General features: G+C 42.4%; 2 protein-coding genes and 2 non-coding genes across 6 annotated transcripts; 1 reads left to right on the forward strand and 3 right to left on the reverse strand.

Moving 5' to 3' along the window:
• Positions 1-33975: 33975 nt before the first annotated feature.
• LOC114228174 (U2 spliceosomal RNA) lies at positions 33976-34162 on the reverse strand. The gene has a single exon (XR_003614287.2). It is a non-coding gene; the product is annotated as a U2 spliceosomal RNA (small nuclear RNA).
• Positions 34163-66369: 32207 nt separating this feature from the next.
• Positions 66370-115332, reverse strand: PANK1 (pantothenate kinase 1). Its single transcript, XM_008156923.3, has 7 exons — positions 114615-115332; positions 86341-86693; positions 79716-79969; positions 74906-75082; positions 74285-74408; positions 69150-69275; positions 66370-67874 (listed from the first exon to the last, which is right to left on the reverse strand). Exons 1-7 carry the CDS (start codon positions 115330-115332, stop codon positions 67815-67817), a joined length of 1812 nt encoding a protein of 603 aa, XP_008155145.2. The 3' UTR covers positions 66370-67814.
• Positions 73827-73910, reverse strand: MIR107 (microRNA mir-107). The gene has a single exon (NR_129025.2). It is a non-coding gene; the product is annotated as a microRNA mir-107 (primary transcript).
• A 21533-nt stretch (positions 115333-136865) lies between the features above and the next one.
• On the forward strand, positions 136866-204277 carry KIF20B (kinesin family member 20B). Of its 3 annotated transcripts, none has more exons than XM_054728848.1 (32): positions 136866-137012; positions 142067-142153; positions 142248-142364; positions 151253-151391; positions 151953-152137; positions 155079-155115; positions 155559-155783; positions 157188-157299; positions 158145-158216; positions 158577-158723; positions 159564-159726; positions 160277-160564; positions 163186-163325; positions 163591-163729; positions 165063-165291; positions 167276-167328; positions 169074-169193; positions 174488-174638; positions 180180-181398; positions 181741-181879; positions 182367-182486; positions 184407-184467; positions 188889-189014; positions 189641-189768; positions 191965-192120; positions 193172-193351; positions 194599-194709; positions 196486-196683; positions 198502-198600; positions 199267-199417; positions 202532-202674; positions 204106-204277. In XM_054728848.1, exons 1-32 carry the CDS (start codon positions 136866-136868, stop codon positions 204181-204183), a joined length of 5460 nt encoding a protein of 1819 aa, XP_054584823.1. In that variant the 3' UTR covers positions 204184-204277. The 3 variants fall into 3 exon arrangements, with proteins under 3 accessions (XP_054584823.1, XP_054584824.1, XP_054584825.1); XM_054728849.1 differs by having other exon boundaries at positions 165183-165291; XM_054728850.1 differs by lacking the exon at positions 155079-155115 and having other exon boundaries at positions 155732-155783.
• Positions 204278-288358: the final 84081 nt, after the last annotated feature.

The following is a 288358-nucleotide window of genomic DNA, read 5'->3' on the forward strand; positions in this document are numbered from 1 at the left end:
GAAAATAACAAGTGTTAGCAAGGATGCAAAGAAATTGGAATGCTTGTACATTGCTGGTGGGAATGTAAAATGGTTCAGCCTCTACAGAATGGCAGTTCCTCAAAAAATAAAATTACTATATGATCCAGTAATTCCACTTCTTGGTTTATACCCCAAAGAAGTGAAAAACCAGAACTTGAACAGACATTTGCAAATCCAGGGTCATAGCAACATTATATACAAGAGTCAAAAGGTAGAAGCAACTCAAGTGTCCAGGTGAATGGATAAACAAATGTGGTATTACATAATGGAATAGTCAGCCTTCAAAAAGTAAGGAATTATGACACATTACAACATGGATGAACCTCGAAGACATAATGTTAAGTGAAATAATACAGTCACAAAGGGGAAAACATTGTATAATTCCACTTGTGTGAGGTGCCTAGAGTAGGGACAGAAAGTAGACTGATGGTTGCCAGGGGTTAGGGGGAGGGAGAATGGGGACTCAAGTTTAGTGAGTGTGGAATTTCAGTTTGAGAAGATTAAAAAGTTTTGGAGATAGATGGTGGTGATGTTTGTACAACAATGTGAATAGACTTAATGTCACAGGACTGTACTCTTAAAAATGGTTAGAATGGTAAATTTTACATTATATATATTTTGCCACAATTTAAAAAACAAAACTGTAATCACTCTCTCTGTAATTTACTCTTTTCACTTAATTTGATACCATGCACATTAATAAATGTACTTTGATAATTCTAATGGCTGCAAAGTATTTGATTGTATGAAGTACTGTAATAGATTTTACAAATCCTCTGTTGTTGGACAGTTAGGTTGCCTCTGATTCAATCATGTGACATGTCAGGCCAGACTACATTCCTGATGATCCTTCGTTTGGACTCACTATGTTCATTCGCAAATGTTGTGAAAATCTTGTACTGAATATTTTGCAATCAGAGAACCTCTACTTCCTCACCATTAAAAATATTTATTAACTACTTTCTGCTGTCATATATTAATAATTAATGACAAATGTAATGATTAATACTTAATGTAAAATATTAAGTATTTCTACACTGTTAAACCTACTTCGGTGGGAAGAAGTTTAGAAATGTTACCAATTGAACCTGACACCGTGGGCAGTATTCAAATTATTTGACAAGCGGCTGATAGAGGCCCCAATCACTCAGAGGGGAGGCCGGCTGAACAGATTCATTATGACAACCCAAGGCCACCTCTTCAGTACTTACAGCCTGTGAGGACTCCAGGTCCCTCCAGTGGGACAGGTTGGGAATGCTAAGACCCTGGGTTGGCCTGCTGTCTCCTGTCTCAATGCAGCACCTTGATACACAGGAGAAGGCAGGAGCTCCTGGCACATGCAAAGAAGCTCCAGGGATCACATCCTTAATACCTATTAATTTTGTTAAAGATTTGAGAGAGAGAGGAACATTGATTTGTTGTTCCACTTACTAGTATTTATGCATTCACTGATTGATTCTTATATGTGCCCTGTCCGGGGATTGAACCCACAACCTTGGCATATGGGGACAATGCTTTAACCAACTGCACTACCTGGGCAGGGCCCTGAATACTCATTAATTTGCTAAAAAAAAAAACAACAAAAAAAAAAGTCAGCAGGGCACCAAAGAATGAACAGAATAGTAAGAATCAGAAGGCTCTCTTCCCTGCCAGCAGCCTGCATTTTCTCTCTCCAAAATTACCAGTTTTGCCTCACTTTGCAGGCCTAGCAAAGTTCTGGTTGTTGAAATTGCAGATAAGGGCAGTCACAAATGCTTCTTATCCCCACTTTCCCACGTGGTTCCCCAGGTCCCAGCTCCTAGGCTTGTTATTCTAGTGACCTCATCAGAGTCACACTGCAGAAAGGCAGGCCTGCAAGGACTGCTCCCTGCGGACAGATGGCTTCCTGGGGAGCTCCCAGCGCTACACCCCACTATGGAATCCACTAGCCCAGGTGGGGGGTCGCACACCACACTAAGTCGTAGTAACTGCAGAAAGTCATCGCCATCAGTACAAGGGCGGACAGGATTTTTCACAATGCTTTATTTTCCATTAAATAGCAAACTAGAATGAAATAAACCAGATGCTACCTCGGAGAACTAATAATACTTTATAATTGTGGTTATTGGGCAAATTAAGGCAACAGACCAAGCAGGATGCCAGAAATAAGCTCCCTCTACTTATAAATACAGTATCCTCGCTTACCCAGAAATCACGTATCCAGAACTATTAACTAACACAATTGAAATTTTGTGCAGTTTATTCACAGGGACAGACCAATGGGTCTGACATGTTTACTTGCACTTTAGAGATCATTCTAATCGGCCTAGTTATTTGTTTCTTAACAAATGTGAACTCCGGGATTTTTGTTCAGTGATGTCTCCTGCAACAAGGACAGAACCTACGTATCTGTTGAAGGTGAGAGAATGAGCCTTTACACGTTCTCTCGATTGGGCTATGGCCCAGCCCGCTCTCTTAAATCACAACTCAACACCTAAGCCCCCAAAGACAAAAGACATTTGACTTCGTGACCCTAGTTTAAATGCTGTGGCAGACCATTTACTTGTAAACGGATACTCTAAATAACTGGTAAGATGTCTTGTAGGGATATCAATATTCTCTCTGTGATCTTGTGTCCACTGGGAATCTGCTTTGCAAACACCGATATTCCCCTGCCAAGATAAACATCTTGTTTCCTACTAGGTTGTCAACGCCTTCAGACTTATTAGGGCAAACTGATTGAACTGAGCTGGAAAAAGACATTTTAGCTCATTGCCTAGCCTTCACCATTTGAAGGCTGTCCGATTTGAACTCCACCTGGACAGGAGTAGTTGAGTAATTGTTTTGATCCCCTCATATTACCAGGCATGTTGTAGGAACTAAGTGACCTTGTCATTTCCCAATGGAACTGCAGCACTTCTTTTGGATTAACATCCTGTTCAAGTTACAACAGTTTTGTGGCCAATCTGATATTTCTAATAAGGGCCAGAAGTCCACTAAATCCATGATAGGCAAACTGTTCTTGCCAAGGTCTAATTAAAAAAAAAAAAAAAATCAGCCTAGCCAGCGTGACTCAGTGGTTGAGCATCAACCTATGAACCAAGTGGTCACAGTTGGATTCCAGGTCAGGGCACATGCCAGGATTGTGGGCCCGATCCCCAGTAGAGGGTGTGCAGGAGGCAGCCGATCAATGATTCTCTTTCATCACTGATGTTTCTCTCTCTCTCTCCCTCTCCCTTCTTCTCTGAAATCAATAAAAACATATTTTTAAAAATTCAAATGTTTAAGAGCCATATTTCATGTTTTAATTAAAAATAAAAATAGCTCTTTGAGTCCTACTGGGGAAAGGGGAGGTCAGAGACGTACATTCTTATAAACTAGAACACCAGCTTTATCAAACAGAAGACTGTCAGTACTTTTTTAATCAGGAAGTTTCTGTCCAGCCATCTTTGGGAAATAACCATGAGGGGCAGTTGGGCAGTTCTCTGATCTTTTATATTTATACAGCACTTTACCATCCCCAAAGTGGATTATCAGGCATTCTCTAGTCTCCAAGCAACTCCTCAAAAGACTGATTACCAAATTCCTCAATCCCAAAATAACATAAATTGTAAATTATCCCACTGACTAAAAACAGCTTTTTGAGAAAAAGGAAGAGTTAAGAAACACTAGCATATTAAATATATATATGTGTATATATATATGTGTGTGTGTGTGTGTGTGTGTGTGTGTGTGTGTGTGTGTGTGTATATCTAATGCCAATCACACCTTATCTTAGCAATGTTAAAGTGAGGAGATAAAATAGTACACCTTAGATTTGGAGAAACTGAGACTAGACTCTTCTCATGTTGTAGCAACTTGCCCAGGGTCAGTCCAAAGCTGTACCTGCAGAAGGGCCTGGGCATCTTCATGTCTGTCACGCAACAGCAGCTGGGCACCAACAAGTACGGGCACTGGAAAAACAGAGATGAGCAAGGGGCAGCCCTGGCCCTCCTCCCAACCTCTGCAGGGAGGGGCTCTGTTCTCTGCTTGGGCAGACAGGTAGGAGCCAGGGCAAAAGCCAAAGTGGCACAAACAGCTCTCCCTTCCCCAGAGGCTTGGCTGCCTGGACATTCTTGCTGCTAAACGGGGGAGTGTCCCAGTTCCCAGAGCCCAGCATGCCCTGAACCTCACCCAGGTAGGTCCCGGAGAGAACAGCACATTCCTGACCCCAGCCTTTGCCCTCACAGCTGTCCAGTCTGGCCGGAGACAGGCATACCTGAGGTTTCCTCCAGCGAGTTTTACATGCATGGAAGGTGGCCTGGGAACACACCCATCAAACTGTTAGCCCTGTAAGCCTGAGGTATGGGGGCAGATGGGGGGAGCAGAATGCCCTTTATTCCCTCTGTAATCTGAATTATTTTAGAGATAATTTTGAAAATTCAAACCTGGAAAAGGAAACCAAATAAAGATCATGCAATTTGAATGTAGAAAGATTGGGGTTGAAATCTAGGCTTTCCCATTTGACTGGTTGTGTGACCAGGTAGAAGTAGCCTCCCAGGCCTCCGTGTTCTACTTTCTTCACAGGAGCTGTTCTGGGGTCCTCCCCCAAATAATTTAGTTCCTGCCACAGCACTCTCTCCACCTTCTCACAGTCCTGGTCACACTGTGGGGTCAGTCTGTCCATGGGCCCCTCCAAACCCTCTTTGGCTTTCACCTGATTACCAAATTCCTCAATCCCAAAATAACATAAATTGTAAATTATCCCACTGACTAAAAACAGCTTTTTGAGAAAAAGGAAGAGTTAAGAAACACTAGCATATTAAATATATATTAATGACACATTAGTGTTTTCTGGAGGAGAAAAAATAATTACATCGTAGGGGAATGCACTGAGATGCAATGTGGCTCCAGCAGCAAATGCATCTGGGAAATGTTGAACTCAACTCTCTGTAGCCTCAGGCTTGGTGGACTATAACCATCATGCCCTCGGAAGGCGGTTCATGAAAGTACAGAGTGTGACAACTGCCTGATGTTATCTGCTAACTTGGGAATGCACTGTTCTTTCTGGTGGTCCAACTGACTACCCACCATTGGTTTTACTATTAACCCCATACGAAAAGAAACCCTGTCCTGGGAGGGCTGTGGATACCTCCTGGCCGGTCACCACTGGGAGCGGCTACATTGCCCGTGTATGTAAGTTTCTCCTATTAAAGTTCTTATGACCCAGCCGGCCTGGCTTAGTGGTTGAGCGTGGACCTATGAACCAGGAGGTCATGGTTTGATTCCCAGTCAGGGAACATCCCAGGTTTCAGGCTGGGGGATGTGCAGGAGGCAGCTGATCAATGATTCTCTCTCATCATTGATGTTTCTATCTCTCTTCCCTCTCCCTTCCTCTCTGAAATCAGTAAAAAAAAATATATTAACAAAAAAAATAAAGCTCTTATGAATTTAAATAAGCTATATGTCAGTTCTCCGGAATGGGTCCTGAATTTAGACTTTTGGGGCTTTTCCCCAACATAAATAAAAATTGAAAATAGCCCTAACCCGTTTGGCTCAGTGGATAGAGCGTCGGCCTGTGGACTGAAGGGTCCCAGGTTCGATTCCGGTCAAGGGCATGTACCTTGGTTGCGGGCACATCCCCAGTAGGGGGTGTGCAGGAGGCAACTGATCGATGTTTCTCTCTCATCGATGTTTCTGGCTCTCTGTCCCTCTCCCTTCCTCTCTGTAAAAAAACAATAAAAAAAAAATATATATATATATATATATATTTAAAATGAAAATAAATAAAATCATATGGAAAGGTATATAGGCAGAGAACATAAATAAACACCATTTAGTATATCGTATACACTATGGTCATGACTAAGATCTTTTTAAAATCTGTTTCAGAATAGTGGCAATTTCTTCCTCTAACTTTCCATAGCTGCATTCACCAATATGTCATGTTGGGGGTGGGAAGAGACGGGGAGAAGTATTTTAGGAATTGTTGAAAAAATACATGAGAAGTGGAGTCACATGAATGAAAGTCTTTCTACTTCCACCACTACGCCAAAACAAATACTCCAGATTCATCCTTCCTCAGTAAAAAAAAAAAAAAAAAAAAGAGCACCTCCCACTTCATTTTTCCCATCAATTTACTCAAAGCTTGTCTTAGGAGTTTAGCAGAGGCCCCAGTGTGAGGGCCAGAGCTATGAATAAAAAGCAGATGTGTCTGAAAGATGGGTCATCAGGGAGTCTATCTGCATGCAGACTGAGAGCCGTAACTCACCCTACGGGGAGATGAATCAAAATGCAGTTTCATTTCTCCCCAGGACTGTAGGAGCTAATGGGGAGTAACTGACATGGGCTGGATTTCCTCAAATTCCAGGACAGGATGAGCCACAGAAACACTGCTTTTATTACAATTGCGAGGGCGCCTGGGAAAAGTAAATTGCATCAGAACAGTTCAGATTTTCTGGAAATATTTTATGACCCCAAGCATATATGAAACACCATAGAATAGGAAAACGCGTAATCTCAAAGGAACACTCTACGTGTGTTCTTGCCACTCAAAAACCTTTCATGGAACACACCAGTCGATACCACGTAAAAAGTTCAATACCTAGCTATTCTCCTTTCGGGAAACGATCATAAGGGCAGAACCCAAAATATGGAAGAAGTTCACTTCACAATGATGTTCAAAGCAGGGCAATTTACAACTTGGCGACTTCATTGCCCGATAGGTCTCTTGACCACTAAACCTCAATGCAATACAAATCCAGCCTGGACTTCTACATTAAGTAGAAACAATATATTCAAGAACCTTTACATTTGTAGATCCCTCTACAATTTCAAAAGCACAAATATGCAAAGAAAACACCCTTATATTTGAAGAAATAAAGGAATAGTGGGAAGAAAAGCATCATGTTGTAAAAGTACATATACACCTGTGTTTTGCAAATCCTTCGTGCAGTGAGCCCTGAACTAGTTAGCTAAAGATAATCTGTGGCAAATAACAGAGCAACTGTCAGAGGCCCCATAGCCAGCTGCCACGACTCAGTCACATAGGCCAAAGAAATGGAACCCTGGGGTGAAACTGAGCCCACTCCTGTTCTCTGTCCCTACCCTTGAGCCTTATGTTCCAGATCTCAGCTTACTTGAGATCAGAAATAAAGTATTTACTTTAATATGATGGGTACTTGATGTGTTTTTAGTGAGCAATAAAGAGAATGCATTTAAGCCTGTAGCAAGTGCCTAGAACAGGTAAGTGTTCAGTAAATGGAAGTTGTTACTCTTATTATTATAGTTGTTGTTAAAGTTATTATTACTAAGAGAATAACTGCCATTTGTATAGCTCCTTAAAGTGTTTTCAAGTCCCACAACGATCCTATAACAGAAAACAGAGGCTCACAGAAACTGGTAATTTGTCCAAGTTCGTACTGCCAGCAAATGCTGAAGTCGAGGACTTGACCACTAACCGAGGATCTTTTCTCTTGACAAGGCTAAAATCTCCTCCTAATGGCCTCAGCCTTCTCTTGGAAATCAACATCCAGTCCATCCCCAATGTCAATCAAGGATTACAGAAATCCTGTCCCCCTGCCAGTCATGGACTGAGTTAAGGAAAAGGCAATAGCCCAATCCTTGCCAACAACCTGAGGGAAAGTCTTTTGGGAGCTTCTTGGAAAGGTTTCCTCACTACTGAGGAGACATGAAGACGTGGCTTTGCCCCTTCCAGTGGGTGTTGCCTTTCTCAGTGTGACCTGACTCTTCAAACTACTACGGTAGTCATCCTGGAATCATGATGTGAATCAGGTAGAGAATAAAACTAACTCATGGCAGGGACAGAGTCAAGAGAATCACAGAGAAGCAAAGTCAGAGCCCAGACCTCCTGCTCCTGAACTTTCTACCACGTCAAGGAATTCTTCTCCTTACTAGTGAAGCCAGTCCAGGTTGGAGTTTCTGTTCCTTACACCCCACTGATACATTATCTACACATGCCACTTACCTATCACACCCAGACACATAGTCTATCCCTATGCAGTAGCGCCATGTCTTCACATGTGAGGCTTTCTAAGCTTATATCAGATCTAAATTTGATTTCCTGAAATCCAAAAGGGGCAGGAGAGAAAAGGAGACACTGGTATGCACAGCTGTACAAAAGAAACACATACTGCTGGTTCCCATCACATGGCTAACTACAGAAGCAAAGCCACCACACTGATTCCCACTGATGTTTCCAGCCCCTCTCCCACGATCCCCACCCCCCACAAATGACAACAAACTCTACATCTAGAAGCCTGATGACCTTCAGCTGCCTCTCTCTACCCAGACAGTGCTGTATTGTGAACTACCCGGAGAAAAGAAAGAGGAGGGAGAAGGAAGAGGAAGAGGAGATTTCATCAGAGTATGTAGTCTTTTCTTCCCAGGATAAAGCATCCAAAGTTACTGGTGAAATATGTTGTTTTGCAATTGATACCTTAAGCTTTCTTTTTCCTAAAAAGTGACAGTACAAAATATAAGCTATTCAACTGTTCTCTGACAATGACAATGAGTGATTTTTATTGCATGCCAGATATCAGCTAATCTTTTGTATCTCTCCCTAAGCCAGAAGCGGGGAACCTTTTTTCTGCCAAGGTCCCTTTGGAGATTTATAACATCACTCAAGGCCATACAAAATTATCAACTTAAAAGTTAGCCTGCTGCCCTGGCCAGTTTGGCTCCGTGGATAGAGCGTCGGCCTGCAGACTGAAGGGTCCTGGGTTCGATTCTGGTCAAGTGCATGTGCCTTGGTTGCGGGCACATCCCCAGGGGGGGGGGGGGGGGAGGGCGGAGGCAGCTGATCGATGTTTCTCTCTCTCATCGATGTTTCTGACTCTCTGTCCCTCTCCCTTCCTCTCTGTAAAAAAATCAATAAAATATATATTTTTTAAAAAGTTAGCCTGCTGTATCTGGTCAAACATTTAATTAACTCACACCTAATGCCTTGACAGGGCTGGACTAAATGACTTCTTGGGCTTTATACAGCCCACGGGCTAGACATTCCCAATCCCTAAGTCCATCACATATTTGAGTTTGCAGCTTTCTAAAGTCCAGACCAGTCCTTAGGGCTTCTGGGCACCATTCCAATCAGTTCAGTCAACACCTACTCAACATCTCTGCTGATCTCAGCCTCAACCTTGACCTTGTCATGTCCCATAATCTTCACCTCCAATCCACTTCAGTCACGTATTCCCAAAGTCACACCATCAACCTATCATCACTGATGCCAACATTCACTTCTAAAATCTAGGGTTGTTGTGAGAATTAAGTATCCCTTTCTAACCTCAACTTTCTATCTCTACAAATCTCCAACTTTTCAACTAGTTTTCAATCTCCTTGAGCCCTTAGGCTCCTTGCTCCTACATGTTCTCTCATATCATCAACTTTTCTTTTAATTATTATTTTTTTAAATATTTATGGTTGAAAGTATTACATATGTCCCCTTTTTTCTCCCATTGACCCCTTATAGCCCACCTCCTCCCCCTACCCCAGACCTCCACCACCCCATTGTCTGTGTCCATGGGTTATGCATATAGGCATACAAGTTCTTTGGTTGATCTCTTCCCACCCACGTACCCACCCACATATCATCAACTTTTCCTGCTCTCATTTCTTCTTCTTAGAGGCTAGAGCTCATGATCCATCACATCAATTTCTCTTTTTCTGGCACCCCCACTCCTTCCAAGTCACCAATCCGCAATTCCCCATCAATGCAAACATCCAAACATTTCCACTCCTGTAACTGGTAAGGCAAGTTTTGCTAGAGGAAATCTCTCAACCTTGCAGATTAATGATGCAACATAATTATCATTTCCAACACAGACTAAGATCTTGGAGTGACTCAGCAATTCTATGTTGTACCTGTCCTATGCACCCAATGGTTACTCAGAATCCTAAGTGACCTATGTACCCTTCATTTCCAGCAGTACAGCATAATGGTAAACAGCTTTGCATCCTGGTTTTGCCTCTTAGTCACTGTTTAACCTCAGGCAAGATACTTATTTCCTCAATATTTCAGCTGTCTCATTTGTAAAGTTAGAATAATAATTTCATCTTCCCAGAGTTGTTTTTTTTAAAGAAATTCATGAGTTAACATATTTAAAGTAATTTTAATAATGCTTAGAACATAGTAAGTGTCCAAAATATGTTAGTTGCTATTTTATAGAGAGAATGGGCTGTTGTATGGACTTTCCTCCATTTTCTTTCCTTCCACTATTTCTCCAGTTTATTCATATCTGCATGCATCCTCATCTCTTTTCTGCCTATCTCAATGATAGACATGCTCTTCTGTATTTAATTTCTCTGTAAATATCCCCTCTCCTCTTTTCTATATTTTGAACCTAGACCTTTTCACTGACTAAAGAGAACCCAAATCTCCCATCTTGAAAGCAGAAAGGAAGAAAGTGAGTTAGAAAAGAAGGGAAGAGAAGGAAAGACAAGGGAAGAAAACCCCCTTCAGCCTCTCCAGATACCACCAATTACTTTCTTCCCCCTTGTAAAGCCAGCCTCTTAAGGACCTGTGCTCACTGACTACCTCCTCATCCCGTTTCTCATTCCCACCTCAGTGGCATGGAATTTGCCTCCTGCCTCCTTTACATACCATTCAAGCTGTTGTTGATGGTGCTCAATGACTCCTAACTCCACCATTCTTAAGTAGCTGACCTCTTAACACTGTTGGCCTCGCATCACTGAACTTCTCCCTGGAATTTCCACGACAGGAGTCTCTCCTGTTTATGAGTTTTTAAGTTAAGTTACTACACTGTTGCCTTGTAACTAAATTTGCCAAACAGCTGGCCAGCATTGAGGGCAGGGTCTGTGTCAAAGAAACAAAATGAAGCTTCAGACCCATATGGAATGGAACTTGTCCCTGGGCCTCACCGGGACCACACCTAGAATATAGCAGTCACTGTTCTAATTCCAAAAGGAAGAACCAAGACATGGAGGAAATATCTGGATTTTAAAAGTCAAGGAACCATAATACTTCTTAACAAATCATTTTATGCCAAAAAAGATTACAATGGCTGTCTGCGACTAGCTAAACACTCAAGTTTAACTTCTCATTCAGTGCCTAAATATCCATGTAGAAGGAGCCCTATAGTTTTGTGCAGGATGCAGGGTTTTCAAAGAAAAAGAAAACTTCCTTGGCTGGTTTCCATGGCCTGTGCTCTGACCCTACTCCACCCCCACCACACACATACAGTCATGCTCCAACACTCTTGACAGTTATGCACAAGCATATGTCGGAAAATAGCAAATTAACATATAAAAAAGGAAACTCCATTGACCAGTGTGCATTGGGTTAATATGAGTACAGAAGAGGGCACCTGACCCCAAATAGCTCTTCCTCAGGATTTCATCTTTGACCCATCTCATGTCTCTTTATAAACACTCTCCTTTGATAATTAGTTCCACATATACCTCTTAAACAGAGTCTCTATGTTGATAGCTCCCAATCTATATTTCTTGCCCAGAACATCTGCTTATTTGGCTTTCTCGCTCTACAAGCATGGAGAATATAAAGTTAATGAGACCAGCCCGGCCAGCATGTCTCAGTGGGTGAGCATCAGCCTATGAACCAGGAGGTCACGGTTTGATTCCCGGGTTGCAGGCTCAATCCCCAGTGTGGGGCATATAGGAGGCAGCTGATCAGTGATTCTCTTTTATCATTGACTAGAGGCCCAGTACATGAAATTCGTGCACTGGTAGCATCCCTAGCGGCTGCTGGCCTGATACTCCCTCCCTTTCCCTGACCGCCCGCCCCCTGGTCGAACTCCCAGAAGAACTCCAGTAGAGGGGACAATTTGCATACTATCCTTTTATTATATAGGATGTTTCTATTTCTCTCTCCTTCTCCCTTCCTCTCTGAAGTCAATAAAAAAAAAATTTTTTTTAACCAACAGTTAAAGCATAATTTGGAAAAGCTAACTGGTAACAGTAGGGGAGAATTTTCATGAGTATTTAAAAATAAGAACAAATGTCATTACAAATAGAATAGTGTGCCAGATCAGTGTTCTTTATGTTCTATATCAATCATCTCACCACATTTTTTCAAAGATAGTAAATACTAATGACAAGGAAAAACTTAAAATTGGTCATATTTTAAGTCATATGAGGCCAGGTTTAAACTGCTATCTTTCTTATATTAGTCCTATACAATGTTTTTCTTATATGAAGGTCCTATATTTTAAAAATCTATTTTGATTCAGTTAAATTAAAATATTGTCCAGAGGAAAATTTGAGCATTAGGATTAACAACTCAATCAATTAAGGAAACTCATAATAAACAAGGACATATCTGTAAGCATTATAGAGAAAACAGATTGTTATAGAGAAAAAGATCAAATGACTGTCCTCAAGAAACATACCTATGACACCACCATCACCAAAAACATAAAACATATTGGTCAATTAATTGGTTAGCTGACTATATTAATACCAATTTGGTTGATTTGGTTATTTTGACATTCTATAGAACAATGTCAGTGAATCCTACAAGTGTGTGTGTGGGGAAAATCAGTGGAAACTCATTTAAATATTGGGAGAGCTTCTGATATACTGGGTGGAAACTGTATGAAGAAATTGCAAAAAAATTTTTTTAAAAGGATAAAAGTATTATATCATTCAGTGGCTCACAACCCCGCCTGCACCTGAGATTCACTAGGGGAGCTTTAAAAAATACTGATGCCCTGATCCTATCCCAGACCAACTGAATCAGAATTTTTGAGGGTGGGTACTTGGTACCAATATTTTTTCCTTCCCCAGTTGATTCTAATGTGTAACCAGGGTTGAGAGCCATTGATATAGACTTGAATCAACTGAGTGATGGATCACTCAGTTGTCAGACATCACCTGGACAAACCACTTCTTCTCTATAGCCGGGCTGCCCCATTCATGAGTAGTTAATAATGATGGTTAAGGTTGCTTTTTGCTAGTTATCTGATTGACCTATACCTGAGTGAAGAAGCAGCACTCCATCCTCCCTTCAAGCAGATCTGACTTTGATGTGAGTGTGGGTTTCAGGTTTGGGAAGTGGGGGTGGTTGGTGGTTCCTTCATGGGCTACGTGTGGGATTGTTTCAAAGTTACAGGTTCAGCCGAAACCGGTTTGGCTCATGGATAGCGTCAGCCTGCAGACTGAAAGGTCCCAGGTTCGTTCCGGTCAAGGGCATGTTTGGTTGCGGGCACATCCCCAGTAGTTGTGCAAGAGGCAGCTGATCGATGTTTCTCTCTCATCGATGTTCTAACTCTCTATCTCTCTCCCTTCCTCTCTGAAAAAATCAATAAAATATATTTAAAAAAATAAATAAATAAATAAAATAAAATAAAATAAAAGACAAAGTTACAGGTTCAGAGACCTGAAATCACTATTTCAAGAAATATGACTGCTGTCAAGAGATAAATATGAGCTCACTCCCATGAAAATTATAACCTTAATCTGTAATATGTTAAATGAACCAGAAAATGGTTCATTGTTCTCAGAAATATTTTGAAAAATTAGAAGTCAACAGATAGTTTAAGTGTTGGTGTAGTTAAGATTTTATGTTACAACTTTGTTCACATGCATAAACCAGGGAGCCATAGACAGATATGGATGGGGGGAGGGTTGTGATTTTTATGGTGATTTGGAACTTGAAAACTAGGTTCGGGTCTCCTCTATAGTCTTAAGTGACTCATATTACATCCATCAGAGAGACTCAGAACACGGAATTTATCTCCAGACACAGAGAGATGAGCTATTTTCAAGATACGCTTGGTACCCTAAGAAAATGAAACATTAAGTTTTCTTAATTGAAGCAATCAGAAGTCAGTAAAAGATGAGTCAAAAAGTTGATATATCATATTTCAAATATTTTCTTTCAACTTTAGTCACATAAATAAAAGTAAAATCATTCACTCTCTATGGCTATCAGGTCATGATTGGAACTCTGTGCTGCCTTTCTTGGGTAAACCACTCTCAGATTTCCTGTTTCCATTTCTGTTTGTTTTAAGATGAACACGCGTTAAAATTTTTATTGAACTCACGTGAGATCCAGGCAGACGTTGTATGCTCCACAGAGGCATATTGGTTTTACCAAGGAGAGGAGGGTTGCCAATGGAAAGGTGGGTATTTGCAAGTCTACAGATAAGAGTGGTTCAGTATTGCTATCAGCTGCTTACAATTTACAGAGCTGTATCATCTTTCCAAGCAAATGTTACTTCTATGAATCAGACAGCCCAGGAGGGTGTGTTGTAGAGAGATGATGCATTGAGTGATGGTAACCGAGTCACTGAAACGCAAAATTTTATTGGCAGAAACCCATCCTTCATTCAACAAACACCTGCAGAGGTCTGAGCACGGAGGCACGGGCTGCGTCCTCAGAAAGGTGTTTTGGTGGAGAAGGAAGGTGCCTGCCTCCTTCTCAGTGGGGCAATAGATAACAAGCCTCCCTCCCTCGGACCCAGTTCCCTGTAAGGCCAACGCTGCGCGCCGGGGGGGGGGGGGGGGGGGGCTTGCATTGCCCCTGTGCCATGATCCAGCATGTCTCCTGCTTCCAATTCTTTTTTTCTTTTTTTTAAATTTCTCTTTATTGTTGAAAGTATTACAGATGTCCCCGTTTTTCCCCTCATTGGCCTCCTCTATCCCACTTCCACCCCCTCCCCAGGCCTTCATCACACTATTGTCTGTGTCCATGGGTTATGCATATAATTTCTTTGATCAAGCTCTTCCCACCGCTCCCCCTTCCCTTTGAAATTCTTCAGTGTGTTACATGCTTTCGTTTCATTCTTTCTTTTTAAAAAAAAAAATATTTTTTTAATTGATTTCAGAGAGGAAGGGAGAGGGAGAGATAGAAACATCAATGATCAGAGAGAATCATTGATCGGCTGCCTCCTGCACACCCCCTAATGGGGATCGAGCCCGCAACCTGGTCATGTGCCCTTGACCGGAATTGAACCCGGGACCCTTCAGTCCGCAGGCTGATGCTCTATCCACTGAGCCAAAACAGCCAGGGCTCTGCTTTCATTTCTTAAAAGTACTTGTAACCTAAAGACCCTTGTGAAAAAACCTGAGTGCAAAATCTTTCTAGGTTTTTTACTATAGTTTTCCAATCTTTTACAGCTGTCTATTCTATACCAAAGTAGTATTAGCTTCTTTGTTGATATTGCTTTTTTAACTTCATAGTTTTTTTAATTGAGATAAAATTCACTATTTTAATGATTTTAAAGTGTACAATTCAGTGGTTTTTAGAACATTCAGAATATCGTAAAACCATCGCCACTATCTATCTAATTCTAGAACATAGCCATTACCCCCTAGAGAAACCCTGTACCCATTATCAGTCACTCTCAATTCTCCCCAGGCCCATACCCTGACAACCACTAATATACTTTTTGTCACTATGAATTTACCTACTGTGGACATTTCATATAAGTAGAATCATACAATATGTGGTCCTTTATATCTGACTTCTCTCGCTTAGCATAATGTTTTCATGGTTTACCCATGTTGTAGCATGTGTCGATATTGTTTTTTTAACATGGCTTACTTTTATGAGCTTATATGGCCATCAACTTAGTTTTCATAGAAACAGCATTCTCTGTTTGCCATTCACATTACACCAGTAGTATTTAATGAAATTGCACAATTACAATACAAGTACTACTAGAATAAGTAGGACTATGACCAAGCACTAGTGTCAGTGTGCACCTGAGCTGATAAAAAGCAAAGTACACCATTGTATTACGATGATAGTTATTTGCCACAGAGGTCTATGCTCTGAGCAAAGACAAGGATGTGTTTCAGAGGGAAAGGAGAGGGTTGGTTAACCCAATGAGTCGTTTTAGTGTTGGTCAATACTCCATTACCCAGGACGGAAGGGTATGCTTGCTGAGGCTGTAGAGATGACGTGTCTATTATACAACCCTACACATCCTCAACTGGTCCCCACAAGGAGGTCTTCTATGTCTTCAAAAAGAAGCATCGATGTGTTCCCATACAGACAGGTGTACCCTTCTGCCCCATCCTCCCCATAAAAGCTGTACCATCCTCCCCATCTTTCAAGGAGCAGCTCAGAAAGTCTTCCCTAAGCCTTGACTCCTCGAAGTGCCTACATGCTCTCTCTCCTTCCTTTTAACTTCCAAAGCACTTGTCTGTCTCACGGTGGTTTTAACAAGCAGTATGGCTAGTTACAGAATGTCTTTTCTTTCTACCAGGGTGTTAGTTGAATCAGAGGCAGGTCTGTGCCCTGATATCCCGACAGCCACCAACACAGGAAAAGAGGTGCTCACAGCACAATCTTTACACGAATCTTTAATAAGAAGTTCAATAAGTATTTTGTAAGTAAATAATAAACGAGCATATTAGTTAAGTACTTAATTGATGGGTGCATAACTTTCTACCTGGCTACAGCAACTCCATTCATCAACGAGTGGTAAAAGAACTGGGGATACGGATCCCAGAGCAAAGTGGGGGGCAAATGAAGAAAACCAACTGCTCTGGGTGCCTGGCATCAATCACAAATCATGACGCCCCTCCAGGGGTTTAACAGAGATCACTTTCTAATGAGACGCTGTGACAATGACACTTCCTGATGTCCTTCGATGTAGAACAAATTGAAAACAGAGAGACCATCCTTGTCCTCAAAATCTCCCTACGTCTTTAAATGTGGATTTGTTTTTTTCTCAATTAAATTAGGATCCCACTTTAATGGATGAGTTTTTAGATAAACTAGAAAGGTATTCGTAAGCACAGCTTCCAAACAGGCGATTTTTAAAAGCAAAGCAACTGGTTAGGTAAGGAATGCATAAACAACCCCCAAAGCTGCACTGAGTACTTTTCTTTGGCTGTATACAACTGACAAACTGCCAAGTTCATTTTGATAAGCCTTTGTTAAAAACAACAAACATGCCTGAGCTTGCAAACCATGCCATTTTGAAGAAAAAGCAATTGAGAGAATTGGAAAAGGCGTAAAACTGCAAAGGCTGATTAAAAAGAAAAGCCTCTGTGGTAACGGGCTTACCAGTAAGTCACAACGGTCATGTGGAGGGAAATGGAAGACAATGTAAGGTGAGGCCAAATAAAAGCAGAACACCATCTTCCTAAATAAATAAGCTACATCTCACAATTACAATTACCATCTGCAACACTAAGGTGGGGGCACAACTAAGAAAACTAATCTTCCCATGCTTCATTAAGTTTAATGTCACCACAGTGATGTCCCTGCACTAAAGGAAACAAAAATCTCAGGGACTGTGAATGAACACACATACAATAACCAAACGTGGGGATTAGTATTCATACAGTAGAATGTCAGTTCATAAAAGTCAAGTTAACTTCATCTGAATTTGCTTCTTTGTTTTCGGTGATTATAAAACCAGCAGAATCATAGGATTGGAAGGAAGATAATTTGGAACATTTATGTTTGTCTCCCTGCTTTAGCCAAAACTGACATTCTCTTCTATCAGCCAAATAAAATCCTGGGAAAATTCTAATGAATGAATTGTAACTTGAGCTCGACAGGGCCAACATTCTTCATTTTAATGGTGACATATCCCAAATGCCCAGAACAGCGCTAGGCACAGAGTAGGCACTCAAGGAATATCTGTTCAATTGAACTAACTGTGAAAACATGAAAAAATGAGCAATACAATGCTAAAATGTTAAATATGTGCTTTAAAATTCCTTTCTCAGCTGTGTTATAGGTCATGGTTTTAATCACAACACACAAATGGTCTGCATACAAACCACTTTTCTAAAGTCGGCTCCGAAGTCAAATCACACCTTTAACTAACCAATCATCACCATAGGGAGCGGATAATCAGACGAAGGAGAGAATGGGGTAACTAGTCCGCCTGTTGTGATTATGTTACTTCTCTTCTTCTGAAAGTTCACCTGGGATGTATCAGCATATTCATTCTCATATAAGGAGAATGTAAGTATTATTTAAAATTAAGGGTTTCTGCCCTGCCAGTGTGGCTCAGTGGTTGAGCATTGACCCATGAACCAAGAGGTCACTGGTTGGATCCCAGTAGGGGGCATACAGGGGCAGCCTACTGATGATGTTTCTCTCTCATCAATGTTTCTCTCTATCCCTCTCACTTCCTCTCTGTCTAAAGACCAATAAAAACAATTTTTTAGCCGAAACCGGTTTGGCTCAGTGGATAGAGCGTCGACCTGCAGACTCAAGGGTCGCAGGTTCGATTCCGGTCAAGGGCATGTACCTTGGTTGCGGGCACATCCCCAGTAGGGGGCGTGCAGGAGGCAGCTGATCGATGTTTCTCTCTCATCGATGTTTCTAACTCTCTATCCCTCTCCCTTCCTCTCCTCTCTGTAAAAAAATCAATAAAATATATTTTAAAAAAAAATTTTTTTTTTAAAATTAAGGGTTTTTTAGCTCAGCAGATAAACCATCGACCTACAGACTGAAGGGGCTCGGGTTTGATTCCAGTCAAGGGCAGGTACCTCAGTTGCAGGCTCCTGCTGTGGGGTCCTGGTCTGGGCACATGCAGGAGGCAACCAATAGATGTGTTTCTCTCACATCGATGTTTTCCTCTGTCTTTCCCCTCCCACTCTCTCTAAAAATCAATGGGGAAATATCCTCGGGTGAGGATTAAAAAAAAAAAAAATTAAGCGTTTTTATTTTTAAAAATTGTATTACAAAGGCGGTTTGACTAAGTCAACTTCTCTCATCTATTTCAGAAGCCCACCAGTTAAGAAAAGATAGATAAATAAAAAATAAGAGGAAAATGATATGATTAGGTGATTCTAGTCAGGTCATTTTTTTTTGCTCAAAATGCCTGTTAGCAATATGCTTTGAAAACTGAACTCGGTGGGAAGAAGGAGGCCTGGATTCTGGTGCTGGTTCCATCGTCATTTCACAGTCCGAGCTTAGCCAATCCTTGCCAACTGGAATCTGAACCTTCCTGGGCTGTAAGGCGAAGATTTGAATAGATAATCTCTAAAAGCCTTTTCCATTTTCAAGATCCTGTGATTATAAGGGACCAAATGCAAGGCACTTAATCACTGCTCCTAATTTCCACCCTGGATTTCTTCAACAGGCATAAGCTGGGCACCTTGGAGGGGTCAGACCCATTAGCCTAGTTTGTCATAACCTGTATGTGTGGGGGGGTGAGGTGGAGAGACAAACTATGCAGGGGCAGTCGGCGACTTTTAAAGCTAGTGGTCTGGGAAACCTGTGCAGATCCGTGTTTCTGAAGTTGGCAAGCCTGAAGACTTCCCTCCTGGGGGACGCTGGCTTGGATGTCCGCCTCGCTGTGCCACCGGAATGCCCAGGTCTCGGCAAAGGAACAACAGGGTGCACTAATTAGAGCCCCTTCGGAATGGAAGGGTTTATCCAGTGTGCTGGCAGTCCCGTGGACTCAACATTAAAAAAAAAAAAAAAAAAAGTTACAAGAAGTTCAGAATGCTGAGCTGTGAAAACGGCAGGCCAACCCAATAGCCCCAGGACTAGATTCGTGCCCCGCAACTTGGCCACGAACACTTTTCTCTGAGTCCGCAGGGGACGTGTCATTGCTTTTCTCTGAGGACAAGAAGCCACCGAAAAAAATTAACTTCAGTCCATTGAAGATGTGGGAGGCCGCTGTGCTTTTTAGTACACCGCACACGAGAAATAAGCATTATCAGCTGAGGCAGAAGGGAGATTTAAAAAAAAAAAAAAACCACACACTGAAAAGACCATCCCGAAGACAGGCGGTTCCTATGGCGCGGAGAAGTCTGCACTGAGAACCACGGGGGACGGGATCAAAGCCGCCCCTCTCTCCAGCCCGCTGCGCAGACACGGCCGGAGCGCCGCCAACACCGACGGGCAGGCGGCACGTGTCTCTCCGGACCCAGCGGGCGCTCCGAGGGGCCCGGGTCGGGGTGGCGGGCTCCCGCCGCCTGGCAGGGCGCTGGCACAGCGGGGAGCGAACGGAGCGCCCTCCACCAGCTCCACCAAACCCAGCCCTAAACCCCGCCGCCCGCCGCCCGCCACCAAGGATGTCCGCCTCGCTAGAGCCACTGCGCCCTCAGCACAGCCGAGCCGCGGCGCGGGGAGAGGGTAAAACCAGCGGCTCCCGGGCCCTCGCGCTGGGGCGGGGGGGAGGGGGGTTGTCCGCGCGCCGGAGGGGGCCGCGGGGGGCTGCGTCCGGGGCGCCCGCCGGCCGGGCACCGGCGCCGCGCAGCCCGCCCAGAGCGCGTAGGTCCCTCACCCCCTGCCCCTAACCCCGGCCTCGAGCCCGGCCTCGCCGCGTCCTCACCTCGCGTGGACCGCTGCAGCCCCGGCGGTGGCGCACGGACATGCCTCCAGGATGCACCCACCGTGCCGCGTCCTTGGGCGGTGGCCCCTTCCCGGGCCCCAGGCGCCGCGGTCCGCGCTTCCGAGGGGCGGGGAGCGCGAGGGGCGGAGGCGCCCGCGGGGCTGGTGTTGGGGCCGGCAGGCAGCGCTCGGGGAGAAGAGCGTGGCGGGGGGGGGGGGGGGGGGGAAATCCCGGTGCTCAGCCCCCCACTCCGCCCTGGACTCTCTGCCTGCCGGGCGGGCGAATGGGGTTTCTCCCTGGGATCCGCTCTACACGGTGCGACTTGGCGAGCGGTGGGGGGCGCGGGGGAGGAGGGCCGCCTCGCGGTTATGTAATGAATGGGCTCGCGGTGTCCCGAGCCGGCTCGCTCCGGGACGGCCGGACCCTCCCCACGGACAGCCACCCGTGCCCCGGACCTAAGCGAGCGGAGGGGACCTGGTGTTCTCGGGAAGAACTTTCCCCCGCCGAGTCAGAGAGCACCCTCTCGAGAGAGAGAATTCGAGGGCTCCCTTAGAAGTACGTGCGTCTGGACTCTGCCAGCCAGCCCTTCCCATTTCACAGCACGGGAAACCGAGGCCCCAGAGCGTTCCTTAAAAGCACTGGTCTCTTCGGTGTTTGAGCCTCGGCCTTTGAACCAGCAGGTTACGGTTGGATTCCTGGACAGGACACTTACTCGTAGCCAATCAATGATTCTCTCTCATCACTGATGTTTCTATCTCTCTCTCCCTCTCCCTTCCTCTTTGAAATCAATTTTTTTTTAAACGTAGCCTTTTAAGTCCGCTGTCTCTTAAGTCCGCTGTCTCACTGGCCTGAACCAGGAGCTGCCTGAGTCTGCCAAGTGGTACCCCATAGAAGGCAGGTGCCAGACTCATCCTTGCTCCTCAACAGCACCGCCATCATTAGGGAGCTTGCTGGAAATGCAGTATCTCAGGCTCAGTCTCAGAAATCTCCTCTAGCCCATAATTTGCCTTGTAACAAGAATCCCTAGGTTATTTAGTTGGTCATCCATCAAAGTATCAAAATGAGTTCGACTTTCTGGAAAAATCTGACCAGGGAACTAGAAAGGTACTGTGCAGAGGCCACACAATACTTGAGGGTATTTTTATTGATTTCAGAGAAGAAAGGAGAGAGAGATAGAAACATCAATGGTGAGAGAGAATCATTGATCCGCTGCCTCCTGCACATCCCACACTGGGGATCTAGCCCATAACCCGGGCATGTGCCCTGACCTGGAATCAAACTGTGATCAGGGAGCCACACCGAAGGGCCCTGAGAGTATTTTTTAAATAGACGAATGCAGTGCAATCCTTCCTCACTTTACCCTCTGGCTATTTTGTCTTTTCTCCTCCACTCAGTTTCCTGCTCTTTATAAATCTGGATTTAAGTCCTAGTTTGCACTTAACAAAAACACTCTGGGTTACATCTAAAGAATGATTAGTGAATCTATGTCTAAAACACACAAAAGAAGGAGCACATACAGCTTGTAAAAGAATTCATTAGCATTGAAAATGGACTTATAAACGTAGAGGCAGGGTTGAGCCCTGAGCCCTCATCTGTGAAGGTCTTGAGGTTAAAGGCTTGAATACTTTTTCGGTTCAGAAAACACTTCTCTTAGTTAAACATTGTTTGGGGTGGCAAATAAGCCCTATTCTCCATTTAAATAATGTGGGACAACCAGTTGCTTTAAAACGTTTAGGATAATAGAAACCTTACAGCCTTCCTTCCGAATCACCACTTACAGAGACTCTAGCAAAGCCCAAAGCAAGTGTTTTGTTTACCTCATTAAATGCTGTGTGTTTGGGTTTTATTCCTTGAGTGTTCAGATTTAGTTTGTCTGCTTCTGTCTCTGGCAGAATGATTCTCATCTTTTGAGAGTTGAGTAATTGTGGATTGTTGAGGAGGAGGAGGAGGAGGATAATGCTGATAGGCTGTGCCTGGGTCACTTCCACTTACCCTGTGGGGTTTCCCCTCAAGGCTGTTGAACAAGGTGATACCATGGGGGTGGGCAGTGTGGGGTGGAGGAAGGAAAGATGGAAAGAGAAAAGAAATCTCCTTTCTCTGAAGTCAAAGGTTTGAAGAAGCTGGAAAGGGGAGGAGAAAGCTCTTCTGCTTGCCCTAAAATTCAACAGGAAGGAAAAGAAAAATGCAGAATTTCTCCTACACACAGCTATCCAATAGATTTTCTACAGTGGTGGAAATGTTGCATCTTTTCAATGCTGTTTGTAGTTAGTTATCTTTAGAATAATTATTTGCAACATCCAAAAGGGCTATGAAAGGTAGCTATTTACATTTAAATTTTAATTAAAATTCAGTTTGTGTTTGTTTTTCAGTGCCCATCTGTTAAATTAACCACATTTCCAGTGCTCTATAACAACATGTGGCTAGCTAGCATCTCCCATGCTAGATAGCATATAAAAACATTTATTTCATCACAGAAAGTTCTATTGGACAGCAGTCCTGAGAGGCGAGGATTTTGGTGAGAAGGTGAGCCCAGATATTCCAGCTTTACTAAATCCTAATCAGAGTCTCACCTGTCCTATGGCAGGCAAAGGAATTGATCATTAAACCTAGATCTTTCAGTCCTTAAGAGAGTCAAACTGGTATAATCCATAGAAAGTGCTGAATGCAATACCCTGCACAAAGTAAATGCACAAAAATCTTAATCAGTATGAGTATTAATAGTCATCTTACATTTAAAAAATAGTTGGGGGACATGGCATTACAGTGCATCCTTTTTAGTTAAATAATCCTTTGCGGATGTGGTCAGCTGCTCTGGTACATTCATACCATTCAGCTGTGCTCCAACCTCCTCCCCGAGGCTCTTCCCCCGCCCCCTCAGAGCTGGGCACCCCCTGTACTAGCCTGGAGGTACAGCACACTCCGTCAAATCCCAACCATTTTTATCCAACAAATAATAAACACGTTAATTGAAATAACATTGCGCCATGGTACAGGGGAATCCATTTTCAGATGTAATTCTCAGAAGCATGACACCATAGGGTACATCTACTGTGGAAGGAATTGTTTGTTCCTATTATTTGGTCAAACAAAGAAAAATGAGAACATTGGCTTCAAATAAGTAATATTTGGGGTGTGCCTGTCAGACTGGGGACAGAAACTTAAGGCTTTTGCCTAAATAGAACCTAAAGTTTGTTTTTGTGATGAATAAAAATTCTAAGGATGACTACCAACAGCATTAAAAAGATGTATTTTATTCTGCCAATTATATAAATTAGGGCAATACATAGAAAGGGAAATAGTGAAAATTTCCCCTACACACACACACACACACACACACAAAGATTTTTGTATAATCTTCTCAAACTCCCGTCCTTCTGACTTTTTAAATAAGATCACATCATGAAGGCACTTTTCTTTATTGTCTTTCTTGGTCCCTTGAAAGATTTTGTAGAATGTTCTCTGCTCTCCTTTCTTAACCCATATCCTGATCCCCCATTGTCCGTGGCTAACACCTGCCTGTCAAAGGCTGTGCATTTCTGGTTCTGGCTTCTCTCTGAACTCCAATTCTTATCACCAGATCCCCAGTGAATATTGTCACTGAGATTCTCCATACCCCCTCACTTCAAATGTTAACCAATCAGGAACTAAAGTTATCATTACAATCTACTCTTAGCTTACCCAAAACTTTCTAGTTTTTCCTCTCTGATATCTTTGGCTTGGTTTTTTGGTGCTAAAATTCTCTTGTTTAATATGACTTGAAACCATGGAATCATTTTAAATTATTTTAAACCATTTTCTTCTTCATGGTATAACTGAAACGCATAGAATTTAGAATTAAAAGATCTCAGTAAAAGATCCCGCTTTTGCCACTTCTTAGCAGCATGAACCCTTAGCAGCAATTTCTTAACCCTCCTAACTAAGCCTTGAGTTTCCATCTATAAAGTAAGATTAATAGTCCCATTCAAAAAATATGACTTGTGCAGCTACTCATCCCAGCCTCTGTGCTAATTAGGTTAGACGCTCACCCTCCACACTAAAGACATTTTGGACCTGGTAATTATTTGTTGTGGGGCTGCCGTGGGCATTGTGGAATGTTTAGCAGCATCCCTAGTCTTTACCCTTAGATGCCAGTAGTACCCTCCTAGGCATGACAATCACAATTGTCTTCAGACGTTGCCGAATGTCTCCACCTCTTGCTAGCTGAATAATCTTGGAGGAGGTATATAACTCAACATAAGATTCTTCACTTGCGAAATGAGCATAATAACAACACATTCCTTGTAGGTCCATTGTGAAGGCTAGGTAAGAAATACACTTCTAAAGTGCCTAGCACAGTAGCTAACTCATAGTAAGTACTTAATAAATGTTAGCAGAATTAGTCATAATAGCCAAGATATGGAAACAACCTAGTGTCCATTGACAGGTGAATGGATAAAGAAAAAAAAATATATATGTATATATATATATAAAGAAAAAATATATATATATATATATATATATATAGAGAGAGAGAGAGAGAGAGAGAGAGAGAGAGAGAGAGAGAGAAAGTAAAATGATGGTTGCCAGGGCTGAATGATGAGGGAAATGGGAAGATGTTGGTCAAAGGTTATAAACTTTTAATTATAAGATAAATAAGTTCTGGGGATCTAATGTACAGCATGATGACTATAGTTAATACCATATTGCATACTGAAATTTGCTAAGTGGATAGATCTTAAAGAGTTCTCACCACACACAAAAAAAGGTAACTATGGGAGATTAAGGCTATTTTAATTAGCTAGATAGTGGTAATAATTTTGCAACGCATATACAAATCATCATGCAGTACACCTTAAATATATTCAAGTTTTATTTCCTCAGTAACGCTGGGAGGAAATAAAAACAAGTAAATGTTAGCTAAAATAAATCAAATACAAACACTCTCCCCTTGAACACATAGAGTGTAAACTGTCTGATGGCAGGAAACTTCTCTGCCTCATTACTATTCCCCCAGTGCTGACAGAGTAGACACTTCCATAAAGCTTCGGAGAATGAGTGAATATTAGTTATGCATCACTTTTGCTGTTCACCACTGTTGTTCTTCCTCTTCAGATTCATTCAGTTAGTATTTATGAAGCATTTATTCTGAACAAACTCAGCAACCTTGGGCAGGGCCATGATAGCCCCCACACCTGATGCAATATGTAATCCCCGATATCAACAGTCTCGCCCATCAGAGAGGCTGTGAAGCTTGAGAATTCTCTAAGTCAAGCTTTTCTTAGAAAACATCTGGAATAGAAATGCATGTTAACTGGAGAATGGGAAAGAGAGGAAAGCTACTGGCTATGTCACCCAACCAGATGTGGAATATTAAAAAAATGAAAGGGAGAAATTCCCCATTATCTGATCCACAGACTTGCTGACCTACCCTTTCTTGATTCCATCGGATCAGCACACAGGCCCTACTGCTTTTAATAAAACTGGGCTTCATTTCCCAGTTAATTTTTTCAAAAATTTTCAAATTATTGTTTAAACTTTTATGTCTTTTCCTCCCTGAAGTATATGTTTGATTTTAGCACTTTGTTTCTCCAAATTAAATTTAAATAAAATTATTTCCATAATGTTAAGAGCTGGTATACACCTCTTTCCCTTCTCTGAACAGCTGGAGGGAGAGTCGTAAGGAGTTTATTGATATTCATTGAGTTCCTGTGATGTCCCAGGCCCTGTGTCTACATTTATTCGATTCTCACAATACTTATTTTCTGATTGAGGAAAGAGTGGTTAAATGAATTGGCCAATATTGGGCAACTATGAAACAGTGCTAGCCTATGAAGCAAGGTCTGTCTAACTCTGGGGTAGATTGATTACAAAAACAGCGGGGATTCTGTCCACCTCTGTTTCCATATCTTTTGCAATGTGAATTTGTAGCTCCTTCCATCAAGAAGTGGGGCCTGTTTCCCCACTTCTTCTTTTTTTTTTAAATATATTTTATTGATTTTTTACAGAGAGGAAGGGAGAGGGATAGAGAGTTAGAAACATTGATGAGAGAGAAACATCGATCAGCTGCCTCCTGCACACCTCCTACTGGGGGTGTGCCCGCAACCAAGGTACATGCCCTTAACCAGAATCGAACCTGGGACCTTTCAGTCCACAGGTCAATGCTCTGTCCACTGAGCCAAACCGGTTAGGGCTGTTTCCACACTTCTTAAATCAGGACTAATCTAGTGACTATTTTATCCAGTGGGGAGAAATGTAATTGTGGGCCAATTCTGAGTCTAAGACTTTAAGGGGCCATGCCCCCATCTGGCTCTCTGACTCAGAACCCTACCTCACCATGAGAACCAGCCTGGGGGTAGCCTGATGGAAGATGAGAGAACACATGGAGTGGAGCTCAGGCAGCTCAGTCACCCCAGTTAAGGTGCCAGATACCAGGAGAGCCAAGCCAAGATCAACTGGCTACTATCCCCATAGCAGGCTTCAAGTGCTAGAGTGAGCCCACCAAGACCAATTCAGATGAGCAGAACTGACTACTCATGCACAAAAATAAAGCTGGGTTGTTGTAGCCATTGAGATGTTGTGGTTGTTTATCATATGGCATTATTTAATCAAAAGGTAACTAATATAAATTCACAATGCCTTCAGATCTTATATATCCCTTATTATAATACTAGAGGCCCGGTACATGAAATTCTTGCACGGGGAAGTGTGTGGGGGGGGGGGGGTATGTGTCCCTTAGCCCAGCCTGCACCCTCTCCAATCTGGGACCCCTCGAGGGATATCCGACTGCCCGTTTAGGCCTGATCCCACTGCCCTCCGGTGGGATCGGGCCTAAACGGGCAGTTGGACATCCCTCTCACAATCCAGGACTGCTGGCTCCCAACCGCTCACCTGCCTACCTGCCTGATTGCCCCTAACCGCTTCTTCCTGCCAGCCTGATCACTCCCTAACCACTCCCCTGCCAGCCTGATAGATGCCTAACTGCTCCTCTGCTGGCCCGATTGCCCCTAACTGCCCTCCCCTGCCAGCCAGGTCTCTCCCAACTGCCCTCCCCTGCAGGCCTGGTCACCCACCAACTGCTCTCCCCTGCAGGCCTGATCACCCCCAACTGCCCTCTCCTGCAGTCCTGGTCCCCCCCAACTGCCCTCCCCTGCTGGCCCAGTAACCCCTAACTGCTCTCCCTTGCCAGCCTGGTTGCCCCTAATGCCCTCCCCTGCAGGCCTGGTCCCCCTCAACGCCATCCCCTGCAGGCCTGGGTCCCCCCCTCAACTGTCCTCCCCTGCAGGCCTGGTCGCCCCCAACTGCTCTCCCTTGTAGGCCTTATCACCCCCAACTGCCCTCCCTTGCAGACCTGGTCCCTCCCAACTGCCCTCCCCTGCTGGCCTGATTGCCCACAACTGCCCTCCCCTGCCAGCCATCTTTGTGTCCACATGGGGGTGGCCATCTTTGACCATATGGGGGTGGCCATCTTGTGTGGTGGAGTGACGGTCAATTTGCATATTACTTTTTATTAGATAGGATAAAGAAAAAAGTTGTTGCAACCACATCTATCAAAAGTCATTTTTCCAGTTTTTATCACGCTATTATGTTCTTCTCAATTACTCAGGAGGGGAAAAAACATGTTGTGAGTAAGATATTAGAAGAGAAACTAAATTATCTGTGTTTAATGGGCCAATTTAATGAGCAACTAAATTGCAGACTGAACTATAATGCAAGTCTCTCCTTCTATCATCAGACAAATTCAATGCAGACAAATCAACTAATATTTTTTAGTATCTTGTCTATATAGGCCCGATGCTATAGTACAATGGTGTTTTAAGACACGGTTTCTGTCTTCAAGATCTTTATAACCTAATTGAAACATAAATAGCCATGCGAATGAGAGAAGTTAAATAACAATTAAATAGTTCAAGAACACCTTCACCACAACTGATGTTTCAAAAAGAAAATATGCACCATCACTTTGATAAAGCAAATTAATTTTACACTTGCTAGGAGAATACAGAAGAAAGGATACAGAAGAAAAGTAAAATGCTTGGGAGAGAAGTGGCCCAGGTGAAGGCTGACTTTTTAGGTAGGGCTGGAACTCCTTCTTAGAGCGTTTCAATAAGCAGATGAGAAGGCTCCCCTGGTAGGTAAAACTGCAGGTAATATTAGCAGTGGGAAAGAGCAAGGTGTATTTGGCAGTGAGTAAATAATATGAGAACAGAGGAAATCAATAGAACAATGTGACTGATTAGATATGGAATAGAAAAGACAGGAGAAGCCCATGTGCCTCCCGCCAGGAGGATGGTGATCATTAACAGACAAAAAAGTTAAGAGGTGGCAGCTGATGAACTCTTCAATATTAGATATCTGGAACTCTGGGTAGGAGTGAAATACCCAACAGGCTGTTAGAAATTGAGGTCAGGGGCCAAAGGGAAAGGTCAAAATTAGAGATATGGCTTGAAAATCTTCAGTGCAAGAGAGGTGTTATGAAACCAGAGCAGAAGGGCAGACTGGACCTCAGGGAATGCCTGAAATGTCTAGTAAGAGAGATAAGAAAGATGCCCGGCTGACTGCTAAGCAGGAAGTAGCAAGTGTCATGAGTCACATTAAGTGTGATAACCATTCAGAGAAGGGAGAGGTGTACACCAGCAGAGCGGAAACATTTTCAAGAGAGAATTGATGATAATGAGCAGGACAGGCTCACAGCGGAACCAGATGCTTCTGTAAGTCATTTGAAGGGATGCATGGATCTGGCTGGATGGCTCACCTGTTAACAACAGAAACACAGGGGAGACTGATTAAACTTATTTTCAAAAAGAACAAAATCAGCCGCCTTTGTTTGGGGCTGATTTACTCTGTTTGATTCTGTATTGATCTTAATGGCCTAAATTTGCAAGTTTCTGCTTCACCTTTATTCATTTTGATAAATTCAGAAAGTGCAAATTGAAGAAAATATTTGATGAGGATAAAGCCAGCTCAAATAAATAAAGTATCAAGTTACGTTAACAATGGCGCGTTCCCCTTTTACTGTTGATGCTATAAATACATGTTAAGTTCCATACAAATTACACATACAGGGTACTCTTGTTCCTGCTTCTTTAACAGAGACACATATTTACATACCTGAACCATATCAGGCAGGGCCAGTGGTGACCCTGAGGAGGGGCAGTGAAGGATTAAAGAAAACAGACAAGAGAATATAGTTGGGGCCAGGTGGATCACTGTGCCTGGATGAGGACACAGTGACACAGTCTGTAAGCCGAATCTTTATTTTATAGTCAGATCACACAAAGCAAGACAAGGGAGTGGTCAAGATATTTACAATGTTCTTGTGAGTTTCAAATCTACTTCTTTCCTGCTGTTGCAATTCTCTGAACTCTATCAAGCTTTGTTTTGGCAGCACTTGCTGCACCTCCCACAGCCCACATCCCTCAGCTACCTAGAACTACAAGGTCAGACTATAAGGTCAAGTTTACATACAACCATAGCCTTTGGCTATAATTGTGCTGGGAGGGCTTTTCCCTCCAAGCTGGGACTTGTATGTGGCTTTGCCACAAGAGGACTGTGCTCTCTCATCAGTCTGAGGCTTGAACCTGTCCAAACGCTGTAGCCGCTCTCCACACATACCCACATTAATTAGTTCTCATGTTACAGATAATGCCATCATGACATCATTAAGAAAGTACAATTCATCCCAACCACTGGAAGAACCAAATAGCTCTAGCAATGTAAATAATAGTCATTGGTTATATTTCATTTCAATAGAGTGTGAAGAATAGAAAAGCATATAGGTTTCTAAAAAGCTAGCTTGCTTTTTTTATTATTGACTTTTAGAGAGAGAAGGAGGGAGAGAGAGAGAGAAAGACATCAATGTGAGAGAGAAACATTGATCTGTTGCCTCCCGTACTCACCTGACCAGGGATTGAACCTACAACCTAGTTATGTGCCATGACCTGTAATTAAACCGGCAACTTTTTGGTGTACAGGGCAATGCTCCAACCAACTTAAGTCACCCAGCCAGGGCTACCTTGCTTTTTATTTTATTTTTAAAGTTTATAAAAGAAGCCATAAGTCCTTAGTCACCAGACACATACATATTAACTATCCTGGTCTATATCTGCTCCAAGTGCTGTGCTCCAGGAATACTATGTGTAGCAACTGCTACTTTAACTAGCTTCTCAAGTGGCTCAAACTCTAAAATTTGAGAACCATGACCTACGTGTTCTCAGGAGACACAAGGGTAGTTGAAAGGGGGCAGACACCCCAGTGAACAGGACCCAGCCCTTCCCTTTGCCTTTCCTCCCTCTTAAGTAGAGAAGCTCTACTTTATGGTCTTATGGCATTGGGCTGTCATTCTTTCCATTTATCGGGCCAGAAATCTGGGAGTCACCCCTTCCCTCCCACATCAATCCACCAATAAGTCCTGTCAATCACCTTATCAAAATATGTATCCAAATCTGCCTCCCCACCTTAATCAAGTCTGCCATCTTCTTTTGCCTACTCCTGCAAAATCCTTCTAAGCTATCTCCTTGTTTCTGCTCTTAGCCTCCTCCAGTCCATTCTTCTTGGAACACCAATATTTTTTTTTCCCAAAACTTAAATTAGCCTTAACCGATTTGGCTCAGTGGATAGAGCATTGGCCTGCGGACTCAAGGGTCCCAGGTTCAGTTCCGGTCAAGGGAATGTACCTTGGTTGCGGGCACATCCTCAGTAGGGGATGTGCAAGAGGCAGCTGATTGATGTTTCTCTCTCATCGATGTTTCTAACTCTCTCTCTCCTTCTCCCTTCCTCTCTGTAAAAAATCAATAAAATATATTTTTTAAAAACACAAAACTTAAATTAGATCACATTGCCTCACAACTTAAAAGCTTTCTATGCCCCCAAAGCATTCAAACAAAATCTGGGCTCTTCTGACCATGGATCGTAAGTGTGTCATACCCCTGCCTGTCTCTATATCATCTTGTGCCACACTCCCCATGTCTCAGTATAATTCTCGTCACATGTTTGCTTGTTTGTTTCCTTAGCACCAAGCCAAGGAGGCAGAGGACTTTGCATTTGCTCTTCTTTTTGCAAACACCTCAGCGTAAATGTCACCTCCCAGAGATCTTTCAAGACCATTCTATTTAAACTCAATTTCCCTCTCTCCATTTTTCTCTATCTTAGCACTTTTTGTTTCCTTCAGAACACTTATTACAACTTAAATTTTTGGTTTGCTTTCATTTTGTTTGGCTCTAAACTAAAAGCTCCATGAGTGTAGGAACCGTGCTCCTTGTGTTCACCACTGTGTCTCTGATACCTAGTATGAGGCCTGGCATACATTAGGAACTCCATTATTGGATAAATGGATGAAATCATCCAAAGTTATCAAGGCGTGGAAATCCCTGATACGGACAAGTTAGAAACTTCCATTTTGGATGGGGTGACAGTGAAATTAAATTCCATTCCAGAATTATATCTGTGGCTGCTGACCTAAAATTTCCAAGCACATTTTCTTCCAACCCAGTGGAGCTAGATCACAGGGTTGTTGGAAAAGTTCTATGAAGCTGACAGGTTGTTTTGCCCCTTTTGAAGAGGAATTTATTAACATTCATCTGTAGGCACAAAGATGTCACAGTCAGAAATAAGAGTTTGAGCTCTTTGGGAGATTATATAGCATGCATTATTAATACTTACTATGTTTATATTAAAAGCATATTAATTTAAGATAATCTCACTTTTACAATATAAGCTTTTGCCCAAGAACATTATGACAATCTCATCTGGAGAAGGTTGGGGCAGTTACTGAATTAGATTTGACTTCTGGCCAACTATGGCACAACATTGGATTCCCCACCACTAGTGGAAGTGGATGTGTGAGAAGAGGGGTAAGAGAGGGTGCCAATGATGAGAACTAGTTCTAAGGTCCTTCCAATTGCTTCTGATTCTTCATTGTCAGCTCAGCCAATTCAGCCCAACTAAACAGATACTCAGGGTCTTCCGAGTGCCAGGCACTGAGCTGGGAATATGGCAATGAACAATTTAGACACTCATTCTGCTCCAACAGAATCTGGAGATGGTAAATGGGGGGTAAAGATGACTTAGCAAAATCAGGTGGTGACATCAGCACTTGGCACTTCTCTCAGGATGTCAGTTTGACACAATAATTAGCCACCTGTAGTCAACAAAGAAATAGCACTTTTCTGAATGGTGCCCAAATATGTTTACTCCTTGGTTCCATGAAATGACCATTGGGTGTATTTGAAATGGCCCAGAATTGAAGCCCCAACAGCCTTCACTTGACTCTTCCTTCATCTCCTTATTCGAGCTCCTTCACCATACCCGTATGTTTATTGTGTTTTCCTGTGTGATACTGAGCCACTTTTTCTTAATTTAATAGTAAAATCCATATATACTTCTTTTATTAGGTTTATGGAATAATAGAATGTCTGGCTTGCCCAGAATTTCTTCAGATGTTACCCTGAAGCTATTTTCTAAAACACTGCTGTGCGCCCGACTGGCGTGGCTCGGTGGTTGAGTGTCAACCTATGAACCAGGAGGTCATGGCTCAATTCCCAGGTGAGGGCACATGCCTGGGTTGCAGGCTTGATCCCCAGTAGAGGGTGTGCAGGAGATAGCCAATCAATGATTCCCTCTCATCATTGACGTTTCTATCTCTCTCTCCCTTTCCCTTCCTCTCTGAAATCAATGAAAATACATTTAAAACACTGTTGTGCCCCCAGTTACCCACATTTTACAGCACCATCATGATGCCTATTTGTAACCGATGGCAGCTGGAGTGGTGCATCTTTTGTTTTCTCACTAGTCCCTCTGCAGTAATCATCCTTTAGATTAGGTGCTAACCATTCACTATTAGTATAAATCACACACTTTTTTAAAAAAAATGTTTTTTATCGACTCTTAGAGAGAGGGGGAGAGAACGAAATTTTGGTTGGCTGCCTCTTGCATGCTCCCCACCTTGGATCAAGTCTGAAACCCAGGCATGTGTCCTCACCAGGAATCCAACCGGGAATCCAACTGGCAATCTTTGGTGCATGGAACAATGCTCAACCAACTGAGCCACACTGGCCAGGGCTAAATCACTCTCTTTTGAATTGTCTCAGCACCAACATTGCCAAGTAGTATGGCTCACCTCAAGCCTAACTGTAAAGTTGACAATGGTTGCCGCACTCATTACCAGACATTTACTCCTCTTTTTTCAGCTATTTTATGACTGAATGGAAAGAATATGGATTATGTGGTAATGTGAGCAAGTCATTAACTTCTCTGAGTCTGTCATAAAATTAGAGGATTAGATTAGGTTGGAGGTTAAGCTACTGAACAATGATGCAAGTTTAGCTCTCAGATGAGCTTGGATTGGCCCTCACGGCATTTTAAATGTTCTCATTCATTGGCAACCTTATAAAATTGGGAGGTTTCCCATAAAACTCCAGATTTCTTTCTTCCCTTGAAAGAAATCTGAATTCCCTTGAAAAATCTGGCTTCAGAGACTCCCAATCTTCTCACATTCACAAATGACAAGGGAAGGAGGTACGACTGACTAACCAACCTCATTTCTCTTCTGATAGCTGAAGACGGTTAGGCCCCTGCCCTTTTTCTGGTGAAATCCAAGAGACTTACAAGAATCAGATTTAGAAAAGGAAGTTCTCTTAATGGCCTAGAAAATGCTTTGAGGAAAGAGGAACAGTGACCTCACCTCTACCATAGCCTTGGGTCAAGGTTCATGTTGTGGTCTCGCATTTTTCAATATTTATCACAGTTTGTTTGCTGGTTGTTGTTTTTCTGGTTCACTATTCCCGAAAGTACTGAAATACCAGGTTGATGTGTGGTGTAGACAGAGCAAGGTCCTATTTCATCTCCCCCAAAAATCCACTTAACAAAATGTCCTCAGCTAGAGGACATATCAAGTGTTAAACTGATAAGAACAGATACTACACTTGATCTGAGCCAAAAAGCTGAAAAACAATGAACAGGTTTGTTTCTTTAAAATAATTGGGAGAGCCAATCAGTTGGATAGGTGTCATCCGTGCACCAGAAGGTTGCTGGGGCTCCATCCCAGGTAGGGGGACATGTCTCTCTCTCCCTCTCCCTTCCTCTGTCTCTAAAATCAATAAAAACATATTTTTAAAAAATAGAATTTCTGCCCTGACCGGTTTGGCTCAGTGGATAGGCCTGCGAACTGAAAGGTCCTAGGTTCGATTTCGGTCAAGGGCTTATATTTTGGTTGCGGGCATATCCCCAGTAGGAAGTGTGCATGAGGCAGCTGATGGATGTTTCTCTCTCATCGATGTTTCTAACTCTCTGTCCCTCTCCCTTCCTCTCTGTAAAAAATCAATAAAATATATGGAAAAAAAAACTTTAAAAAATAGAATTTCTATAAAAAATAATAATAATTGGGAGGAGTGAAGTTGAGAACAAGGTAGTTTATTTTGCCCTACCAACCTTCCTGGTTCTCTGAATCCACCTTTCCCAGACCAGTTCTTGCCATTTAATGACTCAGGAGAAGGAGTGTTTGTAGGGAGGAGAGTGGGTTGTATTTTGTGTTGTAAAAAGGAGAGAAGAAAATTCTACCTGAACCAATTGGAAGTCAGAAGTCTTTTAATTAGACACCTGCTCTTCCTGTAATGGTAGTTCCCACCTGGCCCCGTTTATTTATTTATATTATCTGTCTGGCCCTTTGGGTCACCTGAGTTTTCACTAGATAATCTGTAAGTCCTCTTCCATCTTAATAAACCTAAACATTTTAAAAATATTTAGACAGTGCTGAGCCCCCACAAGCAGGTATTTCCTCCTCTCCTGGCAAAATATCACCAGTCTAAACACAAAGATGCAACCCTTGTTCTTCAGTTAAATCCCCAGCAACTATAAAAATCCCCAACACCTACAAGGCACTCAGTAAGTATTTGTGGAATGAAGTATTCAGGGTTAGCAATTACCTTTGGAAAGGGTCCATGAAGATTAACAGAGCAAATGAGTGTTTAAGAGGGCACAGAATCACCTTAATTGCAGTATCATTATGTTTTATGTTGCCCAATAGAGAGGGATAGCCAGCTTTAAATGTTTTGGATTAAATATTTTGTAGTTTAACATGTCCTGGGTACAAATACAGCTTTTATAGTGTATTTTTACTTCTATTGAAGGCTAGGTATATATCCTGGGCAGTAATGAAACAAAAAAACAGTAAGCCTGAGACTTAAAGGAATAAAGAGTTTACTTCTTTGATTGAGATTAGGCTTAAATATTGCACTTTTCTGAAAATCAGGTTTCTGAATGGAGCCAGGGTGGGGATAGGTGACAGAACAGTACCCCCTTGTGTTTAGTGTTGGGACTTACATCACCTTTCTTAGCTGACAGCCCCTGAGAGTTAACCCATACATGCTCCAGGCACTTTGATAGACGCTAGGGGGTGTCACTGAGCAAAACACACCCAGCTCCTGCGATCTCATGAAAGGCTCATCAATGATATAATCATTCAAATACATATTGCATTTTAAGTGGCAGTAACTGTTTTGGAGACAAGGGTATGGTACTTGGAGAATGATTCAGCTTTATTCTCTGCCTCACAAGATAATTAGTATAACATAGACTAATTTATTGAGAAACCTATATGCTCAGGCAGTATGCTAAGCACTTCTCATGCATTATCTCATTTAATCTTCTCAAACAGTATAGGCAGGTAATGTGTAGATAAATAATTTTCACAAGATCACACAGCTAGAAAATGGTCAGACTAAGATTTTTAACTCCCATATTGGTTACTAACTGGGGGGTGGGGTGTAAACAACCCAAGATACTAGAACAGGTTCATAAATGTGAGGAATGTGAGAACCCATCTTAAAGTTCTCACGGATTTCCCCATCACTATATCCAGGGTCAACTTGTAAAATAGGCTGTTAATAATTTAAAAACATAACTTAAAGTGTCCTAACCCTATACTTTCTGTATTTTTAGTAGTAACATATTTATCTATTCATTTTATTAACTTTACACCAATAAATACTTCTGGTATTTTCTTTTTGAGGGCCAGGCATTATTAGACAATGAGAATTCAGGAAACCCTGAAACTGGTATTATCTTAAAGAAACTCCTAGTCAAATAAGGGAAGAATATACAAAATGGAACTCATGTATTTGCTTATCATTATACACCTAAGGCTCATTATATATCAAACTGTGTTGGGTACTAAAGGTCCAAAGAAGCTCTGAACTATTATCACCAGACAGGAGACATGCTTTTCATACTAATATTTATTTTGTCAAGTCAAAGTCACTTCATGTAAACAAATGAAACAAACTAGGAATTTTCTGTACAGAGGCCGCTTACTTAAAATTGCTCTCATTTCTCCACAGAATCTTCTCAAAGCTTCGATAATCATCTCAGAGAAATGCTCAAAATGGAATTGCTTTATAAATTGTTAAAATTCTTGATAAGTTCTGAGCTTAATTATACTGACAACTTCAAGGATAATAACATTTTAATGCATGATATAAATACCTATGAGTGTGAATTTTTCAATCCTCAAAATTGGTCACAATGAGCATAGGTTAAAAGGCATTTCCACAAACACATTTCATTTTGTGCTCATAAAGCCCCAGAAGAAAGGTGTTATTTACTTTCATCCCTTTCTAGAGGATTAAACAAGCCCAGTGCAGTTTGCCCCTGGCCCTTTAACTAATCGATGGAGCCCAGACTCTAAACTAAACCATTTCATGTGGACTTCACAACGACATTACAAAATCCCCTGTACTGTTTCGTTATTTCGGCCTTGACAGGGATATTATTATTAATTGACAGATTATTTTAAAAATTCATGTTAAGATAATTCTTTCAATATAAAAGGGACCGTTGTTTTGAAACAGTCTGAAAAGTATTATCTACTGTCCCAGAAGCAACTGTTGCCTGTAACAATGGCGAGGTCCACGACCTATTGTAGACTGGAGTGGCAAAGCTCGCAAAATGGCTCATTTGTTAGGCATCGCTTGGTTTTGCAGTGGAAAGGAGTCCTCAGGCTGACAGAATTGCACATAGTGGTTCGTTTCACTATGAGCAATGACCAGGAAATTTCTAGGAAAGTAATGCCATCTAGTGGTAAAATCATGCCAATGTATTGTACCCACAATAAATTGCAAATAAAATATATAAAGTAATTACTCAGCTGTAACAGGGAATGAAATACTGGTACATGCTACATCGCTGATGAATCTTGGAAACAAGCTAAGGGAAAGATGCCAACCCCAAAAGGTCACAAATTGTATGACCCCATCCATATGAAATGCCCAGGAGAGGTAAATCCATGGAGATAGGAAGCTCCTTAGTGCGGGCCAGGGGCTGGGTGAGAGGAAAGTAGGGGGACTGCTTAATGGGCAGGGGGTTTTCTTTTGGGGTGCTGCACATGTTTGCACAACGTTGTGAATATACTAAATGCCACTGAATTGCTTGCTTTAAAACGGTTAATTTTATGTTATGTGAATTTAGCCTCAGTAAGATAAATTTTTAGAAAAACACATATATAGAACATATTAATGTATAATATCGCATTTACACAAAGCATATGATAAACCATATTTTTCCTGTCATTTGTTGACTCAGGTAGCATTCTAGTTGCTACGAGCATATGAAGATGTATAACCCAGTTTCTCTCTTTAAAAGTTACAAGTCAATGGTGAAGAGTCATACATTCAAATACCAATACCAGAAAGTAGAATGTGATAGTGCCACAGGGAGATAAAAGACAACGACTCTAGTCAACTGGATAAGAGCGGGCCACTCTTCACAGTAGGGGCCCAGGCAGGTGGCAGTGAGGGAAAGGCACCTGGAGAAGGTGACTTTGGAGCTAGAGTTTGATGAATCAACACACTGTGTGGAGAACCTGAGCTTAAATTTAGATACGGTGCCATCAAGCTCAACAAACAGTGATGTGCATCTCTCTGATGCCTGTCCCAGCCCTGAGATCCAGGCGCTAACATTCTGAAAGGCAGCTCTGAACTAGCAGGCACTAGACAAATAGCTAGAAGAGAACGCTCACCACTCGCCACTTTTTTAAGTTTCAAATTCCTGTGAATCTAGCTATCCATATTTCTTTTTAAATTTATTTTTCTTAATTTCATTTTATTTTTTTCCATCACCATTTATCCCCCCATACCATCTCCCACCTCCACCCATGCTCCTCCTCCCTGACCATCATGCACTGCTTTGGCTGAGAGCAAGGGGCAGTATGTGGAGTCCTGGCCACCCAGAGCTGGGGTAGGTGATGGGGAAGGGTGGTGGTTTGGGAGAGTTCGCCCCATCGTATCAGAGCCCAGATCAAGGCAAGCTGACTTAGCCAATCAGATCAGAAGTGAGTGAGAAGAACCTAGATTCAGATGTCATCATACAAGGCTCATTCCTTCTTCCTGCCTAGCATTTTTTTCTGCCTTTCTACCTTTGGGCAGTCATCTCATTTACTCATCATTATCATCATGCAGCAAATATTTACTAAGTACCAGAAACCATCCAGATCTTGGAAATATAAAAATAAAGAACCATTCTTGCCCACAAGTGCTTATAGTCTACAAAGAACTGATCTGTTAACAATGATCGTACAATCACATAACTACTTTAATGATGATATACACAGGGTACAATGGTACCAGGGGAAGGGACTCCTAAGTCTGATTGGGAGAAAGAGGAGGGCCAGTGTTGCCCAGTCTTATCAAATCCAACACCCCTTCTGTTTGACTATCCTGAAGTAAAATTCCTGGATATAATTTACCTACTACAGAATTTTAAAAGAACCAACATAACACGATAAAAATTCATGCAAAGGAACAAAAAGAGACAGTAGTTTATAATACAAAGTGTTTTGACAGGTAAATAGTCACAATGACATTAAAAGATAGAATATATAGTTTATGCCTAGAGGTAGAATTACCATGAGTGTGACAGCTGGAATGCAGAATGATGCAGGTATATAGTGTTGGTACCTTAAATGCACAGCCATTCACAAAATCCTGTACAAGAATGTTCATGTCAGAATTATTCACAATAGCCAAAAGTGAAAACAATCCAGATGTTCATCAAATGCCATATGATCTCACTTATATGTGGAATCTAAGGAACAAAATAAACTGACAGACAAAATAGAAACAGAGGCATGTATACATGGAACAGACCAATAGCTGTCGGGGGGGGGGGGGGGGGAGGATGAAAGAAGGTGAAGGGATTAGCCAAAGAACATATGTGCATAATCCATGGACACAGACAACATTGTGGTGATGGCCAGAGGGAAGGGGGGTGGGGGCTGGGTAGAAGGCGGAAGGGGGACATCTGCAATAGTGTCAACAATAAAAATAAAGGGAAAAAGTTATAGTAAGCTAAGACTAATTTATCATTAAAAAGTAAAAATTGTTAAATATAGTTAGTGTAGCTTAAGTGTACAATGCTTATAAAGTCTACTAGAGGCCCATTGCAGGAAGATTCCTGTAAGAATAGGGCTTCCTGCAGCCATTTCCGCTGCCCCGCCTGCTTCCCTCCCATCTCTGCTGCCCCGCCTGCTTCCCTCCCTTCTCCATCGCCCCGCTTGCTTCTCCGCAGCTTTGCTCCCTTCTGAAGCGCTTGGCTTCCTTCTATGCTGTCTTCAGACTTCGCTCTGCACCTGGATATGCAAATTAATCGCCATCTTGGTTGGGTTAATTTGCATATTTGCTCCTGATTGGCTGGTGGGCATGGCTTGTGGAGGTATGGTCAATTTGCATGTTTCTCTTTTATTAGATAGGATGGTAGGGTACAGTAATATCCTAACATCCTTCACATTCACTCACCACTCACTCACTGACTCACCCAGAGAAACTTCCAGTCCTGCAAGCTCCATTCATGGTGAAGTACCCTATACAGGTGTGCCATTTTTAAATCTTTCATACCATATTTTACTGTACCTTTTCTATGTTTAGATATACAAATACTTACCATTGTGTTACAGTTGCCTACCATATGAAGTATAAGAACATACTGTACAGGTTTGTAGCCTAGACAGGTTTGTATACCATATAGTCTAGGGATATAGTAGGGTATACTGTTTGATTTGTGTAAGTGCACTATGGTGTTCACACAATGACAAAATAGCCCTAACAACACATTTATCAAAACATAGCCCCGTTGTTATGTGACACATGACTGTATTCCCAAAACCCATCTTATTTCTCAACATAGGAAGCTACCTTATGATCACCTCTTATCTCTCTCTTATCCTCTCATAACCTTATCTTGAACTTCATGTTTATTATTCCCATGCATTTTTATATTTCTAATTTCTAACATGTAAGTATGTATCCAAAACAAACCTATATATTAAAATTACATATTTTCCTAAATACCTATAAATGCAAGTGAATAGATAAAAGATTGGAAATGCATACACCAAACTGACATCAGTGTTTACTCTGAGGGAGACAGGAAGAATGGAATAGGATAAGAGTAAAGTGAGATTTTCATTCATGTGTCATTGAATCATTACAAGGTTGTATAACTATTATAATTTTTTAAATTGCCAAGAAAACAACCACACATTGAGCGCGTCAGCCTTCTGAACAGAAAAACTTTCACTAGTTTCCTTCATCTCATTACCTTCAGCCAGAAGCCCTCATTAAGTGTTGTTGGTGCTAAAATATTATAAATGCTTTCCTTCAGTAATCTTTGCTGCCCATAACCTGGCGATTCTCAACCCTGATTAGAAAGATTGGGGGAGGTAAAATGCTGACCTGGCCCCTTCCCCAACAAATTAATTGAAATCTCTGAAGATAGGGCCAAGGAATTTCCATTGTTCCAAGTTCCTCAAGATATTTCTATGCTCATTAATGGTTTTCTTACAGACCATACATGTAAGCAGACTTAACCTGACTGAAGACATCTAGATGGCTCTTGACCTCATTAGCAAAACAAGTATCTTGTGCTGTGAGAAAACTACTGGATACCAAATAGAAAGAATGCTTAAAAAATTAAGCCATGTTTATTTTTGTAATAAAATCTTATAGATAGAAATCCAGTGTCTATGTAAACACTATGTGTTGCTTTAGCAACAGCTACAGCATCAAAGTGCATTACTGGTGGAACGTTACAGTCTGCAAAGCTTACTGGGTAAGGAGAGAACAGCTTTTATGTACTGTCTTCATAAAAGCCATCTCAGAGCCATCGATATAAGTCAATCTTACTATATGTCACTTCAGACAAAGTAGAACTAAGCCTGCTCCAGTGTTTCCTCATCATTGATTATTGGGCTAGCTGTGGATAGTTTGCATTAATTGTATATTGTGGATTCTGTTTGTGTTGAATTTTTTAATCATTGTGCACGGAAGCATCATGGTAGCTTTTATATGCAAACTAGGGGCCCGGTGCACGAAATTCGTGCACTGGTGGGAGGGGGGGGTAGGGGGGGTGTGCCCCTCAGCCCAATCTGCACCCTCTTCAATCTGGAACCCCTCAGGGGATGTCCAATTTCCAGCAGTCGGACATCCCTCTCACAATCTGGAACCGCTGGCTCCTAACCACTCACCTGCCTGCCTGCCTGATTGTCCCTAACCCCACTGCCTGCCTGCCTGCTTGCCCCTACCTTGATCTCCTGCCAGCCTGATTGCCCCTACCTTGCCCTCCCCTATCGGCCTGATCACCCCAAACTGCCTGTGCCTTGGCCCCCCGTCTGGCCTCCCTCTGGAGGCACCACCCCCATAACCCCAATGCTGCTGCCACTGCAGGTGGTTATGGCTGCCTGAGCCTTGGCCTCTGTAGCCACTGCGGCTTTGTCTGGAAAGATGTCCAGAAGACAACCACTCTAATTAGCATATTACCCTTTTATTAGTATAGATTTGGGGACCATTACAACCACGCAGAACTTGAAGAAAACACATGGCCCTGGTCAGTTTGGCTTAATGGAGAGAGCATCGGCCTGTGGACTGAAGAGTCCAGGTTTGATTCTGATCAGGGGCACACATGCCTGGGTTTCGGGCTCAATCCCCAGTAAGGGGCCTGTGGGCGGCAGCTGATCAGTGATTCTTTTTTTTTTTTTAAATATATTTTATTGATTTTTCACAGAGAGGAAGGGAGGGATAGAGAGCTAGAAACATCGATGAGAGAGAAACATCTACCAGCTGCTTCCTGCACACCCCCCACCGGGGTATGTGCCCTCAACCAATGTACATGCCCTTAACCGGAATCGAACCTGGGACCTTCCAGTCCACAGACCGACGCTTTATCCACTGAGCCAAACCAGTTTCGGCTGATCAGTGATTCTTATCATTGATGTTTCTATCTCTCTCTCCCTCTCCCTTTCTGAAATTTTTAAAATATATATATATTTTAAAGAAAACACATGATCTTCACTTTGGGCTTTGTCATCTTACAATATCCTTTGTGCAGTGTTTTAACTTCCCTCAACTTTCCTTTACCCACCTTTAAAGTGCAATCTATTTTGGGGAAGATGATCAGGAAAGTGATTCCAGTGGGTAGAAGTTTTTTTTGGAGGGGATGGGTCACGAAGATATTTAAAAATTGAGCATGGTGATGGTTGTACCACTCTGAATTTACTTTAAAAAACCAGTTCATTGTACACTTTAGGTGACATGTACAGTATATGGGTTATATCTCAACAAAGCTGTTCTTTTATTTCTTTTTAAATAAAGACCAGTCTTATAATCAGTTGCAGGTGTTTTCAGAGGCCCCTCAAGATTTGCTTACCATGTCCCAAATCACGGCTGTGATTCCCAGTTGCCTCCAGTCCTGGTGGATCTGGATGGTGTGGTTTGCAAAGGAGAAGGTGGCAAGAGGCTTATGGAATTTCGGCAACCCCATTCCCCCGGTCTCCTCATAGGGCACCAGGGCCATTCCCACTGGGCCAGCTCTGCTCCCTTTAACCTGTTGGGCAAAAGAATCCTGCGTGCTCTGGCCAGAAAGTGCATTCTTTCTTAGCTGGCCCCCATGCTTTTTTAAAGGTCATTTTATGGATTCAAAAGAATAAACAGAGATGTGGAAAGCTTTTGTCAAGGCAGACACCCAGGGAGCGCCGGGCTCGGGCCGGACATGCCCCCCGGGTGGCGATCACCCCCGGGACACCCACGGAGCGCCGGGCTCGGCCCGGACACGCCCCCCGGGTAGCGATCGCCATGCTGACACCCGGGGAGCGCCGGGCTCGGCCCGGACACGCCCCCCGGGTGGCGATCGCTGACACCCGGGGAGCGCCAGGCTCGGCCCGACTCGCCCCCCCTGTGGCGATCGCCATGCGGATCCCCGGAACTTACAGGATTGGGCGCAGCCATCTTGGTCTTCCCAACGGCCGGATGGGCCACCCGGAGTCCCGCCCCCAGCCTCTGGCAGGCCCAATCATGGGCATAGCGGAGGTGCGGTCAATTTGCATGTTTCTCTATTATAAGGTAAGATGGTCATTTCAGATGTATGGTGTTTTCACACTACAAAGAAGCCCCTTATGTGGATATTTCTTATACTAATCTACACTAATAAAAGAGGAAAATGCTAATTGACCATACCTTCGCTACGCCCACAGCCAATCAGAGCAAGTATGCAAATTAACCCAACAAAGATGGTGGTTAATTTGCATACACTGAGGGAGGGAGGAGTGAAGACTGAAGACAGCATAGAAGGGAGAGGGAGGGAAAGCGGAAAGCAAGGGGGCTGCAGGAGGGAAAGCGCGGGCAGGGCGGGCAGCGGCAGTGGTGGTGGGCACAATGGGCTGCGGCAGCAGGAGGAAAAGCGTGGGGTGAGGGGTGGGGGGCAGAGGTGGCAGTGAAAGCGGGGGGGGGGGAGGGCGGGAGAGGTGGCGGTGGCAGGGTGTTGGGAGGGAAGCCCGCTGGAAGCCCTGTTCTTTCAGGCCCCTAGTTGTATCATAAAGCTGTTTATTCTTCCTTGTAAGAATTCTTTACTATAAATATGGGTTAAAGTATAATGTATCAGACAGTTAAATAATTTTAATAAATGTTTCCCTTGTTCTATATAAAAAAAAAGAAAGAAATCCAGTGTCTAGGTAAAATATTAATCAAAGTCTTTACATTGTAGTGGGCTACTTAGTTGGCTCTCAAAAAAATATCTATGGGTTGAAAGGATGAATAAATAAGTGAACAAATAAAAACTACCAGTGAGTCCAAATAACCCAAGGAAAGTCTAACTTGAGGAAACATTCATTTGTTCAAGATTTTTCTGTGCCAGACTCTGTGCTAAACACATTAAGATTCTACCAAAATAAGGACCTTGAGGTCTCTAATAGCTGAGGTCTGGAGAGAAATGCTGACAACATGCATTTTGCCGCCACACACTCTATTCTTCTCTTAATCTTTTCTTTTCTTTTTTTAAAGATTTTTTTGTTTATTTTTAGAAAGAGAGGAAGGGAGAGAAACATTGATGTGAGAGGGAAACATCGATTGGATGCCTCCTGCACGCCCTCTACCAGGGATCAAGCCACAACCCGGGCATGTGCTCTGACCAGGAATCCAACTGGCAAACCCTAGGTGCACAGGACGATGCCCAACCAACTGAGCAATACAGGCCAGGGCCTTACTCTTTTCTGATGAGGAAAGTGAATTGACTTAGTTCCAGCACGAAGTCTCCAAAGACCCAGAAAATGAAGTAAATATCCTTACAAGAGGACAGAGTAAGTGAGCTGGAAGGGGGTGGGAGGCCAGGATCCTGTGGGTGCCAGCCTCTTACACTCACTCTCCCAAAAAGCTGAACACATCTTCAGAATCACTGTTTCTGAGTTAGCATTCCAAGTCTTCTCTGTGCTTCCCTGAGGATAGGGTCAAAGAGGGTAAATTACGTCTCCTCAAACTTCAAAGCAGTAACATTTTTAAGAAAATTCAAATGGACTGCCTTGCTGGTAGTGCAGAATGCCCCCTGTAATCCTGCCATCTGTGTCAAATTATGAGTGCCACCACTGCTAGAGTCTCAAATAAACATTCGAACCAGCTGCCAAGATGAAATTTGGTTAATAGCACATTTTTGAAGCATGTAATTCCAAGTGTGATTTATAACAGAAGTATGAAGAGTTTTTAAAAGGCTAGAGAGCCTTTTGCAAGTAGAATGGAATGTAAAGATCAATTATATGCTTATTTTGTTTTCCCCACTAAAACCAGAAAAGTTTGCCCTTCATAATCACACCAGTTGACTTTCTTACTCAGTGTGTGTTATTAATCACCATTATAGCCCTGACTTGATTTAAACACAAAAATGTGGTGTGATCATATGATTAGAATGCTCTTTATAGTCCCTGCCTTTGGATGATTAAAATACCAACTTTACCTTTTTTTTTAAAAGAGTGGTCTCTGGCCCTGGCCTGCATTGCTGAGTTGGTTGAGCGTCATCTCATGCACCAAGAGGTCACCAATTCGATTCCTGATTTTGGCACTTGCGTGGGTTGTGAGCTCAATCCCCAGTAGGGGTCGTGCAGGAGGCAGCCAATCGATATTTCTCCCTCTCCTTCCCTCTCTCTCTCTAAAATCAATAAAAGCATTTTTCCTAAGTATTGCTTTAAAAAAGAAAAAGAGTTCTCTTTTTCCCCTACCTCATATCAGTACCTTCAGGAAAGTGAAAATTATTGAAAGTAAAATAAAGTAATTATTGAACAAACAAAAAAGAGAGAGAAAATAATCACTATGCAGTGTTGATTCTGGAATCAGAATATGTGCCTCAAAAGTTTTAACAAACATGCCTGCTCTGTGGCCCAGGGGGTCGCCAGCTGTTAGGACAGCCAGCTGCATTAAAAAACAATGAGTCTTGCCGGCAACAGGGGAAGCAAAGCTTTTCGAACACCCTGGCCAGGCCCACCCGCTTAAGGCAACAAAGTTTCAATTATAACCCCAACAGAAATGGCTGCCGGCCTCAGAGGGAGCCCCAGGCTTGGCTCTGCTCCAGGCTACAAAGTTTCAATTGTAGAAGGAAAATAAATTCGATACCAGGGCCTCTGCTTGGGTTGCCAGGGGGCGTGGCCGGCCTGCAAACCACCACAGGCCCCTTGCTCAGGCCGCCCCACGCCCCAAGGGAACCCCCACCCTGATCAGGGACACACTTCAGGGCAAACCAGCTGGCCCCCACCCATGCACCAGGCCTCTATCCTATCTAATAAAAGAGTAATATGCAGATTGCTCATCACTGCAACACACAATATAGCTGCCCCCATGTGGTCAAAGATCCTGCCCCCATGTGGACACAGGATGGCCACCACAAGATGGCCAGCAGGAGAGGGCAGTTGGGAGGCACCTGGCCTGCAAGGGAGGGCAGTTAAGGACCAGGCCTGCAAGGGAGGGCAGTTAGAGGTGATCAACTCTGCAGGAGAGGGCAGTTAGGGGTGACCAGGCCAGCAGAGGAGGGAAGTTGGGGGCAAACAGGCTGGCAGCAGAGTGGTTAGGGGGTGATCAGGCTGGCAGGCAGAAGCAGTTAGGGGCAATCAGGAAGGCAGGCAGGCAAGCAGTTGGGAGTCAGCAGTCCTGGATTGTGAGAGGGATGTCCGACTGCCCGTTTAGGCCCGATCCCGGATTGAGCCTAAACGGGCAGTTGGACATCCCTCGAGGGGTCCCATATTGGAGAGAGTACAGGCTGGGCTGAGGGACAACCCCCCTCCGTGCATGAATTTCATGCACCGGTCCTCTAGTGTAGATATAAATGTAGATATGTCCATATATTTTTGCAGTGAAATGACTCATCTAGCTTAAGTTTTCAAGATGATAGATCTTACATTTCCAAAATAATATAGTATATACAGAGCAAAAACAAAAAGTAGGCTTTTAAAAAATGTATTTTCACTTCATTATCACCTCATCAAGTGGGGGGCGGGGGCATGTCTATGGTCCTACATAAATTAAATGACTCTGGGAGGAAATATTTTAGCAATTTTTAATTTAATATAATTTAATTTAATATAATTAATTTAATATAATTAAAATAATTTTTAATTTAATATAATTCAGGTTTTTCAAAGAACATGGTTTCAGGATATACTGGAAATTGATAGAGGGCTTGGTAAAATACCTAAGTACCTAGATGAATAAGTGATTTGCAGTCGTTTGGGAATTATGACATTCCAGAGAATTGAAAATTTAAAACAACCTCTCTCCTTTTTCCAGTTCATGGGAACACTACTTATTTTTTTTAAAAAAAGGAAGAAAAGTGACTTTCAATTAGTTTTATATTGAAATCTGGGAGAAATGGAAAGACATCATTTCAAGATAATGAGAGGACTCTGGCGATTCAGAGATGGGATTTGGATTAGACCCTGTGCTGGGCTCATGAGAGGTGATTAATACACACATACTAGTACTTGTGGAATTTAGTCGGCCTTTTATAGAGTGGAGATTGATAAGCAGGGTTTAGCTTAACTTCTGTCCTGGAGACCTTTACAAACATGCTCTGTATTCGAAAATTGAGGGTTTTTTGTCATAGATTTTTGTTGCTGTTTTTGGAAAAAATTTGAAATACCCCTCAGTGAAGAAGCACTACATGATTGTAAGGTATGGTTGTTGTTTCCCATAGCCCCAAATAATTCTGCCACAACACTGCCTCCACCATGCCATACAATGGTCTTTTGGGAAGAAATGGAATCTTTACATTTCCTTGAAAATTGTCCTTAAAGTTTTTAGTGTGTTTGCAGATCACTTCAAAAATGCCAGTTGTGAGTAATCAGAGAAGAGAGCAATAGAATGCACAAGCTGACCTTATGAAGAGATGTCTTTTATCACTTCCATACTCGGAGAGAGGATACTGGCTTACCCAAGATGACCTTCAGACAATCTCAAGCAGAGCAACTGCCCAGATAAGAGATTCCTTCTCCCCTGCAAACTAATCTCAGAACATTCCCTTCTTATGCCAAAGGAGGTACTGGGAAAACATGGAGTGGAACAGGAACTGAAAACTTGACTACAGAACTAGACTGGCAAAGCCAGATCCAACACAATGAAGGGGGCACATTTGTGTCTATTGTTTTAAGGTGTGCAAGGCATCATGCAGTAGCCATAGTTGTTTGCCATCTATGGGGTACCATAACTTTGAACCTAAGGACAGAAATTAGGTTTGTTTAATGAGTAGTTGATCATGAAACAATGCTGCTTTCCTGCAAATGGGTGTGACCTGCCAGAGAATCCGGGTGGGCATGGGTGTTTTTGTAAGTGTACAATTCTATAATGCATAACCTATATACTACTGCATGTGTGCTCACCACCCAAGGTCTAGTCTCCTTGCATCACCATATATTTGATCCCCTTTACCCACTTCATTCTCTCCCCCCACCATACCCTTCCCCTCCATACTGTTGTCTATGATTTTTTTTTGTTAGTTTGTTCATTTGCTGCTCTGTTTTATGTCCTTTATAGGAGTGAAATCACATAGTTTTCGTTCTTTTTTTGTCTGACTTATTTCGCTTAGCATGATACTCTCAAGATTCATCCATGCTGTCACAAATGGCAGTACTTCATCCTTTTTCATATGGCTGAGCAGTATTCCATTGTATATATGTACCACATCTTTTTACTAATCATCCATCAAAGGACACTTAGGCTATTTCCATTTCCTGGATACTATAAGTAATGCTACAGTAAAGATAGGGGTGATATCATTGCAATAACCTGGTTATTACTTAACAAGAAAAGAGGAAAACTAGATATAGGTATGCCATTTATATGTATGCCAAAAAGCTACATTTAACCTTCTCCAAGTCTATTCTTTCAATGATTGATGGGGAAAGGGAGTTTATATGCATATCCCATAAGGTCTGAGTGACATGGAAAGGTGCTTGTCCATCAATCACACCTGAAAGCCAGTCAGTGGAGAGAATGGTCATGGCCACTGGAAGCTGGCAAAACCTGAATATTTAAAACTTCCAAACAAAGGAAGTTCTCTCTCTCTCTCTCTCTCTCTCTCTCTCTCTCTCTCTCTCTCTCTCTCTCTCTCTCTCCCAGAGCCTGGCCCTCTTGGGACTCCTGCTGCAGGGGGCCAGGTCGGACTCCACACATGGTAACTAATAGACTTTAATGTGTCCTGAATGCTCAGCTTCATCAGGCTGCAACATGGAATTGAAGCTCTGGACACTGGCCTTGTTTCTGGCTCTGCTGAAATCCCAGCTGACTTCTCCAGGACTGGCTTAAGGGACAGGGGACTTTGGAAACCAAGATATATTTTTAGATGCATTCTGGGCCTGGCAGTGTGGCTCAGTGGTTGAGCGTTGACCCATGAACCAAGAGGTCACTGGTTCGATTCCTGGTCAGGGCACATGCCCAGGTTGCATGCTCAATCCCCAATAGGGGGCATACAGGAGGCAGCCAATCAATGATTCTTTGTCATCATTGATGTTTCTATCTCTCTCTCCCTCTTCCTTCCTCTCTCTGAAATCAATGTGTGTGTGTGTGTGTGTGTGTGTGTGTGTGTGATGCATTCTGGGACCCCACTCCCAGAGATTCTGATTCTGAGGTCTGGGTCCCCAAATAGGTATTTCAGTAAAACTTATTCTGAGGCATGTTGGCCTACATCATACTTTAAGATACTCTATATTACATTTCATAAGGGATATATTTGTCAAATCACCATATTGTACACCTGAAATGAATATAATAGTGTTGGTAAACTATGATTAAAAATAATTTTGAGCCGAAACTGGTTTGGTTCAGTGGATAGAGCGTCGGCCTGTGGACTGAAAGGTCCCAGGTTCGATTCCGGTCAAGGGCATGTACCTTGGTTGCGGGCACATCCCCAGTAGGGGGTGTGCAAGAGGCAGCTGGTCGATGTTTCTCTCTCATTGATGTTTCTAACTCTCTATCCCTCTCTCTTCCTCACTGTAATAAATCAATAAAATATATTTAAAAGAATAATTTTGAATCAACCAAAGGACTTGTATGCGTTCATATAAGCACACCAATGGACACAAGACACTGGGGGTGTGGGATGAGGGCATGCAACAGGGGGTAGGGGAGGCAGGGGGAAGGTCAATGGGGGGGGGGAGGAGATGTATGTACTAATATATGTAATATTTTAAACAATAAAAAAGTTAGACAAATAATTTTGAAAAATGTTTTTTTAAAGATACCTGTATTATGAGCATTTTCTTCAATAAAAGCCATCTGACATCTGAAATGCTATGATTACTTAAGCAATTGTACTGGGCTAAGTTATTGAGAACATAGGATTCTATTTAAAAAAGAAAACTGGCTGGGATGGATCAGTTGATTGAGTGTTATTCCATGCACCAAGAGATCATCAGTTAGATTCCCAGTCAGAGCACATACCTGCATTTCAGGCTTGATCCCCAGTAGGGGGCATACAGGAGACAGCCAAACAATGATTCTCTCTCATCAAAGTATCTCTCCCTCTCCCTTCCTCTCTCTCTCTCTCTCTCTCTCTAAAATCAATAAAAACATTTTTTTAAAAAACTACTTTGACCTATATCATTTCTAGGGAAAAGGAAATTGAACAGAAATAAAAAAAATAACAATAAAAAAAATCCTTTTAACCATCTTCAAAGAGGGCAATGGATTTAGAAGACAAGCTCTTAATAACATAAATTGTAATCAAGCAAAATGATAGGTCATTTAAAAAATTAATTAGCTATTGAAAGGAGGTTTACTTGCTGCAATTAAACATTGCATCACCACTAACAATTTTAAATCCAGTAAGAAAGACTGAAAGCCAAATACCATAATTTCTATATATCTCTCCCAAAATTTAATAATTGAAAGATTAGTAAAAAAAAATCAAGATAAACTAGTTTCATAAGTATAAAATTTCAAAAGTAACATCAGCACTAAGAAATGTAAGTTATAGGAAAAACCAAGATGGCGGCATAGGTTAAACACCTAACCTGCAGCCGGGCACAACAATTTCAAAAATACAACTAGAGGTCAGAACGGACATCGTCCAGAACCACAGGAGAGCTGGCGGACTGAAATGCCCACAGCTGGGGGGAAGGAGAAGGCCACGGGGACAGTCGGGGGAGCCGTAAAAGCCTGAGGTATGGAGAAACGGGCGGAGACACGAGCACACGCGCCTGCGGGGAGGATGGAACCGGAGAGGAGGGGGCGGCTGATGACCTGGCCGGAGTTCACTGGCAGGAAGGAGATAAAGGCTCCGGAGTGCACTGAGCACCGGCTCCGATTGCACTGAACCCCATTCCGGGCGAAACCCTGGGAAACTCACTCACTTTCGCAACTCTGCTGCCCCCGCAGGCTGCCCGGCCCGGGATGCTGGGGACGCCGCCGCAGCGGCGGCGCCCGGAGCCCGGCGGCCTCCCAGCACCCGTCCCCGCCGCGCAGCCCCCGCGCGCCTGGTGCCGCGGGCCGCGCGCCCCGCACACAGGACGGAGGCCCGGGCGCCCTCTCCGTGCACCTCCCGGCGGCGCTAGACTTCAGTAGAGTTGACTGAATTCAAGGGATGAAGAAGTATAAATTGGGGGGACGCCGCGGCGGCGACGTCCGGAACACGGCGATGGCGGTGCCTGGAGCTCGGCGGCCGCCCAGCGCCCGTCCCAGCCGCGCGGCCCTCGCGCGTCTGGTTCCGCGGGACGCGCGCACCGCGCACCGGACGGAGGCCCGGGCGCCCTTTCCGTGCACCTCCCGGCGGCGCTAGACTTCAGTAGAGTTGACTGAAATGAAGGGATTAAGAAGTACAAATTGAGAAGTTTGAAAAAGATGGCGGCGGAGGTTAAAGGCTGTTCTGTTGCCTCGCACCCAGCGAAATCGGAGGGGATGAGGTGTGGAGGTGCGTGGGTCTGGCTGGTGGCGGGGGAAAGGGGCTTTTGTTCCAAACCTAAAGGAGATTAGCTCTCCATCACCCTGAAACCCATCTTCTGGCGAACCCCGGGAGACCCAGATGCCTGCGGGGAGAGGCGGGACTCTTGCAGAGGTGCGCCCAGCAATCAGTGTTTGCTGCGCTGGAGTGCGGAACGAGGGGACTTAGATACATGGAAGGCAGAAGGACCAGACTCACAGCCATCGAGGCTCGCCGCACCATGGCCTGTTGGCGCCCTGAGACCCCGCCCCGCCCTGGGACCCGCCCCGCACGTTTTGAAGACCTGCCCCGCAAGTCTTGCAGGCACACCTGCGCCCCAAGCAACGGCTTATGCATGTGGGTGGCCTGCCCTCTGGCAGTGGACCAGATGATCTGCTGTTCTAGTCGGACTGCTCCAGGGCCACTCAGACAGGAGGAAGAAACTACAGTTTTTGCTGTAATCCTTGCTGAGTGCCTAAGGCAGTAGCTGATCTACACCCCATTGGAGACCCAGAAACGAGGGCATCTAGTGGTCTGTGGGAGATGACACCAGATTTCAACCACGTGCATAAGGGACACATTCAACGGGAATATTCAGTGAGCGCCAAAGCTTTGCTGCACCAAGACCCGGCCCATAAACGTGTCTCCTGCACAGCAACTCTTCCTTTATAGACAAAGAGAGCCCCCCCAGTGACACCAACAACAATCAAGACTTAACTATACAAAGGAGGACCAAGATGGAGGCATAGGGCGGAAGCCTGATTGTTGCCTACCACAACAACTTTGAGACTACGACAAGAGAGCAGAGCAGACACCATCCAAGACCACCATAGGGCTGGCTGAGTAGATGCTCTACAACTAGAATAAAAGAGGGGTATGTGGGATGATGCTGATGCAGGTGACCCAAAGACCACACTTTAAGAACTACAGCTCAGGCGACACAAAAGAACTATGGCTCAGGCGATACAACAGCGGCCTGGAACGTACTCGGCGCAGTTCCCCCGGCGGTCTCCAGCTGAGGGGACGGCTCCACTGGCAGCCAAGCACGGACAGACGAGCCCCTATGAGACATGGGGTGGGAGACTCCGCGCTTGCTGACCTCTGAGTCCGTCAAGAATCTCAACGCCCCGGAAGCGGCCAGGTGCGCATGCTCGGTGACCGGCCACCGATGCAGACCCAAGGGCCGACGCAGCGACGCCAGACTGGCCCACCGCCATGCACCGGGTGCACCGGAGCTTCGCCGAGCCGCCGCCCGACGAGTTCTGCAGCAGCCATACTGGAGCTCCGGAAGGATGGCCAGGGGAATTGCTGAGGGGGGATTGACCGGCAGGAATTGGGATCGGGAAGACGGGGCCCCACTGAGACCCGGGTGCGGGCGGGGTTGCGCGCCTCTGGGCTCGGGTGTGGTCACACGCCTCTGGGTATAAGTGAGGCCTCACGTCCCTGGGTCTAGCTGAGGCCACATGCCCCTGGGTCCAGGTGAGGCCGGACTCCGGGTCCGGGTGAGGCCAAGTGCCCCTGGACCCGGATGACGCTGGATCCCGTGCCCGGGCAAGGCCAAGCGCCCCTGGGTCTGGGAGAACCCACACACCCCTGGGTCCAGGCGAGACAATGTGTCCCTGGATCCAGGTGAGGCCGCGTGCACCTAGGCCCGGGTGAGCCCAAGTGGCCCTGGGCCTGGGAGAGGCCAAGCGTCCCTGGGTCCGGGTGAGACCATATGTCCCTGGATCCGGGAGAGGCCTTGTGCACCTAGGCCCGGGTGAGCCCAAGTGGCCCTGGGTCTGGGAGAGGCCAAGCGTCCCTGGGTCCGGGTGAGACCATGTGTCCCTGGATCCGGGAGAGGCCTTGTGCACCTAGGCCCGGGTGAGCCCAAGTGGCCCTGGGTCTGGGAGAGGCCAAGCGTCCCTGGGTCCGGGTGAGACCATGTGTCCCTGGATCCGGGTGAGGCCTCGTGCACCTAGGCCCGGGTGAGCCCAAGTGGCCCTGGGTCTGGGAGAGGCCAAGCGTCCCTGGGTCCAGGTGAGACCATGTGTCCCAGGATCTGGGTGAGGCCTCGTGCACCTAGGCCCGGGTGAGCCCAAGTGGCCCTGGGTCGGGGAGAGGCCAGGCGTCCCTGGGTCCGGGTGAGACCATGTGTCCCTGGATCCGGGTGAGGCCTCGTGCACCTAGGCCCGGGTGAGCCCAAGTGGCCCTGGGTCTGGGAGAGGCCAAGCATCCCTGGGTCCGAGTGAGACCATGTGTCCCAGGATCCGGGTGAGGCCTCGTGCACCTAGGCCCGGGTGAGCCCAAGTGGCCCTGGGTCTGGGAGAGGCCAAGCATCCCTGGGTCCGGGTGAGACCATGTGTCCCTGGATCCGGGTGAGGACTCGTGCACCTAGGCCCGGGTGAGCCCAAGTGGCCCTGGGTCGGGGAGAGGCCAAGCGTCCCTGGGTCCGGGTGAGACCATGTGTCCCCGGATCCGGGTGAGGCCTTGTGCACCTAGGCCCGGGTGAGCCCAAGTGGCCCTGGGTCTGGGAGAGGCCAAGCATCCCTGGGTCCAGGTGAGACCATGTGTCCCAGGATCCGGGTGAGGCCTCGTGCACCTAGGCCCGGGTGAGCCCAAGTGGCCCTGGGTCTGGGAGAGGCCAAGCGTCCCTGGGTCCGGGTGAGACCATGCGTCCCTGGATCTGGGTGAGGCCTCGTGCACCTAGGCCCGGGTGAGCCCAAGTGGCCCTGGGTCTGGGAGTGGCCAAACGTTCCTGAGTCTGGGTGAGACCATGTGTCCCTGGATCCGGGTGAGGCCTCGTGCACCTAGGCCCGGGTGAGCCCAAGTGGCCCTGGGTCTGGGAGAGGCCAAGCGTCCCTGGGTCCGGGTGAGACCATGTGTCCCTGGATCCGGGTGAGGCCTCGTGCACCTAGGCCCGGGTGAGCCCAAGTGGCCCTGGGTCTGGGAGAGGCCAAGCGTCCCTGGGTCCGGGTGAGACCATGTGTCCCAGGATCCGGGTGAGGCCTCGTGCACCTAGGCCCGGGTGAGCCCAAGTGGCCCTGGGTCTGGGAGAGGCCAAGCGTCCCTGGGTCCGGGTGAGACCATGCGTCCCTGGATCCGGATGAGGCCTCGTGCACCTAGGCCCGGGTGAGCCCAAATGGCCCTGGGTCTGGGAGAGGCCAAGCGTCCCTGGGTCCGGGTGAGACCATGTGTCCCTGGATCCGGATGAGGCCTCGTGCACCTAGGCCCGGGTGAGCCCAAGTGGCCCTGGGTCTGGGAGTGGCCAAACGTTCCTGGGTCTGGGTGAGACCATGTGTCCCTGGATCCGGGTGAGGCCTCGTGAACCTAGGCCCGGGTGAGGCCACGTGCCCCTGGGTCTGGGAGAGGCCAAGTGTCCCTGGGTCCGGGTGAGACCATGTGTCCCTGGATCCGGGAGAGGCCTTGTGCACCTAGGCCCGGGTGAGCCCAAGTGGCCCTGGGTCTGGGAGAGGCCAAGCGTCCCTGGGTCCGGGTGAGACCATGTGTCCCTGGATCCGGATGAGGCCTCGTGCACCTAGGTCCGGGTGAGCCCAAGTGGCCCTGGGTCTGGGAGAGGCCAAGCGTCCCTGGGTCCGGGTGAGACCATGCGTCCCTGGATCCGGATGAGGCCTCGTGCACCTAGGCCTGGGTGAGCACAAGTGGCCCTGGGTCTGGGAGAGGCCAAGCGTCCCTGGGTCCGAGAGAGACCATGTGTCCCTGGAACCAGGTGAGGCCTTGTGCAACTAAGCCCGGGTGAGGCCACGTGCCCCTGGGTCTGGGAGAGGCCAAGCGTCCCTGGGTACGGGTGAAGCCAGATCCTGGGTCCGGGTGAGGCCGTGCGCCCCTGGATCCATCCGGGTGAGGCTGGGTCCCAGGCCCGGGTGAGACCACGCGCACCTTGGGTATGGGTGAGGCCACGTGCCCCTTAGTCCAGGTGACGCCGTGCCCCTGGGTTCGGCCGAGACCAAACCAGAGGGAGTCGGACCTCCATTACCACCATTTGTCCACCATCCAGAGCTGAGGGGTCAGTGCTGACATGTACACATAAGGAACTACTGGACATCGAAATTGGGTCTCAAAAGAACTGTTGGTCCAGGGGGAAGCTCGCTACAGATTGATTCATTTGCCTGTCAGCATAAATATTATTGCTCGTCTCACATTCAGTTCTTAGTATATATCTAGTGACATTTGATCTCGTTCATCTAGAGGAAATGATGAACAACATAGACTGAGGAACAAGAACAGAACCAGAAGCAAGGAGGCATCGATCGGACTATCGGGCCTCAGAGGGAGGATAGGGGAGGGTAGGGGGAGGGTGGGGGGGAGGGGGAGAGTTCAACCAAAGGACCTGTATGCATGCATATAAGCCTATCCAACAGTTAAGTTCAACAGGGGATTGGGGCATGAGTGGGGAGAGGGGTGGGATGGGAATGGGGGGATGAGGACAAATATGTGACACCTTAATCAATAAAGAAATTTAAAAAAAAAAAAAAAAAAAGAAAGAAAGAAAAAAAAAAAAAAAAAGAAATGTAAGTTATTGAGTAAAATAGAAAATATTTATTTCAATTCATAAGAGAAAATTGATATAGAAATAAATAATTGTTCCATTTTTCAAAAATAATTTTGGCATGGGTCTTCACAGTGACAAATCAGTGTCTTATAGACCAGTATTTTTTCCTGGACAAAATGAAATATATATTGTTTTAACCAAATAGAGGCTTAGCCAATTAGAGTTTTGTTTATTCTTTGCTTGTTTTACAGATACCCTGGTATGTACGGGTCTAGCATCAATGTTTGTGAAGAGTGTGGTGGAAGTATGATGAAGGTAAAAAGAGAAAAGGCCAAATGAGGGAATAACATTAACTGAATAACAAAGAAGGAAGGCATTTGAGCTAGGAGTTCAGACCATCCAGTGTGAAACTTTGAGCCTGGGCATGAAGAAATTTCAGTGCCACAAATGCTAGCAGTGACAGTCAGACATTGCCTCTCTACACCATCCCTTTTGGGGAATGGAAGCCAACATTTGGGTCAATTGGACCCAAAGCTTTAATTTTTCCAAAAAGACCATTTCAAGTGTCTTAATTTTAGATAGGTGATAGTGAGCATGCTCCTTTACCTCTCCAACCCTCAGTCTTTTCTCCTGTAAAATGAAGATAGGAATCCCCACCTCGTTCATTGTATGGTAGATTAAAGGAGATTAGGGATAGCCCGGCTAGGCTCAATCCCCAGTGTGCAGCATGTAGGAGGCAGCCAATCAAAGATTCTCTCTCATCATTGATGTTTCCATCTCTCTCTCCCTTTCCCCTCCTCTTTGAAATCAATGAAATTATACATTTATTTTATTTTTTTTTTTTAATAAAGGAGGTTAGGTACATGGAGTACTAAGTACATGAAGTCTTAATGTGTCATTGTTATGAATTATTTTTTGTGTAAACACCCTTTATTCCCATGTGGTATTTTGTAAAAGGAAGGCTCCATGCCTAGTCATTAGAATCACAGAAGCGCAGGTTTGGAAGAATGTCAAAGGCCATGTCTGCTCCAAACTCTCTCTCTTCATCCAGTGCCAGGTCAGAACTGTGAGAGTTCAAAGCAAGCTAGTAATTTGGCACCTTCCTAGCTGATAATCCCTAAACAGTGATTCAGTATTTATTTAGAAATTTAAAAATTAGAATTTAAAATGCATTGCGACCTTCTCATACTTGCTAACCTTGCTTTGGGCAAGCCCTTTAGCATAGTTTTGCAACCTACCACTGGAGTGATCAAAATTAATGCTTCCTGAGTTGAAATATAGCTCTGTTATTGTTTCCAAGGTCTCTTTTGCAGCACTGGATCAAGGAGTAAAAGTTGACATTAAAACATGAGTATTAGCTCATCAATAATTAACATATAATGAATTAAGAAATCTCTACATCTTAATATTTGCATGCCAGTGTATTTAGAATTGCTTGGCATACAAAAACTAGGCAGAGTTTAGTGATTTCTTTTTAAAACAAATCTTAGTGTCCTATAACCTTTCATAAAGGTAAATTTCTTTATATCTGATTGAAGTTATATCTTGGTAATGTCTTTCTCTGTGGCCAATAGAACAGATGAAATGATCCTTAAGGTTCTCTAAGACCAAGCTCTATGATTGTCAGGCTTCCAGACATCTTGATTTTGCTGAGACAGTCCTCATGGTTAATTAATGACCACAGCTGTGACTGCCATGAGAGCTGAAGTCAGACATGAACTGTAGAAGCACAGGCTAAAGTATGGGAAGAACTGTGGAATTAACTAAATGTTCAGGGTAGAGCTAACAAAACAACCAAACCATTTTCTCCGCAATTGCTGGAAGTTGTGTGGGCAGGCTCCCCGATAATGGCCTCCCTCCTCCTTTTCATTTGGCCTGTCTAAACATTGCCTAAATAACTACTTGATAAACTCAGTGTTGATGCTGGCTCATGAACAGACAGACAAGAGTGACTGCTCATTTTAAATTTATAAATCCAATATAAATAGTAATCAAACCCCAAAGAAGAATGCTTAAAGATGTTGCTGTTTAAAACTCACAATTGCTTTTAACTTGCCTAATTTCAACCCACACGCTTATGGAGCTTAATACTAAAAACACTCTTGGCCTCTATTTAAAATAAAGTGACATATGCCAAATCATTCCAGTATTAAATTTACAAATATATTCTACCTAAATTATAATTTTAATATAAACTCCTTAAATCCATTATTTGCAGGATTAACTTCGGATCTCTTTGTCAACACTCCAGGTATATACCACACACAATGTAAATGCTAGAAAACATAGTCTGAGAACATACTATAGGGAAAAAATAGCTTTGTCAGGGTAAATCAACATGGACCACCTGTCTCACTAATTGAACATGCTAAAATAGACACAATTCATAGCCACGTCATGGCAGCCAAATGGCATGAATTCTTCAGATGCCGAACCTGGTTAAAATAGAAGCAAAATTTATGAAGGGGAGGAAGAGAGAAGAAAAGTCTAATATTAAACAAGTCCATTTTTTCCCTAGTGGCATTATAACCTAAGGGACAATTTAAAATTATTCTTAAGCTATAACTGCCAAAATTAAAAAATAAATACATGTATTAAAAAGAAAAAGAAAACGTAGGCAACTGGGGCTGTCATTAGATCACAGCGCCCCTCCTGTAACCACATCAATTTGGGGCCACACGAGTTTGACTAAATGTACTTGGTGCTTGTGTCTGAAAATGTGAGTATTCAAGGAAAGTACAGGGAAAGAAGGTGGGAAAGCAAAAACAACAAGGAGAATATTTTACCAAATTGAAAATGACACAGGTTTTTTAAAAAAGAACATCTGAGTAACATTCATAATTTCACTTTTGCACTATATTTAAAAAATTTTTTCAATCTTCAAATTAACATGCTTTTGAAAATCAGCTTTATTGAAATATAATTCACATACTATTTAATTTATTTAAAGTATATATCTCAATGATTTCTAATCCAGTTGTACAATCATCTCAGTCAATTTTAGAACATTTTTATCACCCAAAAAAGAAACCTCACACCTATTAGCAGTAACTCTTCATTTCTCCCAAACTCCCAGCCCTAGAAAACCATTAATTTATTTTCTGTCTCTATTAGATATGCCTAGTCTAGACATTTTATATAAATGAAATCATACAATATGTAGTCTTTTGTGACTGGTTTCTTTAACTTAGCATAATATTTTCGAGTTTCATCCATGATCAGTATTAGTGCTTCATTACTTTTTATGGCCAAATAATATTTACAGCTGTAAATTTCCCCTTAAAGCATTGCTTTAGCTGCATCCAATAAAGTTTTGGCATATTGTGTGATCATTTTCACTCATCCCAAAATATTTTCTAATTTTCTTTGTAATTTCTTCTTTGACACACTGATTATTTAAGAGTATACTGTTTAATTTTTACATAATTGTGAATTCCCCAAATTTCTTTTGTCATTGCTATCTAATTTAATTCCATTGTCAACATAGACCATAACTTGTATGATTTCAATCCTTTTACATTCATTGAGATTTTTTTTATGGCCTATTTTCTGTCCCGGAGAATGCTCCACATGCATTCAAGAAGGCACAGTCTGCTGCTATTGGGTGAAATGTTTTATAGATGGTCTGTTAGGTCTAGTTGGTTTATAGTATTGTTCAAGTCTCATATTTCCTTGTTGATATTTTATCCACTATGGGAAAAGGGTGCTGCAATCTCTACCTGTTGTTGAATTTTCTATTCTTCACTTCAATTCTATTTATTTTTGCTTCAGGTAATTTGGGGCTATGTTATTATATTTTAGACTTAAAAGGAAGTAGTATCTCCAGATTTGCTAATATGTTTTCCTTCCTTCCTTCCTTCCTTTTCCTTCCTTCCTTCCTTCCTTCCTTCCTTCCTTCTTTTCTTCTTCTTCTTCGCTAATATATTCTTATCTAAATTTTTATGAGGTAATTTTCAGAACGTTTTATAAAAGAATCTGAGATGACTATTTTTAAGGATCCATCTCTGCTATTAAACAATAGTACAACTTAGGTTGATTTGCCTTTTTTATAATACAAACTAGAGGCCTGGTGCGTGAAATTCGTGGGAGGCGGGGGGGAGTCCCTCAGCCCAGCCTGCACCCTCTCGCAATCCAGGACCTTTTTGGGGATGTCCAACTGCTGGTTTAGGCCCAATTCCACTGCCAATCAGGCCTAAACTGGCAGTCAGACATCCCTCTCACAATCCAGGACCACTGGCTCCTAACTGCTCGCCTGCCTGCCTGATCACCCCTAACCACTCACCTTCCTGCCGGATTGCCCATAGCCCATTGCCTGCTTGCCTGATCACCCCTAACGGCCTCTGCCTGCCTGATCACCCCTAACCACTCGCCTGCCTGCCTCATCGCCCTGGTCTCTGGTTGTTCTGGTCGTTCCACCATTTCAGTCGCTGGGCTTTTATTATATAGGATGTAATGGAAGCTTAGTTTATTATGCTGCAGAATGAATGTACTACTACTAATATTAATTCCACTACCCTTATAAGGAAAATGTTTTAACTATTTTGCACAGTTTCCAAAAACCATTAGACATTTTAGAAATGAAAGTTATTTATGAGCAACTAATAAATTAATTCATCCTTATTTACTTATTAGAATAGGAATTCCTATATTATACCAAGTTAGTTCACCTGGAATAAAATGGTAGTTTGGCACTTTTTAACTTTTGAAACCAAAATTTTTATCCACTACCTGCTACCAATTTACTCTTAACCTAAGAAAGTTGCTTTGGCTTTGTCTGTCTTGGTTTCCTCAACTGTAGAAATAATACTACCTGTCAACCTAGTTCATTAAGATACTCTGAGAATAAAATAGCTTAATTCATGGGACATTTTGGAAATTAAATGTATTTAACAAACACATTTTTGTAACTGCAGATCTTGCATCAAAAGAAAATTACACATGAAAAAACAATTAGCATTTGCAAAAGACCCAAAAAGACAAAGGTGCAGGTCACATTCATAACTCTTGGAGGCAGAGGCAGAGGCAGAGGCAGATGTGAATGGCTGCTCCCTCTGTGGGTTGCCTATCACTGAGTTTTACTAAGCACCAAGACCAGGCACAGTTCTCAGCTCTTTACATTATTATTTAATCCTCATAATCATGTAAGGGAAGAACTGATTTTATCCCCATTTTACAGATGAGCTGAAGCTTTCAGAGGTTAGGAAACTGAACCCAACGTCACACAGATAACTTGAAAGACAGGCCTCAACCAAAGCAGATTATAGAGCTTTTGCTAACCCTCTCAATTTCAGTGCCTTCCCAAATACTGCAAGACGGCTTCTCTTTTGACCCAACAAATTCATTTTAATGGCTATTATTAGACCAAAGCCTCAGGAATAGGAAGATTTGAAGACATTTTATTTACATTAAAATAAGCTAGTTTTTACCTGTAAGATTGACAAAGATGAAAAGATTGACAATACCTAATGTGGGTGAATAAATAGGAAAATAGGAACTATTACTATTTACAGTGTGTATACTCATACTTTTTTTGGGGAGGGCAATTTGGCAATAACTGACCAACATTTGACATAGTTGTTACAAGGCATAGCGTTGAAAATACGTGTTGGAGCTGAAACAGAAAGTTGAAATGTTTCTAAAAGCTTCCAGGAAAGAAGAGGGGAAATAGTCATTCACATGCAGAGATTAGGAGCCAGAATGCTATCAGGCTTTCTCATAGCATTCCGGCCTCTGATCTCTGTATGGAGGAAGCTTGGCAATAATAGGGCTATGCCTTCAGAACTCTGAAGAAAAATAGTATCTATTCTAAAATTCTATACCTTGCTGAATGATCAATTGGTATGCATGTAGAATAAAAATATTTTTATAAATTTTTAGACATGCAAGTGCTCAAAAAAAAATTGTCCCTCATCATATTACCCTTCTTCTGGGAAGATCCTATGCTCAAAATGGTAAAAGAAAACATGGATACTGATATTTTTCATGCTCTTGTGGAACTATAGATTCTATGCATGTAAAAGCTGTTGAATTAAAAAAAAAACAAAAAAAAAAAAAAACACTAAACTTTTGCCCTACCCAGTTTGACTCAGTGGATAGAGCATTGTGGCCTGAAGGGTCCCAGGTTCGATTCCGGTCAAGGGCACACACATGCCCTGGTTGCAGGCTTGATCCCCAAGTAGGGGTCGTGCAGGAGGCAGCCGATCAGTGATTCTCTCTCATCATTGATGTTCCTGTCTCTCTCTCCCTCTCCCTTCCCCTCTCTAAAATCAATAAAAATATATTTTTAAAAATACTAAACTTTTTTTTTTTCTTTTAAGATGAATTCTCACTGAGGACTGGTTGAGAATTGTTTGATGACATTAACTGAAACATAGTTAATTCAATTTTGGAATGTTTTGTGTTCACTTTATAGAGTATAAAAAGAGGCAAAGTGTTTTAATACAAATTTTCTTTTATTTTTGTATTGCAAGTGACGAATACTCATAAACTAACCTTTTTTAAAAAGGCTCCACATAAATAGTTATACTGTGGCATCACCAACATACACCTTTTGGAAAATGAAACAAATAATTAAGCTCATTATGAGAGTAGGTGCTTGTGGTTTGGTTAAAAGGAGTCCAGTGTCACTATCAGACATGGATTCAAAAGCGCTGTAAGTCAAACTTAGTGTACTCTGGATACTAAGTGACTCTGGTCATGACAAAGGCATTGACAATAAAGATTCCAGTGAACAGTTCAAATAATATTGTTTCATAAAACAAGTAGTGAAAAAGGTGCATTACTAAATTAATATATTATTTCATGTAATAAGTTTAAGTAGATATGCAACTAAATTAAATATTCTAAGTAAAATAAAAAGAAAATAAATTAGTTATCAAACTGTTTCCCTCAAACATCTTTCATTTTCATGAAGGTGATAATGAAAGCAAGATGAACTTGACTGTTATTCCTCAAAAGTTGAAGCCATAACTTATCTCTATTTGTATCCCATGTCCGTCTAAGAGAGTCCTACTTCTTCTGCTCTATCACGTCACCCTGTTTTGTTCCTTCGTAGCTTTTATCACTTATCTTTTATTTTGATATTTATTGGTTTATGTGCTTAAAGTGCATCTCCCTCGAGAGAATATAATCCCAATGAAATCAGGGACCTCGCTGTCTTACCACTAATTGGACCCTCAATGTTACCCAGTGCATCTCAGGTCATAGGCACTCGGCCAAACTTAAATATACAGAGTGAATGAATGAGCACCTGGTAAACCCAATAGAAAAATGTGCATTAATTAAATCTCCCTCACAAATTTGAGGTCATTTTCTGATCATCGGGAGGAGAAGTGCCTTCCTTCCCAACAGTTCTTGCACGTATGGCGTTTATGGTGATCACTGGTGTTGAAACCTTTCTCCTCACTGAACAGAAACCCAGTCGAGTTGTAGCTATTAGGAGCCTTATGTCCTTTGGGGAAATTCTCCAAGAGTTTATATAACCATCTTAATTACAGAGAACCATGGCCCACTCGGCAGACTTGGCACAAGAGGGGAAATAAAAGTAAACATGAGAATGGAGTGGCGCTATGTATTCAAAAGCACATTAACTGGTGTACTTACTGACCCCCGCAGGACATTTTGCTCGGTTATCACTTTGAAGCCAGATTAATTCCAGTTTCACTTCCCTTGGACCTGTTTGGTGGCTCCACAATGACTACAGAAGAGACCAAAATCTTCAGCCTGGAATACGAGACCTTCCATCATCTGCTTGGTTTCCTCTCCCCCAGGTATCTGGTTCCTCTCTAACTAGGCTCCCGGTGGCGTGTCTAGTTCCCTGAATAAGTCAGGCCGATTCTTCTCGCAATGCTTCTCACCCTGCTCGCTGCTCAGTAAGCCCTCCCGACGTGGTCCACCCCATGGACCCTCCTTGTTGGTTAAGACTGAGAACTTGTCTAGCCCCCTCCTCCCAAAGTAACCAATCTCTTATGCAGCCCTCCCGCCTCCCTTAGGACTTCATGTAGGACCTCTTCCTTGGCTGTTCCTAAAACTGCATTTCCCACTCTCTGCTCCAGGCACACTGGCCTCCTGCCAGTCCCTCCAAACCTCCATTCTCATTCGCCAGGAGGAAAACACTTTCCGCCCGGTGTTTACATGGTGCGCTCCCTCCTCCATGGACTCTGCTCAAATGTCACCTCCTAAGGGATGTTGTCTTGGATCACTCAAAGCAAAGAGGTTTCTCCACTTCCCATTTCCTAAACAGAATTACGCCCCCTCTCTAGCCACTTACCCTACCTTACTTTCTCTTTGTAATAGTGAGCTATTTTATTATATAATTATTAACGCATGTCTACCCTTCTAGGAATGTAAGCTCTGTGAGGATGGGCCTGTTTTGTTCACTGCTGTATTTGTGAACAAATGAATTATACCTGAGATACTTTATTGCATGTGTTGGCTTAGACTTCTGTCCTCCCCCCTGCTGAGCAGCAGGGGCTGTATTCTAGCCTCATTTCCTTCCTGGCACAAAGTAACTTCTTCATATTCCTTGTTACTGACTGGATGATGTCCAAGTATAAATTACCTGTAACCACAGTTCCCAACAAAGGGACTCAGCATACTACATCAGCTGAAATATACAGCTATATTTCCACAATATTTTTATCTCAAAATATTGGGACCAGATGTATCCCAAAATTCAGAATTGTTCACTACTTAATACCCCTAGTAGTGTCTGGGGCAGAACCGTGTAATCAAATACATTAATAGCTTTGCAACAAGCCATGTGAAGAGTCCTACAAAGTGTGATAAATAATGCTCAAGTAACTTTTTTTTCTCAAATGAGAGATACATTTGAAGAGCTAGGGTTTTGGAATTGTGAATGAGGTCCGTAGACCTGTGCTAGCATAGGGAAATCCGTGCTGTACCTCTGATAAAATGGGTTCCCCGCATTCCAAAAGGCTAAAAAAATCCCTGATTTAATGCATTAGTTTAAAACATCTATTTTCTTTTCAGTATAGCTAAAATTAAGCTTTTAGTATGTGTCAGCCCTTGTGCTAATCTCTTTAAACATGGAGGTAAGAGCTACCATTTGCCCCCATTTTATGAGGGAGGAAACGAGGGTTTAGTGAGAGGCTTAGTGACTTGCCTGTAGAGCTAGTTAATGGCTGAGCGGAGTCAAAACAGAAGCTGTCTCACAATCAAAAGCCATGCTCTGGATCCCCCCTGGTCGTATAGTTCAAGCTAAAAATTCTTCATTCTTCCTGATGTCGAGCCAAAGGAAAGTTTCTGTAATTCAAGTAAGGGTAAAATCCCCAGGCTCTAAGTCTCTCATTGTATGAAAGAAGCTGGCTATATGTAGCCAACATTTAACTGATTATTTGCAGAACAGAATGAACTTATTTCCTCAGCTAAACCAATGTTTTAAACATTTGTAAGGACAGATCCAGTGATTCAAAGTAATTTTTAAAAAAATATTTTTAGTCACACCAACTTGCCCCAATTTCTTTTGCAGAACCATGATCCAAGGTGTGCTATTCCCTGACAGATGAGAGTAGGAATGGTAGAAAAGATCAAAAAAGGCACTATCATAGGTGATATGTAGTTTTCCTACACTTGTTTTTTTTTTCAAGGACATCTTAGCTGTTTACATTTTTAAAAGCCAGGTGGAAGTTAATAAAATGTATTTATGACTAAATTCTGAAACTCTTTTGGAACTACCAAAATATAATAGTGATATTTTGGGGATAAGGAGTTAATTATATAGAATAAGAAAACTTTTAAAAAAATACAATTCCTGCATAGAGCTACAGCTTCAATTGAAGACACAGTGTTTTGGACTTTTACCACACTTGTGTGACAGCTTCAAATTATGAAATGTAGAGTAGCAAAAACACAACACGTTCATTTTTATGGTACAGAAGCAGATTATATGAACATGAAGATCAGGAAATGAAAATAACAGATACACTAAAAATAAAAACATCACAACAGAAACGGGCTTTATTTCAACCAGACAGGTGAGTATTTCAATTAACATCAACTTCAAGAATTGACGATATGGAAATTAAAGGCGCTGCTCAGAATGCAGAAGGAAAGATTCGTCATGGAACAATGTCCAGCCCTTACCAAATCCCTCTAAAAAAAATGTTCAATTCAAAAAATGAATTTGTTCTAACTCATTAGATCTCATGGATTTCAATGTCTGTCTAAGATTCAGATTTGAAAGTCACCCATCAGTACCAATGATGTCTTTTAAAAAGAAAAACTATACATAGAGATCAGTATCATAATTTTTTTTTTTAATTTTAGAAACTGAGATTGAAATAGTTTTTAGTTGGAAATACTCCAAATGAAAAACGTTCTTATTATTTAAGATGACTTGTTACAAAGATCCTAGGTATATACATGTACAAAACAAAAAGATACTACTACCTGACAACGCAAACGCGACTTCTCCCAACCCTCCCAATGTGAACAGTTAATCTACCGGGAAACGTTGTCCTATAAATTTTAATGTCCTGCACAAGGACTTGCTGCCATTTGTACTTTGTGCATGGCCGAGGACATTTCGTCATGGAATATTTCCATTTAATATAACCGAACATAAAATAAATCCAACAAGACACTGTATGTGACAAAATTGCATAATTTTCAACTTTTGCCAGACTCGTTAAATTCATGAACACTTTCAGAGTATCCCCTTCGAGGGCACTTTTGAGAGCTTTAGGTCTCGTGTTTAACTTTGTATTGAGTAGGACAGCACCTTGATTAATCTGAACAAATACAGCACAGGAAGGTCTGGTGGGGAGGGGGAGTCATCTGAGGACAGAAACGGGGCAGAGATTCTTTTTCCATAAGACACTCAAACAGAGAACACAAGACAATAAAAGGTAAACAGACAAACAAAATAGTGTTCACAGTAAAACATGCCAGATTGGTAGTTTCATTTGAAACCAAACAGCAAATCATGAAACGTCATGAAAAATATAAGTAAAGGTAAAATCTCCTAGAGTAATTACTAAACGAATTTAAAATTACCACACTGATCAGTAAACCCCAGAAGAAGTATAAACAACACTTACATTTCAGGTCCTTCTTAAACATAATATAACTTTACAAAGTTAATGCATAAAATTGGTAGGTTTGGCCACACTGCACAAAATGGTGTGTGTGTGTGTGTTTTTTTTTTCTTCTTCTTCTTAAAAATACAGTATACAGAAAAAACTCTTGTATTCCCCATTTTGAATCATAAACTCAAAACCCAAGAGTAAAAGATCAGCTAGAAGGATTTTTAAATTATTTACAAATCCAGCAGGTGTGTCTGCCATGAATGGCCTGGCTTTCGTCTCCCGGCGGCTTTCACCTTCTTCAGCAGCGGTTCCCAGGTCTCTGTTCTCACGGAAGGCTGTTCCATCATCCAGGGCTCATCTCTACTGGTCATCAGTCACTTTGAACAGTTCCAACAGTGCCCCAACAGCTCCAAAGTAACCCTACAAAAACAATGAGAAAGCAGTATGATTACCTCTGAACTTAGCCAAATACCTATTGCTTTTAATAACCGTAGGAATGCTGCCCCCTAATGTTGTAAGAGAAATTTAAAACCTTGACTCTGCTATGAAACATGGTGAAGTAAATAATAATAATTAATAGTAATAACAAAATGTATTGGATATGGGCTTATTATACATATTAAATAAGTTGACTGATGTAAAATGTTTAGAAAAAAGGCACACAGTGTGTGCCACAGAAGGGCTGTGTATTACTAGTATTTCGTTTTAATTCTTGCCATGGCAAAATTTATATGATTACCCCCATTTCACAGATGAGAAATGGAAGGCAATAAAGTAAATTACCCTGGCAGGATCACATGACATGCGCCTGGGCTCAGCCTCAAATCTATCTGACTTTAAAGCTGGAATATCCCACAGCCTCCCTCAGTAGATCTTGGAAAGGCAGCTAAATCAGCCGTTCCACTTTGCTCAACTGTAAAAAAAAGAGCCCGTGTTTCTGTGAAAAATGACAGAAACGGAAAAATAGAAACTGATTTCCAAAAGGCAGGAGACTCCCACTCCTCTGGTGTATGCCTGACTCAACAGTTACTGCAGCAGGGGCCAAAATGCCAGAAGGCTACATGCATGGCAGGATCTTTTGCCTCGATTGCCAGTCGCCAGCTAACACTTACTGAGGGCTCACTCATTGTTCTAAGCACTTTACATGGACTTAGCCATTGAATCTGCACAGTAACTTTAGGAGACGTACTATTACGCCCCGTTTCACAAGTGCAAACACAGAGATGGAGAGGCAGTCCCTGGCTAAGGCCGCCCCGTCACTGAGAGGCGTGGTCTTAACCGCTCTGCTAGACTACTTTCTCTTAGGAGATGCTCACTGATCTACACTGAGAGACAGTGAGTGACGCCGCTGAAGGCAGGGCAGGAAAGCCCCCATACCAGTCAGTGCTCCCCAAAAGTTCTCTCTCCATAGTAAGGCCTGCCTAAGCCGGAGTGAACTTAAGAATGTAGAGAATTCTCTGGTACCCACACAGGGTTATAAAATAGTTCCAGTTTCATTGGCTACAGAGGCTTGAGTTATGGGTGAGACACAGTAACAAACCAAAGCCATAGTCCACAGAGGCCTAGGGTTGTACTAAGTGGCATGCATTTCTACCCCTACAAGTGGATTTCCCCAAAACGTTGGCGACCCACTGATGGTAGATAAACCAGAAAACGTTCACATCGAACAATGAAGTCCATGCAAGCTCAACCTACCTCATGTTCCAAAAACAGAGCTTTTAGCTGTCCTTTGGACCAAAAATCCATGGCATACGCTAGCAGCTTCATGGAAACCATATTGATTCTGAGAAAATTCCCAACAAACACAACTCTGTCGATATTCTGAGGTGGAAAACAGAAAGAAAAACACAATTGAACTATGACATATATAAATAGCATTTAGCAAAGACCTAATGTTCCATACATCACCGTGCTCCCAGAACCTCACAGAATACATTTTTATTAAAAATGGAATTATTTCAGCATTTCCGAGATGAACTTGAGCAGACCTCAAAGGGCAAACCACAAGAACAAGACGGTGAGATTTTGCTTGGACTAGGCAGATCTGGCATTGGGCTGATCTGCAGTCATTATGCTAGGTTGCCTTAAGTCTGATATGAAATTCAGCTGCCAACACTCATATATAAAATTGTAACTGGTGCTCAATTTCAGATAAATTTGCTGTTGCATTCCTTCAATCCTCCAAACCTCTGACCATAAAATATTATTATAAGCAACTCATACATAAAACGGCCATGGCATGGGTTATTCATCTCATGTATTTGCTCAGTTTGCTCTGTGCCTGACACAGGGAATACAAAAAGAAACACTACTTACTACTTTTAGAATATCCTGTTTGGTCAACACAGGGGGTTAAAATATGGTAACAAAAAATACATTTATATATTTTTGTTGTCATGGATACAGATTTGCATTCTGAACAACACACAACACTGAGCTAGGCCTGTCTACCATGCAGAGGCTGCTGACCACTCACTCACTCACTCACTCACAGAGCCAGTTGCTATGGTCACCCTCATGTCAAAGGAAAGAGAGCTTGGAAGCTGGCATTATTTTCTGTTCAGTCTATGAAGAGTCACAGGGTCTGGGAACATCACCTTTTAACAGTCTCAAGTTTTAACCATGCATGTTCTTTAACCCATTAACCACTGTGAAAAATTTCCATGAGTAGAGGGGTGGGAGGTGGTATTAATACATTTCCACAAGTAAGAACCGTAGCCACAAACCACCCAGACTGAGAGGTGGCAAGGAACACTCAAAATAAGAAACTCAGATTAAAGAGGAATTTAATTAAATTTAGGAGTTTCACCTTTCCTCCCCCAAACGAGAGTCAATAGCTTAAAACCCCGGTCCTGCTTTACTCAGGTAGAAAACAGAAGGAACAGAAGCAGCATTAAAAGCTGATGGACATTCCCTGTTTCAAACAAATTTCAGGTGGGTGAGTGATATAAATGTTAACTTTTTAAAAAGAGAAAGAAGCCCTAGCTGGTTTGGCTCAGGGGATAGAGCGTAAAGGGTTTGATTCTGGTCAAGAGCACATGCCTGCGTTGTGGGCCCGATCCCCAGTAGGGGTTGTGCAGGAGGCAGCCGATCAATGATTCTCTCTCATCATTGATGTTTCTATCTCTCTCCCCCTCTCCCTTTGTCTCTGAAATCAATCAATAAATATACATATATAATGTTGAAGTAGAAAAGGTATAATACCCATAATTCATGAAAAAGACACATTTATTTAAAAAATCAAATATTTATTCTGGAGAAAAACATCACCATTAACTAACTCAAATGGAAAGCAATAATCAGGAAATATTTTCAGCACATATTAACACAAAATGTATTATTTACCTTCAGATAAATAAGAAAAGACCAACCATCCAATAGAAAAATGTGTGAACAGTACTGAGTTCACATATACACAAAAGGAGAAAATTTCATGGCTATTAAATAGATTTTAAAAATGTTCAGCCTCACTTACAATTTTGAAACCAAAATAAGATAGCATGTCTTTTCTTATCTATTACATTGGAAAAAAAAAAAAGCCGAAACCGGTTTGGCTCAGGGATAGAGCGTCGGCCTGCGGACTCAAAGGTCCCGGGTTCGATTCCGTCGATGTTTCTCTCTCATCGATGTTTCTCTCTCATCGATGTTTCTAACTCTATCCCTCTCTCTTCCTCTCTGTCAAAATTAAAATATATTAAAAGATTTAATGACCCTCTGAGGAGAAACAAACTCTGCTGATGGGAAATTATTTAGAACCAATTCTATCTGTCAAAATTACAGTCAATAAACACATCCTTGACTTGGCAATTTCCCTTCTAGGAATTTATCCTATAGGTATAATTCCATGCAAAATGGTGTGTACGTGTATATATAAAAAACAATTTTTTAAATAGTGGCAAGATCTAGAAAACCCTAAATATCATTATGTCATTAGGAAAATGACCAAATCTAGAATAGCATATCTACATGTTAGGAGGCTATATGGCCATTAATAAAATGAAGCAGCCCTAGTAGCTTTAGCTCAGTGGATAGAGCATTGCCCCGCGGACTGAATGGTCCCTGGTTCGATTCCAGAAAAGGGCATGTACCTCGGTTGCAGGCTTGATCCCTGTGCAGGAGGCACCCAATCGATGTGTCTCTCTCACATCTATGATTCTCTCTCTGTGTCTCTCCCCCTACACTCTCTCTAAAAATTAATGGAAAAATATCATCCAGTGAGGATTAAAAAAAAACACACCAAAACACGAAGCAATTATAAATATATGAACAATCTCAAGATGTATTATCATGTAAAAAAGCAAGAAGCAACATTAACTGAAGTGTATATTGAAGTATGTAAGGTAGACAGATAATGTCTGGGGTTTGCTTTCTAATATTTCAACAAAAAAGAGAGGAGGAGGACGAAAAGCAATAGGTAAAACATGTATGGCAAAGTCTTAATAACTGTTGGGACTGAGTTGATGGCTATATGGAGGTTCTTTATATTCCTCTCTCCTTTCTGTATCTTCACCAATTTTATACTAAAAGGTGGATAAACAACCAAAGAAGAATGTAGAACAGTATGCACAAAGTGAATGGCATGAGCATAGCATGTGATTCTATCTCAAAAAAAAACTGTTGTTAAAAAAAGAATGTTATATAGAGCTTGCTACCTTTCAAAAGATATTTTTGTCCTATATTACATACAATATAGAGTAAAAAGAAAAACAAAACTAAACGAAAACAAATGGCTGCCTCTAGTGAGGTTAACCTTGAGGGTCAGTGTGGACATGGTGACACCCTTCCCCGAATACCCACCTGGTGTCTCCGAATTCTGTGTTATGTGTTTGCATTATTCTCTCTTCAGTAAAATGACTACAAATATCTTAAGTGGATGGAGCATTTCATAGCTTTCCAATAACCACAGCAAAAGTATTTTAGATTTAGTGCATGTGGTTGAAATCAAATATCCTCCCATCAGTGACTCCGGGGAGCAAAACCATAACAGAAGACCTTGCATCACTGCTCCCAGGGGGCACATGGTGTGTCCACAGGGAGCCTGCCCTGGCGGGACACCAGCTAACAGAGCCCTTGCCTGAGGCTGTCGGCGATTCCTCTCATTCATCCAACTCCACAGGAACGTCTAAAACAGTTTCTCAGACGAGTGAGTGACACTTTCAAACAGGCTCTTTTGCTATGGTTTTAAAATAAACTGAAAGTGAAATCAAAAGTTGAAAATAAAATCAGCTGTCCTCCCTCTAAAGTGATTACCGTACCTGTGAAAAAACCTGCTGGCTCACTCAAGCTCTGAGGAAAGCAGGGGAAAGGGCATCCATTGCTCTCTTCCCATTGAAGTGACCTTTGAGAGTCTATGAGTGCAGCCAACTACACACAGATTAGTCTTAGGGCTTGTTTGGCTCCTTGGAAAAACTCTCTTTAAAGGTTAATATAAAAAAAACAAATTCTCTGTTCCAGTGAATCCCATGACCAAAGTGGACTTTGGAAAGGCATGACTCCAGAAAACATTCTGTCATCGGAATATCAGCTTTGCATTTAATACCCATCTGAAATGGACTCACAAAAATACATGAACCTGACCAACTGGCCAATGGCATATTCTATCCAATACGGTGAAAGGAGGATGTCTCTCTTGTACCCCAGAGATCAAAGGCAGGGCTGGCCCCTAACTAGCATAAAGGCAACCTCACACCCTGGTTAACACTCCACTATTCAATGGGGATTAGAGGGGGTTTCCACAATACTTGTAATGTTCTATTTTTTAATCTGAGTGGTGGCTGTGTGTGATAATTCATCAGGCTATACACTTATGATTTGAACCTGCTTCTGCATGTATGTCATATTTATTAAAAATCATATTTTAGACCTAGCCAATTTGGCTCAGTGGGTAGAGCATTGACCTGCGAACCAAAGGGTCCTGGGTTTGATACTGGTCAAGGGCATGTACCTTGGTTGCAGGCTCCTCCCTGGCCTGGGCCCTGGTCAGGGCTAGTGCAGGAGGCAACCAATCGATGTGTTTCTCTCACACCAATATTTCTCTCCGTCTTTCCCTCTCTCTTCTCTCTCTAAAAAAAAAATCAATCAAAAAATATCCTCGGGTGAGGATTAAAAAAAATTATACTTTAAGAAACTCTATTACTGATGCTACTATGATTCGTTAACACTTTTCCTATTACCTGTTCCATGCCCAACCCCCCTTTCTTGTCTTCCTAACACTGCTCAGTAAGAGCCAGTCCACTTTATACATCTTATATTTCAGAAAAAGGTTCTTTTTTTCCCCCCCAAAGGAAATTTACAATATTTTGAACATTTTGTCTGTGACCAGCTCTACCTCTTCCTGTGCCTGGGGCTCTGGCTGGCCTTAGCTGTAGCAAGCTCTCTGTGCTTTGATAGCCCTGTACAATGCTGCTTGAACTCCATGCCACAAGGCAACACTGTAAAGAAGCTGAAAGCAGAGAGAAGATCAAACATTGCAAGTGGAACTCTTTACCCACGAATATTTGCAAGGGTGCACAGAGCTTTTCCTCACACTTCAGTAGGTACATGGTACTGCTGATGGGTAGAGAGGCTAAGGCATGGTTTGTTATTTTACCATGTTTCTCCTCTGGATGGTTTTGTTCTCATCCAATGCCTACTTAAACATAAAACACATATTCTTTTGCCTCCCCTCCTCCTCCCCCCCAACATATACCCTTCTATTTCTATAAGGTGTGACTACAAAACAAAGGACAGGTTTCTCAAAGGCTGTAGTTTGTAAGGGTCAGTAGTCATTGCATTGCCAAAGGTGATGTATATGAAGGACACATGGCTTTCCCCAGGTTGTAAGGCCTTACCTCATTCAGTGCACACATCCGAGCAATGGAACCAATGTTGTTGGTGATGGTGACCAGCGTGGCTCGGGCGAGGTCTTCCTTGCTGATGGACTCTCGCTTTTCTTTACTCATCATGTTGCCAAAGCTACGTTGGAAATATTAGCGAGAGTGTTCAAAATCATCCTCAGGCAGACCCCAGGCTTCCACCAAAGTACTGTGGCACGCTGTATGAATAACTCTGCTCAAACTCAAATGACCTGATTTCGCTGCCATGGTTTACAAGCAGACAAGATTACAATATGAATGGCTGGCTGCCCTTTTCTTAATAGGAACAAAATAGCATGGCTATTAATGGGGGAGCATTTTTTTTTTTTAATGCCTCTAGATATCTGGACAAGAATGAAACAGGAAACTGTTGCCGTTTTCCAGAACCTTCTTTCAAAGCTGCCCTATGTTAAGCACAAGCATCAAGAGCTAAACATCTTGGTGCTTCATAACGGGCAGGAGATCAAATCTGAACTCCAATCCCATAGAGAGTTGCACCTGGTGGGTTAAAATATTTAAAGTGAACTAAATGAACAGCCAGGGTGGAGAGGCTGCCTTGTGTGTAATCAGGACCGTTCCTAGCCACTTCGTCTCTACCTTGATGCTACAGCAGATCCTTGAAGGCCAAATCGTTCATAGTCTCCTCCGTAAATGTCCTTCACCAGCTTATCAACATTGGTGCTGTCGCCTTTAGCTGCCATTTCCATAGCTTCTTCAAAGGTCTCACAACCAGTCAGCAAGCAACATAGACCTAGGAATGTTCCACCTCCAAGACTGAAGGAACAATAATGTTTATTTTTAAATTTTGCTTAAAGATACGCCCATCCAACTCCCCAATAATATAGGTTAATAAAAACAGAAGGAAAACAAAGAGGCACTTGCATGAACGTGCTAGGGTACAAAAGGGCTTTAGGGTGGACTGAATAAAAAAAGAGGGCAGAGAAAGAAAAGCAACATCCAGGGAAACTTGCCCCTGAATTCAAGAGCAAAACCAGAGGGATTCTCACTGATTTCTGTTGTGAGACCTTGACCTTAGCCACTAATGTCTCAGTCTCCCCACCTATAAAATGAAGGCAAATCGATTGCTCTCAATTCGGGTGGTCTGAAAGTAGTAGATAACTAGCAGAGAAATGATGGAGCCAAATTCTGATGACAGATGTGACCTCAGGCAGGACCAGCCAGCCCTAGAGCTGTACCTTTCACCTGACCTCGCCTGACTCCAGCTGAGATCTCATGTAACCTCCCTGGAAATTTCTGAAAGGAAGCCACTGGTTGGTCTCATATTGTATTTGTTTCTAGGAGACTCTGGAAAAAGTTTTTAATATTTTACTTACCACCAAGAGTCAAAGCTAGTCAAGAAAAAAAAAGTCAAAATGGTTCCAAAGCTCCAACTATGTGTTAAAATAGTGTGTTAATATCAAAAGTTTCCTGAGGGGAAGAAGAGCAGATTCAAAGTAGAGCTATCGCTAGTGAACTCCGGGTAGGACAAGGAGCGCTGACATGACCGTGGGTATTCCTCCCTATTCGCCTCACAGAATGGTAAAGGTGAGCAGTAAATTGCTCACATCCGTTTGCTCTGAGGCTCCAAGAGCTGTTAGCCCTGGAAACCCCTTATGTGTTTGGATACTAGCTTCCAAAAGAAAATTCAGGTTGAGATTAAGGTTATTTCTAACTTCAATTTGAAGTAAGAAAACTTAGGGTAATGTATACTTACGGTCCGTAACCACTAACCAGGAGGTACCAGATTGTAGACAGGCGCTTTAAATCACATCTAAAGCAAACTGTATGGCCCTAACCAGTTTGGCTCAATGGATAGAGCGTCGGCCTGTGGACTGAAAGGTCCCAGGTTCAATTCCGGTCAAGGGCATGTACCTTGGTTGCGGGCACATCCCCAGTAGGGGGTGTGCAGGAGGCAGCTGATCGATGTTTCTCTCTCATCGATGTTTCTAACTCTCTATCCCTCTCCCTTCCTCTCTGTAAAAAAGCAATAAAAAATACTTTTTAAAAATAATAAATAAATAAAAATAAAGCAAACTGTATGTAATACTTTATAACTACTGGTTCTTAGAAAAACACATACTTGATGAAAATTAAGGGTCCTCATGGAAAAGTGGTAGCTAGGCACCACCAGCGGCAGCTATCCAACTGTAGGTGCAGTGCCATCAGGATATAAAGAGCTCCATGGACACTGTTGCCTTGACAACCCAGTCACCGTGGAAATTTTGGATTTCCTCTGAGAAAGTGTACCTTCATTTACATTTAACATGGCGGGTTAGGCTCTGGTGTCAGTTTCAGTCTACCCTGCAAAGCTATTGTGTTTTAATGGGAACACTGTTTTGTTTTGTTTTGTTTGTTTTTTTTTGCGTGCCAGCTGGATTTGTCTTGTTTTCTCTCTGTATCTATTAAGTGTTTGCTCCTATTTCTTTTTAGCTTTATCTTTCATCGATACAACCTTTCTTTGAACATCAGAGACGGGTATGAATCAAGGCATTCAACAACCTACTCCAAACATAGGCAACTGAAGTGACTGGCTGACTTAGAAAGAAGGCAACTCATCAACTGATGTGTTGGTATGAGTGAAAAGAGAACAAGTGCTTTGTATGACTGGGACATGACAGGTGACTCCAGACAAAGACTCGGAGCTGAATGGGAAAGCGAGCATGCATTTGCACAGCTGGCACACTGCAGCTAGCAGGGAAGACTGCACAGTCGCAGAAGAGCACTTCATTAATAACCCCGGCCTGCTAAACGTTATTTAATCATAATGACACATCTGGTTGTTTCAGCGGGCACACAATAAGACTCTCAGCAAATGACAGACAAAAACATATCGCTAGAAACAGCTGTTGAATATCATTGTTGTTGTTTTTTTTTAAAACCAAGCAACCTTGAAAGTGAGAGATTTTAGGGAGAAGTAGAAGCAACCTTCAATTAGAGTGCTTGTGCTCTTAAAATAGATTCCAAAATAATGAGATAAGCTGCACTACAACTCTCACTGAAGTTTCAAAATTCTTTCCATTCCTCTTCTAATAGGCTACACATTCTAACAATGTCAATTGTAAAGTCCTGTGGTTTTTTTCATTGACTCCAACAGTAAAATTGGAATGTGTCAATAGAAAAAAAAACACATTGGCTACCTAACCTAGGATGCATTAGACGGCACATAACACTGAAGCAAACCATTAGAAAGCAGATTTAAAAGAAAACTGATATCCTGTGATGACGTGACTTCCTAAAAATAAAAATGCTTAATGAGGAAATAGGATATTAAAACAACCTGGAATTACAGCTATCAGTTCACCACATTTGCTGGTGTTGAGAAACCCCATGACTGCCAAAATCTGTTCCACACACTGATGGGTCACTGCTGACCACAATTGTTTATATCAGTGGCTTCCTAACTTGGATCAAAAGAAAACATTGGTGTAACAGCTCTGGTTGGACAAGAAGGATCTGGGGCCCAGCACTGGTGTCTCATTCGCCTGCCCTACCTGAGGCAGCCCCTGGAAGGGCTGTTTATTAACATTCATAACTACTGGTTAGAAAGAGCCTGTAGCTAAGCTTGCACATCCAGGCGGGATTTGCTGATGATTGATTGCAAAGCTCTGGTCATTAATGGAGCATTTACCAGGAACTAGAATTTATAGGCGTTATTACACAGGGGCTAGAAGGCAGGCACCACCATTAGTTAGTTCATTAGCAGCTGCTCAAGAAGATGACCCAAGTCCCTGGAAGTTCCAAGTTTGAGAAAGTTTACCTGTAATTCATGAATTTAAGTGTTAATCAACAATATTTTATAAATATCTCTAATTGTGGAAAATGTTTAGCTTGTTGTCACCTTAGGAGTCAACAACTCCTTCTGGGAGGAAGTCTGTAGTTTAAGAATTGTGCCTTTTTCAGAAGATCACTCTCTGAGGTAAAACCAGTTCAGTTGAAATATTCATTTGCCTCTAATGGGCCTGACAGTCCTACTGAGGCCCGGAGGTCAGTGTGATGATTGTGGGGGCAGGTAGGCTTAGTTCTGTATTCTCAGCTAGAAAATGTATGTCTAGGATTCAGTCAGAATGTGTGTGTGTGTGTGTCTGTAAGCCAGGGTTTCTCAACACCAGCACTACTGACTTCTAGGGCTTAGTACTTTTTTCTTTTTTGTTGTAGGGGGCCCCCTAACCCCTAGTTGCCAGTAGCATCCCACCTCCAGTTGGGAAAACTAAAAAAAAAGTCTCTAGAAATTGCCAAGATACCCTGGGGGCATTAATCTTCCTTGGCCCAGTGAGAACCAGATTTTTATAGATCCATCACAAGTCATGGAAATAGTGTAGAAAGCAGTGCTCTCGTCCTCATGGGCAAATAACACTGCAGAATTCCAGTACTGGAAAAGCCTGTGCAAACTATCTAAGAAACAACCCCCTTCACAGCACAAATGAGGATAACTGAGGCCAAGAGAAGTTACATGCTATCTTCATCCATCAAAAACAATGGTTTCAATATCATGTCCCAAACCATATTTCACACGGCACTAGTTCCTTAAGTTGTTCCTCCAAAAATGGGTTCTGTGGTCCAATAAGTTGGAGCAACATTCATACCAAATTCTTCTCTTAGAAGAAAAACCTTATTTAATTTTGTTTCTGCCAGGATCTCAGGTTTCTGACCCCAGATCCTTTTCCCAGGTTGAATTCCCATTAAGAGGAAGCTGAGTCCTAGCCGGGTTGGCTCAGAGGATAGAGGGTTGGCCTGTGGACTGAAGGTTCCCGTGTTCGATTCCGGTCAAGGGCATATGCCCAGGTTGCAGGCTCGATCCCCGTAGGGGGCATAAAGGAGGAAGCCAATCAATGATTCTCTCTCATCATTGATGCTTCCACCTCTCCTTCTCCCTTCCTCTCTGAAATCAATAATATATATATATGGAGGCTGAGCCCATCTGCCCTTGGGTGTGTATGCTGTGTGCACTAAAAAACAAGGCACTCTACCCAACTGGTGACACGGCTGCTTTCCTGTCCATTACATTCCAAAATTTCCTGCGAGGTATGCCGACTAATTCAGTTTTCGGCTGGAGCATGTACCCGAGAGTAACAGACATTCCTTATAAACCCAGTTTGGCTTACTGGTTGCAATGACCTATTATTTCAAGCAATTCATCCCAAGCTAGGCACCAAGGTGGTTCCAAAAGGCGGTGTATGAGACCCTTCTTCCCTCAACCTGATCAGTTTCCAACAGGACAAGGACTGTGTTTTATTACCTTTATGTAAATCACCCTCATAATATACCCAATAAACCCTTTTTGGTTGACAGAGGGTAATAACTTTCTTTTGAAAATGTATTCACTGTAAATTACATTTTTATAAACTGGTCTTCAAGGAAGAGACCTGGGTTGAAGTATAAAAAGGTTTCCTAGTGAAACCACATTTACCTGGTCCCTGTAACTCTTTTATAGTTGTCCTTGGAGTACACCGCTAGGATGCTGACCCCTGAGCCCATGTTCACCAGCAGCATAGGGTACGGGTTATCAAGGCAGTACGGCTTTTTTTGACACAATTCAGGATTTGTGGGATTTTCAAAATAGTAACATTCTGGCTTGCCATTGAAGCCAACGGAGTCGACGTAGAGCAGGCCCTGAATCAGACAATCCAGTTCGTCCAGTTTATGGAGCTGCAGGTCCGCGATCTAAAAGAGAACAAAATCTTGTGATAAAGGCTGCCATGGCCTTAGGGGAGACGCCAGAGACATTTAGTGGGACTTAAAATGTGTCACTGAAACACCAAGTTTTAAATCTTGATGATTTGGCCAGACTTCAGACTTCCTCTCTGCCCACAGTGCGAGCTGAGGGAAGGTAGCTTGACTGGCTGCTAGAAAAGCATCTCGCTACTGTGTAGTGTGGGTTGAAGGGTGGCCACGAAAGATACTGTCCATGTCCTAATTCTCAGAACCTGTGAATGTTCCCTTGTATGGAAAAGGGGGCTTTTTGCAGATGTTATTAAGCTAAGCATGTTGCATCCTGGATTATCTACTGGGACTCCAATGACAGGTTTCCTGAGACACTCAGGAAAGATCTGATAGACTCTGAGAAGGCCTTGCCAAGACAAAGGCAGAGATTGGAGAGCCGCACCACACGCCACGGAAGACCAGTAGCCACCAGGAGCTGGAAGAGGCAAGGAATGGCATCTGTCCAAGAGCCTCTGCAGGGAGTGTTGTCCTGTCAATCAACCCCTCGATTCATTCTGGCCACAGAACTACAACTGACTCGATTCCTGTTGTTTGAAGACACTAGGTTGGTGGTGACTTGTTACCGCAGCCATAGGAAACAGGTAGAGCATACCACTGAGATAGGGGCTCTCCCACAAGGTGAAGAGGGTGAGAATGTTCTGAAAGCAGCAAGAATCCTACACTTCATTGGCAGGACTTGAGGTCCCGAGGGTGGCACGCTGATCCTGGAAGTGGGGGACAATCTCCTGAGCCCACAAAGTCCCGTTCCCATTTTCCCAGGCCTGGCTTTGCAGTTAGGCAGACCTGGCTTTGAATTCTGGCTCTAATACTTAACTTCCGAAGCCGCATTTTCTCATCTGTAAAATGAGGATAGTAACACCCAATGCGTAAGAGTTGTTGTGAAGATTACATGATAATAATATATGAAAAATGCTTGCACAGGGCTTGGCATGTACAAGGGACTCAACAAATGTTGGCTCTTATATTAATAGCTGGTGCAGCCTCAGTGTCCTTTCATGCTCCTATGAGACAAACACTCCTCTTCTCCTAGGAACAGAGGGGGGAAAGGTAGAGGGGAATGAGTTGGCCAGGAGCAAGTGGCCACTTTGCATCCTCAAAAGTTTAACTCATGATCTTTGAGAAGGGTATTATTACTGGTCCTGAGGTCTGTGTTGATGATAATTTTCCATGACCAAAAAGAAATCTAGCAATCACCAACCTGAAACTGAACCAATTAATGAAGCTAATTTATACAGTCTAACTTAAATGTTTTTAAAAATCTATTTAAGAAAACAATAACTGGTATTTATTATTTACTGCATGCCAATCACCTGTACTAGATCATTTAATTCTCACAAAACCCTATAACTAGGTACTATTATCTTTATTCTATGGTTAAGGCTCATAGAAGTTACTAACTTTCCCTACGTGATACAACTTGCAAATATCTCCCACAGATTTGCTGTCTTTTCTCATCTTCATTCCTAATGGGTACTGCTTCTGGGTTCTGGAAACAACCTATAAAAGTACTAAGCTATTTTGCCAAAAAGGGCATCATCTTCATTACAAAAGTTAACAGCTAGAAGAAAACGTTTGACTTTGTGTTACTCATCTGAACTTCCCAATCAACAAAACCCACTGAAGCTGTTGCTGCAGAACGGAATTAGTTGGAACAGGTTACTGACAAGGTGATACACCCCAACAATCATTCTAAGTGATACCCGGCCATAAATTAAATCTATCTCATAAATGGTCCAAACATTTTCTTTTTTCCGAAGTGAAACTTTTGTGTGAGATGTACACAATTATATACATTTTAAGGGGGTAATGCTGTAAGTATAAACCCGTCTGGAGCCCTAGCTGGATTGACTCAGTGGATAGAGCACTGGCCTACGGACTGCCGAGTCCTTGGTTCAATTCTGGTCAAGGTCACATGCCCAGGTTGTGGACTCGGTCCCCAGTAGGGGGCATGCAGGAGGCAGCTGATCAGTGATTCTCTCTCATCGTTGATGTTTCTCTCTCTCTCCCTCCCCCTTCCTCTCTGAAATCAATATAAATATTTATTTTTTTAAAAATCCATCTGGAGACCTAAGACTACAGTGAGACATAGCAGTGCAAATGCTACTCTCTCAGTCCTGGATTCCTCAGCCTCCTCTTTCACGCTCAGAGCATCGGTCACATTCTGGTTTGTTTTCTGGTTCAGTGGATGCCCCTGAGCACCATGATCAAAGGCCTGGCCATAATGAACACTCAGTAAACATTTGTTAAATTGAAAAAGGAAAGTTATCACTTCCTGGATCACCCAAACGGAAAAGTAGAAATTACATCAGTCAGTCTTGGGATCATAGGTTAAGCTGCTTAAAAATTAATCAGAGGTCTGTCAACAATATCGATAGCCATGTCCAGAGGTAACATCACAAACATGGACAGAGACACAGTCTGTCCAGCTGGACATCCTGAAACTATGTTAGGGAAAAAGAAAAACCTGTTAGGGAGACAACCAAGATGGCGGCATAGGTAAACACCCGTACTTGCTGCCTCTCACAACCATATCAAAACTCCAACCAAAAGACAAAACAAATATCATCCAGAACCACAGGAAAGCTGGTTGAGTGGAAGTTCTACAACTAGAAGGAAAGAAAAAAGCGCATTGAGACTGGGAGGAGGTGCAGAAGTGCAGAGGTGCAGAGGCATGCGCGAAATGGGCTGGCAACTGAGTGCGCTGTTGTTTTTTTCAATTGGGAGGGAGACACAAGCTCCCGATTGCTCTGATCTCCAGTTCCGGGTGAGACTCTGGGGACCCAGACTCATATGGGGAGAAACTGGACTGTCTGGCGTTGAGCCAGAACGCGAGGGCGGCTTTCTCTCAGTGGTGCTTGCAGCGATCATTATTCCTGCATGGGCAGCGGAACACAGTGACCAGGGCACCTGTCCGGGGCAGGACTGACTGGCAGTCATTGCTGTTTGCTCCGCCCTGGTGATTCCCTGAGACTCTGCCCCACCCAATTTGCAGCCCCACCCAAGCTGTGCGCAGCGGCTTTTGCATATGAATGGACTGTCCTTTTGCGACCTAAGGCCTGACAAACTGCAGCTCCGGGGCTTCCAAGGGAAGGCCTAGGGCCCTGCAGCGGCAGCCTGCATTGCTTCACAGCTGGGCCACATCTGGGCACTTCCAAACCCCAAACAAAGAGGAGGAATCTGCAGATATCTCTGTAGCTCCTGCTGGGTGGCCTCAGGCAGTGGCTGACTTTGCACCTCCTTGGAGATCCAAGAGCCAGTGTACCCAGTGGTCAGTGTGAGACCATACCAGATTACAACTCTTCACATCCATAAGAGACATACTCAAGGGGCAGACTCAGTGAGCACCAAAGCCCCACTGAAGCAAGTCCTGCCCCATAAGGGTGTCTCCAGCACAGAGGTTCTCCCATTGCATTCACTGCTGGTCCTCACAGCCAATTGGCCTGGAGATCAATTCCTCCCAGTGATACCAACAGCAATCAAAGCTTAACTACAACAAGACTGCACACAGCCCACAAAGGGGTGCACCAAGGGTGTCCACCTCAGGTAATTGGGGAGGCTGAGCCACTGGGCCCTATAGGAAACCTAGCACACAAAGCCACTATCAACACAGGGAAGCAGGCAAAATGCGGAGACAAAGAAACAGGTCACAAATGAAAGAAATGGAGGACAACAAACTACTGGATATAGAGTTCAAAACCACAGTTACAAGGTTACTCAAGAACCTGCTAGAAACCTCTGAGAAATTTAGTGAGACCATCAAGAATATGAAAAAGGACCAATCAGAAATTAAGCATACACTGACTGAAATAAAGAATAATATACAGAGATCCAACAGCAGACTAGAGGATCCCAAGAATCAAAGATTTGAAATACAAAGAAGCAAAAAACACCCAACCGGAAAAGCAAAAATATGAAGATAGTGTAAGGAGCCTCTGGGACAACCTCAAGCGTACCAACATTCGAATTATGGGGGTGCCAGAAGAAGAGAGAGAGAGCAAGATACTGAAAACCTATTTGAAGAAATATGACAGAAAACTTCCCCTACCTGGTGAAAGAAATAGACTTACAAGTCCAGGAAGTGGAGAGAACCCCAAACAAGAGGTCAATGGGGGGGAAAAAGGAGACTTATGCAATACTTTAAACAATCAAGATTTAAAAATTCAATAAATAAACAAACAATAAGTTCGCTGTAAAACAGTATGCCATGTTATGCCAGCAGCAGCCTCATGCATCTGGTGCTTACCACATCTTGTGATTGTACAGGCTTGTAGCCTAGGAGCGATAGGTTATTATACAGTATAGTGGTAGGCTATATCCTGTAGATTTGTGTAAGTGTGTTCTATGATGTTTGCCTAACAATGAAGTTTCTACCGAAACCGGTTTGGCTCAGTGGATAGAGCATCGGCCTGCGAACTCAAGGGTCCCAGGTTCGATTCCGGTCAAGGGCATGTACATTGGTTGTGGGCACATCCCCAGTACGGGTGTGCAGGAGGCAGCTGATTGATGTTTCTCTCTCATCGATGTTTCTAACTTTCTATCCCTCTCTCTTCCTCTCTGTAAAAAAATCAATAAAATATATTTAAAAAAAAAGTTTCTCAGAACATTTCCCGTCGTTAAGTGGCACATGGCTGGCACATAGCCCTGCTCCCTGCCCTGGTCTACTTCTCAGGCTCCAACAGCTTGCCTGCAGAAACAGAGGCTTCACCTTGGTTGTAATAAGTTATGACCTTTCCCAGTTCAGAATCTTGAGAAACGCACTTGCTCACGGCCAACGTCCATTGAGTAACTTCCTCCTAGAACACACATTACCCCAGAGGAGGGATGGAGGCATTGATGGACGTTGCATAAATGCTCCAAGTCACCTTGGTTCATTTCGGGCTCTCCAGGGAAGAAGGACAAATAGTGAGCGAACTGGTGAGCTGACAGCAATAGGGTTGGGTCAGCGTTCCTTTCGCCTGAATCAGAATTTTGGTGATGCCCCACCTCTCATCAAGGGGGCACTCCTAGAAACTCTTAATTCTGCTGCTGGGTAGGGAAAGGGGACACAAAAGAAAAAAGCCAAAACCTGAAGATAATCAGTCTCAGGATAAGGTGGTAGGACTCCATTGCCAGCTCTCCCAGACACTATTTAGAACAATCAATGAGATAAATGATGGTCTCTTTGACAATACAAATGCAGTTTTCATTATGGCTTAATACCAGGAGTAATGCATTGCCTCATTAATGTATTCATTAATGACAGACTTTATGACAAGACAGGATTACATTAGTTCCACGACAGTGCTTGCCTCAGCAGCACATGTACACTACTTCCATGACAAAATGCCAGTGATCTGTACTCGAGGCTTACCTCACTCTATTTTACATCTTACCCTCACTGTATTTTCAACTTTCTGGCAGGACTAATTCCAAAATCTCCCAACCCTTCCTTCTCCTATGTTCCATCACTTCTGTTAATCTCATTTCCTTTATTTTCTCCACCTATTCTTTTATTTTCTTCTCACTTTATTCCCTGTGAGATGAGTCTGGACAGTACAAAGATTACCTTGACTGTAGAGATGGGAAAATGGGAACATTTAGGTGTTAAGGGATTGCTAAATAAAGACAACATTTGGACTCCATGTCATTTATTCATATCTTCCACTGAGCTAAATTTGTCAAATCTAAATGAGCAACACAGAGTTGGAATGTACCTCCAGTCAGGATACGACACTATTCTTATTATGTAGCACCTCCTCCATCATGCTCATTAATAAAGGAACTCACCTATCAAAGATTTCAATTTTTTGTTTGTGAGCAAAACTTTTGAATGACATTCATAAAACAAAAGGACAGTGCAAATGGGTAGACAGAAGTAATAATTTTTAGTAAGATTTCAAGAAAACCTTTCCTGTGGGCCTCAGTCTACATACCTATAAAACTGACTCAGTGATTATGCTTTTCAAGAAATTGTGTAGTGTCTGAGGAAAACTCTAAAGGGAGTTTTATATCATATTGTCTTTAGCATACTGTGCAGCACTAATTATAACAAAAGTTGAGAATGGCAACAAATATTTTTGAGCATTAATGAAGTGCCAGGTACATATTACCTCATCTAATCCTCCATGTAACAACCCTATAGGTAGTAATTATTCAGTAGATGAGGAAACTGAGGCACAGAGAGGTGAAGTGAACTTGTTCAAAATCCCAAGGCTAGTTAGTAGTAGTCTAGTCCTTCGGTATGAGATGCCATGATTATGAACATATCAGAGATTTTCTTTCTTTCTCTTAAGAGGTGGTTCAGATGTTTTAACCAGGACAAACCCACTTACCATTCTGAAGTCCTCTTCGAACTTGAAAGCCCCGCCTCCCGTGGCACAGAGAGTGGTATGAAGGCTGGAGAAGTTCTTTTCGCTGCCCATCTGAATGAACATGTGCATGGCACAGCTGGGGAAGCGGATGAAGTGCAGGTTCCCTTTGCGTCCACACATGGTCAAGTTTTTTAATTCCAGGTGGACATCTCGGATCCCGGTTTTCCCATAAGCAACGTTGGAGGTCAAATACTTCCTGATGCTCTTCAGGTTCTCCACTTCCTCTTGTTCCTCTTCAGCTGTAATATCCTTCGGCTCAAAGTAGACCAATTTAACCAGGGTTCCACCGATATCCATGCCAAACCATGGGAATGCTAGGACAGAAAGACAGTGCCACTGAATTCTATGCATGCAAATAAATAATTGATTTTTTTAATCTTCAGTAATGGAATGCTATGGTGCCACATCTATATGTGCATTTAACATTCCATTTACTTGATTTCAAATATATGCACCAAAAGAAAAGACAGGCAAAGAGAAATTCACAATTTAAATGGTGCCCAGGATTCTGCCCATACTCCACTCAGAGTCTGCATCGGGATTGACTCTGAGTTGAGAAACAGGATCTGCAGTTCCCTAAGCCAGTCTCAATACTCATGTGCTGCTCAGGGCTCAAGAATCTCACCAAGATGGGTGCAGTTCCAAGACTTAAAAAATACGTATTTTGCATATATCATGGCTCCCAAATGCTAACTATTTTATCAAAACTTTAGCCAAAGAAAAATGGCCTCTTCTGATGCCAGAGGAAAAACCAGCTGTGCTAGGTGTACCAATAGATGGTATATTGATCTCGAATCCTCTGATCATTTTTTACAGCATTTCCTTTTTGCCTTCATGAACTGACTTCATGAGGCATGACTCCACTGCTTTAAATAAATAGGAAGCAGAAGGGGAGAAAATGTGGAATATCAAAGGTGATGGGCAAATATGATGACCCCTACGGTGGTGGGATTCTAAGGGTAACAGCTCCCGCTACGTCTCATTTCTTTCTTCCTTTCTGTTAGAGAAAACAAAAGATTCAAAAAGTATAATGTATGTATGTATGTATGTATTTATCCTACCTGGTTTGAAAAGATAAAGAGGTGAGTGTGAGAGCGGGGGAAGGAGCAGAGACGGAAGGAAGACCCCTATGTTTGTGATTATATGAGACCACAGAAATGTTGTTACTATTTTTAGGGGGTAGCAGGATGAGCAGGTTGTTTGGGTGGAGGCCAGAGATTGGGGAGGGGATGGAGAAAATTCTACACTTAGAACTGTCAGCAGATACAGAAGCAAAAAAAAAAAAAAAAGAAAGAAAGAAAGAAAAAAGAATTCAGTGTTAAGGATAATTAGGGGCCATCTCAGGACAGAATGGACAGAACAGCAGTGTGAAACCCAGAAAGTAATCTGGTTCTGCACCAGAAACCCATCGTCACCCAGCCACGCCTGTCGCCAGGCCTCCGGGATGAAGAATCGCTACATGGCCTTTGGTTTGGGTGGGACAGGCAACTGCACAGTCTCACTTTTCAAAACGCAACAGGGGCACCTAAACTTTATGCTACTTAGAGTCCTGGTTTTGCCTTCCTGCTTCGCCTCCAGCTCATTTTTCAGCCATTTCAAAGCTTTTGTGGGCAACTCAACAAAACAGTAGGAAAAAGTGTGTCCAGTTTTGAAAATTCAGGCAAATAATTTTGGTTCAGGCAAAAGGGAACAGAATTGGAATACTGTATTAGTTTACCTTCATGAAAAACTGGATGTTTTTGTGTTCGTACTTTAATGCTTTTATAATGCACTGTCATATTTCAAATGTAGTTTTATTTACCTTCCTGACATCAAGGTCTCCCTAAATTGCCGCTTCCCCTACACAAGCTGCAGAAGAGGAAGAAAAGAAGGGGAAGGAAGAACGTCCCAACACAGCTACCATTATGATTCACTAGCTTGTTAATCCAGGATACCCAGATGTTTAGATAAATTCAGCTGAACTACCGATAAGAATCTGTTTCATCTCTGCCAGAAGTGATGGTGGTTCCAGATACAGAATGTTTGCCTTCATCCTTCACTCCTCCGTCTTACACCAGATGTCATTTTCAAAAATTTCTAGAATATTCATCAAGAATGTTCAGAAGGAGATGAGGTTCAAACTGCCCAAGAAGACTTAAGCAACAAGTGGACTGATCTACTCATTCAAATGGTTTCTACCACAGTGAGGTGTGTCCAAAGTAGAAACTTGATGCTCATAAAACCAGGTGCTATAGATAAGTAGTTAAATCAACTAGATGTATAGGTTTCAACATGAATACAGCCCAAAAACAATGCTGAAGGAAACCTGCTTTAAAAGCGAGAACTGAAGAGTAGGTCATGGCTCCCAGGCTAGGCATGAGACCCTCTAGAGCAGTGGTTCTCAACCTTTTTAATGCCGCGACCCTTTAACACAGTTCCTCATGTGGTGGTGACCCCCAACCATAAAATTATTTTCGTTGCTACTTCATAACTGTAATTTTGCTACTGTTAACGAATAGTAATGTAAATATCTGTGTTTTCCGATGGTCTTAGGCTCTACAGCAGCGGTTCTCAACCTGTGGGTTACCTAAGACCATTGGAAAACACAGATATTTACATTACGATTTATAACAGTAGCAAAATTACAGTTATGAAGTAGCAACGAAAATAATTTTATGGTTGAGGGTCACCACAACATGAGGAACTGTATTAAAGGGTTGCGGCATTAAAAAGGTTGAGAACCACTGCTCTAGAACTTTCCCATAGCAACGGGAAGTATTCCAGGTAGTGGCTGATCTGTCAGCGTAGGTCCTGGAGTGAGGATGCAGACAATCCTCAATGACAGCATGAGCACGAAATAAACGTTTGTTCTTTAAACCACGGAGATATGGGAATTGTCTGTTACTGCAACAGAGCCTGGCCTATTCTGACTGCTACTCAACAGCCACAAAAAGTGTGACACTGGCCTAGAGGCAGGTATCAGGGAGTGAGGAAACAAATTCTGGAGGCTGGCAAAGCATTTGGTAAAACTATCATGTATGAGAACTTGGAAAGCAGGTGTATACCTAAATAATTAGGAGACCTCGTGTAAGGGGTTCAAGGGCAAATATCAGTAGCAAGTGTTGGTGACTATTGGCTACTGTTGGCTGAGCTTTCTTTGTTTTTAGAATATCGTTCAGCTTTAATTTTTGTTTTATTGATTTCAGAGAGAAGGAGAGAGAAGGAGAGAGAAACATCAATTGGTTGCCTCCTGCACACACCCCAACGTGAGATCAAACCTGCCACCTGGGTATGTGCCCTGACCAAGAATCGAACCCACCACCTTTTGGTGCAAGGGATGACGCTCCAAGCAACTGAGCTACACCAGACAGGGCCTGTTGGCTGAATTTTAAAAGGGGTAACCAAAGAGAAGAGTGAGAGATGGGCTCAAAAAGTAACCAACTGGTTTACAAACAAAAAGGAAAGGGAACAGAATCCATCAAGTCAGACTTATAAGGCTGGGAAAAAAGCAGCTACTTCTCTTCCCCAACATGTAAATGATAAAACTGAGAAAACCTCAATAAAACTGAGAGAGCTCACTTAGCACTTAGCTTTGGGGTGAGGTTGGGAGAAAGGAAATGACTATCACACTTACTCTTAGCACTCTGAAAGAGTTAAGATGTCCCCAACTAAACACGCAGTTAAGGGTATGGCTTATTTAATTCTTTCAATTAGAATAGCTCAGGGGGAAAGACACTAGAGGTGTGGCTTTCCCACCAGAGACTGACAGGTTCAAAGTATCGTTGACCAAGTCAATAAAGAAAGGCTGGGAGCACAACACAAAGGCACAGTGAATATAAGTATGATGCCAAGAACAGAGCGCTGGGCATATGGAAATAAAGCACAGTGAAATGGTTAAGAAGCCTATTTCCTTTTCTAAAAAATATTTTATTGACTTTTAGAGAGAGAGAGAGAGAGAGGAAAGGAGAAGGAAGAAGGAAGAGAAACATCCATCGGCTGCCTCTTGCATGTCCCCTACCGGGGATCGAGCCTGCAACCAGGGCATATGCCTTGACTGGGAATCGAGCCGGCAACCCTTTGGTGCATGAGACAACCAACTATTATACATTAATATGCAATGTATGGGGGTGGTGAAAAGCAGGTAACTTGCCTCTTTTAGTTCAGAGGTTTCTAGATCCGAGTTGATGTCAAAATGACTTTGTATCACCCCCTAATTTAGAGCCTGCTGTGCATCGTGCAGACACTGTGACTGGGAAGGACTTCAGGGTTGTTTCCTTTGGGGAGGGGATGACCATATCTCACTTGCAGGCGGGAAAGCGGGCCAAATATCTAGCCATCAGAAACACAAGCTGCCCTAACCGGTTTGGCTCAGTGGATAGAGCGCCGGCCTACGGACTGAAGGGTCCCAGGTTCGATTCCAGTCAAGGGCACATCCCCAGTATGTGCAGGAGGCAGCTGATCAATGTTTCTCTCTCATCGATGTTTCTAACTCTCTATCCCTCTCCCTTCCTCTCTGTGAAAAAATCAATAAAATATATATTAAAAAAGGAAAGAAACACAAGCTATGGTAGTCCCTAGTGCTGCTGGCCAAATACTCTGGTTCTCTTCCTTCAGGCCCAAGGGGTCAGGCTGTAACTCCTGGCCATTTTATAACGGAGCGATAGTGAGCCAGAATGGAGCCCCCAGCCTCCCCTCAATAGACAAGCCTTTGTGAATGAGACAAACCTTTGCTGTTTTAAGCCACTGACATTTGAAGGTTATTCATCACCGCAGAGTGATCCAGACTAATACATCTTCCATCAGCATCTTTGGCTGTTTTCTTTTCCCTGAAACCCTCCCTGCGCTCCTGCAGACCAGACCCAGGGACTGCCAGTGTCGCTGATAAACATGTGGTAGCTGAGCGCTAACAAAAAGGTATGTAGGTCCTGCCGCATTTTTTCTGTCTAAAAATGTCTCTCGACACAATCCAACACTGGCCATCTGGTAGTCATTAAAACCTTGAAACGAATCTGTATTCCAAATATTGTGGTGAAAATAATAAAAGGGTGTATTGGTAGTTGATGGCTTTAATACAAAGCCTGTTTCTTAAAGACCTTTTCAGAACACTAGAATGGTCTCTGTGGGGCACTTAGGTTTCCTGCAGTAATTTTCAAAGGTTACAGAGTGAACTCCAAATAGCAAAAATAAGGAAAAAGAAAAACAAAACAAAACACACACACACAGAGAAGGTTTCCTACCAAAGAAACAATTTTAAAGAGCTAAGGGAGCCTGGCATTAGAAAATCTACCTCCCCTTGAACAACCAGCCACAAAGCTTTAAGAGGGGCTCCTGGTGAGGTGAAGGCCCCTAACACCAGTATTGCTTCCGGTATATGAATTAGGCACCGAGTGCTTTGGGCACAGATGTGACTCAGCAACCAGTTGTTGTCACAGTTTAACAGATCTCTCAAGGGTCCACCAAGATGTCATTTATTTCTGCCGTAATAATTCCTTGTGAGTAGGGAGTAGCAGGACTGAATTGCTTTTCCCACTATTTGTAAACAGATTTGTCAAGCAAACTAATAGGTGGGGAAGATGTCTGAGGATTGTGTAACCAACAGAAAAAAAGACCTTTAAAGCATTTCGGAGATATTTTTGCGCTACATAAATGCTAATTACTCTGGAGTCACCTAAGGACCGCTACAAGTTAAAGACAAGCAAAAAAACCCAACTTGGTTAACGTAGATTCTGGTGTGTAATAGGATTATATTTCTTTAAAAATTTGTTGTTCTCCTTCCCTTCACGAAGCCTAACTTTGGTTGAAAGTATAGTGTAATTCTTTGCTAATCTTACCTTATAATAGACAAATATGCAAATTGACCGCACCTTCGCTACGCCCAAGCCACGCCCACTGACCAAGCCACGCCCACCAGGAAACCGTTACAGGGACGTTGGGGTGTGGCGCCAGCAGGGAGCCTGCGCCGATCGCAGGAGACCACTGGGGGTCGGCTCCTGCAATCGGTAGCAGGGACGCTGGGTGCGGCCGAGCCCAAGGCCGGGAAGGCCGCCCGAGGCTTTCCCGGCCTTGGGCGCCAGCGGGGAGCCTGCGCCGATCGCAGGAGACCACTGGGGGTCGGCTCCTGCGATTGGTAGCAGGGACGCTGGGTGCAGCCGAGCCCAAGGCCACCGCCCAGGGCCAAGCCCGGACCCTGAAAGAAGGCAGAAGGCGGTGGCCACAGCCAAGGCCTGGGTCCCCGGTGCCGGCAGAAAACTGGTGCAGGCAGCCAGGTGAATGAAGGTCTATTGCACGAATCTTCGTGCAAACGGACTACTAGTATATTCATATTTAACTTTAAGAACTGGAATATCCTGTTTACAGATTAAGAAAAGTAAGGCTTAGGAAGATCAAGGACTTGCCTAAGATCAGTCACACTAGGTATCAACAGAGTCCATCTTCAGTTTCATGAGCCAATATCCCCAGTTTTGCAAGGCTAGTCAGAGTTGAGTTGTTTGTTGATTATAACTGAGAACATCCCCTGACCTCTAAGGGATCCCATGAGACTTGCAACCAGGGGAGCAAAGGGCAGCGGCAGGTCGTCCCATGCTAACCCCCTGAACCTGTTCCAAGACCCCTTTTTCTCTGACTTCCCAGTGAGCCAAGGCAGCCCAGCCGAGGCTCTCCTGTTGCTTCTTCTATGCTAAGCCCTTCCTTGTTTCACTGTCCTAAGTATATTTTTAATGCAGTTAAGAAATTCGTGTTTGCTTTTTCACACTTTCTCTCTTGATTGAAATCTTTCCCTCAAGAAGACAAGAACCGAAGCCTCCTCATCTTACTGGTAACACAAGGACCTTGAAAAAAGTGGTAAATGTAAAATTTAATAAAAGGGTTTCTTTTTTAAAAAATATATATTTTATTGATTTTTCACAGAGAGGAAGGGAGAGGGACAGAGAGCCAGAAACATCGATGAGAGAGAAACCTCGATCAGCTGCCTCCCGCACACCTCCCACTGGGGATGCACCCGCAACCAAGGCACATGCCCTTGACCGGAACCGAACCCAGGACCCCTCAGTCCGCAGACCAACGCTCCATCCACTGAGCCAAACCGGTTTTGGCAATAAAAGGGTTTCTATAACACTGTAAGGAAACCTATACTTATTGCACACAGATCAATCTGCTAAACATTAAATACTCAGTGCAGAGAAACTTGAGTCTTGGTTTCTTTCAAATTAATGCATACCAGATTTCTTTAGTTTGAATTTTAGTCACATGGCAATACCAGGGTTGGCCAGGGTACAAGGATATAAGCACTTAACTGATGGCAATGTAAACTCGTGTAGTCTTCTCATGGGCTATTTGAAAATATATATTTAAAAGCTCCAGATTGCTATACCCTGATACATTAGTTCCACTTTACACTAAGTAAATAATTATGCATGCACTCAAAAATTTACCTTAAAAAAATCATTAAAGCCCTAGACAGTTTGGCTCAGTGGATGGAGGGTCCCAGTTTTGATTCCGGTCAAAGGCACACGCGCAGGTTGTGGGCTTGATCCCCAGTAGGGGGCATGCAAGAGGCAGCCAATCAATGATTCTCATCATTGATATTTCTATCTCTCTATCCCTTTCTCTTCCTCTCTGAAATCAATAAAAATTTTAAAAAATCATTAAAGGTTTAGTAATAACGAGAAAACTAATTTATTGCCCCAAAATAAAGGGCAGGTTAAATAAATGATTATCCATTTTGCAGAATAACACTTAATGAATGGAACACTTCATATGACTACAATTTTGGATAAAAATTAAAAAGAAAATACAGGAAACTTTAGGCCAAAATGTTAATAGCCGTTATCTCTGTATCATGAATTAGGGTGACTTTTTTTCTCTTCTGGCTTTCCAAATTTTTACAACCAATACATTTACTCTTCATAATCAGTTATTTTAGAATTCTTAATAAAAAAATTTCCCTGAAATGAGGCAAAAGAAAAAGAAAGTGTGTTAACTTGGCTTCAACGAGCAGATAGCTGATTTCTGGCCGGGCCCAGGGAAAAGAGCATGCTAGCATTCCCATCTCACCATTTCCTTCCCTTCTCAGGCAAGACCCTACCCAATCAAGCCTGCTATCCCTTAGACACAAGCATCAAGAATGACGAGGAAGGGCAGGGCAGGGCGAGAGGTCTGGACTTATCCCCAAGGTGCTGGGAAGAAGAAGGTGGAATTAGAAGATGATGTGATGTTGGAGTAAGGGGACTTATCTTGCTGTTTTTAGGCTGCTGGTCCCATTGTAGGGATAGATAATCATGAAAAACCAAGAATCCAAGAAAAAAGTGCCAGAGAAGGAACTAAAAGTAAGATTTTATATTCAAGTGCCCACCTTGATCCTAAAAGAAGACAAACCAAAGGCAACAGCAGTAATTGAAAACCCAGATACAACTCACTGAGTTCAGTCAGTATGAACAAGCTGGGATCAACTACATAAAACATCGTACATACCATAAGATGGCTTTCAATCAACATAAAAGTTGTGTTGTTGTTCTTTAAAAAAGGGGGGGCCCTGGCCAGTGTGGCTCAGTTGATTGGGCATCGTCCCATGCACTGAAAGGTTTCAGGTTCGATTCCTGGTTGCATGCTCAAGCCCAGGTAGGAGATGTTCAGGAGGCTCAATGTTTCACTCTCACATCAATGTTTCACTCTCTCTTTTCTTCCTCTCTCTCTCTAAAAATCAATTTTAAAATCTTTTTTTTATATATATTTTATTGATTTTTTACAGAGAGGAAGAGAGAGGAATAGAGAGTTAGAAACATCGATGAGAGAGAAACATCAATCAGCTGCCTCTTGCACACCCCCTACTGGGGATGTGCCCGCAACCAATGTACATGCCCTTGACCAGAATCGAACCTGGGACCTTTCAGTCCTCAGGCCGACGCTCTATCCACTGAGCCAAACCGGTTTCGGCCAATTTTAAAATCTTAAAAAATAAAGAGACAGAGAGGAAGGAAGGAAGGAAGGAAGGAAGGAAGGAAGGAAGGAAGGAAGGGAGGGAGGGAGGGAGGGAGGGAGGGAGGGAGGGAGGGAGGGAGGGAGGGAGGGAGGGAGGGAGGGAGGGAGGGAGGGAGGGAGAAAGGAAGGAAGGAAGGAAGGAAGGAAGGAAGGAAGGAAGGAAGGAAGGAAGGAAGGAAGGAAGGAAGGAAGGAAGGAAGGAAGGAAGAAAAAGTCTGCCACCCAAGAGCAGAGTTGTTCAGCCAGTTAGGCAGCTGACATGACCAGGTCTCAGGTAGGAATTTAGGGTAGGAGAGGCCTGATTCATCCATCTACATACTAGTACACTATTGTCAGGGAAAAACCCTTATGTTAAATGTGGCATTTCAAAGTACCCTTAAAGGGACAAGGACATGCTTTCAGGAAAGGATCACTGCGGGAAAGACCACACGCCCTTCTCTCCCTGACACAGCCTTCTCTGATCACCTTCTCCCTCTCACCCACTCAGGGTGGGAACCAAAGGGCTGATCAGATTCTCGTATTCCAGAAGAAAAAAGAATAGTGAGGACTGCCTTCAGGACTTCTGAGGCAAGAAATATTATCACATCAGCCCCCAGGTCTGAAGTCTGGATTTCCTCACCTTCACCAGGCAGTCCCCAACGACCTGTGAGCACAATGGGCTCAGTGCCTAGGACCTGTGGTATTTTTTAACAAGCACAAACATATTTTAATTTCTTTTAAAATCAGAAAAAAAAACACATTCAGGTAAAAAAAAAAATGTTGTACTATATCATATCAATGCATTCATCTTTATACCAACATAATAGTAAAATATTTTTATTTAATTTTTATGGAAGGGGTCCCTGAAGGCAAAAGTGCCCGGGGTCCATGAAAGCTGGCCTGTTCCAGTTTGCTCCAGGTTAGAACAAACAGGATACCATACCAGAGTTTACTTTGCATTTGCAATTTGAAGTGGATCTTTATGGTTTGTTTCCAGTTGTATTTCCTTAACGCAACTTCACTCTTAGTATTGTTAAAATACAAGGTCCCGGCCACGCCTGCATATTGTGACACAGTCCAACTGAAGAAAAGGTTTTCAATGAGGGGCCTCTGTAACTCACTGGTCAAGTTCAAAACCACCGTTCCAGTTGAATCAAAATGAGTATTTTAAGCAGCTGGACCACAAATTAAAAGTGAGAAATCGGAGTTTGAATGAGCTGTCCTTGCTAGTAACTTGAAGGGACTCAGGCTGGCAGCAGAGGGCCAGGCACGGTAATGGCCCAGTAGACATTACTATTCCCATGAGGGCTTTGAACACATCTAATTGCTTGCTAATAGAATTACTTATGGACAATTTATTACATGAGTACTGCAGGTGATTTTCCAATTTTAAATACAGCTTTTGAATGGATGACGCAGCTATTATCCATCCATGACTACACCCCATGGCTGTGGTTTTAGATATGTTCCTCATATTAATTAAATTCTGTCATTGCGCTCCTCTCTCCCAGTGGCTCCTGTTTTAAAGGTAACCGGGCATTCCTCTGTAAAGAAGTTAGCTCCCTCACTTCTATGTAGACTCTAACGAACAAAATAAGCTGACAAAGTAGAAACAGAGGCATGAATATATGGAACAGACTGACAGCTGTCAGAAGGGAGGGAGGGGACTTAGGGGCCTGGAGGAAAGAAGGTAAAGGGATTAGGAGATATATATATATATATATATATATATATATATATGCATATATGGATATATGGATATATATATATATATATATATATGCATATATGGATATATGGATATATATATATATATATATATATATATATATATATCCATATATCCATATATGCATCCATCCATCACACAGACACAGACAACAGTGTGGTGATAGCCAGAGGGAAAAGAGGGCTGGGGGTAGGTGGAGGTGGGCGAAGATGGGGAAAATGGGGATGGAAAGAGACTTTGCTTGGGTTGATGGGCACACAATGGAGTGTGCAGATGATGTTTCATTGAGTTGGACATTTGAAACATGTACCCCAACAAATTAAAAAAAAAAAAGAGTAAGAAAGAAGTTAGCTCTGGGAACAGTACTCATGTATTTAGGTCAGGCAGGCAGACATTCTTTGATTTACAAACCATGTGGTTGGTCTTGATACAGACAGAAACATCAACATAAAAGTTATGTTACTTTCTCTGTTTTTTAAGGTTAAGATTTGAGAAATAAAAATAAAAAGCTCTTGCAGGGCACCATTCTGGTGGCACCAGTAAATGCATTCCTAGCTTGCGTCTGGACCAGGAGGAAGCAGGGCAAGATGGAGCTGGAGCTGAGGGGATCCAAAATGTCAAATCCCTGGGGTTAAAAATACTTTTCCTTGGTTCTCTTCCTCAAGTCCATGAGCAGCTCAGTGAAATACACTTTCCCAGGGTCCTGGGGCCTCTCGCTGCCACCCTCATGAGAGAAACCAGAATAGAAAGAGGGGTGTCACTCTAGTGACCAGCGAGCTCATCTTCTCCCCATTGTCCCGACAGTCAGCTCTATGTTTCTGCTCCAGGACTCACGGAGGGGAAGCGGAAGGCAGATGAAATGTGTTTCCCTTGCCAAAGTAATGTCCTCAGGCAGAGGAGACGGGAAGAAAGCAATTGCAGACACTTAGGGTCATCATCCCTATTTCCCACCAAGCAGCAGCCTGTCCTACAGAGTCTAGAGGCAAGGGAAGGTGACTAGCAACCTTCCCAGTGGCCCTGACCTTAATCACACCACCTTCTTCAGCAGAAATAAAGAGTCCCTGGACTAAAGAAGATTCCATAGATTTCACTATGCAGACATATGCCAAGGGGCATTGAGTGCACCCGTGTGACTATCTCCAATGAGATTGCTTCAGCCACCAGAGCTGATCACAGCTTCTACCCAGAATGGCTCCTCCAACCCTCCACTGCCCCTCCCTGCGGCTCAGGATGGTAAGCTCATTACTTGCTTAAACAAATCCCAGTTTAAATCACCAAGAGGTTTAGCTTTGTGTCCTGACAAGCCACCAGAGCATGCTTATTGACTTCAGGGATGCTCCTGACAACTTAACACCAGAGAGTGGCTAATTATGGAGAGAACAGCACTGCTAGTCGGCACCGCCAGGCAGAACAACAGGTCTACTGGAAATAGACTTTGTTCCTTTATCTTAGCTCGACCGTGAACGTCTGGCAAATCTCTGAAGTTGAGCTGAGTGGGGATGGAGGAGGGATGTGCCCAATGCTCACCTGCAATGCAAACTGAAATAAAGAGGTCACAAGCACCCTCGCCAAGTAATCTGAGAACAACTACGTGCTTATGCATCCACAGACTCATTGAACAGATCTTTATTTTGTTCCTAGACAGTGTGAGGCACTGCGGCCCAGAGCTGGGGGGGTGGCAATGCACCTGCCCTCTTGGCACTTACATTCTAGGCTGCAAGGACTTGCTGTTAACCAAGAACAGTCTGGAAAGGAGGGAAAACTCTACTGAGTGAAACTCACATTGTCCTAGTACCAGGCACTACTTGATTAAAGCAGTCCTTTAACATTTACCCATGGCAGCTCTGTGCAGGGTTCCCCCATAAGCACAGTAACTAAAACAAAGTAAAACCTGACACTTCCTAGCCATTCAAGGATCTCATCATTTAACTGGAGATGACATTCAAACCTAAAGAACGTTTAAAATCACAGGATGTCGGTGTTGGAGAGACGTAAGAGCTTTTAGGGAAACACACATCTAAACCACAATAAGATACCACTTCAAACCCACTAGGATGGCTAAAATCTAAAAAAAAAAAAAAAAAGGAAAAGAACAAGTGTTGGGTTAGAATGTGGAGAAAGTGGAACCCGCATAGACCACTTGTGGGAATATAAAATAGTACAGTCACTTTGGAAAACAGTCAGGCAATTCTGCAAGAGGTTAAACATAAGTTAGTTTATTATCTGTAAGTCCACTCTTTGGTATATACCCAGGAGAACTAAAAACGCGTGTCCACACAAAACCTGGTATGCGAAAAGTCCATGGAAGCATTACTCATAACAGCAAAATGTGGAGGTCCATCAACAAATGAATGAGTAAGTAACATGTGGTATCACCGTACAATAAAATGTTATTTGGAAATAAATAGGAACAAATTACTGATATAATTTAGACATGATGGCCCTCACTAAGCTAAGTGAAAGGAGCCAACCACAAAAATCACATTTATATGGGATGTCCACAATAGGCCAACCGAGGGAGACAGACAGAGTAGCGGTTGCCTAGGATTTGAAGTTGTAGGGGGGAAAGGGACGTGGCTGTTCATAAGTTTTTCTGGGGGTGACGAAGTGTTCTACAGTTGTAAGGTACAGTATAGGGAAGAGTGGTGATCTTCTATAATAATAAAAGCATAATATGCTAATTAGACCGGATGACCTTCCACGAAGTCAGGGCTGTGAGAGAAGCCCAGGGCCCGGGTGCCAAAGGGAAGCCGGTGGGTGCCGGCAGCCGGGGGAAGGAAGGTCTACTCTTGCATGAATTTCATGCATCGGGCCTCTAGTAACTATATATAGTGTCGGATGGTTGCTAGACTTATGGTAGTGGCCACTTTGTAAGGCATATAAATGTTGAAACACTATGTTGCACACCTAAAATTAATATAACACTGTATGTCAATTAAAACTAAAAATAAGTGAATTAAAATTGTGCCGATGATTGCACTCGACATGCTAAAAACATTGAACTGTACACTTTAAATGTTATATCTCAATCAAGCAGATTTTATACATATGCACAGCTCTGGTCTTCATGTTATAACACTTAAAATATAAATGCCCAATTATAATAGTTTTAGAAGGAAATCTTTCTAAAATGTATGATCCACTTTCCCACATTCTTTAAAAAAGAACCTGTAGCTCTTACTGATGACTCTGGGTCATATAAGAATCCGTTAGCGTGCCTACCATTTAATGTTGTCCTCAGAAACCACAGAAACCTCTGCTTCCCAGGCTGCTACGGTGTAAGTATTCTTTTGTCTTTCTTACAGCTTTCTGTGTCCTGCTATCGGACTAACTGCTCATTTCTTGCTGCTGTCGGTCAGTTTTAGTACAGTATGTCTGTCCCGAACCTGCAATGCATGCAGAGCAACCAGAACAATCAAGCCTGTTAGAAGTGTGACTTGGGTAAGAGCCACATGGACTCAGAGAGCGCACTGGCAGTCCTCCAAGTATAAAACGCACGAGTATCTCCAATGTTATCGCCTTTGCAGCACTGATTTGGTAGTTCAGAAGTGTGTTTACTTCCTTCCAGCTTCTCAGCTGGCCTCTGGGTTATGGCTGAAAAGTTGCCAGAAGTGATGATCACTGTAATTAGTAATAAATTGGTTTTTCACTTGTAACAATCTTTTTTTTTTTTAAATATACATTTTATTGATTTTTTACAGAGAGAAAGGGAGAGGGATAGAGAGTTAGAAACATTGATGAGAGAGAAACATCGACCAGCTGCCCCTTGCACACCCCCTACTGGGGATGTGCCCGCAACCAAGGCACATGCCCTTGACCGGAATCGAACCTGGGACCCTTGAGTCCGCAGGCCGACGCTCTATCCACTGAGCCAAACCGGTTTTGGCCACTATAACAATCTTTATCAGAGGCACCGCCAGATGTAAAAATCTCATTGAGAAATGAGATTAAAACGTAAACGTCTACATATGGACTTTAAAATATTATTTATCTGGTGTCATTTAGTTTGGGGGCATAGTGCCCTTCTATATCATTAAGGTGAGATTTTTTTCCAAACTCTTTAGCATTGGCACTTTTTTTGTTCTATTACATCTTAACTCTGGACCTCACATACGAAAGGCATAAAAAGCATCTTATTTGCATGGTTTAATTTACAAAAATAACAGCACACTGAATGTAAAGTCAGTGAGGGCGATGCTGTTTTGATGAACAGAAAGGCTGGAAAACAGCTGCAGCTTCATGAACTTCAGCATCCAGTTTGTTTCTGCTCGCTGTGTGGGTGGCACAGCGCGGGGAAAGCCTGCTTCAGGGAGGAGGCGCGCGTCCTCACTGGCTGTCAAACAGCTTTCCTTGCGGTCGCAGGGATTTCTTGAATCAAAACTGATTCAGTCGCTTGCAAAGACCCGCTGAACATGTTTCACAAAAAGCTGGATACTAAAAATATCGAACAACTGTTCGCTTTGCGTGTGATAGAGATAAAAATAAGACTAAAAGCATCCACACCTTGTAATAAGTGTTAAAAATCTTAAGAACACCAGGACTTGACAGGTTACCCATTTACTTGTTATTGCATAACTGACCTAAGCCAGAGTGCGAGCGTTGGCCAAGCAAATATGCCTAAGCCTGGCCTAAATGTAACCGACTTTGGTACACGTGGGCTGAAGTGGTGTACTGGCTTGTGCAATTTTGTGTGGACATATGTGCACAGGCCAAAACTTTTTAAAAGACTTTGGAGCTACAAACTTGGCAATAAGTGGCCTGTTTATAAAAATTCAGCTTATTCCAATGTCTATAAAGAATGAGTTAACCCAGCAGCAGCATTGTACCAACTAACGTTAAGGGCTTACTATATGCCAGGTGCTGTGCTTTACATCCAACATTTAACTTAATTCTCATAACCCAGTGGTCGGCAAACTGCGGCTCTCGAGCCACATGTGGCTCTTTGGCCCCTTGAGTTTTTAGCAAAGGCCAGCTTAGGAGTACCCTAATTAAGTTAATAACAATGTACCTACCTATATAGTTTAGGTTTAAAAAATTTGGCTCTCAAAAGAAATTTCAATCGTTGTACTGTTGATATTTGGCTCTGTTGACTAATGAGTTTGCCGACCACTGTCATAACCCAAATGAGGAGGGCAGGCACTATTATTATACCCATTTTACAGACGAAGAAACTAAGGCTCAGAGAGGTTAACAAACCCACTCAAACATTAGTTAGATGGTCTCCCACATGCTTTTTAATTACAGCTTTTAAATAGACAAAAAAATATTTTTAAAGAAAAATTTTAAATAAATTATTTGGGCCCCTTAGAAATTCCATACTGTACATGACTTCAGAGGAAAGAGGAGGGGTAGAATTCTTTTAATACTGTTCCTAATCTCTCAATCTCAAACCAGAAACTACAGAAGAGATACTAATCATTCTAGTCCAGTGATTTGGGGTGATACCAAAGCACTATTTTTTAAATTGATTTCAGAGAGAGGAAGGGAGAGGGAGAGATTGAAACATCAATGATGAGAGAGAATCATTCTGCTACCTCCTGCACACCCCCTACTAGAGATCGAGCCCGCAACCCGGGCATGTGCCCTGACCGGGAATCAAACTGTGACCTCCTGGTTCATAGGATTACGCTCAACCACTGAGCCACATTGGCCAGGCAAAGCACCTTTCTTTAGCACCTACTATTTAGCACTAAGAATAAGGTGTCTAATCACAGCCCATGGGGGAAAAAAAATGGTTCAAAATTAATCATAAAAAACAATAACAGGTACTGGCAAACAAATGAATCCTCACAGGCAACACATTATCAGATTATCATTTATCTATCAAACAGAATGTAACAATATGTACTGTGGTTAGATACGGGAATTTATTATCTAATTGTGCACCATAAAATACTATCGTCTCTCAACTAGGTATAATCAATTGTTCACTTCTTTTTAGCAAGTAACAGAGTACAGTTAGGTTTTTTTAAGAGTTCTAGCCCAAGCCCTAACCGGTTTGGCTCAGTGGATAGAGCGTCGGCCTGCGGACCCAAGGGTCCCAGGTTCGATTCCGGTCAAGGGCATGTACCTCGGTTGCAGGCACATCCCCAGTAGGGAGTGTGCAGGATGCAGCTGATCGATGTTTCTCTCTCATCGATGTTTCTAACTCTCTATCCCTCACCCTTCCTCTCTGTAAAAAATCAATAAAATATATTTTAAAAAAAGAGTTCTAGCCCTGGCCTATGTGGCTCAGTTGTCACAGGGTCAGCCTCTGCACAGAAGGGTTGCGGTTTGATCCCAGTCAAAGGCGTGTACCTGGCCTGGTCTCACATTGATGTTTCTCTCTCCCCACCTTCCTTTCCACTCTCTCTGAAAATCAATAGAAAAATATCTTATCTTTGAGAGATACATGTGAAAACATTTACCACTGAAATGATCTGCTCTCTGAGATCTGCTTCAACATCACTAAGTTTGGGAGGGGAAAGTTCCCGTGTAATAGGTAAAATAAGATTGAACATGAGCTGATCATGATAGAAGCTGAGTGATGAGTAATTAGCAGTTAGTTATACTCTCTACTCTGGTTTTTTATAATTTTGAAATTTTCCTAAATAAAAAGACTATTTTTAAATCTTGACACTTTCCAAATACTCCTTTAGGACAGTGAGAGGACAAATGGAGCAGCAGTTTACCTTGGGAATAAAATTCAAATGGGTACAAAGAGAAAAGTCCCTTTTTTTTAACCTCACAAATTCTGTTGATGGAACCAAACATTCCAAGCGCCTTTCCCTCTTGGCGAGGACAAATTTCAACCTGCCAGCCCTAACCAGAACCAGGAAATGAAGCTATTCTGGCAACTCCACCCTGCCATTTCTGCAGCAATAAATACATTAGAAAGGTACCCGTCTCCAGTGGGGCCAGGTTTTCTCCTAATTAAAGAAAAAAAAAAAATGTTGGTGTTCCCAAACCTTAGGTCATGAACACGAAACTCAAAGTCATCCAAGTCACTCAAAATGAAAACAGTGAATCATGAAATAAGGATGAAGAAGTCCAAAGTTATTATTTTCCTTTGGTTAATACTTTACTGCATGCATATCTACATCTATATCTACATCTCTATATCTATATCGATTTCTATTTCTATATCATAAGGACATGAAGACATGTAAGTATATTATTTTCTTCTCCTTTCCTTGGCCCCCCTGCTACATTGCTGGTGCACTAACCCCTGCTTGCTCTACTTATTGGGTAATTCAGCACTGAGCCCAACTATATTTGAGGTAGGAATTTAAGAGGGGAAAAAGGGAGGGCGGATAACAATGTGATTCCAAAGTCTACCCTTATGCCATAGCAGGTCCTCAAATATTTGTAGAATACTTTCCTGAGAATAAGGCTCCCTCATCTAGCTTGTCTTCTGGCATTGTCCTACTTAGCAGAGGCCCTGCTGACCTGTTCCTCCCATTCTCTGCCTCAAATGCTTTAATAATTCAGTTTGCATTACTGATGCTCTCTGGGACTTTTCTCTGAGTGACATGTGACCTGAATCCTAGTCAGTGGTGTGCCGGTAAATGTTAAACAACTGGCTCTCTGAGAATGAAGGCCTGATTTCCAGCATTTGCCAGTTTTCATTGTGAAAATACTCCCACGATGGCCATTTTCAAGCTACGAACACAAGGACGTTGAAGGCAGAGTTGGGAAGTAATGCGTACAACCAGCTCCCAGAGCCTGTAGGAGTCAACTCTAGCATACTGCTGGGACTCCTGTGGTACCCCATACCACTCCTTAGAAACATGCCCTAACCGGTGTGGCTCAGTGGATAGAGCGTCGGCCTGCGGACTGAAGGGTCCCACGTTCGATTCCGGTCAAGGGCATGTACCTTGGTTGCGGGCACATCCCCAGTAGGGGGTGTGCAGGAGGCAGCTGATTGATGTTTCTCTCCCATCTATGTTTCTAACTCTCTATCCCTCTCTCTTCCTCTTTGTAAAAAAATCAATAAAATATATATATATAAAAGAAATATTATGTGGTCACCCCAAAGAATACATCACATTTGGGCCACTTCCTCATAGTAAGAACCTTCCTTAAAATGTAAGATGCAATTATCTCCTTGGCCAAACTGATATTATCTTCCTCCCCCTAAATATATAGCATCTCTTTAGATATTTTTCATCAAATATAGGCAGTTGGGTAAGTGTTAACAGTAAGCATCCTCAACTATGTTCAAGTCCTCTGGCTCAAATACCCACAGAATAGTGACATGGAACTACCACAGCGTTTGAATGAAATCAAGCCAGGCAACTGGCCTCAGGCTGCTCTCCAGCTTAGACCCACAAGAGACCGAGTGTGTCATCCAGAGTTGAGCACAGTGCCTGGCCCAAAGGGGGAAAAAACTGGTTTGTCCCTGTGAGACCCATAGGGATTATTAAATCTCAGTGTTCAAGGCCACCCCAGATCAACACTTGCCTGATCCCTTTATGACAACCCCACAAAGCCACCCTCCAGTCCAAAGCTTTAATACTTTCTGGCAACCCAGTACAACCTGCTCGGAATCTCATGGGTGATCAAGTCTGGCAGATGAAGATTTGGGTCTTGCTTCTTCAGAGGGTAGGACCCCAAGAAACAGCCAAGATAAAATGTCTGTCTTTAAATATCTAATGAGCATCATGTAGAAGACAGATGCTATACTGTACTGTCGAGGAACACAGGGTAAAAGTTATGGGGAGGCAGATTTTGACTTAATATAAGGAAGGACATCTAACACCGTCACCCATAATAACAGCTAACCCTTACCGAGTGCTTGTGCTTTGACATAAGTCTCACCATACTGCTTACACATACTGAGCTTGAACTTAACTGTCCGTCCCTGCCTCTTTCACTCCTGGACAGCCTACTTCAGGCTACACAGGAGTTGTTTGTCCAAAAGCCCCAAGAGGTTCCTAGTAATCGGCACTGCCCAGGCTGGTCACAGGTCACAGAGGTTCAGGAAGATCCAGACTGTCCTGAGCTGCTATCTAAAGTCCCTGTGGCCTCAGATTCAGCATAGGGTCAAGGTCAGGCATACCAAAAAGTTCACAGGCTGGTTTCAAAGGCAACAGGTGCCCAGAAATATCTGCGCCCTCAATTACCAGAAGAAACTTTGCTGGGCTGGGGGTTAAAACGAAGTTCCTAGAACTGAATGCAGCAGTTCTGAATTCTGAAGCCGTGTTCAATTCATGCAGCTTTTGTAAAGGAGAAGTGCCCACTCTCCTAATCCTGCTCATATCTTTTGTGCATGCATATCTGACTCCCTCAAGGCCTGAGATAACAAACAGCAGAGATCAAAGGAAGGTACTTCTTTTTTAAAAAAGGAACTTTCTCCTGAAACTAGATTAGCCGTAATGTAAATTATACATTCTTACGAAATCGCCAACATCAGCCCAGCCTGTGTGGCCCAGTGGTTGAGTGAGACCTATGAACGAGGAGGTTATGGTTTGATTCTCAGTCAGGGCACATGTCCGGGTTGCAAGCTCGATCCCCAGTAGGGAGTGTGCAGGAGTCAGCCCATCAATGAATCATTGATGTTTCTATCTCTCTCCCTTCCTCTCTGAAATCAATAAAAATATATATTTTTTTAAAACAATAACAACAAAATGTTGCCAACATCACTGTCACGCAGGGTACACCGTACCGGGTCTCAGCAGCTGATATGAGGAAATCTATGAAAGTGACAATGAGGTCAAGACTTGTGACACAGGTCGGGTGTCCTTCTAGAAATGTCAGAGGGAATTAGGGGAGCTTCCATTCGGGTGATGTCAGCTCAAGTTGGAGCATACCCTGAAACCCAGTCCCCAAACGGATCTCAGTTGGAACAAGATGGGTTCACAGAAATCCTGAGGTTTCAGAACGTTTAAAAGCCTCTGTGCCTAACAGCATTAATATTAATATTAAATGCCCTTTATTAATAGTAGCTAGTATTAGTAGTAAAATATATTTTACTAAGCACGTACCAGGGTCCAGGCATTCCACTATACACTTTATTTATGTTTACTACAACTGGTCCTCACAACTGATTAAAAAAAAAAAAAAATCCCTGGCCAGTTTGGCTCAGTGGATAGAGCGTCGGCCTGCGGACTGAAGGGTCCCAGGTTCGATTCCGGTAAGGGCATGTACCTTGGTTGCGGGCACATCCCCAGTGCGGGGTGTGCAGGAGGTAGCTGATCGATGTTTCTCTCATCGATGTTTCTAACTCTTTATCCCTCTCCCTTCCTCTCTGTATAAAATATATTTAAAAAATAAAAATAGGTTTAAAAAAAAAAAAGGCACCGTTATCTCTATTCAAAGCAAGCTTCTAAGAGGTTAAGAATTTCACACTGTTAATAATGAGTAAAATGAGGATCTGATGGCTCCAAAGGTCTAGAAGGCTCCACTCCAGAAACTGTCCACACTTCTTTGAAACCCACTAGAATCCTAAGTGGTCCAGTGGCCCAACAGAGTCAAAATCTGAACTTAGATGGTTTTACCCAGAGTACTTGGGCCCTCCCTCCGTTTCTTCCCCTATAAAGGAGGATCTCGATAGTACCTGTCTTACTCCAACAGAAATACCATACACTGGGAGCTTATGAACAAATTATTTCTCACAGTTCTGGAATCCAAGATCAGGTACTGGCAGATGTGGTGACTGATTAGGGCCCACTTCCTATATTACTGTCTTTGCTGCAACCTCGCATGGCAGAAAGGGTTGGCTAGCTCTCCGCGGTCTCTTTTACAAGGACACTAATCCCAATCATAAGGTTCAAACATCATAACCCAATAATCACCTCCTAAAGGCCCTACCTCTTAATGCCATCACCTGTGGTCAGGATGTCAGTATATGGATTTTGGGGGACATACACACGTTCAATCTACAGCAATACCTATCTCACAGGGTGTTAGGAGTGTCTGATGCTGTTACTTCTACAAGCACATAGATGAGCTGTTTGCCAAAGGTGTAAAAATTGAATACACTTAACTTTTCTGAAAGTTTTACATAACATACTTCTTTCCCCCCCCCCCGACATAAATATGCAATAGGCTTATTGTGGCAGAAAAGAATGTCAGCTAGCTGGCAATGGAGTTAAGACTTGGGTTTGAATTTTGACCCTGCGATTCACTAACTACGGGGTTAGGGCAAGTTTCTTCACTTCTCTGTGCCTCCCTTTCCCCATCTGTCAAATGAAGAGTGTAAAAACACACAGGACAATAGCACATAGCTGTTGCTCAATAAAAGCTACTCGAATTACTCAGTCAACCAACGCGACTACTGTAGGTACCCACTATTGTCCTCAGTTTTTCCATCCTCCTTCCAAACTATAAAGAAATCTGTGGAGGTCTAGATCATTTTGATGTAACTGCCTCTAAAAATAAAATTTCCTTAACCTTTGAATCATCTACTTCTTTCCAAGGAAAAACACAGACACACACACACACACACACGTGCATGCACATGATTAGCCAACTCTAAGCATCTAAAGACGTCATAAATTGAGTAATGAGATACCAAGCTTGACACCTGCACGATCTAGAGAAAAGGTCTACTTAGAAATTCTGCGAACCACGTTGGACACACTGAACAGTTCCCATATCCGATTCAGAATGTTGTCATCCCAGGGTGAACACTGGCTTACAAATGGAAGCTAAAGCACGTGTAATTAAATGTAACAGAAGTCAAACCTTGATGTATTTTTAGTTTCATGGTAATTGGTCAGTATTAAAACACACACACACACACACAATTAAAAGGCATGCTATTACACACACACACAAAAAAAGAAAACCAAAAACCTGTCCATTGAAACCAGTACTCCTTTGTTTCCCTACTAATTTTGTCTCTGAAACCGTGATGGATTTTGTTTTATTGACTTGCTTAATGTCCCACGTGTTAAAAATTAACAGCACTCTCTCCATCTTCGATTACTGTGCCAAACAAAATACGCTTTGTATTAATGTTGAAATCCACTTACTGATCTTTTGGGAGAAAGTGGTATTCATATGTCCACCAGATCCTGATACCTGACTGCTTGAGCCTTAAATTCTTAGTCTTCAGTTCAAATGTGCACTGGACAAACTTCATTGACAAACTTGGGAATCTGACCACATCCCAGAAGGTAGCAACGCTATAGAGTAGGCTCCTGCTTTCCATTTCGCCCTTTTGTTCTGAAATTTGCAATGCTTCCCATCCATCTAGAATCACTGATTATTTTTTTTTTAATACACATGTATCCACACTGGATGCAGAGTCAACTACAAAATTCTACCAATATCTCTTTTACCCTGCTTTTTCTAATTAGCCAGATTCAGAGGCAGTGGAAAGCCAAAGCTAAATGTCCCGGTTTTTAGAAAATTGAAGCCTTGTACTCTCACAACGGTGGCTCACTAAAACTGTTACAGATCTGGGTTTATTTGTTTGGACATAATGAACTCTCACCTATCTTCTGCTAGTGTTTACCTGGATGATCTGAGAAGTCAGAACTTCCCCTCCGGGAGGCCACCACACTGATCCAGCACTTATTCCAGCCCGTTCCAATGCCCTGGGAAGGAGGAAGGCAGCTCACATCCTCCAGCCTCCCGATGATGCTCAAATACTTGTCTTTCTGTAGCATAGTGTTCAGTGACTCAAACCGTTCTCTCCTTTACAATTTTCTCCTCTGTCCTCCAGTGGGGCTTATCTAGCACTGTCCTTGGGGTCTAAAATATCCAGGATTTCAAGGCAACATCTATATACTACTTTGTGCCATTTCTGTTCCTCCTCCAAAAGGTACACACATATCAACCAATTTTATCAAAATTAACTTACTGGGTAGAAAGCGTTATGTACAAAGGTGGTGCCGTAGCACTAGTCACGCCAGACTCTAGCTGCAGCCTAAAGCTACGCGACAGGCTAAGCAAGTTATGGTATGCTCATATAACGGACTATTGAGAAAACAATAAAAACATTAAAAATGACGTTTCAATGCTAGAAAGAGTAATCTAAATGTCATTTTAGTACTACCTTTCAGATACGGCACATTTTAAGCTGATATTTTCTTTGAATGATGGGACCGTGGGTACTTTTTCCTGCCTTTGGGGTATATTTTTGTATTATCTAATTGAAGGGGGAGGGTAAAATAAGGTAATTATGGACTACAAGTGTTACACCTAATCAAACAACTTTGTGGTCTTTTTTTTATCCTAGGCCTTTTTTTTTCCCATTGATTTTTAGAGAGGGGAAGGGAAGGAGGGAAGAGGAAAAAGAGAAACATTGATGTGAGAAAGACACATCGTTTACCTCCCACATACGCTCCAGAACGGGAGCATGGAGCCTGCAACCCAGGTACGCGCCTTTGTCCAGGAACCAAACCCACAGCCCTTCGGTCTGAGGGCCAATGCTCCAACCACTGAGCCAAACCGGCCAGGGCGAGGCCTTTTTTTAAAAACTAAGAAAGTCAGTCTGAGGTTGTCTGTCAGCTCAATTTTCTTGTCCTGCCCTAATCGGTTTGGCTCAGTGGATAGAGCATCAGCCTGCGGACTCAAGAGTCCCAGGTTCGATTCCGGTCAAGGGCATGTACCTTGGTTGCGGGCACATCCCCAGTAGGGGGTGTGCAGGAGGCAGCTGATTGATGTTTCTCTCTCATCGATGTTTCTAGCTCTCTCTCCCTCTCCTTTCCTCTCTGTAAAAAATCAATAAAATATATTTTAAAAAATAAATTTTCTTGTCCTATGGATTAATGGTGGACAGTGTTCTGTATGGTGGTGAGGACAGTTGGCATTTACCGAATGACTGCTATGGATCAAGCAGGAAAATCTACGTTCTTCATAGTCAATCCTCACATCAACCCAATGAAGTAGTATGATGATCTCCGTCCTACCGATACTAACACTGAAGCCCAGACGTTAAATTACAGGCTCCCGGTCATCCAGCTGCAATTCAAACTCAAGCCCTCTGGGGTTCGAATGACTGCACCATTCACAATAGGACATTAGGCACTTGTTGCACCCTATTAGGGCTGTCTATCATTCATTTCAAAATACTTGGGAAGTGAGCTGCCTCCATAAGGTGCTATTTATATATGATTTTCAAACAATCAGGGCACCCAGCAGACCTAAGGAATCTCCCTACTGACGCCATATGGAAACTCTACTGAAGGACTTTGCCAAAGTCTATCGCAGAGATGGCAACAGCTACCTCAATGAGGTGGTGACGCCACTTATACCTTTTCCGGTGTGACATCAATCAAACATTCATGTGCAAGGAATAAGACAAAAAAATGTATTATCTATAATCACTCTTCCATCGTAATTGGGGAGATAAGACAAATAGCATAAAACAACTGGCACAAGGCAAAAAAAGGCATAATGAGCCGAAACCGGTTTGGCTCAGTGATCCAGAGCGTCGGCCTGCGGACTCAAGGGTCCCAGGTTCGATTCCTGTCAAGGGCATGTACCTTGGTTGCGGGCACATCCCCTGTAGGGGGTGTGCAGGAGGCAGCTGATCGATGTTTCTCTCTCATCGATGTTTCTAACTCTCTATCCCTCTCCCTTCCTCTCTGTAAAAAATCAATAAAATATATATTTTTTAAAAAAGGCATAATGAAATACTAAGGCATGTATGTGGCAGAGGGCACAGCTAGTGCAGAAGTCAGGTCCAAAGTATCATAGTATTTTTTAAAATATATTTCTATTTATTTCAGAGAGGGAGAGAGAGATAGAAACATCAGTGATGAGAGAGAATCATTGATCGGACGCCTCCTGCAACACCCCTACTGGGGATCCAGCCCGCAATCCAGGCATGTACCCTTGACTAAAATTGAACCTGGGACCCTTCAGTCTGCAGGCCGAAGCTCTATCCACTGAGCCAAACCAGCTGGGGCAAAAAGTATCATAGCATTTTGAAGGTACAAGAAACAGCGCTTGGAGATTACCTAGCCAAGCCCAGCATGTCAGGATGAGTGCTGGTAACTTGAGGTCACACAGCTGCTAAGCAGCAGAGGCAGGTAAAACAGCCAAGGAAGCTTGAGGAAGCGGTTTTGGAAAAGCTTTGCAAGAATAATGTAGGGTGAAGTGATGGTCTTTAGATGAAGACAGTGTATAATAAATATTCCCCCCCTTCCTGGTTTAGTGAAATCAACCTGCCACTGGTCTGATTTTTTAGATTACAAGATTGTGAATAGTCCCTGCACTGAGGGCTCAGATTGAAATATTGTAAATAATTGAAAACTACTGACCTGTTTTATTTTATTCCATTTATTATTCTTAAACATTAGGCATTTGAATGTGTTATCACATTCAACCCAAAATATTACCAAATAGAAACACGGCTTCCCACACACGCGTTCCAGGTGGCTGCCCGAGAAGTGATCATCTGACTGTCCTAACATACAGTTGTTCGGACAGGAGGAGGTGTCTGATGTTGTAAACTGGTGAGCAGAAATTACTTGTCCAGCTTTGGTGCTTCCACCACTAACATACTCTTAAATACTCTTTGTAAGAATTGCTCACAGAAAATCTATCAGACACAAGAAAATAGAGATATGCTTAGCTCTCAGTAGATTCATCATGGAGTATCTAAATATCAACTGACTGAGCAATATTTTTATAAGAAGATCCCTGAATGTTTACAGGCAATGTATAAAGATATTAAATTAAGCCTAGTTTTAACTAAGAAATTTTGGTGGTGAACACAGCATATGTGACTCAGAACATGTAAAATGTACCTCAGAAATGCTTGTTCAAATCTGAGAAAAGAAAACATGGTAGGAGAATAAAAAGTTAATTTTGACGAATCCTTTTTTTAACAGTTTAAGTAAATATGGTTGCTAAGCTTAAAATAAGCTAAATTGTTTATTTTTATAAAAAAATACAAACCACTTTACTTTTTGACACAAAGCACAGAGACATAAAGTTGTATTTTCTTGTATTCTAAAATAATAATCCCTGTGGATGTGCGAGTACAAGTTAAGGCAAGGTTATTTTTACTTTGTCTCCAAGCCATTATTAAGAGTGTATTTTCAATTCCTACAAATTATTTTAAGAAGTGTTATATCCTCAAACATAGATCATTCAAGCTAGCAATACTAAACAAAAACTCAGTACAGTTCTTCATTATATTTTAGCTATTTACATTGCAAACTCTCATACAATTTGCTAATGTGGATCAGAGACAGAACTAAAATGTGGTTTCCAAAGAAATAAAACAGGTTAATAAAACAAAAGTAATCAATATTTAGTCCATAATCATTTCCTTAAAAGTCTCATAAAAAGAAAGAAAGAAAGAAAGAAAGAAAGAAAGAAAGAAAGAAAGAAAGAAAGAAAGAAAGAAAGAAATTCAGGTGCTAAATGTCTTCCTTACAACCACAGCCAAATCTGCTGTGTGGCTTCAAAGTTCCAGACAAGATCTAACTTTCAACCTAAATATTTCAGACCTACAAAACACAGTGTCAGAGTCACCACGTCCCACAGTCAGTTAAAATACTCTGCAAAGCTGAATGCAAGAAAACTAAGAGTCTAAATGGATCAACAGAGAGAAACAAACTGAAGCTGTTTGCCAAATATTAAGCTTTTACAGACAAATCCAACACTTATCTTGCAATGTCCCTGTAACAGAATAACCTATATGCAAAAGGTGCATGTTTTAACGCAATAGCTTTTTAGCATGCATCTTACTTACTTTGTTTTTTGCCATTTTTAAGCTTCATTAAAGACACCCAGAAAGATGTAACTAGTTGAATGAGGTTCGGCTCAGATAGTTTGAAAACCAGTTCTAAAGTCGACCCACAAATTTACATCCCAGAACGCCCTGCTGGGAAGGTACTCTGCAAACTAACATGACATCTACAAGCTTTAGATTGTGAAATAGTGCGTTACAGCTTTCGGCGCTGTACATTAGCATTAGAAACCCTCAACTCTAGTTTCCACTAAAGAAAAAAAAAAAGAAAAAAGAAAAAAGAAAAAAATCCACCTCCAATCCTCATTGGCCCACATAGTTCCGGCCCACATGGTATCAGTGGGTGTGTCTGGCCCAACAGGTCCTTTCATTGGCTGCGAAAAAAACAGCGTTCAATAGGCTGTGATTTGGAGGGTTGTCAAACTCCACGCCTCCAGCTCTGGAGCTCACCAATAGACCCAAGGTGCTGGCTGCTACTTGACGATTCAAAGGGCAAGCTGGCTGCTGGAGCGCCAAACCCAGCCAGACGAGCTCCGATAAGGGAAAAGGGAGCTCCGACAGTCCTTCTAGGTCTACCCTTGCTCCCAGACCCCATCCAGTGTTCACACGCATGCAATTTTCCTTCGACAAATCAGAAAGCCGAGCAGTGCCATTGCCTTCCCTAGAGCATCTGAAGCTCCGTGCCCAATCGGCCCATTCTACAGGTGGAAGCAGGCAAGGCTCAGGCTCAGACAGCGAGCTTTAGGACTTAGCGCTCTTTGGGGGGAAAATAAATCAGTTCGGGGCGTCCCCTCCGATCAGTGCCCCTCACCCCCACCCCCGACGGCGGGCGCTGGAGCGCACGGGGCGCGCGCCCTGGCGTTCCCGGGTGCCTGGCCCCGCGCGATGCCTCCTGCCTCCTGCCTCCCGCCGGCGCTCCCCGCCCAGCGGACTTACGCGGCCGGTTCTTCTTCCCAGAGTCCATCCTCCTCCGTAGGCGGCATTTCTTGGCCGGGGAGTCGTGCTGAGGGGGCGGTGGCTGCGGCTGGAGCTCGGGCTGGAGCGGGAGGCGCGAGGGCGCCGCATCGCCTCCGCCCGCAGGGCCCCGGCTGCAGAGACGCGACGGCTGGACGGGCGGTGGGCGGAAGCCGTTGTGCAGCAGCCCGTTCACCGCCGCATTGCCGGCGCCCGCGGGGGCTGCTCCCGGGGCGTGCAGGGCCGGGAGCTCCGACTGCCCGCCGAGATCGTCCATTGCGGAGGCTGGCGGGGCGGCGCGCGGGCCCCGCCTCAGGCGGCCTCGCTGGAGGTCATTCTCGGGCGTCTTTATTTCCCCGGATCCTCCCTGCGGCTTCCGATTCAGCAGCCGCAGAGCCGGCGCCGGGGGATGGCGAGCTGGGTGCTCCTCCCCTTCTTCCACCCTCTCCCCCAGCTCCTCCGCGTCCTGCCCCCCGCGCGCGGGCTCAGCGGCGCCGGCCTGCTGCATGCTCTCCCCGGGCACGGGATCGGGGATCCCGGCGCAACCCCAGCTGGGGCCCCCGCAGCCCGCCTCCTCCGGACCCCGGGGCCTTGCGACTTCAAACGCGGCTTCCTCACTTCCCAAACCTGTCCCCGCGACTGAGCATGCCCAGTCCTGCCCGCCGCCGCCGCCGCCGCCGCCACCGACGACTCTCAACATGGGGCCTGAAGTTCTCCGGGTTTTCAAAGAAGAGAGAGAGGCGGGTTGGGCTTTGTGTAGCAGAGGGAGCCGAGGAGAGACCGAGCGAGGCGGGCGCAAGGGCCGCGAGCAGCTTCCGGAGGAGTGCGCGGGGAAGACGTTAGATACTGGTATTTGTAGACGTTTCGGGTTTGCTACTCCTTTCGCCTGTGGGCTAGATACCTTTGCAAGGTCATTCACGTTTGTCCCCTCCTCCCTGAAACCTTTGTGAGTGTGTTTGTGGTTAAGTGATCCAACTGCTCACAGGCCCGAGGGGAGGGAGGAGGAAGGATTATTTTTAGAAAGGTAGGCTGATTTGGAGAGGGAGGGGAGGTGCAGGCGCCAACACGAGCCCCACGTGGTCTCGTGGAGTTGTCTTTTGCGGGGAGGAAACCTAGGAATACAGTGTAAGGACATTCAAGGACACAGCTGTAGGCAGGATTAACCGGGGCTGGAAGAGACCGAGTAAACAGAAAGCAGCCCCAGCTATAAAAAGCACTTTCCTCACCCAGACACAGGACTTTTGAGAGACAATGTCGTGCTATTTGTGGAGTTGAAGGAGTTGCCTGTGTTTGAATGAGGCGGGTAGCATCAGCCATCAAGTGGTGGTCAGCACCTTAAACTTGGGGAGTCAAAACGGGGCCCAAATGTCAACTTAACTAAGCGAACCCAAGGAAATCATTGCTCAAGTTAACACACCTGACCCTATGAAACAGGACTGGGCATGCTCAGTAGGCAGGACCAATTTGGATGGTGAGGATCTTCCCGAAATTGTGTAATCCCTGAGGCCTCAGCGTTTGAATCTACCTAAAAGTACCTGGTGCAATCTGTCACACAGTAAGTGCTTGAAAGAGATTGTTAGGGCCAGAAATAGAATAGCAGAGAGGAGCTATCGTTGTAAGAAATATTCAACATGCTCTGTTAACCGTGATTGTTCTGTTCTGATGAAAGAAAGCATATTTTGATATGGCTGGGAGTTGTACGCCCTGGGAGCTGGGAGTTAACCTTGGAATTGCCTTCCATTGTCATCCAAGAAATGCCTATCATTATGGAGAGATTTAACAACTTTGTTACCAAAGCAATGGAGTTCCCAGAGGCACCCACACTTTGCAACCCCCGGCCCACATGAACGATCATCTGTAACCATTTTACCCGTTTTTATTACTTTTGCATACCCATTCTTCTTCCTTTTGCCTACTTCCCCATGTAATCCTTGCCTTTCTACCCAATATAAGCAGTTGGTTTATTGGGGGTAGGGGGTGCAGAGTAGATTTTCGTGGATGACCTGTTGCTCTGCCAAATTGCTGCCATTATTGTAATAAAACCTCACGTATGGCCCTAGCCCCTTTGGCTCAGTGGATAAGCATTGGCCTGTGGACTCAAGGGTCCTGCTATCTATTCCAGTTGAGGCCACAAGCCGGATTGTGGGCTCGATCCCCAGAAGGGGGCGTGCTGGAGGCAACCAATCAATGATTCTCTCTCATCATTGATGTTTCTATCTCCCTCTCCTTTCCTCTCTGAAATCAATAATAATACATATATATATATATTTATATATATATATATTTAATTCCTCACATATGATCCAACCCTGTCTGCTTAATTGGCTCAAGTAGTGACAGGCAGCCCAGACCCATTAGTTGTCTGGTTTCAAGGTCATTATTCTAATTTCATTGTTATTATTAGTTCACCCTTCATTTCAAACAACTGGAGCAAACCATGCTCGCAGCCATATTTATTGTGTGATGTATTGTGCGTGATGTTCCCCATTATTTGTACTTAATCCCTGGAGGAGTCAGAGGCTTCCCTGCATTTAGCAGCAGCCAGATTGGCAATGCCTTCAGCAGAACCTTACCTAGAAGCAGACATTTAGAACCCACTTGAGAGCCCTGGTCCTGTGATAGGCAGTTAGACAGACAGGAGCAGAGCAAGGATGACGGGCCAGCTACAGACGGTCCCCAGGGTGGAAAGCCCTGGGTGCCTAGCAAAGGACAATTGTAAGGTGGGACCTCACCCCCAGGGAGACCTTTCCTCCCTTAGCTGGTCACTCAGTTTGGATCCCCTGACCTTTCCTCCCTAGAGACAACATCTAGGCCTCAGTTATATTTCTGCTCCAGGCCCAGAAAAGCAAAACCAGCCATAGCTGATCTCAGGACCAACTTCGTTGAATAATAACCCCATGCCCAGGTGTCAGCCAATCAATCAGTGGAGACCACAACCCTGAAAGGACACACCTGGAAAACGGCTGAATATTCTACCGAGACCTTCCGCTGGGATCTTCCCCAAAATCTCCACCCTTAAAACCTGTAGGACAGGGACCACGTGCGCTCTCACTCCCGAGAGCAAGCTGAACCTTTTCTCTCCTTGTCCCCTCTCCCCAGGCTCCCTATGATTAGCTTCCTCACTCCGTAGCCCCCAGGGCCCTTCCTTGAACTCTATAACTTGTTTCCTAAGCCCGTTTCTTCTAGGAATTACTTTTTCTACTTCTGTGATTTACCAAATAAATGTTTTATAGTTTGGGTCTTGGCTCTGAATTCTTTCCTAGCCAGAACTCAAGGACTGAGGTTGCTGAACCCAGGAATGGTCTGATCCCACTGGTCTAACACCCAATACTGTTCCCACCTCCTGCAACAGTCCATCCACTCATTTTCTTTTCAGATAAGGAAACGGAGCCACCGAGAGATGGCTGAGGTTATTAAGAGCAAAGCTAGGGCTAAATCCTAAATCTTCTCATTATCTCTGCTTCCCTGACCTTATCATATTTGAAGACAGAAAAATACCTAGGTTATCCTATCTAGTAAGGAGGGAATATGACCTAATTGACCCTCACCTAATTGACCCTCACGCCTTCGCAAAGATGGCGGCACCCACAGCCAATAAGGAGGGACTATGCTAATTGACTGCCCTGCCCTCAAAGATGATGGCATCCACAGCCACAAAATAGTGGCACCCAGTCCCCTCAGCCCTTCCCCTCAGCAGGTACGAAGCAAGGCCGGACCCGCCCCCAGGTGGGCCTGGCTGCTCCGAGAACCGGTCTCCAGAGTCCCCCAGTCCCCTAGGCCCCCCAGCTGCCCAGGGCCAGCCCCAGGCGCAGGCAAGCCTCAGATATTGGCTACCCAGCTGCCCAGGGCCGCCCAAGGCTCAGGTAACCAGGGCCAGCCGAGGCTTTCGCTGCCAGCAGTGGCAGCAGCAGAGGTGTGATGGGGCATCACCTTCCCTTGATCACCGGGTCGCTTCCCGCCCCTGAGGGCTCCCAGACTGTGAAAGGGAGCAGGCCAGGCTGAGGGACCCCCGCTCCAGTGCATGAATTTTCATGCACTGGGCCTCTAGTCTTCCTATAGAGAAGTAAGAAGCTAGGAAAATTCTAAGACCAGTGGAATGGGAAAACTAAGACAGATAGCTAAAAAGCAGTTGGCAGCCACCTAGTAAATCCTATCTTCCCTGAACCAAGAGGAAATGGTTTGCACTTCTCCTCCCCAACTGGAGGGTGAATAGCTTAAAGCACCCTACTAAGAGAGACAGATAACAGAAATCCAATTAGTGCCATTTGCCAACCACACCCAAGGATGACAAATTAAGAGAATAAATCTCCTTAGGTACATCTGCATAGAGCTGAGGAAAATTCTACTGATGGTCCCTAAATGCCCAGCCTTTAAAACCCCGGAAAACAAAGGTCCCCACGTATCCCCTGAGCCCTAAGGGGCCCCATAAGGCTTGCAACCAGGAGAGCCAGGGGCTGTGGCAGATCCTTCAGGGCTAACCCCCTGAACTTTTCTCTGACTCTCCAGTGAGCCAAGGCAGCCCGAGCTCCCTCTACAAAGCAGCCTTTCAGTCCCTCAAATGATTATCTCTTTGCTGTTTCCATTGCCTGAATTCTCTTCCCCCAGACCTCTTTGCCTCCTGAATTCCAACTCAATCCTCAGATCTCCGCTTCAGTCTCTAATATTTAAAGAGAACTTCCTGATCCTTAAAACTAGATTCCCTACTTCCTTCACTTTGCCTTCCTGACTCTATCAGTTTTAACTCTACAATGGGAATAATAATAATAACATTACTGAGTTGTTACAGTGATGAAATGAATATATCTGAAAAGGGCCCAGCACATCATAAATACTATGAAAAAGTTAAATATTATTCTTTGACTATATGTCTCCCACCACCAAGTTTCCTTAATGACTCCTGTTCTTTAATGACTCTTGTTCATCATTGTATCTCTAGGAAGCTCTTGGCAATTATTTGTGACTGAATAAATGGCAGGTGATATTTCACCCAGGGTGTCTCACTTTCTACTGTAAGATTGTTAAAAACAAAACAAAAACAAAAACACACCACAACAACAAACCTTCATTGCTACTCCTAAATATTCAAATATATAGTTTTCAAATTCCTACATAATTTAAGCTTAGTAGTTTAGGTAGCCATTTACTTACATCACAGACGCAAATAAAAGCTGTAGCAATACAGAATCTCCAAGGACATAGTCTGTCCAGTTTGATTCCCAGGCCTGGGGAGGAAGGCCTGAGCCAGGTGGCTCAGCCCCAAGCAGGGCAGAAGTGCTGGTCCTGGGGACAGAATGTTCTCCACCTGCTTCCTTTCTCCTGCCCTTGTCAGGCTGGTGCCCTGGATCAGTTACACCCAACATGTGGTAGGGAGGAAGATGGGTGGCATCTCACAGGTTTATTCAAAAGCGGGGAGGGCCGAAACCGGTTTGGCTCAATGGATAGAGCGTCGGCCTGCGGACTCAAGGGTCCTAGGTTCGATTCCGGTCATGGGCGTGTGCCTTGGTTGCGGGCACATCCCCAGTGGGGGGTGTGCAGGAGGCGGCTGATCGATGTTTCTCTCTCATCGATGTTTCTAACTCTCTATCCCTCTCTCTTCCTCTCTGTAAAAAATCAATAAAATATATTTTTAAAAAAATTAAAAAAAAGCGGGGAGGATTTCAGAGGTGTAACTTTGAGGCATGCGCTGTCATGTGCTCCAGAAGGGGCAGGGAACAATAATGTCTGGAAGAGAGTGAGGGAAGAAGAAACCCACAAGCCACTTCTCTCCCTTTGTTCATTCATTCATTTATTTGCCAATTATTTATTAAGTGTATGTACTATGCTGCAGACACTAAAACAGATGCCTTCACTGCCCTCTAGGTCCTTACAATTCTTTGGGAGAGAGGTAAGTCAAGGGTTCCCCAGCATCAGTATATATATAAGACTAACCCAAGGAGTTTTTCCTGGCTAACTTTTTGGTAAAAATAATATACACAGAGATATGTACACATATCCTAAGGGTAAAGCTCAATGAATGTTGCACAGATAAACATCCTGTGCAACCTGCACCTGATCAAGAAATAGAACATTACCAGTAACGTAGGAGATTTTTTTTTTTAAAGCATATTTGGGCCCAGCCAGTGTGGCTCAGTGGTTGAGCATCAACCTATGAATCAGGAGGTCAGTTCAATTCCTGGTCAGGGAAGATGCCTGAGTTTTGGGCTCCATCTCCTGTAGGGGGAGTGCAGAACACAGCCAATCAATGATTCCCTCTCATCACTAATGTTTCTCATTTTTTTCAGTCAACAGAGATGGAAAAATATAGCATCAGCAGCTGCCACTGCCAGTAATAACTGTGTGTACATGAATGAACTCGCTCCACAAGAACAAACTTCCTGTCAGTCACTAATACTTTTTGAGTACCTGTCCTATATAATAAAAGGCTAATATGCAAATTGTCCCCTCAACTGGGAGTTCAACCAGGGGGCAGGGCCAGCCCACCAACCGCCCATAGTCCCTCCTCCTTTCCTCATTGGCCCCACCCCATCAGCCCCTATGGGGGGCGGGCCAGCCCAATCTGACCTGTGCACAAATTCGTGCACTGGGCCTCTAGTTAATTAGGATTTTGGGAAGAGGGATGGAGTGTGACTACCTAGATATTTGATAAGATATGATCAGAGTAACCCCAAGTATTGGGCATAATTTCAGGAATAGAGCTGGATTTAGCAAAATTATAAATCTTATTATCAAATATTTATTGAGTTGTCATATGCCATGCACTGTACTAAGCACACTCTAAGTGTTCTTTTTTTAAAATTGATTTCAGAGAGGAAGGGAGAGGAGAGAGAGAGAGAGAGAGAGAGAGAGAGAGAGAGGAACATCAGTGATGAGAGAGGATTATTGATGGGCTGCCTCCTGCACACCTCCTCCTGGAGATCGAGCCCACAACCTGGGCATGTGCCCTGACCGGGAATCGAACCATCCAACTGTGACTTCCTGATTGATAGGTCAATGCTCAACTACTGAGCCATGCCGACTGGGCTCTAAGTGTCTTTTTAATCAGCACAATAGTCATGTGAGTTGGGTACTATTATTATTCTCATATTTCAGATGAGATATGAGAATAATATCTGAAGCTCAGAGAGATTCATTAACTGGCAGAAGTTCACACAGCAAAAAAAACACGTATAATTCACATTTGAACTGAGGTCTGCTTGGTTCTAGAACTGCACAATTCACAACTCATCTGTAGTGCCTCCCAAAAGGTGGTGTTTTCCCCATTACCTGCAGACTCTGCACCACGGTCGCAATCACCTGATACAGTATTCCACTGCCTGCATAGCACTGCCTTTCATAACAATTATTGGGTCCCTTTATTTCTCACTAACTTTTTTTTTTTGCAGTTCTAATAACTTAGATTCTTCCAAAAGAGTTTTTTTCCCCCTTTAAAAAATGTTCTAGGTATAACAATCTCTACTATAGCTATCTCTATTTTGTATGTCTATCCAACAAATATTTTTAAATGATGTTACCATGTGCAAGCTACTATTTCAAGGTTACAGTAATGAGCAAGGCAAAAACATCCCTGCCGACATACATTCTTATAGGGGTGGGCAGGGGATATAAGAAAATAAGTAAGTAGATGTAAATAAATACACTGTGTTAAGTGACCAAAAAAATTAAACAAAATGAAGTGAAAGAGAATAACTAGAAGGGAGGGGACAGTTTAGATGGAGATAGTTGAGGAAGCCACATTGATGCTGGTACCTGACATGCAAACTGTCATGCAAAGAGATTTGGAAGATCCCTGGCCAGTGTGGCTCAGTTGGTTGGAGCATTATTTATTTCCTGGTCAGGGCACATGCCTAAGTTGTGGGGACTTTCAAAAACAATTCAAAAAATAAATAAAATGTTGCCTTTGTTTTATACTTCCTTTAATTCTTAACGTTTCTTTTGGTAATAGCTTAATGGAGATATAATTCATATACCATACAATTCACCCAGTAAAAGGGTACAATTCAATGGTTTTAGTATGTTCAGAGAATTGTGCAACCATCACCAAAATCAATTTTAGAACGTATGCATCACCTTGTTTCTATAGATTTGCCTATTCTAGACATTTCATATAAATGAAATCATACAATATGTGGTCTTTTGTAACTGGCTTCTTTTATTTAACATAATGTTTTCAAGGTTCATCTATGTTGTAGAATTCAGCAGTATTTCATTCCTTTTCGTGGCTGAATAATATTCCACAGCATGGATATAGCAATTTACTTATCCATTCATCAGTCAATGGACATTTGAGATGTTTTCACATTTGAGCTATTATGAATAATCGTGCTATGGACATTTGTGTACACATTTTTGTGTGACTGTATGTTTTCATTTCTCTTGGGTCTATATTAACTTTTAAAGTATAAAAATGCAAAGGGAGCCCGGCAGGCATGGCTCGGTGGTTGAGTGTTGACCTATGAACCAGGTCGTCACCGTTCAATTCCCGGTCAGGGCATATGCCCAGGTCGTGGGCTCGATCCCCAGTGGGGGGCATGCAGAAGGCAGCCAATCAATGATTCTCTCTCATCATTGATGTTTCTATCTCTCTCACCCTCTCTGAAATCAATACAAATATATTAAATAAATAAAAATAAAAAATCAATGGAAAAGTATCTTCTGGTGAGGATTAACAAATAAAAAATTGCAAAGGGACCCGAGGGATGCTTTTGGGGGGAATGATAGATTATATCATGATTGTGGTAGTAGTTACATAGCTCTAAATATTAGCCAAAACTCATGGAATTGTGCACTTACATTGATGAAATTAATTGTATTTAGGTTATATCTTAGTAAAGCCAACCAAAAAAAATAAAGGATGGAATTGTAGGTAGATGGATTTGGAGACATATTAATACATATAACGTTTTAACATTATGTAATGCTTTTCTGTATACCAATATTTTCACATAGTCTCACTAAAACAAACAAAAACTATGATCATTTCAATGAGCCAGTGAGATAAATAGTAAGATACTGTGTCCATTTTAGATATGAGGAAAAGAGACGTGCAGAGGTTGCTTAAGTGATTTGCCCGATGGCATAGAGCTGCTAAATAGCCAAGGCAGAATTTCTTCCACCTTTCACCTTTGTGATTTTCAAATGCTTAAAGTTGCTTACAAAAATTTGAGGAGAAAGGAGCTACACCTGCAGAGATTTCATATTTGAACACGGAATAAAGAAGTTCCCCCACATGCTGGCTCTTCTATGACCTAGAATAAAAATGGAAAAAAGTGATAAATCACAAGGATGAAAACAGAAGCTCCAAAAAGCAAGAGAAGTTTTAAAATAGCCCACCTTTGACTGAAATGCTCTTTTAAGTTGCTCTAACGCTTGAGCTTTGGCTTTATTGAGAATAGAATGTTCTACAGCTCCTCCTGTTTTTACCAGTTTCTGTGATTCTCACTCATGTGTGCTCACATCTCTGGCCTGCTGTCCCCTTGCGGTGCTCAGCAAGGCCAGAAGGCTGGCTTCCGCGTGCTGTCTTTCTCAGGTTCCCCCATCAGTTGTCTCCCGGCTGGCTTTAGTCCATGGGAGGCACTGGTGAGAGAATGGCAGGGTCTTCCTCTTCTGAGATATGTCTGCCTTGATTCTGTCTTTTACTGGGCGATCTTATCTCCGGGCTCCAATTACACCACCTTTTCCCTGTGCAGTGCCATCCTAAGAGTGGTGGTGGCTTCATGCATTGCCCCACTGTCTTCTGATTATCTCTTTGCCTCTTCCTCTTTCCTGCATCACAGTCCTCTCTTTGAGCATCCAGGGTGGTTTCTCACCTAGTTGGACCTTGAATGATCGATCATGTAATGGATGTTGACTCAGGAACAGATCTAGGACCATCCCTAAAAACAATTTTAAGGCTTTAACCACTTCACTTTCTCTCTCTCTCTCTCTCTCTCTCTCTCTCTCTCTCTCTCTCTCTCTCTCTCTCTCTCTCTTAAAATTCTCACCCAAGGTTATTTTTCCATTGATTTTTAGAGAGAGTAAGAGAGAGAAAGAAAGACAGAGAGAAATATCAATGTGAGAGAAAGATCAATTGGTTGCCTCCTGCACACGCCCCAACCAGGGCCTGGGCTGGGGAAGAGCCTGCAACCGAGGAATGTGCCCTTGACCAGAATTGAACCCGGGACCCTTCGGTCCACAGGCTGACACTCTATCCACTGAGCCAAACCCGCTAGGGTCACTTTGCATCTCTTTATAGCCCACACCGCAGGCACATTTAGACCTGACATCCATTATCCCATTATGGGTGGGTCAGAAATTTCATTATATTCATGTCAGCAAGGCAACCCTTAGAAAATTAAAATGTATCAGATCGGCTGGTCTGTGATCATTCCACAGCAGAAATAATATATTTATTAGGTCTGGGATCTCTAAATAAACATTTAGCTACCCATTTGTCATATAACTTTCAGCATGTTAAATTAGTATAGTGGAGATTTAATTAGTCAGCATAATTAACACTAGTTTCTGTGATAAATAATTCTAAAAGCTGAGTGGCTTAACACATTAAAAGTTTATTTGTAACTCACAAAGAGTTTTGCGTGGATAGCTGGGGCTTTCTGCTCTGTTCAGTCCCTCGGGAACCCGTCATGTCCTGGATGTTGACATCCAGCTAACAGATGAGGAACAAAAGAAAAGAGAGCATAGAGGTTGTGGGTCATATTTTAGGTAATAAGCCTGGGAGCAACAGGTGTCAACTTGATCTACACCTCATTGGCCAGAGCTCAATCCTGTGGCCCCACCTAACTGCAGGAGAGGCTGACAAATGTAGTTTAACTTAATGCCTACAAGGAAAAAAGAAATGACCTTGGAAAACACGTGGTCATTGCCCTGGCCGGTTTGGCTCAGTGGATGGAGCGTCGGCCTGTGGACTGGGGGGTCCCGGGTTCGATTCTGGTCGGGGGCATGTGCCTTGGTTGCGGACACATCCCCAGTGGGGGGTGTGCGGGGGGTGTGCGGGGGGTAGCTGATCGATGTTTCTCTCTCATCGATGTTTCTGACTATCTGTCCCTCTCCCTTCTTCTCTGTAAAAAGCCAATGAAATGTATTTGAAAAAAAGAAAGAAAAGAAAAGACGTGGTCAGTCTCTGCCACTGTTTGCCCTTCTGGTTGATAAATAAATTTGTCTCACTCTTCCTCCCATATACAAAATAAAGTTCTCCCCTCCCCTCTCTAAAAACGAAAAAGAAGTCCCAAAGAGTGGAACTAGGGGTCAAAGAAAAATATGGGCAAAATAATTCCTATCACAGAGGAGAAACACAGTCTAATTAAAGACATTTTCCAAAGCTTCTGGGTCAGGGAAATCTTACCTTTTGCAACAGCATGGACGAAAGATGGACCTGGAGAGTATTATGCTAAGTGAAATAAGCCAGTAAGAGTAAGACAGGTACCATGTGGTCTCACTTATACGTGAATGTAATGAACAAATACACTAACAAACAAAATAGAAACAGACTCATAGGTACAGAGAACAGCCTGACAGCTGTCAGAGGGGAGGAATATTGAGGGGCTGGGTGGGAAAGGGGAAGAGATCAAGCAAGAAAACCAACAAAACCAACTCATAGACACACAACACTACAGTGATTATAAGAGGAAAAGGAGGTTGCGGGGAGGTAGCAGGGCGGTAGCAAAGGGTAAAGGTTGGGGGGAATAAATGGTGATGGAAAGAGACTTGACTTTGGGTGATGAATACACAATACAATATACAGATGATGTACACTTGAAACATATAATTTTTTAAAATTTATTAATCTTAGATAGAGAGAGATTGAGAGAGAGAGGGAGAGAAAAAGAGAAATATCAATTTGTTGTTCCACTTATTTATGCATTCATTGGTTGATTCTTGTATGTGCCCTAACCAGGGATCAAATCAAGACAACACTCTAACCAACAGAGGTAACTGGCCAGGGCAAAACTTGCATAACTTTATTAACCAATGTCACCTCAATAAAAATGTCAAAAAATCACATGACTCCTGAAATGCACTGAGAAGGTCACAGTTTCACTCTGTCTGTTCTTGCCAAAAATGCATAACATAAATTCAATCATGAGGACATCAGAACACCCAACTTGAACATTCAACAAAATAACTGGCCAGTACTCTCCAAAAGTGTCAATGTCATAAAGGTAAAAAAAAAAAAACATTGAAGAACTATCTTAGATTGAAGCAGACCAAAAAATCATGAGAACTGCCCTAGCCGGCTTGGCTCAGTGGATAGAGCGTCAGCCTGCGGACTGAAGGGTCCCAGGTTCGATTCTGGCCAAGGGCACATGCCTGGCTTCCGGGCTCGATCCCCAGTGGGGGGCGTGCAGGAGGCAGCCAATCAATGATTCCCTGTCATCATTGATGTTTCTATCTCTTTCTCCTTCTCCCTTCCTCCCTGAAATCAATAAAGAAATATACTTAAAAAAAGCCAAAACCGGTTTGGCTCAGTGGATAGAGGGTCGGCCTGTGAACTGAAAGGTCCCAGGTTCGATTCCAGTCAAGGGCATGTACCTTGGTTGTGGGCACATCCCCAGTAGGGGGTGTGCAGGAGGCAGCTGATCGATGTTTCTCTCTCATCAATGTTTCTAACTCTCTATCCCTCTCTCTTCCTCTCTGTAAAAAATCAATAAAATATATTTATAAAAAAGAAATATACTTAAAAAAATCATGAGAACTAAATGCAATGTGTGATCCTGAATTGGATCCAGGACCATAAAAACATTAGTGTGACAGTGAAATTTGAGTGAGATTTGTATATTAATTAATAGTATAATATCAAAGTCAATTTCCTGATTTTCATAATTATAGTATCATTATATAAGTTGTGAACATTTGGGAAGCTTGGTGAAGGATATATGAGAACTGTTTTGGTGATTTTTAAAAAATACACTTTTATTGACTTCAGAGAGGAAGGGAGAGGAGAGAGAGATAGAAACATCAATGATGAGAGAGAATCATTAATCGGCTGCCTTCTGCACGCTCCCCACTGGGGATGGAGCCCAAAACCCCAGGCATGTGCCCTGACCAGGAATTGAACGGTGACCTCCTGGTTCATAAGGTCCAGGCTCAACCACTGAGCCAAGCCTGACCAGGCAGCACTACTTCCTTATATATACAACCCCAACATGTAAAATTAAGTATTACAAAAGACCATCACATAGTTCTACTACTGTAGGCTGCATCTATAATTCACAAATATGTCAACAAAATAATTTCTCTGCAACCACATTTCATTTAATTTAAAATATCCTTTTCTTTATCTTTTTAAAAAAATACATTTTATTGATTTTTCACAAAGAGGAAGGAAGAGGGATAGAGGGCTAGAAACATCGATGAGAGAGAAACATCGATAAGCTGCCTCCTGCACACCCCCCACTGGGGATGTGCCTGCAACCAAGGTACATGCCCTTGACAGGAATCAAACCTGGGACCCCTCAGTCTGCAGGGCGATGCTCTATCTACTGAGCCAAACTGGCTAGGGCTTCTTGCTTTATCTTAAAAATTAATGTACATTTGCAGTTCTATTTCATAATATGCATGGGCTGGGTTTATTTTAGAATGAATTTCCTCTTTCTATTTTGTGAAAAGTTGATTGCTCTAAGAAGATATTTATCCTGTGGATATAGAAACACCTGTCACTTGGCTACATACACCAATGCCAGCGTGAGAGGCCAAGTATAGAACCCAGAGGACAGGATTTCCTGGAAGACAATCCCTCTGTGTCCAATAATAGCAAACTAATTAAGTGAATTATAATGTGGCCAAACTACACACTATTAGACAGCCATGAAAATGGCCCATGTCCGAAACCAGTTTGGCTCAGTGGATAGAGCGTCGGCCTGCGGACTCAAGGGTCCCAGGTTCAATTCCGGTCAGGGGCATGTACCTTGGTTGCGGGCACATCCCCAGTAGGGAGGTGTGCAAGAGGCAGCTGATCGATGTTTCTCTCATCGATGTTTCTAACTCTCTATCCCTCTCTCTTCCTCTCTGTAAAAAAAATCAATAAAATATATTTAAAAAAAGAAAAAAAAAAGAAAATGGCCCATGAAGAGCATTTTTAAAGAATGGTGAAAATGCTTATTTTATAATAATAGGTAAAAAAGAAAAAAGGGAATGTAAAGTTGACTCTGACTATAAAAGAAACAGGCAATAGTAATAATAGTGGACATGTATATGAACCCCCCCACTCCCCCCCCCAAAAAAAAAAGAAAACGATGAAAATGTTAACAGTGGTCTTCTCTGGGTGATGGATCATCAGGAGAGTTTTTTAAAAATATGTATTTTTATTGATTTCAGAGAGGAAGGGAGAGGGAGAGAGAGAGAGATAGAAACATCAATGATGAGAGAGAATCACTGATCGGCTGCCTCCTTGCATGCCCCCTGCTGGGGACTGAGCCCAGAACCCTGGGCATGTGTCCTTGACCGGAATTGAACCTGGGACCCTTTGATCCGCAGGCTGAAGCCAAACCAGCTAGGGCAGGAGAGTTTTGTTTTTTTTGTACTCTCAATTTTCTTGGACTTTTCTTCATAATGTATATGAATGTCTAAAATGGTTAGTAAGGAAAAAGTGAGCTGGGGTAAACACAGATGGGTCCAAAGGTCTTACTTAAGAAAACCTAAATTGGTATAATCCCCATTTAGGCTGTTCAGAGGAGTCAGGCCACCTCCTCTATCCCTGCTTTTTTATTTTAATTTATTTTTTAAAAATATATTTTATTGATTTTTTACAGAGAGGAAGGGAGAGGGATAGAGAGTTAAAAACATCGATGAGAGAGAGACATCAACCAGCCGCCTCCTGCACATCTCCTACTGGGGATGTGCCCGCAACCAAGGTACATGCCCTTGACCGGAGTCGAACCTGGGACCTTTCAGTGCGCAGGCCGACGCTCTATCCACTGAGCCAAACCGGCTAAGGCTGCTTTTTTCATTTTTAATGTGTTTTTGACAGCTGAGGAGGGGGATGTGCAGACCAGTTGTCTAAGAACAATAAAATCTTCAATTGTCTTCCAGTCCAGCTTGCTTACAATGAGCTTGTGCTGCTGGCACAAAGTGCTTATTGAACCAATCTGAAAAGATTTCTCTTGTAACGGATGCTTTCTTGTTTGCATAATAATGGACAGGTAAATTGCAAACACCTTTTAAACATCTTAGATATAGGCTTTTCCCAGTCACTGCCAATTTTATCTTGAGTGTGCCTGTGGCAATGGGACTACCAAGAACAGTCAACCTTTGCTTATCATCCTTGAAACCTGTTGGTGCCTTCCCTCAGCCGTTGTCAAACTCTTCCTAGGACTCTAGCAGCAGTACAGAGCTGTTTCGTCAACAATGTAAATTAGTTTAGGGCAAGAAGAGGTTGGAGATATTATCTTAGCAAATGTATCAATGTAATTTCCAGCGGTTTCAACAGCTTTTTCACCACAGATTTTAAGATACTTGATTCCATGCCGCTTTTTAAGTTTCTGCAGCCAGCCCCCTGAGTATTCACACTTACCTTCAATGGTCAGCTCTTCATGGCATAGTCTAGCTTGTTTCATGACCAACAAACCAGTCAATTTACTTCATTGTTGTTGAATCCATTCAATCAACATAGTCAAGATTATTTTTGGTCCTATGCAGTGTTTTTCTGTTTTTCATTAGTTCTTGGTTATCACTGTCACTGTAAGATTTCAACAACTTGTCTTTCCGTTTCTTTAAGTCATAGATGGTGGTAGCTCCCACACCATATTCTTCAGTAAGATATCTCAGACATTCCACCATCTAACTTCTGCAATAACTCCACTCTGGGTTATAGATAAAGACAGATGCTTACTTGTCTTATTCTCACTGTTACCCAGAGACATGTCTTTAACTCTTGTGGGTATTTTCACAGTGCAATTGTTAATCCCCAGGTCACAAAATGTCAGCAAGTAGCAAAAGGTGCATGACTTTTGCTCACGGATACGAGCACTGAGACATGTTTGTCCACAGCAGGTTTTGCTGCCAAATAGTCCTGGTACCAAACTTATAAAAAACACTTTTGGTTTCAGAGGGTTTTTGTTTATTCATTTATTTTTATCTTATTTTGGAATTGCGCAGTAGAGTTTGTGGCTATTACTTGCATTTTCTGCTTCAATGCAGTCTCCTGAAATTTACTTTACTAAACAAAGAAATTTAAGGGAGGGTATTGTCTGCCAAGATGATTTGAGTTGGAATATTTCTAGCAACAGAACCTGATACTCTTGGCTGTTTGACTGACACAGTCGGTAGCTGAGCCCCATGCTGGATAACATGAAGATGCCTTGGCAAGAGGCTGGAGATGCTAAATTTATAGTCATTGAATATAGATGTTTCTTTTTGTACCAAATTATCTGTTTGGCACTAATCTGTCACATATTGCCCCACAATGAGCAATTGGGAAAAAAACAAGAAAAAAACAGTTTATTTCAAATATGTCACAACCACTCCCACAAACTTCCCCAAAATATCCACTCATTTGAAAAGGTTTTCTATTTGTTTTTATAGCTGTTCCACAAATTGCACATCACAACTGTGACTCAGAATTAAAATGTATTTCAGGAATCGTACTAAAATATTTCCTTCAACTTAGAAAGAATTCATTAGAATTTTGAATGACTTTTAAGCTTCTGTGGTTTGGGCCCTATTTTTGGAGAGCCAGCTTTTCCTTCTCATTCTCATCACCCCCACATTTGTTTATATCTTAATCAGACATCTAATATGAACTATTGTAAAAGACTGAGGACTGTTGACTCAGCCCCAAGTTTCTTTGGGCTGAGGGATTTACAAAAATGAGTAAAGCACACTTCTTAAAATTCCGAAAGGGCTTAAAATTTAACAAATAAATACAACATGTTTATAAAACCCAGTGAGGATTCTCTCCCTTAAGAGAGAAGAGACTATATTTGTTAGATGGGGGCTAGATCACTCTCATATTATTTTTTTCTTTTTTTTAAAAATATATTTTATTGATTTTTTACAGAGAGGAAGAGAGAGGGATAGACAGCTAGAAACATCGATTAGCTGCCTCTTGCACACCCCCTACTGGGGGATGTGCCCGCAACCAAGGTACATGCCCTTGACCGGAATCGAACCTGGGACCCTTGAGTCCGCAGGCCGACACTCTATCCACTGAGCCAAACCGGTTTCGGCTCATATTAGTTTTCTACCTTGGACTCTCATGTTACATTGTAATAGTAACTAGCATTTATTGGGTATCATCTGTACCTAAGAAAAACTGGCACTTAGGAAGCATCAGGTTCAGAAAGGTCCATTGACCTTGCCCAATGTCCTAAACTTCTAAAGTGTCAGAGCCAGGAATCCAGCCATCCATTTGTCTACGTAGCCTCACTTATTCCCCCACCCCCGTTACTTCAACATATGTTTTCCTTTGCCTTGAGCAAACATTCTGTGTTCCCACCTCTCCCTTCATTATAGTCCATTTGCTTACTTTCTAAAAGAAAGGCATACCCTCACTTATCTGGAATCTTGTATGGTGCATTGTCCCAAGGAGTAAAATCTCCCGACTGACTGTCAAAGGAACAATTCAAATGACTGGTTTTGGGGAAGCCCCATTGAATAATTAGTCAAAGCACATAAAAACCTGTCTAACGCTTGTTTTTCTTATACATATTTCTATTAATGGCAAAGTGTTGCTTTAGAACCAGGATATTTTGGCCATGTTGAGATATTCTGAATTAAATTAGAATGGGCAGTGGGGGTGACCATGCCTCTACCTCTGTTAGGCAACTATCAAAAAATGCAATGCACTTAAAAAAAAATTTTTTTTTTTTATTGATTTCAGAGAGGAAAAGAGAGGGAGAGAAAGAAACATCAATGATTTGAGAATCATTGAACGGCTGCCTCCTGCATGCTTCACACTGGGGATCGTGCCCAAAACCCAGGCATGTGCCCTGACTGGAATTGAACAGTGCCTCCTGGTTCATAGGTTGACGCTCAACCACTGAGCAACACCGGCCGGGCAATTATTTGTAATTTTTTAACTTGATTACCTCTCCCATTAGAATGTAAGCTCCTTGAGGGTAGTATCTGTTTTTCTCACTCTCCTCCACTACTGTTTCCCTAACTCCTACCCTAGTGTTTTATAGGAGGGTTTCAATAAATGTTTCAAATGATAAATAAATGCAGGATCTGGAGGGTTAGAGATCTGGGAATAAGTTAACAGCTAGTAAAAGCAATAAAGGCATTATATGAGGTATGAAAGGAAGTGTGGATTTAAGGGTAGACTTGCCTGAGGAGCAATGGAAACTGACATTGAGCCCACTGAAGACTTGAGTTCCAGCCTGAATAGGAAAAGTTTTTCTCTTTCCTGATTTTTTCCCTTTTGCAGCTGCTTTTTTTTTTGTTCATTTTTACTCCTGGCCCTGAATCCTCTTCCTTACTCCAAACTCCAAACTGGCTCAACTCAAATATAATTATTTTATGGGGGAAGAAGGCAAACTGAGTGAGGAGATAATGGTAAGTTAGTGAGGGGAGGGAGAAGGAGATTATGGGAAATATAAATATCTATATATATAAAAGGCTAATATGCTAAGTGTCCCTCCCACCATCTAACCAGTCGCTATGACACCCACTGACCACCAGGGGGGCAGACACTCAATGCAGGAGCTGCTGACCTGCAGTGACTTGGCAGCAGGGGTTCTCAGGTGAGGCACCCTGAAACCAGAGAGGAGGGAGCCCGATTCCTCACGGGGCCACGCGATTCCACCTTTAGCCATGGGTTATGTTGTTGTTGGGTACTGTCGGCCTGCATCTTGTTTACTGCACACTTGCGTTTGCATTCCACACCCCGTAAGACAGCAACTTTGCAGAGTGCCCTCTCGCACTTCAGGACCCCTCGGGGGATGTCGGAGAGCCAGTTTCAGCCCGATCCCCACAGGCCAGGCTGAAGGACCCCACCTGCCAGAGGGACCCCCTCTCACTCCACAGATGCCCTTTGAGCCATGGTGCCACCCCAAGTGCGGCTGGCTGGGCCGGGGAGGGACCGAGGGAGGTTGGCTTCAGGGCGTGTCCGGCCCTGTCTCGCGCACTCCTGCCCCGCCGGCCACCTTCTAACTAATTTCCTTTCAATGTGCACTAATCTGTGCACCAGGTCACTAGTAGAATGACAAGGAAAGGAAGACAGTAAGCTCATTAAGCTACCTATTCTAAAAATGCTACTAACCAAGTAAAATAGTTGAAAATAAGACCACATGTAGGAGGGTGGGTCTTAAAGTCAATCAGCTGAGTTTAAAGCCCAGCTCCACCCATAATACTCTTATACCTTGGAGCAAATTACGTAACCATATGACCTCAGTTTCCTCTGAATCTATCAGAACCTACCTCAAAGGGTTGTTCTCAGGATGAGTAAGGCAATCCACTTTATGAGCCTTGCACAAGGTAAATAAATGTTCAATTAACCTTAGTTGTTTTTCTTTAAAATGAAGTACAGCAAGCAGGGAGAGACGACCTACGTAGTAAACCCTTGTCAGATGGATGTAATAACACCACACTCAAGAGGATCACTTTAAAAGCAGCAGAGAAGGATGTCCTGGCACTTAACTTTTGGGCTCTGCAAGACCTTGCCTGTGCATGGAATTTAGATTGTCACAGTACAGCGCCTCACAGCGGTGGCTATTTATATTTTCAGAAAGTAAAGAGAAAATGCTTTTAAACATCTTTTCTGGGAAATTTTTATTTCGCTCATTAGGGTCGCTGTAGACGATAGATAAGGTCCTGCCCCGAGAGAGGTGACCCTCGGGGTGCGGGCGGCGCTCCTTAAAAGCGACTCTCGAGACGCGGGTCCCGTCCTGCTCCACTGGGACCCCGCCATTCCTGGACCCGTCCTAGGGGAGTCGCGGGGCTGTCTGGTGGCAGCGGCCTCACCGCCGGGCCTTGGCCAGGTTTTCAGTGTCTCCAGAACAGTATCCGAGACCCGCGCCCCCACAGCGCGCCCAGCCCCGCGGTAAGCTCCACCCTCCGCTTCCGCCCATTGGCCGCCCGACGTTCGGAGACCCGCCCCCAGACTTGAAAGCGTCTTCCGGGGGGCGGGTGGGCAGCCTACTGCGCGAGACTGCGGCGCATCCTGGCGTCGTTCTAAAAGCCCCGCCCACTCCCAGCATTCAGTGCGGTGCCCTGGCCGCCATCGTTTGAATTTGAAAACACATTTCGCCGCCGTGCTCGCAGGTGGAGGGGGCCAGGCCACGCTTGCTCGCCGGTAAGGCGCTGGCCCAGGTGAGGGTGCGAAGAAGGAGGTGGGTGCCTGCGCACACCCCAGGCCCGAGGCGGAGAAACGGCTCTGGCGACCTGAGCACCTTCTGAGGAGGCTCGTTACGCCCCCGAGGTTGCGCTCGGGAACTGGGTGCGCGATGGAGGGTTGAGCCTTGGCTAGGGTTTAAACTTCGTCTCCACCTCTTGTTAGCTGCATGACCCAAGGTAACGCATTTAATCTTTCTGGGCCTCAGTTTCCTTATTTGTTAAGTGAGGGCAATAATAATAATAGGACCTACTCTTCAGGTTCTTGTGCAGAGAAAATGACATGTACTGTCAAGTTGTTAGAAACAGGGCCGGTATAGAGTAGGCACCAAGTGTTTGCAGTCATTAATATTTTTATTGTTGCCGCTGCAGTCGAGGCGTGGGCCTCCATTGCCAAACCCATTGTCCTCTCTGCATTTGTTTTCAGGCCGTTGTGGGTGCCTGGGGCTTGGCCTTTTGGGCTTTGCGGTGCCAAGCGGAAGGGGTGTGTGTGTGTGTGTGTGTGTGGCCAGTGCAGTGATTGCTGTCTGTCATCCGCCAGGTTAGAAAGTTTCGGTTTCCCCCATCACATTCCACCTCCTGCTCCAGAGATTCCTGCCTGTCATAATTCTCTAATATTCCTTGAGGAAGGACTAGTTAACAGAGTTAGTTCATGGCCTTAAGTAATCCTTGCTGAAGGTGATCACATTCAGGTTTGTTTTTGTTTATAAAACAAGGCAGCGCGGTTGAGCATCAACCTGTGAACCCGGAGGTCGGTCGCACTTCGATTCCAGGTCAGGGCACATGGGCTGTGCAAAGCAGTTAGACTCTAGTGGCTAAAAATAAGTTTATTGAGCTATATAAAAAGAAGATGGATAGGTAAACATTTTGAGTTTGTCACCTCACTGGGTTTTTGAACTAATGTCCCTGGCCTGCTATGTGGATCAGTATACAGGGACCATATTTGATCCATTTATAGAACACCTCTGGGTGCCCATTACTATTTTCCTGAGCCAGAACTATAGTTTGGGAGTCCCTGATCTGGATATTTCATAATGTTGTCAAAGAACAGCAGGGAGCTCTCTTTTCCCCCCTGGTATTATGCATCTAGTAGATTCTCGGTAAATGTTTGAATGTTAATTTTTTTTCAGTTAAGGTTATCCCTGCATTTAAGTTTAGTGACTTGATGTTTCATTTAGTCGTAATAGTTTACTGATGCATGGAATGATGCATTGACTGATGTGTTGGGTACTGCTTTGAATATGTCCACATACTTTATTTCCATTTTCGTTTGCATTATTTGGAAGAATTCAATTGAAACTAATTGTCCAGGTAACTAAGTTGAACTCGTAAATGCCAAAATGTTACAAAATCTGCAAGTAACATTCTTTAGAAGACACTAAATAACTACAATAACTCAAGGTTCTAATTTACGCCACCCTTACTATTTGATTTCTGAGAGGATTTCAGGCAGAAATAGAAATGTTTTATATTATCTAACCTTTACTAATGAAATCTCCTTGGATGAATTTATCCATAGGTGGATCATATGAATAATAGTTGAAGGCTGTTGTATTTGATTGAGAATCTGTAAGTAATTTGATCTTTTGTCTTTTCCATGAGTCTTCATTTTATAGAGCAGGGGTGGGAAACCTTTTTTCTGCCAAAGGCCATTTGGACATTTACAACATTCCAGGGCCATCCAAAATTATCACCTTACAAATAAGCCTGCTATATTTGGTCAAACACTTAATTAACTCACCCCTGGTACCTTGGCAGGGCCAGACCAAATGATTTCCGGGGCCTTGTACGGCCTGCGGGCCAGACAATCCCTACCCCTGTTATAGATTAAGCAGTTTAATGTTTTCCTTCTCTGGAAATGTAGTTATATGGGGGAAGTATGGGCTGGACTCAGACTTTTTAAATTCCATAGTCTTAAATGATGCTTTATTACGGATGCCTAAAGAAGTTGTTGTTAATTCTTACAGAATGGAATCTAATGTAAATAAGGATGGGGTGCCTAGACCATCATATGTTTTTAGTGCTGACCCAATTGCAAGGCCTTCGGAAATAAATGTTGAAAGCATTAAGCTGGATCTCTCTCGTGAATTTTCCTTAGTTGCTTCAAGCACTGAGGTAAGTACAAGAAAAATATTATGTTATCATAATTGAGTGGAAATATATGTGGTGTGCACACACACTTGCAGACAGGTACGACTAGAGCAGAGCTTCCAAACTTTGGGGGTTTAGGGCAACCTTCTAAAGAGGACCAAAGTTTTGCCATCTCAAGATGAGCCTTTTGGAATATTGATTTTAAGTTGGTTATTAAAAAACAATGATCAGAATCTTGAACCTCCCCTTTCTTGCCTAAGGTAATTTGGATGGAAAGGCCTGCTTCAGGAAGGGAATCTTAGCAAGTTTACTTTAAGGATTTTCACCTTAGCCTAATTTGAATTAAGTGTGATGGATAGGAAAGATCCAAGCTAGACCCCCTCCATGTTTCTGGGTTACTTGGCAGGAATTTGTTTGTGTGTGTTATGCTCATTTGCCTGATTCCCCTTCAAAATCCCTCCCCCCCTCCACTTCCTTCTTTTTCCATAATGGCATATAAGCTTGAATTGCCCAGTGCCTCCTTGTGGTTTTCGTATTATTATGGAACTTCAAATGTATATACGTATAATAGGCTTTGGACAGTTTCACCTGTCAGTCTGTCTCTGTTAATTTGATTTTTAGTCCAGCTAGGTGGGAAGAAAATTATTTTTTTTAGCCCTCACACTTCTTTTTTTTAATTTTATTTAATAAACCTTTATTGTTCAGATTATTACAATTGTTTCTTCTTTTTCCCCCCATAGTGCCCCTCCACCCGGTTCCCACTCCACCCTTTGCCCTTACCTCCCCCGCACCCACTGTCCTCATCCATAGGTGTATGATTTTTGTCCAGTCTCTTCCTGCACCCCCCACACCCCTTTCACCCTGAGAATTACCAATCCACTCCCATTCTATGCCCCTGATTCTATTATAAGCACCAGTTTATTCTGTTCCTCAGATTTTTAATTCACTTGATTTTTAGATTCACTTGTTGATAGATATGTATTTGTTATTCATAATTTTTATCTTTACTTTTTTTTTAAAAATATATTTTATTGATTTTTTACAGAGAGGAAGGGAGAGGGATAGAAAGCTAGAAACATCGATGAGAGAGAAACATTGACCAGCTGCCTCCTGCATACCCCCTACCGGGGATGTGCCCGCAACCAAGGTACATGCCCTTGACCAGAATCGAACCTGTGACCTTTCAGTCCGCAGGCCAACGCTCTATCCACTGAGCCAAACCAGTTTTGGCTATCTTTACTTTTTCTTCTTCTTCCTCTTCTTAAAGAATACCTTTCAGCATTTCATATAATACTGGTTTGGTGGTGATGAACTCCTTTAGCTTTTTCTCATCTGTGAAGCTCTTTATCTGACCTTCCATTCTTTTTTTTTTAAAATATATTTTATTGATTTTTTTACAGAGAGGAAGGGAGAGGGATAGAGAGCTAGAAACATCGATGAGAGAGAAGCATCGACCAGCTGTCTCCTGCACACCCCCTACTGGGGATGTGCCTGCAACCAAGGTACATGCCGTTGACTGGAATCGAACCTGGGACCTTTCAGTCCGCAGGCCGATGCTCTATCCGCTGAGCCAAACCAGTTTCGGCTGACCTTCCATTCTGAATGATAGCTTTTCTGGGTAGAGTAATCTTGGTTTAGGTTCTTGCTATTCATCACTTTGAATATTTTTTGCCACTCCTGTCTGGCCTGCATAGTTTCTGTTGAGAAATCAGCTGACAATCGTATGGATGCTCCCTTATAGGTAATTAACTGTTTTTCTCTTGCTGCTTTTAATATTCTCTCTTTGTCTTTTGCCCTTGGCATTTTAATTATGATGTTTCTTGGTGTGGTCCTCTTTGGATTCCTTTTGTTTGGGGTCGGGCCTAAATGGGCAGTTGGACATCCCTCTCACAACCCAGCACTGCTGGCTCCCAACTGCTCGCCTGCCTGCCTTCCTGATTGCCCCTAACTGCTTCTGCCTGCCAGCCTGTTCACCCCCTAACCACTCCCTCGCCAGCCTGATTGATGTCTAACTGCTCCCCTGCCAGCCTGTTTGCCACCAACTTCTCTCCTCTGCCATTCTGGTCACCCCTAACTGCCCTCCCCTGGAGGCTTGATCACCCCCAACTGCCCTCCCTTGCAGGCCTGGTCCCTCCCACCTGCCCTCCCCTGCTGACCTGATCACCCACAACTGCCGTCCCTTGCAGGCCTGGTCACTCCCAACTGCCCTCCCCTGCTGGCCATCTTGTGTTGGCCATCTTATGTCCACATGGGGGCAGCCATCTTATGTGTTGGAGTGATGGTCAATCTGCATATTACTCTTTTATTAGATAGGATAGAGGCCTGGTGCATGGGTGGGGGCCAGCTGGTTTGCCCTGAAGGGTGTCCCGGATCAGGGTGGGGGTTCCCTTGGGGTATGGGGCAGCCTAGGCAAGGGGCCTGTGGTGGTTTGCAGGCCGGCCACGCCCCCTGGCGGCCCTGGTATCTGGGATTTATTTATCTTCTACAATTGAAACTTTGTAGCCTGGAGCGGAGCCAAGCCTCCTGCTCGATCCGTGGCAGCAGCCATTTCTGTTGGGATTTATTTATCTTCTATAATTGAAAATTTGTAGCCTTAAGTAGAGGCCAAAGCAGGCCAGGGCAGGTGGAAAGCTTGGCTTCCTCCATAGCCAGGGTCAACCCTAGCTTCCTGCTCTCTCCAGCTTCGTGGCTGCCGTCATTATTGTTGGGATTTATTTATCTTCTGTAATTGAAACTTTGTAGCCTTAAGTGGAGGTCCTGGCCCGGCCAGGGTGTCGGGAAAGCTTGGCTTCCTCCATTGCCAGGGGAAACCCAAGCCTCCCTCCTGCTCTCTCTGTGGTCACAGCCATTTTGGTTGCGTTAATTTGCATACTCACTCCTGATTGGCTTGTGGATGTGGCTTGTTGGCGTGGCTTGTGGGTGTAGTGGAGTGATAGTTAATTTGCACATTACTCTTTTATTAGATAGGATTGTGGGTACATATCCTTTGTCAGATTAATGGTGTCTTCATTAGCAGAGGTTTATTTTCATCTAATAATGGTTCTAAATTTTGTTTTAATTATATTTTGTTACCCATCTTGAACTAGTTTTTTATGATAGCACTTCTTATTTTATTTTAAATTTTTTTTGTTAATCCTCACTGGAGGACACCTTTCCATTGATATTTAGAGAGTGGAAGGGAGGAGGAGAGACACACACAGAGAGAAACATTGATGTGAGAGAGACACATAAATTGGTTGCCCTGGAGGCTTGATCACCCCCAACTGCCCTCCCTTGCAGGCCTGGTCCCTCCCACCCCCCCCCCCCCCCCCCCCGCATATGCCCCGACCAGGGACAGTGATTGAGCCTGCAACCAGGGTATAGGCCCTTAACTGGGATATAGGTCCTTGACCGGAATTGAACCCAGGACCCTTCAGTCTTCAGACTGACGCTCTATCCACTGAGCCAAACCAGCTAGGGCTTGAACTAGTTTTTGTGTATAGTTGATAAGAGGTTCAGGCTGGATTATTTATTTACTTATTTAAACCTCTATTTATTTAATTATTTCAGCATTATTTTTTCCTGTTAATTGTTTTAGTTCCTTTATTGAGAATCAAATGACTATCTATTTCTGGATTATTCTCTTCCATTGTCCTATTTGTCTATCCTTACAGCTATACTTCACTGTCTATTTTTGTAGTTTTATAATTATTTTTTTTTTAAATCCTCACCCGAGGAGTGAGGATATTTTTTCCATTGATTTTTAGAAAGTGGAAGGGAGTGAGATGAGGGAGAGGGAGAGAGAGAGATGGGAGAGAGAGAGAGAGAGAAACATCGGTTGTTTATGTTGGGATTGAACCTGCAACTGAGGTATGTGCCCTTGACCAGGAATTGAACCCACAACACTTTGGTCTATAGACTGAGCCTCTAACCATTGCTCAAAAATAAAACCATTGTTTTTATTTTTAAATTGATTTTAGAGAGAAAAGGAGAGGGAGAGAGAGAGAGAGAGAGAGACAGAGAAACACATCATTGATTAGAGAGAATCACTGATTGGCTGCCTCCCTCACAACCCCCACTGAGGATCGAACCTGCAACCAGGGCATGTGCCCCTGTGACTGGAATTGAACCAGGGACCTTTCAGTCTGCAGGCCGAGGCTCTAACCACTGAGTAAAACCATCCAGGGCAAGTTTTGACATGTGCATATATTCATGAGACCATCACTACAATCATAGCGAATATCTCTATTACCCCTAAAAGTTTCCTTGCTCCTCCTTGTAATTCCTTCCTCATATCACACATCCAAGTTACTACTGATTAGTGTTCTGTCTACATATTAGTTTGTACTTTCTAGAATTTTATATAAATGGAGTCATAAAAGTTATGTGCTCTTTTATTTTTTGGTTAGGCTCTGGTTTCATTCACTTAGCATAATTATTTTGAGTTTCATGCATATTGTGTATAAAAGAAAGTGTCCATGGTGTGGATATTTCACAATTTGTTTATCCATTCACTTGCTGGTGGGCATTTGTGTTTACATTGTTTGGCTATTATGAACAAAGCTCCTGTGTACTTTTGTGTACAAACCTTTGTATGAACATAATAATTTCATTTTATTTATTTATTTATTTTCATTATTATTTTTTTTAATAATTTCATTTTAAAAATGAGGTAGGCTCATTTCTTCCGTGAAGGAAGCAGTAAAGAGGATGCTATATAGAAGAAATATTCTAAACTCATGATGGAATTGAGCATTTGGTTTGATAGGGGATTCTGGTTATTTGTGATTTATTCCAGAGCTCTGTTTTAGAACTCTGTTATTAGTACTTAGTTAGAAAGGTTAGGAGTTTATGGAAAAAAGGCTTATTGTAAACTTCAAGTGTAAATATAGAAAGTTGAAGTTTTGTAGTATTTTTTTTTAAAGATTTGGTTTTTATACATATAAAATGGTTAAAAATGAGAATCACTGTCTGCTTAGAGATTTTGTATAATCTCAGATTGATTGTTATATAACAGTCAGCCACTTTAAAGAAGGATAATCTCTGAAGAGTCACATTTTATGTTTCTAAAATACAATTACTTTGTTCTTCATTTATAGGCAAGCAGTTTGGAATCCAAAGATTATCTTCAGGTTTGTCTTCGAATAAGACCATTCACACAGTCAGAAAAAGAACATGAGTCTGAGGTTTGTGTTGCATTATACCTTCATTAAATGGGCAAAATATAATTGTTTTTATAATTGTTTTTATTGTGGGATTATTTTTATTTGTTTGTTCTAGGGCTGTGTGGATATGCTGGACTCACAGACTGTTCTGCTGAAAGATCCTCTAAGTATCCTTGCTCGGTTAAGTGAGAAAAGCTCTGGGCAGGTGGCACAGAAATTCAGTTTTTCTAAGGTAAGTACCCATATGAATCTGAAGATTTTCCTTTTTTAAAAATATTTTTATTGATTTCAGAGAGGGAGAGAGAGAGAAAACATCAATGATGAGAGAGAATCATGAATCTGCTGCACCCTGTACGCCCCCTACTGGGGATTGAGCCCGCAACCTGGGCATGTGTCCTGACAGGGAATCGAACCTGGGACCCTTCAGTCCGCAGGCCGATGCTCTATCCTCTGAGCCAAACTGGCTAGGGCTGCAGATTTTTCTTTTAAGGAAAAGATACATGTCTTAGGTTAAATTGCTACATATCCTACATTATAATAGAGAAACATGCAAATTGACCGCACCTCCGCTATGCCCATGATTGGGCCTGCCAGAGGCTGGGGGCGGGACTCCGGGTGGCCTAACTGGCCATTGAGAAAACCAAGATGGCGGCGCCAAATCCTCTTAGTTCCGGGGGTCCTGGTGAGTGATGGCAACCCTAGAGGGGCGTGGTATGCACGGCCAGCAGCCTCCCTGGGGTCCCAGGTTCAATGGCGACCCGGGGGGGCGTGGCCGGGCACGGCCAGCAGCCTCCCGGGGGTCCCGGGACCCATCGCGACCCGGGGGGGCGTGGCCGGGCACGGCCAGCAGCCACCCGGGGGGCCCGGGACCCATCGCGACCCGGGGGGGCGTGGCCGGGCACGGCCAACAGCCTCCCCGGGGTCCCGGGACCCATCGCGACCCGGGGGGGCGTGGCCGGGCACGGCCAGCAGCCTCCCGGGGGGCCCGGGACCCATCGCGACCCGGGGGGGCGTGGCCGGGCACGGCCAGCAGCCTCCCGGGGGTCCCGGGACCCATCGCGACCCGGGGGGGCGTGGCCGGGCACGGCCAGCAGCCTCCCGGGGGTCCCGGGACCCATCGCGACCCGGGGGGGCGTGGCCGGGCACGGCCAGCAGCCCCCCGGGGGGCCCGGGACCCATCGCGACCCGGGGGGGCGTGGCCGGGCACGGCCAGCAGCCTCCCCGGGGTCCCGGGACCCATCGCGACCCGGGGGGGGCGTGGCCGGGCACGGCCAGCAGCCTCCCGGGGGGCCCGGGACCCATCGCCACCCGGGGGGGCCAGGCCGGGCACGGCCAGCAGCCTCCCGGGGGTCCCGGGACCCATCGCGACCCGGGGGGGCGTGGCCGGGCACGGCCAGCAGCCTCCCGGGGGGCCCGGGACCCATCGCGACCCGGGGGGGGCGTGGCCGGGCACGGCCAGCAGCCTCCCGGGGGTCCCGGGACCCATCGCGACCCGAGGGGGCGTGGCCGGGCACGGCCAGCAGCCTCCCGGGGGTCCCAGGTTCAATGGCGACCCGGGGGGGCGTGGCCGGGCACGGCCAGCAGCCTCCCGCGGGTCCCGGGACCCATCGCGACCCGGGGGGGCTTGGCCGGCACGGCCAGCAGCCTCCCTGGGGTCCCAGGTTCAATGGCGACCCGGGGGGGCGTGGCCGGGCACGACCAGCAGCCTCCCGGGGGTCCCGGGACCCATCGCGACCCGGGGGGGCGTGGCCGGGCGCGGCCAGCAGCCACCCGGGGGGCCGGGACCCATCACGACCCGGGGGGGCGTGGCCGGGCACGGCCAAAAGCCTCCCGGGGGTCCCGGGACCCATCGCGACCCGGGGGGGCCTGGCCGGGCACGGCCTGCAGCCTCCCGGGGGGCCCGGGACCCATCGCGACCCGGGGGGGCGTGGCCGGGCCCGGCCAGCAGCCTCCCGGGTGTCCCGGGACCCATCGCGACCCAGGGGGGCGTGGCCGGGCACGGAAAGCAGCCTCCCGGGGGTCCCGGGACCCATCGCGACCCGAGGGGGCATGGCCGGGCACGGCCAGCAGCCTCCCGGGGGTCCCAGGTTCAATGGCGACCCGAGGGGGCGTGGCCGGGCACGGCCAGCAGCCTCCCGCGGGTCCCGGGACCCATCGCGACCCGGGGGGGCGTGGCCGGCACGGCCAGCAGCCTCCCTGGGGTGCCGGGACCCATCGCGACCCGGGGGGGGCGTGGCCGGGCACGGCCAGCAGCCTCCCGGGGGTCCCGGGACCCATCGCGACCCCGGGGGGGCGTGGCCGGGCACGGCCAGCAGCCTCCCGGGGGTCCCTGGTTCAATGGCGACCCGAGGGGGCGTGGCCGGGCACGGCCAGCAGCCTCCCGGGGGTCCCAGGTTCAATGGCGACCCGAGGGGGCGTGGCCGGGCACGGCCAGCAGCCTCCCGGGGGTCCGGGGACCCATCGCGACCCGGTGGGGCGTGGCCAGGCACGGCCAGCAGCCACCCGGGGTCCCGGGACCCATCGCGACCCGGGGGGGCGTGGCCGGGCCCGGCCAGCAGCCACCCGGGGGGCCCGGGACCCATCACGACCCGGGGGGGCGTGGCCGGGCACGGCCAACAGCCTCCCCGGGGTCCCGGGACCCATCGCGACCCGGGGGGGCTTGGCCGGCACGGCCAGCAGCCTCCCTGGGGTGCCGGGACCCATCGCGACCCGGGGGGGCGTGGCCGGGCACGGCCAGCAGCCTCCGCGGTGTCCCGGGACCCATCGCGACCCGGGGGGGCGTGGCCGGGCACGGCCAGCAGCCTCCCGGGGGTCCCGGGACCCATCGCGACCCGGGGGGCGTGGCCGGGCACGGCCAGCAGCCTCCCGCGGGTCCCGGGACCCATCGCGACCCGGGGGGGCTTGGCCGGCACGGCCAGCAGCCTCCCTGGGGTGCCGGGACCCATCGCGACCCGGGGGGGCGTGGCCGGGCACGGCCAGCAGCCTCCGCGGTGTCCCGGGACCCATCGCGACCCGGGGGGGCGTGGCCGGGCACGGCCAGCATCCTCCCGGGGGTCCCGGGACCCATCGCGACCCGGGGGGGCTTGGCCGGGCACGGCCAGCAGCCACCCGGGGGTCCCGGGACCCAACGCGACCCGGGGGGGCGTGGCCGGGCACGGCCAGCAGCCTCCCGGGGGTCCCGGGACCCATCGCGACCCGGGGGGGCGTGGCCGGGCACGGCCAGCAGCCTCCCGGGGGTCCCAGGTTCAATGGCGACCGGGGGGGCGTGGCCGGGCACTGCCAGCAGCCACCCGGGGGTCCCGGGACCCATCGCGACCCGGGGGGGCGTGGCCGGGCACGGCCAGCAGCCTCCCGGGGGTCCCGGGACCCATCGCGACCCGGGGGGCGTGGCCGGGCACGGCCAGCAGCCTCCCGGGGGTCCCTGGACCCATCGCGACCCGGGGGGGCGTGGCCGGGCACGGCCAGCAGCCTCCCGGGGGTCCCGCGACCCATCGCGACCCGGGGGGGCGTGGCCGGGCACGGCCAGCAGCCTCCCGAGGGTTCCGGGACCCATCGCGACCGGGGTGGCGTGGCCGGGCACTGCCAGCCGCTCCAGGGGTGATGTCCCTGGGCAATCGCCACCCTCGCCTAAATGGCTGGTGCTGAGAGGGATCAATGGGGCCAGTGGAAGGAGCAGGTAGTAGTTGACCACCGAGGCCATCTGCAGCAGCCGAATGCAGAGCTGGGGTCCACGTTCTCCAGGTTGGCCTCCGTGGGGCCGGAGTCGCACCCATAGTAGCCGAGTGGGCATGCTGGCATAGTAGCCCCAGCATGAGGCCAGCTTCCCAAGCCAGGCTGCGGAGGGAGGGAGGGCCTCTGGGCTGGGAGCACTCCCCCACCCCAGTGGACAGGGCACAGAGAGCAAGCAGCAGAGAGCTACTAGAGGTGGTGGGTGTGGTGGCCTGGCTTCCAAGAGGCTGGCTTCAGCTGCTGTGGCCTGCGCTGAGGTGGCTGGTGGTGGGGGCAACTGCATGGGCGCATCCGAGGCTGGGGCACTGGGAGACGTGGGACTGCAGCCCAGAAAGCGAGGCTCCGGAGGACCTGGTCACCGACCCCGGGCATTAAAGCCGCCTCCTACAAGATGTATCCTAGCCTAGGTGTGTGGGAAGCAGATTCAGGAACCTCTCCCTTTGCGGCGCCAGAGCCCAGGCCTGCCAGCACCCCAGAGGAGACCCCCACCAGGATCGGGGGCGTGACCAGTCTCTAAACCAGGGTGGCCATTAGCCTAGGCCTGCCAGCACCCCAGAGAAGACCCCCACCAGGATCGGGGGCGTGACCGGCCTCCAAACCGCCAGTGACCCTAACCCAGGCCTGCCAGCCCCCCAGAGGAGATCCCCACCAGGATCGGGGGCGTGACCAGCCTCTAAACCTCCCGCAGCCCTAGCTCAGGCCTGCCAGCACCCCAGAGGAGACCCCTGCCAGGATTGGGGTCATGGCCAGCCTTCAAACTGTGGCGGCCCCTAGCCCAAGGAGGCCTCCTGGCCGAGGACGCCTGAGTCTGTTCTTGACCTAGGGCCGGACTCTCCCCACAAGGGACTCAGAAGCCACCAGAGTCTAACTGCCAGTCTCTGGGAGTGCATCCACTGTCCACCAAAAAGTAGGGCCATCAAAGCATTCAGTCTCAGTGCAGGCACAGGTCTGTGGCTGACGGGGTGGAGGCCAGACCAAAACAAAACAGCAGAAACACCCTGCCCACCTGGGCGGGTACTGCTGTAGTCCACGTGGCCTGGGCAGTGTAGAAAGCGCTACCTTCTCCCAGGTCCTGTGCTGGCACCGCCGCCTCGCTCACCCTCAAGCCCCCCTGAGTCCTGACAGCAAAGTGTGTGGGGCATTCTGCAGGAGTTGTGCCGTTCTGGGTGCTTTTGCCCAAAGACACACTTTGGGATGAATTCAGAGCCACATCTCATTTCCCATGACACTGGAAGAACCATGTAAAAGGATTTTGACAAAAGCTTTCCACATCTCTGTTTATTCTTTTGAATCCATAAAACGACCTTAAAAAAAGCATCCGGGCCACCTAAGAAAGAATGCTCTTTCTGGCCAGAGCACGCAGGATTCTTTTGCCCAACAGGTTAAAGGGAGCAGAGCTGGCACAGTGGGAATGGCCCTGGTGCCCTATGAGGAGACCGGGGGAATGGGGTTGCCGAAATTCCCTAAGCCTCTTGCCACCTTCTCCTTTGCAAACCACACCATCCAGATCCACCAGGACTGGAGGCAACTGGGAATCACAGCCGTGATTTGGGACATGGTGAGCAAATCTTGAGGGGCCTCTGTAAACATCTGCAATTGATTATAAGACTGGTCTTTATTTAAAAAGAAATAAAAGAACAGCTTTGTTGAGAAATATCCATATACTGTACATGTCACCTAAAGTGTACAATGAACTGGTTTTTTAAAGTAAATTCAGAGTGGTACAACCATCACCATGCTCAATTTTTAAATATCTTCATGACCCATCCCCTCCAAAAAAAACTTCTACCCATTGGAATCACTTTCCTGATCATCTTCCCCAAAATAGATTGCACTTTAAAGGTGGGTAAAGGAAAGTTGAGGGAAGTTAAAACACTGCACAAAGGATATTGTAAGATGACAAAGCCCAAAGTGAAGCTCATGTGTTTTCTTTAAAAAATATATATTTTTAAAATGTCAGAAAGGGAGAGGGAGAGAGAGATAGAAACATCAATGATAAGAATCACTGATCAGCCGAAACCGGTTTGGCTCAGTGGATAGAGCGTCGGTCAGCGGACTGGAAGGTCCCAGGTTCGATTCCGGTTAAGGGCATGTACATTGGTTGCTGGCACATATCCTGGTGGGGGGTGTGCAGGAAGCAGCTGGTCGATGTTTCTCTCTCATCGATGTTTCTAGCTCTCTATCCCTCTCCCTTCCTCTCTGTGAAAAATCAATAAAATATATTTAAAAAAAAAGAATCACTGATCAGCTGCCGCCCACAGGCCCCCTACTGGGGATTGAGCCCAAAACCCAGGCATGTGTGCCCCTGATCAGAATCAAACCTGGACTCTTCAGTCCACAGGCCGATGCTCTCTCCATTAAGCCAAACTGACCAGGGCCATGTGTTTTCTTCAAGTTCTGCGTGGTTTTAATGGTCCCCAAATCTATACTAATAAAAGGATAATATGCTAATTAGAGTGGTTGTCTTCCGGACATCTTTCCAGACAAAGCCGCAGTGGCTACAAAGGCCAAGGCTCAGGCAGCCATAACCAGCTGCAGTGGCAGCAGCATTGGGGTTATGGGGGTGGTGCCTCCAGAGGGAGGCCAGACTGGGGGCCAAGGCACAGGCAGTTTGGGGTGATCAGGCTGATAGGGGAGGACAAGGTAGGGGCAATCAGGCTGGCAGGAGATCAAGGTAGGGGCGAGCAGGCAGGCAGGCAGTGGGGTTAGGGACAATCACGCAGGCAGGCAGGTGAGTGGTTAGGAACCAGCGGTTCCGGATTGTGAGAGGGATGTCCGACTGCTGGAAGTTGGACATCCCCTGAGGGGTCCCAGATTGAAGAGGGTGCAGATTGGGCTGAGGGGCACACCCCCCCACCCCCACCCCCAGTGCACGAATTTCGTGCACCGGGCCTCTAGTTTGTATATAATTAGCTATATTCATCTTCTGCTTATGGAACTTAGATCTTAGGCACTAGTATTTTTTTTCTCAAGGGTAGGACTCAAATTTCAGGTCTGTAAATTTATATATGAATAAATCACAATTTAGTTCTTACAATAAATTTTTATTAAAACAATATTTTTTTTTCAGAATTCAGATGAAAAATTGTCTGGATCAGAATTCTATCTTGAAAACTTTATGAGAGTAGGTAAACTATCAAGTTTACTTGTGAGAGTTAGGGATATGGCACCTATTTTAAGGATGAATCATAAAATGATTTAAAATTTTTAAACATGAAAGATTAATTTATTTTAAGTGTCTTGGTCATTTGTGTTTTTTTTTAATTTAATAAATCTTTATTGTTCAGATTATTACATTTGTTCCTCCCCCCCCCCGCATAGCTCCCCTCCACCCCGTTCCCACCCCACCCTCTGCCCTTACCTCCCCCACTGCCCTCATCCATAGATGTACGATTTTTGTCCAGTCTCTTCCCGCACCCCCCATAGCCCTTTCCCCCTGAGAATTGTCAGTCCACTCCGTTTCTATGCCCTTGGTTCTATTATATTCACCTGTTCAAATCTGTTCATCAGATTTTTTATTAACTTGATTTTTAGATTCACTTGTTGATAGATATGTATTTGTTGTTCATAATTTTTATCTTTACCTTTTTCTTCTTAAAGAATACCTTTCAGTATTTCATATAATACTGGTTTGGTGGTGATGAACTCCTTTAGCTTTTTCTCATCTGTGAAGCTCTTTATCTGACCTTCCATTCTGAATGATAACTTTGCTGGGTAGAGTAATCTTGGTTGTAGGTTCTTGCTATTCATCACTTTGAATATTTCTTACCACTCCAGTCTGGCCTGCATAGTTTCCGGTGAGAAATCAGCTGACAATCATATGGGTGCTCCCTTGTAGGTAATTAACTGTTTTTCTCTTGCTGCTTTTAATATCCTCTCTTTGTCTTTTGCTCTTGGCATTTTAATTATGATGTTTCTTGGTGTGGTCCTCTTTGGATTCCTTTTATTTGGGGTTCTTTGCGCATCCTGGACTTGTAAGTCTATTTCTTTCAACAGGTAGGGGAAGTTTTCGGTCATTATTTCTTCAAATAGGTCTTCAGTATCTTGCTCTCTCTCTCTTCTTCTGGCACCCCCATACTTCGGATGTTGGTACGCTTGAAGTTGTCCCAGAGGCTCCTTATACTATCTTCATATTTTTGGATTTTTTTTTCTTTTTTCTTTTCTGGTTGAGTGTTTTTTGCTTCTTTGTATTTCAAATCTTTGACTTTATTCTTGGAATCCTCTAGTCTGCTGTTAGATCTCTGTATATTATTTTTTATTTCAATCAGTGTATGCTTAATTTCTAGTTGGTCCTTTTTCATATCCTCGAGGGTCTCGCTAAATTTATCGGCCTTTTTCTAGAAAATTCTTGAAAAACCTTATAACCATGGTTTTGAGTTCTATATCCAGTTGTTTGCTTTCCTCCATTTCTTTCATTTGTGATCTGTTTCTTTGTCTCTGCATTTTGGCTGCTTCCCTGAGTTGATAGAGTGGCTTTGTGTGCTAGCTGTCCTATAGGGCCCAGTGGCTCAGCCTCCCCAGTTACCTGAGGTGGACACTCTTGGTGCACCCCTTTGTGGGCTGTGTGCACAGTCTTATTGTAGTTAAGCCTTGATTGCTGTTGGTATCACTGGGATGAATTGACCTCCAGGCCAATTGACTGTGAGGATCAGCTGTGTCTAAGCTGGGAGAACTTCTGTGCTGAAGAAACCCTTTTGAGATAAGACTTGCAAAAGCCTCTGTGCTGAGCTTGGATGGGGCAGAGTCTCAGGGTGGAGCAGACAGCATTGGTTTCCCATCAGCCCTGCCCTAATAGGCCCCTGGGTCTCCGTGTCTCACAGTAATTGCTGCAAGCATCTCTGAGAGAAAGTTGCCCTCGAGTTTTGCCCGCTGCTAGACAGTCCAGTTTCTCCTCGAATGAGTCTGGGTCCCCAGAGTCTCACCCAGAACTGAAGCTCAGAGTAGTCGGGAGCTTTTGTCTCCCTCCCGCTTGAGAAAGCCAGCCGCGTACTCAGTTGCCAGTCCTCTCTGCGCACGCGTCTCCGTACCTCTGCCTTTTGCAGCTCCTCTGAGTCTCAGTGTGCTTTTCTCTTTCCTTCTAGTTGTAGAATTTCCACTCAGCCAGCTTTCTTGTGGTTCTGGATGATGTCCGTTTTGTCTTTTAGTTGTAGTTTTGAAATTTTTGTGCGAGGTAGCAGTTTAGGTGTTTACCTATGCCGCCATTTTGGTTTCTCAACATGAGAGATTAATTTTAAAAAAGATAAATTTCAAGATTTATCTCTCTCTTTTTTGGGGGGGTCTATTTCTCCTCTCCCTTTGGGATTTTTCATATACACAGAGGTAGGGTAGAACCCATTGTGAATATTAACTTGAATTTTCTAAAAAGATTTGTTTTTAAAAATGCTTATTTAGGTTTTTGGTCCAGAAACTACACAGAAGGAATTCTTCCAGGGTTGCATTATGGAGCCAGTAAAAGACTTTTTGAAAGGACAAAGTCGGCTGATTTTTACTTATGGGCTAACCAATTCAGGGAAAACATATACATTTCAAGGTAAGTTGCTTTGTTGCTTTTTTGTTGTTGTTAGAAAATATGAAGTATTAATATTCACTCATATAATACTTGCATGTAATTATGTTTCCATTACCTACTACATTTGCTCCATTTTTAATAGTAATGAATAATTGAATGTGTACTGCTGATGGCTTTTAATTCACATTGAGTTAAGTCATTTATTAAACTACATTACCCATATGATAGAGAATTAGATGATAAAAATTCAGAAAAACGATTGATGTGACATAGTGAATTGAGCATGGATAACCAGAGAATGACTTTGTTTCATTTTACTATTATACTTTGTGATTATGGGTGATTGCAAATCTATGGCATAATCTGAATGTGTAATTTCAAGTTTTGCTTCAAAATAATAATTGATAAAATGTCTATTATACAGTGAACTAAAGTGATAAACTGAGTAATTCTTCAACTGCTCTCACTTTTGTCTTAGCTGTTTACCTTTGTCTATGGTGATATAAGAGGAGTGTTGGTAGTCCAGGGACGTTTTCGCTTTCTTAACTCTGAGGGAGTATAAAACAAAAATTCTTTTCACAGGCACAGAAGAAAATCCTGGCATTCTGCCTCGAGCTTTGAGTGTATTATTTGATAGTCTTCAAGGAAGACTATATACAAAAATGAACCTTAAACCACATAGATCCAGAGAATATTTACGGTTATCAGCAGACCAAGAGAAAAAAGAAATTGCCAGTAAAAGTGCATTGCTTCGGCAAGTGAAAGAGGTATGGAATCATGACCTTTTATAAGCTCTTTAGTTTGTTTCAGCCTATATTCAAATATTTATGGTGGTAGTAGTTGTCTTTTCTTTTTGAGAAAAGTACTAAAAGCTTGTTTGAAGACATCTATTCTTTTTTCTATTTTGTACAAACAGCAGAAATGTTAAAACAAATGTAAATGGTTCTGAAATCTTTTTTGGTTGTTGTAGAAACACATTGTACTTACTATGCAATGATTTAAAAATGTTTTATTTGTAAAAGTAATATATATACACAAAATCTAAAAGGAATATGAAAAAAAAAAGTGAAAATTTCTTATAAGTTCATTTTTGAAGAAAAAACTACCATTAACAGATTGGAAAGTATCCTTTATGATCTTTTTTTCTCTATTACAAAAATCTATACACAGAGCTTTCTATACAGGGGTGGGCAAAAGTAGGTTTACCATTGGGAGTATGCACAACAGTATAATCTTTTATTTATTTTTTATTTTATTATTTTTAAAATATATATTTCTTTATTGATTTCAGAGAGGAAGGGAAAAGGAGAGAGAGACAAACATCACAATGATGAGAGAGAACCATTGATCGGCTGCCTTGCCATCCCCCAAATGGGGATCAAGCCTGCAACCCAGGCATGTGCCCTTGGCCTGAATCCAGCCTGGGACCCTTCAGTTCGTAGGCTGATGCTCTATCCACTGAGCCAAGTTGGCTAGGGCAAAACAGTTTATTCTTGTATTAATTATTTTATTATTTATTTGTATTACAATGTTAAACTTATTTTGCCCATCCATATATATAGTATATACACTGAGTGGCCAGATTATTATGATCTCTGAACGCATGATAATCTGGCCACTCAGTGTATATCCTATATAATAAAAGGCTAATATGCAAATTGTCCCCTCCACCAGGAGTTCGACCAGCAGGCAGGCCAGCCAACCGCCCATGTCCCCTCCCCCTGGCCAGGCTGGCTGGACCCACCCATGCACAAATTCATGCACGGGGCCTCTAATATATATATATATATATGTATACACTGAGTGGCCAGATTATTATGCATTCAGAGATCATAATAATCTGGCCACTCAGTGTGTGTGTGTGTGTGTGTGTGTATACACATAAAAATACAGTCATATATATGGTTGTGTATATCTTTATAGGTAGGATATAGTCTTGTTTAAACAAAAGTGAGATTTTACTATACATACTTTCTATGACTTGTTCATTTAATACATTTTAAGTCTGACTATATTAATTCATGTGTCTCTTATTAGGTTATGTTTTGATCTCTCTTTTATTTTTTGTCTATTTCCCCTCTGCCTTCTGAATTTTATGTTTTCAGACATTTATCTTATTACGATTAAAAATTACTGATAGTTTTTATAAATATTATCAAAATATGGTGGGGATTTTCTTTTTTGAGATATTTAGAAATCAGGGTTTCAAGGTACTAAAAAGTTGTTGATTGGTGGAATTCAGAGTTCATGATGATGGTCTGTGAAAGTAAAATAGTATTTTAACAGAAGTCATGGAGATTGTTAGAAATTTCATAGATAAGGGAGAAAATTAGTCATCCATAGTGAAAAAATTTTTCCTAAGTTATTTCTTTTTTTTAAATTTTATTTTATTGTTTAAAGTATTACAAATAGTACATATGTCTCCTTTCCCCCCCCATTGACTAAGTTATTTCTATTTAAAACAAAATAGGATTTTGCCTATGAAATTAAAAATGTTTAAAAAATGAGCTACTTTCACATACTGATTATAAAGTGTGTTTCTAGAAAGCAATTTGGCAATACTGTTAAGAGTGAGAACTTAAAAATTTTTTTATTACTTCTACCAATTAAGACTTAGGTATATACCTAAGGAAGTGATTAGCAAAAAGAAGGAAAAAAATTAAGATGTCTTGTTATTTATTTATTTATTTATTTAAATATATTTTATTGATTTTTTACAGAAGGAAGAGAGAGGGATAGAGAGTTGGAAACATCGATGATAGAGAAACATCGACCAGCTGCCTCCTGCACAACCCCTACCGGGGATGTGCCCACAACCAGGTACATGCCCTTACTGGAATCGAACCTGGGACCTTTCAGTCCGCAGGCCGACGCTATCCACTGAGCCAAACCGGTTTCGGCTGTCTTGTTATTTTTAATGACAAAGCTTTATAAGTAGTCTAAATGTTCAATAATAGAATAATTAAGTCATAAAACATTCAGTTTTGTGGCCACCAAATGTTTACAAATAAATTTAAGTATAGAGATAAAAAGCTTATAATGTAATAAGTTTGGAGAAAAGAATAGATGGGAATATATTGAAATATTAAGAGTAATTGCCTCTGAGTGGCAGGGATTATATATGATGATGTTTTTGTTTTTTTAAATACTCATATGTAGTGTCCCAGATTTCCTTTGTGAGAATGTATTATTTAACTAGGAAATAAGTACCTGGCCAGCGTGGTCTAGTGGTTGAGTGTTGACCTATGAACCAGGAGGTCATGGTTCAGTTCCCGTCAGGACATGTGGCTGGGTTGTGGGCTCAATCCCCAGGGTAGGGCGTGCAGGAGGCAGGTGATCAGTGATTCTCTCTCATCATTGATGTTTCTATCTCTCTCTCCCTCTCCCTTCCTCTCTGAAGTCAATAAAAATGTATTAATAAAACAACAGAAAAAAACAAAACTAGGAAAAAAGTTAATAGGCAGTTGGAGTGTTGTCCTGATATGCCAAGGTTTCGGGTTTGATCTCTGGTTAGGGCGCATACAAGAAGCAATCAATGAATGCATAAATTTCTCTTTCTCTCAAATCAATAAAAAATATTAATAGAGGTCATTGAGTAGATGAAAGGTGATTTGGTTGTTGACTTCTTTGGATAGGTAATTAATATATTGGTTATTTAATCTTAGCTAAAAATGTTTTTTAACTTCTAAAAATATCTTTCTTTTTTAGGTTGTTATGCAAAATGATAGTTATGATACTCTTTATGGTAAGGTTTCTTTTCTCACTTTTAAAATGATTACATTGCAAAGATTTTAATTTTTGAAAAACTTATTTAATTCTTCAGTGACACAATAATACTTGGAAAATGGTACACAGCTATATGAAATGTCATTTACTCTAAAGTTTATTTGGATTTAATATCACAGATACCCCATTTCACTGTTTGTGACTTTCATGTTGAATTTAAATGTCCTGTACATTTAATTTCAGTTTAGTTCATTGGTATAGTTTCAAAAAGAAAAGGGGAAGACAAACTTTGGTTAATACAAATATTAGTTACATCTGCTTTGATCCAAAACTTATTTAACATTGCTGGTCAAAAGATTTAAGGTACTTAGTTTTTGAAGTGTAGGAGTCTTGATCTATTCTGTTGTCTCATTTTTTAGTCAATTGCTTAATTTTGTGATTATCCTTTTTTATTTTTTATAGGAAGTTTAACAAACTCTTTGAATATCCCAGAGTTTGAAGAATCTATGAAAGATTGTGAACAAGCTAGCTTCAATATGGATAATATAAAATTTTCTCTGTGGGTTTCTTTCTTTGAGATTTATAATGAGTATATTTATGACTTGTTTGTTCCTGTGTCATCCAAGTTTCAGAAGAGAAAGATGCTACGCCTTTCCCAAGATGTAAAGGGCTATTCTTTTATAAAAGGTATACTAATGGGTACTTTTTATTTTATTGTTCTGAAGTTCCTTTTTAGGCTTTGTTATTAACTGTATGAAAGCAAACTGGAAATTGAAAAATTTATTACCAGTTATTATCGAGATAATAAGGGAAGTTTGTGCTCTGCAAGTATGTTTTGGTATGCTAATTAAACCTGAATACAAAGGGGTTTATTTTAGTAAGTATTGTGTTTATTTGAGTATCATTGATTGAATTTTGAAAAATGGGAAAAGCTATTGATATTCACATTATTCTGTTACTTGTAATAGTGTCCAAACTTTGGGGATTCGGAAATGTTTTTGTTTTTCTACAGTGATACCTTTCCAACCTTTTAAACCACTACTCACAGTGGGAGATGCATACATATTAATAAAATATGTATACGGTATATATTTACAACTCAGAAGTTTTATTATACTTATCCTTACTATAGGAATGCACTTTGATATTTTCTATATCCTACTTCCATTTTTATAAAATACTGGTTATGACTATAAATAAATTTGATTTTATGATTCACTAATGAGTTATAACACAGCTAGGTAGTCTTGTAGGTTTAATATGTACTGTGTTTTGTTTATCTTTTTTCTTTTCCCTGGATGTCTAATTCTAAGGAATCTTACCCGTTTTATTTATTTATTTATTTATTATTTATTTATTTATTTATATATGTTTTTTATTGATTACAGAGAGGAAGGGAGAAGGGAGAGAGAGATAGAAACACATGATGAGAGAGAATCATTGATCGCTGCCTCTTGCATGCCCTGCACTGGGGATCAAACCAGCAACCGGGGCATGTACCATGACCTCCTGGTTTCTAGGTCAACGTTCAAGCACTGAGCCAGGCTGGCCTGGCTCTTTCCTGTTTTTTAATTTTCCCTTTGGGTGACTTTGTAAAATAACATTTACTTTGTGTGTTTGTATAACTTAAATACTGGAAAGTTATTTAAATATCCTTTCTTTATATACCTCTTTTATAATGGAATATGAAATAGCTGAGTTGACTCCACATAGGGCATGTTATTAAAAGAAAGATTTCATTATATGTCTTTGGGAAAAGAGATTACAAATCTTCAATGAGATTACATTGTACAACAAATACTGGGTTTTTATTAATTGACTAGAGGGAGGCCCAGTGCATGAAATTCATGCATGTGTAGGGTCTCTAGGCCTGGCCAGTGACCAGGACCGATCGGTGCCTTCCGGGTGCTGGCTGGGTCCTCCCTTCCCCAGCTGCTGGCCCGCGCCTTCCTTCATTCTCTGCCACCCCTTGGTGGTCAGCACATGTCATAGCAAGCAATTGGTCTTTCGGTCGAACTCCCATGGGGACAATTTGCATATTAGGTTTTTATATATGTAGATATAGATATTTTTCCTATTTATTTTTTAAAGATCTACAATGGATTCAAGTCTCTGATTCCAAAGAAGCATATAGACTTTTAAAACTAGGAATAAAGCACCAGAGTGTTGCCTTCACAAAAATGAACAATGCTTCTAGTAGGAGGTAAGGAGTAAATCCTATGGTGTAAGCCTGAGGCACCGAGGTTATTCTGTGCTAATGTAAATACAACTAACTTAAGTTTAAAGTGGGCAGTAGGTTTTTTGATATGTTAAATGAGTTCATAGGCATAAAAACTGTAAACTAAAGAGTGCTAAACACATAAGATTATCAGGACTATTTCTTATTTTGACAAAGTATTTACTATATTTTTACTCTTTCTTTATATGATTAAGCTTAATATGTTAAGAGTTGCCTATAATGGAGGACTTTGTGTCCATTTAACCCATGAACACAAACATATTGTTAAGAGAGAATCTCAAGGGATTAAAAATATGATATTTTGATGGGAGGAATTGGAGGGTGAGAGACAAAAGGAAATACTTTTAAGTAATGAGACATTTAAAACAGGTCTTTTCTTAAGTGTAAAAGAACCTTGACCCCTTCCAGATAAGCCCGTATTTAGGCCAAATATATGCTTTGCTTTAGGTATATACTTAAAGAAGATTAGCTGTACGTAATACTACTTTAACTAATAATATGATCTTTGTAAGAAAATTGAGACTTTATTATAAATGATTACATCAGCAGAAGTTGGAATGTTAAGAGGAGCAGGTTCAAGGAATTTGGAGCTAAATGAAAAGTGAGATATTTGGTTTTAGACACACAGGTATATAAGTGGCAGTGGAACACTGGATTAAAATACCAGGCAGCTATTTGGGAAATGCAGTGCTAGAGGTATGGCTAGTATTAGGGTATAAGTAGATGTTGATTTAGATGCTTGTGTCTCCTATTCAGAATGCAGAAATTAAAATGGAACATAACATTTGATCTTTGTATATTTCTTTTAGTCACAGCATATTCACTATTAGAATATTGCAGATTGAAGATTCTGAAACGCCTCGTGTATTGCGAGTCAGTGAGTAAGTTGAGCATTCTTGAAATTGTAATTATACTAGTATATATATGTATATATATATTCATATATATATATATATATATATTTATTTAAGTTATCTTTTATTGATTTCATAGAGGAAGGGAGAGGGAGAAAGAGGTAGAAACATCAATGATGAGAATCATTGATCCGCTGCCTCCTGCATGGCCCCACTAAGGATCCATTCCTCAACCCCAGCATGTGCCCTTGCCAGAATCAAACTTGGGACCCTTCAGTCCATAGGCTGACACTCTATCCACTGAGCCAAACCAGCTAGGGCTGTAATTATTTTTAATTGTTTTGTTTTGAAGAACTTTTAAAGTTTATTTTGTTTGTGTTTATTCAGATTGTCTTTATGTGATCTTGCTGGTTCAGAACGAAGCATGAAGACCCAGAATGAAGGTGAAAGGTTGAGAGAGACTGGGAACATCAACACGTCTTTATTGACTCTGGGAAAGTGTATTAATGTTTTGAAGAACAGTGAAAAGTCAAAGTAAGTGTTGCTGAAAGTGGTATATTTAAACTTTCAACTTCACTAGTTTTGGAAAGTTGTTTTTAACCTGTATGACTACATATAGATTATGATTAAAATACTCAGAGATTGCCCTGGCCTGTGTGGCTCCATTGGTTGGAGCATTGTCCTGTGCACTAAAAGGATGGTGGGTTGGATCACCGTCCCGGCATATGCCCAGGTTGTGGGTTGGATAGCTGGTTGAGGTGTGTGCGGGAGATGGCTGACCGATGTTTCTCTCTCACATCATTTCTCTCCTCTCTAATATAAAAAATAAAATACTTGGAGATCTTGGGTTAAAAAAAATTACAGAAATAAAAAGGCATCTATTCATGCCAGTGACTCCTCAAGTAACCACAATTTTTTTCATAGTAAATATGTATCAATAGACACTTTGCACAGTAGGCTTCTCTAAAATCACTTTATTCTTACTAGTGCATTGTATTCTTCTAGATGTGATAGATTTCTGCATTAATTAACCTTTTAGGCTGAGTAACTCTAAATCAGCCTTCATTATTTTGATCTAATCAAGGTATTTCATGGCATATATTGTAGAATTGCTCTATACTAAAGAACACAATCCAATGTTGTGTGGTTTTTTGTTTTTTAACATTTTACCCTAATGGGTTGTTATGAGTAGTAGTAGTATTAGTAGTAATTTAAAGAAAACAACATAAACAGAAAATGTTACAGATAGAACTAATTACTAGCCTAGAATTAAGTCCATTATAGTTAGGTTATCTATTTCTCTGTAAAAGTGATCAGCATCCTGATTTAATGGGATTTGCTTTAACTTCAAATTATTTGAATTTTTTTCCATAGGTTTCAACAGCATGTGCCTTTCCGGGAAAGTAAACTGACCCACTATTTTCAAAGTTTTTTTCATGGTAAAGGGAAAATATGTATGATTGTCAACATCAGCCAGTGTTGTTTTGCCTATGATGAAACACTCAATGTGTTGAAGTTCTCAGCCATTGCACAAAAAGTAAATATATTCAAACTTCTATAGAATCTATTAAACCTCTTAATAGAATATTAATGATTTTTTCCTTAGGCTATATAATTATTTTGCACTTGTAACTGTAAACCTAAGAAATAATTGAAAATTAAAAATGTAAATGTTTGACCAAGTAAGAGGATGTGGGTAAAATAAAAAAGTACTAAGTCCTGCTAGGATTAAAATGGCCTCAAGAGTAAGTTAATTTAATCATAGGCACCTTTTTCAAAATATGAGTACTATTCTTGCAATGAATTGTCGGCTTTTCCATTCTGTTTCATTTAGTGATTAATTGGGTAGCTCCTTACTAGGAATAGTACTAACAACCTAGTAAATTTACTTATAGTGTACATGTGTAATTAGCTTTTTTGTTATCAGAATGTTCATTTAAGGATGCTAATTCCTTCTTAAATATTTATTTGTGTAGGTCTTATTTTAAACACTCTAGTTGTCATTTGACTTAATATTTATAAAATTATTTTTTAGTGGATGGCTTTTGCCTTTTCTGTTTTAAATGTGACATTGAATATTTTAACAGGTTTGTGTTCCAGACACTCTAAATTCCTCTCAAGAGAAAACACTTGGACCTGTCAGATCTTCTCAAGATATGCCATCAGACAATAATTCAGATAATAAAATATTAAATGTAAAAAGATCTACGATTTCTTGGGAAAGTAGTCTGGAAGATCTGGTGGAAGATGAAGATTTGGTTGAGGATCTAGAAGTAGCTGAAGAAAACAAAAATGTGGAGACTGAACTTACTGATGAAGATCTAGATAAAACATTAGAGGAAGACAAGGCTTTCATTAGCCATGAAGAGAAGAGAGTATGTATTAAGAACTTATACTTCTAAGCTTGGCTTATTATTCTGAAGTTAGGGTCAACAATACTTAAGGCTCCTTCTCTCCTAATTTTTTTCAGTAGCACACTAAATTTTTTATATCGAAACTTTATTTATTTATTTATTTTTTTTATCGCAACTTTATATTTTGAAAAATTTCAAACCTACAAGAAGACTAGTACAATGAATACCCATTTACACTTCACCTAGATTTTCCATTTGTTAACATTTTATTATATTTACATTAGTTCTTTTTCTAAGAGTATTTGGATGCACTTTTTTTTCCCCCCTGTAGCATTTGAAAGCAAGATTCAGACATAATGATACCTTATATGTACTTCAGCATATATTTCTTAAGAACATGGATATTTTTCTTATGATGACAGACAATTTTCATACCTAAGCAGTTTAATACTGCTATAATAGTGTAATCAATTTTTTATACTGTCCACGTTGAGATTTCTTCAGTGGTTTCCAATATGTCTTTTATAGCCACTTTGTATTTTTAATTATTCTAATATAATATAGCATAGATACTTTTAAAAAGTTGAGCCCAATTTAGAATACCCCCAATCTGGATTTGTCTGATTATTTCCTCGTGATCCAGGTTTGACACTTTGGGCAAGCCTGTTATATAGGTGAAGTTGTGAAATTCCCATTGCATCACACCAGGAGACTTGTGATGTGTGATTTCCCCATTCCTGGTGATGCTAATTTTTTTTTTTTTTTTAGCACATTTTTATTGATTTCAGAGAGGAAGGCAGAGGGAGAAAGAGAGAAACATCAATGATGAGGGAGAATCATTGATCAGTTGCCTCCTGCACGCTGCCTATTGGGGATCAAGCCCATATCCCAGGCATGTGACCTTCACTAGAATTGAACCTGGGACCCTTCAGTCAGCAGGCCGACACTAGCCACTGAGCCAAACCACTTAGGGCATGATGCTAAGTTTTGCTCACTTGGTTAAGGTACTGTGTTTCAGATCTTTCTCTTCATTGTAGAAGCATGTCATCTGTGACATGCACATGTTGAGACCATGTACATATCTTGTTCCCCAGTATCTTTTTACGCAATGATTTTAGCGTACTCCTTCAAACTTCTACTTTGCAGTCTTAAGTACAGATGCTCAAAATGTCTACCTAGTATCAATTGTTCTATTCAAAAACCTGAATTACTTGATTCTTTTTTTTTTAATATTTCTTTATTGATTTCAGAGAGGAAGGGAGAAGGAGAGAGCTATAGAAACATCAATGATGAGAGAGAATCATTGAATGGCTGCCTCCTGCACTCCCCCACCCCCACTGGGGATCAAGCCTACAACCCGGGCATGTGCCCTCGGCTGGAATCGAACCTGGGTCCCTTCGGTCCGCAGGCTGACGCTCTAGCCACTGAGCCAAGCCGGCTAGGGCTACTTGATTCTTTTATATTTATGGTAAATAAGGTTTAATAGCCTCTGTCCAAATACAGTAACCTTGTGTTTATGGGTGTGCTTTAAGTGTGTTAACACATCTCACAATCATAGTACTTTTTTGGGCTGTAGAAGTCTAAGTAGATGGACAATATAATGTGTTAAATACTCATTTTAATAATTTACTTCAGTGTCCTTGAAAGTCATCCTTGCACTTATTTTGGAATTGAGAATGAAGACTGCAGATGCTACTGATTCCAATTTTTCTGGTCACTATGTGATTGGACTTCACTTGCGTTGGGTTTCTGTAATGTAGTGTTTCCCTGTGATAAAAGAAGCCATTAATAGTCTTATTTTAGTTTGTAGTAATTTATTATTATTATTTTCAGAGAGAGGAAAGGAGAGAAGAGATAGAAACATCAATGATGAGAATCATTGATTGGCTGCCTCTTGCATGCCCTACATTGGGGATTGAGCCTGCAACCAGGCATGTTTCTAAAATTTGAAGCAGCCCACTTGATTTTTCAAGTAATAAATCTCTTGAAAGAAATAATTTTCAGCGGTGAATATGATCACCGCTAAAAGGATGCATAGTTATAATTAACTACATGAAAAGAGTTTTACTTTAAACACTTGGACAATATTTCTCTTGGGAGATATATATATATATAATATTATTTATTTATTTATTTATTTCAAAACACATTCTATTGATTTTTTACAGAGAGGAAGGGGAAGGGATGGAGAGTCAAACATCGATGAGAGAGAAACATTGATCAGCTGCCTCTGCACACCCCCTGCTGGGGATGTGCCCACAACCAAGGTACATGCGCTTGACCGGAATCGAACCTGGGACCCTTCAGTCCGCAGGCTGATGCTCTATCCGCTAAGCCAAACCAGTTAGGGCTATATATTTTTTAAAATATATATTTTATTGATTTTTCACAGAGAGGAAGGGAGAGGGAGGGAGAGAGCGTCAGAAACATCAATGGGAGAGAAGCATTGATCAGCTGCCTCCTTCACACCCCCGACTGGGGACGTGCCCGCAACCAAGGTACATGCCCTCGACCAGAATTGAACCTGGGACCTTTCAGTCCACAGGCCGACGCTTTATCCACTGAGCCAAACCGGTTAGGGCTATATGTATATTTTTTTGGGGGATATATTTTATTAGAATTTTAATATTTATATATTTTAGAAACTGTTGGACTTAATAGAAGACTTGAAAATAAAGCTAATAAATGAAAGGAAAGAAAAATTAACATTGGAATTTAGAATTCGTGAAGAAGTTACACAGGAGTTCACTCAATATTTGGCTCAACGGGAAGCTGACTTTAAGTAAGTTATTTCTTCCATGTCCTGGTAAAAACTGAGAATTTTATTCACTTGTTTAATTTTTTATTATTTTACTTATTTTATATTATGTGGCTTCTGAATTCTCACCTTTTCTTTAGAGTTTTGAAAAGTAGCTGATTCTGAATTATACATGAATAATTACTTAAATCTGCTTTTAATTTATAATGTCTATAATCTTAGAAATTTGAAACAAAAGCACAAAGTAGGGCTTTTTGGTTTCTCAATGGAATTCATTTGTGTTATGCAGGGAAACGCTCCTTCAGGAACGAGAGATATCAGAAGAAAATGCTGAATGTCGTTTGGCTATCTTCAAGGATTTGGTTGGTAAAACTGACACTCAAGAAGAACCAGTAAATCAAGATTGTGCCATGAAAGTTGAAACCAAAGTATGTTAACTGAAGTATTTAAGTATTGAGGATTTTGGTACCAGGATTTAGTGTACCACATCAATGATGTGAAACATTAATATACTTTAGAATTAAAAACTTCCTGTATAGCTTTTTAAAATTAAGTATTCTTTGTTAGGAATATAAGGACACATAGTTTAACTATAGCTATTGGACTTGAAAATTTGTATCTCTGTTATATTTCATTTGGTGTTGCTTATAGATAGGTAGGTTCTTTTTTGTCTGATTATGCGGTAACCCTCAGATTTGTCTTAAACTGAAAGAATTTTAAAGTTATACAGAGCCTGCCGAAACCGGTTTGGCTCAGTGGATAGAGCATCGGCCTGCGGACTCAAGGGTCCCGGGTTCGATTCCGGTCAAGGGCATGTACCTTGGTTGCGGGCACATCCCCAGTGAAGGGTGTGCAAGAGGCAGCTGATCGATGTTTCTCTCTCATCGATGTTTCTAACTCTCTATCCCTCTCTCTTCCTCTCTGTAAAAAATCAATAAAATGTATATTTAAAAAAAAAAAAAAAGTTATACAGAGCCTAATGGTTCATTTACTTACTGCTCTGATTAAAACAAAAACATTTATCTATAAAAAGGATTGCTCTTGCTAGCCAGCCAACCATTTTCTACTATTTGAAGAAAACATTTTTTTTTCTGCCATTTCCACTGAAGCTGAAATTGATTACATCCCTTTGGGTTTTTTTTGTTATTTTATTTTTTATTGATGATTTTAGAGACAAGAAGGAGGAGAGAGAAAAACATCGATCTGAGAGAGAAACATTGATCAGCCGCTTCACGCGCCTGAGCTGAAATTGAACCCACCATCTTTTGGTATACGGGACGATGTTCCAATCCAGCCACCCAGCCAGGGCTTGTTTTATTTAATTACTCAATTGGGGGCTTGTGTTCATGATGTCCAGGCTTTTGCTGTCAAAGCAGCATTATATCTCCCTGACATGGTTTGGGTCTTGGTCTAAGCTGGGAAAATGGATCTTTGTTTTCTCAGTTATCCCACAAAACCTTTTAAGACTCATTGTGTAACTGAAAGTACATCTAAACTAGATAATCGTAATTGTTCTGTAATGACTTATCACAGTTTACAACATTGTTTGAATGGGGATCTGTGTCTCATATTTCATAAGACAGAAAATGAATAATAGAACACAACTTTTTCATAATTAGAGATACTTGATATAATTTATTTAAAAAAATTCAAGTTGTTAACTCTTTTGTTATATTTTTTAAACTGTCTAAATCAGATGGTATCTCACTGTAAGAGTGAAAGCCACTGTTAACATAGGCATGTGGTTTTTGCTATTTTTAGGAAGCACATAATTACGTAGGAATTGAAGATATTATTGATTCTCTTCAAGATGATGTCACTGATATTAAGAAACAGGCTGAAATTGCTCACTTATATATTGCATCTCTTGCTGACCCCCAGGAAGCTATTGCTTGTTTAGAAATAAAGTATAATCAAGTTAAAGCTGAATTAGCTAAAACTAAAGAAGAATTAATCAAAACCCAGGAAGAGTTAAAAAAGAGAGAAAATGGTAAGTAGGTATATTTTACTCTTATAAGGATGATATAAATGCATAAAAAGACACCCGGTTAATATAAGAGATTTTTTGTTTTTAAATCCTTACCTGATGACATGTTTATTGAATTTAGAGAGAGAGACAAAAACATCAATGTGAGAGAGAAACATCGATCAGTTGCCTTCCATATGTGCCCCAACCAGGATCGAACCTGAAGCCTAGGTATTGCCTGGACCAGAAACTAAACCCACAGCCTTTTTGGTGTGCAGGATGACGTTACAACCAACCAAGCCACCCAGCGGCACAGTATAAGAGATTTAGGCAACTTGTTTACCATTGTGACCAGAAAATTATTTGATTTGGGTAACATAGTTAATATTTTAACTTTTTTATGGCTTTATAGTAATTTACTATTAAATTTATTTTTGCTTTTATTTGCTTTTAGACTAATATTAGAAAATAGACTTCTTAAAATAAAAGAACTAAGTATTAACTTCATCAGCAAATTAATAAATCTCATGGAAAGTTGTAAATTTTGTTCTTTATTCTTTATGAACTCTTCTGTATTTTAAAAAAAAAATATTTTATTGATTTTTTTACAGAGAGGAGGGGAGAGGGATAGAGAGTTAAAAACAATGAGAGAGAAACATCGATAAGCTGCCTCCTGCACACCCCCTACAGGGGATGTGCCTGCAACCAAGGTACATGCACTTGACCAGAATCAAACCTGGGACCTTTCAGTCCACAGGCCGACAATCTATCCACTGAGCCAAATCAGTTAGGGCTGTATTTTTTAAAAAAAATATATTTTATTGATTTTCCACAGAGAGGAAGGGAAAGGGAGAGAGAGCTAGAAACATCGATGAGAGAGAAACATCAATCAGCTGCCTCCTGCATACCCCTCACTGGGGATGTGCCGGCAACCAAGGCACATGCCCTTGACTGGAATCGAACCCGGGACCCTTGAGTCTGCAGGCCGACGCTCTATCCACTGAGTCACACCGGTTAGGGCAGGGCTGTATTTTGTATTTTGTGTTTTTTTTTTTTTTATTTCAGAGAAGAAGAGAGAGGGAGTGATAGAAATATCAATGATGAGAGAGAATCATTGATCGGCTGCCTCCTTCATGCCACACACTGGGAACCGAGCCTGCAACCCTGACATGTGCCCCTGACTGGAATCGAACCTGGGACCCTTCAGTCCACAGGCTGACACTCTATCCACTGAGCCAAACCAGCCAGGGCAACTCTTCTGTATTCTTAATGAACTCATACAGCAGTACATTCTACTCTTGGCTTGCAAGATTAGGATAGTTGACTCCTGTGAATGGTCTTAAGAAGTCTATTTGATGCTTCATTCTAGCTCTGATGATCATATCTGGGTTTTAAGAGCATTAGTTAGATGAAATACTCTGCCCTTTTCTCTGAAACAAGATTGGTAGAAAATAGCACATAAGCCTGGCCAGTGTGGCTCAGTTGGTTGAGCGCTGTCCCATGAACCTTGAGGTTGTGGGTTTGATTCCCGGTCAGGGCACATGCCTGGGTTTTGGGCTTGATCCCCCAGTAGGAGGTGTGCAAGAAGGTGCTGATCTGTGTTTCTCTCTCATCTATGTTTCTGTCTCCCTTTCCCTTCCTCTCTCTGAAATCAATAAAAACACCTTTTTTTAAAAAATGAAAGAATGGAAATAGCAGGTAAGTTGTGCTTCTACATTATAAAGTAGTCCAGAAAAGTACTAGCTTCTTCTTCTCTGAAGTTATGCCAGAAATTTTTTACTATTTAGCATATGTCATTCATTTTTATTCTGAGTGTTTAAAGTAGCTTTTTCAGAAACATTCCCTCTGGTGATAGAATTAATAGCTGAATGCTGTGCTTCTGGTGCTTTCAAAATCCTCTTTTCTAAATATAACACTAGTTGAAGTGTCTACTGTAGCAGCTTCTGTTTTGTGATTATTCAGTGATAATATTTTTTTAGTGTTTGTTCAATATTTTTATTTTTTACAGAATCAGAAATTAACTTAAATTCATTGGTTCAAGAGCTTGAGACATCTAATGAGGTAATACTTTAAGCTTTATTTTTGTCTTGTTAAGGAACTTGATAAGTAATTGAAGGGACATGAATTATAACAAGATACATTTATTTTAAACATAAAATAATAAATTAATTGATTGAAAAATATGTGTCTTCACCCTCATTCCCCTTTTCAGTGATGGCCACCGGGAAGTTTCTTCAGGCCTTCCAGAAAGTATTTGTGTGTGTGTGTGTGTGTGTGTGTGTGTGTGTGTGTGTATATCTCACATATACACGTATATACACCTGTTAGAAAGTTTATACAAAAGCGATTGTCATTCCGTGTCTTCCCTTAAAAGTTGTCTTGGATAGATCTATGTCTTTTTTTTTTTTAAGCTAGGTCATGGTGATGATTTAAACTGTGTGTATTTTGTCTGAAATTACTGAGTGTTTTAAATTATGGGATATGGTGCAGGTGGTGTGGCTCAGTGGTTGAGCATCGACCTATGAATCAGGAGGTCTCAGTTCAATTCCCATTCAGGGCACATGCCGGGGTTGTGGCCTCGATCCCCAGTTTGGGGCATGCAGGAGACAGCAGATCAATGATTCTTTCTAATCATTGATGTTTCTATTGCTCTCTCCCTCTCCCTTCCTCTCTGAAATTAATAAAAATCTATTTTAAAAAATTATGGGATATGGCCTGAGCAGTGTGCATCATTGGAATTCTGAAGATCTCTGGTACCTTAAGATCAGATAACCATTCCAAATGGTTGTGTATATTTTTGACATTGATAGATCTAAATATGAAATTACAAGTATACATGGAGGTGAAGTTAATTTAGAGCTCTAAAGTTACTATGTTTCCTGACCTTCTGTGGCATGAGTTTCTTATTTTAACTTATATTCATCCTATTAAAGAACTAAATATTTTAGGATATGATCAGATATAGATAACTCAAGGTCTTTGTATATAATATCTAGCATTTAAAGAAGTAACTACAATAATGTAGCAGAAGACATTGTAGCTACTGTTTAGACAACTCCTAAACTTTCATTTTTCTAGCTATAAAAATAATAGATGCTAGTTGTAAAAATTCAGGTATATTAAACTATGCAAGATGGAAAATAAACAAGGTCCCCTTTCATCTTTCTCCTAAATTACAAAAAAGAGAGAATACCAATGAGTTGGTTGGTATCTCTTTTAGACTTGTGCTTTATATATATTCATTTAAATCTCAAAAGAACTTTATGATATAAAGAGACATTAAATAACTTACCCAGGGTCCCACCACTAGAAGGTAGAGAAACTAGGATATACACCCAGAGAGTCTGATTACAGATTCCTCTTACCCAGTATGCTATATTCTTTCCTTTGTTTTTATAAACACTTTATTTTCATTTATTTATTTATTTATTTATTTATTTATTATTTATTTATTTATTTTAGAGAGGGAGAAAGGGAGAGAAAGAGAGACATCGATATGCGAGAGATATGTCAGTTGGTTGCCTCCCATACACACAGCTTGTGGGGATTGAACCCAGAACCAGGATATGTGCCCTGACTGGGAATCGAACCTATGAACGGTGCATGGAATGAACTTCCAACTAGCTGAGCCATACAGGCCAAGGCTAAACATACTATGTTTGAAATAAAAATAAGGTCATGCTGTACATAGTGTTTGGTCCTTGGTATTTTTGCTTAGTCTTTAAATTTGAAGGAATTTTAAAACTGCATTGTATTTTATCCTAAAATATATTTACTAAACATGGCTGTTTTTCTTCTTTTCAAAGAAAATAATTATTCAGAATCAAAGAATTCAAGAGTTACAAGATTTAGTTGATCAAAAAGAGGATACTATTAACAACTTTCAGAACCTAAAATTTCATGTGGAAGACACATTTAAAAGCCGTGTAAGAATTTTACTTTATTCTTCTGCATTTTAAATTACATTAAAAAGTATGTTTTGGTTGTGACTAAAATAATTTAAAATAGCTGCCAAGACCGGTTTGGCTCAGTGGATAGAGCGTCAGCCTGCGGACTCGGGGGTCCCAGGTTCGATTCTGGTCAAGGGCATGTACCTTGGTTGCGGGCACATCCCCAGTGGGGGGTGTGCAGGAGGCAGCTGATCGATGTTTCTAACTTTCTATCCTTCTCTCTTCCTCTCTGTAAAAAATCAATAAAATATATTTAAAAAAAAAATAGCTTAAATAAGCTAATTTTCCAAGAATGTTTAATTGTTTATTCTGGTGTTGAATTCAGTTTACTATTGTGAAAATCTGAGTTTGTGAGAACTTCAAAGGGGGCATTTGGCCTCTTTGAACATAAGTAGAAGAAAATGAGATGAGAAGAATTTGTAGCCATTGCAGGTTTAAGCCTCAGCTAGTTGGAAGGGGCCTCTTTGGTAAAAGGAACTTTGATATGCTTAGAAATCCAGAGAGCATAAAGATCCCCATTTCTTTTCTATAACCTATCTGTATCTATATATGGAACCATACATGAAATTTAGTAAAACAAGTTTGTTTTTTTAAATTATATGCATTTTACATAATGTTCATATACTTAATTTAGCTAGGATATTTTCTTTAAAAATTACATTGTATACTGTGGTATATAAAGCCTTTATAGGTTTTATAAATACCAATTTAGGTGGTTTTATATTCAGTTAGTGCAGTTTAGGATGATTAGTCTTTCAATTGTTTTTTTAAGCAATGGTTTTTGGTTTTCTGTTGGTTTTTATTGTAGGCTTCAAGTTATTTTATTATTATTATTTTTTTAAATATTTAGTTTTTGGTTTATTAAATACAATTATATATAACAATTATACATTTATGTTATTTAAACTATAAATATCACGAAATAATGTTTTTTCCTCAAAGTGACACACTACCCGAGTTTTTTGGCGAAGTTTGACACACCAAGCTCAAAAGGTTGCCCATCACTGGTTTAGGGGGAGGGTGCAGTGCAAGTCTGGGAAAGTCCAGGAAGTAGGCTCGATAGTTTGAAAACAAGCCTCCTTCTTCCTGTGCTCCCATGTTGCTTACTGACCCAGCAGCCTAGGGACACCAATTTCCAGGAAAGCACAAATCTGCTCCATGTCAGCCCTCAAAGGCTGCTCAATCTCTCAAGTTATTTTTTAAGTGGAAATGGTTAAATATAGGGTAGTGGCATAATAGACTGAGAAACCTAATAGCCAAACATCTCTACTTTGTTTAGAGGCCCTTTTGTATGTTTTCTCTGACCAGAAGAGGCAAGAGTGGTATCAGAAAAAGTGACTGTTGGCCCTCCTTTGTATCTTGACAATCAGACTCCAACAATACTCACCAACATTCTCTGAGTTATCTCAACTTTGGGTGGGCTTTGGATACTACAAGGGTAAATAAGCATTCTAGAAGAGTGGCTTACCCTCTGTCTAATATCTCTTGGTATTTATTAGATGTGTTCTTCTATCTGACTTTTCTATGCCTGAACTGAGAGAAACTCCCTTGTAATAAGGCATCAAGTAAGGATGAAAATTATAAAGTGATTTATTTCAGTAAAGAAACACTTATTGAGTATCTACTGTGCCAAGTACTATGCTAGATTCTGGAAATTACATAGATTAATAAAATCTAGTTGCCTTAACAACTCCCCGATTAGAGGGAAACCACGTAAACACAATAATGGAATGTGCATTGATAGAATGTCTACTGAGAATTAGGTTGGTGTTTAGGGAATACTTCCTGGAGATGAAAATGATTAGTTTGAGCTTTAAAGAATGATTAAAATTTTTAGCTGATTTAAAATAGACGGAGGGTGCAGTTTGTAGCCACAAGACAAGGAGAATATATTGACCTTCAGTTATAAGAATCAAAATGCACAATGTCTTGGAAATGAGAAGCCTGTCAGTCAGGAAAGTATAAGCAATTTGTTGTTCAGGAAGGTTTGAAGCAGGGTCAGGTGAGAAATGAGGCGAGGTATCAGTAGAGTGGGGTAAGATGGTGGAAAGCCTATAATAGTGCATTTTTGGGTTTTATTCTATAGGCAGTGAGGAATCACTGATTTTAAGGAGAGGAGTAACAAAGTTGATTTTTTTGAGTATATGTTTTTGGAAACTTGGAGAATGTGATTGAGATGGAGACAAAGAATATTATGAAGAACAACCTCCATACTTTAGACTGGAGACAGAGACACCAGTTAGAAGCCTCTTGAAAGAGTTCCTGTGATAGTTCATGAAGAATTTGATTTAGGGTGGGAGGTTAGTGGAGGTAGAGATTAAGAAGAAAAAATTGATCTGTGAAATAAGAGTGGGGTAAATATTTTGGAACTTGGGGCTTGTTTTCCAGAAGTGAATTGCTGGGCCTCCAGGCTCTCAGCACTTTAATTTGGTTATTTACTGCATGCTTTTGCTCTAATCGCTTGATTTGAATTTTAAGTCTATTGTTTGGTTTGGTGAAGGAAAATAAGAAAAAGAAAAGCCAGAAACATCATTTTGGTGACTACAACTTCAAAGAAAATTGTTGGAAATTTATCAAGGAATAACGTTTATTTCTGTAGGTTGTTTGCATACCACAGTTAGTAATGTTTAAGTAACAGTAAAAAAGCAATATAAAATAAGCAGAATTCCTAATTTAGTAGTTCTTGCCTATAAATAAACTTTTTAGATAGGCTCTAGATCCTGTTATCAATTAACTTATAACGGTGCTAAATTGCTCACATAAATACATAAATAAACAAGTGTGAAGTAACCTGGCTGTGTGCTCATTAACTGTTGATCTAGGGTCACTGTTCTAAAGCTGGTCTTGAAAGTGACTCTAATGATGGAAAATGTTTATTTTGAATGGTGGTTTTTATTGTTCTTCCAACCAAACATACTCTAGATATTGCAACCAAGCATACTCTAGATATTGCAAGAGGACACTCCTTTAAATCACAGCTGTGGAGGATAGATTTTTTTTGGCAGGTGGCGGGTGGGAGTGACGATTATATAGTTTGAAGGGGAAAAAGAAATCAGGCCATTGTGATAGGTCTCAGAGTGGGGGAAGGAGACAACTGACACTGTCATGTAGTCAAAACTCTCTAGCTCTGTCAGAGCTGTGATCATCTATCCCAGGGTTTTGTCATTTGTCAGTGATGCCAAGATGCTAATTGTGAGAAAGTATGGAGATTGTTCTTCATAATATTCTTTGTTTAAGGATATCTCAAAAAATGTTGCTTTTATTTTTTTCAACAATCCATCACTTTATGACTTAAAAGTCATTTTATTTATATCTCTTAAGAATAGAGTGTTTGCTAATTTATTTATTTATTTTAAAAATATATTTTTAGCCCTGGCCGGTTTGGCTCAATGGATAGAGCATCAGCCTGTGAACTGAAAGGTCTCAGGTTCAATTCCGGTCGAGGGCACATGCCCGGGTTGTGGGCTCGGTCCCCAGTGGGGGACTTGCAGGAGGCAGCCAGTCCATGATTCTCTCTCATCATGGATGTTTCTGTCTCTCTCTCCCTCTTCCTTCCTCTCTGAAAAAATAAAAATATATTTTTATTTCAGAGAGGAAGTGATCAATAATGAGAGAGAATTGATTGGCTGCCTCTTACACGCCTCCTATTAGGGATCTAAGCCGCAACCCAGGCATGTGCCCTTGCCTGGAACCGAACCCAGCACCCTTCAGTGCGCAGGATGACACTGTCCACTGAGTCATACCCCTAGGGCTATTTGCTGATTTCATAATATAAACTAGGGGCCCAATGCACGAATTTGTGCACCTTGAAAGGAACTGTGGGTGGTGAGTCTGTGATAGGCACAGGGGTGGGTCTCGGCCCATCTTCCACGCCCCTGCCTGGCCCCTCCCACTGTGAGGCCCCCCACCCCCGGCCTCTGTTGCTCTCGCTGCTGCTCCCACACGCTGATGGCACCAGCCCCGCTCACACCCGCTGATGGCTCAGAGTGAGCGGGTGCGAGTGGGGCCTGCACCATCAGTGGGTGGGAGCCGCAGCTGTGCTCTGATCGCTGCTCAGGAGCAGGGGGAGGTGGAGAAACCCTCAGGGGTGATCAGGGCCAGCAGCTGCTGCTCACACCCGCTAATGGCGCCGAGTGATCAGGATCAATGCCAGGCACTGGCAGCAGGTGCGAGGACTGGCTCCGGCGCTGGCAGCCGGTGTGAGCGCCCGGCAGGACTGCAGCTCATGGTAGCAAAGAATTTTCAATAACCACCAGAGGCTCGCCCCAATGACAGTGAGCCTTGGTCTGGCGCCCCTGCTCACTTGCTCCACCATCCTGCTGCTACCAACGCCCACCATGTTCTGTGCATGCCCCCTGGTGGCCAGCACACATTGTAGTGACCAGTTGTTTGGTTGTTCTGGTTGTTCCTTCGTTCGGTCTATTTGCATATTAGCCTTCTATTATATAGGATGGCATTTTCCCCCATAGAGTTTTTTTCAAAAACTGTACATTAAAAAAAAAAAATTCTTGCCTTTACCATACCTTTGATTACTATAGACTTGCACTTAACTGCTGAGTTTTACCCTTCTTTCTGGATAACCTGTATGGTACCTCCTTTCTGCTAGCCTTTTAGGGAGGCATGGTATCTACCTTAAAAAAATAAAAATCTCAAAGATTTTTATCATGTAGATAAACTAAGAACCCAAATTTAAAGTCTGTATATCTTTTGACTATACAAGGCTAGAGAGTAAGGTCAAAACTTTTTCTGGGAGTTCTAAAAGTGTGAGACAATACTGCTTATCTTTGAGAGGCTTTGGCTACAAAACATAATTATTGTTGAATTTTTAGAATGGGACCTCAAGATTTTAAGTAAAAGTATAAAGAAACAATTTTATCTTAGTGTTTTTGTATTTTTCTTTTCAAACCATATTTAAAATGTGACTAAGGGGTAGGTGTTTTAGGGTTCTATAGTTATCCCGAAACAAGTCTATAATGCAACTGATCACCTTAGACAATCTAAAGATGAATTAGTGTTTACATATCAGGTGAAACTACATGCTTAACTGATTTTAAGACAAGTTTTCTTGTCCTTAGTATACACATTATTTAATATTACATTTTTTCAGAGTCCTCAGTTATTTTAGGGTGAGATTTAAGAAATAACTTAGAAAAATGTTTCAACAAATTTGAAAATAAAACTTTTATGATGCACTATGAAACAGTTTATATAGTTTTTACATTTATGGTATCTTTCTATATGTGAACTGATCTGAATTTATTTTATTTTAGGACAAGGCTGGTACATCTGTAATAATAAACAATAAATTGGCTTATAATGAACCAGTTGAAATGCCTAAGGACAACAAAAGTAAAACTTATTCAGGAAGAAAAAGATTAAACGAAAATGAGTTTCAGCAAGATGAGCCACCAGCTAAGAAAGGTACTGCTTCATTTGCCAACAAGAGGCCTTTAAGAAAGCTAATTCCTAAACCAGTAAGCAGAACAGATGCAAATGGAGGAAATTTATTTGTCTAGGGAAAAAAACCCTGAAGAAATCTAAAAGTCGCTAATATTTATGCTAACATGTTTTGAACCGTCTAGAGGATGGGTGTATTTAAAGCTGTCTTTTATTATAATAAATTTATTTTTACATATTGTGCTTTTATCACTTTTGCATGCCTGTAATTCTTTTACTTCTCTGCTTATAATAGTTAAAACATACCACTTTCATTTTCATAATGATTGTACCTTTTTTTCACCAAAATCTTTCCACATTGCTTTCTACCTTTTATTTTTTTTATTCGTTTGGAGAAAAGGAAATCTTACAGGAAGACTTTGAACTAAATATTACTAAAGACAAATGTGCTCGAGAATGAATTCTGTTACTGTAGAATTAATTAAAAAAAAAAAGTGGGTACATGCTTACTCTCTATCTCCCTGTATATGTGGAAGAACATGCCAGCATTTACATTCTTTCTAAAATGTTCATTATTTCTTTTGGAAAACTTTTGTAGTATGATACAGGGAGGTAGGGCTTTCTCAGAGAAAGTGCATTCGCTTTAGAAACCTGGCTACCTGCTTCACTTTGAGAAAAAATGGGTGAGTTAAGTCTTACTCTGGACATTAGTTAAATAAAATATATAGTACTTGCCTCCTGAGGTTGTCATGATGAAAACAAATGGGTAACATACCAACATACTAAACACCTCACAGAACCTCAGTAAAATGAATGTTTTCAAAAGTAGGCGCCTTAAGGATAATACAGCATTAGGTAAATGCTTTGTAGGATATATCATGCTTGTGTGAGCTAATAGATTGAGACAAATATGCCTTCTGTCATCCATTGAAGGAGGTGTGCTTTGCTACTGGGAGGATAACCTTGCTGTGCTTTCTATTGCACTATTCTCTTTCATTCTCCTTGGTCAGTGTCTTAGACTAGTTGAGAATGTAGATAACTAGGAATGGGCCAGGAGCCAGTGTTATACACAGATGACCAATCCTAAAGATAACCCATTCATGAAGAAGATTAAGAACTATAGCTAAATAATTTGGATGTGAGTAGATCTGAGTAAGTTTAGGTAACATAACGAATTTTTATTCTTAAAATCACAACCACTTTGGCTATTTCTCCATTATGTTATTAAAAAGTATAATGCTTACATAAGGGATCACATAAAAACTACAGATATAACCACCCTCTTTCTTTTCTACCTGATACTAAAAGATATCCAGAACAAAATATGTGACTCTTATAACTACTAGCATAGAAGGAGATTTATAGTTTCATGGGAAGCATGTTTTCTGTTCTTAACAGGGAATGCAGAGAAGATTTGACTTTGGGTGATGGGCACACGGTGCAATATACAGATCTTGTAACATAGAAACCCACACCTGAAACTTATATGTTCATGTTGACCAATGTCATCCCAATCAATTTAATAAAGTATTTTTTTTAAAGTTTATTCGATTTTATTTATTTTTAAAAGATATATTTTATTGATTTTTTTACAGAGAGGAAGGGAGAAGGAGAGGGATACAGAGCTAGAAACATTGATCAGCTGCCTCCTGCACACTCCCCACTGGGGATGTGCCCTCAACCAAGGTACATGCCCTTGACCAGATTCGAACCTGGGACCCTTCAGTCCACAGGCTGATGCTCTATCCACTGAGCCAAACTAGTAGGGCATAAAGTATTTTTTTAAAAAAGGGAATACAAAGCCTTTTCTCTATGAAAGTGAATTTACTTTTTGAGAGCACTGTAGCCATACTTTGGGGAAGCTGGTAACCAAGCAGGCAAAGAAATAATTTTCAGGTAGTGATAAAGGAGACAAACCAGAGATATGATACAGTTTATTTGGGATTTTTCATTCAAAAGTAACTTTTTACAACAAAAAGAAGTAAACCGTATGAATATAGGTTGCATGTAGTGTAAATATTGAATTAAAGCGTTAACTGTATTCCTTTCTTTTTGTTTACTTTTAAAAAGTAAACTGTAGATACTGTAGAGGTTTTCCTATCTTTATTGCTGGATTGATTTTAATTTCTACCTCACAAGGCTGTCCTGAGTATGTTCTATAAATCTTTTGACATACTAGTAAAACTTTTTAAAATTTTTGAAAAAATAGTACAAATATCTAAAAAAATATCAGATAAAAATATTTGGTTTGATTTACCTTATATTTTATATTATATTTTGGTTCTTTTTTAATTAAAATTTTTTTCCCATTTCAGTTGACATATAATTATTATATTAGTTTCAGGTGTACGACATAGTGGTTGGACATGTATATAACTTAGGAAGTGATCACACCATGTATGCAGGTTCTTGAAATATAGTGAAATTAAAGGAACAATATTACTTGATAACAGGAGCTTTCTGTATTCACTTCAGGGTAAAGGGACTACATGTATATAGTATGTATGACTCAAATATCTTCCCTCAGGATAGTCAGGATCTATTTGTGATTTCTGTTTGTTTTCATTTTTAAGTTGCTTAGATCCCATCTCCATTCCTATTAAGAGTGGACATTTTTATATCTTGTCTTTTTAAAGGGTAAGGGGATTTTTTTAAACATGTCTATTATGAGAAACAAAAAATCCAGGACTCTTTAACATCCTCACTTGGTTTTCTCAATTAGTTATTTCCATTGATGAACTCATAGGTGTGAAAATATTATCAAGTAGAGAATTAGGGTGCGTGGAAAGTAGAACAGGAGTAAACCAGTGGAGAAGACCAGGTTATTTCACTTTGGGATGACTTGCCACAACTTTATAAGATGCTGGGAGATAATCTAATGAAAAATAATACATTGGTTCAAGATTATTATTAAAAATCTGTTAGATTTAGTGAGCAGCTTTGTTGTAAAAGTAAGTAAGGGCAAATCATGAAGATTCCAGATTAGCTGGGATTCTTAGAATAAACCGAGAAGGAAGTGAGGCTGTACAACAGGGGTAATGCCATGTTTCTGCTGTTCTCTCTGAGGCAGGAGACAGCCATGTAAATTATCAATAATAAAATTTTGTCCAATGAACTTTTAAAATCAGCCTGTATTTAAGAAAAGAGATCTTGGGATCCCATAAATGGGATCACACAATTACAGCTGCCCAAAAGCATTTAGACAGTGGGTGAAGGAAAAGAATATGGGTTGTATTTGTAAAGTAAAAACATCAGCCAGGGCTAAAATATACTTTTTTAGTTCATTGCACTGAAAGTAATAGGCTTTTTAATGAGTAGGATTTCAAGCCAAGACCCCCTCCTCCCCTTAAAACTGTCTTGCTTTTGTGGAATAGTATTGCTTGTATTTCATATTATATCTGGGATCTTTAAGCCTGAGGAATATGAATCTTACATGCTTAGTGAGGACACCAAATAAAAATAGGTGAAATCAACAGTGAATAAAGGTCAAAAGGACATATGTAGTTGATTATATCAGAGTAATGTTGTGTAGAAAGTTAATGTACAAACATCAAACCATGAAGTGTAATAGAAAAGGAAAAAATAAAATCGGAACCCCAGAGTCAGATTCTTACGTGTTTTGATTTCCTAGGATTTGAGATAATCCCCAGACCCTGATTATAGTAATGGAAGTTGTATGAAAACATATAAAGATAAATTTGTGGCCCTGGCTGGGTGGATCAGTTGGTGGAGCAATGTCTCATACACCAAAAAGTTGCAGGTCTGATTACCTGTGAGGGCACATGCCTAGGTTGCAGGTTTGATCCTCAGTTGGGGCACGTATGGGAGGTAACCTTTCGATATTTTTATTTCACATCAATGTTTCTCTCTTTCTCACTCTATGGGAGGTAACCTTTCGATATTTTTATTTCACATCAATGTTTCTCTCTCTCTCTCTCTCTCTCTCACTTCCTTCCTCCCTTCCTTCCTTCTACAAATCAATGAAAATGGCCTCAGGGGGAAATAAGAAAAAAAATGGCTTTGGGTGAGGATTAGAATAAATGAAGGAATAAATAAATATATATTGGATATATACATATATAAATTTGTGTATCTAGAGGACTGAGAATTATGTTTCAAGATTTAATCCTACAATCTGAGAAAAACTTGAACATAATTTTTACTTGACAGTTGTACGAATGAGATGAGTTAACTTGTCAAAATGAACGTTAAAAAGTAACTTTTAGCTAATAGTGTATGTATGCTGGGCATAGCTTATACCAGGTATGATTATTAAAGTTCTTGTATTTAACATTTACAAAATGCTTTAACATACATTATATATTAACCAGTTGGGCCTCTCTTACTACTCCTTTGTAGAGTAAGTAGGGCAGGTAAAAATATCCCAGAAATGTAGATATTGAGCCTGGAAAATGAAAACTTTTATTCAGCTTTAATTAGCTGAACTCGATTAATTTTTCAGGCTTTAATAATAGCTAACTGCGTCCCAAGCACAGTGTTCTAAGCTGATTTGTTACCTTGATCTTCACAATAACTCAAATACGTGGTAGTGGTAGTAGTATTTCCACTTGAGGAAGCAGTCAGTTTATCAGTTTATTCATATAGCTAATGAAGGGTAAAGCTACATTAGAATTCTCAGAATTTCAACCATCTTTTTCCTAATTTTAGCCATGAAAATTTAAGTATTCAGTTTTCAAATCACTAATTTAGTAGCTCTCTCATATAATTATACTTTAAAACTGTACTTTATCTCCTTCCCTCTGTCCCATGTTATAATGATAAAACAGATTTGTGGTGGGCCCTATCTGGTTTGGCTCAGTGGATAGAGCATGGGCTGCAGACTTGAGGGTCCAGGTTCGATTCCAGTCAAGGCACATGCCCAGTTGTGGGTTTGGTTCCCAGTAGGGGGTGTGCAGGAGGCAGCCAATCAGTGATTCTTATCACTGATGTTTCTATCTCTCTCTCCCTCTCCTTTCCTCTCTGAAATCAATAAAAATATATTTAAAAAAAAAAGATTTGTGGTGGGAAATTTAAATAATACTGAGAGTTATAAAAAGGAAGTATAAGCCCTGACTGGTTTGGCTCAGTAGATAGAGCGTCGGCCTGGGGACTGAAAGGTCCCAGGTTCGATTCCGGTCAAGGGCATGTACCTTGGTTGCGGGCACATCCCCAGTGGGAGGTGTGCAGGAGGAGGCAGCTGATTAGTATTTCTCTCTCATTGATGTTTCTAACTCTCTATCCCTTTCCCTTCCTCTCTGTAAAAAATCAATAAAAAAATAAATATATATATACATATATGGAGTATAAATGGTAATCCTCAGGTAGCTATCGTCATTTGGTATTACTTCCTTTGCTAACTATTTCCATAAACTTACAGAACTGTAGTTTTTACATAAATGAGCTTATGCCATGTATGTTTTGCAACCTGTTTTTGTTTTTTCACTCAGTAGCTTATTTGTGTTTTTCATTAAAAGTTTGCTTTCATTTTTCCTATGTTTGAATATTGGCTTATCTGTTTACTGTTTAAGGTTTGCCAGATTAATTGCAATTTTCCTATTTTTAAAGGACCTATGCACATTAGTCCGACTGTCACTGAAGACCAAAAGAAAAGTGAAGAAATGCAAGACAGCATTTCAGAAGATGAGGAAAATATTAGAGTTGTACAAGAAAATAATGATAACGAAGCGCTGAAAGCAAGATTATTCATTGTTGAGAATGAACTTAGAAATGAAAAGGAAGAAAAAGCAGAATTAAGTAAACAGATTGTTGGTTTGCAGCAGGAACTTTCTTTTTCTAAGAAGAAGAGCTTTTCTTTAAGTATAGATGTCCAACAAATTAAGTCAACTTATGACAATGCAATTTCTGAATTACAAGTGCAGAGAGATATAAATCAAGAACAGGAGGAAAAGATCATGAAGTTGTCAGAAGAGATAGAAGTCGCTAGAAGAACCATTACTCATAATGTTTCACAAATAAAATTAATGCAAGCAAAAATAGATGAACTACGAACCCTTGATTCATTTTCTCAGATCTCAAACATAGATTTACTCAATCTCCAGGATCTCTCACGTAGTTCTCAGGAGGATGATTTGCCAAATACAAAGTTACACCCTTTGGATAATGATTATTTGATAAGTAAGCAGGTTAAACCTAAAAGGGAAAGTTCTTTTCACTCTAGTATTGATGCCATTTGGGAAGAATGTAAGGAGATTGTAAAGGCCTCCTCCAAAAAAAGTCATCAGATCCAGGAACTGGAACAACAAATTGAAAAATTACAAGCAGAAGTAAAATGCTATGAGGATGAAAACAAGAGACTAAAAACAGAAAATAAAAATCAAGATGACATACTAAAAGGAAAAGGAAGTCTTATACAGCAGCTGAAGGAAGAATTGCAAGAAAAAAATGTTAGTCTCAATGTTCAAGTACAGCAAGTAGTTGAGGGAAAGAGAACACTTTCAGAACTCACACAAGAGGTTGCCTGCTATAAAGTGAAAATAAATGAACTTGAAGCCATGTTAGGAACTCAGAAAGTTGAATGTAGTCATGCAACCAAGTTAGAACAAGAAATTTTGGAAAAGGCATCTATCATCTTGGAGCTAGAAAAAAATCTAAAGGAATTTCAAGCAAATCATCAGGATTGTATCAAAAACATCAAAGATTTAAATGAAAGGGAAGTCAAGTTGAAAGAAGAAATCACACAGTTAACAAGTAATTGGCAAGATGCAAAGCATTCTCTTCAATTAAAGGAAGAAGAAAAAGAAGCCAACTGTCAAGAGAGAGAAAAGTAAGCTAAATGTTATTCAAATATTTATAATATGCAAAGCATTCATTTTATTGATTTTGTTATGTAGCTTTTAAGTAATTTAGGTGGGCATAACTTAATCTGGTGCAGTATAGCATTTGAGATGAGTGAAGACTTGGACTTCGTTTATATAAATCCTTGGAGTCAAGTTATGTGTAAAGATCTTTTTTATAAAATCTGAAATTTTCTTTAAAGGACTCATTCATTGTTTGGACATTCTAAATTTGTGAAGAGATGTAATTTTGTAGATTGTTACTGTCTCACAAGTATGACCCCAAGTGATTAATGGTGTGTCTCTATAGAAAAGTGGTTTGTGTTTTATAGATTGAAAGAGGAGCTCTCTGCAAGCTCTGCCCTTATCCAGAATCTGAAAGCAGATCTTCAGAGGAAGGAAGAAGATAATGCTGAGCTGAAAGAGAAGTTGACTGATGCCAAAAAGCAGATTAATCAAGTACAGAAAGAGGTAGGCTCTTTGAAAGCTGTGCATCCAATTTAAATGGTAAAGATGGTTTTCCTTATATACCAATAAACCTTGGAAATGTGAGCCAATAATTTCTCCCTAGAATGTCCTTGTTGTCTTTTTCCATGATATTGATTTTGCTGTTGCATGCAAGATGCTATGTTGATTCTTTTTTGAGAACACTTACAAGTGTTTGAAATTCTTAAAATGTAAGAAGAAAATTATTTCTTCATATGCATTCTCCTTTAGAGTATTAGGAAATATCCTGATAATTTAAAGCCGTATCTTATACTATGTTAGAATCTAATTTGTTAATGTTTTTAAAAATTTATCTTTATTGTTGAAAGTATTATAGATAATCCCCCCCCCCCCCCCCACAGTGGCCCTTTTAATGAGTTTTTAAGGACATGAATCTTTGAACCAGGGGCCATTAATTTTAAACAAAACAATTTAATATTTAAAAATTTGTTTTATAATCTTTACTTTGTAGGTGTCTCTAATGCGTGATGAGGAAAAATTACTGAGGATTAAAATGAATGAATTGGAGAAAAAGAAAAACCAGTGTTCTCAGGAAATGGATATGAAACAGCGAACCATTCAGCAACTCAAGGTATCAGTTTTTTTAAAGGGTGGTTTAAGTAGAGTCTACATATTTTAGTGTCTAAAAACATCAGTTTTTTATACCAAATTCTCTTTTAGCCTTTTCTGTAATTGAAAAATTTGTTAAAATCAAATAAGGTCATAGTAATTTGCTTTTAATGACTAGAGTATGGGAAGGGAAAAATAGTAATTTTACAGTAGGGAAACCTAGCAGAAAATACCTTAACTTTAACCAAGTGTTTAAGAATATAATCATCAGTGGTAAGCCATATTGGTAACATGTATTTCCTGATTTGATGTGACCAAAAGGGCTCATCTTTTCTGTGGTATTCTTTCTCCAAATCCTTTAACTTAGTCTAATTGTGAGAATACATCAGACAAACCCAAACTGAGGATGTTCTAAATACTTGACCAGTAAAAAGTGGCAAGGTCATTAAAGTATTACTGAGAAACTATCACAGATGGGATACTAGTGAGGCATAATGACTAAATGTGGCATTGTATTGTGATTGGGATCTAGAACCTTGTTGGAGAAATGTGAAAAACAAATAAAGTCTTCAGTTTTGATAGTATTATATCAATGCTAGTTTTTTTTCCATACAAAAATAATTGTTTCCATTTTTGAGACTCAACTTTATTTCAAAACCAGAAGTGAAAAGAAAAAGCTCGAGACCTGTAAAAAAAATTTTTTTAAGAGGACACTTAAGCAAAATTTCTTTATAAATGGTTATATTTTACTTGACATCAATTAATTGGATAAGGCAGCAATAAAGAAAGGTTATTGTAGTCTTTACACATTTGCTTTTAAATGAAGCAAACTAATAAATATTCATGTATAAACATGTGATTTAAATTTTTAACTGAATACAATTTTAATAAAGCAATCTATATTTTCATAATACAATTCAGAGATCTCCAGGTTCTATAATGATTCATTCTAAGACTTATAACCTAAGAAGATAGTGCTGCAATAAGATGAGATAGGGAATGAGGTTGGATTACTTTCGGTGTCTTAGTGATTGAGCATCAACTTATGAATCAGGTGGTCACAGCTCAATTCCTGGTCAGGGCGCATGCCTGGGTTGCGGGCTGGATCCCCAGTGTGGGGCGTACAAGAGGCAGCTGATCAATTATTTTCTCTCATCATTGATGTTTCCATCTCTCTCCCTCTTATTTTTATCAATAAAAAACATATTAAAACAAAACTGGAATTGGAGGATTTTTAGTGCTAATAATTTAATCTTTGCTCTTAAGGCTTTGATTATTTTTCAAACCTTCCATCTACTTTCTACATAGAGGGGATGGAGGATCCTATTTTTCTGCATTTTGAATTTACTGATATGGAACTTTTTAATGGCTTTTCTTATTCCTCCTTTGTTAACTACATAGTAAACCTCCATTTCCCTGTTTTTGCTTTTTGTGGTGCATAAGAGAACACAATAACGTAAAATGTTAAGTAAAATGACTGGGCAGTAACTTTGAGGTAGATTAAAGGTATAAAGTTTTTACTACTATTTTTTTCTTTTTCACTCTCACTGCCCTTTTCTAGGTGTAAGAAACTTGGAAGGTCAAGACTAGTTGTCAGCTTTATAGGAGACAGATTTAAAAAAAAAAAAGATATATTTCATTCACTTTTTTAACAGAGAGGAAGGGAGAGGGATAGAGAGTTAGAAACATCGATGAGGGAGAAACATGGATCAGCTGCCTCCTGCACACCCCCCTGCTGGGGATGTGCCTGCAACCAAGGTACATGCCCTTGACTGGAATCGAACCTGGAACCCTTCAGTCCCCAGGCCGACGCTCTATCCAGTGAGCCATACCGGCTAGGGCTATAGGAAACAGATTTCAAACCTTGTTTTCAGGCCCCACTATTAAATATTTTTGTGTGTTTATTATATTTGTATTTAATCCATATTCTTTCATTTTGCAGGAGCAGTTAAGTAATCAGAAAGCTGAAGAAACTATACAGCAGTATGAGAAAGTGTGCAAAGGTCAGGAACAAACCTACTTCTAGTACTAAAACGATTGACAAAATAGTTGCAATACTAATTTGTTTAAAGATTTTCCTTTGAAAATTCTAAAGTAAAGTAAGGGCAACATAGGCTGTAACACTGTCAAAAGAGAAAGCATTGATTGATTCTAAGAGTAACTTATCAGTATAAAGTTTATTCTTGAAAATTAAAACATTAAGAAATATTCAGTCATAGGCACATTGATCTCTAGGAAGTGGCCAGCATTTTGTGAAAAATAAGGTCACAATGAATGGATTTCTAGACAAAATCATATAAACAATATACTTCAAGTAAAATAGCTTTAAAATTAAAAAAAATTATAAAGTTTAAAAGAAACATTTACAATTTTAGGTTCAAATTGTATGTGCTGAATTTTGCTTTTTTTAAACTCAAATTGTATTGATTTTTTAAAAATTTGGAATGTTGTAAAAATTTCTTTGTAGATAATTACATAGACTAGGTTTACATGTTTGTATGGGAAAAGGCATTCAGGGTATGATGATTATAATAGTTTTATTAACTCAAAAGAATGTCACGGGGCACAGTGCACTTAGGTACAATCTCTTATGTGTTCAAATTGCTGGCCTTATTATTAGCACATTTTTTGAGGTCTACTTGCTGTATTCATGCACATTTTGGCACAGAGTTCTTACCCACTTTTGTCCATCCCTTAATTTCTGTATGTAAAATTATGCAGATTCCTTTCTTCCCCATCACTTACTCATCCCTTAATAAAAAATTGCATTTTCAGCCCGGTTCAGGGGTTGAGCATAGACCTATGAACCAAGAGGTCATGGTTCGATTCCTGGTCAGGGCACATGCTCAGGTTGTGAGGCAGGTACGAGGTGTGCACGAGGTGTGCACGAGGCAGCCGGTCAGTGACACTCTCTCTGGTCATTGATGCTTCTCTCTCTCTCTCCTTCTTCCTTCCTTTCTGAAATCAACAAAATTAAAAAAAAAAATTTGCATTTTCAGTTCTTGAGGCTTTTCCTGACTTCTACATTTTTATTTAAATACTGAATGCCATTCACTTAGCTATCTTAATATTTATTTAAAAAATTTTTGAGATATAACATATATATCATAAAATTTACCCTTTAAAAGTGAACATTTTTATGGGTTTAGTATATTCACAAGGTTGTACAATCACTACCACTGTCAATTCCATAATATTTTCATCACCCCCAAAAGAAACCCTAACTTAGCTAGTCCCTGTCAATCACTAATTTACTTTCTGTCTTTATTGGATTTGCCTACCCTTACTTAGCCAGTCCCTGTCAATCACTAATCTACTTTCTGTCTTTATTGGATTTGCCTGTTGTAGACATTTCTTGTAAGTTGAGTCATATAAGGTGTGGCCTTTTGTGTATGACTTCTTTCACTTAGCATGTTCTCAAGTTTTATCCATATTGTAGTATGTGCTAGTACTCCATTCTTATTTATGGCCAACTAATATTACATTGTATGAGTATATAACTTTTTATTTATGTATCAGTTGATAGGCATTTGGATTGTTTCCACTTCTTGGCTTTTATGAATATTTGTGTACAAATGTTTGGGTGAACATATATTTTCAATTCTCTTAGGGATATATATTTAGGAGTGGAACTACTGGATCATGATATGGTTAACTCTTTGAGGAACTGTCAAGATTTTCCACAGTGACTGTATTATTCTGTGTTCCTACCAGTAGTAGATGAGGGCTCCAGTTTCTTCATGATGTTGCTATTGCTAGTTATTTTTCATTTTTAAAGTTAGAGCTATCTTTCTTAGTTCCCTAGGACCGTGGTTGGCAAACTGTGGCTCGCGAGCCACATGCGGCTCTTTGGCCCCTTGAGTGTGGCTCTTCCACAAAATACCACGGTCTGGGCGAGTCTTATTTTGAAGAAGTCTTAGTTAGAAGAAGTTTAAGTTTAAAAAATTTGGCTCTCAAAAGAAATTTCCGTCGTTGTACTGTTGATAATTGGCTCTGTTGACTAATGAGTTTGCCGACCACTGCCCTAGGACTGCTGTAACAAAGTACCACAAACTAGGTAGCTTAAAATAACAAAAAACTTATTCTCCTACAGTCCTGAGAACTAGAAATCCAAAATAAATATATTGAAATGCTTCTTCTGAAAGTTCTAGGAAAGAATCTTTCCTAGTTTCTGGTGGTTAATGGCAATCCTTTGTATTTCTTGGTTTGTGTCATAACTCCAGTCTGCCTTTGTTTTAACATGGTGTGTCTGTATTGGTGTCTTCTCCTTATTAGTGTTGTCCAAATTTCCTTTTCATATAAGTACACTGGTCATACTAAGTTTTGGGCCCATCCTAATCCAGAATGACTTTTATTCTTAATTTGATTACATCTGCAAATTCCCTATTTCCAAATAAGGTCATATTCATAGTAGGTGGGCATGAATATTTTGGGAACACTATTTCACCTAACATTCTGATGAGTATAAGGTAGTATGCCATTGTTATTGATTTGCATTTCCCTAATGACTAAATACTGAGTATCTAGTTTTCATCTGTTGGCCATTTGCATATCTTGTTTGGACAAATTTTTGTTAAGTCCTTTGCCCATTTTAAAATTGGGTTACTTGTCTTTTTTATTATGGAATTGTAAGGATTCTTTATATATTCTGGATACTAGGCCCTTATCAGATAAATGATTTGCAAATGTTTTCTCTAGTTCTTTGGGCTGTTCTTCAATTACTTGATAGTGTCCTTTGATGAATACAAGTTTTTCATTTTGGTGGAAGTTCAGTTTACCTATTTTGTTTTGATTGCTTGTTATGTCTAAGAAACTATTGCCTATTTCAAAGTCATCTAGGTTATCTAAGAGTGTATAGTTTTAGCTCTTTTATTTTTAGATCTTTGATTCGTTTGAGTATTACTTTGTGTATTGTTTGAGATAAGTATTTAACTTAGTTCTTTTGCATATGGAGCTCCAGTTGTCCAAGCACCATTTGTGGAAAAGATTGTTTTTTTCTCCATTGCATTGTCTTTAAATCAGTTGACTATCAATATAAGGGTTTATTTTTGTACTCTCAGTTTTGTTTCATTCATCTGTATGTCTATCCTTATGCTGGTATCACACTGTATTGTTACTGTATGTAAGTTTTGAAATGGGAATTGTGAATGCTCTCATTTTTGTTCCTTTGCAAGATTGTTTTGGCTATTTTGGGTTCCTTGGATTTGTACCTGAATTTTAGTATCACCTTGTCATTTTCTGTGAAAGAGCCAGTTAGAATTTTGATGGTGATTTTGTAAAATCTGAGGATCTATTTGGGGAAATTGCCAACTTAACAGTATTAGTCATGAATGTGGGATATCATTTCATTTGGTTAGACCTCTGGAATTCCTTTCAATGATGTTTTTTTAGTTTCCAGTGTATAAGTTTTGCACATTTTTGTTAATTTATTTCTACGTATATTATTCTTTATAATGCCTTTGGGCATGTAATTATTTTCTTAATACCATTTTTGGATTGCTCATTGCTAGTGTATAAAAAGAAAATTGAGCCCTAACTGGTTTGGCTCAGTGGATAGAGCATTGGCCTGCAGACTCAAGGGTCCCAGGTTCGATTCCGGTCAAGGGCACATACCCAGTACAGAGTGTGCAGGAGGCAGCTGATCGATGTTTCTCTCTCATCGATGTTTCCAGCTCTCTATCTCTCTCTCTTCCTCTCTGTAAAAAATCAATAAAATATATTTTAAGAAAAATAAATTGTTTTGATTATATTGATTTTGTATCCTGCAATTTTGCTGAACTAGTTTATGAGTTCTAATAAAGTTTCTTTATTTATTTTTTTCCTTTTTGGGGATTCCTTAAGATTTTCTATATATAAGATCATGTCTTCTGCATCTAGAGATAGTTTTACTTTTCCCTTTCCACTAACTCTGCCTCTACTTCTCATTCTTTTTTTTTTTTTAAATATATTTTTTATTGATTTTTTACAGAGAGGAAGAGAGAGGGATAGAGAGTTAGAAACATCGATGAGAGAGAATCATCGATCAGCTGCCTCTTGCACACCCCTTACTGGGGATGTGCCCGCAACCAAGGTATATGCCTTTGACCAGAATCGAACCTGGGACCTTTCAGTCCTCAGGCCAACGCTCCATCCACTGAGCCAAACCCGTTTTGGCAATACTTCTCATTCTTGCCATCTTTCCATTCATTCTTGCGATCATCCATGCATCCATCTGCACATTAGATATTTATTTGGTGCTTTATATGCCAGTGGTGTTCTGGGCATATAGGGTACAATAGAGAACAAGACAGTTTCTGTTTATATGGAACTCATATTCTATTATAGTTAATAAAAGTGTATTTTAGTTTTTAGAAGAACTCAAGAAAAATTGGATATCTAGATGGAGATGTTAGTAATTTCTAAAATGTTCACTCACCATTTTTAGATCTAAGTGTTAAAGAAAAAATAATTGAACACATGCGAATGACACTAGAAGAACAAGAACAAACTCAGGTAGAACAAGATAAAGTGCTTGAAGCTAAATTAGAGGAAGCTGAAAAGCTTGCTACAGGTAAAATAATATTGCTTAAAAATCTCAAGACATACTCTTGCATTTTCTTTATTTCCCTAGATTTCTTTCCTTTTAAAGTATTAATAGTATTTGTAATAATTCATAATGAAAATGTATTTGGTGTGTCTTTGGAATGTTTTATAACCTGCCATTTTCCAATGTTATGAAAATTGTTTTATCTAAGTAAAATTGTGTATAGTAAAGAAGGAATAAGGACATGCTCATAACTCGCAATGTTCCCCAGACATTAAGAATAAACTTTCAACTAAGTTTTACCTCTTCCTACCTCTTAGTATTATCTTTGTATAAATACTCTGATTTCATCCCTCAGAATACCATCACAGTTTAATTTTTGAGAATCACCTGAAGTTTCCTACATAATTAAGACTGACATGCATTTAATTTATATCGTATACTTTGAAAACTATTCAGTGGGTGCCCAAGAGGTCCCTGTAGTTCCTTTTCTCCAAGAATTTGGTAAGAATTCTTAAAAGTGAGGCTCTTAGTGTAGTTCTAGTTCTGTCTTGATCTGTGTTCTTTTTTCTTATTTGTATCCCATGCCATGTTTATCTCTAAGTGGTATAACTTTTGCATGCTTTTAAAAATAATTTTATGTTTTCAAACAGAATTGGAAAAATTGAAAGAAAAAATCAAAGATCTGGAAACCAAAAATAATCAAAGGTCAAATGAAGAACTTGAGGATAACACAGATGTGCTTACTAAAAAGCTCAGTAAACTTCAAGATGAATTACAAGTAGGATTTTATCTGTGTGTGTGTTCATTATATTTTTCAGGAGAGGAGAATTCAGTAAATATTTTATAATTGCTTCATGTACCAGTAAAATAATTCCTAGGAGTTACTAATATATTCATATAATTTTTTCAGTATGCATTGAAATGACATGGGAAGAAAATCCCAAGATACAAACTAATTGCAAATGAAAATACAGTGGTTGGGTCTTCAGTTTTATATTCTACATATTTAATACTTAAGTCACCATGTCTTACCTTTTTTTTGTACTCTTGAATTTCTTACTCATCAAATACTGCTGTGGAAAAGGTGACTTTTACGAAAATTATTTTGACTATTATAAATATGTAATTACTTACATATGTAATTATTGAGTTGGAAAAGAACAGTGTTAAATATCTGGACACTGGGATATATTTGAAACCATACTATATAGAAGATATTTTGCTTGGTGTTTTATATTTTTTTCCATGTCCAACTCAAATATACTATGTATGGAATACAACAAATAGGGGAAATACGTTCATAATGGGATTTATCAAACACTGCTTAAAGTTTTGTACATTAGGACCTGCATTCATAACTAGATTCAAGATTGAAGAAAATATAATGATTTTGAAAAGTTGGCTAAATTTAAATTATATTTTTAAGTGCAGGCTGTATGTAATTGGGTACTGAACAAATACAAAAAAATTACTACTTTCTTTTGTAAGTGTTAATTATGTATTCTAGAATTTACCCTTTCTAGTGTGAAAACCCCAAGTAAATACATCATTAATTCTGAAAAAACAACACATGAACTATATAGAGAATGTTTACATTAAGGAGTATTGGTGTGTTTGCATTGCTCTCAAATATCTTAGATTATAAGCTTAATAATCCTGGAATGGACTACCATAGTTCTAAAAAACAGTGCTGTTTATTTTAAATTGGTGTCATTGTTCTTATTTACTTGGGTTTTGAATGTATAAATTAGATGCCTTTGAATCTAGTTTGAAAATTACTGGTCAACTGTATTCTTGGTCCAGACATTCTCAATGATCCTTAAACTAATAAATGTTTGTCCTGTTGCACATGCTATTTTTTATTTGGCATCTTATGTATCCAATAATATTTTATTTTTAGACCCATACTATTAGAAATGACCATCACACATAAAGCAAGGACCTACAACCAAAATTACTCTACCTAACAAAGCTATCATTAATTTTAATTTTAATTTAATTTAATTTTTTTTGTTAATTCTCACATGAGAATATTTTTTACCATTGATTTTTTTTTTTTTTTTTAGAGAGAGAATGAGGGGCTGAGAAGAGGGAGAGAGAAACAGAAACATAAATATAGATGTGAGAGAGACACATCGATTGGTTGTCTCTCACACCTGCCCCCAACCGGGGCTGGGGAAAGAACTTGCAACCAAAGTACATGCTCTTGACCAGGAATTGAACTAAAGACCCTCCGTTTTGCAGGCTGACACTCTAACCACTGAGCTGCCAGCCACAGCACAAAGCTATCATTTAGAATGGAAGGTTAGATAAAGAGCTCCCCAGACAAGAAAAAGCTAAAGGACTTCATCACCAATAAACCAGTATTACATGAAATGTAATGAGTGAACAAGCAGAATAGAACCATACTCATAGATATACAGAGAACATTTTGAAGGTTGCCAGATGGGAGGCAGGTTGGAGGGATGGCTAAAAGAGGTGAAGGGATTTAGAAGCACAAATTACTCATAGTCCATGGACACAGACAATGGACAGGTGAAGGCCTGGGCTTGGGTAGAGTGAGGCAAAGGGGGGAAATGGGGACATCTGTAATACTCTCAACAATAAAATAAAAAAAAAAAAAAAAAAGGAAAGACCATCACACACAAAGTCTTTTTTTTTTCTTCTGTCATTTAGGAAGACTTGTGTCTAACTTTTTCGGAATTTAAATTGTTTATTTCTTCTTATGCTCACTGATTAAAGTCTTTAAATAATGAACTTCATAGCAAATTAAAGTTTATAAGGGAAATAGTGTTTAGGGAAAGCAAACCAGCAATGTTTATTTTATAATCTGAAATAAACTGATCTTGCCATTGAAAGAAAAATACTTTTAAGATTTTAAAAAGTTAAAAAGTGATGGGTTTTATGAAAATGGTATAAAAATAGATTTTTTGACTAAGCATCTGATAGTTATTTGTACTGTTTTTATATATAGAAATCTGAACAGAAATATAACTCTGATAGAAAGAAATGGTTAGATGAGAAAATGATACTAATCACTCAAGCTAAAGAATCTGAGAATCTACGAAACAAAGAGATGAAAAAATATGCTGAAGACAGAGACCGTGGTTTAAAGCAACAAAACGAAGTGGTTGGTAGCAATTATATTTTCTCTTTGGTGTATTTCACCTGCTTTCTTTGGCTTGTTAAGTTTATCTCTGGGATTCTTATCTGTCTGTACATGGTTTGTTGTTTTCTTTCTTTTTTTTTTAAAGGCAGCTTTTCTATTTTTATTGTGAATAAAAAAGGGTTGTAGAATAAACCTGACAAATTGGGGTAGGGGCTGGAGGAGCATATGGCAGGCCTGACAAGCTCAGTGACTAAGAATGACCACACAGTATGCTCTGATCACAAATTCCCAGTTGGACGGGCCATGGTAGGTAGTCAAGTCACAGGCCCAGAGCTTCCTTAGCAAAGGTCAGTCTCTAAGTGAGTTCTGTCTATTGTTCTTCTGCATCTCTTTTTCTGGCGCCTGCAGAAGGCACAACTGCAGGCACCAGAGCACAAGAACACCATAGCAGGAGACCCCAGAACCCCTCATTGTTATCTTGTACCCTGAACACTATCTCTGTTTATGTTAATTATTAACACTCCTGTACCTACCACTATAAAAGAAGTGTTTCTCCATTTTGCTTTTTATTTAATCCTAGAAATGTCCCTGCTTTGCTTTCTCCTGCCTCCTTAATTGCCACAATAGATTTCATGTAACCTTCCTTATGTTTTCTCCTTTGGCTAATGCATAAAAGGAACTGCAAAACTGCCGTTCTGCTGAGCATTTTCTCAGTCCATTGAGATCTTGCTTCTGGGCACGCCCTCAACAGTCTGGCTCAAATAAACCCTTACACAACTTTTCTATAGGTTTGACAGTAAGATGACTCTTCTGTCCCATTTTATCTTGAAATAGGTTCTTTTTTTTTTTCTCCCAGTTTATTTAGCAATTTAAAAAATACCTAATAACATTTCTGTCTAGATATAGAACTTAAAATTTTCTTCCTTTTGACTGCCACAGGGCTATCCCTACTGTATTGTGAAACTTGTTTTGCATTTTGAACTGTACATTCTACTAGCATGCTGTGTATATTTTATCTCATATACAACTTTTATCAAGATATACTTTAACATTTTCTCTAATTTCTGGTTAGGAAGCACTGACAGCACAGCTGGCAGAGAAAGATAGCAACCTTCAAAAGTGGCGAGAAGAACGGGATCAACTGGTTGCAGCTTTAGAAAAGCAGCTGAAAGCACTGATCTCCAGTAACTCTCAAAAAGATAATGAAATTGAACAATTGAAAAAAAGGATCACATCAGAGGCTTCTAAAACAGTCAGTAGAATCTTGTCCTTTCTATGCCTTTTTAAAAAATATTGAACAAAGAAAATTTTCAAAATTGTTTAAATCCTTAAAGGTTAAAAAAGTTAGTTTCCAGTATGTCAGAGGGGAATCAGAGTTTGAAAAATTATTTGGCTATTTTTCATGAATTTTGTGTTTTTAGAGTTTATCATTATGATTGGTTCAGAGATAATATTGTCTTCTTAATAGAGTTGTGAAACTTGAGAACATTTGTAAAAGACAATTAGCACAGTTCAGTTTTTACCTCAGTGAAAGTTAGTACATGCTATTATCCCCACATTTTATTCAACAGAATCTTGTTTAATAGTTATGGGTAGTTGACATGGAGATGTATTTGACTTTTGATTTTCTTTAAATGTTCTGTTTCTTTAATACTCACCTGATGCTATTTTTTCCATTAATAAATAGAGAGTGGGAAGGAGAGAGAGAGAGAGAGAGAGACAAACATCAGCTTGAGATAGAGACACATTGATTGGTTGCCTTCTACCTGCACCCCTACTGGAGCTTGGGAACCTGTAACTGAGATATGTGCCCTTGACTGGGAATGGAACATGAGACCCTTTGGTCTGCAGGCCGACGCTCTAATCACTGAGAAAAACTGGCCAGGGCTGACTTGATTTTGATGGTAGTGATGAGAAGGCCGAGGTCGAAATTTATCAAGTTTAAAAATGAAATCTAATACTTCTTTATAGATCCTTAAGTAGGTTTAGGAATAGAACATAACCTATGACTCAGAAAATAGGATGAACAGTGTGCAGCAAGAAAAGGTTTGGTTATCATTATGGTCTTTTCTACTGTAATGCTATAGTTTCATTTCCAAAACTCTAGTTTTTAAAAATTGTGTTATCAAAGTTCAGATCCCAACTTAGTATAGACTTTGGCCATGTCACAGTCTATTTCCTCTTCTGGAAAGTAGGAATGATTCTTGACAAATTAATTCAAGAGTTACAATGAAAGTAAAATGAGAGAATATATGTAAAACACCTTGGAAGTTGAAAGTAATCTTTCAAATTCTCTTTATATCAAACTCAGAAGAGGTTGGAATATTGTCCAGCCTTTCCTGAAGATGAAAGAGAGGAGAAAGGAGACTTACGTGGTCATTGAAGAAGTCTTTGATTACTTCCCCTATTTTATCCACCCAAGTTTTGATTTTATATTCTTTAGGCGGAGTATTTTAATTTATTTTTGGTTACAATGGCTTGTTGCTTTAATTACTTTAGGAAAAAGAAACTGTGGATATCAAGCCCAGACATATGAGTTCAACAGATCTTGGTGGAGTTGAAACTGAACCTCAATCTACAGGTTTTGAAATTTCCAGCAATGAAGTAGAGGTGGGCATTTGGTAACACAGTCCACTTTTTTACCCTCTTTACTTACCAGTGACCATTAATAACCAAATAACACATGCAAGTATAATTTAATCAATCGCTGCAGTTATCTTGCTGTATAATTAACTATATATGCTCTCCGCTGTGGGAAAGAAAGCTAAAGGTTTTTGAGGGGAGGTGAAATTCTTTTGAGAGATTAGGTCTCCATATAATATCCTCTCAAAGTGATATTGATCTCAAATAACAGATCTGTTAATATAAACAAATTTGTTGATCAAAAATAGGAAATCCCACAAAAGATAGAGTATGAATGATTATTGGCCATTCTAAGAAACCCTTTAATTAGCATTTTGAAATCATACCCATTTAATAACTTGATCAACAATCTTAATAACTCACAATGAAATTTCATAATTTGTAGTGAGTTTAGGATTCTATGAATCATTTTGGATAATACAGATTCTCAGATTATATATGAAATAGATAAAACTTCTGTGCACTTAAAGTTTTGAAGATAAAATTACTTAAAAAAATTTTTTTTAAACACATTTGTTGGGAGCATTTAGTGTTGGGAACCAATACTGAGAATACAAAAATAAATAAGCTATGATTGCCACCTTCACGGAGGAAAAAATCTGGTAAGACAGATACATAAATGACCACCTTGTTTGACCTTACCTTTTGGGCTAAGTGTTATGAACAGAGTTCTAAGAAGAAACACTGACTGAGAAGGTTATAATGAATTTTGCCTCAGTGGTTGAGGATATGGATTAGCGAAGGTAATAACATCATCCAGGTTTGTAAGGGTGACTAGAATTTTACCCAGCAGAGAACAGGAAGAGAAGGGCATTTTAATCTAGGGAAATACCCTGAGCCATTCCTTTTTAGCTTATTGGTATTGACCTTAGAGACTACTACAGATCATAACGTTCGTATAAAAGATTGAAGTTCATCCACAAACAAGATTTCTTTCTCTATAAATTTATGTATGTTCTCCTAAACCTCCGGATTCCAACTTCCTGCTAAGAACTCCAGCAGTTATTGTGTACTTGACAGCTTTGGAGAAGGGTATTGTTAGGCTATTTTGCATATTTTTCCTGCCTTAATGAAATTAACATGCCCAACTGGGCTAAAATTCCAAAATGATTCATTCCCAGAGCTGATTTGGGAGGTCTGTTGGACCTATATAGAGCCTCTCCCTATGGCTTGGGCTTCTTACAGCCAGATTCTGAGGTGGGGCATTTTGAGGAGAGGGGCGTGTCCTGTAGGTTAGTGTTCTGACAATACAGAATGGAAGTTAGAAGGTTTCTTATGATTGAGCCTCAGAAGAACATCCTGTTGGTCATGGGAGTCACTAGGGCCAGCCCAGATTCAAGGAAAGAGAATGAAACTCCATCTCTCAGTGGGAAGAGTAGAAGTGGAGCAAAGAATTTGCAGCAAACTTTAATCTACTGTAAACTGGGTGCTTAATAAAAATTCTAGGCTCTCCTTGGAGCGTTCTGATTTAGTAGGTTTGTGGAGTGGTTCCACGACCCTTTTAAACAAATTCTCTAGATAATTCTTAGGATCATACTGGGAAATACTAATTTCTAAGTTTCTCTCGATTTTAATATACTATGAATTCCATCTCTGTCCTTGCTCTATTGAATTTGATCCCAGCACAATTTTTATCTTTTCTAACTCCATTGTCTTTAATAGGTATTTGAGAGTTGATTCTTTGTGATTTATAAATTTATATTCTTCAAATAAGGTTTGTTTTCATTTTTAATTCTGATATAGGATGAATTTGTAGTTCTTGACTCTTGTGAAGTGTCAACAGAAAATAATCAAACTACTCGATTTCCAAAACCTGAGGTAGAGATTCAGTTTACACCTTTACAGCCAAACAAAATGGCCGTGAAACATCCTGGTTGCGCCTTACCAGTAACGGTTAAGATTTCCAAGGCTCGGAAGAGGAAGAGCAACGAAATGGAGGAGGTAAATACTTAACTGATGAGTAAAGTTAACAAGCAAGCATTATTGTTGTTGAGCTCAGTTACAATATATAGTTAAACTCTGCTATACTTCCCTCATATTCTAGAATATCATTTAGTTTAATAGTCCTCAAACAAAAAGCTTATGGATATTAAAATATATAGTTTATCTGTATCTTAGGTCTCTATTGTCATAACTCTAGGTTCTCTTTTAGAAGATAAATTCTTTTTCTAACAGCCAGTATATTAAAATTTAGACCTCTATTTAGTGGAAGGCTAAAAAAAATCTGTTTATTTCTTCTTATTGCAGCTTTTTCTTTTTCTACTGTAGCTTTTTGATTGTAGGGTTATCCAATCCTCTCTCATGTCACACAGACTTTCTGACCCCCCAGTTTCCTCCTTTGGGAAATAAAAGAGTAGATGTAGTATGTTTAAAATGCTTAGTTTTTATTTCAGATGTCATAGATAGGTAATAAATGGAAATGTTTATTTTAACCCTTTGCACTCGCTTGTTTTTTTCGATTCCTTTATTCTACTGCTAATCGTGTCGAGTCATACTCGACATCTGAGTGCAAAGGGTTAAAAGTAACTTGTTCTAAGATTAAAACTAATTTTAAGCTCTTCAGCACAATAACTGTCCAACATTTTTTTTTTTTTAACTCTTTTAAAGAGTACTATATTTTCAAGCTGGTGGAAGAGCAGAAGTAGTAATAACCATACTCCTGAGGCTCTCCGTCAGGTAATAAATTTACTAAATGAATATTATTTAGACTATTTCCTTCTACACCTAAAACACCTTTAGAGGTTGTTTTCTAGAGCCTTTGTTAACTTTTATTCTATATTTAATTTATATCTAGTACATTTTAGATACCATTAAAATACTAAGTATTTTATCATCTATGTTTATTTCCTTGATTTATTTTTTCAAGGGAAAAGGAAAATTTTGTTGTGTATGCAGTATTTAAAATACAATTATTCATTTTACTATTGGTTTATACTCTCCTTTACGCTCCATGTGTATTTCAGAATAGATATACAGATTGTTGTAGGCAAATCATGTAAAATTTAAAAGTTTTAATTGATTTTACCAGCTCTTAACTGCTGTAATAAACTGAGGCCCTCATGAAAATCATATATACAGTGTTATACTCTATCCCAGTAAAGACTCTAAAGTGCTCTTTATCGAACACTACAAGTGTGATGGAGTTACAATCTGTCCTGTTTGTTTGCTTCCCATGATGCCACCTGCTTTCCCCTTTAAGAAAGTCTGCTTCTTTTGACCCTTAATGGCTTTCACTTGGTGACTTGAATTCTGAGGTTCAGTCATGATTTTTATCTGTTTATGTTCTGGCCCCCCTCCCCCACTTTTATGCTTATAATCTTTGGTATAACTAGGATTTATGCCAGTTCAGTTCGGTTAACAATACTACAAAAGCTTTTCTTTAGGAAAGTTGTCCCATGCATCATAGGATTATTAAGCAGCATTCTGGTCTCTACCCACTGGATGCCAATAAAATTCCATTTTCCCCAGCAATGATAGCCAAATATATCTCCAGACATTGCCAGTATTCCCTGGGGTCAAAAATCAACCCTGGTTAAGAACTGTTATCTCTTCCCCTCCCGTCCCCTCCCTTCTCCTCTCCCCCCCCTTCACCCCTTTCCTCTCCCCTCCTATTTTCTTCCTCCTTCCCGCTCCTCCTCTCCTCCCCTCTTCTTCACCTCTCTCTCTCTCTTTCTCTCTCTCTCTCTCTCTCTCTCTCGACTCCAGAGAAAGAAAATATTGTCAAGAAATTAACCAGTGCTTAAATATATTATTTTTTAGGAATTGGTGAAATGTGAAAATAAGAATACTGCACCCAGAACTAATTTGAAGTCCCCTATTTCTGAGCATAAAAATTCTCCCGTCAAAAAGGAACAAAAGGTTTGTCTTTTAATTTGTCCAAAATTGACCATTTCAATACTTTATATTTATAAAGTAGAAGGTAAAAATAAAGATGTCACATTTGATAGATAATTTTTCAGTTTTGTCCAATTATAACTCATTTATCTTTTATTTTTATTCTTCTAATTCAGCTTAGAACGTAAGCTTTAGCATTTGGCCAGTAGCAGGCACTTCTTGTTCACTTCTCACTTAGCACTCTGCCTGTCACACTCAGTTTGCCATTCTCTGGCCCTTTCATCCTTATATATATATATATATACATATATATATATGTGTGTGTGTATATATATATATATATGTATATGTATATATGAAGGATGTATATATATTTTAATCCTCACCTGAGGATATGTCCATTGATTTTAGAGAGAGAGGAGAGAGGAAGGGGGTGGGGGAAAGAGAGAGACATCGATCAGCTGTCTCCCATACATGTCTGATGAGGAATCAAACCTGTAACCTTTTGGAGCATAGGACAATTCTCCAACTAACCTAGCCACCAGGCCAGGGCTCTCCTTATATTCTTAATTGGTAATTCCCTGTCTGAGAATTCATAACCTGTGTCTGGCCTCTTTAATTCAACAGTGGCTGTAAGATTTCCTTCTAACCGTCTTCATCAACAATAACAAAAAAATGTTTGTTTATTAGGTTTCCTCACGGTCATCATCTCATAAAACATATTCTTTACGGAGTCACGCATCTGCAGTTAATGTAAATTTGACTGCTAAGAAAAAAGAAGGAACACTGCAGAAATTTGGAGACTTCTTACAACATTCTCCAACAATTCTTCAATCAAAAGGTTTGCAGAAAATTAATTAAATGCCCTTTAATGTTAGGTGTTAGGGTATTTTCTAATATCTGACTGGTATATAAACTCATCACAGTGATTATTATATTTTAAGTATTCACTGTCCTATGTTAGGTACTGTGGGAGGAAACATGAAAAGGCCTAGGAGCTCATTATGTAGTGAAGAAAGACCTTATTTAATTAATTGATCCAGAGCAGGCTGCTCTAGTTATAGAGATGCAAGTAGAGTGCTGTGGTAGTATTGGAGGGAAATGAGCTGTTCTAATTAGGGACTATGGGAAGATTTTACAGAAGAATTTAGCCTAGTAATGAAATGTTGGCAGGATTACACCTGCTAGAGATAAACACTGTTAGTATAATGGTATATGTTCTTCTAGTGTTTTTTTCTATATACAGATAAACATTACCTATTCATATATATAAAAAACATATCCTATATAATGAAAGCCTAATATGCAAATTGACTGAATGGTGGAATGACCGGTGGAACGACCAGTCTCTATGATGCACATTGACCACCAGGTGCAGACGCTCAATGCTGTAACTCCCCGCAGCCTGCAGCCTCCAGACCAGCCAAGGGGGGCACCAGTGGGGCACCCCCAGTTGCCCCGCAGAGGGAGGCTACCTGTGGTGGCGGGGGGCAGAGCTGGCAAGTGGGCAGCGCCAGGCTGGCCAAGGCATGTGCCAGCAGGGGGGAGGGGGGTCCGATTGCTCCACCGGTTGCCCCACAGATCGGCCCTGATCACCGGCCAGGCCTAGGGACCCTATCTGTGCATGAATCTCATGCATTGGGATTCTGGTACTTCTATAAATGTCCATTGAGTTTAGTTGCTGAATGCTTTTTCTTAGCCACATTAATACCTGTGTATTAATATATGCTCAGATGTACACTTTATATACATGTATACCTAAACAAAAACATACATGTATATATGTGTACACACACAGATACACACACCTACCAGAGGGAACAGTTTTGACATAGGTAGAGTACCAGGAAAGTATAGGGAATGTGCAGGCTATTCCAGGTAGTAATATTCATCTGGCTTGTAGAATGTGGGGAGATTATTGGGGGCAGAGGGCAGGTAGAGGAGTGGGTTTTCATGAGATTACTTGAGTGGTAGCAATAGGATAAATTGGAGAGTAGAGATGAGGAGAATAGGGAGGGATAGGGACTATAAAAGCAGGGGGAAATTAAATTGATTCAGATAGATTGTGTAAAAGTACCTTCTGTAAAAACTCACACAGGTTCCCAAACGTTTCTTAGTTCATAGTGCCCTCAGTAACTCAGTGATTTTTTCATTGTGCTTCTGCACCTAAGAAACACCTCCATTTAGTACTTAAGGCCAAACAACCACTAAACATTCAGCTATAACTACAATACATATCTGTTGTTGATCAGTTGGAAATATAGAGAAAAAAGAAGAAAATGGAGATTAATTCTTAAAATTCTGCTGCTCTGATAACCACTGTTAATTCCTTATTTGCTATCACTGGTCTTCCAACCTTTACTTCTTGCCTATCTCCTATCCATTCAATACCTGGAAGACAGTGATCTTTTCAAAGTGCAAATTGAATTATAATTTTTTTGTTTTCTTTTTTACTAGAATAAAAGTGCCACAAGTGCAAAATGTCTGTCTGGCTCACATTCCCAACTCTTAGTATAGTGGCTGAGGCACAGTAGTAGCAGTCTGGTGGCTCCAGGCCAAAATCCTGTGTGCGGTTTTGTTTCTAAGGTTGACCGTGGGCATTACAGAGGCTTTACTTGTTAGGCCTCATGGGGGAGAGCTGCCCTCCCCACACCACACTTAGTACACACAGTGCATTGCAGTCTCTGAAGCGAGTTATAGTCAAGGACTCAGGTCTGGTCCAGCCATGTGTGTACATAACTGGATTCCTAGCCTAAGTGCCTTCATTTGGAGCCTCTTTATTTGGGGCCTTCAGCAGAGAACTTTCTCAGGTGCCTCTGCTGAATACCTTATGACAGGGATGGGAGACAACCTTGAAGACACCTTTCTCCCCTCGAGCTCTATTTTTTCACACCTAGCCCCTCCACCTGGCCTCCAGCCACAAGGCCTATACAACTCCAAGTGCATAAGTCATTTGATCAGGGTTCCCTTGGCAATGAGATGGCCCTGTTTTATGCTGATCCTTCTGACCTAGACCACACACTGTTCTATGGGAAAATATGGAAAAGGAGTGGGCGGAAGCTGTGATTTCTCAGGTTTAGCTTCTTGCTTATTATTCTGTTGCTGTGAGTCGTTAAAGGCTTGAGTGTTCATTTCATTTGGCTTGTCTCAACTGTGTGCTCTGACATCTGGCAGCCCAGCTTTCTCAAGCTCAGCCCAGCCCTTTATAAGTGCACCCTCATTTTAGCATATTTCCTGAAATGTTTTACTATTTTAAAAAATGTATAGTTTATCCTGTGCATATGGATTTATTTTATCCAGGAGTTTTCCCAAATGGAAATATACTATTAAAACCAACATGTGTCTTTTAAAAAATAAAACAAATGTGCAAAGTAAGACATTTAAAAATTCCTCTTCCTCTTCCCAGAAGCAATTAATTGTTAACAATTTACTTTCTCTTTGTGTGTGTGTGTGTGTGTGTGTGTGTGTGTGTGTGTGTGTATGTATGTATGTGTCTGTGAGTGCGTGTGTTAACTATAAGTAAAGGTCTCACAGTTACAGACTACCTTTACTTAATATTCCTGTGGACATCTGTACATGTGACTGCTGAAATAGATCTGCCTCCTTACTTTCAGTGCTGCATGGTCCACTACGTATGCATCCTGTTTCTTTGTTTTGCATAGCATAAACCTCTTTCAAATCATTAACGACTCCTGCATTTTACTGGTGGTATTATAATTTACTAGTCAGATGATATTTTACTTACTTATTTTTGCTCTTAATCATTATTTCATGTGTTTATTAGGCATTTCATTTTTTTTCTTTGTGAATTTGTCTATTCATGTCCTTTCACCATTTATAAATTACAGTGGTTTTCTTTTTTATTTGGTATGTATTTTTCTTTATTAAGAATTTTAAACCTTGCAGTTAGAACATTTTTTATTTCAGAATTTAACTAATCTATATTTTTTCATAGCAAAGAAATTAATTGAAACGATGAGCTCTTCAAAGCTCTCAAATGTAGAAGTAAGTAAAGAAAATGTATCGCGACCAAAACGGGCCAAACGGAAATTATACACAAGTGAAATTTCATCTCCTATTGATCTATCCGGCCAAGTGGTAAGCTACTACTTCAGTTTTCTTAAAAGTAAAACTCTTTGTGCTGTTTTAAATTCTGAATTATTCATAACAATTTAAATTTTATAATAGTTTGAATTTTTATTCTTTAGGTCATATATCTACAACATGCTTTAAGTTATGCTTTTGATATCAAATGTGTTAAATTTGTAGTAATTAAATATAAATGCGGCATTAATGCATACATTTATGAACTAATCGGAGGAATTTTAATTCCATCAGTAGAATTATCACTGTTCAGTAATTTGTTTTCTTCTAGCATCTATTCTTGTTATCTTTATCACAGTTGTACAAATCTGGGCCTCAGTGTGCCTGGTAAGAATCTGGAGTTGACATTCAGTCATTTCCTCCCACCTTCCCTCTGAGCCTCCCAGGTTCTATTGAGAAAAGACTGCAGTTTGTCACCATGACTCTATGACTCATTCTCTTCATTCAGAACAGGCTGTGCTGTTACAGGAAAAGTTCTGATTTTTTATCATGCTTACATTTGCCTAGTGGATGAAAGTGAAAATAGAAAAGTAATTAAAGGAAAAGCCTTCAGCAGGAAATGGCCAAGAAAAATCAGGGGAGAGAGTCTTTTTGCAACAGCAACTATCAGATATGAGATAGACACTTAAAAGCAAGTGGCATAGAATTGGGGTCAGTTAGGACATGTTGTCAGAAGTACTATTCTCATCACTTTTCACCATCTGTCTGCTTAGTACATAATTTCCTCCCTTGGCTGAAATTATTATTCTTTTACTTGCAATATAATGTTCTTTCAACTTTCTAAGTTATGTAGTTGTTGCTGAGAAAGATCATTTCTTAAAGATATTTGAGCCCAGCCGGCGTGGAGCATTGACCTATGAACCAGGAGCTCACGGTTTGATTCCTGGTCAGGGCATATGCCCAGGTTGCAGGCTCTATATTTAAAAAAAAAAAAAAAGTTATTTGAGCCTGGCTGGTGTGGCTCAGTGATTGACCTTGAACCCATGAACCAGGAGGTCACGATTCAATTCATAGTCAGGGCACATGCCTGAATTTCGGGCTTGCTCCCCCAGTAGGGGGTGTGGAGGAGGTAGCTGATCATTGATTCTCTATCATCTTTGATGTTTCTATCTCTCTCTCTCCCTCTCCTTTCCTCTCTCTGAAATCAATAAAAATTTATTTGAGTTACATGTCTCCAAACATTTTAGTAATTATTTTAAGCTGTGTATGTCTGAATTTAATACAGAATGTAGATTATCTTAATTCTAGAATTTTGTAGTGTTGAAATAATCTTTTACAAAATTGTTACTTTAGGCATGATCTTTTGTACAAGATAGTATACCTGTAAGTCCCAAGAAGACAAACAATATAATGTACCTATTATGTCAGTTAATAAGCACATGAACATATTTTACTAGTTAAAATAAGCTTTTATTTTTATTTCAGATTTTGATGGATCAGAAAGTGAAGGAAAGTGATCATCAGATTCTCAAACGACGACTTCGAACTAAAACAGCCAAATAAACCACTATGGAGAATGTTTTAATATAAATTTTATATTCATAATCATTGTAATTTGCATCCTGACTTTAAAGATAGTTGTATATATTATGGCATTAAATCCCTCTGTATATACATCACTATTTTATATATAGTGTAATTTTAATTCAATAAAGAAAATAAGTCTTTTTTCTGTTGTTGTTTTTTAAAAATATATATTTTTATTGATTTCAGAGAGGGAAAGAGAGAGAGAGAAATATCAATGATGAGAGAGAATCATTGACCGACTGCCTCCTGCACGCCCCCCACTGGGGATTGAGCTTGCAATCCGGACATGTGCCCTTGACCAGAATCGTACTTGGGACCCTTCAGTCTGCAGACCAATGCTCTATCCACTGAGCCAAACCGGTTAGGGCTTTTTTAAACTTTTAAAAAATTTATCTTTAATGTTGAAGGAATTACAGATGTCCCCCCTTTTTTCCCCATTGACCCCATCTAGCCCACCTGCCCCTGCCCTGGTTTATTTTTATTTATTTATTTAAATTTATCTTTATTGTTGTGAAAGTATTACAAATGTCCACCGTCCTTCCCCCTCCCCCATTGTCTAATGCTTTTTTATAATAGCTTCATTTCAACTGTATGTATTGTTATCGCAGGCATGGGATCAGTGAGGATCCTAGGAAAGATAGTATTTTTTTTAGCCATAGATGCCACAGGTCAGGTATTTGGTTTATTTATATTTAACAGTTTCTTTTTTACTCTGTTAGGAAATACAACTGATTTTACATATCCATTTGGATTATACCTAAGTCCAGGGAGTAAATGTGTACAAATCTCCTGTTACCAAAATATGTATAGGTGTCCACCCTCCTTATCCATAGTTTTGCTTTTCTTGGTTTCAGTTACCTGGTTCAATTGTGGTCCAAAAATATTAAATGGAACGTTTTAGAAATAAGCAATTCCTAAGTTTTAAAATTGTGTGCCATTCTGATAGTCATGAAATCACACTGTCCATTTCATCCCACCTGGATGTGACTCATCCCTTTGTCCAGTGTATTCACGCTGTATACCCTCCTCCCATTAGTCAGTTAGTAGCCATCTTGGTTATCAGATTGACTCTTAGTATCACAGTGCTTGTGTTCAGTAACCCTTCTTTTACTTAATAATGATTCCAAAGTGCAAGAGTCATGATGCTGGCAATTGAGATATGCCAAAGAGAAGCTGTAAAGTGCTTTCTTTAAGTAAAAAGGTGAAACTTTCAACTTAATAAAGGAAGAAAACCGTATGCTGAGGTAGCTAAGATCTACAGGAAGAATGAATCTATTAGTGAAGTTATGAAGAAGGAAAAAGAAATTGCTAATTTTGCTGTCATACCTCAAACTGCAGAAGTTTTGGCCACAGTGTGTGATAAGTGCATAGTTAATATGGAAGAGGGATAAAATTTGTGGGTGGAAGAAAATGTGTTCCGATTGACAGCAACCTTTGCACCTGAAAGCACTGAGCCTATACGAGGACTCCAGCAAAGCATCTCCTGAAATAGTGACCACAGTCACATAACTTTCATTACTGTACATTGTTGTAATTGTTCTAGTTTGTTACTAGTCTATTACTGTGCTTACTTTGTCAAACTTTATCGTAAGTATGTATGTAAAGGGAAAAACAGTATATATTTGGTTTGGTATTCTCCCTGGTTTCAGGCATCAACTGGGATCTTAGATCATATTCTCTGCAGACAAGGGGAACTACAGTATATACATAATTTAGAAAAAAATCCTGAGTCTTTAATTAGAATACCCTATCTATATATATAAAAGCCTAAGCAACTGCCCAACTGGCGACTGGTAGCTATGACATGCACTGACCACCAGGGGACAGACGCTCAACGCAGGAGCTGCTGAGCTGCGGTGACTTGGCAGCTGCGGTTCTCAGGTGATGTACCCGAAACCAGAGAGGAAGGAACCTGATTCTGGGGTGCATCACCCGAGAACCACCCTCTTGCAACCCAGGACCCCTCAGGGGATGTCGGGGAGCTGGTTTCGGCCAGATCCCCGCAGGGCAGGCCGAGGGACCCCACCAGTGCACGAATCCATGCACCAGGCCTCTAGTATTTTATAATCTAATAGAATAGGCTTTCCTATTTTTCCAAGGCATAGGAGATCAAAAGCAGGAAGCTAAAAAAGGAGATAGCATCTAGAGGCCAAGAAACATTGATAGCTAGAAAAGAGAATTTTAGACCTGCAGGGACTGTAGGAATGCATTGCCTTCATTTCATAGATGAGAAAGCAGACCTATACAATTTATTTTCTCTAGATTATACAGCTAAAGTAAATTGAGCTTTGGCTTTAGAAGGAAAACAACCAATATGAGGCAAAGAACAAAGAGGCCTCAAGATTTGTTGCCAAATACAGCTTTCTAATCTAAGAGCAAACATATATCTAAAACCTTAAAAGCTTCATTGGATTTTAACATTATTTATTAAATGATGAGCCTAAGTCAGGAAGAAAAATTATCTTTGGTGTCTTGTTTAGGGGATAATACTATGTGTAGGGAAAAGATCCATCAAAATAGTTAATTACATAATCTCTTTAAGCACTGAAATATTTTTATTATACTACCTGATTTTATTATACTAAAAATACATAGTCAATTCTCATTATTCAGAGATTCCATATTTGTAACTTTTCTTAATTACTAAATTTATTTGTAATCCCCAAGTCAGTACTCTAGGCACTATTGTAGTCATTCTTAGACATGCAGTGTGGCAAAACATTTGAGTTGTCCAACATGCATGTTCTCAGCTAAGGTTGAACAAGGTGAACAACTGCTTTTTGTTTCAGCTCTCAGACTAAACAAATGTCCACATCCCTGCATATAGACTGAAGTCACACCTCAACAAGATCTGCAAGAGAGACAGTTTGCCAAATAGAAGGGCGTTAGAAACACCTTGGGCTTTCCACAGATTTATACTAACAAAGCATACATAAATTGAAGGTAGTATTCAAATTGCACACTGGAATAAAAACACTCTACAGAGGAAGATACAATATAGATTATAACATGTTTTGTAATGTGTGACATGAAGTAAAAAATCAGTACATATGGAAAAAAACAGCCAAATGAATCCTATGGTAAACAACAAAAAACCCAGTCTATGCCACCATCTTGAATCTCCAGAAATTAATTTTTTTTAGAGAATTTTAGAAAATTCTCACCCAAGGACACATTTTGTTTGCTTTAATTTATTCTAGAGAAAAATATCAATGTGCCTTCTGTACAAGCCCTGACTGGGGATTGAACCTGAAACCTGGGTACCTGCCCTGACTGGGATTTGAACCTGCGACTGTTCAGTGCACGAGATGATGCCCCAACCAACTGAGCCACATTGGTCAGAGTCAAAAATTATTTCTTTTTGGCCGTAATTAGTAAAAGTTGGGTCAGTTTAGATTTTACTTCGAAAACTTTTTATTTTCTCCAGTTAATACCTTCCATGTGTATCAAAATTATAAATCTACTAGAGGCCTGGTGCATGAAATTTGTGCACGGGTAGGATCCCTAGGCCTGGCCAGTGATCAGGGCCAATCAGGTTCTCCACATCCCTACCTCCCTGCCTCCTCCTTTCCTCACTTCCTCAGCGCCCCACCGCTGCCGCTGGTCACCTGCCATGTTCCATGCCACCCCCTGGTGGTCAGTGCACATCATAGCAAGCAATAAAACTCCTAGTCTCCCACTTGAACTTCTGAGGGGACACTTTGCATATTAGCCTTTTATATATATAGATGTACAATAGCAAATGGGCCTCATGATATGGACTTGGTATGGGTAGGTTCTATGTACAATTTAAACTTAGATACATAATTTTTGTGCCGTGGACACCAACTTAGCAATATGATGAGCAATTGCTGCTAGTCCTGAGAAACTGTAGTGTAATTAGGCCAGTGACATAGCGAGCGTGTGGTTCAGAACACAATTTATATACTAACACTTAGCCCCCCTGTGGCGTGGCATCACTCCATGTATCATTTATTTTGGCACTCTCCTTATCTTTAGATGTCCATTTTAAAGCTTATTTGGCAATGAATCACCAAAAACCCATTTACAACATCAAAAGCCATTGTGATAAAATATATACATGGGTTATTGGTCAAAGTTAAAACTAATTTTGGGGCAAAAAAATTTTTTTTGTTACTCCTCACTGGAGGATGTTTTTTCCATTGCTTCTTAGAGAGAGAGGGGGAAAAACTGGGGGGTGGGGGAGAGAGAGAAACATTGATGTGAGAGAGAGAGACATTGATTGGTTGCTTCCCACATGCTACCCAGGGGTTGGGGAGCGAATCCATAACCCAGGTATGTGACCTTACCAGGAATCGAAGATCCCTCAGTGCATGGGCTGACACTCTGATCACTGAGCTAATTGGCCAGGACTACTTTCTGAAATTTGTAATAGAAAACAAATGAGACAAAATGTGTTGTCAACACATTATGTGGGAATTTTAAGACATGATGCATATCATTGATCCAATAGACCGGGGTCTATTTATTAGACCACAGTCATGCCCTTTAGTTACGAATTATCCGAAATTGCATTCGTGCTATAACAACAGAGTTGTTGCAAAGCCTAAAATATTAACCACCTGGCCTTATACAGGAATGCTTGTCAGCCCTTGTAATAGACAATCCAACATAGATACACCAGCAGGGCTTTTTAAATTTTTTTAATGTATTTTTATTGATTTCAGAGAGGAAGGGAGAGGGAGAGAGAGATAGAAACATCTGCCTCCTGCACACCCTCTATTGAGTATTCAACCCGCAACTCAGGCTTGTGCTCTGACTGGGAATCGAACCATGACCTCCTGGTTCATAGGTTGATGCTGGCTGGGCTGGACTGGTCTTTTTAATACAAAATTTTATACCAATAATGTATGTACCATGATGAAAACTGAGCTGTGATCAGTAGGAATTAGTTGGAGAAGCTTTTTGAAAAGACAGTTACCAGCTTAAACCTATTTATCTTTATTTGAATGTCCTCCAGGATATGTAAAAAGTAATGAATGTATCTCCCATGCTACATGTATAATCAAAGCTTCTATTACTGTATATGTGCTTTGGATGCATTTTCCTCTCAAGATTATCAACTGTGTTTGACAAATGTATATTAAATAAGCCTAATCAGTTGAAAAAAAAAAAAAAAAGATAGCAAGCTGAGAAAGAAGCAGATCTTGGCAAAGTTTTAAAAAATATTTTTAAAAACCACCTTTTTATTTGTAAATAAATTCAAGATTACAGAAAATTTGCAAGAATAAGGATATTACATAGAATACTCATATAATCTTTTTGCTTTTTAAATATATTTTATTGATTTTCCACAGAGAGGAAGGGAGAAGGATAGAGAGTCAGAAACATCGGTGAGAGAGAAACATCGAACAGCTGCCTGCTGCACACCTCCTACAGGAGATGTGCCCACAACCTAGGCACATGCCCTTGACCGGAATTGAACCTGGGACCCTTCAGTCCGCAGGCCAACGCTCCATCCACTGAGCCAAACAAGTTAGGGCCTCATATAATCTTTACCCTGATTCTCATATTCTTTTTATAGCTTTATTGAGGCTTGACAAAATTATATAATATTTAAAGTGTACAAAGTACCCTGGCTGGCTTGGCTCAAAGGATAGAGTGTTGGCCTGTGGACTGAAGGGTCATAGGTTCCATTCCTGGTCAGGGCACATGCCTGGGTTGCGGGTTTGGTCCCCAGTGGGGGGTGTTCAGGAGGCAACTGATCAATGATTCTCTCTCATCATTGATGTTTCTATCTCTCTCTCCCTCTCCCTTCCTCTCTGAAATCAATAAAAATATATTTAAAAAATTAAGTATACAAAGTGATCATTTGATCTATGTGAAAGGATTCCTCACACCCCATCGTTAACTAACACGTCACTTCACATATCCTTTCGTGTGTGTCTGTGTGAGAAAATTCGGCGAATTTCAATCATACAATACGGTGTCATTCAGCAAAGTTTAAAGCAGGGTCTGTGTGGGCACCTAAGGTACCCCAGTCCTCTTTCTTAGGTTGACACTCATGGGAAGAAGGAATACCCACCACCATAGGTTCTTGAGAGAATTAAATGAGAAAATGTGTAACAAAGTTGTCCATAAACACAAATGTACCCAACTCACATTGAAACTACTTAACAGTTTTACCCAGGGACCGGTCAGATGGTGTGTTTTCTCCGCACACTCTACCTCATCATAGGGAGAGTCACACGGGAGTCATTTAGATTTAGATTTGTTATATTCCTAGCAGCTCCTTGATATTATCCCCTCTGCAAGTTGTAAAAGAGCCTCTGTCAGATTTTAGAACTTACCCATTTAGCTCGTTTCCTTTTGGCAATTTTGGAGGAATGATTGTCCAGGACGTCTCACCAATTTAGAGCTTCTTCTAATTCAGTGGTTCTTAACCCTAATTGCACATTAAAATTACCTAAAGATCTTTTAAAAATGACTGATTCCTGGCTCTATCCCAGACCTGGCTGAATTACCGGTAGTCTGGAGAGGGGCCTGCGGTTGTTTGCAAACACCACAGGTGATTCTCAAGTGCAGCCAGCCGTGGGAACCACGGCTGATGGTGCAAAGATAAGGTTGGCCACCAGATGGAGACAAAGCACTTCTCCCTGAAAAGGCTCCACATAAAACCCATTCTGTGACTTCACAGCTGCAGCCACTCCAGTTTATACCAAGCAGGGCAAGCATGTGGGAAGATAGGGAAAATGATCTTTGCTACTGTTTCTTGCCAATCAAAGATATTATTATATTTTTAAATCCTCATCCGAGGACATACTTAGAGAAAGAAAGAGAGAGAGAGTGAGAGACAGAGAGAGCGAGAGAAACATTAATGTAAGAGAAACATGGATCGGTTGCCCTTGCTATGCTCCCAGATAGGGATCAAATCTGAAACCCAGGCATGTGCCCTGACTGGAAATTGAACCAGCAACCTTTCGGTGCGCAGGACAATGCTCAAACAACTGAGCCACGGTGGCCAGGCTACCAAAGATATTCTTGCCAAAACTGGGGAGAATTCCAGAAACTAACTTTAAAAATATGTGCATGAAAAGATGTCTTATTCACCCAATTAACTGAACTAGCATCTAGAAATATTTTCAATCCTTTTCCTACCTCACTTTGATAAAATAGGGCATATAAAAGAGGATGGTATTACTGCCACATGTAGAGTGGAAGATTTTGACATAAGATTGCCTCAAGTATTGTGCAAATAGAAATCAACATCAGCATGAATAAATTAGCTTAAGCTATGCTCACAGATATTTTAGGAAATATGCAGATGTAATAACGTAACTTAGATTTATTTTTAAGTCTGAACTACTTGATTGGCAGCTTGCAACGTTCATTGCTCTCATCTCTTGCCACGCTCTCTCACAGAAGCTGTAAAAGTTACAACCTTGATCTCTCTCCCCTTGTAGCTGGAGATGGCCAGTGAGATGGAGGTAAAAGCCAGTGGGGATGGCTTTCCTTCCAGAATAAAATGACAAAAAATTATTTCCTTTGCCTCAGCCCTCTTTTCCCATCTTCGTGGGGACACAAAACTTGGAAGTGAAGCAACCATCATTGTCCAGGAGATGACTAGTGTGAGGACAACGCCAGTGTAATTAAGGATGGCAGAGAGGATAGCAGGAGGAACCTGGGTCTCGATGGGTCCTCCAGGGCAGCCCCTGTGCCAGTCGAGGATTGCCTATATCTTAACCTGCTATGGGGGTGGGGACGGGGCTTCCTGTGATGGGCAGGTACAATTATTCCTAATTGAGCCATCACTAAAAACGTGTTATGTTGACACATAGGCATAAATATATTTCTTGTATTGACCTTAGACCTCATCTTTTCTAGTTATTATTTTTTCTTTTCTTTTTTTTTATTTCTAGTTTTTTTTTTCAACCTTTCTAGTTAAAGAAGTCCCGTGGGCTTTAGACAAAACTAGGAGTTTAGAAGCTCAACTTTGCCTGATTGTAAATGCCAGGCAATCTACCAAACATTCCTGCCCTAACCACATTTTCCAAACCAAAAAGCATCGTCCGACATTTCACCTGGTTATCTGGTGACTATTTTCTACAGAACGGAGCTAGAAAAGCCAGGCCCTCCCGTCAGCCTCCTGGGACAGCCTGTGACTCTCCAGTGCACACACCAGGTCAGAGCACACAGACCCTGCCAGGGCCAGACACCCAGATAGCAGAATAGAGACAACAAACCCAATAGCAATGGACAACAGTATTTATAGCAACACGGGCCTAGTTTGATCTCGAGGGTCGATGGCACGCAAAGGTGTCTAATTGGACAAAGATGGGAAAGAGCAAGATTCCTCCATTCTGATTAAGCACAGAGGCAATTCGGGATTCGAAGGCCCGGGTATTCAGGGTCATTGCTGCTCTATCGTCCAGCCCCGCGAGGGAGGACTTCATGGGAGCGGATTTCACAGAGCTCAGGGGCTGCTCAAGGAACTCAGGAGAACTGAGCCGGCAAACGCGGGGAAAGATACGATCGGCGCATGGTGTCTCCTTGGAAAGGTCACGAAGGCCTGGTGGGCCCTCCCGTGAGCACAGCACAGACAGGTGCCTCGGGCGTGTGCTGTGCACCAGCTCTGTGAGCAGCCGGAGGTGAGGGTGGACTTCCAGAGGCAGAGGCGGGAGGAAGGACGTCCCCTTCGTGTTGCACTCCCCTGGGGCTGCTCCTGATGCTCGCCTCTCGTTGCTGCTGTTAGCACCTGCTGGTAGCTCTCCAGCCTTTATCTCCAAACCTCCTATCTCCCAAGCTTCAGACTCATTGCCAGCTGCCCCTGCTTATCCACACCTGGATGTTTTCACAGTCATTTCAAACTCACTGTGTCCAAGATTCATTAAGGTGTCTTTTCTTCCTGTATATTGCCTTTGTCATTCTGCACATCTGGGCAACTATGCACTTATTTATTCCGCTTTATTAAGGCATAATTGACAAATAAAATGCTAAGATATTTGAAGTGTACAGTGTTGATGATCTGATATACATGCACATTATGAAAAGATTCCTCCCGTCAGGTTAATTAAAACGTCATCACCTCGCATATTTACCTTTTTCTTTTTTTGGTGAGGACATGTAAGTTCTATTTTCTTAGCAGTGTTCAGTGTTATCAACTACAGTCACCACGTTATACATCAGATCCTCAGACCTTGTTTATCGTGTAACCTAAGGTTCCTGCACTTTTCCTAACGTCTCCCTACCTCCCTATTTCTCTCACCCCCAACACCCGGCAACCACTTTCCTGTTCTCACTTTCTTCCCAGGAGTTCCGTTCCCAGTCTTTGGTATTTGTCCTTCTCTCTGACAACTGTTTATTTTTTTACAGAGAGGAAGGGAGAGGGATAGAGTGTCAGAAACATCGATGAGAGAGAAACATCGATCAGCTGCCTCCTGCACACCCCCTACTAGGGATGTGCCCGCAACCAAGGTACATCCCCTTGACCGGAATCGAACCTGGGACCCTTCAGTCTGCAGGCCGACGCTCTATCCACTGAGCCAAACTGGTTAGGGCTGATAACTCTTTATTGATGCTGACTCTGCGCTGCCCCCTGTGCTGGTGCAGGTGCAGGTGAGAGGGCTGTGCAAACCCAGAAGAGGGGCAGGTGCCCTAAACAGGCAAGCGCCCCAGTGATGACCCACTTCAGTCCGCGATGATGCAGGATGGACACGGGCTGAGAGTCAACAGGGACACTTTCATGTCTAAGTAGGCAGAGTATTACCCCCCTGGTCATCCAACCTAGAAAAACCAATGTCCCCCTTTCCTTACCCTTTCGTACCATTGAGGGGAACCAGTTTGGCCACTCTGCAGCTTCCTTTTGGGATACTGATTTTAAGTTGTTTATTAAGAAACAAGACTCAGCCCCAGCCGGTTTTGCTCAGTGGATAGATCGTCAGCCTGCAGACCAAAGGGTCCTGGGTTCGATTCTGATCAAGGGCACGTACCTAGGTTGCAGGCTCCTCCCTGGCCCAGGCCCTGGTTGGCGTGCATGCAGGAGGCAACCAATCGATGTGTTTCTCCCACATCGATATTTCTCTCTGTCTTTCCCCCTCTCTTCCACTCTCTCTAAAAATCAATGGAAAAATATCCTTGGGAGAGGTTTAAAAAAAAAATCAGAAAGAAAAGAAACAAGGCTCAGAAAGAACCTCTGACCCTCCCCCTACCTACCTGAGATTCAGCTGGAAAGGTCTACTCCAGGAAGGGACCTCTAGGATGCTCCTTGTAGCCTGATTTATCAGTATAACACACAAGAGGCTTTCAGGCTGGGGTCTGCAAGTTAGAAACCCTCACTGTCCCATTGTTTCTGAGTCATCCAGCCAGAATTTGCCTGCCCCAAACCCCACAAACAAACAAAAACGAAAAACGAAACAATGACAATAAAAAGACAAAAAGTATTTGCCTGCCATGTGTGTCCCCCTGTTCCTCAACTACCTGTAAATCGCTCATTCTCACTTCTGAAATCTAAGGCACCCTTCCCCACCTTTTCTCCTTTGTCCAAAATGTCTTATATAACCAATGTTGGGTCACGGCCCTGTCATTGGAATGGTCATGCCTATGTGAATTCCCCATGTGCATGTATTAAAATTTGATGTTCTCCTATTAATCTGTCTCTGTTAATTAAAAAAAATATTTTTATTGATTTTTACAGAGAGGAAGGGAGAGGGATAGAGAGTTAGAAACATCGATGAGAGAGAAATATGGATCAGCTGCCTCCTGCACACCCCCTACTGGGGATGTGCCCGCAACCAAGGTACATGCCCTTGACCGGCATCGAACCTGGGACCCTCCAGTCCACAGGCCAATGCTCTATCCACTGAGCCAAACTGGTTAGGGCTGTCTCTGTTAATTTGATTATTAGCCCAGCTAGAAAAACTTACAAGATAGGAGGAAAAGTATTAATTTTTTTTCTCGTTTCCACGAGAAAAAATATACCACCAACCACCACATCCTGCCTATTTGACTTCCTACATATTTCTCAGGCTCATCTCCTCTTTCCCTTCCTCATTAGCCCAGCTGAGACCATCTTCTTCTTCTATGGGGACCATGTGTTACTGTTCGATGCCAGGATTTTTACACTTTCCCTCCTTGCCCTTCCCTCTACCCTGAATCCCTTCCCATACTGCCTCCAGACAGCTTCATCCAAAACCTGTATCTGACTGTGTCACTTTCCTGCCTAAAGCTTTTCTGGTACTTTTTCATTTTATGGTGTAAGGTTAGCTTTTTAACCTCATTGTCATTTTTTTATTCCCCTGAGTTTTCACTTGAGCAACACTGTACTGTTGGCGGTGGAAGTGGAATAAGCATTTCCGGAGGCCCCCATGGGAGGATGCGCTATAGCAGAAAGCTTTATTTCCGTAGGATCACATCCCTGAGTTTCCAAGGTTTCATTTCCCTCAGCACTCCCAAGGAAGAAGTCCCCTTTTGCCATTAGAGGGCTAAAATCAGAGCCAGTGTCCTTTCCACGTGGAGCGACCCAATCCAGCATCAGGCTAGCTTCGTTTCTGCTCCTGCTGCGGCCCCTCAGTTCACTGCGTGCGGTGTCCGCGGGGGCACATGGCTATGGAGGAAACACGGGCAAAAGGGCCCTGGGAGCCAAGAGTCCAGCGTAACAAGAGAGCAAACTCCTTTGTTCAGGGGATTGTGGATTCCCAAATTCCTTGCAGTGGCCACACCCATTCTGGCCAATAATCTCTGTTCCCAGGTGTGCCGGACAGACACCCCACCTTCACGGCGGATGCCGGAGGGAAATGTGAGACAGAGGCATGTGGGGGATGGGCGGTGGTTCCCTGGGGAGCCCAAAGTTGCACCTTCCCGGTGAAGCTGCCCCGATGGCCATGCTTATAATGTCTGGCCTTCCCTTTGCTCCTTTTCTATTCTTAATACCCAGCTAATGACAACGGCACCACACTGTTCACCGTCCCTTGAGCGCACTGTGGCGTTTCATGCCTCTGGACCTTGGATCATGCTTTCTTGACCTCTCATCTTTGTCTAATGGTTAATTTGCTTCTGTCTCACCCGACCCTCCTGTGTTCATAGTGGTTCATGCTTATTTACCCTCATTACAGCCCTCAGCATGCGCTATTTGCACAGTTCACATTTGCCTCCCTTTCCAGAATGTGGGCGCATCGAAGAGGGGGCCTTACTTTACCCATCTCTGTGTCCAGCAGTATGCTTGGCAAAGGCAAATTGGGATGGAGCTCATGATAAAATGGAACCGAAGTGAGAGAGATATTAGTTTACTTGGGGAGAAATGTCACTTGAAGCCTAAGACGAAGAAGCAATGAATGATTTATGGTTTTTAAAATGTACTTATTTCTTTTTTAATCCTCACCCGAGGATATTTTTTTTCCATTGATTTTTAGAGATGTTCATTTAAAGAAAATGCCTTTGGGAGAGATCAACCAAAGGACTTATATGCATGCATATAAGCCTAACCAATGGACACAGACACCGGGGAGTGAGGGCATGAGTGTGTGTGTGGGGTCGGGGGGCTATGGGGGGATAAGAACACATATGTAATACCTTAATCAATAAAGAAAAAAAATAAAGAAAATACCTTTGACCCTCCCCCCATTTCCTACCCAAGAGATTCAGACAGAAAATCTGCTTCAGGAAGGACATTTTAGGATGCTCCGCTTGAATTAAGTATGGCAAATAGGAGGGCTTCAGGCAGCGGTCTGGGTCCCATTGTTTCCGAGTTGCCTAGAAAGAACTTGCCTGTCCCGTGAGTCCCAGCTTCCTCAACCACCTGTACATTCCTCATCTCACTTCCGAAGCGAAAGACCCTGTTGCCCCCCTTTTCTCCTCTGTCCAAAATGACCAATACGCCCAATGTTGCCTCACTGTGTTAGGAATTTTCATGGTTGTGTGAATTCCCCGTGCGCATGCACTACCAATTTTACTTTCCACTGTAAATTTGTCTGTTCATCAATTATTAACCCGGCTAGAAGAACTTTGAAGGTGGGAGGGAAAGTAGACATTTCTTAGCTTCCACGTGCTGCGGTGACTTCTAAGATGGAGCATTTCTGGGTCTTGGTACTTGGACTGCTGGACAAGCTGTATTTGAAACATACTTATGTTAATTTCGTTGTTTTTAATCTGATATTCCAATTTAATGCATGTCAGGTGTTTTATCTGGTAATTCTACATAGAAGTGGCTTGAAAAAACATGCCCCCAACTCAGGGGCTGATTGACCTGGGGGCAATCACCGGATACTCAGAGCTCCTCCTGGAAATGCCCTTTGCATTCCGCCTCAGGTGTCGGGGAAAGAGGCACAGGGGACATCAGATGTTTTAAAAAGCTGGCGTGAGGGCAGGGAAAAGAAATGAGCTTTCCAGGGAACTTGTCTGCAGAACAGGAGTCACCAAAACCACACGGAGTGTTTATCAGTTTCCTGGACTTTGCCCCAAATTTACCAAACATAATTATTAGGAGTAAAACCTGGGAATCTGTTATTTTCATAAGCACTAGGGGATTCTCATGCGATGTGAGGTTTGGGGGGTCATTTGCTCCGGGGCAGTGATGTTCTAAATTTTTGACCACTCACCCTTAGCAGTGAAAAAAAAAAAAAAAAGTAAAATATGCATTTATGTCTCAAGTTCTCACACACTCTCTCTCTATCACTCCTACTCATCTTTTAACTGTTACCTCTTGAGAAATGGCTAAATTGGCTTGGTTTATGTTCTTTTTTTTTTTTTTTAATATATTCTATTGATCACTCACAGAGAGGAAGGGAGAGGGACAGAGAGCCAGAAACATCGATGAGAGAGAAACATCGATCAGCTGCCTCCTGCACACCCCATACTGGGGATGTGCCCACAACCAAGGCACATGCCCTTGACCGGAATTGAACCCGGGACCCTTCAGTCTGTAGGCCGACGCTCTATTCACTGAGCCAAACTGGTCAGGGCTGGTTTATGTTCTTAATGTGCCTTGGATCTTTCTTTTCAGAACACACTTCAGTCTGCTGGACTCGAGTTTCCTAAGGGCAAAGGACTATCTATTTCATTCGCCTTTACACTTGCAGCAGCATAGGGTTTGGCCCATAGGAGGTGTTCCATAAAATACAGGTCTCAGTTGAATTGGGGACGACCCTTTAAAAGAGAGAGATAGCTTGTCCGTGGAACAGTGCTGGTTAATGCTAACTTTGTATGTCCAAACTGCTTCATGTTTCCATGGAAACATAACCAGTAGTTCACGTAGGCACCTCTACCTGTCAGTGCCAGGTACCCAAAGAGAGTTTAAAATCCCATTTCCTGGTCTCCAGCTGGGTTTCTCTTGAAGTGGCAGAACTCCAGCAGCAGGAGAAAGGACCCTCCATTGAAAGAGCAGCAGGAGACACGGGTAAGAGGCTTTCAATCCAGACAAGTGAGGAGGAAGGGAGTGGAGCAGCTTCATCCCACAAACAATCCCTCCCCTCAGGTGGCAGGACTCAGGGGGAAGCCTCCTTGGACAAGGAGGCCAGAGAACAAACCCACTTCCCTCTCTTGGGGGCCCTTATTGTCGAGTCCCAGTGATTGCTAACATCAATTATGCCATCACTACTTAATAACCCCTTTGAAAATAGGGGGTTGCTGGCTTTGGAAAAACCTCCTCAGCTTCTTTACTAGTATCTGCAATTGATGGGAAAGATCAACACCAAAACGAAGATTGCGTGGTTATATAACTGCCTCCCGGCCCGGGGAGCAGACGCTCTGCACAATCCAGATAAATTGTAAAATTGTGGAAGGTCGTAGCTGGGGAGATCTCCGAGATTCTGACCTTCAGTCTGCATCATCGCTGAGGTAGGTGCTGTAAACTAACTTGCTCATGTAACAAATGAGGTTCTTTTGGGCAAATGAAAGTATGTTGTTCTGAATAATTAGAAGCTGCTGAGGGTTATATGCTCCTACCACAACTTTCTACTAGATTATGGCAAAAGCAAGTTTTAAGCCAAATCCTGCCACGAATACTCCATTTAGTAGCAAGGAGGCCTCCAAATGATCAGATCTGATTTTTGAGGTCTTCTGACTGTTGTTACAGAAAAAAAAATTGTTTATGACACTTGTTAGCATAGTAAGGCAGTCTTTCTTCAGGACTCTCAAGGTCAGTATAGGAAGTAACGTGATGGGGTTTTGCTGTAAGGGGGAGAAATCGGGCTCAACTCCTAATACAAGGAAAAGTTGGAATTTCTAGCCAAGAAAGAGTGTGTGGGAAGAGGCATCATGGTGGACAACTATTAAGAGGAAACATCAAGGGTAAGGGGGGGATTGTGTCTAAATGGACCTTATAGGATTCTTGCTGAAGGCAGGGTAGGATGATCAGATATCTCCTGGATCAGTGGTCGGCAAACCGCGGCTCACGAGCCACATGCGGCTCTTTGGCCCCCTTGAGTGTGGCTCTTCCACAAAATACCACGGCCTGGGAGAGTCTATTTTGAAAAAGTGGCGTTAGAAGAAGTTTAAGTTTAAAAAATTTGGCTCTCAAAAGAAATTTCAATCGTTGCACTGTTGATATTTGGCTCTGTTGACTAATGAGTTTGCTGACCACTGACCTGGAAGAGCCTGATAAGACAGCGAGATGTGGAGGACGGGGGATTCTGGCTAATCTGATTTAGAATTCTTGGTAAAATTTTTTGGCTCTTGAGGATGTGCCCAAGGATGAGGCCTCGTTGTAAAAGAACTCAGAGGCGCCTGACTAGAGCTTGGTTAAGGAGAGAATCTTTGTCACCATCCGTCCATGAGAAGAAAGTGTGGCACTATTCTGGAAGATAGATTCGGCTAACTGTAAAGATGAATGCCAATCGTAAGAATCCCATTAGTTCAATTAGGTCTGGAACCAGCAGATGTTCTGTCCAGAATTGAGCCTGGGATTTATTTCAAAGGATACAGACTACTGCACTTGCCAGATGTGTCTACCCTACTTGTGTAAGAGCAGCAAGAACCTTTACAATACATTTAGCCACGTCTTTCGGAGAGCATCACACTAGAGAGAAACCCGAGCTCATTATCACTGCCTGGAGCTGATGTACAGACAGCTGAGACTGCTGTAGGAGCCACCTCTGAGTGTGGCTTTCTGTCACAGTCTTTCAAACACTAACTACAACCTGTGGATTGGCGTTTCCATAGGACAATGGGCCACACCGGGAGTGTAACTTGGACAGCAGGCAATCAATGCCAAGAATGCAATGTAAATTACAGACCCGCAGGAGAGTGGTACTCAGGATGGAAATAAAATCTATACCTATAACCTGAGTAAAACAGGGCAATCTTGTTTCTTTCTTGTGCAGTGCACTGGTTGTGCATAGGGATGATTTTAAGGAGAAAACATATCAATAACGAAGGAGTAATTTAAAAAAACTTTACTCAGTCTAATGAGGTGGCAAAGAACATTGCTAATGTACAGAACAGCAAAACTTAAGACATTTGTTCCAGTCATTACCCCTCATATTCCTCATGGACAGAAAGCTCCAAGAAACTCTCATTTTCTCTCAAGTCCCAATTCTAAATATTCTTCCAAACCCACCTCTCTCCCTTTCTCCCCTCTTTTCTTTTCTCTCATAATCATTCTTTCCCTTTCTTGTGGTAATCTAGTCTTTCCTGCCCATCCACCTGCACTCTTCTAGCTGCATTAACCAAGCACAGAAATGGGAGGGGATGGGGACTTAGGGAAGAATACGGGCCAATTCCAGAATCCTTGGAGGGGAGAGAGTGTGAATATTCATCCCTCCTTATGCAATTTCCTCAAACTTCAGGTTCATGTGTGAGCTGGTCCTGGACCGCGGAAGTTTGCACTAGGCACGCTGCCGACTATAGGATAACGTCCATGCACCCAGGAACAATAAGATTGCACAGGGCCCTTCCGGTGACTAGTTCCAATGGCTAGGAGGATGTTCTTTTCTTCCCTTTCTCTTTCTTTGTGTCTAGAATTAACTCCTTTATTAAGGCTGAGTTTCTTTGAGATTTTTTTTTTTTCTACAAAAAAACTTTATTGTTTCATTTGGTCCAATGCATGGGAGAGGGCTTCAGGGTGGTTAAAAGAATGGCTAGCAGTTTGGGGGAGAAGCTCAGGTAAAAGCCAGACACCAGGGGAATGCAGAGGGGCCCCTCAAAGGCCTCTGGCTCCAAAGGCTCCTAGTCATGCTGGAGGGTGAGCCTTTCCAAGAGATACTCGCCCACCAGCCTGGGGCCGGCCAGCTGCGGAGGTGAGCCAGGTGTCGCCCATCTTCTTGATGAGTTTCACCTCCTCGCCCCGGAAGTGGTTCCCGGAAGTCACGAGCTGAGGGGGTAGAACCAGGGCCTGCAGCTCCCAAAGGGCCTGGTCAGGTTCCTCTCCAAGGCCAGGGCGGCTTCCATGGCGCCCAGGGTTTTACCCACTCGTCTTGGGGAGGCTCAGCACGTCCTGGAGAGAATGCGCTGGTTTTGCAACTTTAAGAGCCGCTCAGCGCCCTCGCGCTTCTTCTCCGCCAACTCGGGGAAGAAGTGGCCCGCGCCCTCGAGAAAAAGCAGCCCAGAGAGAGGTAGGTGGGAGCCTGCAGATGCAGGCCCGGCGGTTGGCGGCAGCCTCCCCCTCGGTGGAATAATTCTGACGGGTTTGGGAGCTCCTGGTTGCTCTGCAATAGGAGTTATGGTAGAAAAAAAAACCGGTGTGTTGGCTGGTCCCGGAGGTGGTTCTGAACGTGGTGACTGGATAAGACGCTGGAAGGTGGTCAGAGGCAGGAAGAAGGGGCGTCCCTGAGTCTGTTCCATCCAAACACTGTTAAAGCAGAGACAGATCTAGGACCACTGAGGGCACTCTTTTTGAGATTTTTTGAAATCCTCAATGTGGAGCTAAGGGTTAAGGATTGAGAGATCCTAGGCTACATAGATAAGGGTCAAGATAACTAAGGACAGAAAGGAAAAAAAAAAAGGCTGCCTTTTAACTTGGGCCTTTCAATTGGAATTGCTTTTTAGAGCAAATAAACCTACCAGACATACACAGAACAGCCTGCCCTATAGCTGCAGAATATACAGTCTTCTCAAGTGCACATGGAACATTCTCTAGGATAAATCATCTGTATCAAATCTCATCGTACATCTTAAACTTATACAATGTCATATATCTCAGTAAAGTTGGTGGAGAAAAGGTCACTCTTGCTACTCTGTTCAGAAAACTTCCAGGAGGTATGAGTGATGGGCTGAGGAAGAAGCACAGAGAGCAGTTAGTAGGCTGTGCGAGAGGTCGTGGAGGTCATGGAGGCTTGGCAACAGTGAGATGATAGGAAGTGATCAGATTCTGGATACATCCTACAGACTGAGCCACCAGAATTTCCTAAGGGTTGGATGTCAAGTATATGAAAAAGAGAGGACTCACTCATGTGTAGAATCTAATAAACAAAATAGACTGTTGAACAAAATAGATCCAGAGACATAGAAGCATGGAACAGACTGTGGAATCTCAAAGGGAAGGCAAAGGAGGGTGGGTGGGAGGGAAGAGATCAACCAACATAGTTGTAGGCATATATGCATAACCCATGGGCACAGACAATAGGGTGGTGAAGGCCTGGGGCGGGTGGCAGGGTCGAGCTAGAAGGGGGTCAATGCGGGGAGGCGGGGGGGGGTGGGGGGAGGGGACATATGTAACACTTTAACAATAAAGATTAAAAAAGAAAAGAAAAAGAGGGGTTGAGGAAAACTTCAAAAATGGAGAAGTCTGTGGAGGACCAGTATTTCTTTTTCTTGGGGAGAGGAGTGAATGTGAGGAGCAGGAGGTAAAGTCAGAAGTTCGGCTTTGGACATGTCTCTGAGATGCCCAGTAAACATCTGAGGGGAGAGGTGTGTTAAGATGTATCCTTGGCTGTGCTTCACCTTCTTTGTGTCTTTATTTGGGATATTGCTTGGTGTCTTTAGTAGAGAAAGAGACACCAGGGATGTATACACATAGAGGAAAGGCCCCGTGAGGACACAGTGAGAGGGTGGCCATCTGCAAGCCAAGAAGAGAGGCCTCAGGAGAAACGAACTTGCCAACACCTTGATCTTGAATTTCTGTCCTCCACAACTGTGAGAAATAATTTTCTATTGTTTAAGTCACCCAATCTGTGGTGATCTGTTATGACAGCAGATGGGTGGCATTTGGCATGAGACCCCTCGCTCCTGTCTTGGGCAGCACCATCAGGGCAAAAGGGAAGTGACATGGGCAGGAAAATGGGGTTGGAAACTTAGGTGCTAATTTGAATGTTTGCCCAGGTCTGTGCTCTCTCCACTCTGCAGAAGAGAAGCACACTGAGTACTTGAGTACTTCCTTAGTAAACCTTGCTCCCATTTCAAGTGAAGTGTTTATGCTGGGGATGCGGAGGAGTGCTGGGTTGGTTGTTCTGTTCATTCTTTCACTCCTTCATCAACTATGTGGTAGGTACCTACTATGTGCTATGTTCCTGTGATATAGAGACGAATACAATGTCATCCCCACCCTAAAGGCTATGAACAGGAGTATCTCTTGAGTACTCCTTGGTGAATCCTGAAGAGTTAGCAAAAGCCAAATTGAGCACAGGCGCAAACTGAGCCAAAGAGAATAAGTTTGGATCATGTGTATTTAGAGTTTTACATTCACATAGCGCCCTCCAAGGTTTCCATAAAACATTGCACAAAGCCTCACTCCTAAGGATGCCACATTCCTAAAGGTGTACATCTTCATGCTGAAGTCGTTATAATTCTGAAACCTCATGGACTAGATACATGCTCTTGATGAAATTTGGGTTTCAGATTCTATTGCACTGCAGCAGATAGTACACATGTTTGGCTGCACTCTGCGCAAATACGTGTCAACTGCTAGCCATCTGTCGTGCCTGAATTTCTATGGGGACAGCATTTAACCTCTGGGTTAAATGGCTCTTAAGTGGCACAGTGAGGGGGATAATGTCCTATCAGCACATTAAAAATGGCCTCTATCTCTCCAGTGGCATTTTGTGCTTTGTGAGACCCCAAAGTACAATTTAATGGGAACTGCTTTTGTCATGGAATGCTAAGGGTATTTTTGTCTCAGATTCAGTAGTGGCTTAGAGACAGGAGACAAAATGAATAGGTAGAAATGCACATTTTTTTTGGAAAGAAAAAGGGTAAATAGGAGGTCTTCTGAAGGGTTGGTCTGGGTCAGTCTTATTTAATACGTTTATAAATGATCCAGAGAAGGGTTTGCACAGTGAAATCTCCAAATCTGCAGCCAATGCTGAACTATTCTGAACAAGGAAAAGCCAAGCTGTGAGGACCAACTGCCTGGAAGTCTTAGGAGGTTGTGCGAACGGGTAGGAAAATGGTTGGTGTGCTGAAGTGTGCACTTGGACAACGTAACGCATTTAGGACAAAAAAGTTCAAAATATCTCAAAAGGATGGTTCTAAAATATGACACAAGAAAAAGACTCTCGAGTCACAGTAAATTCTTGCCTAATGACATGAGCCCACATGATTCTGCAGCCAAATATGTGCATTATCAGGAGCAGAAACGGGAACAGTTATTATAATCAGTATGGCATTAGTTTTCTAACACGTGGGCATTCATTTAATTTATGTGTTTATGGAGCACCAACTGTCTGAGTCATGTTTGGCAGTGCACTGAATAGGGATACTAGTACGTCTGTGAGGGAGGTGGCTTGAAAAGTATGCAGTGGGAGTGATGGGAGAAGACCAATGAGGGCCCTTTAGGTTGCCAGGAGCCTGGCGGGCCGCCTAGAGTGAGAAACAGCCAAGGACCTCAGGCATTACTAGGAACAGCTGTGGATGAAGAAACCTCTACTGATGGGGTCCTTTAAAGTTTTGCTTTTACCCGTACTTTCTGGCGTATAAGACGACTGGGCGTATAAGATTTTCCTGGGTTAAAAAGTCGTTTTATACGCCAGAAAATACGGAATATTGGACTATGTTGATGGGATTAGATATAATGGATTAGATATATTGGACTACCATATTTTCCGGCATATAAAACGACTTTTCAACCCAGGAAAATCTTATACGCCCAGTCGTCTTATACGCCGGAAAATACGGTACTCTTCTGTTTATTCTAGACAACAATTGTCACTTAGAAGTGCCTACTCAGAGCTCTTAGTCTCTGTGCTAAATGCTTTACATACTTTATTTTGACGTTGAGAAATTTCCCCACTCTTGTGTTCTGGGAAATGGTTATGTGTAAAGGATCACCTGCCCTCTCAAATGCCAAGACAGGACTGTCTCCATCTTTCCTCATGACTCCCATAAAACCTGAGGATGACACTCTTGTGTACTCAGACCCCTTTCCTTTTGATAAAATGAACCTTTTCCCTATTACAGTAACCTAAAATAAATCATCTCTTTAATTGTCTGGTACATTTTGCATTTTGTCTTTCGTAATTTGAAGTAATCCATTACAATCAAATATTTATTGGATCACCTATGCTCTGTACGTTTGCTCATCAGGCATTGTGCTGGGCTCCAGATGTGTAGCACTAAGCAAGGCAGACCTGGTTCCCTTAGGAACCTCCAATTCTCATTCGAGGAGCATCAGATGATTAAACAAGGATTTGTAATAAAGTGTGATGAGTGTTGAGATAGGTGAAGTGAATGATTGTTACAAAGAAAAGGATTTAACCCAGCATTGAAGAATGCAGTGTTTGCATTCCCATTAATTACTTCTTTAACTTACATCTTAACATATGGACACTGTTATTGTTGAGAAGAAATAGTTGAAAGAGGTCTGGCCATGCCCCTGTCCTGGCTGTTCTTGGACTCCCCAGAATGGGTAGTTAATGGCTGGATGCATTGCCTTTGTTCCTTGATGCTGGGGTGGACTTCACAAGCAGTCCATCAAATTCCAGCTCTGCTACAGTCCCCAGACACAAGTTTGAAGGTGGAGGAGATTATGGTGGGTTTTCTCATGTGATGCATAAACCTGAGTTGGCCTGGATTTTTGATGTTTGGACAAGAGCACCAGGAACTTGTTAATGATTCATTTGGAAGACAGGAAGACCTTTCAACCAAGGTTTCTTAACAAGAAAGCATTAGAGATATTTTCTTTGGTCCCATTTTATTTGGTGCATTGCCATAGCAAGGTCTTGGGAGGAGACAATCAATTCTACTTGCAAATATTTTAGAGTCTGAAAACTTCACTCAGAATTGGATTTGGTCTAAGACTGCCTGATTCCCATAGTGTGTGGAACAAAATGTTTCAATATTTTCTAAAATTCTGGGACCCAATTATTTTCTAAAATATTGCCGGCTGGTGTGGCTCAGTGGTTGAGCGTCAACCTATGAGTCAGGAGGTCATGGTTCAATTCCCAGTGGAGGGCATGTAGGAGGCAGCCAACCAATGATTCTCTTTAATCATTGATAATTCTATATACCTTTCCCTCTCCCTTCCTCTCTGAAATCAATAAAAATATATTAAAAAATAAAATAAAATATTAAAAGTTACACCAGGACCTTGAAAGGATCCTGAAAGCATAGATCCTGGTTATTATAAAGATCTCTCTATATAAAAGCCTAATATGCAAAGTGTCCCCTTGGGAGTTCGACCAACCAGGAGTGTGATTGCTTTCTATGATGTGCGCTGACCAACAGGGGCAGCGTGAAATGAAGGAAGGCCCTGGCCAGCAGCCGGTGGCTGGGAGCCAGGGAAGGGAGACCCTGGCCAGCAGCCGACAGCTGCTAGGGACACTACCTGTGCACAAATTTTGTGCACTGGGTCTCTAGTTTTATAATAATAAAAATCATTGTTTATTATTATGATTACTATAAAAGTGGTTACTATGAAAGTGATCAATTGTAAAAATGCAGAGAAAATGACAAGAATGAAATAGTATTTATTAATATTTCCTCATTTTATACATGAATCTATCTATATATAAAAGCCCAGTGACTGAACAACAGAACGGACAGAAAGACCAGTCGCTATGATGCGCACTGACCAAATCTCAACACAGGAGCACCACTTGGCTGACTGGGGTGAGCAGTGCTCCCACAGCAGGCCAATCCCTTCAGGCCACATCCCCCACCAGTGCATGAATCTGTGCACCGGGCTTCTAGTATACTAATAAACTTAAGGTTGAAAATTTAGGTCTGTCTGCTGCAAAACTCACACTCTGCTGCTATACTGTTTCAAATTCTTTTTGTTTGTTTCAAATCTTAAGGTTGTCATGTGAATTCCTCATGGCCATTATCTTTAAACACTGATTGCTGTAATAGAGAAGTTGCCCCAAATCTGATGTAGGAAGGAATATTTTCACATGATATAATTTGCAACTTCCTTTCTGGGAAGAAATGAACATTCCTGATAAATTGTTTAAGAAATTTTCTGGTAAACATTAACGGAGCAAAGTCTTGTTCTGGGAAACCAGTCACCTATCCACCCTGCTGATTGAGGCTCAACAATCTAGTGACTTTTAATAAGCATTCTTTTCTTTTTGTATTTTCCTATCAAAATGCATTTTGATCATCTTACTAGAGGCTTTTCCCCTTGCAGCAAGATGGTAATAAACTTTAACAATGCTTATAACTAAGAAAGCCTCTGAAGGGTTTTCACGAATACTCTAAATTCAAGTATCTCTGTGGAATCTAGCTTTGTTATAAACCCAATGGATGAGGATCCTCTCAACTGCCTGTAGCTTACCAACCCCATTCCTGCTTCTCCATCATTTCTCCCATCCCTCAATGATTTTTGTTCCTAATTGATCTGGACTGGAGATACTAAGATGGCTTAGTCCTACCTCTATTGGAGCCTTGTCTTGGAGCATCTTTCCGCTGAAATGATTATAAGCCACATCTTAAATACCAAGTGCAGTTTTTCAGGAAAGATGGGAGTGATGCCTCATGAAGATAAACCTAATTGTCCAAGATCTTGCCTGGAAAGACGAGAGGGGAGATCAACTCCAGGCTAATCGATGGGGTCGACAGTCTGGTCTGGATACCAAAAGGGATTGTTTCACCAAATAATCCTGAACAAAAGAGAGAGCAGCCTCCTTTGAAGCTTAAGCGAGCTATGCTTAGGATAAATAAAAGGAGATTCTACCTTGTGTGGTGGATAGTAAGCCAAGAGACATATTATGAGATTTAAAATGTTTTGATACATTCACAGATAAAAGAGCCATGATTAAAGAACTCTAAAATGTTGCTTGGAAAATGTTGTTCCTATCAAGATTATAACCAGGGGAAACTTCCATTCCAAATCTATTGTTGAAGATGCTGTTGGGCTAAATGGACCATTGATCCAATCCAGAAAAGTTATCATTTCTTGTTTTGGCTGGAAGGCTTTGTTTTTTATTATTTTGATAAAAATTACAGAGAAAGAGGCATATTGTTACTTATACAACATCCTGCTAAATTTCCTTATGACAAAGGGAAGTGGGGTAGGTTGGCCACAAAGAGGGTTATATACCATTCACTAAGGTCTTCATCGTTAAGAAGGCTGAGGAGCACAATGGCTCAGAGTTCAGACTTGAGAGTCTGAATCCCACCAGGCTCTGCCATGTACCAGGTAGGAATTTTTCAGCGAGTCTCTTAGACTCGCCCAGCCTGTTTCCTTTTATATAAAATGGGAATACCTTCTCTACAGTATTTCTGAAATTACCTGCTCCTGTTTTGTTTTTGTTTTCCTTTGCATCATTTTCTTCTTCCTTTGGTAATAATTTTTCTTTAGGGAATAACCTCCTCTTATCTTGATTCCAAGAATTCAAGTAAAACTGATCTCACATACCAGCTCAAAGGGTCAGCAGGTGACTCAGAGAAACCTCCATAGCGATTAGTTCAGTGGTGGGCATGTGACCTCACCCAGGCTGATCAGAATCAATTCTGGGACTTTTGCTGAGGTTGTTGGGTTGTGTATTAGTCAGCTGGGCTGCTATAACAAAATGCTACCAGCTGGGTGGCTTAAACTATTGGAATTTATTCCTCACAGTTCCTGAGACTGAGAAGTCCAAGATCAAGGTGCCAGTAGAGTCAGTTTCTGGTAAGGACTCATCCCAGCTTGTAAGTGGCTTCCTCCTCACTGTGTCCTTACCTGGTGAAGAGAGAGAGCTCCCTAGTGTCTTTTTCTCCTCTTGTAAGGATACCAATCCTATCAGGCCAGGACCCCATTCTTACACCCTCATTTAATCTTAATTACTTCCTAAAGGCTCTATCTCCAAATACAGTCACATTGGAGGTTAGGGCTTCAGTATATGGATTTGGGGGTGGTCACAAGTCAGTCCATTGCAGGTTGTTGTGTTGACAGAATGTAAGCATGGAGCTAATGGCATTCATTTCATAAGAACATAGGGATAATCTGAGAACATAGCAATGCAGCGGGAAGGAGAGCTGAGAGAAAAGTAGTGTCACAATGACATTGTTGAGGCTGTGGACCCAGCCATGTCCTAGGCCCGTGGTCGGCAAACTGCGGCTCGCGAGCCACATGTGGCTCTTTGGCCCCTTGAGTGTGGCTCTTCCACAAAATACCACGGCCTGGGCGAGTCTATTTTGAAGAAGTGGCGTTAGAAGAAGTTTAAGTTTAAAAAATTTGGCTTTCAAAAGAAATTTCAGTCGTTCTATTGTTGATATTTGGCTCTGTTGACTAATGAGTTTGCCGACCACTGTCCTAGGCCAACTGTGTTCCAAGACCCCCAGGGACCTGAGCCTATTCTTTTTTTTTTTTACTTAAAAAATTTTGAGCTGGATTTTTGCCCTTTTGCAACCAAAAAAATTCTTGACTAAGAGTGAGTTATTGGGAAGATAAAATGAAATTGCACACATAAAATGCTTAACACGGCACCTGGAGGAGAGTAAGTGCTCAATAAATACTAGCTGTTATTATTATCAGTGATTGCATCAATGACAAAGTCAAATGATTTTGGATTTCCTGAGACAACTCATGAAACATGGAACAACTTATCATCTGAAAAGCATGGTGAGGGTAATTTAGAGAACTTGGAATTTTGTGGAAACTCATTTTTGAAGGGCACAGTGTTGTTGGACAGATTGCTCTCAGCAAAAAGGAAACAGCCACAGCAGCACACAATTCATAACTTTTAGACAATGTGATTTGTCTTTCCAATGAGTTAGAGAAAGGGCCAGTGGAGATATTTTAAAACAGAGAGCTTAAGTTACAGAAAGTGATTGCTTTTGGTCTTCAAATCAATTCAACAAAGTATGATGAGTACAAGGGAGAGGATGAAAAATAGGAAAATATATAATGTTGCACCAAACCATTTAGCTATTTTATTTAAATAAACAGAACAAAACTAATGGTCTGATGTTTTGGTTTTCATACTTGATGAGATAGTATACTGATGGGGAAAAAAACAACTGTCATGACATCGGTTTTGTCCAATTTATGATTGACTTTCATCATGGAATTTATTTTGGTTTAATGGCAGAAAATAAATATTCTTACTGTTTTACTTATGGGACATTGGTCAGCATGAACATATAGGTTTCATGTGTGGATTTCTAAGTTACAAAGTCTGTATATAGCACCATGTGCCCACCACCCAAAGTCATATCTTCTCCTGTCCCCTCATATTAGGATTCCCCTACTCCTCCCAGCCCTCTCCCTCTGGTAACCACCACACTGTTTGTGTTCATAAGTTTCAGTTCTATATCCCATATATTAGTGACAGTGGGGGGTATACAGGAGGAAGCCGATCAGTGATTCTCTCTCATCATTGATGTTTCTATCTTTCTCCTTCTCCCTTCCTCTCTGAAAGATCTTTTTTTTTTAAAAATATTTTTATTGATTTCAGAGAGAAAGGGAGAGGGAAAAAGAGAGATAGGAACATAAATGATGAGAGAGAATCATTGATCCGCCTCCTCCTGCACGTCTCCTATTGTGGATCGAGCCCGCAACCCGGGCATGTGCCCTTGACTGAAATCGAACCCTGGACCCTTCAATCTGGAGGCCGACGCTCTATCCACTGAGCTAAACCCTCCAGGGCTGAACAGTACATTTTTATTTTAAACCTTTTTCTCTTTCACTTTCTCTCTTTTTACAGGGGAACATTATAAATAGGATTCTAATATTTTCATCTAGAGTTGAGATAACTCTGGAGTACTTAGAGATATTAACAAGAATGCAGTCTTTACCAAGTGAAGAAACCCTACTCAAATACGTGTGTGTGTGTGTGTGTGTTAAGGTAGAATAAGAAATTTTCAAAGCAATAAAAATGTCTAATGATGTGTAGGGGTGGAGAACCTGGAATTTAATTTTCAGAAGTGACTCAGCTCCAACGCTCTGTCAAAATATAGAAGGCTCAGGGCTTTAGAAGAGTATCTGGGTTTCATAACTCAAAAATAAGAAAATAAATACAAATCCTCAGACTTTTGCCATTTCAAGAGGTAAGGAAATATAAAACATAAAAATAAGCTCTCTAGACAGTCCAGGGACATGCTGTTTTGTATTTTCATTTTAAATTACTGACATTAGCAAACATTTCTGTTTTGTACTAAGCACTGTGTTTGATGTGATAAGAATTTTTAGCAATGTGATCTGGATTTATTTTTTGTGTTGCCATTAGGAAAGACAGACGATAGAAAAATACATTGTAGAGCATATTGAGTTAATGAAAGAGCCAGTGGGGAATTGGGGTCACTGACATCGAGGTGCCTAACTCCTCGACGGCAGAACTAGAATGGCCTGGATGAAATGTTTTTGTATCCTTCTGAAAACCTTCAGGAGTATAAGGATATGATTTTACTTTCTATTTAGTCCATTAGTAGAAAAGGTCAAGGTTTGCATTAAAGTTCAGAATCGTGTGCTAAATTTTTAAGAATTTGGTGTGTAGTAATTACTGAATGGATGCTTTTCCACATTTATCTCTCTAGAGTATCTGATATTAAAAAAAATTAAAGGAAGAAAAAGTATTGGTAATGATGGCAAGGGTAGTTCATTCATTGCTTTCAATCAGTGGACAAGTACTTTTACAGCACCTTAATATGTCACAAGTATGTTAAGATGGAGGGCATGGGATGGTGTGGAAGGCAGGCATCTCACCTTGATTTTATATATACCTTGAATTTTCCCCTTAATATATTTTTAAGATATTTCCATATAAGAATGTGAAGAGGTGCCTTACTATTTTTAATCATTATAGAATATTACATTGTATAGTTGTGCATTAATTTAACCAGTCTCTAAATTGTTTCTCGATTTTTCCTATTATAAAAAAATGCTGCAAACCCTGCCCTGTATACATATGTCATTACCACATGATTGAATATAATCATGGGATAAATTCCTTTAAGTAAAATTGTTGGGTTCAAAGGCACATGCACTTAAAATTTTGATTTGCCAGTTTCACTTCACAGAGGTTTTAGCAATTTATACTCCCACCAGCAATACCTCAGAGTATCTCTTTTTCCATACTCTTGACAACTCAAATGTGTTAAGCTTTCTGATCTTTGCCAAGACTACAGCTTAGAAAACAGTACTTGATTTGGTTTCAATTTTTGTTATTCTTACTATGAGTGAAATAAAAAAACTTCACATGTTTAAAAGTCAGTTCTTTTCCTTCTCTAAATATGTCTTCAGTTTTGCTATTGAATTGTTAATCTTTTTCTTAAAGAATTGGTGCTATATTAAAGGGATTATCTGTTACGTTTTGCAAATATTTTTCTGTTTGTTTTATTATGTTTATTTTATTCTCACAGTAAATTTCTTTCTGTAAATTAAATTTATTTGATTGTTATTATTTTACTGAAATATAATTGACATATAGCATTATATTAAATTAAATATATGTATATATTATAAAATGATCACCACAACAAGTCTAGTTACCATCCATCACCATACATATTCACTGTTTTCCCCTTGTGATGAGAACTTTTAAGATCTCCCTTAGCAACTTTCAAACAGACAACATAGTATTATTAACTATAGTCATTGTGCTGCACATAACATCCCTGGGATCTGCTTATTTTACAACTGGAAGTTTTTACTTTTGGACCATATTCATCCACTTCACTCCCCATTTCTCTCATATATTGGATCCTCAATTTTTTGAGATTTCAAAAATCTCTTAGCTTGCAGCTAAGACCAATAAGCCCAGTATTTTTATGGGGTGCATCTTTCAGAAGGCTCCTTATATGTGGTATCTGGGAGGTAAATTTACATGTCAGAGCAATGCTTTAATGTACCTCATAATTGGTTGATAGTGTGGCTGGGTATAGAATTATAGGTTGGAAATAATTTACCTCCTAAATTTTGTTACATACATAATACTTGCTCATTGTAAAAAATTAGAAACATATAAATATAAACAGAAAGAAGAAAACAAAGAAAGCCTGAAAGCTGCACCCTCAGTTAACCACCAATATCTGGGGGGAGCCTAGTGGACAAGGGCACCAGAAGGTCTCACTGTTTGGTGTGCAGACTCTCACTTGTTACTGTGTTTTCAGCACAGCCTTACTGTCTAGAGGGGAGCCTGGGGCCCCAAAGTCCAAAGCTTTGTTGAATTCATCTCCAGAGGATAAACCTCCAGTCTTCTACCAATGGGAGGGGATATGAGTTCCCAGTCATCTGTCTTCAGACTTTCAGCGACTCTCCCAAGTTTTCACCCATCTGTCCCACCACAAGGACCTTGTCACCTCCAGTTCAGAGCTTCTGAGGGACCTGCAGCAGGAATGAGCTGCTTACACTTCTGCCCATGCTGGCTGAGGTTTTGGCTTCCTTGTGTTTGCTGAACAGTTACTACTCCTGCCCTAGCTGGTTTTGCTCAGTGGCTAGAGCATCAGCCTGCGGACTGAAGGGTCCTGGGTTCGATTCTGGTCAAAGGCACATGCTTAGGTTGCGGGCTCGATCCCCATTAGTGGGCGTGCAGGAGGCAGCCTATCAATGATTCTCATCATTGATGTTTCTCTCTCTCTCTCTCTCTCTCTCTCTCTCTCTCTCTTTCTCGCCCCTTTCCTCTCTGAAATCAATAAAAATATATTTTAAAAAAGTCACTAGTCCTACATCTGAATTCTTGCTTTCAAAAACTTTGTTGTTTTCTCCTTGCCACTTCTATTTATCCTTGTGGTTTGACCTTTTAATCTAATCCCTTTACTATTATTTTAGTGGAGTTAGAGAGTGGAGGTAAACATCTATGCTTATTTTTTTTAATGATTAGTGGGAAGAGTCTCATAACATTCTTATACACATTTTTATGCACTATTGAAGTTTAAACTAGTGTTCTGGGATCGTTATAGCTAACTTTTTTTTTGCGCGCGCACGTGTGTGTGTGTGTGTGTGTGTGTGTGTGTGTGTGTGTATTAAGGATAAGAGGGCATTAGTGCTAGACTCATATGCTTAGTTGAGGCTTAATTCTATGCTATTCCTATATTTATTTAAATCACAAATTTAATTTTCCTTACTCATTTCCCCCACATACATTATAAATAGCTTAAAATTTCAAACCTATTCTTTCTTTCACATACCGATATTAAATCTATGTCAAAACAACCTCCTTTCCAGGAATGAAAAGAACATGTCTTACTTGGAACTTATCAATTTTTCAAAATACAGCAGGTCCTTTCTCTTCTTTTTGATAAATGTGTTTATGGCCCACCTACACACATTAGGAAAAACTAAACTTTAAAAACTATAGAAAAATTTAAAATTTGTCATACCTCTAGATATGAGGGTTACAATAAATCTATCATCATTTCAGTTTTATTACCCCATTTACTTATTATACTTAAACTAGCTTTCCCGTTGCAGGAAAAATCCTGCAATAGGATTTCCTGCTGCACTCTACCCCGCCTCCATTCCTCCCTTGTCCCCCGCCTCACCTTCTCCTCCAGCCCCCCTGCGTTTCCCTTCGCCCCCGGCCCCGCCTCCGCCCTGCCGTTGTCACCCGCCCCGCCTTCTCCTCCAGCCCGCCTGCTTTTCCGTTCGCCCCCAGCCCTGACTTTGCTCCTCCCTTCTCCTCCCCTCCCCCCCCTTTCGACGCTGTCTTGATATGCAAATTAGCCGCCATCTTTGTTGGGGTAATTTGCATACTTGTCCTGATTGGTTGGTGGGCGTGGCTTGGCTGATGGGCGTGGCTTAGGTGTAGCGAAGGTGCGGTCAATTTGCATATTTGTCTATTATTAGATTAGATTCACTTGAGCCCTAGCTGGTTTGACTCAGTGGATAGAGCATCGGCCTGTGGACTGAAGGGTCCCAGATTTGATTCCTGGGTTGGATTCTGGTCAAGGACACATGCCCAGGTTGCGGTTTCGATCCCCAGCAGGGTGTGTGCAGGAGGCAGCTAATCAGTGATTCTCATCATTGATGTTTCTATCTCTCTCTCCCTCTCCCTTCCTGTCTGAAATCAATAAAAATATATTTAAAAAAATTCACTGGGGATCAAGCTTGCAACCCAGGGATGTGCCCTGACTGGGAATCGAACTATGACCTCCTGGCTCATAGGTCGATGCTCAACCACTGAGCTACACTGGCTGGGCCTATTCTGCGGATTTTTAATGGTTTCTAAGATGGCTTTGTCCCTATGTTTCATTGAGAAGAGGAATTAACACATTTTGTCATGTATACTAATTACTTATTATATCCCAGCCTGAAGGCACGTTTGTTTAGGTTGCTAAGAGTAATGGAATGAGTAGCATATGTGTGATCGATCAACCAGGTGAGCAGTTTGCCAGGGGTCATAGATACATGTTGTGTCTTTTATTCTGCTCCCTACCACCTTCCACCTGTTTGTGGAAATAGCTCCCCCTCCCCATCCACTCTTCACAACATCATAGAGTGGGTTCCTGGCTGGCCAGGGGAGGCATCTGAGCCACACTGGACCAGGCAGAGTTCAATCCCTTTTGTCTTAGTTGTACTTCTATCTTTAAACTCAGGAGCTCACAATAGCCATGTTTTTCTACCATATGGAATGGAAAATTGGAGGAAGCCAGTCAACACGGAGGTGGTGGTGACTTGGGCAGTAATTCAGTGAAGGAAGGATAGAAAGTGTGGGCATTTTTGTTAAAGCCAAAGCATATTGGAGTGAGAGAATGAAGAATGATGAGACAGAGAAGAAAAAGAGAGAGAGAGAGAGAGGGAGAGGAGAGAGAGAGAGAGAGAGAGAGAAGAGAGAGAGAGATGAGGCCTTTGGGAAATGAAGTTATAAGGGCAAAGCCTTCATGAATGGGATTGATGCTCTTAAAAAAGAGGATTCAGAGAGCTGGCTCTCCCCTTCTGCCTTGTGAGGACTCAATGGAAAGATGACTACGTATGAACTGGAAAAAGGCTCTCACCAGACACCAAATCTTCTGGGGCCTAGATCATGGGACTTCCCAGTCTCCAGAACTGTGAGAGATAAATATTTGTTGTTTGTAAGCCACCTATTATAGCAGACTGACTGGACTAAGATAGATACACATTCTTAAGCAGCTTCACCAATTTTCCATTGATTCAGAGTTCAGCCCAAGTTGCTTTTGAGCTTCATTCTCCACTTCTCTCTGGCTATTCTCTCCCTCTCCATCTCCCTCTTCTTTTATGTTAGAATCAAAGGCACCAAAAGATCTAAGAATTTTTTCCTGGCTCATTTTTCATTTTCCTTCCTTTTGTGAAAGGTTGGAAGGTTGGGACTGATGAGAGACCTTTAGAAGGTCAAGAGTGATTGAAGGTAGAAATTAAAAAAAAATTAATCTTTATTGTTGAGATTATTACAGATGTCCCTCTTTTTTTCCCCCATAGCTTCCCTCAACCCGGTTCCCACCCCGCCCCAGGCCCTCACCACCCTATTGTCTGCGTCCATAGGTAATGCATACATGCATATAAGATCTTTGTTTAATCTCTTACTGTACCCCGACGCCCTTATGGAGCAGGACTTGCTTCAGTGGGGCTTTGGTGTTCACTGAGTCTGCCACTTGAGTGTGTCACTAATGGATGTGTAGAGTTGTAATCTGGTATGGTCTCACACTGACCACTGGGGACACTGGCTCTTGGGTCTCCAGGGAGGTACAAAGTTAGCCACTGCCTGGGGCCATCCAGCAGGAGCTACTGAGAGATCTGCAGATTCCTCCTCTTTGTTTTGGGTTTGGATGTGTCCAGGCCCAGCTGTGAAGCAAGGCAGGCTGGTGCTGGTGCTGGGTCTTGGGCCTTTTATTGATAGGTTTGGGGTTCCCTCACCCAGTTGCGGCTTGTTTGACAGTTTTTTAGCCTGAGCAAGGACATGCCATTCATATGCAAAAGCTGCTATGCACAGCTTGGGTGGAGTTGTAAATTGGGTAGGGTGGGGTTTCAGGGAATCACCAGGGCAGAGCAAACAGAAATGGCTGTCAGTCAGCCCTGCACTGGGGAGGTCCCAGCATGGGAACAATGACCCCTGTGAGCACCTGTGTCAGGAAGAAATCTGCCCCTGAGTTCCTGCCCTGATGCCAGACAGTCCATTCAGCCAGCTCTCCGGCAGTTCTGGATGATGGTTGTTCTGTATTTTATTTGTAATTTTGATGTGGTTGTGGGAGGCAGCGAGTATAGACATTTGCCTACACTGCCATCTTGGTTCTCTCTTGGTAGAAATGTTTTAAAGAGGAGAAAAGTCAATATGTGTATGCACTGGTATGTTCCTGTGTGTGTGTGTGTGTGTGTGTGTGTGTGTGTGTGTGTGTGTGTGTGTTGGTATGTGTGTGTATGGAAGAGAGGAAGGCTCTCAGCTTCAGAGAGCCAGCTCTCCCCTTCTGACTCTGCTAGGCTGTGGGGCATTCTCTTTGACACTTATTTGATTTTGTGAAGTCTATATAGAATCTCTAATGTCAGCAAAAAGACTCTTGTTTCCAGAAAAGTATTGAGTCAAGAATTTACTCACTTTTTCTGTTTCTGGGTAGTGTTTGATAGGTTTGGGGATAAGCTAAAGCAATCAGTGTGTTTCACTGGGTCCTATGAACTGTGCAGGGGCTATGTTTAGAGTCATAGGCTTTTGACATAAACTTATTTTTTGTTTTTTATTTTATTTTATTTTATTTTATTTTTTTGTTTCCTTTTTTTATTAAGGTATTATACGTGTACATATCTTACCATTGCTCACCCCCCAGTGTTTTGCGTCCATTGGTTATGCTTATATGTATGCATACAAGTCCTTCAGTTGATCTCTTATCTCCCCCACCTCTCCCTAACCTTCCCGCTATAATTTGACAGTCTTTTTGATGCTTTACTGTCTCTGTATCTATCTTTTTGTTCATCAGTTTATAATGTTCTTTATTAACCATAAATGAGTGAGATCATGTGGTATTTTTCTTTCATTGACTGGTTTATTTCACTTAGCATGATGTTCTCCAGTTCCATCCAGGTTGCTGCAGATGGTAAGAATTCCTTCTTTTTTATGGCAGCATAGTATTCCATTGTGTAGATATACCATAGTTTTCTGATCCAGTCATCTGCTGAGAGGCACTTAGGCTGTTTCCAAATCTTAGCTATGGTAAATTGTGCTGCTATGAACATAGGGTGACAGAAACTTTTGTGTCTTGTCTCTGCAGCGGTGGGTGGTGGGTTGTTGGATGTTTTGGAAGGAGAAGATTGCTCTGCTCCCATTCCCAAGAACATCTATCAGGCCCTTTCCCTGGGCTTGCAGGAGAGAGAATGGGCTTTACATACAGAAGCACAGGAGAGCCTTCACGTGGAGGCAGTGTGTCACTATATGTGGTGCGCCCTTCTGGGGGCCATTTTCGGAAATGACTAGGAGTCTCTTAGGAAATAGTTGAAAGCAAGGGGAGAGAGAATGGGAGAACACAAATTTGGTCCAAAGGAGGGGAGGCTTTGGGAGTAGTTTGTGTTCTAGATCTGCCTTTCCTCCCCTCTTTTCGTAGGCACTTGTGCCACAGCCTTGAGGAGTGGATACTGACGTACAAGTGTGCTCAAGCTCCGCTATCAATACAGTTTCCATATGTGGTAACTTGGCTGCATGCAGAGTCCACACAAACCTTTGTCCCAGTTCCCTGGGAGTTGGTCGCCTCTGGCCCAGGACCAGGCTTGGCGTGGGCTTTGGAGGGAGCAGCAGCAGGAGCATGGCCATGGCACATGGAGCAGGGAGGAGACCCTGACATATTTGGGGGCAGGGGTGGGCTAGGGCAGGGCTGGATTCTGCTCTTGTGTGTAGAAATGGAGCTGGAGAAGCAGAGTTTTGTTTCTCCTGTTTCTACCATGACCCTGGTTTTGACTCTAGACTGGAATGACCTAGGAAACACTGGTGACAAAGGGATATAAAACCAGTTACATTTATTGAAAATCTGTTATTGCTGGAGCTCATTGAAAGCAATTAGCTAATGTTAAGAAGCCAATGAAAGAACTTATAAAACTGTTGCAATTCAGTGAAATTGATCAATAAAAATAATTGACTTTGCCTAGATGTGGATAATAAATTTAAGTTCCCAGGATTAGAACTCATTAGGAGCATCATAACCTTTCTTCTATTTCCATCATAAACTTGTGCTCATGTTGCCAGAAGCTGCACCTGCAGTGAGAAGGCAGCTTCGGTCCTGCCCCTTCCTCCTCTGCTCCCTGGACCAGGTCAGTGACAGAAGGTGCAACGCATCAGGGCTGGAGCTACACTCAGTTCAGGGGCCTTCCTAGTTCTTTGAGTCAAGGTCCTGCTCCAAGGAGCGTCAGGGAAATGTGAGTCTCTGTGGCCCTCCAGGCCGCCCTCAGTCTCTATCACCCATTTCAGACCCGTTAGGAAGCTCTGGTGTCTGGGAGCATCACTGCATCTCAGGCCTCCATGGACCCAGCAGCTGCTCTCTTCCTAGAGCAACTGCAAATCCTGAGATCAGGGACTCTCACTGGATCCCCTTTAATTGTGGGGAATGCTCCACCTTTTCCATCAAGTACTGTGGTTGGTGAGCTACCATGTGCAAAGCACTGTGCTGGGCAGGGAGGGGAAATCTGGAGGCTCCAACACCCCCCCTACTCCACTCTTAGGAGTATCTTGGGAGAGAGAACATACATTAAAATTAGAAAAGAAAGAGAAAAGAAATCAGAAGGCCAGTGTCATGGAATGGCTGGCTAAGAGCTTGGGCTCTGAAGTCCCAAACAATTATATTCAAACTAGAGGGCCAGTGCACCAAATTTGTGCATGAGTAGGGTCCCTAGTGGCTGCTGGCTGCTGGCTGGGGCCTCCTTTCCCCCCGGTGGCCTGCCCGCCCCACAGATCCGATCACCCTGCCGCCTGGCTCCCAGGCGCTGAGGGAGCCAGCTGCCGCTGGTCGCCCTGCAATTGGCAATTGGATCATGCGGAGGAGGGGGAGGGGCCACAGGCTGTTGGCTGGCAGTTCCGCCCCCTGATCGAACTCCCTGTCAAACAGACAATTTGCATATTTTTCTTTTATTATATAGGATTTCAGTTATGGCAGGGGACTTTGGGGAAGGCCTGTTAACCTCTTTAAGTTTCAATGTTCTTATATATAAAACTAGAGGCCCAGTGCACGAAATTCGTGCACGGCGGGGGGTTGTCCCTCAGCCCAGCCTGTACCCTCTACAATCTGGGATCCCTCTCACAATCCAGGACTGCTGGCTCCCAACTGCTTGCCTGCCTGCCTTCCTGATTGCCCCTAACCGCTTCTGCCTGCCTCTCACAATCCAGGACTGCTGGTTCCCAACTGCTTGCCTGCCTGCCTTCCTGATTGCCCCTAACCGCTTCTGCCTGCCAGCCTGTTTGCCCCCAACTTCCCTCCTCTGCCGGCCTGGTCACCCCTAACTGCCCTCTCCTGCAGGGTTGATCACCTCCAACTGCCCTCCCTTGCAGGCTTGGTCCCTCTCAACTGCCCTCCCTTGCAGGCCAGGTGCCTCCCAACTGCCCTCTCCTGCTGGCCATCTTGTGGTGGCCATCCTGTGTCCACATGGGGGCAGGATCTTTGACCACATGGGGGCAGCTATATTGTGTGCTGCAGTGATGATCAGTCTGCATATCACTCTTTTATTAGATAGGATAGAGGCCTGGTACAGGGGTGGGGGCCAGCTGGTTTGCCCTGAAGGGTGTCCCTGATCAGGGTGGGGTACCCTTGGGGCTTGGGGCAGCCTAAGCAAGGGGCCTGTGGTGGTTTGCAGGCTGGCCACGCCCCCTGGCAACGCAAGCGGAGGCCCTGGTATCTGGAATTTATTTTCCTTCTACAATTGAAACTTTGTAGCCTGGAGCAGAGCCAAGCCTGGGGCTCCCTCCGAGGCCCGAAGCCATTTGTGTTGGGGTTATAATTGAAACTTTGTTGCCTTAAGCGGGTGGGCCTGGCCAGGGTGTGTGGAAAGCTTTGCTTCCTCTGTTGCCGGTGGCAACCCTGGCCTGCTCTCTCAAGCTCCATTCTGCCACCATTTGTTTGAATTTATTTACCTTCTATAATTGAAACCTTGTAGCTTGAGTGGAGGCTTAGGCCTGCAACGGCTGGCAGAAAGCTTGGCTTCCTCTGTTACCTAGGGAACCTTGCTCTCTGTGGTTGTAGCCATCTTGGTTTGGGTTAATTTGCATACTCGCTCTGATTGGATGGTGGGCATGGCTTGTGGGTGTGGCTTGTGGGTGTGTTAGAGGTATGGTCAATTTGCATATTTGTCTATTATTAGAGAGGATGGCACTCATAACAATAATTGCATTTGCCCCAGATGCAAAGCCACCTGAGGGCTGTGCAAAAGAAATACCACTCGGGGCAGCGAGAAGTATCTGCTCACTAGACCATCCTTCCATAGCCATGGTCAGGCCAGTGGCTCAGTGATGACCCCATAGGTGTGGGTTCTTGAGCTCCTTGGCACCTGGTTGACCATAGCCTTATGTAAAGGGACTGCCAGCCCAGCAGTGGCGAGGGACCAGACACTGGTGAGGGACCTAGAACAGCACAGGTCCTCTGAGGTGGGGGATAAGGGTGTGGGCCCTTCATCTACCTGTAACTGCTCCTAGGTTGTTGTGGTGATGACAAGAGCCTCTAGACAACTAGCATGACTACGAGCACACAATAATTTCTCAAAAATTGTGCTATTGTGGTTTCAATAGCAACAATTGCCAGACTCCTGAGGATGGACAGCAATCCCTCAGGGGAGGATTTAGGGAGGAGAGGCCACTGGGGCGGGGAAGCTGAGAGAAGGTGCCGTCCTGCAGATGAGCCATGAGATGGCCTTGAAGGTGTCATCAGGACATCGCCAAGTGACAGGCCTTGGGACAATGGGAGGCAACTCTTGTTGAAGAAATGTGACTTGAGTTTTATAGACCAGAGAGAGTGGGAGGGTTTTCAGGGGCTGGTTGCAAGGGGAGGGCGGCGCCTGGGGAGAGCCACGGCCCTGAGGCTGGGAAGTTCAGGGGGAGTTTTGGGAACGGTGGGTAAATGCCACCCCTCTCCCAATTGGAGCAGAGGTTTGATGCAAGCTGTACAATTGCAAAGAGCTGTCTTATAAGATTCTGTTGAAGGGAGAAGAACCCATGAAGGCCAAGGGCACACAGGGAAGCCTCAGGGAGGGTGGTGTTGGCTCTGTGTGTGTGTGTGGGGGGTGGGGGGTGGGGGCTGGGTAGGAGATCTCCCAAAGCAGGACTCACCAGGAGAAGTATTTCTCCCAGCCCCACTGGAGTATAGTTCTCTCACCAACTAATCTGAGGCTGCCCTGGGCTGCTGAGCCAGAGGTGGGAGGCGTGAGGCCATGCCACTTTCTCTAACAAGCAGCGCTAGTGAGTCCTGAGAAGGATTAATGCCGCAAATTAATTTAAAATGTAGGTAACACATGCACTGAAACAAGACCTTTGGATTTGTAGCCCCAAATAGGCAAACAGCTCCGTTCAAGCAATGAAGCCACTGTGACGATGATTGGCAGCCACACACTGTAGCTGTACTCAGCTCAGCTCAGGTTCAGGAGTGCCCTAGAGTAGGGCAGGCTGCTCGGAGTGGGCTCTGCACCTCCTGGCCGCCAGGGCCCCTCCTGGCAGCGTCTTGTACATCCAGAATGTCACAGCTCTCCTCTTTCCTGACAAGAGGAGGGAAGGCTGAGAAAAGGTCCTTCGCTGCTTTTGAAAGAGTGGCAAGGTGACCTTTGCAAGGGCAGCTTTAAGAGACCATGGAGAGCAGAGGGTGCCAGCAGGCTGCTTCACTGGGGGGCAGGCTCGGCCCACTCACCAGCTTCCCGGGAGCCAGGCTGAGGGGGCCCCACCATCCCCACCCCCAACAGGCCTCACATTGTCTCTCAGAAAGGAGTGCTTTAAACAGCACCATTTTCATTTGTGTTTCTTACTTGAAAAGGAATATACAGAAAATTTGGCAAATACAGAACACCACAAAGAAAGAAAAATTGCCCACAGTCCCTGAATGCTAACTCTAGATTTCCTCTGTGACCATTTTACTGTGTAATGAGCTGGATTTGTGTTTTTTCTTTTTTTTTTTTTTAATATATTTTATTGATTTTTTACAGAGAGGAAGAGAGAGGGATAGAGAGTCAGAAACATCGATGAGAGAGAAACATCGACCAGCTGCCTCCTGCACACCCCCCACCGGGGATGTGCCCGCAACCAAGGTACATGCCCTTGACCGGAATCGAACCTGGGACCCCTGAGTCCGCAGGCCGACGCTCTATCCACTGAGCCAAACCGGTTTCGGCTGTTTTTTTTTTTTTTTAACGAAAGTAACAGCTGGCATCAGAACTCCTGTTTGGGGTGAAGGTCTTTTTTCTTCCTCTCTTTTTTGTGTGACACATAAATGAATACATTTTGTGGACTCAGTGTGGGAGAACATCTTGTCCCTTGGTGCAAAAAGGAGAGAGATGGAGTGTCTGCGCTGGGTGTCCCCTTACAAAAGGAAGTCAGAGATGGGGGCGACCTGGATGATATGAAGAGGCATTTGTTATTTTGGGGAAGCTGTGAAGAGGTGTTCCTTTCATGTGTAGGTCAAAACAAACAGCATAAGCACGGTGGCTGGGAAGCAGGAGCTCGAGGGCCTGGAGCACTGAAGCCCACAGAAAGCTGCAGAAATTCGGGGCAGGCCTTCGGACCGCCACCGGCTGTGGTGGAGTGTAGGGGTGAGTCAGCCATATGTAGGAATTTGGGGAAGGGAAACACACAGCAAGGTTATCAGTGGTGAGCTGGAAATTCATCACTGGAATGAAATGTGTAGTGTAAACACCTGACGATTACGTTTTGGATTATAATGTGTCTGACATTAAGCTTTTGGTGTAGAGACATCTAATTCTAAGATATCCATCCATAGTAAACACATTGCTAGCTACACACTAGATAAAGATAAGGAGCCAGGCCATCCCCGCCATGAACTGCCCTCTTATTTGTTTATTTTAATTGTTATTTTTAAAAATTGATTTCAGAGAGAGAAAGGGAGAGGGAGAGAGAGATAAAAACATCAATGATGAGAGAGAATCATCCATTGGCTGCCTCCTGCACAACTCCTACCTGGGATTGAGCCCCAAACCAGGCATGTGCCGTGACCTCTTGGTTCATGGATCCACATTCAACCACTGAGCCACACCAGCTGGGCTCCCCCTTTTATTAGAGAGCTCCATTTGCCCTAGATAACTCACCATTTAACTGTTTGCTCCTTTTCTATGACCCCCAAGGGCGCTCGCTCGCGCTCTCTCTCTCTCTCTCTCCTCTCTCTCTCTCTCTCTCTCTCAACTTCACTGTGTGGCCACGGGTGTGCCATGTACCCTCCAAGAATTGTAATAAACCTTCATTTTTTTTTTTTAAGGTTCCCTGATGGTTATTACTGAGGGTGTCTTGCAATAATAATAAGAACCACAAGAGGAAATGTCTGTAGGGCTTGCCATCAGTACTACAGGCCTAGGTCGGTGCTCTCAGGAATTTCCAGCTGATAGCATCACTATCAATAGGCTGAAAATGACCCAAGACAATATTGTTATTATATGTATATTTTTTAACCTGTTGTAATTTCTTACTTTATATTTTTAAACATTTCCCATGTCCATTAAACATATACATATGTATATATACATAAAATATACACATATATGTGTATATATACATATGTGTGTAAACATATATATGAAACTTAAAATGTTTAAAGACTGCAATGTTTTTTTAATTTTTTTTATTGAGGTATTATATGTGTACATATCGTACCATTGTCCCCCCCACACCCCACACCCATACATGCCCTCACCCCCCAGAGTTTTGTGTCCATTGGTTATGCTTATATGCATGCATATAAATCCTTTGGTTGATCTCTTATCTCCCCACCTCTCCCTAACCTTCCCCCTGTAATTTGACAGTCTGTTTGATGCTTTACTGTATCTGTATCTGTCTTTTTGTTCATCAGTTTATAATGTAAAGACTGCAATGTTCCACCATGTAGATGGAATGCTGATCACTGAATTTGGATGTTGAGGCTGTTTCTGTGACTGTTAAAGAGCCCTCCCAATCTAATTATGACTTTAGGGGCTGAGCATTCACTTCCGAAATACCTTCCACAGCTGACCTCGCCTGCTCCCAAGGACCATGCAGGAGTGCCAGGCACAGTGGCAACCATTGTCACATAACATTGGGCCATTTTAGTGGCATTTTCCCATTTCCTCCATTGCACTGGGGACTCCCTGAGCTCAGCATACCTCATGTTTCATCTTTGCAGCACAGTGTCAAGCACATTGTACAGGTTTAGTACATGTTTTTAGTGAACACAAGATTTTGAGTCAATGGGAAGACACACACAGTAAGTAAGTATTAGAGCCCTGTAGCTTCCCCCATTCTGAGGAAGCAGCATTCTAACCGACAGTTAAGTCTGCTCCCACACTGCTTAGATGGCCCCAGGGAAGGTGAGCATTCATGATTCCTGCTTCTAGGTGACTGGACTCACATAGATTCTTTGCGTGTATGACACCCACGGGGTTTTGCCACGAGTATTTTGTATGGGCCATTGTTCTGTTTTCTGAAGCAGAAAGTGAGTGTGGGGAGGGGAGAAGCCGAGGTTTTTCATTGGCATGCCTCGATACACTTTTATTATTTTGAGCCAATGGGAAGACACACACAGTAAGTAAGTATTGGAGCCCTGTAGCTTCAATTCTCATTTCAATTCTGAAAGAACTTAATACTGTCACAGGAAACATGAGGACAAAACCTATGTTTTGGTATTTTGAATTTGAATGGCCAGTAGCTTCTCCTTCTTCTTCTTCTTCTTCTTCTTCTTCTTCTTCTTCTTCTTCTTCTTCTTCTTCTCTTTTAAAAAAATAATTATTTTTTGTTGAAAGTATTGCATATGTCCCTTTTCCCCCCAATTGGGCCAACAGCTTCTGGTAAGAAAAGGGCGAGTCCCGGTGCCTGGGTGACAAGAAGAATAAATGGAGTGGCCACTGGGCAACAATTCCTTTTTCTCTTCCTCGATCATCTGCTGAAGATAATGCAACGCCTGCATATATTAAGCTCAGAGGAAAGGAAAACTATAGTTATTTTTCAGACATTTTATTCAACAAAAGTTGGCCTTTTCCACTTTCTTTCTCTTTCACATTCTTATTTCTTTAACAGAATTTCAATGAGTTAAAGTACTTAAGACCCAATCAGCTGCATGGCTATTATACTCTCCATAACATAAAAATAGAAACTAATCTTAAGAACAGGGAAATAAATGTTCAACAAAAACAGATGCTTTTCAGAATGCATAGAATTTTAGAATCTACAATCTTAAAACACTAGAGTGCCCATAGAGGTGACATAGCTAAATGCCGGGGAATCTACACCAGTACACCTTTTAGTGACCATGGTAGACATCATTAATTGATAACAGTATTTTTCACACTGTGCAGAGACATGGCCTCAGCATCCTCAGCAGACCATTCTGATCCTTCTCTATCAATTCATGGGAACTGGTACTGAAGACGAAAGCTCTTTGCCCAGTGTGACATATGATTTAGACATACCAACCACTCTATGAAGGCAGTTTCTCTTATATGCCTTGGATAGGTGATTCAGGGCTTCCTATATCTGCTTCCCACTTATCTGTAGCTCCCAACAATGAAAAGTACCATGAGGTTCAGCCAAATGGAATTCTCTCTGGTCCCCAACAAAAGCTTGCATTGTTCTTGCATTACAAGGTAAGTCTTTGGCGATGTCCAGCATTGTCAATGCTTCAAAAATATCCTAGCATTTTTTCAATTAGCATCTAAGAGCTGCCTCTGCAGCAGTCTTCTAACCATTCATGCCTTGTGGAATGTTATGTGATCGCTTCTTTACTTAAGTCCACACAGCACACTCTACACCGTATAATAAATAAACCCTGGCAGGCATTTTGTCTCCAAGACTTCTTAAATTTTAGGCTGCTTTAAAATTTTCTCTTGGCCAACATTTTTGGGTTTTAGAACATCTGGATAAAATGTAAAAGACTCAGCTAATCTTTGCAATGTTTGGCCTGCCCAGGGCCAACATAGTCTGAAATTTTTTCCGTTTTCCTGGATTTAATTTACTGGAATTTGATGTTTTTCTCACCAAGAAATTACTTATTCTTGCTTTCATTGCCCTAGTCAAATCTGTATCTTAGCAACTATTTTAGAGGCACTTTTCAGTCGAATATGTTTTTGTACAAAGGTAGATAACTATATCCTTCTCAGAGCATAACAAAAATATAGACAGCTACAGGCTCACTAGCCTGATGATCATAAATTTCATGGTAGAAACTCGCTTAAATCTCCAGGGTATTGTTATTCATAATAAAATAGAAGTCAGAATAAGGTGAGTCTCTCCCAAGGGGGCTCAGGTTATGATACAATAAAAAAAAAATCCAACTTCATTATATGTCAATCTTGGCCTTGGAAGTCTTATGCCCCAATACTGCCTTACATTAAAAAGAAGTTTCTAGCCTTAGCTGGTTTTGCTCAGTGATTAGAGCATCGGCCTATGAACTGAAGGGTCATGGGTTCGATTCCAGTCAAGGGAACGTAACTTAGTGGCAGGCTTCATCCCCAGCCCTGGTCAGGTGAGTGCAGGAGGCAGCCAATCAATGTGTCTCTCTCACATTGAAGATTCTCTCTTTCTGTCTCTATCCCTCCCTTCCACTTCCTCTAAAAAAAATAAATCAATGGAAAAAAATATCCTTGGGTGAGGATTAACAACAACAACAAAGTAAGTTTCTAGATAGTAGAACGGTAACATTAAAAACATTTTGAAAAAAATAACTAGCAACTCTCTGACTAAAAAAAGAATGAATCTCTCTCATTACATGTGTCATGAAAACACAGACTTCCTTAAATCAACACATGTCTGGGTATTCTCCTTAGTTCAACCACAGCTCCTCCGATTTCTTCCTTAGATTTAATGCAGAACTCTCCATCTTCAAGCTGTCAGCAGCCTCTTTCTCTGTCTTCAGTGGAAGTGGCTTATGGGTAACTACCATTGCTGGTATGATACTCTCTCATTGCTTCAAAACTTACAGTCACCTTCTGTCCTTCCCGCTGAAATAATCTGCTTAACAGCCGCCCTCTTATTGCTCTCTTACGGATCCTCTTCGCGTTCACTAGATTTGTTCAATCTGAATTGAACAGAGTAGTTTAGTAAAGGTTGTTTCCCATTGTTCCAAGGCAGGTCACCTGGTGATACCCTGATGGGGACTGACAGGTGATACTCTGTGGACTCTGAAGTAGCACCCAAATGGAAGAGGCAATTATTGCTCCATTGCACAGCTTGAGCAGCAGTGCTCACTTCATTTGTTCAGAGACTCACTCAGTTATTCAACAATAACCTTCTTAGCAAATGCTCAGTGCTAGGCTAATATTAGAAGCTGTGCAAAATTCATCTTAGAGTCTTTAGCTCTGAGCCCCATGTGACAACTTTACTTGCTGTGTTAGTTTTTAATCTCTAATAAGCAGTGTGAAAACGTTTTTGGGAGTTGGGTCAGAGCAATTCTGAATGTGCTTCCTCTACCTTAATTTAAAGCAAATGTCCTCTGCCTTCAACCATTCAGTCCCAGGGTCCAGGAACAAAACCTAGGTTCCTTCAACTCATTTTTGCTTGAGGGTGTTTGCTGTTACCAGGGCATTACCCCTCAGACTGAGGCCATTATCTGTGTACCTTTGTGTAAATCTTGATGTTCCAGTCTTCAATTTTTTTCCTATCATTTTTCTTTGCTGGTTCAAAGAGTTGTCATATAAGTTGGACACATGTTAATTATATAAATAAAGATACTACAGTTGATAAGTGAAAGCTTTTATCCAATTTATTTTAGAAATCATTACAGTCCGTTTATTGAATGCCTATTCTATTCCATACCATTCTAGTCAATGCCCTCTCCACAGGGGCTCACAGCCTAAGAGGTAGAAGCAGCAATGTATATAAATGGAGTTACAAAGCATTACGTATGATCTAGAGTGTGGAAACCAACCAGACTTCTACCAGAGGACTGGGGACAGGAAATATCGTGAGCTGAATCTCAAAAGGTCAGAAGACACCAACTTCCTGTTCTAGTTATGACAGAATAACAAGTATAAAATTTATCTTCTTGTCATAAAAATCTATAAAACTGTAAAAATAACACGAATCAACTGTTTACAACTACAGGGGTAGATTTGAGAATAGAAAAATGCATGAAGTAAGCTCCCATTCACCTCAGCTTTTTGCCTGGGGGCGCTTTCCAAACTTCTGCACCAGGAAGGGAACTCACACACAGATAGGTAGTCTCAGTGGAAGGAGCAGAGTTTGGTGCTATTGGGTGACTGGAATTTGCTGAGTGAAAAAGCCAGTCACTAAGGAGTAAGTACTGTATGGTTTCATTTATGTGAAGCTCTAAAGTAGGCAAAACTAATGTATGGAGATAGAAACTCAGAATGTTGGTTATCTCCTGGCTTGGAGTAGGGAATGAGACTGACTGGGGAGGTACAGAGGGACCTTTCTGGGGTGTTGGACAAGTTTTATATCTTGATAGGATGTACTTTTTTTTTTTTTTAAAGGTTTTATTGAACTATCTACTTAAATCAGTGCATTTCTTTGCATGGCTGAATAATAAAGAAAAGCAAAATGAAATGAGTCATATCAACAATAAGATAATTAATAAAGTGAGGCCAACACACACACACACACACACACACACACACACACACACACACACACACACACACACTTGGTAGGCCAAAAGAAAGGACTCATCATGACCAAAGCATATGGAGGTGTGAAAAAATCGGTTATATATGGCACAGTCTGCCTGGAGAATCCAGTTTGGTAAGAAGATGGCCAGAGAGGCAGGATGGGGCCTGAATGACTTTATATAGTGATCCGTGATAGTGCTCTTGCTATCCAGAGCTCAACAAACATTTTTTTTGTAAAGGACAAGATAAGAAATACTTTAGATTTTGCAGGCCATGTACAGACTCTATTGTATATTCTTCTTCTACAACCCTTTAAAAATATAAGAACTATTCTTAGCTTAATGGTTGTACAAAAACAGTAGGATGAATTTGGCCTTCATGCTGTAGTTTGCTGGCCCCTGTCTATACTAAGCACTTGAGGTCCTTCCAGCCAGAACCACCACACCAGGTTACCAGGGAGACTTGGGAGCACACAGAAGAAGATGACTCATTCTTCCTGGAAGAGTCTTCTCAGAGGAGGTAGCATTTGAGTTGGGTTTTGGAGGATAAAGAACAGTTCATGTGAAGAAGAACAAGTTACAAGGAGAGAGATCTTTCTACTGAGAGTCTGGCTCTGCCATTTGATAGTCAGATGACATGGGGTATGGCTCTGCTGATCTGAGTTTCTTCATCTTTAGGACGGGTCTTATAATACATACCCTTCTAAACTGAGATGAATTGCAATGAAGATAAAAAAAAAAAAAACAACCCAAACAACACCACCAACAAAAATAAAAAATCCTGCTTGAAAGTATAAAGTGCCTTAAAAATGCATTTCTTACCTCAGATCGTTCATCTTGCATGAGCCAGGATGACTCATGCCACTCCTGTGTGCACAGTAATTGCTGAGATTATTGGGCTTATGCTGGAGTGTTTGGAGCCGACCTCTCAGCTCTCAAGAGAGGACCCAGAGAATCAGGAACAGACATTGGCATCTCCTTGTTGATCGTTACGTGAGCCATTTGCATATTGATCTAAAGCTAAATTTGTTCAGCTCTTTGTTTCTTAAACGTACAAGTCAGATGATAACTTGGTGTTGTCAGGATCTGGTCCTCTCTCCCAAGCTATTAATTTTTTTTTATTATTCCACAAGGCCTGACACTCCAACACCATGGTTTCAAGCCTTCTTTAGAATGAAAATAACTTTTGGGGTATGGGGATGGGAGGGCGACACCATAAACCAGCTATCAGCCAGACAGGTGATGTAGTGCATCAGATTCCTGTAAATGATGAAATGGAGAGGTTTGGCTGAGTAGACGACCTGGGGCCAAATTCTGCAGGTGCATTATTTAGTCTTTCTGTTTTCTTGTTTCTTTTTACATGACATGAGGATAATGATACTACCTAGTAGTAGCTATTAGGATGTAATGTACAACCATATGTCAGGAACATAATACAGTGTTTGTCAGGCAGCAATATGTGTTAGCCATTATTGTTATTTCTAGTCATGACCAAAAGGGAACAGAGGCATAGTTTTATAGCCAAAGCTACAAGTGAGAGGAAGGAAAAACTGAAATGGGACTAAATATAAATATTATCTAAATTATTATTATTTTTTCACATTCTGGAAAAAACCCAGTATTGTCTGACATGAGCCAGTATTTCAATCTAGAATGAAAGGTGTCCTTATCTCCCCACTGTGTATAATAAAGGCTTCATCATAGTGTGACTTAGAGAGATTGTTCTTCTGTTTCTTACCTACTGCATCTGTATATTTGGCTGTCCTTTCTGCTCTAGACAGTGAGCTACTTGAGGATAAAGATTCTGTTGTTCATATTTTATTTTTATTAATAGCATGGGGCCATTGGGTACAAATTTGATTCTCAATGAAATGTTCTTTGAGTGAATGCATAAATGGATATCCATATACTTAATTCTTGGGAAATGTTTGTTGCATATATGTGTAGGCAGATATACTTACATATTTGTGTTCACAATTACATTATTTGGTTACCAAAATTAATTGCCAAGTACTATGTGAAAACCGGAGCAAATTCCAGAAATGCTTACTCTACTTCATCAATCCAAATTCATTTCTCCTTCAGTTCTAGAGGAAACAAAAATCCCAAGCAAAATGACATAAACCATTTAAACTCTTAAAATATTTAAAAAATAGGAATGTTAACCACTGGAATGTAAGCTGAACCTAATTAAGATGGAAAAAAATTGCTCCACTTTTATTGACAGTGAGCCAATATGATATTGAAACAAAAAAAGAAATTCAGTGAGAGAGACAGTCAATTCCATCTTTTGAGAATTCAGTTAAGAAAGAAAAAAACAAACAAACACAAAACCCCAAACCAGATTAATTGGTGATTTTCCTGAAGTGTCCTGTCAATTTGTTCAGAAAGGTTAATTTGGCAGAATCAGCCTTAAATTGGTTTCCTGGGTGTACCTTAATTGTCTTACTTTTCAGCGAAATGTTTCTGTCAATCAGAAGATATTTTTAGAAGTAACCTGCTTGCAAAGCTGAGGTCAAGGAGAACCGAGACTCGACTAGGGGGCCCACAGGGACCTGCATCATGCCTTGGAAGAGAGAGCGCCCCTTGTGGGAATGGCATGCTGGGATGTTCAGAGAGCACTTTGGGCAGTAAATTCATGTTGACCTGCTCTCTTTTGGGGGAAGTTCTGCTGTAGTAGAAAGAGTAAGACATCATGGATTCTAGTCTTAGGCCTCTGAGTTTCTTTATTTTGCAGGTTTATGATCTTTGGCAAGATACATGTTTTCCCTATGTCTTGATTTCCTTAACTAGAAAATGCAAGCTGAATCAGATGCCTTTAAAGAATAAAAAAATTAATTATTTAGTTCTAAACCTATGTTAATGTACAAATTATTCCCTAGAATCTATTTCTAAGATATTGAGGGGGGTTTTTAAAGATATTGGGAAGTGTTGATAAAGTCAAAGACATTTAGAACTGTGTGGAATCCAGGGATACCTATGGCAGCGTGGAATATCTAGCCTTGGGGGTGGTGAGCAGACAGGGAGGCTCAGGAAACAAGAATAGGGTAGATTAAATGTCTCTCCCTTCAGCTCTTCCCTAACTGTGATGAGGCCGTTATGAGCTGACTATGTTGATGTTTGTGCTGAGCAAGACCCACATGACCAGTGTTGGTGGACCACACACCCAGAAGACAGTGAGAAGCAGGGAGCTTTTGAGGGGCAGGGAAGAGTGGTTAAAGACTCTGAAAAGATTTTTGCCTGAGGGAAAGACAGATGTGTGGATAGATTTCAGGCCATTTATGCCATAAATACCTACTCTGTACCCAGCTTGTCATAGACACTCTGGATGTAACATGCTCAACAGCACAGATAGCGTTCCTGCTCTCATGGAACTTACAGCCAGTGGAGGAGAGAGATATGTAAACAGGCAATCCTTTTACATTTGAGTGGGACACCCAACTCAGGTTTAGGGGGCTTGGGAGGTTTTCTGGAGAAAGAGTTGTTTATGCAGGAAACTGAAAGATACATGGATGGGAAAAGTGGAAGGAAGTGTTGAAGGCAGAGGGAACCAGCATATTCAGAGGCCTGGTATTGATAGACAGCAAGGCATTTTCAAGCATCTGAAAGCAGTTTGGTATGGCTGGAGGGTAAGAGAGGGAGGCAAAGAGTGAGTGGTAGAGACAAAAGTCAGATTCTGGAGAACATTTCTAAGCCATAGGAAAGAATTGGTTGGTTCATTCATTCATTCATTCATTCATTGTCACTGTAGTTTATTGTCTTATGTAAAACTTTTTTTTTTCAATTACAATTTCCATGGGTCTTTTTTTAAATGCAATGGGAACTTCTGAATGACTGTTAAGCAGGGCAGTGATAAGATCAGATTTATGTTTTAGGACATTCTTCCTGGCTGCAGAGTAGAGAGAGGATTGAAGGGAGGAAGACTAAAGATGAGGAAAGATAGGAGAAGGGTAGAAGGCCTTTGAAATAGAGAGAATGACAGGTTGGGTTATGACATGGGCAGTAGAATTGGAGAGAAGTGATGGATTCAAGATATGTTTAGGAGGTAGACTAGGCAAGATTCAATGAATAATGGGGAAACACAAATATTTAGTCCATAACAGTTGGCATAAACATTTTCACAGTGTAGCTCTACCATGTGGACACCCTGGTACATAGTAGTTTCTGAATGAACATATGTTGGAGGTATTAATACATAGAAGTTTTGGAATTGTCTAGACCCGTGGTCGGCAAACTGCGGCTCGCGAGCCACATGCGGCTCTTTGGCCCCTTGAGTGTGGCTCTTCCACAAACTACCACAGCCTGGGCGAGTCTATTTTGAAGAAGTGGCATTAGAAGAAGTTTAAGTTTAAAAAATTTGGCTCTCAAAAGAAATTTCCATCGTTGTACTGTTGATATTTGGCTCTGTTGACTAATGAGTTTGCCGACCACTGGTCTAGACGAAGAGTTAATTGCTGTCTCTTAATCCAAGAATGGCCTCCTCTCTGTTTTCTTCCATGATTCATCAAGATTGGTTTCCAAGCTGAAATTTTTGTTTTATGGGACCCTGGTATAATTGCAGAACTAGCTCAAAATGGTCCTATTCTGTTTAACAAGATATACCGAGTTGCTTTTCAGAGACAATAGACGCAAACGGAAAGTCAGGAAGCTGAAGCACATGCAGAGGAGGGACCTTTGAATTCTTGCTGCACCCAGAATCAAAGTCTTTTGTCCCCTTCCCCCACCCTTCACCAACCAAAGGACCAAGGCATATCTGGAACTTGAACAACAGATCTTTTTCAGAAGCCAAGGGTTCATTGTCCAGGGAGATCCTGTGTTAACACCCCTTCACCATAAATGACCTAGTTCCAAGGTCCTCCAGTTAAAACTTGTCCCACCAGCACTTCCACATACCTGTTTTCCCCAGCCTCTTAAAAAACCCTTAGCCCAGTCCAGTGAGCAAGATGGATTTGAGGCACCACTAGGTCTCCCATCTTCGTGGTTGGCACCTTCCCCATCAATAAACCTTTTCTTACTCCAAACTCTGATGTTTAAAGTTTTGGCCTTTTGAAGTGTCAGGCACACAAACTTTGCTTAGGTAACACTAGGTCTCCTGGTCTTGGCTGATAGGACAAAGGATAGAAACTTAATATAGAAATAGTTGGCTTTTTCTCCTGGGGATTTAAGATTGAGACTATTCATGTAGCTGGGTCTTTCACATGTATACTTGGGAGCTGTAGTATGGACATATTTCCTACCATAGAGATTGGGAAGCAAAGAAAGATGGTAGGCAGAGAGAAGAAGGAAGGCAGTGCAGAGATGAGCATATATCAGAGATAGAAAGAGAGTCCTAATGTTCTTCCTTTTGCTTCTTCAGACCCAGCTATATTTTTTTGCTGTTAGATTCCATGAGATTCTCTTGTATCCTTCTTAGAGATCCTCCCTCTCCCCCCCCTTTTTTTTCCTGGTTAGCTTGAGTAGGTTTCTGCTACTTGCAACAAAAGAGTCTAAGTAAAACACATAACACACTAGATTCCTGACAAAAATATAGGTCTTAACAAAGCCTTCTTGACTGTACCACCCGGGGTGCCATTTTATATAGAAGCTTTCTGGAGGTGATGTCCAATTAGCTCAGTGGTGGCTCTAGTCAGCTATATTTTGGCCATTACTCACAGGGTAGTTCCCTTTCTTGGTAGATATCAGAAAAAGCTTAGAAATAATTACATCCAGCTCCCTTCTGAACCAAAGCTGCTTTGATTTGGTACTGTGCCAAGCATAGCAGCTCAACTCTGATGGATTCAGTCCTTTTAAGACAATTATGATTAGCATCAGGAACTCTGATAACATTTTATAACCTGCTGAGGGCAATGTTTTCCTACAAATAATGCTCATAAAATCTTAATTTTTCTGTAAATCTAGCTCTGAACCCAGGATGTTTTGGCAAGAATTACAGAGCATTTCAGGACTTTTATCATATGCTGCTCTCTGAATTTATTAACTGAGTGAATGCATTACGTACCAAACTCTTCTTGCTTAAAGAAATAAAGAATGATGTTTTCAAACTGAAGTCAGTTTAAGGTTTTGCAGCTGTTAAATTGAAAACAAACCAAAACAAAAAATACCAACCTAACCATATTTGGGCTGAGTCTACATAGCATAAGAAAATCGGGGAGTTGAGACAATTAGTGATCAAATCATGATGATGAGAATTTAGAAAGGGACATGGTGTTTAGTAATGACGAGATCTGGTACTGGAATTAAAGAAACCTGGGTTGAAGCCTGACCCTGACCTTTATCAGCCAGGTGGCCTTGAGCATGTTTTTACACTCCAGGTTCCTTTTCTATGAAATGGGCATTGGGACTAGCACCTACCTCAGAGGTTTTGTGAAGATTAAGTGAAATGGTGCACATAAAGCCCTTGGCGTAGTCATGGGGCATAGTAAAAACTCATTGCATGTCAGGTAATTATTTGCTTTCGCGCTGGGATGGGGCAGGCTAGGGACGGGGGTATGCACAGTAGGATGTCCCACTGCTACTTTAACAATCCTCTGGAACAGGGTATGACATACAACATGCCTGAGAGCCAACTCCTGTGTCTAGGCTAAAAGGGTCTTGACCCAAAGCTCTGTATCTGCCATAGGCAATCCTTTGCATACTTGTTGAACATGTTAAGTGATTCTGATTATAACTCAGATATGCCATATAGAGCACTGGAATAGAGAAAGAAAATGAGCAACCTGGAAATTGCAGCAGATGAAGAATGGTCAAAGATATTTGTGCTAATTTCCCCCCAATATTATCTCCTTTAATTCTGCATGCATGAAGGATAACAGAACATGCACCCCAAAACATGCCTCTCTGCCATAAAGACTATTTTGAAATGACTGTCTTGAGAAACAGCAGATATAGGAGAAGCTTTGAAAACAGACTAGAAGTTACCTTTTTGAAAGGGATATTTATAAATAAAATCTCCACTTGTAAGAGTGGCTCCCTTTCTGTACCAAGAATAGAAGGACTCTAATAAACCTCGGGAAACTCTTATCACTGGAGAAGGCACTGACTTAAATCTGCATAACAAACCTTACTCTTGCTTACCATGATTCTCCTGGTAACCTCTCCATTACTGGCCTCTACCCCTCTCTAATACTTTTTAAAAATGTATTTTATTGATTTTTTACAGAGAGGAAGGGAGAGGGATAGAGAGTCAGAAACATTGATGGGAGAGAAACATCGATCAGCTGCCTCCTGCACACCTCCTACTGGGGATGTGCCCGCAACCAAGGTACATGCCCTTGACTGGAATCGAACCTGGGACCCTTCAGTCCGCAGGCCGACGCTCTATCCACTGAGCCAAACCAGTTAGGGCTCTAATACTTTTTATCTTTTATCTATAACTAAAGATGGTATTTAAGCTGGAAGTCTAAGCCACTTAGAAGAGTTACTGGTTTTGTCTTGGGTATCTCTTGTGTCTACATGAGGTATACACGCTAATAAACTTCTATGTTTTTTTTCTTGTTAATATTTGCTTTATTACAGAGGTCTCAGCTAAGAACTCAGAAGGGTAGAGAGAAAATTATTTTTTGTCCTCTACACAAACTGCAGAGTAGGAAGTTATCACACTTTTACAGAGTAGATAGTTGAGTAGCAGCTAAGTCACGTGACCAAAATCATGGCACTAATAATTGGAATGTAAATCTTGAACCCTCTGGCTCTACAGTTCACATTCCTTCTACTAAAATTGTATTATGTTCAATAATTTAAAGCTCCTTCGTGTAGAATAATGAACAGACTGGTGCACTTTACTAGGAGGATGGAACTAGTCAGATTCCAGCTCATTAAACAGAAAAACTTCCAAGAACTATGGGTTCCCAACCAAAGGCCAGGTCTGTGAAGTTCCTCATCAGCATTTTGTGTATCTAAATCTGTGATTCCAAGATTTTGAAAAATCTGGAATTTTTGCTACTGAATATTTTAATGTATCCAATATAGACTTTCGCAAGATTTTGATCAGTGCTCCTCATTGATTAGGATAGGAGAACAGGAGCACATCAGAATCTGTCATTGTAAATGTTCTAATAGGCTTCAGTGTCTCTGAGACTCACTCTTACATTCATGAGTGTGTCCTTAGGGTTTTGGGCTAAAAAATATTTCATACAAGTGCCACAAGTTATAACTTATAACTATCAAAACTGTAAGAGCCTTTTGCATCCTAATCCAGGGATAAATTTTTTCCACTTAAAAATATATTTTAAATATATTTTTATTGATTTCAGAGAAGGGAGAGGGAGAGAGAGAAACATCAATGATGAGAGAGAATCATTGATTGGCTGCTTCCCTCACGCCCCCTACTGGGTGTTAATTCCGCAACCCCGGCACGTGCCCTGACCAGGAATCGAACCGTGACCTTCTGGTTCTTAGATCGAGCTCCACTTAAACATATTTAATATTATTTCTCAACTTTACATTGTTCTTTTCAAATATCCCCATGCCCTGAAATCATTTCTGAAGTCTGCTCAGCTGTTAAAAGCAAATAATTAACTTGAATTTAATACTACTGTTTCCTGCCCCCAGAACCACCCCAGTGTAATTTCCCTTTAAGCCTTTAAACATTTATTAAAATATTGACTTTATTCTGTTTCCCCCCTGTTTTTCTGGAAATAAAAACGATTTAAGAAATATAGGTATGCTAATTTGACATAAGTTATATTTTGTGTCATGCCTTCCTGCCCACTTAGGCGGGGGCCTGTGAGTAAATAACCTGCTCTCACTAATCTTGACAATGGTGATTGGAGTCTCTCTCTGCAGAAATAGTGTGATGTGCGAGTACTGGTTCTGGAAAACAGAATCGTATCTTTTGTTTTTAAATGTGAAAGTTTATTTTTTAACGACAAGATGAATGTTCTGTGATATTCTGCAAACTTTGCATGTGCATGAGGGAATTCTTTTTTCTTTTTTATGTGAAGGAATTATTTATGGTTGAAAATTATTTGACTTTAACATGTCAGAGGAGGGTCTGTTAATTTTATGTAGCTGGTGCCCTAGGCAGAGAAATCTTTCTGACATTCAAAAGCTATTTAAAAAATTGGTTTGTCTTATGTGGATGTAACTTGATTGGATTTTCAAAGACGTTTCAATTTCAATAAAAATGATTAGAGATTATTATTCAACAATGCCTGAAGGTTGCAATTGGGAGCCACATTTGTCATCATTTTGAGCTTTTTTTCTTAAACAAATTCTGGTTTTAACTTAGTAAAACCTACAAGGAAAATATTAATTGAAAACACAAAAATTGTAGGAGGGAAACACACACACACACACACACACACACACACACACACACAGAATAGATGGACTAAGACCTATCTATTTTTTATGTCAGTATAAGTAGCTTTCATTTTTTTAATGCACTCTAAATAGCTTTCATTTATTTTTTTTGTATCTACTGTTGTAGGTATTAAACTAAGTATATTCATATATATTAACTCACTTCATGATCTTAATAGTTCTTTAAAATATATACTAGTCTCCCTGTTTTAGAGAAAAAAAGTTGAAACTTAGTAAGATGAAAAGTTTGCCTAAGGTCTCAAAGCTCTTTAGTGGTAGGGGAACAGCATTTGACAATGGGTCTGACTTCAGTGTTAGAGTTCTTTTGACTATTACTTAGCTGTCACCAAAGCCAATTAACAGGATGTCACCTTTATAGTGGGCCGGCGTGATGTTCTATAGAAAGTAAGGATGATCAAGGCCCTTTTAGACTCCACTGTGACAGAAAGCAGGAGGCGACTTGCTTTGGAGCAAGACAGTGAATGTAGAGTGCTGTCCTCCCCACAAAAAAAAACAACAACAAATGGGTTCTGATCTCTTTACCCATGGGGACAGTGGAAGATACATACACCAGATCAGTCACTTCAGACTGAGGCCCAGAGTCTATGTTGCTCTGTGTCAGTTCGGATAATTGACCCAGCATGGCAGCTACAAATGCAGGCACCGCAAACAATCCACTGTCATCTGCCATGATCCGTTTTTTTTCTTTTGTTCTCTTCTTTCCTCATGTGCTTTACTGTTGAGTTGAATAGGGCCATGGGACCACCACTCTATTTACAAAGTAGTCCTCATAACAATCTTGAAAGGTAGGTGTTATCACCATTCAACACTGGAGGAAACTGAAGCTCAGTAGAGTTACATGACTTGCTTAATGATGCACAGTTAATAGTGGCAAAGGATGGAATACACACCGGTCCATCTCTGAAGTCAGTGCTCTGCTTAGTACATTATGTAGCCTGTCTATACAGCCCCTTCCAGGTCATTCTGCATGGGAGACACTTTATAAGGGAGATACTTTAGTCTAGTGACTGGTCACTACAATGAAAAAAAAAAAAAAGGTGTAGCTGAATATTTGTATTGACTAGTTAATTTTATCAATAGTTTTGTGATTGGTTCATTTAGAGTGCTTATTATTCTTTTGGAGTTCATTAGTCTATTTTGGATAACTGAATTTATGTATAGTGGAATATAAAGTATGGATATTTAGATGGGGAAGTTAGCTTGGACCCAACTTGTTTGCTGAAACTTTGAATAGTGTAAGCTAGTACCCTGAGTAGTCAGGCTTATATATTTTGAGGCATTAACTTTGTGTAGCACTGACAGTCTTTGAATTACACAATGACTTCATTATCTTCTAGTCAATCTTTTAAATATATTTTTATTGATTTTAGAGAGGAAGGGAGAGAGAGAGAGAGATAGAAACATCTATGATAAGAGAGAATCATTGATCGGGTGCCTCCCACATGCCTCCCACTGGGGATGGAGCCTGCAACCCGGGCATGTGTCCTTGACCAGAATCAACACTGGGACCCTTCAGTCCGCAGGCTGACGTTCTATCCACTGAGCAAAACCGGCTAGAGCTTCTAGTCAATCTTTTTAACCTTTTGCACTCGGATGTCGAGTGTGACTCGGTTAGCATTAGAATAAAGGAATCGAGAAAAAAGCAAGCGAGTGCAAAGGGTTAAAAAATGTCTCTATTGAGGGAAGGCAGGGATGTGTGGGTGGGAAGAGATTAACCAAAGAATTTATATGCATATATGCATAACCCATGGACACAGACAATAGTGTGGCGAAGGTCTGAGGCGGGTTAGAAGGGGTCAGTGGGGAAGGAAGGGGACATCTGCAATACTTTCAACAATAAAAATTTAAGAAGTGTTTTTATTGACTTTAGGAGAGGGAGAGAGAGAGAAACGTTGGTTGCCTGCCTCCTGCACACTCCCACCCCACAACTGGGGATTGAGCCTACAACCCTGGCATGTACCCTGACTGGGAATTGAACTAGCGACCTCTTAGTGCATGGACCATTGCTCAACCAACTGAGCCACACTGGCCATGGCATCTTCTAATCACTCTTGATTCACTTGTTTGAGGTGGGTAAAGCAAGGTTATTTGGAATTTAAGATTACAGCCACAGATTACATTTGTTTCTGTAATCTATTGATTTGTTTTGTTTTGTTCTGACATTAAGAAAGACATCATTTTTACCCCAGTCCATCCAATTTATACACTATAATGGATTATGTGTGAACAAATTAAGGGATCTAGATCTTTATTAATAAAACATTTTTTAAGCAGCAGTTCTGTAAATGGATATCTTACTTATTAAACAAAATGTAATTGGAAAATAAAATACAGTGTCACCCAAATAACAGGTCATGTTACAAATAATCAGTTTGGCTGCAGCTACAAGATTTTTTCTGTCACAGTAGTAAATTAAACACTTCAACAACTTTGTTAAACGAATGAAAATCCCAATCCTGTATGTTTTGTTTAAGAAGATGGACAATAAGATGTTTTCTTTTTTTTATTTACATTAGAGTGAAAAAATAAATTCACAAAGTTTCTAGTGTTTTCCTGGGAAAATGAGGTTATAGAAGTCAGAAATTTTACTAATTGCTTAAAACAATAGAGTTTATGAAGTTCCCCGCCCCCCCACAAAAAAAATTTGACATTTCAGGGGTAAGTGGCTACTAGTGTAGGGTCACCCTCTCAACTATGTCATCAGGGACCAGAGATTTCTATCTTTCTGTGCTGTCATGTTTAGCAAATTGGTTTTCATTTTCCTGTTTGTTGAGTCATGGTTGCAATAGGTCTAGCCATCAGGGAAAAAGAGGAAGGATCAGAATATCTATGATCCTTTATCAGTTCACTTCCACATATGTCTCCTAGAGCAGAATTATGTAACTTGTCCATGTCTAATTGCAAGGAAGATGAGCGAGTGAGGAAGAGGATTGCCATTGTTGATATGGCCAACCATGACTCATCCTCAAGTACAAGGCAAATGCTGCCTCCAAACCAAATTGGGGTGCCTTTCAGAAAAAGAAGGGGCTGGATAATGGTTCTACTCCAGAGGTTTGGTCAGCAATCTGCTGTTTCCCTCCCCCCCCCCTATTTTCTCAGAAATAGTCTAGTCAAAGTTACTACCTTACCTATAGCCATTCTTAATGTATACTTAAATGTGTAGGAATTTAGATATGGAGAATTGAGGACAAGAGTGGTCATGGGATATCTCATCCTACATTATAATAGAGAAACATGCAAATTGACCGCACCTCCGCTATGCCCATGATTGGGCCTGCCAGAGGCTGGGGGCGGGACTCCGGGTGGCCTAACTGGCCATTGAGAAAACCAAGATGGCGGCGCCAAATCCTCTTAGTTCCGGGGGTCCTGGTGAGTGATGGCAACCCTAGAGGGGCGTGGTATGCACAGCCAGCAGCCTCCCGGGGGTCCCGGGACCCATCGCGACCCGGGGGGGCGTGGCCGGGCACGGCCAGCAGCCTCCCGGGGGTCCCAGGTTTAATGGCGACCCGGGGGGCGTGGCCGGGCACGGCCAGCAGCCTCCGCGGGGTCCCGGGACCCATCGCGACCCGGGGGGGCGTGGCCGGGCACGGCCAGCAGCCTCCCGGGGGTCCCAGGTTCAATGGCGACCGGGGGGCGTGGCCGGGCACGGCCAGCAGCCTCCGCGGGGTCCCGGGACCCATCGCGACCCGGGGGGGCATGGCCTGGCACGGCCAGCAGCCTCCGCGGGGTCCCGGGACCCATCGCGACCCAGGGGGGCGTGGCCTGGCACGGCCAGCAGCCTCCCGGGGGTCCCGGGACCCATCGCGACCCGGGGGGGCGTGGCCGGGCACGGCCAGCAGCCTCCCGGGAGTCCCAGGTTCAATGGCGACCCGGGGGGCGTGGTCGGGCACGGCCAGCAGCCTCCCGGGGGTCCCAGGTTTAATGGCGACCCGGGGGGCGTGGCCGGGCACGGCCAGCAGCCTCCCGGGGGTCCCAGGTTTAATGGCGACCCGGGGGGCGTGGCCGGGCACGGCCAGCAGCCTCCCGGGGGTCCCGGGGGCCATCGCGACCCGGGGGGGCGTGGCCGGGCACGGCCAGCAGCCTCCGGGGGGCCCAGGTTCAATGGCGACCCGGGGGGGCGTGGCCGGGCACGGCCAGCAGCCTCCCGGGGGTCCCAGGTTTAATGGCGACCCGGGGGGCGTGGCCGGGCACGGCCAGCAGCCTCCGCGGGGTCCCGGGACCCATCGCGACCCGGGGGGGCGTGGCCGGGCACGGCCAGCAGCCTCCCGGGGGTCCCAGGTTCAATGGCGACCGGGGGGCGTGGCCGGGCACGGCCAGCAGCCTCCGCGGGGTCCCGGGACCCATCGCGACCCGGGGGGGGCGTGGCCGGGCACGGCCAGCAGCCTCCCGGGGGTCCCGGGACCCATCGCGACCCGGGGGGCGTGGCCGGGCACGGCCAGCAGCCTCCCGGGTGTCCCGGGACCCGGGGGGGCGTGGCCGGGCACGGCCAGCAGCCTCCCGGGGGTCCCAGGACCCATCGCGACCCGGGGGGGCGTGGCCGGGCACGGCCAGCAGCCTCCCGGGGGTCCCGGGACCCATCGCGACCCGGGGGGGCTTGGCCGGCACGGCCAGCAGCCTCCCTGGGGTGCCGGGACCCATCGCGACCCGGGGGGGCGTGGCCGGGCACGGCCAGCAGCCTCGGTGGGGTCCCAGGTTCAATCGCGACCCGGGGGGGCGTGGCCGGGCACGGCCAGCAGCCTCCCGGGGGTCCCAGGTTCAATGGCGACCCGGGGGGCGTGGCCGGGCACGGCCAGCAGCCTCCGCGGGGTCCCGGGACCCATCGCGACCCGGGGGGGCGTGGCCGGGCATGGCCAGCAGCCTCCCGGGGGTCCCAGGTTCAATGGCGACCGGGGGGCGTGGCCGGGCACGGCCAGCAGCCTCCGCGGGGTCCCGGGACCCATCGCGACCCGGGGGGGCGTGGCCGGGCACGGCCAGCAGCCTCCCGGGGGTCCCGGGACCCATCGCGACCCGGGCGGGCGTGGCCGGGCACGGCCAGCAGCCTCCCGGGGGTCCCGGGACCCATCGCGACCCGGGGGGGCGTGGCCGGGCACGGCCAGCAGCCTCCCGGGGGTCCCAGGTTCAATGGCGACCCGGGGGGCGTGGCCGGGCACGGCCAGCAGCCTCCCGGCGGTCCCAGGTTTAATGGCGACCCGGGGGGCGTGGGCGGGCACGGCCAGCAACCTCCCCGGGGTCCTGGGACCCATCGCGACCCGGGGGGGCGTGGCCGGGCACGGCCAGCAGCCTCCGGGGGGGTCCCAGGTTCAATGGCGACCCGGGGGGCGTGGCCGGGCAAGGCCAGCAGCCTCCCGGGGGTCCCGGGACCCATCGCGACCCGGGGGGGCATGGCCGGGCACGGCCAGCAGCCTCCGGGGGGCCCAGGTTCAATGGCGACCCGGGGGGGCATGGCCGGGCACGGCCAGCAGCCTCCCGGGGGTCCCAGGTTTAATGGCGACCCGGGGGGCGTGGCCGGGCACGGCCAGCAGCCTCCGCGGGGTCCCGGGACCCATCGCGACCCGGGGGGGCGTGGCCGGGCACGGCCAGCAGCCTCCCGGGGGTCCCAGGTTTAATGGCGACCCGGGGGGCGTGGCCGGGCACGGCCAGCAGCCTCCGCGGGGTCCCGGGACCCATCGCGACCCGGGGGGGCGTGGCCGGGCACGGCCAGCAGCCTCCGCGGGGTCCCGGGACCCATCGCGACCCGGGGGGGCGTGGCCGGGCACGGCCAGCAGCCTCCGCGGGGTCCCGGGACCCATCGCGACCCGGGGGGGCGTGGCCGGGCACGGCCAGCAGCCTCCCGGGGGTCCCGGGACCCATCGCGACCCGGGGGGCGTGGCCGGGAACGGCCAGCAGCCTCCCGGGGGTCCCAGGTTCAATGGCGACCCGGGGGGGCGTGGCCGGGCACGGCCAGCAGCCTCCCGGGGGGCCCGGGACCCATCGCGACCCGGGGGGCGAGGCCGGGCACGGCCAGCAGCCTCCGCGGGGTCCTGGGACCCATCGCGACCCGCGGGGGCGTGGCCGGGCACGGCCAGCAGCCTCCCGGGGGTCCCGGGACCCATCGCCACCCGGGGGGGCGTGGCCGGGCACGGCCAGCAACCTCCCGGGGTCCCGGGACCCATCGCGACCCGTGGGTGGGGGGGGTGTGGCCGGGCACGGCCAGCAGCCTCCCGGGGGTACCGGGACCCATCGCGACCCGGGTGGCGTGGCCGGGCACAGCCAGCAGCCTCCCTGGGGTACAGGGACCCATCGCGACCCGGGGGGCGTGGCGGGGCCCAGCCAGCCGCTCCAGTGGTGATGTCCCTGGGTAATCGCCACCCTCGCCTAAATGGCTGGTGCTGAGAGGGATCAATGGGGCCAATGGAAGGAGCAGGTGGTAGTTGACCACCGAGGCCATCTGCAGCAGCCGGATGCAGAGCTGGGGTCCACGTTCTCCAGGTTGGCCTCCGTGGGGGCCCGAGTCGCACCCATAGTAGCCGAGTGGGCATGCTGGCATAGTAGCCCCAGCATGAGGCCAGCTTCCCAAGCCAGGCTGCGGAGGGAGGGAGGGCCTCTGGGCTGGGAGCACTCCCCCACCCCAGTGGACAGGGCACAGAGAGCAAGCATCAGAGAGCTACTAGAGGTGGTGGGTGTGGTGGCCTGGCTTCCAAGAGGCTGGCTTCAGCTGCTGTGGCCTGCGCTGAGGTGGCTGGTGGTGGGGGCAACTGCATGGGCGCATCCGAGGCTGGGGCACTGGGAGACGTGGGACTGCAGCCCAGAAAGCGAGGCTCCGGAGGACCTGGTCACCGACCCCGGGCATTAAAGCCGCCTCCTACAAGATGTATCCTAGCCTAGGTGTGTGGGAAGCAGATTCAGGAACCTCTCCCTTTGCGGCGCCAGAGCCCAGGCCTGCCAGCACCCCAGAGGAGACCCCCACCAGGATCCGGGGCTTGACCAGTCTCTAAACCAGGGTGGCCATTAGCCTAGGCCTGCCAGCACCCCAGAGAAGACCCCCACCAGGATCGGGGGCGTGACCGGCCTCCAAACCGCCAGTGACCCTAACCCAGGCCTGCCAGCCCCCCAGAGGAGATCCCCACCAGGATCGGGGGCGTGACCAGCCTCTAAACCTCCCGCAGCCCTAGCCCAGGCCTGCCAGCACCCCAGAGGAGACCCCTGCCAGGATTGGGGTCATGGCCAGCCTTCAAACTGTGGCGACCCCTAGCCCAAGGAGGCCTCCTGGCCGAGGACGCCTGAGTCTGTTCTTGACCTAGGGCCGGACTCTCCCCACAAGGGACTCAGAAGCCACCAGAGTCTAACTGCCAGTCTCTGGGAGTGCATCCACTGTCCACCAAAAAGTAGGGCCATCAAAGCATTCAGTCTCAGTGCAGGCACAGGTCTGTGGCTGACGGGGTGGAGGCCAGACCAAAACAAAACAGCAGAAACACCCTGCCCACCTGGGCGGGTACTGCTGTAGTCCACGTGGCCTGGGCAGTGTAGAAAGCGCTACCTTCTCCCAGGTCCTGTGCTGGCACCGCCGCCTCGCTCACCCTCAAGCCCCCCTGAGTCCTGACAGCAAAGTGTGTGGGGCATTCTGCAGGAGTTGTGCCGTTCTGGGTGCTTTTGCCCAAAGACACACTTTGGGATGAATTCAGAGCCACATCTCATTTCCCATGACACTGGAAGAACCATGTAAAAGGATTTTGACAAAAGCTTTCCACATCTCTGTTTATTCTTTTGAATCCATAAAACGACCTTAAAAAAAGCATCCGGGCCACCTAAGAAAGAATGCACTTTCTGGCCAGAGCACGCAGGATTCTTTTGCCCAACAGGTTAAAGGGAGCAGAGCTGGCACAGTGGGAATGGCCCTGGTGCCCTATGAGGAGACCGGGGGAATGGGGTTGCCGAAATTCCATAAGCCTCTTGCCACCTTCTCCTTTGCAAACCACACCATCCAGATCCACCAGGACTGGAGGCAACTGGGAATCACAGCCGTGATTTGGGACATGGTGAGCAAATCTTGAGGGGCCTCTGTAAACATCTGCAATTGATTATAAGACTGGTCTTTATTTAAAAAGAAATAAAAGAACAGCTTTGTTGAGAAATATCCATATACTGTACATGTCACCTAAAGTGTACAATGAACTGGTTTTTTAAAGTAAATTCAGAGTGGTACAACCATCACCATGCTCAATTTTTAAATATCTTCATGACCCATCCCCTCCAAAAAAAACTTCTACCCATTGGAATCACTTTCCTGATCATCTTCCCCAAAATAGATTGCACTTTAAAGGTGGGTAAAGGAAAGTTGAGGGAAGTTAAAACACTGCACAAAGGATATTGTAAGATGACAAAGCCCAAAGTGAAGCTCATGTGTTTTCTTTAAAATATATATATTTTTAAAATGTCAGAAAGGGAGAGGGAGAGAGAGATAGAAACATCAATGATAAGAATCACTGATCAGCCGAAACCGGTTTGGCTCAGTGGATAGAGCGTCGGTCTGCGGACTGGAAGGTCCCAGGTTCGATTCCGGTTAAGGGCATGTACATTGGTTGCTGGCACATATCCTGGTGGGGGGTGTGCAGGAAGCAGCTGGTCGATGTTTCTCTCTCATCGATGTTTCTAGCTCTCTATCCCTCTCCCTTCCTCTCTGTGAAAAATCAATAAAATATATTAAAAAAAAAAAAAAAAGAATCACTGATCAGCTGCCGCCCACAGGCCCCCTACTGGGGATTGAGCCCAAAACCCAGGCATGTGTGCCCCTGATCAGAATCAAACCTGGACTCTTCAGTCCACAGGCCGATGCTCTCTCCATTAAGCCAAACTGACCAGGGCCATGTGTTTTCTTTAAGTTCTGCGTGGTTTTAATGGTCCCCAAATCTATACTAATAAAAGGATAATATGCTAATTAGAGTGGTTGTCTTCCGGACATCTTTCCAGACAAAGCCGCAGTGGCTACAAAGGCCAAGGCTCAGGCAGCCATAACCAGCTGCAGTGGCAGCAGCATTGGGGTTATGGGGGTGGTGCCTCCAGAGGGAGGCCAGACTGGGGGCCAAGGCACAGGCAGTTTGGGGTGATCAGGCTGATAGGGGAGGACAAGGTAGGGGCAATCAGGCTGGCAGGAGATCAAGGTAGGGGCGAGCAGGCAGGCAGGCAGTGGGGTTAGGGACAATCACGCAGGCAGGCAGGTGAGTGGTTAGGAGCCAGCGGTTCCAGATTGTGAGAGGGATATCCGACTGCTGGAAGTTGGACATCCCCTGAGGGGTCCCAGATTGAAGAGGGTGCAGATTGGGCTGAGGGGCACACCCCCCCACCCCCACCCCCAGTGCACGAATTTCGTGCACCGGGCCTCTAGTGAAAGAATAAAATTGAAGGGCCAGTAGGATTAAGGTAGTGGGGAAAGGAAACAGCATTCCAATAAGGACTGTGCAAGTAAAGTCAGGGAGGTCAGCTAAGCACTTGACTAATGAAGGAGCATAGAATCACTTTCTGAGGAGAATTGTTGAGACTGCCTGCCTTACACATGTCTTTTTATTCTGATTCTTTGACATCTTGGACCTTGCTGACCTAGAGAGACTGTCCCTTCCAGGGCTGGCCAATTCCTAGAAATAGTAAATGACTAGCCTGACAACACATGCAAAGCAACCAATCTAGAGCCTCTGTCTTGCAACTGCCTCTTTTATTGAGGCCTTACACTTTGGGTCACTATCCACCTGCCCTAATCATACCAGGGCCAAGTATGAGACACCTAGAGACCGCCCTTATACCCAGAGCTGCTGAAAATATTCAAAGTAGCCAATCCCAAGTCTGCTTCCCTTGCCTCACCCATTCCTTCCATGGAAATCACAATAAAGGCTCTTACCCCCAATTGATTGCTGCCTCCTGCATGCCCCCTACTGGGGATGGAGCCCACAACCCAGGCATGTGCCCTGTCTGGGAATTGAACCCAAGACCTCTTGGTCCATGGAATGATGCTCAATCCAATTTAACTGCAGTTAAAATGAGATGACCTGAGCCACAACAGCTGGGCTGTATTTCTTTTTTTTTTTTTTAATATATTTTATTGATTTCAGAGAGAAAGGGAGAGGGAAAGAGAGATAGAAACATCAATGATGAAAGAGAATCATTGATTGGCTGCCTCCTGCATGTTGCCTACTGGGGATCTAGCCTGCAACAGGGTCATGTGCCCTTGTTCGGAACCGAACCTGGGACCCTTCAGTCCACAGGCCAATGCTCCATCCACTGAGCCAAACCAGCTAGGGCACAGCCGGGCTATATTTCTGTTGACATGTTAATATTTTGTTGTTAAAAATTCTAGAAACCCCGCTTTGGAGTTTTAGAATTAATGAACCCTAGTGATAGTTAATATTTTATTGTTGAAACAGAGGACAAGCCAAAACTAATAAAACTTGTGGTGATTATCATACATTTTTTTTTATATTTTATTGATTTTTTTACAGAGAGGAAGAGAGAGGGATAGAGAGTTAGAAACATCGATGAGAGAGAAACATCGATCAGCTGCCTCCTGCACACCCCCTACTGGGGATGTGCCCGCAACCAAGGTACATGCCCTTGACCGGAATTGAATCTGGGACCTTTCAGTCTGCAGGCTGACGCTCTATCCACTGAGTCAAACCGGTTTTGGCGTGATTATCATACTTACTAGCATGATTTTTCTACATAAAAGATCTGCAGTTAAAATGAGAAGAAAGGAAGCTGTGAGGTGACCTGGCCCCGACAAAAATGGGCCGTAGCAGAATTGCCACCTGGTGCTGAATTTCCAGAAATTTCCTCTGGCAAACAGTTGCACTTAGAGGCATGAGTGGGACCATGTAGAGAAGAGGCTTGGAAACCCTGCTGAGAGCAGTGGATGAAGAATTGTGGTAACTGTTCACTCTTCAACTTACTTAAGCAAATAAGACTCAATTAAAGCCAGTTCACCCATCTTTCGTGAATCTAAAGTTTCAGAACTCTTGTTATTAAAATTCAACTTACTGAGCTAGTCCAAACCATTTTCTCTTCCAAATTATAGGTGGTGAAATATGTGAATGATAGAAAAAGACTCAACTAAATATGGAGACCAGAAAAAGACTCCTGCACCCCATTTTCTTACGTGTTTGATAAAAGCCAGAGCGCCTAATAGAATAAGATACTGAGAGCACCAGTGTAGCTGGCTGAGACAAGGAAACAGCCATTTTAATTCATAAAAAGCTTCATGGTAATAGCCTTCATTATTAGGTGCTCATTCTAAAGTCATTTAAGAGGAAAGAGAACATGTTGTTCAGCTGTAGTAAAAAACACAGAGAGGCAAAATCCCTTTAAATGAGGTTTGGAGATTTTGTTTTTTATTAAACCCATTTTGTAAATGGGTTTTCCACCTGATTTAAACTAACCGTTTTGTTCTTCAAAAGTCTGGATGGTTGTTTTGCATTTTACAATACAGTCATTTCGCAGGGCACTGTCTCTGTGATTAGAGGGCGAATTTAGAATCCCTTCTGCCACAGAGAGGTGTGTGTAGAGGAAAGAACACCAAACTGACAAAGCAGCTTGGCTCTGCCCGGTAGCAAATTAGGTAAATCCGCTGCCGCTAGACTTCACTCTTCTCTGTGATATAAGGTTGGACTATCAGTGCTTCTCAACCGTTCTAATGCCGTGACCCTTTAATACAGTTCCTCATGTTGTGGTGACCCCCAAACATAAAATTATTTTTGTTGCTACTTCATAACTGTAATTTTGCTACTGTTATGAATCATAATGTAAATATCTGTGTTTTCCGATGGTCTTAGGCAACCCACAGGTTGAGAACCGCTGCTGTAGAGTCTAAGACCATCGGAAAACTCAGATATTTACATTACGATTCATAACAGTAGCAAAATTACAGTTATGAAGTAACAATGAAAATAATTTTATGGTTGGGGGTCACCACAACATGAGGAACTGTATTAAAGGGTCGCGGCATTAGGAAGGTTGAGAACCACTGGACTAGATGGTCTATGCAGTCTCCTCCTGCCCCAGGATTCTGTGATTCCAGACTCTGTGACATGTGACTATATAATTCAGGAAGGTAACGTGATGGGAGAAGAGGGGCAGCTGCAAACTGCAGGACTGAGGAGTTCGCGCCCGGGCTGAGGAGCACAGTGACTGCTGAGGTCAAGTCTACAGGTGCTGGCACAGTCCCAGGGCCTGTGCTGAAAACCCTGATTTTTTCAGGAGAGGCTGTCCATTTTGCCCTCAGATTTATGCCTCCGTCCCCCGCTTCTCTGCTCTAAATTGTAGTTGCTGACTCCTATAGACTGTGGTTCCTGACTCCCATGTCAGCTGGCTTTGCCTGGGTCCTGCCGATGGGAGGCTTTGGTGGGATGTGGGTGTGGGAAAAATGAGAGAAGCCAAGGTATTGTTTCTAACCCTGCCTCTCTGCCTTGGATAGGGCTTCCTGCAGCAGAAATATGCCCCCAAGAATGCCTTTTTGTGTCTCTCTTCCCCTATCTCTGCCTCCTCTTCTCCTTTCAGTTCTAGATGTGAGACTTGATGAAATTTCTCTGAAAAGGTCTACAGCACAAATTACAGCCCAGATTCATTCCCATCTTTAGGCAAGTGGTTGACCAACTCTACTGGCATGTGTTAGTCACTGGACAACTACCCAAGCTTCAGAAAACCCATCCTTGCTTCAGCCATGTTTAGGCAGATATGATTGTCTTAACCATGTTGCCTGGGGTACAGCATGATGAGGTCAAGGAGAGAAACCAGAAAGAGTTTTGCAGTTTTGTTATATTCACTACAACTTGGAGAGAACACCACACACCATGCAGGGTCACATGGGAAGCATCAGGTTGGTTATGAGGCAGAGGGAGAGGGGAGCTAGGGGTAAGTGTCTTTATTATGGTTTCTGTGGGATGGAATGGGTGAGGCACAGCAAGCAGGCCTAGGATTGGTTAATTTGAATAATTCCAGTGGGCTCTGCGGCATAAGGGCTGTCCTGGTTGTCTGGTACCTGGTCCTGGGACAATTAGGGTGATTGTATGGTAGCCTGAAGCATAAGATTCCCATATGGGAGGTGCTTGGGGTATGAAATTAATCTGCTGCTCAGGAAGAGGAGCTGACAAGCTTCTAGCCAGGGCCTCAAAACTGACTGGGTCGAGATAATGCACAAAAAACTATATTATAGAGACCCACACAGAGCCTTCTCCAGGAAGATCTTTCCTTTCCAGAGAGACAGGCAAAGCTGCCTGGTTCTCACCTTTGTCCACACTGCTGTGTGATGGTGCCAACACGTCCTGCTCAGCAACGAGAGAGGTTGGGGGCAGCCAATATTTACCGAAGGCAAAGGGCAGGACCAACAGTAGGTCCATGGTTACACAATGGCTACTTCTATCACGTCTCACCACCTCACTGAAGTAAGCTGTGCTCTGGACTTGATTGACAGTTTTCCCTAGACTCCAGCATGACACACAAGCACATTCCGCCTAATGATCATTCTTAAGAAAGACCTTTTGTATTTCAACACACGCAGAGTTGAAAATGACTAGCTTTGAGGTTATAAAAAAGCATCATATATATATATTTTTTCTCCTTTACCTAGATTGGTTCAAAGCGCAGAAGCAGCAAACCATAGAATGTGAGCACTAACAGGAGCCTCATCTTATTGCCTCTTTGGAAACAGGCTCAGAGAAACTAAAGGGCTTGCTAAGGTCATGCAGCAAGTTTGGTGACAGAATTAGAACTAGAATCCAGATCCCTATGTTGCCTTGCTAGAGGCTGAATGCATATCTAGAACTGCAAATACGAAGGCTATTAAAGCTGAACTTTATTTGTTAAAGGTTATGAGAGGGACCTTTGCCTGCTCAGTTTCTCAGTGAGGGCAATGAAAATGGCCTGAACTTGAATCAAACAGCTAAGTGTGTGCAGAAGACTCTGCATGTCTGCTGCTGTGGGTGTTGTCTGCTCAAAGAGAGATGTGTTTGACCCAGCCTGGGTAGCTGGGTGAATAAACCCAACTAAGCACAATGGCAAGTTTAAATGACTGCTCACCGGTTGTGTGTTTAGTGGTTGATGCTCCATTTAATCATCGAATCATCCCCTGGAGCAAAAGATGCTGCTTGAAGAGTCCCTGAAAGATAACACCCTCAGAAGGGCCTCCCTCAAAGAGGAGCCTCACAGCACCTCTGTGACAAGCATGGAATGAAAGCACATTTGCCCACAGTCTGCCCAGATTCTCTTTACGAACAGGGGGATTGAAACTTCACAGTCAACTTCTGTTCTTCTAACTGAAATAATCTTTATTCTTTTAACCTTCCCAACCTTCCTCAAATACTTGTCAGTGGCACTGAGCATCTATTTGTTGTCAGGTTTATCATTTTCAGTGGTTAACAATTATCTCGAAGTGATTAATTGCTGACAGCATCATTCGTATTTTATAGATAAAGATAAACTTCTCTTTTGGAAAATTTTGATGGCGTACAGAACAGTGCCAAAACTCCTTGGCTCTATGTGGAAAGCCCCAATGATGAGATATTGTTTTCTCATATCTCTAGGCTTCAGCCAGTTAGACTCATTGATTCAGCAAATATGGGTTGGGCCCCACCATGGACCAAGCACTGTGCTGTGCATCAGGAAGAGAGTGAATCAAATGAGCTCTCTCCTCACCCTCAGGTGCCCACTGTCAACACTCGCTTTCCCATCCACTCCCTGGGTTTTCCTAACCTTGTGTCTTAGCTCTCCCTGTTCCTCGATTGCAGTGTCCTCCCTCATCCTTTCATCAGAAAAAATGACCACTTATCCATTAAGGTCTCTCCTCTGAAGCTGTTCTTGGTCTCCCCTCTCCCCCATGTGTTTCTATAGTATTTACCATATTACATCCTGCCTTCCAGTCAGTTTTTACAACTCAGATATTCAAAACACTCAGTTGTAAACTATTCATGAACAGGAACCATTTATCTCATTCATCTTTTAATCCTTGCTGCCTGGCATGGTGCCTGGCAGCTGTGTAGGATGGATAAAGATTTGCTGGATTGATGGGAGCAATGATATGGTCTGTCTCCTGATGCTGTGGTTAGGCTCCATATATACACAAATAGAGTCAGGAGCCTAATATATATATATTCTCACTGACAGTGACTTATGTCTCTATTAGGTCCAAAAAAGAATGTTCATTGCCTATGGTGTGGAATTCTTAGAATAGCTTGAACAGAAGTCAGTCTGTGGGAATTTCCCCCATGTTCAAGTGAATCATTCACTGAGAAACATGGGGTTAAGGTACACTTGTTTTTTGAGTGTGTTCATTTGTTAAATGTTTGTTAGTATTTTATTTACTTGTTATGATAAGAAATCTTGGTTATTTCTGCTTATGTTTATTTTAAGCTTTCAGCAACTGCTTTGAGGAGAGTGAAAATAATTTACTTTTTTCTAAGAGAGTAAAGTGAATATTGTGTGGAGGATAACCTCTAAAGTGTATTGCTCATATGGCTGCTCAAATGACCTGGTTATTAATGTAAAACATCCTTTTCACTTCAAAAACTGTTGACTGAACCTAATTGATTTTTTATTGTAGAGCTAGCAAAATATATTAGTACAAATCACCATGGACGTTGTAATTTGAAAAGGTGAGGCATTTATTTCTGTTTCAGTCTTGAACTAAACAAGGATATGTCCTTCTGTAGGAATTTTACTTAAAAAGTTCGTAGTTGCATATTTACTTTCATATATTAATTCAGTTATGAATTACATGGGACTTAAAACCAAAGTCATCTCTATATCTATCTATCTATCTATCTATCTATCTATCTAATATATGTATCTAATTTACCTGTAATCTATACCCATCCATCCATCCACCCATCCATGCATCCACCCATCCATCCAATTTTTCCAGAGAACTAGAAGCAGTAGGATGGGTCTTATATTTATTTTTGGCTACAGTGTGTAATTGGTTTTTTCACTTCTTAATTAATTTTGGTTTTATAGTCTAGGGTTTTGCTAGAACTCATAGATGAGTTTGCTTACTCACTGTTTCTAATCTTTCAGGAATTACAGGAAATGAAAGAAGCCCAAATAAAAGCATGGGAAGAAATCTCTGGGAAAATTTGATTCTTTCATAAAAGAGGGAAGAGGATGGAGTTTGAATACTAAAGTCATGTGTCTTTGAAACTAATATTGGGAATAAATTATTGAAAGACAGTTATTAAACATTTAGAAAAGGAAGCTGTATTCACTTAGATTCTCAAGGGTTTAGGAACAATACATTTTGTTAAAATAATGTTTTGTTTTTTTCTCTCTAATTGCTTGAACAGGGATTCTCATCATATTTTGTTTTCTGAATGATTATATGCTACTGGGCCTTTTCTTCTGCCATTCTTTGGAGCTTGTGCCTTTCTTTCTATTCTTGTCTATTTAAAGTTTATTCATTTATCAAGATGCAACTCAATGTTTTAGTGAATCCTTCTCAAATTCCCCAATCAGTAATAAGTGCCACTTGTCATAGAATGAGTGGTTTACCTCTTTTCCATTCTTTTTGTTCTGTGTTACATTTTAGTGTTTGCTTAATTGAAGACAAAATCTGCCCAACTATGCCCATGACTCTCTTCTAGGACAGTTGTGAGCTTATATATATCAGGGTTGCTTTCTCCTAGGGTTCCATCACATCTTCATTCTCTTTCAACTTCTCCTAATTTTCAGACTGTTGTAAAGATTTATTGCTCCAGTCTCCTCTCATCATCTTCTTGGTCACATTCTTCCATCCACCAACCTCTCCTCAGGCTCTTTATTGTCATCAACTTCTTGGTTATTTTTTATCTCAGGTCAGATGTCTTGACCTCTAAGAAATCTTCCCTGAGAGATAGTGCTCCTAGGTAACCTGTATATTTTTATTTTATTTTAATATATTTTATTGATTTTTTACAGAGAGGAAGGGAGAGGGATAGAGAGTTAGAGACATCGATGGGAGAGAAACATCGATCAGCTGCCTCCTGCACACCCCCTACTGGGGATGTGCCCACAACCAAGGTACATGCCCATGACCAGAATCGAACCTGGGACCCTGGGACCCTTCAGTCCGCAGGCTGATGCTCTATCCACTGAGCCAAACCGGTTAGGGGGGTAACCTGTATCTTGATTACAGAAGCACCCTCTATCTGGATTATTGAAGTGCTGGCATTAATTGTACTGTGACTGCCTGATGTCTAAACTGTCTCCTACACTGCTCTGTGGGGACAGAGACCACCCTTTTCTCTATGGCTTATTTCCAGCTCCCAGCATAGCGCCTGGCAAATGGTAGGCACTCAACATATATGCACTGCATAAAGCAATGAGTAAAGGAATGAATGGTTTCAGATCTGGATGAGGCTCCCATTGATTCAAAGATCTACGAACCAAGAAGGCCGATGTTCTGTTCTCTAATATGCACTAGTGAAGCACACTACTTCTGTGCAACAAATTCACCCATTCCAGAGGGGGAAGAAAGGTGGGCCTCAGAGCAATACTAGTTGACTGCACTTTTGAAGTTTCACTGTCAAATGCTCCTTGATCTCCCACTCACAGGGTGGAGATTATTCTTAGATTAGGCTAGGGTCCTGCTCTCTTGGTGTGGCTCCATGTTCATTGTTCTTTATAGCGCCTGGCTTCTCCCTCAGAGATATCTTTCCTTTGCCATAAACTTCCTGGCCATTTTAGAAAACGGAATAGAATGTGTGCTTTGAGTAAAATTTGTAGCCTTCTTTCTACCCAGAGAAAGTTGGGGGCCTACAGACCCTTTCACAGCTTGATGAGGGTCAGTCTGGCTGAGCTCAGGCTGGCAATGCTTCTACCAATACAGCCATTTCTCTATATTTGTGGGTTTTCTATGTATTTGAGTTGAGTTCACTCTATGTGCCAAAGACCACATCAGCACTTTTTTTCGGTAGGGTCTCTGGGCTTAATTAATCCTATTTTCAGCATAACTGGTTGCTGTGGAACCATCCCATCCCCTGAGCTTTAATAGAAGCATTATTTTGGTGCAGCTGAGAAGATAAGCTATTTTTTAGAAGTTTTCAGAAGGATGTGCAAACAAACTCTTGATTTAAACTTTACCCTGAGGGCATGCCTTACTGCAGTGCCCTAGATCTTTGCCCCAGGATTTATCTTAATTTGAGACTCCTGCTGGTTGGAAAGACTGGATATGAGAAACCACTTTATTTTTCAGATCAGCAGGTCCCTGCATTTCTGGGCTATATTTCTTCTTAGTTTTCTTTGCAAATTTGCTACTTCTCATTTGCTTTCATATCTCTCTTATAGCATATGATCATAAACAGCTAAAAGTAAGCAGCTGATGCTTTTAACATTCTGTCTAGAGATCTCCTCAGACAAGTTCAAAAATTGATTAGGTACAGTTGCTATCTTCCACCTTACTGTAGGTGACAGTTTCATGAAGTGTTTTTTTTTATGTCTCCATTATTTGAGCCACCATTTCTCTCTCTAGCCTCCTAAATGTTTTCTAACCTTTTCTCTAGCTTTATTTACAATTTCTCTCCCATTTTCCCAGCCTCCATTCACCCTATAGTTCCAAAGCTAATGCCTCATAATTTAGTTTTTGTTACAGCAGCACCCACTTCTAGGCACCAGTTTCTGTATCACTATCTATTGCTGTGTGACAAACAATCCCTAAACTCATTGGCTTAAAATAACAATAATTTATTAAGTTTTAATAATAAATAGTTCTGATCCACATGGCCAAGGGAATTGATACAGGAAGGAGTGAAGGATGGCCATTAATGCAAACTACCCCAAAGATTAAGGCATTTCATCTTGGAATTATGGAGAAAACATTTTTATTCATGTGTTGGATAATGGTGTTATTTTCTCTTCACGCATTAAAAAATGCTTTGATTAAAGGGCACTGTTTCCTTTCTAAGAAAAAAAATCAAAGGCAGGTTTTAAGTGCAAAAATCAATAAAGAAGGGAAACTGTGGCTTAAAAGTTGTAAATTCAAGTTTGAAGCAACTAAGATTTTTACGAGCTCTTACTTCAAAGGGTAGAGCACTGAGCAGGGCAGCTCGATGGAGGAAAATCTTCTCTTTATTGGCAAAGTCACTGTAGGAACCAATATGTTTTCTTTCTGCCAAGGCCCATAAAGAAACCTATAGTTCTTTGAAGTCAATTGAACTAAAACCTTTGGGAGAAATTATTCAGTAAGTCAGAGGCTGAGAATGAAGAAACTGGGTATGGTGGGGAAAGGTGCAGACTGATAGGACCTGAAGACCTGGGGGCTTGCCCTAGCTGGTTTGGCTCAGTGGATAGAGCCTTGGCCTGTGGAATGAAGGGTCCTGGGTTTGATTCTGGTCAAGGGCACATGCCTGGGTTGTGGGTTCAATCCTCAGTAGGGGACATGCAGGAAGCAGCCGATCAATGATTCTCTCTCATCATTGATGTTTCTATCTCTCTTCCTCTCCCTTCCTCTCTGAAATCAATAAAGATATTTAAAAAAGGATTTGGGGCTCTGGGTTACCATGAGTGGAAGAAAGCAAGTTGACAGCTCTTTCCTTTAGTGCTTTGTGGGAAAGAAAGGGTTGGCGTTCATAATGGTAAACAGGGTTGCAAATAGAACCATGGAGTGAGGAGCTGAGGTCTTTTTCCAATTGCCAGCAAGGAAATGACGCCTTCTGCCAACAACCCTATCAGGAAGCCACCTGGAAAGTGAATCTTTCAGATCCAGCCTAAAGATGACACAGTCCTGGTTGATAGCTTGATTGCAACCTTATGAGAGACCCTGAGCCAGAAACACCCAGGAAATCCACTCTCAAATCCCTCAAAAAAATGTGTGAGTTAATAAATGTTTGTTACTTTAAGCTGCTAAGGTTTTCGGTGATTTGTTACACAGCAGTAGATAACTAATACAGAGAGTGAAGCATTGCCCATGGGAGCGCTTTCTATTCTGAGCCTGTAAGAGGCATAAACTACTTCCTACTCCGTTCCATTGGCTCGAGCTGACTCACATGATCACACTTACCAACCTGAGAGAGAGGCTGGGGAATATAGTCTAGTGTGGTCAAGTGTGCTCACGAGGAAAGGAAACATTGGATGAAGAGTTCTCCAGTCTCTGCCATAGTCAGTGAATTTATTTTGGGAAGGTTTGGACTACAAGGAGCTGGTGCTTGTTTAACCACATTCAGACAAAATTCTTAGAGGAAATAAGAAAGCCTTTGAAATATTAGTATTTAATCGTAGTCCCTCTTCTGGAGTGATGCCAAATATCTTTGGAGTTACTCAGGAAAATATTAAGAGGCTTTGCTTTGTCTGATTTACTATTGCTATGATAATAATGATAATAATAATAATAATAACAGCAGCAGCAACAACAGTGATACTACAACCAACAACTAACATTATCAAACACCCAGGCCTTGTAGGAAGCATTTTATTAATCATCACAAGGATGGAATGAAGTAGGTACAATTATCTCAATTTTATAAATGGGGAAAATGAGACAAGAGAGCCCTAGGCAACATGCTCAACGTCTCATCAACATCTGGGAAAGGCACAGATCCAGCTGTTTAATCTAAGTTTGTATTCCCCCAGAGCTTAGACACTTGACCTCTAATCGGGATGGCAGGGTTGTGAAGGGAGGGACTGCATTCTGCCAAGAGTGTTTTCAGCAGATGGTGTGGCAGGAGCCCTGACATGCCACCCAGTGCAGGTGGAGTGAGGGTCTGGCATGCTCTCCTGCATTGGGGAATAGGACACCAGAGGCTTCAAATGCAGCTAGCATCCTAAAAGCAGGTAGGAAGACAGAAACTAAGTGAATAAAACTTTAACTTGGCCAAGTTCACATTTTTTCCTTTAGCACAGCCTAAGATAGATATATGTGAGCCTCCACCTGTTTCTTCTTCTACATACCAGGAATAAAAATACCTGCCATAAGGGCATGCTGTAGGGCTTGAAGGACATGATTTTTGTGGAAACATCTGGCATATTAAAATATTTTTATTACATTTGTTGGGGTGACATTAGTTTAAAAAATAGGTTTCAAGTGTACAATTTTGTAATTCATCATCTGTACATTGTGTCGTGTGTTTACCACCCAAAGTCAAATCTTGTCTGTCACCATATATTTGACCCCCTTTACCCTTTATTACCTCCACCCTTCCCTCTGATAACCACCATAGTGCTATCTGTGTCTACAAGTTTTTGTTTGTTTGTTTGTCTTCCTAGTATTTGTTGTTTTCAGTTTTATATCCCATATATGAACGAAATTATATGGTTATTGACTTTTTACATCTGGTATGTTTTTGGGCAACACTACAATTTTTGTGAGTACTTCTATTACCAATGCCATAGTTTTATGGAGACCAGAGGCCATACGTATTTAATATTATATCCCTAGTGCCTAGTAGAGTGTCCAGCACAAGTGACTGCACAATACATTTTTGTTGATAAAACCATTTCTTCTCCATTCTGCCTGAGAACGGGGAGCTCAGTCCAAGATGTGTGGTCTAATAATCATCTCTTCCCTTTGGGTGCTGCTCAAGAGTTCACAAAGTGCTTTCACACACAGTATCTCATGCCAGTCCCCCACCAGGACATCGCCACTGCCCACTCCTAGAGCAGTGGGAGGCAACCCTTATTAAAGCCCTTTGTCCAGTTCAGGATTGAAGAAAACCTTACAAACTCAGAGAGTGCCCAGAGGAGAGCAATAAAAATTTATTAAACAGAACTTCTGAAGAAAGGTTAAGAGAATTGAGATTATTTTAGCTAGAGCTGCTGGTGGGGGAATAATAACTTTTCAAGAAACAAAAGACTATTTTAGAAAACTTTGTGGTTACAGTGGGCTATTCCACTGAGGACAGCAGAAAAGGAGTTTTGATGACTTTTCTGTCCGACATTAACAAGCAACCTCTCTTACCCTCTCCACCAATGGGATTGTAACAATCACTTGGTCTCTGAAAAATTTTTTATTGCATTTGGACATCCTCTCAAGAGCTTTGTGGGTCTTAAATACTGTGAGGTCTCTGGGCCAAGGCAGAGAAGAGACATTTTAACTAAAAGGTTAGATTATATTTATCCCCTGACTTGGCATTTCCCAGAGAGAAGACAATGAACCCAATTAACTAGGGGCCCCAAAGACTTTTATAGACCCTACTCCTCCCTTCTTTGTTGACCTCCCAAGACTTCTCAGGGCTAACTCTTATAAATCTACTACATTCCATAACATGTGCCTGAATAGCATACTGGTTTTACTCTTGTTCGATTAGCCTGTAGTATTTATGGACAGAGGAAGGTTTCCTAGGAGAACAGGAACCTGGAAATGGGTATTAGCACTACCACTAGGACTATGCTATTCATTCCCCAAGCCATGAAGTTAACTTGTGTTAATTTTACACAACATATATGCCAGGTGCTGTTTTAAGCACTGAGAATTCAATGGTGAATTGTATATATTGGTCCTTTCCCACATGGGATCTAAACACAGGCCAGTGGGGGATAAAGACAAATAAAGAGACAAGTTTAATATAGTCAGACATGTGCTATGAGACCATATGAGAAACCAACCTAACCCACAGTTAGGGGGTCAGTGGAAGCTTTTTGTTGAATATGATGCCTAAGTGATCCATGAAAAGTGAATAAGCATTATCAATTATAATTCATTTCTTCTTTGGATACATTGTCAGTCCAGATATTTCTTATTTTGGAAATAGACATTATCATCTAACCCATTATTACCTCTCTTCCACCATTTATTCTTATTTCATTTTATTTTCAAATTATTATCTCCAAGACTCAACCATTACCTGCATGGTTTAGAGATGAAGAAGGTCTCCAGGTATAGTTAACCCAGGTTAAACTAATGTCAAGAATCATATGCCAAGCTCTAGCTGGCTTGGCTCAATGGATAGAGCGTCAGCCTGCGGACTGTAGGGTCCAAGGTTCGATTCCAGTAAAGGGCACATGCCTGAATTGTGGGCTTGATCCCCAGTAGGGGGTGTGCAGGAGGCAGCCGATCAATGATTCTCTCTAATTATTAATGTTTCTATCTCTCTCTCCCTTCTCCCTTCCTCTCTGAAATCAATAAAGAAATGTACTTAAAAAAAAAAAAAAGAATCATATGCCAAGAGGCAATGCTCTCTCTTGAAGCACTGTATTGGCAGCCCACAAGTTAATGTACTTCTGATCATGAGGTTCAAATAGAAAAGAATGTACACTCACTTGATTAGAGAGCAGAAACAGTCCATACAGGGAGCCCAGGGCACTTCCACCTCATTGGTGAACTATTATGGTTTTCATTATTTTTTTTGTTTAATAACCCGAATGAGGCTCCAGAGTAATGATATTACATTTTGAAATTAAGTTTGAGTTACTCAAAGTTAATTAATTACAATTAGCTTTGTAGCAGCTATACAAAGGGGTGAGTTCCCTGCTCAGGGTGGTTTCTCCCTCCTTGGGATAATACCCACACACGGGGGCTGGCCTTCAGTGGCTCTACATTTATAGCTGACAGATCCAGGGCTAGGCACCTGGGCCACGCTGGACCAATTCCATATCATGTCAGCGATTTTTGAGTTGGGATAGGAAAGAATGTAAATCAGTTTCTTGGTGGTAGTAGCCACTGCAGAATAGAAGTCTTGGGCAATTGTAGTGACCAAGTGTCTTTCCCTGGTCTGCATGAGAAGGCTGTAAAGAGATCCAGGCAAAATGGGAGATAGAATAAACATTTTAAATTTATTCAAAGTTACAATCTAAAATCTCAGTGAAATCTACCACCTGTATTGCAAGGGGAAATGAACAGAAAGGTTCCTGAACAGAAAGAAACAAAGGCTGAGAGAGATGGCACTGGATACTCCAGAGTGACCCAAACTGGGTGAGTGTGCACAAGGTTCGGTCCAATAGGTCATGGACAGGCCACGTTTTGTTGAGAAATGATTTCAGAACTGGTTAAAGAGTTTGGCATATTTGTCCCTGGCTCCCATTGTTCCCAAGATCCAGTTACTTTTGTGACTGTCCTGCAGACTGACTATGTGAGATAGGTTATTATTCTTTTAATAAATTCCTTGTGCTCTGCTTAAGCTACATAAAGGTGGGATTTTGTCTCCTACAACTATGAGTCCTGGTGAAGACAGGCCTGCAGTATAGGTAGTTAGACACCTGCTAATTAGCCACCCAGTGGTAGACAGTCAAGGGACAGAGCATAAGGCTCTCTGGCCTCCTACTTTATGAGCTTGCCCAGCAGGAAATCTTTGGGGACATAGAGAGTCTGAGGAGGCCACGCATTTGGCTCAGCTAGCGAGGTTCTATTGCAACCTCAATGCCAGGCTGCACACTGCCAGACTGTCAGCCCATCAGCTCTGTGGCTGCTTCTAGGGGCTCTTACTAGGAGGCAGTACTGTGTGATAGTTACCTACCCTGGTTCTGGAGCCTGACAGATTGAGCTTGGGATTCCAGCTCTGATGTCTATGGGCAACCTTGTGACTTGTGTTAATTACTTACTCCCCTCAGTCTTGGCTTTCTCATCCAGGAGGAATGGAAGCCTCACTGAGTATTGTCAGGAATAAGAAAGATTTTACATCTAGAGTACTGGGCAGAGAAACTGGTACATAATAACTGCTCAGTAAATATTAGCAACTATTTTATTACAAGCCAGGTCTACAAATAGGAAAGAAATGTGCTTGTCCACTCAACTGGTACAACAAGAAAATGGATAGGGTCAACTTTTAAGATTCATAGAGTTATTTTAATCCTAGAAGAATGCATAGACAGCACTTTAGTGCCTCAGAAGAGACGTGAACTGGATAAGGGCAAATTAGGATCGCATTGCTGCTTATGACATAATTGAATAGCCTTGCCCTCCTCCTTTTTCCTTGGAAAAATTGCAGCAAAAAGCTTTCTAAAATCACAACCTTGCTCTATTATGCTTCACTTTATGCTGGAGTCCCACAGACCCTCTTCAGGGGGTTTAATTACCCAAACTATCCAAAGAAACTAATTATAATAACCCAAGATTGCCCTGAAGTTGCATTTATGCTCAACAAAAAAGGCCATAAAATCTTTCCTGCTCATAGCTCCTGTTTAGGTTTTCACAGTTTGAGGTAAACATTGCTGATCTTAAGAAGAGTTTAAGGTCAACCAAATTTCTTTCTGGTATTTAAAAAGAAATTTATTTATTAAATTGATTGGGGTGACATTGGTCAACATCAACATATAGGTTTCAGGTGTGGGTTTCTATGTTATAAGATCTGTATATTGCACCGTGTGCCCACCACCCAAAGTCAAATCTTCTCCCATCACCATATATTAGGCCCCTTTCACCCCCTAGCCCCTTCTCTCTGGCAATCACCACACTGCTGTTTGTGTCCACGAGTTTCAGTTTTACATCCCACATATGAGTGAAATCATATGGTTCTTAGTTTTTTCTGTCTGACTTATTTCACTTAGCATAATGTTCTCAAGGTTCATCCATGTTGTTGCAAATGGTACTATTTCATCCTTTCTTACGGCTGAGTAGTATTCCATTATGTATATGTACCATATCTTCTTTTTTAAATTTTTTTAAAAAAATATATTTTATTGATTTTTTTACAGAGAGGAAGAGAGAGGGATAGAGAGTTGGAAACATTGATGAGAGAGAAACATCGATCAGCTGCCTCCTGCACACCCCCTACCGGGGATGTGCCCACAACCAAGGTACATGCCCTTGCCAGGAATCGAACCTGGGACCCTTGAGTCCACAGGCCGACGCTCTATTCACTGAGCCAAACCAGTTTCGGCTGTACCATATCTTCTTTATCCAGTCCTCTATCATGGAACACTGGTTGTTCCCATGTCTTTCTGGTATTTTTTATGTTATTTCTCTACTCTGAAGCCTCTCTCTCCCCTGAACCCCCAACATTCCCCAATTCCTTCTCCCCCTTCAAGTTAATGAGAGTTTTGAAAAATGTAACTGTTGAGAGCAGCTTTTGAGTTAGACATCGTTGAACTTCAATCCTATCTTTAACGTGGTGTTTAAAAACACTTACTTCCCCTTATGAGTATGTAATACATGCTCAATAAATGAGAATTGATAATAATTGTTATTATTGAAAGCAATTTCTTTTCTTAAAACACCAAAGTAATGATCCTTGAAATGTAATCATCAGAATTGCCTGGTGTTCTTACTAAAAATGCAAACTTCTGGGTCTCATTCCAAAGCTATTGACCTCTGGGGGGTGGGACCCAGGAATCTGCATTTTCCCACAAACCCAGATTATTCTTACATACATTAAATTCTAAGTCAATGAAAGTAAAGATGATGGGGGTGCAATGTGTTACCTTTCTCAGTGGTATTCATTATTTTGACCTGACTTCTGACAGTGGGGTGAGAGAATTTGGGACTATGTCTCAGGCATTGATAAGCTAGAGTACAAAGGCTTTCATGAACTCCAAGGACATCTAGTACCCTGAGATCACAGTGAGTCCACATCTAAGGTTGACTCCAAAGGAAATTCTGCTTTTGCTGTTTGAGCCCTTAGCCTCTTAGGAGTGGTGCTTAACTGTGGGTGGTTTAGGCATTTGTGTGTGTGGGTTTTTTTCTTCTTTTTTTGGTTATCAAAATGATGGGTGAGTCCAGAGATGCAGATGTTCTGCCATGCTTGAGGTTGTTCTGCACAATGAAGTGTTTCATCTCTTGTGACATAACGTCCCTGCTAAAGGCCATGAGTGAAGGGTGGCAAAGGGACAGTTTTCTGTCCCTGCTCCCTTGTGATGGCAGAAGCACATTCCCTAGACTATAGGCCTAGAGCACCTGGAAGTGAAAGACTGATGACAATCCCCAAACATTGGTCCGCCATGCTATGTGAAACCTGTTCTGCTCCCGCACAGAAATGCCTTCCAGTTCCTCCACCTGGTCATCTTCCACTTGCAGAGCTGACAGAACCCAGATGTGTAGCTGTAGCTGGAAATGTCTCCTGATCAGAGGCAGAGTGACCATGAAGCCAGTGCAACTTGAGCTTCAAAGCTCTTCTCTGGTACAGACGCTCCTGAGCGCTGGGAGCTAGAGTGGGGAACCAGGCTACCATCAGGAAGTTCTGTCTGCATAAGCACTTTTGGTCAATTACCTAAGTCTCACAGGAAAGGCACCTGGATTTTCAGGGTGCCAGTAGCCTGTGATTTCTTTTCTCATTCTAAGCAAATATTTACGTTTGGTCTTAGTTTTGTATTTGTAATTTTGCATTTGTGTTCTTAAAAAGCCCCTGTATAAACTTCAGACTCCATAAAACCTGGATCTACCCTCACTGCTGATTGGGGCTCCATACCTCTCTACATGTATGTTTCTGGGAATGAATAGATTTTCATGTGAGTATAAAATGAAGAGCCCATGTGGATGTTTTTGGGCCAAAGGTAAACAGAACATTGTGCTGCATTTTCCATTGGTCAAGAGAGGGCTCAAGGCAGTAAATCTCCCACATTTACAGGCTGCTGACTCAAGGCACTCTCAGGTTGCATCTGCACAGAGCTGATGGAATCCTACTGGGACTGGTCCATGCAGCAGTGGCTGAAATAAGAGGTGGGGTCAAGCTAGCTAACGTGATGCACCAGGGCTGATAAATGCATCTCCTTTATAACCATCACAGTAAATCTAATCAGGATGGTTTCCCATTGCTAGGTATCTACCACTGCACTCCAAAATTAGTTCTATTGAAAGATTCCAGTTTCCAAGAGAGTCATTAAAAGAATCAATGACACTTTGTGAATGACTCATCATCTATAATCTAGAGTTGGCTGCTACTGAGTAGCTGGTAAGTCTTTTGACAGAAAATTCTATCTATGAACAGAAAGGGAGATGTGAATTAATTTGTTTCTCTCAAAGGAAAGCCATGTGTTGAATATACTGGCCCAATCACTTGTGAAGTATTGTATCGTCAAATTTGAGAAGCTATTTGGCATTGACTTTCACTTTAATATTTACTCTGCTTTTTCAGAAGTTCTCCATTGAAATAACTGTAATTTTCAGACAAGCTCCGTTCAACTATTTGTTGAGGATTTCCTCACTTTTTTTTTTTTTTTAAAAGACCTCCATTCTCTATTTCCATGCACCACAAAGTCTGAGCAAATCTTTTAACCTGTCTAGGCTTCAGCATATTTTTATGTTAAATTTAGTTTAGTTCAGTGGTTCTTACACACCAGTGGACATCAGAGTCATCTAAAAGAGATTGTTAAAACAGATTGTTGGCTGTACCCGAAGGGTTTCCTCTTCAGTGGGTCTCAGATGGGGCTGAGAATTTACAAGTCTAATAAGTTCTCAGGTGATGTTGCTGCTGAGACTGAGACCGCACTCTGACAACCCCTGGGCTAGACAAATGGACCCTAACTCTGATTATCAGAACTCCAAGGACATCTAGTACCCTGAGATCACAGTGAGTCCACGTCTAAGGCTGACTCCAGAGGAAATTCTGCTTTTGCTGTCTGAACCCCTAGCCTCTTAGGAGTGGTGCTTAACTGTGGGTGGTTTAGGCATTTGGGTGTGTGGGTTTTTTTTTCTTTCTTCTTTTTTTGGTTATCAAAATGATGGGTGAGTCCAGAGATGCAGATGTTTCACCTAGGACAGTGGTAGGCAAACTCATTAGTCAACAGAGCCAAATATCAACAGTACAACGATTGAAATTTCTTTTGAGAGCCAAATTTTTTCAACTTAAACTTCTTCTAATGCCACTTCTTCAAAATAGACTTGCCCAGGCCGTGGTATTTTGTGGAAGAGCCACACTCAAGGGGCCAAAGAGCCGCCTGTGGCTCGCGAGCCGCAGTTTGCTGACCACAGGCTTAGGGGAACTTCAGACTAATAAGGATGGCAAAAGTCCATCCCTGCATGCATTGGTATCTCTGGGAGCCTGGGTTAGGTGGGTAAGACACCCAGGGTGCAAAATTAAAGAGGTACTCACTTTTAGGGTTGTGCAAGTGTGGACCCTGAGAGTGAGTGCCTCCTTAAATT

The sequence above is a fragment of the Eptesicus fuscus genome, chromosome 17 (assembly GCF_027574615.1).
Source record: "Eptesicus fuscus isolate TK198812 chromosome 17, DD_ASM_mEF_20220401, whole genome shotgun sequence".
Classification (NCBI taxonomy): domain Eukaryota; kingdom Metazoa; phylum Chordata; class Mammalia; order Chiroptera; family Vespertilionidae; genus Eptesicus; species Eptesicus fuscus.

Excerpts from the sequence above, each read along its gene's own strand:
- PANK1 (XM_008156923.3), bottom strand. The coding sequence starts at position 115,332 with ATGTTGAGAGTCGTCGGTGGCGGCGGCGGCGGCGGCGGCGGGCAGGAC. Across the intron at positions 79,970-86,340 it reads TCGAAGAGGACTTCAGAATG|ATCGCGGACCTGCAGCTCCA; the intron begins GTAAGTGGGTTT and ends GTTCTCTTTTAG. Across the intron at positions 74,409-74,905 it reads GGATCTGCTGTAGCATCAAG|CTTTGGCAACATGATGAGTA; the intron begins GTAGAGACGAAG and ends TTTCCAACGTAG.
- KIF20B (XM_054728848.1), top strand. The coding sequence starts at position 136,866 with ATGGAATCTAATGTAAATAAGGATGGGGTGCCTAGACCATCATATGTT. Across the intron at positions 163,730-165,062 it reads CCATGAAAGTTGAAACCAAA|GAAGCACATAATTACGTAGG; the intron begins GTATGTTAACTG and ends TGCTATTTTTAG. Across the intron at positions 181,880-182,366 it reads TTAATCAAGTACAGAAAGAG|GTGTCTCTAATGCGTGATGA; the intron begins GTAGGCTCTTTG and ends TTTACTTTGTAG.